The sequence below is a fragment of the Sardina pilchardus genome, chromosome 5 (genome assembly GCF_963854185.1).
Source record: "Sardina pilchardus chromosome 5, fSarPil1.1, whole genome shotgun sequence".
Classification (NCBI taxonomy): Eukaryota; Metazoa; Chordata; class Actinopteri; order Clupeiformes; family Clupeidae; genus Sardina; species Sardina pilchardus.
Genome location: NC_084998.1, coordinates 34,903,306 through 35,162,523, shown reverse-complemented (window position 1 = coordinate 35,162,523; position 259,218 = coordinate 34,903,306). Strand labels below are relative to the sequence as shown.

The 259,218-nt window shown below is 40.4% G+C and overlaps 1 protein-coding gene and 3 long non-coding RNA genes across 5 annotated transcripts; 2 read left to right on the top strand and 2 right to left on the bottom strand.

Moving 5' to 3' along the window:
* Nucleotides 1-24,775: 24,775 nt before the first annotated feature.
* Nucleotides 24,776-45,394, bottom strand: LOC134079681 (uncharacterized). The gene is made up of 3 exons (XR_009939112.1): nt 44,925-45,394; nt 44,680-44,761; nt 24,776-25,693 (listed from the first exon to the last, which is right to left on the bottom strand). It is a non-coding gene; the product is annotated as an uncharacterized LOC134079681 (long non-coding RNA).
* A 27,725-nt stretch (nt 45,395-73,119) lies between these two features.
* Nucleotides 73,120-75,465, top strand: LOC134079679 (uncharacterized). The gene is made up of 4 exons (XR_009939109.1): nt 73,120-73,357; nt 74,628-74,750; nt 74,914-74,995; nt 75,233-75,465. It is a non-coding gene; the product is annotated as an uncharacterized LOC134079679 (long non-coding RNA).
* Nucleotides 75,466-77,243: 1,778 nt separating this feature from the next.
* On the top strand, nt 77,244-81,088 carry LOC134079680 (uncharacterized). Of its 2 annotated transcripts, XR_009939110.1 has the most exons (7): nt 77,244-78,149; nt 78,302-78,703; nt 78,832-79,029; nt 79,272-79,358; nt 80,198-80,258; nt 80,391-80,468; nt 80,574-81,088. It is a non-coding gene; the product is annotated as an uncharacterized LOC134079680 (long non-coding RNA). The 2 variants fall into 2 exon arrangements; XR_009939111.1 differs by having other exon boundaries at nt 79,272-79,362; nt 80,198-81,088.
* A 9,533-nt stretch (nt 81,089-90,621) lies between these two features.
* Nucleotides 90,622-234,752, bottom strand: ubr1 (ubiquitin protein ligase E3 component n-recognin 1). Its single transcript, XM_062537372.1, has 47 exons — nt 234,642-234,752; nt 217,092-217,354; nt 212,022-212,100; nt 211,744-211,854; nt 209,777-209,904; nt 207,501-207,639; nt 207,251-207,313; nt 203,892-204,015; nt 203,422-203,529; nt 196,876-196,964; nt 195,111-195,209; nt 194,804-194,961; nt 194,069-194,168; nt 193,407-193,535; nt 189,784-189,964; nt 188,265-188,323; nt 188,014-188,124; nt 183,556-183,621; nt 183,364-183,462; nt 183,161-183,224; nt 178,480-178,604; nt 177,284-177,336; nt 171,875-171,977; nt 171,685-171,733; nt 171,223-171,377; nt 157,374-157,473; nt 151,613-151,716; nt 150,214-150,294; nt 143,779-143,972; nt 140,364-140,563; nt 137,534-137,627; nt 132,748-132,900; nt 132,148-132,248; nt 131,932-132,028; nt 131,600-131,748; nt 131,207-131,262; nt 131,023-131,119; nt 129,885-129,952; nt 128,101-128,248; nt 125,509-125,596; nt 111,445-111,581; nt 104,729-104,837; nt 104,582-104,638; nt 104,420-104,497; nt 96,594-96,764; nt 96,403-96,504; nt 90,622-91,001 (listed from the first exon to the last, which is right to left on the bottom strand). Exons 1-47 carry the CDS (start codon nt 234,684-234,686, stop codon nt 90,860-90,862), a joined length of 5,226 nt encoding a protein of 1,741 aa, XP_062393356.1. The 5' UTR covers nt 234,687-234,752; the 3' UTR covers nt 90,622-90,859.
* Nucleotides 234,753-259,218: the final 24,466 nt, after the last annotated feature.

Here is a 259,218-nt window from a genome sequence, read left to right as displayed (position 1 = left end):
ACCATGATACAAATAAAAAAAAAACTGATGGGTCTTATGAATAAGCAGGGCAATTGTGTGGAAACTTACTTACCTACAACTTACCTATGCTGTGGTAGAAAACACGAAACACGTCCAAGGCATGTATGCACACCTTCTCCTGAGGAAGGGAAACATTTGTCTGCTTTGCTGCCAATAACACTGATTTTGCTGGGGATACAGTTGATGGCAAGGGCGCCCTTCATGGATCAGTAGTGGCAGTTTACCAAAGAACTGATGCTCCTGGTGAAGTACTGTAGTTGCCCCTCCTCTAACAATTAGTGACACTAAGAGTATGACAGCCTAGATATCTAGATGCACCCTAGCAGCACCAAATATAATTTGGCCTGTCACATTTTTATAGAGTTGGTGGGTGGGCTTAACGGTAACACTTTACATTACGGCTCACTAGTAAGGTATGGTAATTTCTACGTAATTTCATGGTAACAATCCGTTTTTACCACTTATTACCAGCAATTTCTATGCAGTTTCTAGTGCAATTACTCTGCTGTTTCTAGGTAATAGCAATGCAAACAGCATTAGTTAAGGTGGTAATGTCTAAGGTATATTGATATAATTTTATGCTAATAATCCTTATTACAAGTTATTTCCATGCAGTTTCGAGTGCAATAACTCGATATATACCTACTGATACATACCGCTCACGTTTCAATGCGTGCACTCACTGGCTCTCTATCCAAACAGAGATGAAGTTAGAAGTGACCAAATACCTCCATGTTTTCCCTATTAAAATACAGTTACACAATTAGTCACACGACCAAGTATGGTGAGACAAAATAAAACATGGTGCATTTCGTTTATTTTGTTTCGTTGTATTTTGGTAGGACCAGGCTAGTTTACCACTGCCTGGTGCCCAACATAAAATCATTTTAAATAATTTTGTTTTCTTGTGTTACCATTACAATAGGAAATCTTCCGCTTGCCAGTAAGGGGAGAAACAGAGAGAAACACGATGCAAATTCGCTGTAAACACGTTTGAGGCGCTAGAGCAAAATCCTGAACGATTTTTAGGTCTCAAAAAAATAGACGTGTCCTGGAAAAAGAGGACATCTGGTCACCCTAAAAGCCTCTCCTGCTACCAAAGAGTATAGAATAAATGCTGTTTCAAAATGAAAGTCCCCCAAAACAAGGGAATGAAACAAAGAAGTAAAAAACTTAATAAATGCATTAATAGTATAATATCATTTAAAACTAGAAAACGTAATTTCGAGGAAATTACCAGTGCATGCAAAAGCAAGACATAAGATAAAATGTGAAACGAACTTTAATTTACAAACAGTTGTGGACAGAGGAAGGTGCAGGACAGGCAGTGTGTTGTATGTATGTGGCTTAAGGCTGGCTTACATTGCACGATTTTGGTCTGTTTTAACAGTCGGCGACTAAATTTCCAAAATCGGGCGGAAATCTTGGGAGTTGTACTGAAATCGCAGCGCGCTCCCGTCATCTAAATCGTTTAGTGTAAGGTGCCAATCTTAGCGGTTTTAAGTCCGTCGGAGGCAGTCTTTTTCTAGTTTTGCCGTTACGACAATATCAAACATGTTTGATATTATCGGAAGTCTTTTCAGTCGTGGCTCATGCAAATAGTGACGTGAACATTAAAAACCAATAGTAACCTTGCGCGAACATGAAACAGGAAGGGGCAAAATAGGCGACAGCTGTAGCCTTTATGATTATTTGTTATTTCATTTCTTATAATTTATTAGTCGGTTGTTCTAGGTGACAGAACAGCTCTATATCTGTTAGTGATGTCACACATCAAACAATGCTGCAGAAACGCGAAAAGATAGCCGTGTTCAAGTTCAACTCCAAATGACCTTTTGCAGCAACGAGAGCTGCCGGTGGCAGCAGGGGCGGGGATGCAAACGCTGCTATGAAGTTGTACACTCTCTACTTCCCGTAGTGTAGACTTGGCTAGACTTGACCATGTGACGAATCACGAGGCACGGCCCCGCACGGACTCTTGTGGATATGGGGAGGCATCTAAACACCTGCACACACGTCAGGGATGTAAAAGCCAATTAGGGCAAAGACCTGACGTCATGAAGGCAGGGTCTAGGCTCCGCTGCTCTCCGCAGTACCTCCAGACCGGCTGCTCTTTTGCGGAGCAGCCGCCTGACCACGCCTTGCTCCCGCGATAAGTTGAGGCCATGTGATACCGACTGCCGAGTCGAAAACACGCCCATCTAGACCATCGTGGACAGATTTTTAACCACGTGCATCTTGTGCTGCGCAGTTTTTGTGCTGCGCAGCCAACTTGAACGCGCCTAATTACTTTGATATGAGTAGGCTATCATGTGATTTCCTGTGAATGATGACGTGTAGCCTATTGCACGATGGAAATAATTTGAAGGAATCTAGCAGCAGTCTTGTAAATAGTGACCCACAGTCTTTGCAAAATCCTAATCTGAGACTGGCCTGTGACTAGACTGTGACTAAAACCTCAATGAATTGTCTTTAGATGTGAGAGGGTCTGAGACTGTAGTTTTTCAAAAATCTTTTCCAAATCTTTGCAAAGTCTGGCAATGTAAGGTAGGCTTTAAGGGGCTGTGTGTGCAGAGGTGGAAATGTCCAACCAACCAGCTGATTCTAATTAGTACAACTCTTCAGCCAGGCAGCAGCTAATTGGTGATGTCACCTGTGTTAAGTGCACAGATAGAACCAATACATGATTGGACTTTTACTCTCTGAAGCTTGACTTTTCCACCTCTGAGTGTGCGTGCGTGTGAGTGTGCGTGTGTGTGTGTGTGAGTGGATGTAAGGAGTGTGGCTTTCTATATGATGCAGTGAAATGGGGGAGTTAGGTTAAGGTGAGAATGTTGTGGAGTGCATGGAGAAGTGTGGTATATATGAAGTGCTGCAGTCAGGTGTGTGTGTGTGTGTGTGTGGATGGGTAGACAGAGGCCCTTTCCGAAACGTGCCCCTAAACCCTAGTCCTAAACACTTCCACTTTGTTTGCGCGTTCACGCGAGGGTCCGCCACATTAAGTATCATCCGAAACGAATTTTGAGTCGAGTGAAGTGCCTAGGGAGAGGGGCTACCACGCCTCCAGGAGCAAGTCAGCATGGATGCTGTCTTGAAACGCAGGTGTAACCGTTTTCAAGTGTTCGTGCAGCTCGCGTATCTCCCTGCTAGTTGTTTTTTGGTCCGTATGACAGCATTTACAGACAAAAGCGTGATTTAAGCTACATTGTAACAACTCATGTTTAGTTTGATACTCAGTAAAATGTGCAAGATCGTACAGAAGTAGGCTGTAATATTTAAACACATGTGCAGGTCGCATTTACTGCACTTTTATAATTTGATGTTAAATAAAGCATAAAATGCAACTCCTCACTCATAGTAATGAAAGGAGAGAAGAGGGATGTATATCCTAATACACAGGGGTGTCCAGAACATCTTAATTGGCGATTTAATATATATTGCCTTCATAATTTCTATGAAAACTAATATGACGTCAATTTCCTTCTCCCTTCAAGCGCATCCGAAATGTAGCGCTGTTTTAACCCCCTAACCCTTCAATGCGAGTGTTCTCCGCACCCATGAGTGGACTTGAAAAGGAAGTTCACTCGCTAACCGAGTCGAAGTGAGTAGGGATCCGTTTCAGAAAGGGCCAGAAGGCCCGATCAGATTACAGGCGGCATGCGCTATGAAACCCATTCATTTCAATGGGTTGAGAGCGCAAAAGCGGCTCTGCCGCTGTGCTCAGCAAAGCGCAGCGCCGGCGGCATTTTGCCGCTTTGCCGCTGTTGCGCTTGCCGCGGTCAAAGTTGAAACATGTTCAACTTTGACCGCGGCGCGCTGTAAGTGAATGGTCTTTTGCGCGGAGCCCAGCAGTAACCATAGAAATAGGAGCGGTAACAACAACAAAAATCGTAGAACGTTATCTCAACCAAGAGCAACCTAGCGGTGAGCGCAGCGCATGCCGTCTATAATGTGATCGGGCCTAGAGAGAGCTGAGCAGAGAGCATAATGCAGGTTCAATTTAACTGGCTGTCAATTAAACTTGATAGGGCCTTGAGCAGCTGGCTCTTGATACAGGTGCAAATCAGCTTAATCAGCATGTGATGTCACAGCAGTGCAGTGCGATAGACCTCTGAAGTTCGCCTACAAAAAAGCTTGCCATAGGCAGTTGGCTTCAATTAACTCCCGGATCTCCTTATATGGGTTTGGATCCTTTTTAGGCGAACTTCAGAGGTCTATGAAAAGTCAATGGGGAAAAATATTTTGCTAATATCTTAAAAAGTATCAAGTTTACAGAACTGAAATATACATAGACATAGTCTTATTTTCAAGACCTACGTAATAAAGTTTGAACCAAGTTTCTACGTTAAACGGTTGAAGCTGAATTTGACCTGGTTAGGAGAATAACTAGAAATGCAATTCCAAGGAATTACCAGTGCATGAAAATGTAAAAATATATAGATAGATTATGTATGGTTATTAAGCTGTAGCTAGGGTAGCCTAAACATGGTGGTTGCATAGTTTAAAGAGAGTTGATAGTGTGAAGGTAGACAGTTTAAAGCTTACACATTCCAGTTCTAACTTAACTAATGAATTCTAACAGGTATGTTAAAATGTTAACTGTTAACAATGCTAACCAGGTTGATTAGCTAATTTAACTGATGATTTCTAACAGTTATGTTAAAAATACTAACTATGTTAAAAATGCTAACAATGCTAACCAGGTTGATTAGCTAGATAACTTATCATTTCTAGCAGTTTTGTAAAAAATGCTAACTATGCTAACAATGCTAACCATGTTGATTAGCTAACTTAGCATTTTTAACATAACTGCTAGAAATTATTAGCTAACTATGCTTACCAGGTTGATTAGCTAACTTAGCTAATGATGTCTAATAGCTATGCTAAAAATGCTAACTATGCTAACTAGCTAACTTGCTAGTGAGGACTTTTATTTTGAAAATTGTTTTGTTAGGTTATCCATGGTGGCCACTATCAGGAAACAAGAAGTTATTATAGTATAATCATTTTGGTTGCTATGGAAACGGTCATAAACGCTTAATTTAAATGGTTGCTATGTTGGTTACCTGGTACATGGAGGTTTCTTGTAGTTGGCCGAAGGCATAGTTGATGATAACTGACAGCTGGATTGGTTGAATAGTAAAATAGTTGAGTAGTTACAATGGTTAAATGATTTGATAGTCTATTATTGCAGTGAGGACTTTTATTTTGAAACAGTTGTGGACAGAGGAAACAATTTAACTGGCTTCGAGAGCCAGATTGTATGCTTAAAGCCTGAGACAGAAGGTGCCTCTCATGCAGCGTTTACGCGTCCCTGCTCTTCGGGCCTCGATCCTCACTGATCTACATAAAGAATGATGGAGCGGCAACAATGGGATAGTCTAGCCCTTCTTCTATCTTTCTTTATGTAGATCATTGAGGATCGAGGCCCGAGGAGCGAGGGAGGACATATAAACGCTGCTTGAGAGGCACCCACAGTAAATACTTGTATGTAGATAGTCTAATTAATGTTGATAGACAGAATGTTTAATGGATGTTGATAGGCAGATTGTTTAATAGATATTGATTGACAGTTTAATGGGTGGATGACTGAATGGTCTGAAGAAGATGAATGGATAGAAGGTTGGATGGAATGTGCCTTATATTCTTGTTAAGAGAGACACTGATACAGCTCTCTGAGAGTAGTTGATACAGGTGTAATCAATTTAACTGGCTAGTCTTAAGAGAGCCAGAGAGTATGCTTAAAGCCTGAGACAGAGTAAATCATTTAAAAGTTGAATGTAGATAGTCTAATTAAAGCTGATAGACAGAGAGTTTAATGGATGTTGATAGGCATACTGTTTAGAATGGGTGGATGAGTGAATGGTTTGAAGAAGATGAATGGATAGAAAGTTGGATGGAATTAGGAAGACTTATGTTGATACAGTTGATACAGGGGAACAGAAATTGTAGTCTCAAGAGAGCCAGTGTATGTTTAAAGCCTGAGAGAGAGAGAGCTGCTGCACCTTGACTGGCCACCTGGCGTAACATTCTAATTGCTGCCGTGATGTCATAATGAGCAATGTTAAGTCTATGGGGAAATTGTTAATAGTTTTTATTTAATAGTTCAAAAAGTATAAAAGTTACAAAGTTGAAAAATACAAAGCACACATGGCATAAGCAAGACCTACGCAACAACGTTTGAATGAAGTTTCTACGTTAAACGGTTGAAGCTGAATTGCGAGCGTTAGAAGAAGAAGTTTAACTAGAAATGCAATTCCAAGGAATTACCAGTGCATGAAAATGCAAAAATAGATAGATAATGTAGATATGGTTAATACTAAGGTGTAGCTAGGGTAAACATGGTGGTTGCATAGTTTACAGAGAGTTGATAATGTGAAGGTAGACAGTTTAAAGATGAAACATTCCAGTTCTAACTTAACTAATGATTTCTATTCATGTTAAAATGTTGATTAGCTAACTTAGCTAATGATTTCTAGCAGTTACGCTAAAAATGCTTATTATGCTAGCAATGCTAACTTTACTAACAATGCTAACCAGGTTGATTAGCTAACTTAACCGATGATTTCTAGCAGTAATGCAAAAAATGCTAACTATGCTAACAATGCTAAATTTGCTAACAATGCTAACCAGGTTGATTAGCTAACTTAGTTGATGATTTTTTGCAGTTATGCTAAAAATGCTAACTATGCTAACAATGCTAACTATGCTAACCATGCTAACTAGCTAACTTGCTAGTGAGGACTTTTATTTTGAAACATTTGTTGCTAGGGTCTCCATGGTGGCCACTATCATGAAACAAGAAGTTACTGCAGTATAATCATGTTGGTTGCTATGGAAACGGTCATAAACACTTAATTTTAATGGTTGCTATGTTGGTTGCTAGGTACATGGGGGTTTCATGTAGTTGACTGGAGGCATAGTGGATGATAACTGACAGTTGGAATGGTTGAACAGTTTAATAGTTGAGTAGTTTCAGTGGTTAAATGATTTAATAGTGTATTATTGCAGTGAGGACCTTTATTTTGAAACAGTTGTGGACAGAGGACGTAGTGAAACAGGATCTGTAGTCTTAATGAGATTGTATGCTTAAAGCCTGAGACAGAAGGTGCCTCTCATATAGCGTTTACGCGTCCTCTCTCGCTCCTCACTGATCTACATAAAGAATGATGGAGCGGCAACAATGGGATAGTCTAGCCCTTCTTCTATCTTTCTTTATGTAGATCATTGAGGATCGAGGAGCGAGGGAGGACATATAAACGCTGCTTGAGAGGCACCCACAGTAAATACTTTGAAAGTTGTATGTAGATAGTCTAATTAATGTTGATAGACAGAATGTTTAATGGATGTTGATAGGCAGATTGTTTAATAGATATTGATTGACAGTTTAATGGGTGGATGAGTGAATGGTCTGAAGATGATGAATGGATAGAAGGTTGGATGGAATGTGCCTTATATTCTTGTTAAGAGAGACACTGATACAGCTCTCTGAGAGTAGTTGATACAGGTGTAATCAATTTAACTGGCTAGTCTTAAGAGAGAGTGTGCTTAAAGCCTGAGACAGAGTAAATCATTTAAAAGTTGAATGTAGATAGTCTAATTAATGTTGATAGACAGAGAGTTTAATGGATGTTGATAGGCAGATTGTTTAATAGATGTTGATAGACAGTTTAATGGGTGGATGAGTGAATGGTCTGAAGAAGATGAATGGATAGAAAGTTGGATGGAATGTGCCTTATATTCTTGTAGACTGGAGAGACACAGCCCTCTACTGAGAGTAGTGGATACAGATACAGGTGTAATCAATTTAACTGGCTAGTCTTAAGAGAGCCAGTGTATGTAGCCTGAGAGAGAGAGAGAGCTGCTGCACCTGGACTGGCCACCTGGCGTAACATTCTAATTGCTGCCGTGATGTCATAATGAGCAATGTTAAGTCTATGGGGAAATGTTTAATAGTTTTTAATTTACAGTTTAAAAAGTATAAAAGTTACAAAGTTGAAAAATACATTGCACAGGTCTCCTAAGTAAGACCTACGTAGCAAAGTTTGAATCAAGGTTCTACGTTAAACGGTTCAAGCTGAATTGCGAGCGTTAGAAGAAGTTGGATTAATAATAATAAGAAACCTAGGAAGAACAGTACAGTGCATTTTCATGCACTGTAACTAGAAATGCAATTCCAAGGAATTACCAGTGCATGAAAATGCTAAAAAAGATAGATAATGTAGATATGGTTACTAATGTGTAGCTAGGATAAACATGATGGTTGCATAGTTTACAGAGAGTTGATAGTGTGAAGGTAGACAGTTTAAAGCTGAAACATTCCAGTTCTAACTTAACTAATGATTTCTATTCATGTTAAAATGTTGATTAGCTAACTTAGCTAATGATTTCTAGCAGTTGTGCTAAAAATGCTAATTATGCTAGCAATGCTAACTTTACTAACAATGCTAACCAGGTTGATTAGCTAACTTAACCGATGATTTCTAGCAGTAATGCTAAAAATGCTAACTATGCTAACAATGCTAGCTATGCTAACAATGCTAACCATGCTAACTAGATAACTTGTTAGTGAGGACTTTTATTTTGAAACATTTGTTGCTAGGGTATCCATGGTGGCCAGTATCAGGAAACAAGAAGTTACTGCAGTATAATCATGTTGGTTGCTATGGAAACGGTCATAAAAGCTTAATTTTAATGGTTGCTATGTTGGTTGCTAGGTACATGGAGGTTTCATGTAGTTGACTGGAGGCATAGTTGATGACAACTGACAGTTGGAATGCTTGAACAGTTAAATAGTTTAGTTTAGTAGTTTCAATGGTTAAATGATTTAATAGTGTATTATTGCAGTGAGGACTTTTATTTTGAAACAGTTGTGGACAGAGGAAACAGTTAACAGGATATGTAGTCTTCAGAGAGATTGTATGCTTAAAGCCAGAGAAACTGACAGTTGATACAGGTGTAATCAATTTAACTGGCTAGTCTTCAGAGAGCCAGAGTGTATGCTTAAAGCCTGAGACAGAGTAAATAATGTAAAAGTTGAATGTAGATAGTTTAATTAATGTTGATAGACAGAGAGTTTAATGGATGTTGATAGACAGTTTAATGGGTGGATGAGTGAATGGTCTGAAGAAGATGAATGGATAGAAAGTTGGATGGAATGTGCCTTATATTCTTGTAGAATGGAGAGACACAGCTCTCTACTGGGAGTAGTGGATACAGATACAGACCTAATCAATTTAACTGGCTAGAGCCAGAGTGTATGGTTAAAGCCTGAGACAGAGTAGATTGTGTAAAAGTTGAATGTAGATTGTCTAATTGATGTTGATAGGCAGACTGTTTAGAATGGGTGGATGAGTGAATGGTTTGAAGAAGATGAATGGATGGTTACATGCTGCCACTCAGACATGCCACCACTACGACATGCTTCTATTTAGACATGCCTCTATTTCGACATGCTGCTATTTAGACATGCTGCCAATCCGACACATTTTAGTACCCCCATTCAGACAGTTTACAAATCCTATTTTTTTCCAAGTCAATTTAACGAACCCTATGAGACCGACGGTAGCAAAGTGCGTCAAAACACACCCATTCTTCTCTGTTACATTGCTCCGCGATTATTAGTCACAACGAGATGAGACCTATATTGCATGAAAGAGCAGAACCGGGGCTTTCCAACGACACTAGACACGTGTCTGTACGATCAAGTATGAAAATAGAATAAAATCATGAATTTAAATCAAAGTATATCATATTTACAGTCTATATTGCTCTGCGTTCACCCACGCAGCCACGGCTCTCGCTTGAATTACTCCGGGACCAGGCATCGCACAGACATGACACGCATATCAAATGAAAGAGGAGAAACAGAGCTTTCCATTGATACCAAACACATCGATCCTTTTGTGTTATAAAAACAGACGAAGTGACAAACAAATAAGAATGTCATATACAGTAGCTTCAGCTACCGCTACTTTCGTTTGCTTTACTCGTGAAACTGTGGTCAAAAAGATATGGCTTGCATGTCAGATAAAAGAGGAGAGCTAGAGCTATCCACAGATACCAAATACAACCTTCTAGGCCATAAAACAGACGAAGTGACAGCAAAATAATGACTTAATTTAGCTCCACTTAGTCCGCGAATAATGAGAACTTGCCATGTACAGAACTCCTTTCATCTCCCCGAGTCGCGCACGCAACAGACACATAACCATATCAAGGAGTCTTCACAATGACATTTTAAATGTGAATCTTTATTATTTTACACAATTGGATATAGTTATGACATCAATAGCCTATTAATGACCTCATGTCGGAATGGCACGTTGTTTGAAAAAAAAGTTAAATACCGCCACTGCGACCATGAAAAAAAAAAAATGTCGGAGTGGTGGGACTTTTTCCCATAAAGAGACATGCCTCCACTACGACAATTGGACGTCCATGTCGGAGTGCTGGTATGTCGGAATGAACGGCGGATACCGAATGGATAGAAAGTTGGATGGAATTAGCCCTTTTCACGTGATGTCAGACGAAGCGTTGCTGGGTGTCCTCCGGCATGTCCAGCCGCCAAATACTACAGAAGAAGAAGAAGAAGTATTCATGGGTTTCATCAGGTCCCTTTCCACAGGTGTATACAATCAAGCACCTTGATTATCAATGCAGACTGCATGGTGCTTGATTGTATACACCTGTGGAAAGGGACCTGATGAAACCCATGATTACTTCTTCGTCTTCTTCTGTAGTATTGGGCGGCTGGACATGCCGGAGGACACCCAGCAACGCTTCGTCTGACATCACCGTGAGAAGGGCTAATTAGGAAGACTTATGTTGACACAGTTATGCGCAGAGGATACAGGGGAACAGAAAATGTAGTCTCAAGAGAGCCAGTGTATGTTTAAAGCCTGAGAGAGAGAGAGAGAGCTGCTGCACCTGGACTGGCCACCTGGCGTAACATTCTAATTGCTGCCGTGATGTCATAATGAGCAATGTTAAGTCTATGGGGAATTTTTAATAGTTTTAAATTAATAGTTTAAAAAGTATAAAAGTTACAAAGATAAAAAATATATAGCACCCATGTCCTAAGTAAGACCTACAGTACGTAACAAAGTTTGAATGAAGTTTCTAGGTTGAACGGTTGAAGCTGCATTAAGAGCGTTAGAAGAAGAAAAATAATAACTAGAAATGCAATTCCAAGGAATTACCAGTGCATGAAAATGCAAAAATAGATAGATAATGTAGATATGGTTACTAAGGTGTAGCTAGGGTAAACATGGTGGTTGCATAGTTTACAGAGTGTTGATAGTGTGAAGGTAGACAGTTTAAAGATGAAACATTCCAGTTCTAACTTAACTAATGATTTATACTCATGTTAAAATGTTGATTAGCTAACTTAGCTAATGATTTCTAGCAGTTACGTTAAAAATACTAATTATGCTAGCAATGCTAACTTTACTAACAATGCTAACCAGGTTGATTAGCTAACTTAACCGATGATTTCTAACAGTAATGCTAAAAATGCTAACTATGCTAACAATGCTACATTTGCTAACAATGCTAACCAGGTTGATTAGCTAACTTAGGTGATGATTTTTTGCAGTTATGCTAAAAAATGTTAACTATGCTAAAAATGCTAACCAGGTTGATTAGCTAACTTAGCTAATCATTTCTAGCAGTTATGCTAAAAATGCTAACTATGCTAACAATGCTAACCATGCTAACTAGCTAACTTGCTAGTGAGGACTTTTATTTTGAAACATTTGTTGCTAGGGTATCCATGGTGGCCACTATCAGGAAACAAGAAGTTACTGCAGTATAATGATGTTGGTTGCTATGGAAACGGTCATAAACGCTTAATTTTAATGGTTGCTATGTTGGTTGCTAGGTACATGGAGGTTTCATGTAGTTGACCGGAGGCATGGCTGATGATAACTGACAGTGGGAATGGTTGAACAGTTAAATAGATAAGTAGTTTCAATGGTTAAATGATTTAATAGTGTATTATTGCAGTGAAGACTTTTATTTTGAAACAGTTGTGGACAGAGGAAACAGTTTAACAGGTATATGTAGTCTTCATGGAGAATGTATGCTTAAAGCCTGAGAGAGAGAGAGAGCTGCTGCAGCTGGCCTGGCCACCTGGCAGAAGATTCTAATTGCCCTATTATGATGTCATAATCACAATGTTAAGTCTATGGGGAAATTGTCATTTTAATTAATTAATAGTTAAAAAAGTATAAAAGTTACAAAGTTGAAAAATACAAAGCCCGGATGGCCTAAGTAAGACCTACGCAGCGCAGTTTGAATGAAGTTTCTACGTTAAACGGTTGAAGCTCCATTAAGTGCGTTAGAAGAAGAATAATAATAACTAGAAATGCAATTCCAAGGAATTACCAGTGCATGAAAATGCAAAAAAAGATTGATAATGTAGATATGGTTACTAAGGTGTAGCTAGGGTAAACATGGTGGTTGCATAGTTTACAGAGAGTTGATAGTGTGAAGGTAGACAGTTTAAAGCTGAAACATTCCAGTTCTAACTTAACTAATGATTTCTATTCATGTTAAAATGTTGATAAGCTAACTTAGCTAATGATTTCTAGCAGTTGTGTTAAAAATGCTAATTATGCTAGCAATGCTAACTTTACTAACAATGCTAACCAGGTTGATTAGCTACCTTAACTGATGATTTCTAACAGTAATGCTAAAAATGTTAACTATGCTAACAATGCTCAATTTGCTAACAATGCTAACCAGGTTGATTAGCTAACTTAGTTGATGATTTTTTACAGTTATGCTAAAAATGCTAGCTATGCTAACAATGCTAACCATGCTAACTAGATAACTTGCTAGTGAGGACTTTTATTTTGAAACATTTGTTGCTGGGGTATCCATGGTGGCCACTATCAGGAAACAAGAAGTTACTGCAGTATAATCATGTTGGTTGCTATGGAAACGGTCATAAACACTTAATGTTAATGGTTGCTATGGTGGTTGCTAGGTACATGGAGGTTTCATGTAGTTGACTGGAGGCATAGTGGATGATAACTGACAGTTGGAATGGTTGAACAGTTCAATAGTTGAGTAGTTTCAATGGTTAAATGATTTAATAGTGTATTATTGCAGTGAGGACTTTCATTTTGAAACAGTTGTGGACAGAGGAAGTAGTGAAACAGGATCTGTAGTCTTAATGAGATTGTATGCTTAAAGCCTGAGACAGAAGGTGCCTCTCATATATAGCGTTTACGCGTCCTCTCTCGCTCCTCACTGATCTACATAAAGAATGATGGAGCGGCAACAATGGGATAGTCTAACCCTTCTATCTTTCTTTATGTAGATCATTGAGGATCGAGGAGCGAGGGAGGACATATAAACGCTGCTTGAGAGGGACCCACAGTAAATATTTTAAAAGTTGTATATAGTCTAATTAATGTTGATAGACAGAATGTTTAATGGATGTTGATAGGCAGATTGTTTAATAGATATTGATTGACAGTTTAATGGGTGGATGAGTGAATGGTCTGAAGAAGATGAATGGATAGAAGGTTGGATGGAATGTGCCTTATATTCTTGTTCTGATACAGCTCTCTGAGAGTAGTTGACACAGGTGTAATCAATTTAACTGGCTAGTCTTAAGAGAGCCAGAGTGTACTCTTAAAGCCTGAGACAGAGTAAATAATTTAAAAGTTGAATGTAGATAGTCTAATTAATGTTGATAGACAGAGAGTTTAATGGATGTTGATAGACATATTGTTTAATAGATGTTGATAGACAGTTTAATGGGTGGATGAGTGAATGGTCTGAAGAAGATGAATGGATAGAATGTTGGATGGAATGTAGCCTGATTACCATCGACTTTCAAAGGCTCTGCGAGACTTTAGTCTGACCAACAGCCTGTGCTAACACGGTTTCTTGCCAGCGCTGGTTGACCCGCCTCCTTTAAGTGCCTCGGTTTGCTACTGGTAGATGTCAGAAAGCGGATTGCCGAGTTTAAACCAATAACAACACTCTTTCCGCTGCCTTGAACACGCCTCTACCCAGAGCCGTTGGAGCTGCTCAAAGTTGATTGGTTCTCGACCAAAGGGGGCAGTTCCGCAGATTTCGGGAACTCAGAAATCCTTCTCAATGAGCAGTTGACCAGACCAGCAGCAAAAGCCTGAAGGCGTTGCGTCACTGGGAGGGCGTGCCAGGCTAGATGGAATGTGCCTTATATTCTTGTAGAATGGAGAGACACAGCTCTCTACTGAGAGTAGTGGATACAGATACAGGTGTAATCAATTTAACTGGCTAGTCTTAAGAGAGCCAGCCTGAGACAGAGTAGATTGTTTAAAAGTTGAATGTAGAGCGTCTAATTGATGTTGATAGGCAGACTGTTTAGAATGGGTGGATGAGTGAATGGTTTGAAGAAGATGAATGGATATAAAGTTGAATGGAAATAGGAGGACTTATTTTGATACTGTTGTGCGCAGAGGATACAGGGGAACAGAATATGTAGTCTTCAGAGAGATTGTAAAGCCTGAGAGAAACTGACAGTTGGTGCCCAGGTGGCCGGCCACCTGGCGTAAGATTCTAATTGCTGCCGTGATGTCATAATGAGCAATGTTAAGTCTATGGGGAAATAGCTCAATGTTAAATCTATGGGGAAATCGTTTTTTAATTCATAGTTTAAAAAGTATAAAAGTTACAAAGTTGAAAAATACAAAGCACACATGGCATAAGCGAAACCTACGCAACAAAGTTTGAATGAAGTTTCTACGTTAAACGGTTCAATCTGAATTGCGTGCGTTAGAAGAAGATTAATAATAAGAAGAATAGGAAGAACAGTACAGTGCATTTTCATGCACTGTAATAAGAAGTTTTGGAATAACAGTACAGTGCATTTTCATGCACTGTAACTAGAAATGCAATTCCAAGGAATTACCAGTGCATGAAAATGCAAAAATATATAGATAGATTATGTAGATATGGTTATTAAGCTGTAGCTTGGGTAAACATGGTGGTTGCATAGTTTAAAGAGAGTTGATAGTGTGAAGGTAGACAGTTTAAAGCTTACACATTCCAGTTCTAACTTAACTAATGATTTCTAACAGGTATGTTAAAATGTTAACTGTTAACAATGCTAACCAGGTTGATTAGCTAATTTAACTGATGATTTCTAACAGTTATGTTAAAAATACTAACTATGCTAAAAATGCTAACAATGCTAACCAGGTTGATTAGCTAGCATAACTTATCATTTCTAGCAGTTTTGTAAAAAATGCTAACTATGCTAACAATGTTAACTATGCTAACAATGCTAACCATGTTGATTAGCTAACTTAGCATTTTTAACATAACTGCTAGAAATGATTAGCTAACTATGCTTACCAGGTTGATTAGCTAACTTAGCTAATGATGTCTAGCAGCTATGCTAAAAATGCTAACTATGCTAACTAGCTAACTTGCTAGTGAGGACTTTTATTTTGAAAAATTTCTTGTTAGGTTATCCATGGTGGCCACTATCAGGAAACAAGAAGTTATTATAGTATAATCATTTTGGTTGCTATGGAAACGGTCATAACCGCTTAATTTAAATGGTTGCTATGTTGGTTGCCTGGTACATGGAGGTTTCATATAGTTGGCCGAAGGCATAGTTGATGATAACTGACAGCTGGATTGGTTGAACAGTAAAATAGTTGAGTAGTTACAATGGTTAAATGATTTGATAGTCTATTATTGCAGTGAGGACTTTTATTTTGAAACAGTTGTGGACAGGGGAAACAATTTAATTGGCTTCGAGAGCCAGATTGTATGCTTAAAGCCTGAGACAGAAGGTGCCTCTCATGCAGCGGTTACGCGTCCCCTCTCGCTCTTCAGGTCTCGATCCTCACTGATCTACATAGGCTAAAGAATGAAGGAGCGGCAACAATGGGATAGTCTAGCCCTTGTTCTATCTTTCTTTTTGTAGATCATTGAGGATCGAGGCCCGAGGAGCGAGGGAGGACATATAAACGCTGCTTGAGAGGCACCCACAGTAAATACTTGTATGTAGATAGTCTAATTAATGTTGATAGACAGAATGTTTAATGGATGTTGATAGGCAGATTGTTTAATAGATATTGATTGACAGTTTAATGGGTGGATGACTGAATGGTCTGAAGAAGATGAATGGATAGAAGGTTGGATGGAATGTGCCTTATATTCTTGTTAAGAGAGACACTGATACAGCTCTCTGAGAGTAGTTGATACAGGTGTAATCAATTTAACTGGCTAGTCTTAAGAGAGCCAGAGTGTATGCTTAAAGCCTGAGACAGAGTAAATCATTTAAAAGTTGAATGTAGATAGTCTAATTAATGTTGATAGACAGAGAGTTTAATGGATGTTGATAGGCAGATTGTTTAATAGATGTTGATAGACAGTTTAAAGGGTGGATGAGTGAATGGTCTGAAGAAGATGAATGGATAGAAAGTTGGATGTAATGTGCCTTATATTCTTGTAGAGTGGAGAGACACAGCTCTCTACTGAGAGTAGTGGATACAGATACAGGTGTAATCAATTTAACTGGCTAGTCTTAAGAGAACCAGAGTGTATGCTTAAAGCCTGAGACAGAGTAGATTGTTTAAAAGTTGAATGTAGATCGTCTAATTGATCTTGATAGGCAGACTGTTTAGAATGGGTGGATGAGTGAATGGTTTGAAGAAGATATTGACCAAGAAAGCTATCGGTAAGTTAACGCGTTAGTCAGTTTTGATTAGCCTAACGTTGTAGTTGGGCTAATAAATGTGAACGTCAATATTGGTGGTTATAGATACCTTTAAGTTAGCTATTAGGGATATTTCCAAAATTGTGTGTTTCTCAAAGTAAATTGTGATCGTAACTTACTTCAGAAATTACCTACGTATAAGCATGCTTGTAGAACCTGATAATGTAATAAATCCCCGATAATGTAATAACCCCGATAATGTAATAAACAAGTGGCACTTGAGTCCATTGAAAATGTAATACAACCTGATATAATGTAACAACTTCCCGATAATGTAATAAAGTGCATTTCCCAATAATGTAATACACTTTTTACCAATAATGTAATAACGTATTGCATTAACGGGAGGTTATTACATTATCAGGTTAGCCTTCATTTCGCAGGTCCTGATAATGTAATAACTCCCCAATATTGTAATAAATTAACAGCAGACCACCCGTAACTGGGGCTCAAGTGGTGATACTGTGTAGGCAACTCTAGCTGGAGAGCTCTAGCGCCACCAACAGGTCAAATTTGAACAGGCATGAATGTTTATTAACTTTTGACCTGTTCATCCATTTTTAACAAACAATGTATCACTGGAACCCTTGGGCCAAGCCAAATTCAATGTATATTTTATATCTTTTTCAGCCATATTGGATTTTCTGCCATCTTTGATTTGATCAAAAACCTTTAAAATGCTTCTCTTGACACAAATGTTGTCTAATCTTTCCAAAATGTTGCCCAGATTATCTTTATACCATGACACACGAATGCATTCAAAATCTTGAAATTCAAAGGCTTTTAGCTGTGACGGCCTATAAAACTTGCCGTAGATGTCGCAAAACAGGAAGTAAGCCTATTTCTCAGCAACCCTTTAACATATCTCAACCAAATTTGGTATATAGACTCATGACATCATCCTGGGGACCTGTGACCACTAGGGGGCTACATATTCTGTCAAATCTTTATGCAACTTGGCATATGACCTTCAGGCCAAGCTGAGCAAATGTGTCAAACAGCTTTAAAAAAAAAAAAAACAGCTTGGCTGTGACATCCATCCAAATTCGACGCCATGGCCGCAAAACAGGAAGTAAGGTCATTTCTCAGCTATCCTTTAACATATCATACCCAGCAAGCAAGCCCACGCGGGCCCCTTTTGGGCTCACTTTGGGCTGCCACAGGGGGCCCATGAGGGCTTGCTCATCGGCAAAGCGCTGGCCCCGCAGGGGCAGCCCTCACTTAGCCCTAATAGCCCTAACTAGGCCCGCACAGGCCCCTAATGGGCTGCCCTCTAAATGGTTCTTACGTTCTTTGGCAGCTCTTTTTCAGCTCCACATTTTACATAAATGCCATTCAATACCCAAAATAAAAGGTAGCTGAGTCATCAGAGATTATAATACTACAAATTGAATAGCAAAAAAACTATATTTAAAATTCTTAATTTTTTTTCTAAAAATGTAAATGCCTGTCAGGTCATTGACATCTCCAGAAAATTTGGTCTGTGGCTTTTGAGGCATTGCAGATATTGTGACCTATAAGGTGGCATCACATATTCAAGTCACTAATGGGCCAGTTTAACATGAAACTGTATTGCAAACACAGGTGTGACTAATTCAGTTAATCAAGTTTCAGTTATTCTGAACTTGCATTGATTCTTTCAGCCATAAAACATTATTGTAGGCTATGCTTAAAATGGATAAACAAAATAAAGAAACCAGCCACTGCAAAATAGAATTCATTTTAATAGGACTGTTTTCCTCTTCAGTTCACACTTTTGGCACCTTCAATTAAGTACTTTATCATAGTAGAGACCATGCACTCTTTCATAATGTTGTCAGTGAGAATGAATGAAACAAGTCCTTCACCTGTAACACAAAATACAAAAATGCGCCTAAATAGGCTCCTTGGCTAGCCTGGAAACCATAACTCTCTGACTTCGCAGAGAGTCTGTCCTACAGTAGGTCCATTGGCAAATGTGTATTTCCTGGTTTGTGGACGTTTGTCTGAAGTTTGAAATCATTGGAGTTCAATCACTAACGTTTAGTAATGACGTACTGTATGTTAACCAAGGGGGACACAATGATAATGATAGGCTTGAAACTGAAATGTTATCACTCTCAGGAACGCCCTCTGTTCGCTGGTTGGACAAAGGTGCTCTTGCCGGACTAAACAAGGGTGAATCACAATATTCCAGACGGAGTAGGCTACTGTAGGGAAAAAGAACTTGAGCGGGAGTACTGTACGTAGACAGGCGAGGCCAGGCTACTCCTTGGCCACTCAATAATAATGAAAATCAACACTGGAGTCACAAATAATACACCTCCACTTTAGGTTACTCTGCAGGAAGAGGAACAAAAGCTACAATCTCATTTGATTCTTCATCAGTGCCTGTGATGCAGCAATTGTGTCCTTGGTTGACAATGAATGTAGTTCATGTTGCAGTCACAGGTTCCACTACTAAAAGCATGTCCTGATGATCCATGACAAGTTTATCCGGACAGTATGGGAAGGTGTATGATGGAGATGGTCCGTGAGGGTGTAGTAGAATTTTATGCACTGTTCAATTTTAACTCTGTAGTGCTAGACATAAGCTCCTTTCACACTGACAAATATAATGCTAATATTACCCAAGTTTAACGTTAAAGGGATAGTTCGGGTTTTAAGACAAAGTTATATGGGTTCCCTGTCAGCAACGTTGTGCATCAGCACTGACTTACCCCCCGACAGCGTCCTGTGAGCCGAGATCCAGCCGGTTTTTGATCGTTTTTGATGCTGAAGAAAGTAGTCCGGCAAGTTGCTGGGGTCACGAAAGTAAAGTGTTTTTCTTCTCAAAACCATATGCGTTCAAAAGAGTGATATATTTGCACCACAAAAACGTTGTCCAGCTGTCAGTAGGGCGCAGTGATAGGAATCGAGAAAAATAGTGCCAAGTGATAACGAGGTTTGAATTTTTCCTGGACAACGTTTTTGTGGTGCAAATATAGCCTATCACTCTTTTCAACGGTGTCAATTTTGCTCTGCCTCTTTAGTTTGTCAAAGTTCATAAGATCATTGCTCAAGAACTAGAATTTGTAGGAGGCTTAAATTTTGCAGGCTGGTGCATAAATTGGAATAGTATGCAGTAAAATCACCACGAGTGGTCTGGATCATCCTGGATGGTCATAGCAGTCCCTCAAAGTTGATCAACATTTTATTGGAGTTCTTGGCTGGGCTCTGTTTAGACTTACAGAAGACATATTTGGTAACACTTTACTTGACGGGTTCATTCATAACACATTCATAACAGCTGTCATGAACTGCACATGAAGCATTCATGACTGATTCATGAAACATGACTCAACGTTCATACCAACACTTTCATGAATGTGGAGGACAAAACGATGAAAACTTGTCAAGTCCAACAATCTAGTAAATCCGTATTATGAATCCTCTCCAGCTTTTGTAAACATCTCATGAATATTTTAGTCTACTTCAAATGTCACTTTACTATACGAGTTATATGAAGTATAGTATGAAGTATTCATAATACTGGGAAGTGAACTACTGACCATCTGTGGACCTCTGAATGGTTGGACATTCCTGTTTTATATTTCTATATACAGTCATTAGTGTAGACAATTATGCGTTCTTCAGAGGTTACTATCATAAAATAAACAAACAGACAAACAAAAAACGAAATTCTCCTGGACACTGGACTTCCCCGTTGACTAAGATGTGACATGATCAGGTTGGCTAAAACAAAAAAAGACCGCAATGCTGCTTTGCGATTGTTGGACTTTTATTTTGACAAGTTTTTGACGTTTTGTCTTCCACATTCATGAAAGGGTTGGTATGAATGTTGAGTCATGTTTCATGAAACAGTCATGAATGCTTCATGTGCAGTTCATGACAGCTGTTATGAATGTGTTATGAACGAACCCGTAAAGTAAAGTGTTACCACATATTTTTACTCAACATAGGCTGTTGATTTTCCCCCCTTTTTGAGATCAGTAGAAACACTCTCAGAAAAAGAAGAAAGAAATTCCATCAGGGACTGAACAGCAGACCTCACAAGTTTGATAAAAAAATAATGTTGGATCTCATATTCAGAGTACCCTAACACTTTGTGGGAATATACAAAGATTTTTGGTAACACTTTAGAATAACGGTCGCTTATAAAGCATTAGTAACACTTAGTAAATAATGAACTAATCATGAAAAAAACATGTACAAATATTTGTAAATGAGTAAGAAATACTATGTTAATGTTATATATGTATGTTATTACTCATTTGAAGAACATTAGTAAAGGGCTATGTAATGATGAAATAGATAAGAAGTAAACATTTATAAACAATTAAGTCTTTCAGCAAAAACAAATTAAACAACTTCAGTCTCTCCAAATTAACTGTGCATTATTTGTAGACTTTGCAAAATCTTCAAAATATTATTTGTAAATAGTTTGTATGCTATTTTTATGTAGTTCATAGCTATGTTGTTATTGCATTAAGATTAGCTTGTAAATCATTTAGTGCGATTGAAATAAAAGACATTGAAACATTAATTAAGATATGCGCATACATACATATTTAAATGTATTAAATTTGGTTGAATATCTATATCCATTGTATCCAGGAGTATTAGACAATATACTAATTATGAACAAAACATGTACGTAGTTTTTATAAATTATTAGGACATGCCTTGACAATGTGCAGGCAATACTTCCAAGAAGAAGTACAGAAGACATTCAACATTTATCGATAACTTGTTCATATGTTACTAAGCTTTCGTTTATCATTTATATACAAGCCCTATGAGGAAGACTTCAAATGAACTGAGTAGCCCAGATTCACTTCTCTTGTTACTAATTATTTGTTAAGATTTTATCAATGATGTGCAACACATCTACAAAGTTAGTTGCGTCAACTAATCTGAATTTGGATACAAACACTTACCTCAATATCTGTAACTCACTATTAGCTATTATAAACAATTACTTCCTGCTTAGATGTCATTTACAAAACTTTTTGCACCCCTTAATCTAAAGTGGAAGCATGTTCTCATATTGAAACATTAGGCTACTTCACTGTCTGTGTGTCACTCAGCCACATATTTTACAAATGATCTGTTAATGTTAACAAATTATTTACGAAGCTTTTTGAACCCGTTAATCTAAAGTGAAAACATATTCTCATGCACAAAAACTTAACTTAATATGTGTCACTAGGCTACTGCCTTTTACAAATGATCTGTTAATGTTTACAAATTATTTACAAAGCTTTTTGAACCCGTTAATCTAAAGTGAAAACATATTCTCATGAACAAAAACTTAACTTAATATGTGTTAGGCTACTGCCTTTTACAAATGATCTGTTAATGTTTACAAATTATTTACAAAGCTTTTTGAACCCGTTAATCTAAAGTGAAAACATATTCTCATACACAAAAACTTAACTTAATATGTGTAACTCACTACTACCTTTTACAAATGATCTTTTATTGTTTACAAATTATTTACAAAGCTTTTTGAACCCGTTAATCTAAAGTGAAAACATATTCTCATACACAAAAACTTAACTTAATATGTGTAACTCACTACTACCTTTTACAAATGATCTGTTAATGTTTACAAATTATTTACAAAGCTTTTTGAACCCGTTAATCTAAAGTGAAAACATATTCTCATGCACAAAAACTTAACTTAATATGTGTCACTAGGCTACTGCCTTTTACAAATGATCTGTTAATGTTTACAAATTATTTACAAAGCTTTTTGAACCCGTTAATCTAAAGTGAAAACATATTCTCATGAACAAAAACTTAACTTAATGTGTTAGGCTACTGCCTTTTACAAATGATCTGTTAATGTTTACAAATTATTTACAAAGCTTTTTGAACCCGTTAATCTAAAGTGAAAACATATTCTCATACACAAAAACTTAACTTAATATGTCTAACTCACTACTACCTTTTACAAATGATCTTTTATTGTTTACAAATTATTTACAAAGCTTTTTGAACCCGTTAATCTAAAGTGAAAACATATTCTCATACACAAAAACTTAACTTAATATGTGTAACTCACTACTACCTTTTACAAATGATCTGTTAATGTTTACAAATTATTTACAAAGCTTTTTGAACCCGTTAATCTAAAGTGAAAACATATTCTCATGCACAAAAACTTAACTTAATATGTGTCACTAGGCTACTGCCTTTTACAAATGATCTGTTAATGTTTACAAATTATTTACAAAGCTTTTTGAACCCGTTAATCTAAAGTGAAAACATATTCTCATGAACAAAAACTTAACTTAATATGTGTTAGGCTACTGCCTTTTACAAATGATCTGTTAATGTTTACAAATTATTTACAAAGCTTTTTGAACCTGTTAATCTAAAGTGAAAACATATTCTCATATACAAAAACGTAATTTAGGCTAATATGTGTAACTCACTAGTCTACTACCTTTTACAAATGATCTGTTAATGTTTACAAATTATTTACAAAGCTTTTTGCATGCGCTAATTTGAAGTGAAAACACATCCTCATATACAAAAGCTTTCTTCAATATGTATAACTACAGTAGGCCTATTACCTTTTAGCCTACATAGTCTATGACCTGTTAATGCTTACAAATCCACGTCCTGTACCAGAAACAATTAGTCCTTCAACCATAGACTGTATATATAGAACATACAGTCTATGCCTTCAACAGTTGAATCTTTTAGGCTAAGTGGTATCAACCGGGTACTGTACACATTGTTGTTCTGTACACTAATATTGTGATTTTGTTCACAAGTTGTAATGGATGGACAGACGTCTTCGGCGAGGCTCCAGGAGGTTCGGAGCAGTACGGAGAGAGGAGAAGTGTCCATGCAGTCAATCCATAGACACGCAAACGCATTGTGCTATAGCTAGGTCTTGCTGACTAGCTGAAGGTTTTATGCTACTCGCAGAAAACTCTCGGTCGGAGTTCTCGAAGTGTTCACTTCCAACACAACTTCACCGTCTAGCAGTAATGTTAGAAGAGTGTTTTACACACTAAACACAAAGGCTGTAGGCTACTTCTGTTTGGCTGCGGTAAACTTCTCCCGCTAAGCAGTCGTTCTCCCTTCTTCTCCCTTCTTCTCCCGCTTCTCGTTTGTTAATTTCTCCCACTTCCTGATCACACTTGACCTCTAGCTCAATTCTCATTGGATTAAATAATGCAAACGTAAAAGAAAATACACATTTCCATTATTTTCACTTTTAGAATATCTTGACAACATTTCAGTAACTAGGAAATTATAAACAAAATATATTAATCTATACCCAGATAGCAAAATGGCATTGAATCAACGTTGAAAGGATTCGTTGAATCTGCATTGAACTCCGAAGTTGTTTCGACATTGAAAGCGCTCGATGAGATTGCCGTTGAAACAACATCACCATTTCAATCATCTAAAACGTGGATTCAACGTTGATTCAACCAGATGTGATTGCCGTTGAAATTACATTGAAATTTCAATGATAATCAAACGTTGATTCAACACTGATTCAGTTCTCATTCAATGGTGCTAATATTGAAATGTGGTTGATTCAACATTGAAAACGTGTCATAAACATGCTTTACCGGCAGCTGGTTCCAAAACCTCACTGCGTAAGTTAAAGTGTCACGTTGTCCCAGTAACGCGATTTCCTGTTATAAACAAACGACCTGCAAGTGGCATTTTCTATTTCCTCACCGTGTTGTTTATTTCAAAATGAAAAATGAATTTAAAGGGGTAAAAGTCACGACCATGTCGAGGCGTGTATGTATGCTTCTGGTGTAGGCTAAATGTTCACGCTAGTATGGGGGGAAAAGTGTATAATGTAACGGCAAGCTGGGCTAATCTATGATTACATGAAGTTAGCTAATGCTAGCGTGAACGTCTCCTTTTAGTACACCAGAAGCATACATAAACGCCTCGATATGGTAATGATTTTTACCGTTTCAAATTCATTTATTTTAATTTTGAAATAAACAACACGGTGAGGCGATAGAAAATGCCACATGTAGGTCGTTTGTTAACAGGAAATCGCGTTACCGGGACAACGTGACACTCACTCATGCACTCTATGAATACGGTCAAATACAATCTGGTTGTATCGGCTGGCATAACATGTCGGTAATAAATACAGTGCAACAAACTGCGCTTTGAACAGTAAAAAGGAATTTAAAAAAGCACAGTTCACCAAACATACCATTGCCATAATAACCATGAATTCAAGTTGACTTAACATTTGTCTCAAGTCTTACTAAGCAAAATGAATAACAAAGGTGTTTAATATGAAAACAATCATTTTATTCCTTGTTAATGACCTTCACATACAAAAAACAAAGATGGCCTGTTCAATTAATGCAAACAACTCTACTACAAGTTCAATGTGAAGGGTTTTGTCAAAAATGAGTGTTTACTCTGAAGTCAACCATCACATATTTTGCACACATTTTGCCATGACTAACTCAAAGTTATTATTAGGTACAAGAACAGCAGTGTGTTGACATCAATGTTTGGAATTATCTAAATGTACAACTGAAACTGACTGACGGAAGTCATTTGTGAAGGTCAACAATATCGACCTGTGATGCATATAGAGCAGCTTTGCCAGTTCAGATTTCTCTCTTTGTTGGGCCTATATATACAAATTGTAGGTTGTAATGAGAAAATATGATAAAATAATCATATTTCAACATGAGAGTCAAAATGTCCATCAGATACTGGAAATCAAAATCGTATAATGTACTCACTGGGTAGGATGCAAGGTATCTATGACGAGAGCATAGTAGCTGCAAAATAAAATTACCAGGATACCCTGCTTCCTCCACAAAAGTCCAAAAATGTGAACAGTCCGTTTCATGAGCTGAACAGAGTTTCTTTCCATAGCTTGCGAAGAAAAAAAGTAGGCCGTGCAGTATGGTGAACATCATGAATCCAACACAAGGAGGCATTCTGATTATTAAAAAGAGAGAGCACAGAAAACACACGTGTCAAGTAATGAGATTTAGAGAGTTTCTAAGTCAAATAATTACTTCCATGGACAAACGGATGGGAGGAGTAAGAGCAGTAACAAAGTAAAATTAAAGCTGCGAGCAGCAATGTGGGGGCCAAGCTTTGGAAATTTGGAAAGACAACCCCCCCTCCGCCCCTCCCCCTGTGACCACCATAGAGGAGTATTTCTGTGCTTTTGTCTGGGCTTGAGAGAGAGAGAGAGAGATGAAAGCGTTACTGAAAAATGAGCTGACTTTCTGTGATTATAGCGCCCCCATAGTGGTCAAAAGACATGACATGGGAGAGTGGGCGTGTGCAAATGGAACCCCCCCCCACGACCACCATAGAGGAGGGTGTGTGTGCTTGTGTCTGGGTTAGAGAGCGAGAGATATGAAAGCATTAATGAAAAATGAGCTGACTTCCTGTGATTATAGCGCCCCCCTAGTGGTCAAAAGACATGAAATGGGAGAGTGGGCGTGTGCAAATGGAACCCCCCCCCCACGACCACCATAGAGGAGGGTGTGTGTGCTTGTGTCTGGGTTTGAGAGAGAGAGAGATGAAAGCATTAATGAAAAATGAGCTGACTTCCTGTGATTATAGCGCCCCCCTAGTGGTCAAAAGACATGACATGGGAGAGTGGGTGTGTGCAAATGGAACCCCCCCCCCCCCCTCGACCACCATAGAGGAGGGTGTGTGTGCTTGTGTCTGGGTTTGAGACAGAGAGAGAGTGGATGTGAAGAAAATAGGCAAAATTAATTTCTATTTTTTTTGTTTTTGTGTGTGTGTCCTTGGGATGTGTTCCTAAGTCCACTTACCAAGTTTGGTGTCGATAGGTGAAAGTGTTGTTTATTATAACGCCCCTAGTGTTCAAACGTCACCAAATTTAGTGTATGTCCTCCGGATGTGCTCACAAGTCCACGTACCAAGTTTGGTGTTGATACGAGAAAGTTTTGCTAATTATAGCGCCCCTAGTGGTCAGAGTGCACCAAATGTATTGTACGTCCTCAGGGTGGGGTCCCAAGTCCATATACCAAGTTTGGTTTCGATACGTGTAAGCATCGCTGAGATATGAGCCTACTTCCTGTTACTATAGCGCCCCCACAGTTGTCAATGGGCACCAAAGTTGTTGAGGCTTCTCTTAATTGGGTTCTGAGCCCATGTTCTAAGTTTGGTCTTGATACGTGAAAGCCTTGCAGAGATATAGGTTCACTTCCTGTGTGGCGGCTTCGCCGCCAAATTGGATTGGCTGTTACAGGCGAGCACTTCCGTCAATTGTTCCATAAAGCAATGCAATGATAAGTCATGGTCTGAAGATGGTCTGTGCAAATTTTGGTGAGAATCGGATGAAATCTCCGACCTGTGAAACTTTTTGAAAGTTTTGATCTTGGTCTGTTGGTGGCGCTACAGAGTTTGTGGAAAAATCTTGTTAATTGGTGGGTGGGGCTATGCCTTTTGCGTTAATACACTGAACAAGTTTCAGCTTGATAGGTCTAAGCATTTGAGAGTTATTTGCAGTAATGTTGTTGAGAAATTGATGAATTTTGACCTGTTGGTGGCGCTGGAGTTTTGGGCTCTGGGGTCTGAAAATTGAGGTATGTGGTCATTGGCTTAGGGAGAATAAGTGTACCAAATATCCCAACTTTTTACTGTATGGTTCTTTGGTTACATAGAGAATAGGTTCACATGCTGTTTTTTGGTGCGTCACCAACTTTGATTGGCTGTGACAGGCAAACGCTTATGAATATTTATTAACAAAGTGATAAGTCTTGAGTGGCCTTGTCTGAAGGTCATGTGTGACAAGTTTGGTGAGAATCGGATGAAATCTCTGACCTGTGAAACTTTTTGAAAGTTTTGACCTTGGTCTATTGGTGGCGCTACAGCGTTTGTGGAAAAGTCTTGTTAATTGGTGGGTGGGGCTATACCTATTGCGTTAATGTACTGAGCAAGTTTCAGCTTGATAGGTCTAAGCATTTTAGAGTTATTTGCATTAATGTTGTTAAAAAATTGATGAATTTTGACCTGTTGGTGGCGCTGGAGTTTTGGGCTCTGGGGTCTGAAAATTGAGGTATGTGGTCATTGGCTTAGGGAGAATAAGTGTACCAAATATCCCAACTTTTTACTGTATGGTTCTTTGGTTACATAGAGAATAGGTTCACATGCTGTTTTTTGGTGCGTCACCAACTTTGATTGGCTGTGACAGGCAAACGCTTATGAATATTTATTAACAAAGTGATAAGTCTTGAGTGGCCTTGTCTGAAGGTCATGTGTGACAAGTTTGGTAAGAAATGGACAAAATGTGAGACCTGGGTAACTTTTAGAAAAATTCAGCCTGACCTGTTGGTGGCGCTGGAGTTTTGGGGTTTGTTGTCTGTAAATTTAATAGATTCGGGCAAATTTGAAGTTGAATGAGTGTGCCAAATTTCAGAACTCTGGAGTGTATGGTTGGCTGGGAAATGGGCAATGTGTAATAATAATAATAATTAAAGCTGCGAGCAGCAATGTGGGGGCCAAGCTTTGGAAATTTGGAAAGACAACCCCCACTCCCCCTCTCCCCCTGTGACCACCATAGAGGAGTATTTGTGTGCTTTTGTCTGGGCTTGAGAGAGAGAGAGAGAGAGAGATGAAAGCGTTACTGAAAAATGAGCTGACTTCCTGTGATTATAGCGCCCCCTTAGTGGTCAAAAGACATGACATGGGAGAGTGGGCGTGTGCAAATGGAACCCCCCCCCCCCACGACCACCATAGAGGAGGGTGTGCGTGCTTATGTCTGGGTTTGAGAGAGAGAGAGATGAAAGCATTAATGAAGAATGAGCTGACTTCCTGTGATTATAGCGCCCCCCTAGTGGTCAAAAGACATGACATGGGAGAGTGGGTGTGTGCGAATGGGAACCCCCCCCCCCACGACCACCATAGAGGAGGGTGTGTGTGCTTGTGTCTGGGTTTGAGAGAGAGAGATGAAAGCATTACTGAAAAATGAGCTGACTTCCTGTGATTATAGCACCCCCCCTAGTGGTCGAAAGAGATGACATGGGAGAGTGGGTGTGTGCGAATGGGAACCCCCCCCCCCACGACCACCATAGAGGAGGGTGTGTGTGCTTGTGTCTGGGTTTGAGAGAGAGAGATGAAAGCATTACTGAAAAATGAGCTGACTTCCTGTGATTATAGCACCCCCCCTAGTGGTCGAAAGAGATGACATGGGAGAGTGGGCGTGTGCAGATGGAACACCCCCCCCCCCCCCCCCACGACCACCATAGAGGAGGGTGTGTGTGCTTGTGTCTGGGTTTGAGACAGAGAGAGAGTAGATGTGAAGAAAATAGCCAAAATTAATTTCAATTTTTTTTGTGTGTGTGTGTCCTTGGGATGTGTTCCTAAGTCCACTTACCAAGTTTGGTTTCGATAGGTGAAAGTGTTGTTTATTATAGCGCCCCTAGTGTTCAAACGTCACCAAATTTAGTGTAGGTCCTCAGGATGTGCTCACAAGTCCACATACCAAGTTTGGTGTTGATACGAGAAAGTTTTGCTAATTATAGCGCCCCTAGTGTTCAAACGTCACCAAATTTATAGTAGGTCCTCAGGATGTGCCCACAAGTCCACGTACCAAGTTTGGTGTTGATCCGAGAAAGTTTTGCTAATTATAGCGCCCCTAGTGGTCAGAGTACGCCAAATGTATTGTGCGTCCTCAGGGTGGGGTCCCAAGTCCATATACCAAGTTTGGTTTTGATACTTGAAACCGTTGCTGAGATATGAGCCTACTTCCTGTTACTATAGCGCCCCCACAGTTGTCAAAGGGCACCAAAGTTATTGAGGCCTCTCTTAATTGGGTTCTGAGCCCATGTTCTAAGTTTGGTCTTGGTACATGAAAGCCTTGCTGAGATATAGGTTCACTTCCTGTGTGGCGGCTTCGCCGCCAATTTGGATTGGCTGTTAGAGGCGAGCACTTCCGTCAATTGTTCCACAAAGCAAGGCAATAAGAAAGCATGGTCTGAAGATGATGTGTGCAAATTTTGGTGAGAATCGGTTGAAATTTGAGACCTGGGAAACTTTTTGGAAGTTTTGACCTTGGTCTGTTGGTGGCGCTACAGCAATCATGGAAAAGTCTTGTTAATTGGTGGGTGGGGCCTTGACTTTTGCCTTAATACACTGAGCAAGTTTCAGCTTGATAGGTTCAAGCATAGCAGAGATATTTGCATTAATGTTGTTGCTTGGCTCCCAATAAACTCTTTGGGAGGGCTTTACCCACAATGCTCAGCTCCCACCGTCGCAGAGAAAACTGTGGCGAGAGTGGGCTATATATAGAGAATGAACCAGCAGGATGTTTAACAGTGAGTAAGTCCCTCTATCCCTTTCGAGGCTGTGGCATTGCTAAGTTTCACATGGCCTCCGGCTGAGGCACAGCAGCGGCAAATCCCAGGTGTCTTACCACCCGGTAGGTGGACAGACGTAGTGGTCATCCAGGAAGTCCATGGGAAAATGTGGGAAAGCTACCCCCCCCCCATAACCACCATAGAGGAAAGTGTGTGTGCTTGTGTCTGGGTTTGAGAGCGTGAGATGAAAGCATTAATGACAAATGAGCTAACTTCCGATGAAAGCATTAATGAAAAATGAGCTGAGTTACTGTGAATATAATGCCCCCCCTAGTGGTCAAAACACATGAAATGGAAGAGTAGGCGTGTGCAAATGGAACCCCTGCCCCCCACAACCACCATAGAGGAGAGTGTGTGTGCTTTTGTCTGGGTTTGGGACAGAGAGAGAGTGGATGTTAAGAAAATAGCCCAAATTAATTTCTAATTTTTTTTTTGTGTGTGTGTGTGTGTCCTTGGGATGTGTTCCCAAGTCTTGATACGTGAAAGCCTTGCTGAGATGTAGGTTCACTTCCTGTGTGGCGGCTTCGCAGCCAATTTGGATTGGCTGTTAGAGGCGAGCACTTCTGTCAATTGTTCCAAAAAGCAATGCAATAAGAAGGCATGGTCTGTAGATGGTGTGTGCAAATTTTGGTGAGAATCGGATGAAATTTGTGACCTGTGAAACTTTTTGAAAGTTCTGATCTTGGTCTGTTGGTGGCGCTACAGCGTTAAAGGAAAAGTCTTGTTAATTGGTGGGTGGGGCCATACCTTTTGCCTTAATACACTGAGCAAGTTTCAGCTTGATTGGTCTAAGCATTTTAGAGTTATTTGCATTAATGTTGTTGAAAAATTGATGAATTTTGACCTGTTGGTGGCGCTGCAGTTTTGGGCTCTGGGGTCTGAAAATTGGGGTAAGTGGTCATTGGCTCAGGGAGAATACGTGTACCAAATTTCCCAACTTTTTACTGTATGGTTCTTTGGTTACATAGAGATATAGGTTCACATGCTGTTTTTTGCTGCGTTTTAAACTTCGATTGGCTGTGACAGGCAAACGCTTTTGAATATTTATTAACAAAGTGATAAGTCTTGAGTGGCCTTGTCTGAAGGTCACGTGTGACAAGTTTGGTAAGAAATGGACAAAATTTGAGACCTGGGTAACTTTTAGAAAAATTCAGCCTGACCTGTTGGTGGCGCTGGAGTTTTGGGGTTTGTTGTCTGTAAATTTAATAGATTCGGGCAAATTTGAAGTTGAATGAGTGTGCCAAATTTCAGAACTCTGGAGTGTATGGTTGGCTGGGAAATGGGCAATGTGTAATAATAATAATAATTAAAGCTGCGAGCAGCAATGTGGGGGCCAAGCTTTGGAAATTTGGAAAGACAACCCCCCCTCCGCCCCTCCCCCTGTGACCACCATAGAGGAGTATTTGTGTGCTTTTGTCTGGGCTTGAGAGAGAGAGAGAGAGATGAAAGCGTTACTGAAAAATTAGCTGACTTTCTGTGATTATAGCGCCCCCCTAATGGTCAAAAGACATGACATGGGAGAGTGGGCGTGTGCAAATGGAACCCACCCCCACGACCACCATAGAGGAGGGTGTGCGTGCTTGTGTCTGGGTGAGAGAGCGAGAGAGATGAAAGCATTAATGAAAAATGAGCTGACTTCCTGTGATTCTAGCACCCACCTAGTGGTCAAAAGACATGAAATGGGAGAGTGGGCGTGTGCAAATGGAACCCCCCCCCCCACGACCACCATAGAGGAGGGTGTGTGTGCTTGTGTCTGGGTTTGAGAGAGAGAGAGATGAAAGCATTAATGAAAAATGAGCTGACTTCCTGTGATTATAGCGCCCCCCTAGTGGTCAAAAGACATGACATGGGAGAGTGGGCGTGTGCAAATGGAAACCCCCCCCCCTCGACCACCATAGAGGAGAGTGTGTGTGCTTGTGTCTGGGTTTGAGACAGAGAGAGAGTGGATGTGAAGAAAATAGGCAAAATTAATTTCTATTTTTTTTGTTTTTGTGTGTGTGTCCTTGGGATGTGTTCCTAAGTCCACTTACCAAGTTTGGTGTCGATAGGTGAAAGTGTTGTTTATTATAGCGCCCCTAGTGTTCAAACGTCACCAAATTTAGTGTAGGTCCTCCGGATGTGCTCACAAGTCCACATACCAAGTTTGGTGTTGATACGAGAAAGTTTTGCTAATTATAGCGCCCCTAGTGGTCAGAGTGCACCAAATGTATTGTACGTCCTCAGGGTGGGGTCCCAAGTCCATATACCAAGTTTGGTTTCGATACGTGTAAGCATCGCTGAGATATGAGCCTACTTCCTGTTACTATAGCGCCCCCACAGTTGTCAATGGGCACCAAAGTTGTTGAGGCTTCTCTTAATTGGGTTCTGAGCCCATGTTCTAAGTTTGGTCTTGATACGTGAAAGCCTTGCAGAGATATAGGTTCACTTCCTGTGTGGCGGCTTCGCCGCCAATTTGGATTGGCTGTTACAGACGAGCACTTCCGTCAATTGTTCCATAAAGCAATGCAATGATAAGTCATGGTCTGAAGATGGTCTGTGCAAATTTTGGTGAGAATCGGATGAAATCTCCGACCTGTGAAACTTTTTGAAAGTTTTGATCTTGGTCTGTTGGTGGCGCTACAGCGTTTGTGGAAAAATCTTGTTAATTGGTGGGTGGGGCTATGCCTTTTGCGTTAATACACTGAACAAGTTTCAGCTTGATAGGTCTAAGCATTTGAGAGTTATTTGCATTAATGTTGTTAAGAAATTGATGAATTTTGACCTGTTGGTGGCGCTAGAGGTTTGAGGTTAAGAGTCTGTAAATTGGGGAAAGTGGTAATTGGCCATAGAGGAATATGTGTGATAAATTTCAAAACTTTTCACTGTATGGTTCTATGGCTTCCATAGAGATGTAGGTTTAATGTCTGTGTGGCGGCTTCGCCGCCGATTTTGATTGGCTGTTAAGGGCAAATAATTTTGTCAATTCTTCCAGAAAGCAATCAGATTAGAAGGCATGGTCTGAAGATGGTGTGTGCAAATTTTAGTGAGAATCGGATGAAATCTCTGACCTGTGAAACTTTTTGAAAGTTTTGACCTTGGTCTATTGGTGGCGCTACAGCGTTTGTGGAAAAGTCTTGTTAATTGGTGGGTGGGGCTATACCTATTGCGTTAATGTACTGAGCAAGTTTCAGCTTGATAGGTCTAAGCATTTTAGAGTTATTTGCATTAATGTTGTTGAAAAATTGATGAATTTTGACCTGTTGGTGGCGCTGGAGTTTTGGGCTCTGGGGTCTGAAAATTGAGGTATGTGGTCATTGGCTTAGGGAGAATAAGTGTACCAAATATCCCAACTTTTTACTGTATGGTTCTTTGGTTACATAGAGAATAGGTTCACATGCTGTTTTTTGGTGCGTCACCAACTTTGATTGGCTGTGACAGGCAAACGCTTATGAATATTTATTAACAAAGTGATAAGTCTTGAGTGGCCTTGTCTGAAGGTCATGTGTGACAAGTTTGGTGAGAATCGGATGAAATCTCTGACCTGTGAAACTTTTTGAAAGTTTTGACCTTGGTCTATTGGTGGCGCTACAGCGTTTGTGGAAAAGTCTTGTTAATTGGTGGGTGGGGCTATACCTATTGCGTTAATGTACTGAGCAAGTTTCAGCTTGATAGGTCTAAGCATTTTAGAGTTATTTGTACTGAACAATGAGCTGACTTTCTGTGATTATAGCGCCCCCCTAGTGGTCAAAAGACATGACATGGGAGAGTGGGCGTGTGCAAATGGAACCCCCCCCCCCCCCCACGACCACCATAGAGGAGGGTGTGTGTGCTTGTGTCTGGGTTAGAGAGCGAGAGAGATGAAAGCATTAATGAAAAATGAGCTGACTTCCTGTGATTCTAGCACCCCCCTAGTGGTCAAAAGACATGAAATGGTAGAGTGGCCGTGTGCAAATGGAACCCCCCCCCCTACGACCACCATAGAGGAGGGTGTGTGTGCTTGTGTCTGGGTTTGAGAGAGAGAGAGATGAAAGCATTAATGAAAAATGAGCTGACTTCCTGTGATTATAGCGCCCCCCTAGTGGTCGCATGACATGACATGGGAGAGTGGGCGTGTGCAAATGGAACCCCCCCCCCACGACCACCATAGAGGAGTTTGGGACAGAGAGAGAGTGGATGTGAAGAAAATAGCCAAAATTATTTTCTAATTTTTTTTTTGGTGTGTGTGTGTCCTTGGGATGTGTTCCTAAGTCCACTTACCAAGTTTGGTTTTGATAGGTGAAAGTGTTGTTTATTATAGCGCCCCTAGTGGTCAAACGTCACCAAATTTAGTGTAGGTCCTTAGGATGTGCTCACAAGTCCATGTACCAAGTTTGGTGTTGATACGAGAAAGTTTTGCTAATTATAGCGCCCCTAGTGGTCAGAGTACACCAAATGTATTGTGCGTCCTCAGGGTGGGGTCCCAAGTCCATATACCAAGTTTGGTTTCGATACGTGAAAGCATTGATGAGATATGAGCCTACTTCCTGTTACTATAGCGCCCCCACAGTTGTCAAAGGGCACCAAAGTTGTTGAGGCTTCCCTTAATTGGGTTCTGAACCCATGTTCTAAGTTTGGTCTTGATACGTGAAAGCCTTGCAGAGATATAGGTTCACTTCCTGTGTGGCGGCTTCGCCGCCAAATTGGATTGGCTGTTACAGGCGAGCACTTCCGTCAATTGTTCCATAAAGCAATGCAATGATAAGTCATGGTCTGAAGATGGTCTGTGCAAATTTTGGTGAGAATCGGATGAAATCTCCGACCTGTGAAACTTTTTGAAAGTTTTGATCTTGGTCTGTTGGTGGCGCTACAGAGTTTGTGGAAAAATCTTGTTAATTGGTGGGTGGGGCTATGCCTTTTGCCTTAATACACTGAACAAGTTTCAGCTTGATAGGTCTAAGCATTTGAGAGTTATTTGCATTAATGTTGTTGAGAAATTGATGAATTTTGACCTGTTGGTGGCGCTGGAGTTTTGGGCTCTGGGGTCTGAAAATTGAGGTATGTGGTCATTGGCTTAGGGAGAATAAGTGTACCAAATATCCCAACTTTTTACTGTATGGTTCTTTGGTTACATAGAGAATAGGTTCACATGCTGTTTTTTGGTGCGTCACCAACTTTGATTGGCTGTGACAGGCAAACGCTTATGAATATTTATTAACAAAGTGATAAGTCTTGAGTGGCCTTGTCTGAAGGTCATGTGTGACAAGTTTGGTGAGAATCGGATGAAATCTCTGACCTGTGAAACTTTTTGAAAGTTTTGACCTTGGTCTATTGGTGGCGCTACAGCGTTTGTGGAAAAGTCTTGTTAATTGGTGGGTGGGGCTATACCTATTGCGTTAATGTACTGAGCAAGTTTCAGCTTGATAGGTCTAAGCATTTTAGAGTTATTTGCATTAATGTTGTTGAAAAATTGATGAATTTTGACCTGTTGGTGGCGCTGGAGTTTTGGGCTCTGGGGTCTGAAAATTGAGGTATGTGGTCATTGGCTTAGGGAGAATAAGTGTACCAAATATCCCAACTTTTTACTGTATGGTTCTTTGGTTACATAGAGAATAGGTTCACATGCTGTTTTTTGGTGCGTCACCAACTTTGATTGGCTGTGACAGGCAAACGCTTATGAATATTTATTAACAAAGTGATAAGTCTTGAGTGGCCTTGTCTGAAGGTCATGTGTGACAAGTTTGGTAAGAAATGGACAAAATGTGAGACCTGGGTAACTTTTAGAAAAATTCAGCCTGACCTGTTGGTGGCGCTGGAGTTTTGGGGTTTGTTGTCTGTAAATTTAATAGATTCGGGCAAATTTGAAGTTGAATGAGTGTGCCAAATTTCAGAACTCTGGAGTGTATGGTTGGCTGGGAAATGGGCAATGTGTAATAATAATAATAATAATTAAAGCTGCGAGCAGCAATGTGGGGGCCAAGCTTTGGAAATTTGGAAAGACAACCCCCACTCCCCCTCTCCCCCTGTGACCACCATAGAGGAGTATTTGTGTGCTTTTGTCTGGGCTTGAGAGAGAGAGAGAGAGATGAAAGCGTTACTGAAAAATGAGCTGACTTCCTGTGATTATAGCGCCCCCTTAGTGGTCAAAAGACATGACATGGGAGAGTGGGCGTGTGCAAATGGAACCCCCCCCCCACGACCACCATAGAGGAGGGTGTGCGTGCTTATATCTGGGTTTGAGAGAGAGAGAGATGAAAGCATTAATGAAGAATGAGCTGACTTCCTGTGATTATAGCGCCCCCCTAGTGGTCAAAAGACATGACATGGGAGAGTGGGTGTGTGCGAATGGGAACCCCCCCCCCCCCACGACCACCATAGAGGAGGGTGTGTGTGCTTGTGTCTGGGTTTGAGAGAGAGAGATGAAAGCATTACTGAAAAATGAGCTGACTTCCTGTGATTATAGCACCCCCCCTAGTGGTCGAAAGAGATGACATGGGAGAGTGGGCGTGTGCAGATGGAACACCCCCCCCCCCCCCCACGACCACCATAGAGGAGGGTGTGTGTGCTTGTGTCTGGGTTTGAGACAGAGAGAGAGTAGATGTGAAGAAAATAGCCAAAATTAATTTCAATTTTTTTTGTGTGTGTGTGTCCTTGGGATGTGTTCCTAAGTCCACTTACCAAGTTTGGTTTCGATAGGTGAAAGTGTTGTTTATTATAGCGCCCCTAGTGTTCAAACGTCACCAAATTTAGTGTAGGTCCTCAGGATGTGCTCACAAGTCCACATACCAAGTTTGGTGTTGATACGAGAAAGTTTTGCTAATTATAGCGCCCCTAGTGTTCAAACGTCACCAAATTTATAGTAGGTCCTCAGGATGTGCCCACAAGTCCACGTACCAAGTTTGGTGTTGATCCGAGAAAGTTTTGCTAATTATAGCGCCCCTAGTGGTCAGAGTACGCCAAATGTATTGTGCGTCCTCAGGGTGGGGTCCCAAGTCCATATACCAAGTTTGGTTTTGATACTTGAAACCGTTGCTGAGATATGAGCCTACTTCCTGTTACTATAGCGCCCCCACAGTTGTCAAAGGGCACCAAAGTTATTGAGGCCTCTCTTAATTGGGTTCTGAGCCCATGTTCTAAGTTTGGTCTTGGTACATGAAAGCCTTGCTGAGATATAGGTTCACTTCCTGTGTGGCGGCTTCGCCGCCAATTTGGATTGGCTGTTAGAGGCGAGCACTTCCGTCAATTGTTCCACAAAGCAAGGCAATAAGAAAGCATGGTCTGAAGATGATGTGTGCAAATTTTGGTGAGAATCGGTTGAAATTTGAGACCTGGGAAACTTTTTGGAAGTTTTGACCTTGGTCTGTTGGTGGCGCTACAGCAATCATGGAAAAGTCTTGTTAATTGGTGGGTGGGGCCTTGACTTTTGCCTTAATACACTGAGCAAGTTTCAGCTTGATAGGTTCAAGCATAGCAGAGATATTTGCATTAATGTTGTTGCTTGGCTCCCAATAAACTCTTTGGGAGGGCTTTACCCACAATGCTCAGCTCCCACCGTCGCAGAGAAAACTGTGGCGAGAGTGGGCTATATATAGAGAATGAACCAGCAGGATGTTTAACAGTGAGTAAGTCCCTCTATCCCTTTCGAGGCTGTGGCATTGCTAAGATTCACATGGCCTCCGGCTGAGGCACAGCAGCGGAAAATCCCAGGTGTCTTACCACCCGGTAGGTGGACAGACGTAGTGGTCATCCAGGAAGTCCATGGGAAAATGTGGGAAAGCTACCCCCCCCCATAACCACCATAGAGGAAAGTGTGTGTGCTTGTGTCTGGGTTTGGGAGCTTGAGATGAAAGCATTAATGACAAATGAGCTAACTTCCGATGAAAGCATTAATGAAAAATGAGCTGAGTTACTGTGAATATAATGCCCCCCCTAGTGGTCAAAACACATGAAATGGAAGAGTAGGCCGGTGCAAATGGAACCCCTGCCCCCCACAACCACCATAGAGGAGAGTGTGTGTGCTTTTGTCTGGGTTTGGGACAGAGAGAGAGTGGATGTTAAGAAAATAGCCCAAATTAATTTCTAATTTTTTTTTTTTGTGTGTGTGTGTGTCCTTGGGATGTGTTCCCAAGTCTTGATACGTGAAAGCCTTGCTGAGATGTAGGTTCACTTCCTGTGTGGCGGCTTCGCAGCCAATTTGGATTGGCTGTTAGAGGCGAGCACTTCTGTCAATTGTTCCAAAAAGCAATGCAATAAGAAGGCATGGTCTGTAGATGGTGTGTGCAAATTTTGGTGAGAATCGGATGAAATTTGTGACCTGTGAAACTTTTTGAAAGTTCTGATCTTGGTCTGTTGGTGGCGCTACAGCGTTTGTTGAAAAGTCTTGTTAATTGGTGGGTGGGGCTATACCTTTTGCGTTAATACACTGAGCAAGTTTCAGCTTGATAAGTCTAAGCATTTTAGAGTTATTTGCATTAATGTTGTTGAGAAATTGATGAATTTTGACCTGTTGGTGGCGCTACAGGTTTGAGGTTAAGAGTCTGTATATTGGGGAAAGTGGTCATTGGCCATAGAGGAATATGTATGTTGAATTTCAAAACGTTTAACTGTATGGTTCTATGGCTTCCATAGAGATTTAAGTTTAATGTCTGTGTGGCGGCTTCGCCGCCGATTTTGATTGGCTGTTAAGGGCAAATAATTTTGTCAATTCTTCCAAAAAGCAATGCAATAAGAAGGCATGGTCTGAAGATAGTGTGTGCAAATTTTGGTGAGAATCGGATGAAACTTGTGACCTGTGAAACTTTTTGAAAGTTCTGATCTTGGTCTGTTGGTGGCGCTACAGCGTTAAAGGAAAAGTCTTGTTAATTGGTGGGTGGGGCCATATCTTTTGCCTTAATACACTGAGCAAGTTTCAGCTTGATTGGTCTAAGCATTTTAGAGTTATTAGCATTAATGTTGTTGAAAAATTGATGAATTTTGACCTGTTGGTGGCGCTGCAGTTTTGGGCTCTGGGGTCTGAAAATTGGGGTAAGTGGTCATTGGCTCAGGGAGAATACGTGTACCAAATTTCCCAACTTTTTACTGTATGGTTCTGACAAGTTTGGTAAGAAATGGACAAAATTTGAGACCTGGGTAACTTTTATAAAAATTCAGCCTGACCTGTTGGTGGCGCTGGAGTTTTGGGGTTTGTTGTCTGTAAATTTAATAGATTCGGGCAAATTTGAAGTTGAATGAGTGTGCCAAATTTCAGAACTCTGGAGTGTATGGTTGGCTGGGAAATGGGCAATGTGTAATAATAATAATAATAATAATAATAATAATAATTAAAGCTGCGAGCAGCAATGTGGGGGCCAAGCTTTGGAAATTTGGAAAGACAACCCCCCCTCCGCCCCTCCCCCTGTGACCACCATAGAGGAGTATTTGTGTGCTTTTGTCTGGGCTTGAGAGAGAGAGAGAGAGATGAAAGCGTTACTGAAAAATTAGCTGACTTTCTGTGATTATAGCGCCCCCCTAATGGTCAAAAGACATGACATGGGAGAGTGGGCGTGTGCAAATGGAACCCACCCCCACGACCACCATAGAGGAGGGTGTGCATGCTTGTGTCTGGGTGAGAGAGCGAGAGAGATGAAAGCATTAATGAAAAATGAGCTGACTTCCTGTGATTCTAGCACCCACCTAGTGGTCAAAAGACATGAAATGGGAGAGTGGGCGTGTGCAAATGGAACCCCCCCCCCCCCCACGACCACCATAGAGGAGGGTGTGTGTGCTTGTGTCTGGGTTTGAGAGAGAGAGAGATGAAAGCATTAATGAAAAATGAGCTGACTTCCTGTGATTATAGCGCCCCCCTAGTGGTCAAAAGACATGACATGGGAGAATGGGCGTGTGCAAATGGAACCCCCCCCCCCCTCGACCACCATAGAGGAGAGTGTGTGTGCTTGTGTCTGGGTTTGAGACAGAGAGAGAGTGGATGTGAAGAAAATAGGCAAAATTAATTTCTATTTTTTTTGTTTTTGTGTGTGTGTCCTTGGGATGTGTTCCTAAGTCCACTTACCAAGTTTGGTGTCGATAGGTGAAAGTGTTGTTTATTATAGCGCCCCTAGTGTTCAAACGTCACCAAATTTAGTGTAGGTCCTCCGGATGTGCTCACAAGTCCACATACCAAGTTTGGTGTTGATACGAGAAAGTTTTGCTAATTATAGCGCCCCTAGTGGTCAGAGTGCACCAAATGTATTGTACGTCCTCAGGGTGGGGTCCCAAGTCCATATACCAAGTTTGGTTTCGATACGTGTAAGCATCGCTGAGATATGAGCCTACTTCCTGTTACTATAGCGCCCCCACAGTTGTCAATGGGCACCAAAGTTGTTGAGGCTTCTCTTAATTGGGTTCTGAGCCCATGTTCTAAGTTTGGTCTTGATACGTGAAAGCCTTGCAGAGATATAGGTTCACTTCCTGTGTGGCGGCTTCGCCGCCAATTTGGATTGGCTGTTACAGACAAGCACTTCCGTCAATTGTTCCATAAAGCAATGCAATGATAAGTCATGGTCTGAAGATGGTCTGTGCAAATTTTGGTGAGAATCGGATGAAATCTCTGACCTGTGAAACTTTTTGAAAGTTTTGACCTTGGTCTATTGGTGGCGCTACAGCGTTTGTGAAAAAGTCTTGTTAATTGGTGGGTGGGGCTATACCTATTGCGTTAATGTACTGAGCAAGTTTCAGCTTGATAGGTCTAAGCATTTTAGAGTTATTTGCATTAATGTTGTTGAAAAATTGATGAATTTTGACCTGTTGGTGGCGCTGGAGTTTTGGGCTCTGGGGTCTGAAAATTGAGGTATGTGGTCATTGGCTTAGGGAGAATAAGTGTACCAAATATCCCAACTTTTTACTGTATGGTTCTTTGGTTACATAGAGAATAGGTTCACATGCTGTTTTTTGGTGCGTCACCAACTTTGATTGGCTGTGACAGGCAAACGCTTATGAATATTTATTAACAAAGTGATAAGTCTTGAGTGGCCTTGTCTGAAGGTCATGTGTGACAAGTTTGGTGAGAATCGGATGAAATCTCTGACCTGTGAAACTTTTTGAAAGTTTTGACCTTGGTCTATTGGTGGCGCTACAGCGTTTGTGGAAAAGTCTTGTTAATTGGTGGGTGGGGCTATACCTATTGCGTTAATGTACTGAGCAAGTTTCAGCTTGATAGGTCTACGCATTTTAGAGTTATTTGCATTAATGTTGTTGAAAAATTGATGAATTTTGACCTGTTGGTGGCGCTGGAGTTTTGGGCTCTGGGGTCTGAAAATTGAGGTATGTGGTCATTGGCTTAGGGAGAATAAGTGTACCAAAAAATCCCAACTTTTTACTGTATGGTTCTTTGGTTACATAGATAATAGGTTCACATGCTGTTTTTTGGTGCGTCACCAACTTTGATTGGCTGTGACAGGCAAACGCTTTTGAATATTAATTAACAAACTGATAAGTCTTGAGTGGCCTTTTGTGAAGGTCATGTGTGACAAGTTTGGTAAGAAATGGACAAAATTTGAGACCTGGGTAACTTTTAGAAAAATTCAGCCTGACCTGTTGGTGGCGCTGGAGTTTTGGGGTTTGTTGTCTGTAAATTTAATAGATTCGGGCAAATTTGAAGTTGAATGAGTGTGCCAAATTTCAGAACTCTGGAGTGTATGGTTGGCTGGGAAATGGGCAATGTGTAATAATAATAATAATAAGAATACGTACAATCACTATGGGTTGCCTCGCAGCTTCGCTGCTTGGCCCCCAATTAAAGCTGCGAGCAGCAATGTGGGGGCCAAGCTTTGGAAATTTGGAAAGACAACCCCCCCTCCGCCCCTCCCCCTGTGACCACCATAGAGGAGTATTTGTGTGCTTTTGTCTGGGCTTGAGAGAGAGAGAGAGAGATGAAAGCGTTACTGAAAAATGAGCTGACTTTCTGTGATTATAGCGCCCCCATAGTGGTCAAAAGACATGACATGGGAGAGTGGGCGTGTGCAAATGGAACCCCCCCCCACGACCACCATAGAGGAGGGTGTGTGTGCTTGTGTCTGGGTTAGAGAGCGAGAGATATGAAAGCATTAATGAAAAATGAGCTGACTTCCTGTGATTCTAGCACCCCCCTAGTGGTCAAAAGACATGAAATGGGAGAGTGGCCGTGTGCAAATGGAACCCCCCCCCCCCCTACGACCACCATAGAGGAGGGTGTGTGTGCTTGTGTCTGGGTTAGAGAGCGAGAGAGATGAAAGCATTAATGAAAAATGAGCTGACTTCCTGTGATTATAGCACCCCCCTAGTGGTCAAAAGACATGAAATGGGAGAGTGGGCGCGTGCAAATGGAACCCCCCCCCCCACGACCACCATAGAGGAGGGTGTGTGTGCTTGTGTCTGGGTTTGAGAGAGAGAGAGATGAAAGCATTAATGAAAAATAAGCTGACTTCCTGTGATTATAGCGCCCCCCTAGTGGTCAAAAGACATGACATGGGAGAGTGGGCGTGTGCAAATGGAACCCCCCCCCCCCTCGACCACCATAGAGGAGGGTGTGTGTACTTGTGTCTGGGTTTGAGACAGAGAGAGAGAGTGGATGTGAAGAAAATAGGCTAAATTAATTTCTATTTTTTTTGTTTTTGTGTGTGTGTCCTTGGGATGTGTTCCTAAGTCCACTTACCAAGTTTGTTGTCGATAGGTGAAAGTGTTGTTTATTATAGCGCCCCTAGTGTTCAAACGTCACCAAATTTAGTGTAGGTCCTTCGGATGTGCTCACAAGTCCACGTACCAAGTTTGGTGTTGATACGAGAAAGTTTTACTAATTATAGCGCCCCTAGTGGTCAGAGTGCACCAAATGTATTGTACGTCCTCAGGGTGGGGTCCCAAGTCCATATACCAAGTTTGGTTTCGATACGTGTAAGCATCGCTGAGATATGAGCCTACTTCCTGTTACTATAGCGCCCCCACAGTTGTCAATGGGCACCAAAGTTGTTGAGGCTTCTCTTAATTGGGTTCTGAGCCCATGTTCTAAGTTTGGTCTTGATACGTGAAAGCCTTGCAGAGATATAGGTTCACTTCCTGTGTGGCGGCTTCGCCGCCAAATTGGATTGGCTGTTACAGGCGAGCACTTCCGTCAATTGTTTTATAAAGCAATGCAATGATAAGTCATGGTCTGAAGATTGTCTGTGCAAATTTTGGTGAGAATCGGATGAAATCTCTGACCTGTGAAACTTTTTGAAAGTTTTGATCTTGGTCTGTTGGTGGCGCTACAGTGTTTGTGGAAAAATCTTGTTAATTGGTGGGTGGGGCTATACCTATTGCGTTAATGTACTGAGCAAGTTTCAGCTTGATAGGTCTAAGCATTTTAGAGTTATTTGCATTATTTGAATTTTGAAATTTGAATTTTGACCTGTTGGTGGCGCTGGAGTTTTGGGCTCTGGGGTCTGAAAATTGAGGTATGTGGTCATTGGCTTAGGGAGAATAAGTGTACCAAATATCCCAACTTTTTACTGTATGGTTCTTTGGTTACATAGAGAATAGGTTCACATGCTGTTTTTTGGTGCGTCACCAACTTTGATTGGCTGTGACAGGCAAACGCTTATGAATATTTATTAACAAAGTGATAAGTCTTGAGTGGCCTTGTCTGAAGGTCATGTGTGACAAGTTTGGTGAGAATCGGATGAAATCTCTGACCTGTGAAACTTTTTGAAAGTTTTGACCTTGGTCTATTGGTGGCGCTACAGCGTTTGTGGAAAAGTCTTGTTAATTGGTGGGTGGGGCTATACCTATTGCGTTAATGTACTGAGCAAGTTTCAGCTTGATAGGTCTAAGCATTTTAGAGTTATTTGCATTAATGTTGTTGAAAAATTGATGAATTTTGACCTGTTGGTGGCGCTGGAGTTTTGGGCTCTGGGGTCTGAAAATTGAGGTATGTGGTCATTGGCTTAGGGAGAATAAGTGTACCAAATATCCCAACTTTTTACTGTATGGTTCTTTGGTTACATAGAGAATAGGTTCACATGCTGTTTTTTGGTGCGTCACCAACTTTGATTGGCTGTGACAGGCAAACGCTTATGAATATTTATTAACAAAGTGATAAGTCTTGAGTGGCCTTGTCTGAAGGTCATGTGTGACAAGTTTGGTAAGAAATGGACAAAATGTGAGACCTGGGTAACTTTTAGAAAAATTCAGCCTGACCTGTTGGTGGCGCTGGAGTTTTGGGGTTTGTTGTCTGTAAATTTAATAGATTCGGGCAAATTTGAAGTTGAATGAGTGTGCCAAATTTCAGAACTCTGGAGTGTATGGTTGGCTGGGAAATGGGCAATGTGTAATAATAATAATAATAATAATAATAAGAATACGTACAATCACTATGGGTTGCCTCGCAGCTTCGCTGCTTGGCCCCCAATAAGAATACGTACAATCACTATGGGTTGCCTCGCAGCTTCGCTGCTTGGCCCCCAATAATAATAAGAATACGTACAATCACTATGGGTTGCCTCGCAGCTTCGCTGCTTGGCCCCCAATAAAAAGGAAAAGTACTCGGGCAGAGATGTCTTTCAAAAAAAAAAAAAAAAAAAAGGAATGAGCTAGAAAGAATAAAGTTTGATTAAGTTGTGCAACAAATGAAGGGATACTTACCACAGTTTGCAGAATACCGGAGAAGGTTGAGAACGGAGTGTAGTGGACATCAGGAAGTCAGGCTTATAGGACATCTGAACATCTGCACAAGGAAAAAGAAGAGGGAACACTTTTGGCATACATGTGGAGTTTCAAATAGAGAGAGGGAGAAAGATATCGCTGTGGCAGACCTAGGATGATGAGGTGAGGTGATATGTAGAAGTTATATAACAAAAAGATAGAAACAAGAATTTGGGGATACTTACCACAGTTTGCAAAAGACTGGAGAAGATTGAGAACAGAGTGTAGTGGACATCAGGAAGTCAGGCTTATGGGAATGCAAAGGCTTGGTGCCTTTGTTGAGAGCCAGGACATCTGCATAAGGAGAAAGAAGAGGGGACACTTTAGGCATATATTTGGAGTTTCAAATGGAGAGATGGAGAGATGGAGAGGAGGGGGGGGGGATAGCTGTGGCATACCTAGGATGATGAAGTGAGCTAAAGCTATGCAACAAAAAGATAGAAACAATAATTTGGGGATACAGTGGTGACAGAAGACCACTGTTAATGAGACCGGTCATGAGACATGACATTATATGGATATTTAAGACGACCACAATCTACCAAAATGAGAATTGTTAGGTTTGAGCAGCAAAACCCATACGGAAAAGATATAGAAAAACTTATATGCCAGCAATGTGTTTTATATACAAAACGTTTATGATTTACTCTTAATCTATCAGGTTTTTATATGCCAGTGAAACCTTTATAAGATCCTTGCTAAATCTGTGTAACCTGAAACATATAAAACATTGTAACCTGTAAGGACTGTATGACGTTGTATGAGGAAAACGAGAAAGGGGCCACTTTCAAGAGTAAATCATACAAGTTTTGTATATAAAACACATTGCTGGCATATAAGTTTTTTCTATATTTTCCATGAGAAGAGCTGACTGACGAGCCCACCACGACCCACTAGGATTGCATTGCTAGCAGTGAAAAATGATTGCCTAAGTTTTAGAAGTTTGGCCAGCAAAAGCGCTGGCTGACGAGTAAATGGTTTGAAATTGTTTGAAAGGCAATATTTGATGATGGTTTTCTGATTAGTCAGTGAAACAGTGGGTCACATCTACGACCAGAGTCGCCAACGCATATGCAGATCATTCTTTTACGTGTGTCGGTAATATTCATAGCTCTCTCGCTACCGAGCTCAGCGGACCAACGGTCCCAGGTGTCGAGAACTTCCTTCGGTAGCAGCTAGCAGCTAAAGCTGGGTCACGGCAAGGGCTGGAGCTCTGCAAGCTAAGAAGCTAACGGTTAGCAGTTAGTTCTGGTGCTCCAATCTTCAAAATGGATGTAGCTGCTACCTGCTAATGGTAACCAACCAACCAACACTAGACTAACCATCCACGTATCGATAACAATTTAACCGTGAATCAATATCAACCTTTCCAACTTCAAGTCTAAAAACGAATATTAACATAATAGCTAATCTAACTCACTAGCATAGCAGCTAATGATGTTAGCACTAACGAACAACAAATTCAGTTCTTTCACCAACACGGTCGAACTACATCTTGTAATAACCCATTTAACAACTTTTTCTAGTTTAGTTTCTCAATAGTGACCGATAAAAAAATGAGAAATGTCGAACTTACCTTTACAAATGTTAAGCTGATACTTCTATTTCTTCTTCTCTAACGTTTGCAGTGCAGCGAGAGGATCCAGCTCCTCCGGGAGAAAATTCAAATAAAATGCTGCTTGCTGATTGGATGGTTGATTAAAGCGCGTACCAAAGCTCTATTCTAGAATCTTTGGCCCATACCTTCGGAACATTGACATTGAAACAATGTTGATGAAATGCTTAACTTTTAATCATGGGAAACCCAACCTTTAAGCAATGTTGATTCTACGCCAGTTTTTCAACGTTGAAATTATGATTACACTTAAACATTGAATTGATGTTGACTTTTTAAATTCAACCAAACATCAACCAATCTGACCAATTTTCAACTTTAAATCAATGAAGTTTGCTATCTGGGTATAGCCTACCCATAGCCTACTGGAAACGTTGACTCTTGTAGGCAAGGCATGCAAGTCATGTTTATTAAATGTCATGGTTATGCATTCGTTTTGAATATATTTTGTTTATAATTTCCTAGTTACTAATGTTGTCAAGATATTATGTTTTGATTCTAAAAGTGAAAAGAATGGAAATGTGTATTTTCTTTTACATTTGTATTATTTGAGCCAATGAGAATTGAGCTAGAGGTCAAGTCTGATCAGGAAGTGGGAGAAAGAAGCGGGAGAAGAAGGGAGAACGACTGCTTAGCGGGAGAAGTTTACCGCAGCCAAACAGAAGTACAGCCTTTGTGTTTAGTGTGTAAAACACTCTTTTAACATTACTGCTAGACGGTGAAGTTGTGTTGGAAGTGAACTCCGACCGAGAGTTTTCCGCGAGTAGCATAAAACCTTCAGCTAGTCAGCAAGACCTAGCTATAGCACAATGCGTTTGCGTGTCTATGGATTGACTGCACAGACACTTCTCCTCCTCTCTCCGAACTGCTCCGAACCTCCGGGAGCCTCGCCGAAGACGTCTGTCCATCCATTACAACTTGTGAACAAAATCACAATATTAGTGTACAGAACAACAATGTGTACAGTACCCGGTTGATACCACTTAGCCTAAAAGATTCAACTGTTGAAGGACTAATTGTTTCTGGTACAGGACGTGGATTTTTAAGCATTAACAGGTCATAGACTATGTAGGCTAAAAGGTAATAGCCTACTGTAGTTATACATATTGAAGAAAGCTTTTGTATATGAGGATGTGTTTTCACTTCAAATTAGCGCATGCAAAAAGCTTTGTAAATAATTTGTAAACATTAACAGATCATTTGTAAAAGGTAGTAGACTAGTGAGTTACACATAGTAGCCCAAGTTACGTTTTTGTAGCCTATATGAGAATATGTTTTCACTTTAGATTAACGGGTTCAAAAAGCTTTGTAAATAATTTGTAAACATTAACAGATCATTTGTAAAAGGCAGTAGCCTAGTGACACATATTAAGTTAAGTTTTTGTTCATGAAAATATGTTTTCACTTTAGATTAACGGGTTCAAAAAGCTTTGTAAATAATTTGTAAACATTAACAGATCATTTGTAAAAGGCAGTAGCCTAGTGACACATATTAAGTTAAGTTTTTGTTCATGAGAATATGTTTTCACTTTAGATTAACGGGTTCAAAAAGCTTTGTAAATAATTTGTAAACATTAACAGATCATTTGTAAAAGGCAGTAGCCTAGTGACGCATATTAAGTTAAGTTTTTGTTCATGAGAATATGTTTTCACTTTAGATTAACGGGTTCAAAAAGCTTCGTTAATAATATGTAAACTTTAACAGATCATTTGTAAAAGGTAGTAGTGAGTTACACATATTAAGTTAAGTTTTTGTGTATGAAAATATGTTTTCACTAGATTAACGGGTTCAAAAAGCTTTGTAAATAATTTGTAAACAATAAAAGATCATTTGTAAAAGGTAGTAGTGAGTTACACATATTAAGTTAAGTTTTTGTGTATGAGAATATGTTTTCACTTTAGATTAACAGGTTCAAAAAGCTTCGTAAATAATTTGTTAACATTAACAGATCATTTGTAAAATATGTGGCTGAGTGACACACAGACAGTGAAGTAGCCTATGTTTCAATATGAGAACATGCTTCCACTTTAGATTAAGGGGTGCAAAAAGTTTTGTAAATGACATCTAAGCAGGAAGTAATTGTTTATAATAGCTAATAGTGAGTTACAGATATTGAGGTAAGTGTTTGTATCCAAATTCAGATTAGTTGACGCAACTAACTTTGTAGATGCGTTGCACATCATTGATAAAATCTTAACAAATAATTAGTAACAAGAGAAGTGAATCTGGGCTACTCAGTTCATTTGAAGTCTTCCTCATAGGGCTTGTATATAAATGATAAACGAAAGCTTAGTAACATATGAACAAGTTATCGATAAATGTTGAATGTCTTCTGTACTTCTTCTTGGAAGTATTGCCTGCACATTGTCAAGGCATGTCCTAATAATTTATAAAAACTACGTACATGTTTTGTTCATAATTAGTATATTGTCTAATACTCCTGGATACAATGGATATAGATATTCAACCAAATTTAATACATTTAAATATGTATGTATGTGCATATATTAATTAATGTTTCAATGTCTTTTATTTCAATCGCACTAAATGATTTACAAGCTAATCTTAATGCAATAACAACATAGCTATGAACTACATAAAAATAGCATACAAACTATTTACAAATAATATTTTGAAGATTTTGTAAAGTCTACAAATAATGCACAGTTCATTTGGAGAGACTGAAGTTGTTTATTTTGTTTTTGCTGAAAGACTTAATTGTTTATAAATGTTTACTGCTTATCTATTTCATCATTACATAGCCCTTTACTAATGTTCTTCAAATGAGTAATAACATACATATATAACATTAACATAGTATTTCTTACTCATTTACAAATATTTGTACATGTTTTTTTCATGATTAGTTCATTATTTACTAAGTGTTACTAATGCTTTATAAGCGACCGTTATTCTAAAGTGTTACCAGATTTTTTAAATATTTGTTTCTTTCTTTTTCTGCATTACCTCTTCTTTTTAAAAACACCAATTTGACTTGTCTTATGCAAATGTTTCTTTTTCATTTCCCACCCTGACCATGGACAAAATGCAAAATGCAATCTGTGACAATGAGATCCGAAAGTGTCCTGATTTGACACGGAATCAACCATGTGTTAAATTCTCATGAGGCAGGCAGCCCCACATCATCACATACCCTTCACTTCACCTAAAGATTGGTATGGTGTTTTTTTTTTTTTTTCAATTAGCCTACTACCTGGTTTGATTTGCATTGAGCTCAATGAGCATGAAACCAGCTAATAGACTAACTGAAAAAACACCATGCCAATCTCTAGGGATGGTGAAGGGTATGTAAGGATGTGGGGTTATTTTAATTGCAAAGGCCAAGGGAACTTTATTAGGGTGCATAGTAATGTGGGCTGCCCATGCGTGGCCATTACAGGGCCCACGCTTTTGAGTGTGGGCCTAGAGAGGGCTTAGGGCTAGATGAGGGCAGCCCATTAGGGGCCTGTGCGGGCCTAGTTAGGGCTATTAGGGCTAAGTGAGGGCTGCCCCTGCGGGGCCAGCTCTGCGGGGCCAGCGCTTTGCCGATGAGCAAGCCCTCATGGGCCCCCTGTGGCAGCCCAAAGTGAGCCCAAAAGGGGCCCGCGTGGGCTTGCTTGCTGGGATAATCAAGCATGTTACATAGATTCATGAGATCATCTGATACCACAGAAATGGTGACCTTTGAACTCCAATGGCACTGTATTTAAACTGTTTATTTAATTTAGCACACAACAAAAGTAACTTACATCCAGAAAAGCCATTAAAACTAGATGCACATTCTCTCTGCAAATATCAAGCACGCTTTTGTTTCCTTCGCCTACTCCATCCCCTACTGCAACTTTTATGTATGTAAATGAGTGTGTGAATGTGTGCGCTTGCTTTTGTGTATGAGTGTTTCTCTGTCTATGAGTGTGTGTGTGTGTGTGTCTGCTTGTCTGTTCGTGTGTGTTTTATGTGTCTCTATGTGTATATGTTCACTATGTTCTCTGCTGTCACTGTCACTCCAATATCAGATCACACACACACACACACGCAGGCACACACTCACACACACACACACATGCTCGCGCACACACACACGCAGGCACACACTCGCACACACACACGCACATGCACACACACACACACACACACACACACACACACACACACACACACACAGGCACACAGGCACACATACAGATACACCCACAGAGAGAGAGAGAGAGAGAGAGAAAGAGAGAACACACACAGAATACACACAGATAACACAGAACACACACACATAGAGAGAGACACAGAGAGAGATAGAAAGAAAGAGAACACACACAGAATACACACAGAACATGCACATACACACACATGCAAACACACACGGTCACACAGAAACGCATCCACGCACACACACACACACAGGCTATTGTATATCACACACACACACACTCACTTCTCAGCTCCGGTGGTCTCACAAAGTGCTGCATCTCACAAAACGTACTCAAAGATGTGTGTGTGTTTGTGTGTGTGTGTGTGTGTGTGTGTGCACTGTGCATCTGTTTGTGTGTGTGTGAGGTGTGTGTGTGTGTGCCTGTCCTTGTCTGTGTTTGTTTGTGTGAGTGTGTGTGTGTGTATGTGCCTGTGCTTGTCTGTGTTTGTTTGTGTGAGTGTGTGTGTGTGTGTGTGTTCCTGCATGTTTGTGTTTGTGTGTGTGTATGACCGTAGCATCCAGCACCCAGAGCAACCCTTCGCTTAATACCACCATCTATGGGCCGATGGGTATACAGTCCTGAATGTACACATAAATTCATTTATTCCCCCATGGATGAAGTTCCGCAAAACTTGGCATACTCCCAGAGTACACTTGAAATTTGGTGCAGTTCATAACATCTCATCTGAAGATAGGGGCAATTAAAGCAATATTACATTGCATTTTCAATTTTTACCATGGGGGTGCAAATCACAAATGACTGGTTATAAGCTAAGTTGATGCAGGCTCTTGAGACCAACATACCATAAACATTTTGTCATCCTCGGTGCCACGGTTCAGGTAGTTATGTATGCGCGGGGGTGGAGTGACCCTTGGGGACAAAACAAAATATTTCCGTAAAAGTCTACGAGGGCTACATGCCCACCAAGTTTCATGTGCCCCGGTGCTACGGTGTCCCGGGAATTGTTGACCAAAAAAATGACGGGGAAAAATGTTAAAGGGTTGCTGAGAAATTGGCTTACTTCCTGTTTCGTGATCGCTACGTCTTGTTTGATTGGCTGTCACGGCCAAACGCCCTTGAATTTCAAGATGTTGAATGCATTTGTGTGTCATGGTCTGAAGATCATCTGAACAATGTTTCGAGAAGATTACAAAATTGTGTGACAAGAGAAACCTTTTAAAGGTTATGGATCAAATCAAAGATGCAGAAAATTCAATATGGCCCAAGGGTTCCAGTGATACATTGTTTGTTAAAAATGAATGGACAGGTCAAAAGTTAATGAACATTCATGCATGTCCAACTCAGACCTGTTGGAGGCGCTAGAGCTCTTGAGCTTGCGTTGCTTACACAGTATCACCACTTGAATCCGAGAAATGGGTGGTCTGCTGTTAAATTATTACAATATTGGGGGATTATTACATTATCAGGACCTGCAAAATGAAGGCTAACCTGATAATGTAATAACCTCCCGTTAATGCAATATGTTATTACATTATTGGTAAAAAGTGTATTACATTATTGGGAAATGCACTTTATTACATTATCGGGAAGTTATTACATTATCAGGTTGTATTACATTTTCAATGGACTCAAGTGCCACTTGTTTATTACATTATCGGGGTTATTACATTATCGGGGATTTATTACATTATCAGGTTCTACAATGCTTAAGAAACTGAGCTAGCGATAGGTAAATTCGTTGCATCCGTTGCATAGTTATCTATCCAGCTTGTTTCAGGTAAGACGTGTGTGTGTGTGTGTGTGTGTGTGTGTGTGTGTGTGTGTGTGTGAGAGTGTACCAGGGGTGGGTTGTGTGTAAATCTGATCAATTTAATATGCAAATTCTAAGCTTAGTCTGTTTTGAATTGGGGCTGTTTTTTTCTGTGGTTATTGATGCAATGATTTTTAACCCTTTTTTGTTGTTTTAACATTATGCATTCATTACTGTGGCTTATTTGTGCACCTCTGAATCCAGGCAGCACGGACCAGAGACCTGTTCTTTGGATGAAGCTTAGTGGTGGCGTTGGAAGACAGGAGATATGTAAGTTGGGAAGTTGTACAATAGAATCTGTTCTACTTAAGATGAAATCAACTTTCATCTGTATTGAGAACTGTTTTGATGTTCCATTTCTAGATGCTTTGGGTTTGCGTCATCCACTACGTCGGCAAAGAACAGGATCGGGGAATGACTACATGGCCAACTGCATCTCGTGGAAGTTGTTCTGAAGATGCGATGCATGAAGGAAGGAAGTCCACAAGCATGTGTGCTTCAGGTGTGTAAATGTGTTGACATATCGTGTGTGTTATATAATGTGTTCAGTCATCATCATTATCATTAATCACAGGAACAACCACACCACAATTTTATATGGAATTATAGATCCCTTAATTAATATAGAAACCTAATCTTGTTTGGCCAAAATAGCTGCCAGGAGTGTTACCAAGATGGCTGCAGAGTGGCTAGACTGTATAAGGATGTGTCAGACAATAAATTAATTTTGTTTTCTTTTGAAATGTCATGCATTTCGGCTGGCTGAATGGGAAGAACTCTTTGACCAACCCCCAACTGAGAGAGCTGAGCGAAGTGGCTATCAGTAAGTCTATTTGTGGGGACAGACTTACTCTGACAGATGACATCTTACAAATTATGCTGTAGATCTCATAATGATCTTGCAATATGTATTCTTTTATAACTAAATGCAGTTTGGAGATACTCCCCAGCTGCTAGTGATGATGCAACATGTGGAGGCAATAACTAAGCAGCAACAGAAAGATAAGGTGCTTTGAGTGTGTGTGTGTGTGTGTGTGTGTGTGTGTGTGTGTGTGTGTGTGTGTGTGTGTGTCTGTGTTAGCCTGCTAGGTTATGGTACATGGTCAATATCAAGCCGTTTAGTTTAAAACTTGGTAGCTTATGGTTGGTTGACAGTTAAACTGTTAGGATTATTCCTGAGATAATTTACACTCCTAATAATTTACTTGGAATAGGAGGGAAAGGTAAAATTAATGTCACTTACCACAGACAGTGTCCAAAACGAGACAGTTTCGCGCCGTTCTGGTTTCAATCTTCAGTTAATAGTTGTTCCACCGCTCTTCCACATGTAATGGGCCGACAGTCACTTTACAGAATAGGGCCATGTACGTTTAGTTTCCGTCTGTCGTTTAATATTTCAATTTTGCCGCCAACATCAATGCTACTGATCAGTGTCCGTTCTGTAAGTATCGGCCCACACGCTGTATGAGATCCGTCTGCCGAACTCCGGCAGTAGCCCATCAAACCATAATCGGGCCAAGTAAGATGCAAAGTATTCAGCCCAACTACTGCGTGTCAGTGTCGGCCCAGTCAACGGGGGTACAGTGCCTCAGCCGACTGAAACTCCACCGACAGTGGCTGGACTCAGCCAGGATCGGGCCGACAGTGTTTGTTGTTCTTCAGCCGAGCTTGCTTCGAACACCGGCAGTAGCCCGTCAAACCACAATCGGGCCGAGTTAGAAACAAAGTAATCAGCCCAACTGCTGCGTGTCAGTGTTGGCCCATTCAACGGGGGTACAGTGCCTCAGCCGATTGAAGCTCCGCCGACAGTGGCAGCACTCAGCCAGGATCGGGCCGACTGTGTTTGCTGTGCTTCAGCCGATCCGGACCTCGGCCGACACTGCCGGCACTCAGCCAGAATCGGGCCGACTATGCTTGCTATCTGTAGGCAAGCTGGCGCACTGAACCTTCGCTGGCTAACCTAACTTTTTAATACATTAATTTGATTAACAGGCTAGATATGGCGATATGCCTAAGCACACTGCCGCCTCATGGAACAGGCACAACAAGTCGGCATATTTTCACCTCGTTTTTATACACATGACACGTGAACACGTCCTCCCCATACATGTTCTGCCTTGGATCTTAAAAGCTGCAGTTGCCTACCAGTCGGCGATGGAACATAGAATCACGTGACCCAAAACGTCACAAGCAAAACCTTAATAGTTTAAAAAGTATAAAAGTTACAAAGTTGAAAAATACATTGCACAGGTCTCCTTAGTAAGACCTACGTAGCAAAGTTTTAATCAAGTTTCTACGTTAAACGGTTCAAGCTGAATTGCGAGCGTTAGAAGAAAAAGAATAATAACTAGAAATGCAATTCCAAGGAATTACCAGTGCATGAAAATGCAAAAAAATTATATAGATAATGTAGATATGGTTACTAAGGTGTAGCTAGGGTAAACATGGTGGTTGAAATGTTAACTATGCGAACAATGATAACCAGGTTGATTGGTTTACTTAGCTAATGATTTCTAACAGTTATAGTAAAAATGCTAACTATGTTAACAATGCTAACAGGGTTGATCAGCCAACTTAGTTGATGATTGCTAGCAGTTATGCTAACAATGCTAACAATGTTAATTTTGCTAACAATGCTAACCAGGTTGATTAGCTAACTATGCTAACCATGCTAACTAGCTAACTTGCTAGTGAGGACTTTTATTTTGAAACATTTGTTGATAGGGTATCCATGGCTGCCACTATCAGGAATGAAGAAGTTACTGTAGCAAAATCATGTTGGTTGCTATGGAAACGGTCATAAACGCTTAATTTTAATGGTTGCTATGTTGGTTGCTAGGCACATGGAGGTCTCATGTAGTTGACTGGAGGCATAGTTGATGATAACTGACAGTTGGAATGGTTGAACAGTTAAATAGTTGAGTAGTTTCAATGGTTAAATGATTTATTTGTGTATTATTGCAGTGAGGACTTTTATTTTGAAACAGTTGTGGAAAGAGGAAACAGTTTAACAGGATATGTAGTCTTCACAGAGAGATTGTATGCTTAAAGCCTGAGAGAGAGAGGGCTGCTGCAGGTGGGGCTGGCCACCTGGCATAAGATTCTAATTGCTCAACGACCCGATTGTGATGTCATAGAGGCCAATGTTAAGTCTATGGGGTAATTTTTAATAGTTTTTAATTTATAGTTTAAAAAGTATAAAAGTTACAAAGTTGAAAAGTCATACCAACCCGATCCATTAGAAGACCTACGTTACAGAGTTTGAATGAAGTTTCTAAGTTAAACGGTTGAAGAGAAATTGCGTACAGAAAAAGTGGTCAGCGGAATAATAATAAGAAGAATAGGAAGAACAGTACAGTGCATTTTCATGCACTGTAATAAGAAGCCTAGGAAGAACAGTACAGTGCATTTTCATGCACTGTAATAAGAAGAAAAGGAAGAACAGTACAGTGCATTTTCATGCACTGTAATAAGAAGAAGCCTAGGAAGAACAGAACAGTGCATTTGCATGCACTGTAAAAAGGATATCAATTCAAGGATTTGGATAATTGCAACACCCCTATTGCCAATACGATCTCTGCCTATGAGATCTTGCATGGTTTTTAGATCAATTTCATTTTTGTCTCAAATCATAGCCATCTCCCTTTGATCAGCTTGCTGCCTGCTCCCTAAATACATTGTGAAAAAATATCCGGTCTCTGGAGACAACACAGGGGCTGTAAAACGTCAAACAAACACTAGGGCACAGGCTGTGTACCAACACATAACAAACCATATTTCAGCCAAACATCAACAAGATGTTTAGGGGAGGAATCGGGGGTTAGTGAGCATGCACATATGGGTTGGGGGCAGTGAGAAAACTTGATTTAGTAGCATGCATTGGAAAGTAGTCATAACAGGGGGGTATTCCATCAAGCGAGCTAACCGTAAATCGCGGCTAACTTTGATAAGCCTCGCTAATTTTAGAGAGAGCTCGGTTCCATTACTCCCGCTAACAGGAATCTCAGCTGAGTTGCTGGGGTAACATATGCTTCTGAACTAACCTGGTCGGTGGCAGGCTAACTGCCGAGCTAAATTAATCTGTGTTGCAAATAAAAAACACCAGTCGGAAAACGAGTCCCAAACCGTTCCGTCAACCTGTGCTTTCGTCACCTGTAGCCTACAACTTAAAAAATAGAAGGAGAAACTTTTTTCCGACAGTGTTGTAAGCATTGATTAAGGCTACCTATCCGCTAGTTTAAATGAATTTCTGAAAATTATGCAACTTACATTGTTTGAACTTGATCTGTGTGTGGTCCAAGCAATCTTGCGGCTCTGCACAAAGTACGTCTTTCGTGGTGTCATGCGCAGCATGACAGGACAACAACCGAGGTATGTTTTGCGTGTTCTCGGGTTCGATTCCCATGCGATGAATTTACATAGGCTATGTTAACACATTAATATTGCCATGTTTAGTTATACTCTTTAATGAAAGGCATCACTATTAAGGGTCATACAGTAGCTTCAGTGACAGTAGGCAGGCTGTCAGTGTGCTATACGATGCAAGGCAAGCCAGCCTATAGCCTAATTCTGTAAAGGCTATAATAATTAAAACCGCTTTATATAGGCTAGTCTAATTAATTAGGCATATAGTTCGGATATCAAACCAACTGTATTACACAAATTAAATATGAAATGACATATTGAAAGCCAATATTGCATTTCAGATAGGCTTATTTTTTCACAAACACTTTGGCAGAACTATATGCTTATGGGAGACAATAGGCTAGGTTTTCTCCCAATACTCCCAGGACAATATATAGGCTACTAATTTATTTTATGACCACCGAAAAAATATTTCAGAGTGAACCCTTTTAATATACAAACGTAGGTTATCTTTATTGTTGAATAGCCTATGCCAAAGTTGTTTTGAGTTTAAATAGCCTGCTTATTCACTCGTTTTGTTCTGAGTGAAGACAATCAAAGTCACAATTCAAAACATCATAATTAGGCTGTTTAGCGATTTACAGTAGCCTACGATTTCGTTCCTTTTCTGTAGGCAACTATTTTTTTCACTCGGTGTTCAATTTGATGATTTGATTCCGATGAAAATCCTGTAGATGGCGCTTGTAAATCGAACTGAAATCGTCTAGTTTGACAGCGAAGGCCGTTCTAAACCGAAAAAACGATTTTCGCTGCCTTCTAAGATATCTTAGATTTCCCGAATAACGGTCAATTTTGAAGGCAGCATCGATGTACACTTCAAGCTGCCTTCTACCCATAATCCTTTGCGGCCACGCCTGAATCAGCTGTGAAAACAAAACAAACATGGCTGCCGATATCGGTAAATGACTGCTGAATCTGTTGAAATCTCATTTGTGTGACGTTATTTAGCTTGGATTTGTAGACAGTAGATTGAAAATAAACTATTTACTATCTGGTTATACCATTGTTGTACCCACTAATAACGCCTGGTCCGATATATAAGCTGCCATTGAAACTATTTTAGTTTACTATGCTAGCTTACGTAGGCTAATTTAGTTTAACGTCAGGCTTTCGCCAACGTCATACCATAGTGTTAACCAAAGATTCTAGAGTGCAAGGCTCATTTTTAAACGACGCATTTATTCTAAAGTCTTGTCTAGTGAGAGAGCTCTCTATTTAGGGAGGGAGGCAGTAGGCAGCTGCCTTCCGATTCGAACGGAGCCTAGGCAAGCGAGACCTGGCAAGCTTTGGAGTTTTTGCTGCACGGCCTCTGGGCCATTAAGGGCACGATGGCTCCGTTCGAATCGACGTGCAGGGTGCGAAAGCTTGACAGTTCTAGCAACAGTAACTACAGAGGGCGGGACTTCTGGAAGGGTCAATTAAACAAGGTAGAAACATTTAGGGTACCTGTGTATTTTCATTGCTTGTCCTCCAACAACATTTGAATGATTATGGGAGTGCTTGGTGTAGGTCACTAGTCAGGGTCCTGACAAGCTTCTCGCGAGCACGGTGGCTCTGCGCTGGCATTACCGCTAGTGGTCGTGAAATGCATCATGGGATCGCGCCGGGCGATAACTGCGCTGGCAGACGGCAGCCCGGAGTGACGACTGCAGGCACCCGTGAAGCTTAACATGATATCGTGCCTGACCTGCTGCGGAGGCCAGGCAAGATGCCAGACGACGGATAAATGCAGCACGAATAAGGGGACCAGACTAGACCTGAGCTAGGAGACTATTGCAATTTAAGTAGCAGAAACATTATGATTATAATTATGCGGAGATAACAAGTTGGGCAAGGTCGCAGGCCGGGGTCCTGAAGTGCACCGCTGTATCACACCAACCAGACTGCACCGGCAGCATTTGGTGTGATCTCTGTGAGCACCCCCCCGTCATAAGCGAGACGGGAGGCAAGCGGGAGACGAACGGGAGGCGAATGGGGAGGTGGTGGGTTGCGAGCGAGAAAAAACGCTGCAGAAGCACCGGCAGGTGAGCGTTGACTAGGAAGTGGAGGCGTGGCAAAGTTTCGTCGCGTTCCTCTCGAACTTATGTTTGCTGTTGCAACTACATTAACATGAGGAGAGACTTTTCCTATCGTTGGCCAGTGTGGACACTTTTATCGTTATGGTTATAGTTATCGTTATCGTTCTTGGTGTGAACGGGCCTTAAGGCAGAGTGCAATCACAGCTTTGCCCCTGTTAGAAGAGGTAGAAATATCATGGGAAGTTTTGTTGCTTGGTCCCAAATTGTGTAGTTGTACAGTTTGCTCCTTAATTACATTTAAATAACCCCTAAATGAGTATTAGTTTGATAACTGGCTGAATTTCTGCCGTCCAAACTCCTGTGGAAGTAATGATATTACCATTACAGAAATGGCATGGCTCAGCTGCACAGCAGTTTTAGTTTAGTCCCATTTCTATGGGTCCCATTCGCCGATTCATTCTTGAAAATTACTCAAACAACTCAAAGTGTCTATGGTTGCTTGAAAATCCACAGATCCTTGAAGCAGCAGTTACTTCTTTATGCAAGACCTGTATGCAGTTCTTAAAAATAGAGGGGGGGGGGGGGGGGGACAGTTGACTGGAAGGCTCATCTAATATTTGCAAATGTGGTTGCTCTGCTGAGTAAAGCACAGGTGAGAAGGGGAGAGAGAAAAAGATTATTCTTGTGCTTGGAGGTTTTGGAAGGGGGTGAACAGCATGTAAACTGTTAACTGTGTAAAATGTATACAAGGTGGCTAGCTAGTGGCACCCATCTACCTCATCGTTGTTAGTGGAGCTAGATCTCCCCCAGAACTCCAACCGTCTCAATTAGTTTTACCCCCACATCTAACCACAGTTCTCTGGAGATTCCCTGGAGGTAGCTCACCCGAATCTGATATGTTTTTGGCCGTACAACTTCAGTACTTCTTTTTACTGTAGATATAATATGATGCAAACATTAAAGGTGCAGTCAGGGATTGTTAATGTTTACGTTCAAATTTCTTAGCAAACACTTTTTTGCTAAAAAAAACCTAACAACAACAACAACAAAACCCGTTATATTTTAACCAAGGATGAAACACGCCAGAGGTAGCTCACCCTTTACCCTAAGTACTCACAGAGAAATTCCATGCAGGGTTTCATTTCACTTTCACTGTTTGTTTCCCCCTTTCGGAGCCTGGGCTGCCTACAGAGATCCCCCTTTTTTTACAGTGTACTCATGGACAGGGCAGCTGGCGGCCGAGATGAAGTGACAAAAAATGTTAAGGGCTTGAAATTGTGTGAAATCCCTGAGTACACCTTTAAAGCCAGTGGTTCTCAACATGTGTTGTGCCCCCCAAAACAATGAAGTTGGTGATCATGACCCCTCATCCTACCCTCCATCTTCACTGTTTTGTACACAGACAGAATAATACATTTCATAGTTATGACTTACTTGTCTGAGAAGCCATCGCCATACCAATAAACTATCACGTTATGAATACGTAGGACAACTTTATCATGTTCAAAACCGCTATTCCTAACCATGTTTTACAATACGCAGTTCAGAAAATATTACTTATGACTACATTGAGAGTGTGATGGCGCTGCTGCTGCTGGTATCCTGGCTGCTCAGTGGCGGTTCCCCCCTGCCCTCCATGGATGACATTGCCAGCACTGCCCTCACACAACCTGCTCTCTCCACTGCCCTCTGAAAGGAGATACAGTAGAAAAACCAGAACAAACAGATTCTACCCGTGGGCCATTAGAACACTTAACACACACAAGGACCTCTGCAGTATGTGCTATACTTTTCTAGAAATAACATCTACCGTCCTTGTCTTAAACACTTTGGTTATTGTTATTTTAGCTATGTTTATTTTATTGTATTGATTTTACCCTAAATGCACTTTATCAGATGTAACAAGCCCAATCTCACTGCACAGGCAACTGTACAATGACAATAAAGGCTATCTATCTATTTATTTAACTATCTATCTATCTATCTATCTATCTATCTATCTAATGTACATGGTGCAATAAAGTAGGGAGGAAAGTGGGACATGTATCAACTCAAGTTACGACGTTTAAGAAAAGTAGCTGTGTGCACATCCCACCTTGCAGGTGCAGGACAAATGGAGAGTAACTATGGAAGGAATGTAATGTCCGCAACACTGATAAATTGCTCCCGGTTTAATGGAAAAAGTGCAACGTTTCGACCCTACTGGGTCTTCATCAGGCAAATGGTGAACACATTCAATGAAAGGGTCATATAAAGGTCCAACAGTCACCTGACCCACAATGTTACCTCCCTGTTTCACTAGGCCTGGTAGCCCCACTAATTGCTCAATCAGAGTTACAAGTTTCAAGTTTAAACAGATTAGTCAAAAACGGCTAACAGCCTTGAGGGGTAAATAGTATTGTATAAAAGGTATAATTAATTGCATAATAATAAAGAATAAATAAAAAACCAAAGAAGAAACAAATGAGAAAGTCTTTTTAGAGAAAGACTGTCCCATATGTCCAAGCGAACCCCAAACAAATAAAGAGAAAAAAAGAAAAAAAACATTTCATCACACTGTAGGGGAGAACTGGGACAATTGTAACAGCGGTACAAATTTTAATGTGTAGACTTCAATCCAGGCGCGTAGGAACGTAGTAAGCATTGGGGGGGACAAGAACGAGGTCTGTCGTGCGCGCAGAGTGCGCGCCGAAATTTTTTTATATTAATAAATAAAGGGGGGCGAATTATACATCACATAAGAGATAAAAACCTATTGCTGAAGTTTTAATGGCCCTCTGTAAGATGCCGCTTTGAAAATATGTATTTCAGTCTTTTTCTTAACCTATTTTTGGAACTGGGAAGAACATCTGCACATAGGCCATTCAGAACACATTTCTTCCCTGAAAACGTAAACTGACTCCCCCAATGCTTCCCTTTACATGGTTGCATAAACGTTGCTTAGATGAAAGTTTCTTCTTCTTGACTTTTCATATGCCATCTAAGTAAATTTTATGTCAGCTGACAGATGGACGCGCGTTTTGGGCACAATGAATGGGTTTGCCCTTATAGTTTAAATGGAGACGCATGAGAGTGCGCTGTGGCTATTGTTACCTGTATGCAGCCAGCTCAACAAAGTTACGTGGTTAGAAGATTCCTGTATGCTGCATTGCCGTGACCATTTCCTTGTGGATTTTTCTCATTGGAATACAGCTAACGAACGCGAAAGCTGAGATTGCGTTGCACATCATGTTGGAATGACTACTCAACAAACTGTGAGATAAACATTGTTTTTCGTGTCTGGGAGATCTCGTTGTCATTTTGGACTGTCGGACTCTTATGTTTATTGTTTGGACTTATGGACACTGAACTTTGAGGGGATGTTTGTTTGTGCATTATGAAGCTTTGTGTTAATTAGTATGTGTCGGGCCTTCACCTCGGCGCGTAAGTTGCGCGCTAGGTGGCCACGAACGAACTAATTGCTTAATTTGTGACAAGATACAGTGTGTAGCCTATTCATCTTTCATTTGTGTTTTTTCATTTGTTAGATTATTGCATGTTTGACGTAGCCTTGTTTGTAAACAGGCATTCTGCCCGTTTATCTTAAGTCAACCGAGGCCTTCGGTTTCTCATATCCGCCCATAACCTTATGCTATGTGCGTCGTGACAGTGTGTAGATTATAATAAGAGGCAAATTGTTACACATTTCATTTTAAAAGCATATAATAGGATGAACAAAGTGTATGGACTTGCTAAATCCAGGTAACCAGATAATTAGGCTATATGTGCACGTCCGATTTCGCAAGTGATGCCTACATTTAAAAATCGACAGCCGTCTGTAAGACTAACTTATTTAGGCCAGACTACTGTATTCACCCACAATAGGCTATCCTCTTAACTATTTCGAAAAGAATGAAAGAAGGCCGTAGACTAAATATTTGGACTGCGAGAGTTGCAGCTTTCAGACACTCAAGGTGAGGAAGTGCTCCATGCTGCATTATTGAGACGGGCTTCGTTTCGGGAAACATTCTTAAAACACAATGTGAAAGACCTCCGATGCGCACCGATAGCTATAGTTATGGGGCCGTAACTCAGGAGGATATAATTGAGCTAAGTAATCGACAACATCTGTACTTTACAGCGTTTTTCTTTCGGGAGGGGGTCCAACATTGGGGGTGTCCCGACCCCCCCGACCCCCGCGGTTCCTACGCGCCTGCTTCAATCACATCCCATCGTCAGTCCCTCTGTTTCAAGTTAACATGAGTGCCATTTGATTTATATAGTCATAGCAAATGCAATTAAATGAAAATAAAAACATGACTTGTGCGGGTTAGTTGTAACAAAGATACTTAAAATACCCTATGCTTTTTCAACCGTCTCTGGTTGTAACACCCGTCGCTATGGCAAAATGAACTGATTTTATAGTTAACACAGCAACTTCAAATATCAGTGTTGGACCAAATGCTTCATACATGTAAGAGATAAGCAGTTTAGTACCAAACCGTCGGGGGCACAATGCCTAAAAATCGTGTTGTAAGAATGTAGCAAGTGACACAGTTGTGGTCATATGAACTAATGACCAGGCTAGTTGTTTTTAGCTTTAGCTTGACTTTTGACAAGCTCACAGTTAATGATACAAGACATCTAGGTAGCATCAGTCAAGTCTCAACAAACTTTTAAAACTGTTCACTGTGGACATTTTCGGGGCTTTGGTGGTTTGTCGTCTTGTCTTTTATAAGATGAATGTGTTTTAGCCGGGCTAAAAAACGTACCTCTCTTACCTCTCTCTCACTAGCCAGATGAGCGCGTTGTTTAGCTCTTTTAAGACGCTCTCCGTTTGCCTGTAGATGTGGTGGGGCGATCAGTGGACCCAATAGCATACTGTAGTTGCTGAAATCAAAAACTGATGGAGTAGCCGTAAACTTCAGTTTGTTTGTCTTGTTTGTCACAAACACACCAGATTAGTCAAAACACCTCTCCTCCAGGTATAGCAGCTAGTCTTCTTTCAAAAAGTGGTCGCTACACACCCTAGCATTCCTGCCAGTAGGTGGGTTTTTTCCTTTTCAGGGCAGCTAACCACTTATGCAAGACCACTTTGCATTTAGTGGCAAAGTGTGGAAATGCACAGACTTATTGCTAGCTGGGTCATTCTCTAATTCAGGGTACATTCCATGTCAGCAAAAAAGCACAATAGCACTGTCCTTTCTCAGTGGAACATTAAATGTCTCAATATAGTATATTAATTCAGTGTTACATATCTGTTATCTGCAGAGCTTAAACATTAACTGCTGGTTGCAACGTGATCTCACAGAATTCTGTGAAATGTACACGGACCCTTAACTCAAAATCTGTGCCAGTTTCACGGATTTGCCTTAAATTCTGTGTTGGGCTCACGGAATTCATTTTTATGTATGTCAATGGCAAGCAGCATCCGTGGTCCACCCACAGATCCCTTAACTGCATCGGAATCACTACAAATCCGTGGACGGACCACAGAGGTAACAGCAGTGCAATTGAATGGCTTTTACTCCCGTGGTCCCCACACGGGTTGTTTCAAAACCTAGCTGCGTTCTCCAAATTGACGTGGTTTAAACGTGGCCTGTAGGTTTATGGTAGCCTATTGTTTAGAAAGTAAATAAACTTCACTTCATTATATTTTTGTTGTTCACTATGGCTGATCAGACGTCAACTCGACATTCGTTTTCTGTTATGTATTGAAGTCGTTCTGATCTGCTGGCCACCGTAGTAATTAGGAATTGCACTATTCTAGTTTTGTTATATGCCGGCCACCGTAGTTAGGAAGTTCGAGTGCTTGTTCCTGACTGTAATGACACACGTAACTTCAGTCAGAGAATGTCTAATAGGGAGGGAAAGTGAAAACCAGCGCCCCAAGTGGTTGCGTTCCTATCGAAGAGCAGCTCCAATGTTAAGTCCCATAGACCGACTTTTCAAATAAATACTATGCAGCTATACCAGCGATCTTATCCACCAAAAATATTTTTCAGTCTTCATACTGTAATAATCTATTAACTGTGAAAATATCAGACCCTATTTCGCCTTAACTCATTGAGTGGCAACAACGTAATATTGCGTTTTTAGCTCCCATGCGTAGAGTGCCAACAACGCAATATTGCGTTTTTCGCTTTTTTTTTTAAATTACGAAACTAGACACTCTAACTCACCCTATGTGTGATTTTTGGAAGTCTATCATGAAGAGAACTGAAGTAGATGACGATCAAAAACTCATGAAATCCTACAATCCGTAAATGTACGTCTGTCTTAAGTGGCTTATATCTCCGTTTCTAGAGGAACAACGGGGATTTTGATGAAAACTAGCCACTGTTTAGCTTGCGATTTCTCAGGAATGGAGACACGTAGAGATAAACGGTTTTCACCCACTGAGAGCTCAGAGTCTTACGTTTCAAATGAGCCATAGTATATGTCCATAACTATAACATAGAATACGCTGTGGCTCTACAAAAATAGTCAACAACGATCTAGCTTGCCGGCACTCTGGGACATAGCTTCCAAAAACAATGCGGCATTCAATGAGTTAATAAAAAAACCCGTAATTGCTCGTTTCATTTCATAAATGGACTACAACTACAAGTGACGTGACACCCTTCCACGACGTTACTCGCCTAGCATGGTTTGTTTATTAGCCTGTTAGCTAGTTGGTTAGTTAGTAGACAATCACACTTACTGCCAGCTCTTGAGTGAGTAGGAGCACAACAGAAGTTATCCCAACATAAAGGTAATTACCACACGGTTTACATCGCTCTCTGTTATTACAAAAATATGTAAAGCCAGTTAAGCAAATTGCCGTTTTGATCAGTTGGAGATGAAGCGCCCAAACTGGTGACGTCAAATGCTACTGTAGCTATACTGTAGTTCGTTATCACCATGTTACAAACAAACTCAAAACAATTAAACTGATCCTAAAAAATAAAGTATGACCACTAGAAGCAATAGAGCTGACCTAAATGCATAGCATATTGAGGGCATTTCACTAAGTTCCCATCATGGGCCGAGATATATTTTTTCTAAAAGAAAATCCCATCCCCTCCCGCTAGCCTCTAGGAATGCAACCACTAGATGGCGATGAGATTACTTTCCCTCCCTATAAGGGGAGAACTGCCACTGTCGTTTTACTTCCGGTTTTGAAATGGTTGCAGTTCCACGCTGGATCCATTAGAGGCGCCCGCATCTGGAGTGCAGAATGAATGGAGGTCTATACATAGATTTCTCGAAAACATACGCGCGCACACAAGGGGCAGAAAGCACCATGAACAGCATTAAGCAGCTGCTCTCCGTGAAAAGATTAAAATGAATTTTAGTGCCGAAAAAGCACTATTCAAAATGACGTTGGTTAGAGAATGTTCAGGAATGTAAAGTAATGCATATATTTGCCAGAAACCACCAAAACCGCCAAAAAGACGATGTTTTATAAATAATGAAAACGAACGACAAACTCTGACATAAGCTCATAAATGAGATGTTCTCAGCATTTAGACAACAGTGGCATACAAAAAATGCCGATTATAGCTTACAGCAGCTGGTTATTACGGTAGGTTAACTTTATAACGTTATGACCGGCCATTCGGCGTCTTCTGCCCTGCGGCTGCGCGCGCATCTAGTTTTGTTAGTAAACAGGAAATCTGTCTATGGAGCTATACCCCTCAAAATCCACTTTTCTCAGAATATCATTTTTTGTCAATTAATTTGAATGTTGTTTTCGAAAGGGGATGCAAATAAATGACACATTGTGAGGTGTTTGATATTTTAGAGTCACTTATTTGCTTTAAAAAGTATTTTTAAAATGTTAATGACATCATGCACATTTTACGACCAGAGGTACCGCTTTGCGATACGCCCTTTCTCTCGCCCTTTCTCTCGAGGGATTAACGACGCAGCTGACACAGGTAAATACGTGCCAGAAAAAGTATTTCCTTTTGTTGAAAAAAATCTCTCTCTCACACACACAAACATATATAAATACCTATATATATACAGAGACAGTAGTATTGGTCAGTGGAATCAGAGAAATGTTCATAACTTAGACGAACTCTGGTGATTAAGTTCGGCAATGTAGCTAGCTATTTGTTAGCCATCAGCAGATGTCAAATAACGTGAACGTACAGGAACGTGCAGGAAAATATAAAAAAAAAATAATAAAAAAATCACACACACACACAAATATATGTGTGTGTGTGTGTGTTTTATGTATATATATATATATATACACAGGCAGAGTGGACCGTATTAACGGTGGTCGGAATCAGGATTGTTCACCGATGTAGCTGGCGTAGCTATCAGTTAACATTAGCATCAGCTGACTAACGTTATCAGTCGTTACTAGACATTCCAGAGAATATTCAATTCCGTAGACAGGCTCTGCACATTCTCTGCTATCAGCTATTAGTGGTCGTAGGAGTCAGATAGGTCTGGCGGCGGCGACATAGATGGCTATCAGCTAGCCATTAGCTGGCTAACAGCCGTTATTAGACATCCTCAGCTATCAGCAGAGATGGAAACGCCAGCTTCGGTGAATAAAGTCCGATCATGTATTGCACTTAGCACAGGTATAATCTCATCAATTAGCTGCCCTAGCTGAAGAGTTGTGCTAATTAGAATCAGCTGGTTTCAATAAAAGGGTGGCACGGATATGTGGTTGGCACGGATATGTGGTAGGACTCACTGAAGCTGGAGTTTTCCACTATCAGCTGTGCACGATGATAGGTGAATCCATCTACTGAAAATTAGTCAGTGAACGTGTGGAAAAAAGAACAGACTGCACAGATGATGGATGATATTACACTAATATTTAACTTTTATTGAATGTGTAAATTATGCAGTGAATGTGTAAATTGTGTGTAAATTGAATGTATTAATTGGTATTGAATGTGTAAATTATGTGTAAATTATGCAGTGAATGTGGACAGTTTCCTGTCAGCTTGTGTCTTTTTGTCTTCATAGGTCAAAGCCCTGTTCCGCTGTCTAATTTCTCCCCCTAGCCTGCACATGACAATTTTTTTTATGGAGGTCGACTCCAGGAGACTTGCATGTTCAGGGTGGGCGCTTAGGAAGCTATTGAAAGCCCCTAGCTTCCCTAGAGCCTCCTCCAAATTGTGGGTGATGTTGGAGTGAGGCCAGAAGGTGTGAATGCACCTAAAAAAAATCCTCTGACGGCCTCATCAAGTTGGCGTCGGGAGTATATATTTTGGCCGTCAAGAAAGGATGATCAGCTGTTGCAGGACTTGTAGCATAGCTGTGGTCCTGGTGTCTTGGACCTAGCAGCAGGACTTCACAGTGAGGGCATGCCCTCACTGTGAAGTCCTGCTGGAGTATCCGTATGACCCAGCCAGCAATGTAAAAGAGGCCCTCCTCCAAGATGCAATCACTGACAGTCTGCAAAGTAAAAGAAAAGTAAAGAAATTGTCACACTGCATATGATAATGTGTTATGTGACTCATGACTGATGTGTGGGTTTGTCTGCTGTTTTTTGAGTAGGATAACCTTGCCTCCACAATCTCCGACACCAGTTCAGCCTCCATGGGTTCTGCTGTTGGTGATTGAAGCAGAGCCAATGAAGTGGTTGTAGAAGTCAGCGGACCTGTGGCTGCTGAGGTTGAGGGAGTTGCCCCATCACACGAGGTGGTCAAAAGTGTGACTCCATCATCCACCTCACAATTTGATGTGACCGATGAGAGGGCAGGTATAATCAGTGTTGGGAGTCACGCGTTACAAAGTAACGCATTACTGTAATTCCACTACTTTTAGCGGTAACGAGCAAGTAACTAAGTATTTTTTAAAATCAAATGAGTTCGTTACTCACGTTACTCTCTTTTGTGAAAATCGAACACTTGCAGACAAGAAGACAAGAGGCTCACTTCTGACCTGACGTCGCAGGGTGGCACACACACCAATCGAATCAATCAATGAGCATTAAACCACATCATGGCCGACAGTGCGGATAAGATGAGCTTTCTCTCCTGGAAGTATGGACATTAATTTTCGCTCGTCGAAATCAAAGGCAGAAACGTAGTGGTGAGTTGTAAAATAGCCTATGTGCAGGTGCAAAGACCCCACATCTAAGAGTTCAACCTACCTAAATCATAGAAGCAAGACACTTATCTTTTCTATGACGCCAGAAATATCCTCTTTACCTTGTTCGTTTTTTTAACATTAATTTTATTTAATGAAAACATGTCAGTGAACTATGCGTGACTTTCCCCGTTAAAACCGAATGAAACCTAATTACATTCACATACCTCTTAAAGTGACAGTCACTCAATGAGACCTACACACCACTCCTGTAGGCTAATGTCATTAAAGACAAGTGTAATCAACATGAAGTGGCCTATTCAAATTACTGATTATTTTTAGCTATAAGTAATTATGCAGATGCTAAAGTACTATTAACTGTTAACAAAATATATATAGTTTATGATTATGAATTCAAAATATGAAATAGAAACAAGATGAGCCATTTTCTGTGGGTTGAGCAGACTAGGATTGCCGCTGCTGTGAATGATGCTGTGAATGATGTGAGTCAGTGACCCACTAGGTCTAAAAAAATATGTTTATTGTGTTTGACGACCCACTAGGTCTAAACAATCCAAAGGGTTAGGGTTAGGGTTAGGGTTTTGTGTTTGACTGTTCAGTACTGTTCGTATTTACATCTAAAGCGCAGACATAAAAGTAACTTAAAAGTTCTTTTCTTAGTAACTAATTACTTTTGATATACAGTAACTGGGCAAGTAATTCCATTACTTTCAAAAGAAGTAGCTAGTAACTGTAACCCAACACTGGGTATAATGTTAGATACACTTAGTCCCCTCAGAGCAGCAGTAAACTCCCTTGCACTGGGGTTGTATTTGTGCCCCCCTTTGCCCCGGACCAAGGAGAAGAGATTCTACCCAAAAACAAAGAGGGAGAAAGTAAGCTGTTGATGATTTTGATTAGGTTAAGGATTTCTAATGCTGTAGTTCACAGGTAGTAGGGAAAGTAAGTCTCTCGGAGGGCTTTTCTGGAAAAACTACTGTACCAATATATGGGGGTTTTTTTTGTTCGTCTGATGTAGTTTACCTCGATACAATCTTGGTTCAGTTTTGAGGTGCACAGATACTTCATGCCAGCATCTGTGCACCTCTTGTGAACCAGCAGAATACTTCTCATGGTTAGCTGCATCCCGTTCTGGCATGGTGGAGGTTTACGGCCAGATCTGGAAAAGAACGGTATCATTTTATATACTATATGTATATAATATAATATATGTATGAATTTATATAATAGCATTTCTTGATACACTTATATTAACACGTTATGTTAGTGTGTGCTTCATCTATTTGTTTTTTGTTTGTTTGTTTATTTATTACAGTGCATGAAAATGCACTGTACTGTTCTTCCTATTCTTCTTATTATTAGAGTGCATGAAAATGCACTCTACTGTTATCCGATTTATTCTTATTATAGGTCATTATTATTCTTCTAACGCTTTTTGTGCGTGCAATTCAGCTTCAACCGTATAACGTAGAAACTTCATTCAAACTGCGCTGCGTAGGTCTTAATTAGGTGACTTCAGCTATGTTTTTTTTAACTTTGTAACTTTTATACTTTTTGAACTATTAAATAAAAACTATTACAATTTCCCCATAGACTTAACATTGTGATTATGACATCATAATAGGGCAATTAGAATCTTATGCCAGGTGGCCAGTCCAGGTGCAGCAGCTCTCTCTCTCTCAGGCTTTAAGCATACAATCTCATTAAGACTACAGATCCTGTTTCACTACTTTCTCTGTCCAAAACTGTTTCAAAATAAAAGTCCTCATTGCAATAATACACTATTAAATCATTTAACCATTGAAACTACTCAACTATTTAACTGTTCAACCATTCCAACTGTCAGTTATCATCAACTATGCCTCCAGTCAACTACATGAAACCTCCATGTACCTAGCAACCAACATAGCAACCATTAAAATTAAGCGTTTATGACCGTTTCCATAGCAACCAACGTGATTTTACTACAGTAACTTCTTTATTCCTGATGATGGCCACCATATATACCCTATCAACAAATGTTTCAAAATAAAAGTCCTCACTAGCAAGTTAGCTAGTTAGCATTGTTAGCATTGTTAGCATTTTTAGCCTAACTGCTAGAAATGATTAGCTAAGTTAGCTAATCAACCTGGTTAGCATTGTTAGCATAGTTAGCATTTTTAGCATAACTGTTAGAAATGATTAGCTAAGTTAGCTAATCAACCTGGTTAGCATCGTTAGCATAGTTAGCATTGTTAGCATAACTGTTAGAAATGATTAGCTAAGTTAGCTAATCAACCTGGTTAGCATTGTTAGCATAGTTAGCATTTTTAGCATAACTGCTAGAAATCATTAGTTCAGTTAGAACTAATGTTTTAGCTTTAAACTGTCTACCTTCACACTATCAGCTTTCTTTAAACTATGCAACCACCATGTTTACCCTAGCTACACCTTAGTAACTATATCTACATTATCTACTGTATCTATACATTTTTGCATTTTCATGCACTCGTAATTTCCCTGGAATTACATTCTCTAGTTATTATTAAACTTCTTCTTCTAACGCTCGCAATTCAGCTTCAACCGTTTAACGTAGAAACTTCATTCAAACTTTGTTGCGTAGGTCTTGCTTATGCCATATGTGCTTTATATTTTTCAACTTTGTAACTTTTATACTTTTTAAACTATTAGTTAAAAACTATCACCATTTCCCCCATAGACTTAACATTGCTCATTATGACATCACGGCAGCAATTAGAATGTTACCCCAGCTGGTCAGCCACCTGGGCACCAACTGTCAGTTTCTCTCAGGCTCCTCTCTGAAGACTACATATTCTGTTCCCCTGTATCCTCTGCGCACAACAGTATCAAAATAAGTCCTCCTAATTCCATCCAACTTTATATCCATTCATCTTCTTCAAACCATTCACTCATCCACCCATTCTAAACAGTCTGCCTATCAACAACATCAATTAGACGCTCTACATTGAACTTTTAAACAATCTACTCTGTCTCAGGCTGGCTCTCTTAAGACTAGCCAGTTAAATTGATTACACCTGTATCTGTATCCACTACTCTCAGTAGAGAGCTGTGTCTCTCCATTCTACAAGAATATAAGGCACATTCCATCCAACTTTCTATCCATTCATCTTCTTCAGACCATTCACTCATCCACCCATTAAACTGTCTATCAACATCTATTAAACAATCTGCCTATCAACATCCATTAAACTCTCTGTCTATCAACATTAATTAGACTATCTACATTCAACTTTTAAATGATTTACTCTGTCTCAGGCTTTAAGCACACTCTCTCTTAAGACTAGCCAGTTAAATTGATTACACCTGTATCAACTACTCTCAGAGAGCTGTATCAGTGTCTCTCTTAACAAGAATATAAGGCACATTCCATCCAACCTTCTATCCATTCATCTTCTTCAGACCATTCACTCATCCACCCATTAAACTGTCAATCAATATCTATTAAACAATCTGCCTATCAACATCCATTAAACATTCTATCTATCAACATTAATTAGACTATCTACATACAACTTTTAAAGTATTTACTGTGGGTCCCTCTCAAGCAGCGTTTATATGTCCTCCCTCGATCCTCGATCCTCAATGATCTACATAAAGAAAGATAGAAGAAGGGCTAGACTATCCCATTGTTGCCGCTCCATCATTCTTTATGTAGATCAGTGAGGAGCGAGAGAGGACGCGTAAACGCTATGAGAAGCACCTTCTGTCTCAGGCTTTAAGCATACAATCTCATTAAGACTACAGATCCTGTTTCACTACTTCCTCTGTCCACAACTGTTTCAAAATAAAGGTCCTCACTGCAATAATACACTATTAAATCATTTAACCATTGAAACTACTCAACTATTGAACTGTTCAACCATTCCAACTGTCAGTTATCATCCACTATGCCTCCAGTCAACTACATGAAACCTCCATGTACCTAGCAACCAACATAGCAACCATTAAAAAGTGTTTATGACCGTTTCCATAGCAACCAACATGATTATACTGCAGTAACTTCTTGTTTCCTGATAGTGGCCACCATGGATACCCTAGCAACAAATGTTTCAAAATAAAAGTCCTCACTAGCAAGTTAGCTAGTTACCATGGTTAGCATAGTTAGCATTGTTAGCATAGTTAGCATTTTTAGCATAACTGCAAAAAATCATCAACTAAGTTAGCTAATTAACCTGGTTAGCATTGTTAGCAAATTTAGCATCCCAGATAGCAAACTTCATTGATTTAAAGTTGAAAATTGGTCAGATTGGTTGATGTTTGGTTTAAGTTAAAAAGTCAACATCAATTCAATGTTTAAGTGTAATCATAATTTCAACGTTGAAAAACTGGCATTTCATCAACATTGTTTCAATGTCAATGTTCCGAAGGTATGGGCCGAAGATTCTAGAATAGAGCTTTGGTACGCGCTTTAATCAACCATCCAATCAGCAAGCAGCAGATTTTATTTGAATTTTCTCCCGGAGGAGCTGGATCCTCTCGCTGCACTGCACACGTTAGAGAAGAAGAAATAGAGGTATCAGCACAACATTTGTAAAGGTAAGTTCGACATTTCTCATTTTTTATCGGTCACTATTGAGAAACTAAACTAGAAAAAGTTGTTAAATGGGTTATTGCAAGATGTAGTTCGACCGTGTTGGTGAAAGAACTGAATTTGTTGTTCGTTAGTGCTAACATCATTATGCTAGTGAGTTAGCAGCTAGATTAGCTATTATGTTAATATTCGTTTTTAGACTTGAATTTGGATTCACGGTTAAATTGTTATCGATACGTGGATGGTTAGTCTAGTGTTGGTTGGTTGGTTACCATTAGCAGGTAGCAGCTACATCCATTTTGAAGATTGGAGCACCAGAACTAACTGCTAACCGTTAGCTTATTAGCTTGCAGAGCTCCAGCCCTTGCCGTGACCCAGCTTTAGCTGCTAGCTGCTACCGAAGGAAGCTCTCGACACCTGGGACCGTTGATCCGCTGAGCTCGGTAGCGAGAGAGCTATGAATATTACCGACACACGTAAAAGAATGATCTGCATATGCGTTGGCGACTCTGGTCGTAGGTGTGACCCACTGTTTCACTGACTAATCAGAAAACTATCATCAAATATTGCCTTTCAAACAATTTCAAACCATTTACTCGTCAGCCAGCGCTTTTGCTGCCCAAACTTCTAAAACTTAGGCAATCATTTTTCACTGCTAGCAATGCAATCCTAGTGGGTCGTGGTGGGCTCGTCAGTCAGCTCTTCCCATATGGAAAATATAGAAAAAACTTATATGCCAGCAATGTGTTTTATATACAAAACTTGTATGATTTACTCTTGAAAGTGGCCCCTTTCTCGTTTTCCTCATACAACGTCATACAGTCCTTACAGCTTACAATGTTTTATATGTTTCAGGTTACACAGATTTAGCAAGGATCTTATAATGGTTTCACTGGCATATAAAAACCTGATAGATTAAGAGTAAATCATAAACGTTTTGTATATAAAACACATTGCTGGCATATAAGTTTTTCTATGTCTTTTCCGTATGGGTTTTGCTGCTCAAACCTAACAATTCTCATTTTGGTAGATTGTGGTCGTCTTAAATATCCATATAATGTCATGTCTCATGACAGGTCTCATTAACAGTGGTCTTCTGTCACCACTGTATCCCCAAATTATTGTTTCTATCTTTTTGTTGCATAGCTTTAGCTCACTTCATCATCCTAGGTATGCCACAGCTATCCCCCCCCCCCTCCTCTCCATCTCTCCATCTCTCCATTTGAAACTCCAAATATATGCCTAAAGTGTCCCCTCTTCTTTCTCCTTATGCAGATGTCCTGGCTCTCAACAAAGGCACCAGGCAGGATTGTTTTTTCTCTTGCATTCCCATAAGCCTGACTTCCTGATGTCCACTACACTCTGTTCTCAATCTTCTCCAGTCTTTTGCAAACTGTGGTAAGTATCCCCAAATTCTTGTTTCTATCTTTTTGTTATATAACTTCTACATATCACCTCACCTCATCATCCTAGGTCTGCCACAGTGATATCTTTCTCCCTCTCTCTATTTGAAACTCCACATGTATGCCAAAAGTGTTCCCTCTTCTTTTTCCTTATGCAGATGTTCAGATGTCCTATAAGCCTGACTTCCTGATGTCCACTACACTCAGTTCTCAACCTTCTCCGGTATTCTGCAAACTGTGGTAAGTATCCCTTCATTTGTTGCACAACTTCATCAAACTTTATTCTTTCTAGCTCATTCCTTTTTTTTTTTTTTGAAAGACATCTCTGCCCGAGTACTTTTCCTTTTTATTTTACTTTGTTACTGCTCTTACTCCTCCCATCCGTTTGTCCATGGAAGTAATTATTTGACTTAGAAACTCTCTAAATCTCATTACTTGACACGTGTGTTTTCTGTGCTCTCTCCTTTTAATAATCAGAATGCCTCCTTGTGTTGGATTCATGATGTTCACCATACTGCACGGCCTACTTTTTTCTTCGCAAGCTATGGAAAGAAACTCTGTTCAGCTCATGAAACGGACTGTTCACATTTTTTGACATTTGTGGAGGAAGCAGGGTATCCTGGTAATTTTATTTTGCAGCTACTATGCTCTCGTCATAGATACCTTGCATCCTACCCAGTGAGTACATTATACGATTTTGATTTCCAGTATCTGATGGACATTTTGTCTCCCATGTTGAAATATGATTATTTTATCATATTTTCTCATTACAACCTACAATTTGTATATATAGGCCCAACAAAGAGAGAAATCTGAACTGACAAAGCTGCTCTATATGCATCACAGGTCGATATTGTTGACCTTCACAAATGACTTCAGTCAGTCAGTTTCAGTTGTACATTTAGATAATTCCAAACATTGATGTCAACACACTGCTGTTCTTGTACCTAATAATAACTTTGAGTTAGTCATGGCAAAATGTGTGCAAAATATGTGATGGTTGACTTCAGAGTAAACACTCATTTTTGACAAAACCCTTCACATTGAACTTGTAGTAGAGTTGTTTGCATTAATTGAACAGGCCATCTTTGTTTTTTGTATGTGAAGGTCATTAACAAGGAATAAAATGATTGTTTTCATACACCTTTGTTATTCATTTTGCTTAGTAAGACTTGAGACAAATGTTAAGCCAACTTGAATTCATGGTTATTATGGCAATGGTATGTTTGGTGAACTGTGCTTTTTTAAATTCATTTTTACTGTTCAAAGTGCAGTTTGTTGCACTGTATTTATTACGGACATGTTATGCCAGCCGATACAACCAGATTGTATTTATCCGTATTCATAGAGTGCATGAGTGAGTGTCACGTTGTCCCGGTAACGCGATTTTCTGTTAACAAACGACCTGCATGTGGCATTTTCTATCGCCTCACCGTGTTGTTTATTTCAAAATTAAAATAAATGAATTTGAAACGGTAAAAATCACTACCATGTCGAGGCGCTTATGTATGCTTCTGGTGTACTAAAAGGAGACGTTCACGCTAGCATTAGCTAACTTAATGTAATCATGGATTAGCCCAGCTTGCCGTTACATTATACACTTTCCCCCCCATGCTAGCGTGAACATTAGCCTACACCAGAAGCATACATACACGCCTCGACATGGTAGTGACTTTTACCGCTTAAAATTCATTTTTCATTTTGAAATAAACAACACGGTGAGGAAATAGAAAATGCCACTTGCAGGTCGTTTGTTTATAACAGGAAATCGCGTTACTGGGACAACGTGACACTTTAACTTTCGCAGTGAGGTTCTGGAACCAGCTGCCGGTAAAGCATGTTTATGACACGTTTTCAATGTTGAATCAACCAAATTTCAATATTGGTACCATTGAATGAGCACTGAATCAGTGTTGAATCAACGTTTGATTATCATTGAAATTTCAATGTAATTTCAACGGCAATCACATCTGGTTGAATCAACGTTGAATCCACGTTTTAGATGATTGAAATGGTGATGTGGTTTCAACGGCAATCTCATCGAGCGCTTTCAATGTCGAAACAACTTCGGAGTTCAATGCAGATTCAACGAATCCTTTCAACGTTGATTCAATGCCATTTTGCTATCTGGGATTGTTAGCATAGTTAGCATTTTTAGCATTACTGCTAGAAATCATCGGTTAAGTTAGCTAATCAACCTGGTTAGCATTGTTAGCATTGCTAGCATAGTAAGCATTTTTAGCGTAACTGCTAGAAATCATTAGCTAAGTTAGCTAATCAACATTTTAACATGAATAGAAATCATTAGTTAAGTTAGAACTGGAACGTTTCATCTTTAAACTGTCTACCTTCACACTATCAACTCTCTGTAAACTATGCAACCACCATGTTTACCCTAGCTACACCTTAGTAACCATATCTACATTATCTATCTATTTTTGCATTTTCATGCACTGGTAATTCCTTGGAATTGCATTTCTAGTTTCATTTGTTGAAGCTTGGTTGTTCATTTAGGCCTTTCTTATTGACTGACCTGAACTGCCAGCCTGCCACCCAACTTATGCAGTTGAGAAGGAAGTTCTCCTTCTCCTGGCTTCCTGTCCCAAGGGGTCGTCGCCAGGGGTTTGAATCCTTGGCAGATCTAATAAAGGAGTAAGAAATGTGTTAAGCTCAGAAAACTGGGACAGTGCAAGTAGGATAGTTGTAGATAGGTAGGTGTGTAGTAGTTAGTAGGTAGGTTGTATGTTAATGAAGTTGGTAGATAGGTTGTACATATGTAAGTTTTTCTTTGTTGTTTAGAATTACCTTGAGTTCAGGAACTGGGACAGTGCAAGTAGGGTAGTTGTAGATAGGTAGGTATGGATAGGTGTGTAGTAGTTAGTAGGTAGGTTGTAATTAGTAGGTCAAAGGTTGTACTGTAGTTGTGGTTGGTAGGTCAAAGTTGGTAGATAGGTTTTATGTTTGTGAATTTAATTTCTTCTTTGTTGTTTAGAATTACCTTGAGTTGAGGATATCAAAAAGGCGGTTCAGTTTAGCAATGAATTCTGCCGTGTCCTTTGCCTCTGCAGGCAGCCTCTTTAGTGACACCATTGCTGAAATGCCTGCGTCACAACAGATGTGAGCACTTAATAGGAGTTCAGTATTGCATTAGAATCTTCTAAATCTGCTACTAGTCATTGTAAAGATGACTAGTGCACATGGAATGTAGGCCTACCCGCAGAAACGGTGTGGCTGAACACTTGGGTTGCCAAACTGACACGCATTTTTGAAAATGCAGGCAAAGAAATGCGTCTTTCCGTTAGCTTTGGCGCCATGCGGACGGTATGGAGCTTGTCCAGTTAATGGAATTGAACTATATGGCGCCAAAGAACATCTTTTCCTTGGATCTAAGGATGTAAGTACATATGAGCTGATATGTGAATATTTGTGATAATGTATCTTAGTCATGCCATTCATCTTAATGAAAACTTCTCATTGACAAATTATTACCAATGTGATTGGGATTGACAAATGTAGTTGCTTGTGTTTATTGTGCTTACTTTTAAGCCGTATTTAAAGAAGTTGTTCCTGATGGACTTCACCAAGTGAGGGACATCAAAAATGACAGGAACTCTCCTGACCCCCACCAGAATGCAGTGGGAGTCCTCCTCGACACCCAGAGGGTCCAGGGTGGCCCCAAGTTGGTGCATAGCTTTAACATTGGTTGTTGCCTGATCACATATTACTGCCTGCACCTTGGAAATAGGTTAATACATTATGTAAATACATGGATTGAATGTAATTGTAGATTGTTAATGTTGCTGTTTAAAAGTCTGTGCTGTGCATACTATCAGCCCTATGTTCTCTAGCTTTCCAATGGCATTCTCTATGATGCCGGCGATTTCCACCGCTGGCATTGAACTTGGTGAGAAGAAATAACCTATGGCCTGTTGAAGGACAACGTTTCAGGTAAATGTTTTTGATATATACAGCAAAAGAAAGAAAGGTCTAAAAAACAGTCAAAAAATGTTGTTAGCTTGCCTGTTTCCACTTCCCCATGATGCCCCTAACCATGAGGACCATTGCCTGTTTGGCAGCATGGCCTGAGGGAGCTACGCCATACATGGCATCGCTTCTCTTGTCGTAATCAAATTGCCTCTTGATGGCCATCTCGTCCAAAACAAGAGTGCACATTCGCTCAACATGGGTCATTGTGGAGGCGATATTTCCCATCTGGAAAATTATTCCTTCCAGGAAGCCTGGCTGTTGGAACAAGCAAAGTTAAATTAACAGTTGTAAGTACATTTTGAAATTGTGAAACTGGGTAATGTAAAGCAGTATATGTTAAATAGGTATTTACAGAGAAGTATCCGACACGTTCGGTGATGTAACGTCGAATTGTCGTCTTTGAGGGAAGAGCAAAGATACTTCTCAAATATCTAAAAGCCTTGGGGCTGCTATGTAGTATCTGCAGCCCCAGGTCTTTCAAATCATTGCTGAATCTTCTCCCTCTTCCCTTTTTTTTTGCCTCGGATAGCTGTGCCTTGATGAAGTTCCGGCAGCCTTCAGGACAGCTCTTCATCATCTCCTCCAGAATTTGATGAGGACTATGGAAGAATATGATGTAGGTATGAAGATTCAAAGATTTTGTAAAAACAAAGGTTTATAATTCAAAATTGTTATGAGGCGCAAGGTCACAGCTCAAATTTGTCTAGGTGTTAAACTCATTTTAGTCATGGTAGCCCTATGTGTGGTGAACAGACTTGGAAGTACATTACTTGGGTTGTTTAGGCTTAGCTGGCTTCCTTCTTCGTCGTTTTAGCCGTGCAACCTCTGCCTCGAGTTCTGCAATTCTTTGTGATAACAAAAAGGCATATTATATTCGATTATGAGAATGTGAGTCACAATCTTGAAATTGATTACGCTCAGAACATCACCTTGTCCTTTTGTTGAATGGTCGCCTGAGCCTGTTCTTTTGTTCTTTCCTCTATCCCTTCTCCTGCTCCTTCTTCTCCTCCTGCTCCTTCTTCTGCTACTGGTCCTTCTGCTACTGCTCCTTCGCCTCCTTCTGCTCTTTCTTCTCCTCCTTCTCTTTCTCCTTCTCTTGCTACTGCTTCTCTTTCTCCTTCTCTTTCTCCTGCTTCTTCTCTTTCTCTTTCTCTGTCTCCTTCTCCTTCTGCAACTTCTCCCTCCTCTGTCATATCCTCTATCCCTTCAGGTGCATCCTCTGATTTTTTCTCCGTCTCCCCCTCTATCTCAACAATGGCCCTCTCTTTTTCCTGCTCCTCAGAGTGCCTTCTCTCAGCTTTTGGAGGATCAAGTCAGTCAGTTAATGTCAATTAATTTAATTTCATGTTCCTGCAACTGTAATGTTATGTTTTACTTGTATTTCATGTAAATGGTCTTGTACTGTTCTTGTTCTCAAGTCTCATTCTTACCTTCACTTCTTTTCCGCCTTTTCAGAGGAGGGGAGGAAAGAGGTGGTGGGTTGATGCAATCAACCAGTGTAGGGATGGCATCGCTGGTAAGTGCATTTTTTCCATTGTGCTTTTTAAAAACATGAGCGTAAAGAAAATGCATCAGTAATTGTATTACTTTATTGTATTTAATTGTACTATTGTAATTTCTTTCCAACTACACAACTCACTTTTTGCAGGAAGCATTTCTCGAAATGTAGTTCGCAAACCACATATCCTCCATGCATTAAGTCCTGATGTGATGCATTCAGATTCAGGTCCTTTCGTCTCATATTTATGAGCCATCTCCTTCTCCTTAAATTGAAATCCATAGGGTTTAATATGACGTCGGTTAAGACCTCTTTGTCTCTCTGTTTTAACAGTTGCCCCATGATGCCCAACAGATGTATGACATCCTTCATCATCATCCTCCTCCAACCCCCCCATTTACAAACACACCACCCCTCATCCTGTAGCTGTAGTTGGTAGAATAGTAAGGTATAGTTTAGTTATAGTATAGTTCATATTGTAGTATTGTAATGTGTTGTAATGTGTTGTTCATGCAGTGTTTTTATTGTAATATTGTAGTGTAAGAAAGGTTCATGTTGTTGTCATTATGTTTAGACACCCCTTCCCACTATCCCAAAACACACACACACCTTAGTAGTAGTTTAGGTTAGTAGTAATGTTTATTTTTTTTTTATATATATATATATAATATGTTTTAGTCGTCGTGCCCCCCCCAACAAACAGCAAAAAATGTCGTTAGCTTGCCTGTTTCCACTTCCCCAAAATGCCCCTGACCATGATGACCATTGCCTGTTTGGCAGCATGGCCTGAAGGAGCTACGCCATAAATGGTGATGGTGTTGTCATTGTTCATGTAATGTTGTTATTGTAGTGTAGAAAAGCTTGTTCTTATGTTTAGACTCCCCCCCCCCACACACACACACACCCCCCCCCCCCCCCCCTACAAACATACCACCCCTCATCCTGTAGCTGTAGTAAGTAGTCTAGTGTAATGTTCATATTGTAGAATTGTCATTGTTCATGTAATTAATTAATTAATTTAATTAATTTAATTTAATGTCGCTTATAGAGCGCCAATACATTACACATGTCTCAAGGCGCTTTACAGAGTGTTTAGACATTCAAAGAGAGCCCATGAGTAACAGGGGCAAGGAAAAACTCCCTAGAATTGGAGATACATATAGGAAGAAACCTCAGACAGACCCACGACTCAAGGGCCCAACCCATCTGCCTTGGGTCAGTTACAGTACAGTCATTTGTAGTTTGAAAGTTACAATGACAATGAAAGTTCAAATAGTCCAGTGTAGGGAATAAATTGTCCATTAGTAATCCATTAGTTATTTCGGAAGGTGATGGGTCGCTGGGATCCGAGGGCCAAAGATTCGGGCAGGGAACCACAGCAGGCGATGGTAGGGCAGTCATAGGGATGGCGAAGGCAATGGCGATGGTAGGACAGTCAGAGGGATGTGACTTCAGGTGTGATGAGGGACAGGCACAGAGATGGTTGATGGCTGGTAATGGTTTACCTCACAGGTGAGGTATAGGGGAAAGGGAAGAGAAATAGAGTGTGTTAGTATTACTGTAAGTCATATTAAGTATTAATAAGTATATCAATGGTGATATAAATGGTTATACTATAGAGGGTTTACAAAACGCTTTTACACACCTCTTTTGTGGGGACAGGTGCGTAGGAATAGGTTACCCAGTTAAACCCGAAGAGGCATCCCGCACATCGTCCACCACGCATGCAAACATCCACCCACCCACCACGCACGCAACATCCACCCACCCACAATGCCCCCCCCAATGCCTCCCCCCCAGACGAACCCACACACCACCCCTGAACCGCGCGTCGGAGCAGCACGGCTGAGCATGGCCAGCCAGAGTCCGCCCACAGGCGGCGCCACCCATCCGCAGACAACCCCCCCACCACCGTCCGCGAGCAGAGAGAACGGGGCCTGCGCCAGCCCCACCCCAACCACAACACCGCGCGAACACACACCACGGCCCGACCAGGACACACAATCTGATCCAACCCGCCGCCCAGGCCCCCCGGGAGCAGCGCCCCCAGAGCAAAAGTCCAGAATGCTTCATGTTTTTGGACGTGTCATCCTGTCATCCTGTCGACACAGTCGGGAGGGGTAGGGAGGTGATGTAGTGTAATTAAAATCGTTAAAATCATTGGACATTGGTGTAATGTAATTAAAATCATTAAAACCATTGGACTTCCACTCTAGAAACACCACCCCAAGAAGGCCCGGACCGCGAGCCCAATCCAAATACAATGCCGCAACATAGCCCTCCCCTCCGCCATCCACTCCCAGCATTCCCACCTCCCCCGTCCCCCCCATCCCACAAAATGCACAGCCGTGCACATCTGATCAGACCGCATGCCCCATTGGAGATACATATAAGCTCACATAATTTTTGTGAGCTTACTTTTGCTCCTAACCCCCAAGTTCCCATACCAGCATGTAATGTTGTATGATATTACACTTTCTAGCAGACTGGTGTAAACCATCCCCAGGACTTCTTTACTGACGTCAAAGCTGTTAAGTTTCCTTAAGAGAAACAATCTTTGGGATGCCTTCTTAAAAATATGATCTGTGTGTTCAATAAAATGTAGGTTATGGTCTAATATAGTACCTAGATATTTAAAGCTGCAGACAACCTCAACATGTTGGCCCCCAATTGTAACTGGTTGACATGTAGGTTGTCCACCCCTTGTGTTGACAACAAGTTCTTTGGTCTTAGGGGTTTAGGACAAGGGCACTTTCCTCACACCAAGCCACAAGGCGGTGGATGTGATTAAGGTAGGTCCGCTCCAAATCCACATTCCCCCTGACCAATAGACCAACCATTGCCATATCATCGGCATATTTGAATAGGCTACAATTACTACCACAGATCTGCATTTCATTGATGTACATGGAGAATAACACAGGAGATAGAACACAGCCTTGAGGCACACCAGTGTTTAAAACAACCTCATCAGACATGGTACCCTGTACAGAGACCCTTTGAGGACGATCAGTTAAAAAGTCCTTAATCCATAATACAAGGTGCCCATTTGTCTCCAGTTTTGATAATCGTTTTAAAAGGATGTCAGTCTTGACCGTATTAAAAGCTGAACTAAAATCAATAAACAAAATTCTAGCGTAGGCCTCTGGGAGTTGGATGTGCTTGCTAACCACGTGAATGAGTGGCATCCTCAGTACCTCTTTGTGCCTTATATGCAAACTGTAGATTGTCTAGCAGATGAGAGTTTGCTAGACGACCCAATACTACCCTTTCCATACATTTGCATAGAATGCTGGTGAGAGCAATTGGTCTGAAGTCGTTGAGTAAGACAGGGTGAGACTTCATATAGTGCAATCTTGACCAGTTCTGTTTTCAGTAGGCCACTGGATCCAAACACGCCGCTGACTTCATCCATTCTCTTCACAATGCCCATGTTCACTGCTTCTTTGCAGCCTAACAAGCAGCTTGTTCCCTCTATCACATACTTTGAAGGAATACTTTTCCCCCTTGTAGATAGTGGTACAGGAGAACATGCCTAGGCATCTGAGATCGCCCCCTGGGCTTACAAAACGTGTCTGGAGTCCCTAACTCCACCTTAGGACTCATCTTTTTGAATGTCTTCTGATTGATCACTGTAACAGTGATCGATCAGAAGGACTCATCTTTTTGAATGACTCATCTTTTTGAATGTCTTCTGATTGATCACTGTACCTGTAACAGTGATCGATCAGAAGACATTCAAAAAGATGAGTCCTAAGGTGGAGTTCAGCATCTGCTCCCGTGTCGATTTTAAAAGTTACAGTCACATTGTTTACACGGGTGTTAGTCACATTACAGTTACAGTCACATTCCCATGGGTGTTGTTCGGCCGTAGCCACGAGGCCGGACAGAGTCCTTACCTCAACAGAACACCTTTGGGATGAATTACAGTAGAGCAGAAACTAAGAGACCGTCTCCTCGTCCAACATCAGTGTGTGACCTCACAAAAACACACTCCTAAACCTTTTGGAAAGCCTTACCTGAAGAGTTGAAGCTCTTATAGCTGCACAGAGTGGACCGACCATGATGGGCAAGCTACTTGATTTGTGTAGTGAGTTAAGCTACCAGCTACTCTACAATAAATTCAGCTTCACTACACAGAAGCTACCACCCATAAAAATGTAGCAAACTAAGTTACACAATCCTGTCAAAAGTAGCTTGATAAATAGCAGCTAACTTTCAATTAAAACTGCAAGTCGACACAATTTTAGTTGTCAACACAACTTTCAGTCAGATAAGGGCTAAAATATGTTTAGATTGATTTATTGAACAATTAGCCCAATACACAAAAAAACAGATGCAAATCAGAGCACATTTTAGCTCTAGTATGCAAGAATGCCTTTTGAGCTTGTTAATAAAATAAATGTATTTTCAAGGAAGAAAATAATGTACGTGATAATAGTCGGTCGCATATTACAATTCATACATGGCCTGTAGTTCGTGATGGTTAAGGTAAACTTTCGTTTCGCAGGGCTGCATTAACCAATCAAATAAGCTCAGCTGGATCAAGATACTTTAAGAAAAGATAGTAGGCCTAGTCTAGGATTGCATGAGCAGAACGTAAATTGTATTAGAAGTGAACATCAGTTAATAGGCCTACTTTAAAAAAAAGTAGAAGTGCCTTTGCACCAAAAAAACCGGGACATTTGGGAAAGACATTTTAAAGAGAGAACAATGCCAGGAAAAACAGAATGTGTGGCAACCCTATCGCATGCACTTGTACCCGGCGTTGTCGTGGACACATAAACATCCTGGCTGTCTTCCTAATTTGTGTGTGTTGATGGCTACAGGAGACGCTGTTATATGAACATCAGAAATGTACAGGAGAAAATAGCTTTCGAGGACACTACTGCCCTACTTGATCAATAAAATATCTTAGCTACAGAAAAGTTACTTGGTTTTGTAAATAGCGACGTTACCGTCAAGCTACTGAAAAATTTAGTTAAGCTAGTAGCGTCGCTACTGCCCATCACTGGGACCGACATCATATCAAACCCTATAGGGAGGGAAAGTAATCTCATCGCCATCTAGTGGTTGCGTTCCTAGAGGCTAGCGGGAGGGGATGGGATTTTCTTATAGAAAAAATATATCTCGGCCCACGATGGGAAGTTAGTTAAATGCCTTCAATATGCTATGCATGTAGGTCAGCTCTATTGCTTCGAGTGGTCATACTTTATTTTTTAGGATCAGTTTAATTGTTTTGAGTTTGTTTGTAACATGGTGATAACAAACTACAGTAGCTAGCTACAGTAGCATTTGACGTCACCAGTTTGGGCGCTTCATCTCCAACTGATCAAAACGGCAATTTGCTTAACTGGCTTATCATATTTTTGTAATAACAGAGAGCGATGTAAACCACGTGGTAATTACCTTTATGTTGGGATAACTTGTGTTGTGCTCCTACTCACACAAGAGCTGGCAGTAAGTGTGATTGTCTACTAACTAACCAACTAGCTAACAGGCTAATAAACAAACCATGCTAGGTGAGTAACGTCGTGGAAGGGTGTCACGTCACTTGAAGTTGTAGTCCATTTATGAAATGAAACGAGCAATTACGGTTTTTTTAAATAAGGCGAAATAGGGTCTGATATTTTCACAGTTAGTAGATTATTACAGTATGCAGACTGAAAAATATTTTTGGTGGATAAGATCGCTGGTATAGCTGCGTAGTATTTTTTTGAAAAGTCGGTCTATGGGACTTCACATTGGAGCTGCTCTTCGATAGGAACGCAACCACTTGGGGCGCTGGTTTTCACTTTCCCTCCCTATGGATTAAGAATGGGATGTCACTGAAGTTCATACGCGAGTCAAGGCAGGTGACCCAATACTTCTGGCAATATAGTGTATATTTGGCTAACTTACTTGTACTTACTGTAAATAGACATTTCAAATACAGTCGTACAGTCGCTCAAATACAGTCATGACAGCCGAACAAAGTTATGCATGTTCGTGCAAAGTAACATTATGTTAGTGCATAGGTTAGAGGAGGTCTGTGTGGGAGGTGTTCTATAGGCCAAGGTGAGGGATTTAAATGTAATTCTGGCCACTGTAGGAAGCCAATGAAGAGTAACTAAGAGGAGTAACTAAGAGACATATATCCTCTTTGAATGATTAAACATTCTGAATCAGCAATCTCACTACACAAGCAGGCATGCCATCTACAGTCAGACGATAGTCCAGTTTGGAGATGACCAGTGTCTTAACAATGGTCATCTCCAGAGTCTTGTGTCAGATAATGTCTGACCTAATTGAAAAGGACAAATCAATTCATGATTCGAAGTTTCATAAAGGCCATGATCCTAGATTATCTTTTAAATTTGGGCAATTCCATATCAGTTGGAACAGGTCCGACACCATGGTCCTCAGTTTTTCCTGATTTTTGGTCCAAATGTTCCTCCATGTCTCATTAGAAGAAAACCAAAATTTTAGCTGGGTATCTTGTTTAGTTTCTGAGATATGGCTCTTCAAATGTGGTTAGACGCGTCCTAAAAAAAGGCTGAAAATTCTGGATTTAATGAGCACCACTTTTTTTTAAACCCCTCTCCTCTCTTAACTCATTGGCTGCCAGCCATTTTCAGTGCAGAGCGCTCCATACTGCCAGACGTTTTACAACATTTTGACCGTTTTTCCAAGATCCACCGAACGGTGAGATTTATGACTATGTAAACACCAAAGGTACCAAATGAAAGAGTAGACTCTCTTCTTTTACCAGGAAAAATCGGTTTGTTTCTATCGTTTTCCGTTCTTTAGTAATCGTCAGTAGAACATGGGTTGGTTATGCTAAAAACACCTGTTTTTGACCAAAAAATGGAGAAAACGATCTTTTTGTGAAAATCAACTTTTTAACGTTAGCGTTTCAGTAGTATGTCAACCACGATTGCACTGTTATCTCGTCAGTCTCGTCAAGGTTGCTAGGGACTCTGATGGTCGCTAAAGACTCTGAACAGGACGGTAGACTTAGCAAGCTAGCACTAGCAAAGTTGTTGTTAGTCTATATAGCAATATTCAATGTAAATGCATCATACCGTTCACATGTTTTCCATCCTTGATGTAAGAAGTAAGCATATTTATTCGCTGGATCACGTGCAAACTAGATCCACTGTGGTCGATCTTCAGTTTGTTAGCTTGCATCTTGCATGTTGCATCTCTGCATGTTGGCAGATACTAATCATCCAAATGGCACTGCTGCCATCTAGCGGCTCGGATCGCTAGTACAGTCTGTTTACAAGCCTGAAACCATGCCAGATCGTTCCCAAGCCCACCCAGGAGCCCTCCCCATTGAAAAACGCAATTGACGTCTATAGACGTCAATGGCAGTCAAGGTATGTGTCTAAAATGACGTTTAAAGACGTCAATGGCAGTGAATGAGTTAAGGCTACCATATTATTTTCTAAAAATTTGAACACTGGGGCAGTACCCTGTGTTGTTGTCCAAAATCATAAAGGAATTACAGTCCTTCCCACCATTGGAGACTTATTCATCGAAACAAACCCATATTTGTTTTGAAAGCAATGAAAAAAAACCTGTTTTTGTTCTCTTATGGTCATGAATGGCTAGCACTCACAGTTTTAAAACTCTACATATATATAGTCCATGAGTAAGAGAACATGTTGACAAAAAATTGAGAATGTTAGTTTTCGTATTTCGAGGCTATGAGCCTTCAAAGTTGGCCAAAATGGCGTTTTTTCCTAAAAATGCCACTTTTATTGCCTTTTTTCCAAGGACAAGATGAAATGCAAATCCAACATTTCTTTTTTTCTGCAATAGTGTGGCACTTTGTAGATCATGTGAATGTGGTAGATCCAACCTATCCATTTTAATATCCCCACAGCACATATCTGAAGTTAGAAAAAATGAAAAAATGTCTTTGCTGAAGGAGGTGTTGGTTTGATTTGTATGAACCTCTTAGAAGGACAATATGGGGTGTAAACCCATTTTGTCTTTTTGAGGGATCAGCATGCCATCCTGTTAACAGGATAAAAATCTTATATCCCATTTTTACTCTTTATTGATCCCTTAGAATATGTCCAAAAGTTGTCATAAATGAAAAAAGGCGACTAAATTGAGGGGCTTAAATGGCCAAGTGGATCAAGTCACACAAGGCTAAAAATGAAATATAAGACAGAAGAGATACTGAGGGAGAACACTGTGAAATGTATAAGCCCTGCTATGATGGCCTTTGAACCCACTGTGTCCTTAACTGAGGTTCAGTCTTATTAAACAAATTTCTTCTGCATGAAGCATATTGTCTCCTGGTTGCTGTTGGAGTTACCGTTGGATGCAGCTTGCATTGTGATTTGTTCTAATGGTATCCCTGGACAATTAACCCGAGATCCACTTAGATAAACATAACCCTAGGACCAGTGAAAATCCTACACTTTTTGGTCATCCATATCCATCCATAAGTTAAACCCTAAGGGAGGATTTTTTTATGTCACGCAAAGTGGGTACCAATCAACTCCAAATGGTCTGAAACATACTCCTACATAATATCCCAAACCATGATTTTGGCCTCAACACTTAAGCAAATTTCATTTTTTTGTTTTTTCCCATTCGTTTCAATGGGAAATAGTTTTTTGCGAACAACTCTTGAACGGAAGGTCGTAGACTCAATCTGATTTGCTCCATCAGACATAATTCGACCATGAGGATCAAGCAAGAAGTAAATGTTTATTTCTATGACCTTCCGTTCTCTAGATATAGCCTTTTTAAAGTTTATTTCCTGTTTTAAACCAACTTCCGGTTATCACAGGATATTAGGGACACAGTGGGTTCAAAGGCCACTGAACAGGGTTAAACATTTCACAGTGTTCTCCCTCAGTATCTCATCTGTCTTATATTACATTTGTAGCCTTGTGTGACTTGATACACTTGGCCATTTAAGCCCCTCAATTTAGTCGCCTTTTTTCATTTATGACAACTTTTGGACATATTCTAAGGGATCAATAAAGAGTAAAAATGGGATATAAGATTTTTATCCTGTTAACAGGATGGCATGCTGATCCCTCAAAAAGACAAAATGGGTTTACACCCCATATTGTCCTTCTAAGAGGTTCATACAAATCAAACCAACACCTCCTTCAGCAAAGACATTTTTTCATTTTTTCTAACTTCAGATATGTGCTGTGGGGATATTAAAATGGATAGGTTGGATCTACCACATTCACATGATCTACAAAGTGCCACACTATTGCAGAAAAAAAGAAATGTTGGATTTGCATTTCATCTTGTCCTTGGAAAAAGGCAATAAAAGTGGCATTTTTAGGAAAAAACGCAATTTTGGCCAACTTTGAAGGCTCATAGCCTCGAAATACGAAAACTAACATTCTCAATTGTTTGTCAACATGTTCTCTTACTCATGGACTATATATATGTAGAGTTTTAAAACTGTGAGTGCTAGCCATTCATGACCATAAGAGAACAAAAACAGGTTTTTTTTTTCATTGCTTTCAAAACAAATATGGGTTTGTTTCGATGAATAAGTCTCCAATGGTGGGAAGGACTGTAATTCCTTTATGATTTTGGACAACAACACAGGGTACTGCCCCAGTGTTCAAATTTTTAGAAAATAATATGGTAGCCTTAAGAGAGGAGAGGGGTTTAAAAAAAAGTGGTGCTCATTAAATCCAGAATTTTCAGCCTTTTTTTAGGACGCGTCTAACCACATTTGAAGAGCCATATCTCAGAAACTAAACAAGACACCCAGCTAAAATGTTGGTTTTCTTCTAATGAGACATGGAGGAACATTTGGACCAAACATCAGGAAAAACTGAGGACCATGGTGTCGGACCTGTTCCAACTGATATGGAATTGCCCATTTGTATTTCACACTGCGAGAGGACATATTAGGATACAGATAATGATTTCTTCAGATAATTTTATTAAGATTGTATGGTTGTAGCACATTCAAGCAATACCAGAGAAAATGCAGTAGATAATGAATATGCACTTTTTGTACAGAGGTATCAGCATGTGTTGATGTGGTGTATATCATTTAAGAAATGCACATTCTGAATCTTGTCAGTATTGTTTTAACAGTGCAATTAGCTAGTGGCAATATGTTTTTTTTTTTACTTTCCCCTAGTTAACTATAGTGAGATATTTGTGAGATTACAGGAACCCCTCCTTTAGAATTTATGAACCAGAACTTGCTGGTTGTGTATTGCAGAATTTATATTTGACGTTACAATTTCACAATAGTCCACTGAACAGTCATGTCACTGCAACCAATGCAGTGCTTCTCTTTTTAAAAATATAAATCGCCCCCCAATCCCCCCCCCCCACCTAAAATGCCTTCAATCAAGCATTTATGAACAGAAAAGGAGGGTAGTAGAATGCTGACTACAATGACTGTATATTGCTATAATTTTATTGTTAAATTAACACAGAAACTAGACAAAACTACAATATATTTCGTCATTTTGGATAAGTATTAAGTGTGGGTTTAGACAATATTATACATAGTCAAACATCCTTTTTCACTTAAAAATGTAATTGTTTATGCACTCCCTTTTCTCAAAGGTTTACATCGTATTCACAAGATAGAGCATTGAGCCCTTCCGTCACCCTTTGGCTGATTCTTATAGTGTGTGCCACTCAAAGGCGAACATCACATTTAGCACCTCCAGACTCCGAGCAATCTCTTCTGGGATACAGTGTTGCAACCATAGATAATGTAGCTTCCTGTAGCGTTCAGGGCACAAGTGTAGAGGATTTCCACGGCTGGAAAAAAACAGATAAACTTTACCACCAAAGCTGTGTATCATCATTACCTACAAAAAACATCAGCCTTCAATAATGAGCTATTAGTCATCAGTACAGAAAACACATCATGACACATTATACAAACAAACAAAATCACAAAAACAAAATAAATTCCACACATGCAATGGTTTAGGTGCCAAAGATGCTACAAATGTGGTGGTCATTCTTCAATGACTGATGACCTAAGTATAAATATTATATTGGAGTCATTCTGTGTCAAATCAGATAAGGTTGTTGCTGCACCATCTCAGATTTTGTTCAAACTTTCATAATCAATGGGTCTTACAACCAAGGCCTGTGAAATATTTCTGTGCAAATCATTTGTCTTCATATCTTTTTCAGACCTTGAAATTACAGCTTGAAAAACACATGCCATGTTTGGGCATTAATATCTTAACAAATATGTTCCCTAGCCTCCCCACATTTTCTAGGGTCAAAGATCAACTCACTAGCATTTGTAATCAATTTAAAGTCTGTACTAAATGTCTCGACTTTTGAAAGGGCCCTAGATTTTGGAAAAATGTGCATTAAGTCTGCATGCATTTCTCGGTTGATCCAAAGAGGGTGCGTAAAGGCTGAGCTGTAACGTCTGTCTCCAAAGAGGGAGAGCCCTGCGCATCTGGTTGGGAGTTGCGCAAGGCAGGCAAGTGGAGGAGAGCGACAAGGAGGAGAAATTCGCAAATCAACTTGTAGCCTAGTTGAGGATCACGGTGATAGCGATGAATAGGATCATTTTTAATCACACGATTGCAGTTGTTTTACAGGGTAGCATTCATTCTTTATTGTTGATGTGTTATCAAGTTCACAGGCGCGATGGTAACTTGAATTGTTGAGCCCGCTGTCACATTGTTTCGCTATTTTAAGCTGCCAATAACTTAAGACATAGCCTATTATAGTAGGCTAATTCTAATATGATCTGATTTGTGAAACACATTCGAATTATATAGCCTAAATAAAGTAGGCTACCGTAATATAATGTGGTAACCTCCTGTTGTCTGCTTTCTGATAATCGGTTTAGAATCTAATCGTTACCCTCTGAATCGGAATCGAATAGAATCGTGAGGTGCCAAGAGATAGTCAGATTTGTCGTGTTATTCGCTATACCATTTTATACCATTTTATAGACAATATGTGCTCACATCTTGATATTATTTTGGACAGTCAGTCCCGCACTTCACCCTCAGAAAAGCAGGCACATATTAGCAAACGAACAATCTCCGTGGGAACTGGAATTTGTCGTGCCAGAAAATCCCTTTCAATGCATATGAAAATCTAAATAACTTAACGAATTTCCTTACCTAAGGATACCATTTAAGACATTTTGTGCAACACCCTTAAATAAATTCCTCACATAAGCCTTGTGGTTGATACTTAAGGGACACCCCGCTCTGTGTCAGAAAGAGGAGGGGCGGGCGCGGGTGCGGGGAGCAGCGGCTTGCCTGGAGCAATCAAAGCGCAAATTTGAACTATATCGGTATATACGATATGGTCTAATTCCATATCTCATTTTTAAAAATATCGATATATCTAAAATATTGATATATCGCCCAGCCCTACTAGTTAGTTCGATATTATCCTGACCGTCATCAGTACACCTCAACAAACTTTTTTTGCTATGCTTTGCCTGGCGAACCGAACCAAAGCTCATGGAAGGCTAACAGTTAGGACATCCGACTTGAGCATGTTACCAATATACTAGACTAGGGTATATTATTATAGCCCTAGACTAGCTTACATGCAGTAAATAGTCTGAGTATTTTGTCTTAGTTTGTACAGTGGGTACGGGTTGAGAATGCACCTTCTCCCACGGGACTCCCGAAGAGATCCCACAGGCTGTCAAGCCGATTTTTTTCGAGGCTAAGGCAATGTACCCAAACAACCACCAGGTGGCAGAAAGTTTCAACCCGCATTTCAACTGCATTTAATGATGAAGACCGCATATCCGTCAATAGTCGACTCCTTAATCTCATTTAAATCTCATTTAATCATTAAAATGAAGGTGATGACTGGCGAAATTAATCAAACGACGTTTCAATAAACCATTGTTGAAATGAATGAAAATGGTTATAGAAAATCACCTACACCCTAACGCCGACACAGCTGATTCTTTGATTGATTCTAAGCTGTTTTGATGTAGGGGATGGGTAAACTGGCGCACTACAAACATGCTACCAATCAAATGTAATATTATAGGACTAGCCTACTTAGACACTTTAGTCATAGGCAACGTTGCCATGTTAATTTGGGCTAGAAGTGCTTGCTTGTGGTGGCACTCCTGTCCGCTGCTTCTCCCGAATTGTGTTTGGGAAATTTGACAACAATCAGCTTAAATGTCAAATCATATTTATTTCTCTTTGGCTTTCACTTCCCACTCGGCGGTATTTAACTTTTTTTTTTTCAAACAACGTGCCATTCCGACATGAGGTCATTAATAGGCTATTAATGTCATAACTATTAGACTATCATTAGGCTTACTATGCATGGCTGTAGGCAGCTATGAGGCCACTGAGATCTGGACCTCATCGGTTTTGAGAGCTGAAAATACATGTGTTTGCTAAATATCGGTATATTGTTGTGCATGTTGCGTTCGCGACTCGGGGAAGTGAAAGCAGTTCTGTGAGACATTGCAAGTTTTCATGGTGATCATCGGCGCAGCTGTAGCTGATTGTGAAAGCCGATTGGAAATACATAAGTTTAGAGCGAACGTTTCAACTATGTTTGCCATGGTAGACAAAAACACTCAAATAAAACAATAGCCTAAAAAATAACTGTAGTGCGTAATGGACACGGCTCCAAATTCCTAAATAATTTTCGAGGTTGGCCATTTGGTAATATGACCGATCCTTACTGACAATAATTTAGACTGAGCACAACTTAAGTTGCACGAAGGCAAAATACAGTCCTAAGCCTATTATATATAGCCTGGCCAATTAGCCCATATTGTAGATGTGCAAAACCAGCATTTGCGTGCGTGCTTGCCGGTGAGGTGTAGCCTACAAAAATGAGCATAACATCTGATTATTAAAGTATGGCTGTAGGATATAGGCTACTGGTAAGAGAAGAGCTGGTTTAAAATTCAAGTGTAGTAAAAAAGTTTGTGCACATCCCCGGTCAAGGTGCAGAACAAGAGTAAATCATAAAAAATGGAAAAAGGTTTGCACACTTGAAATCCTTCTTTTTTTATTTGATTTTCTTTTCTTTAGCACAAAGGAATGACGTTTCGACCGTGTGGTCTTCTTCAGATTAAAATTCAAGTAACGTGCGCTATTTAACCCCTCGAGACCGACTGTATTGCAGTCTGCTGACACAGCCAGGCGACGCTCCCAACCCATTAATTCGTTTTGGGCACGAATGAATGGGTTGGCCCTTAGTTTAAATGGAGGCCGGGGAGAGCGCGCGGCAGCTATTGTTATGTATGGAGCTGGCTTAACAAAGTTTTGTGCGTTATAGCCTATATATATATATATATATATATAGAGAGAGAGAGAGAGAGAGAGAGAGAGAGATATTCCTGCATGCTGCATTACCGTGACCCTTAGCCTATACCTTGTGGATGTTTTTTTTTTCTCATTGGAATTCAGCAGGACAGGATGCCTTTTAACTATCAAACGCAAAAGCTGAGATTGTTGGAAGGACTAGGTTACTCAACAAACTTGTTTTTCGTTTCTGGGAGATCTCGTTATCGTTTTGGATAGTCGGATTTTATACTTATTGTATAGGATGAACAAAGTCTATGGACTTGCTATATTAAATCCAGTAGCCTAATAATTATATGTGCCACGTCCGATTTCGCAAGTGGTGTAGGCTACATTTAAAAATCGACAGCCGTCTGTGAGACTATCCATTTCATGAAGAGCAATTGTCTTGTGCGATCATTCCCCCTCCCCCACACTCGTCTAACCAGTTCACTACATTATAGCCTACCTATATGCGGCATTGAGAACGACTGCCTCCCTCCCCCCTTCCCTCTCGACACACTTGAGCCCGACACTATGTAAATGTAAAAATGTGTGTGAGTGTGCGCTGAACCACAAATTCACATATTAACTTTTCTTTTCAGCAGACATCGCAAACATAAAAAAAATCGCAAAACTGAGAAAATCTTTCATTTTTTTAATAAAACCTTTTGTCTTGATGAGTTCCGGAGAGGTTCGTAGAGTGGGTTTTGAACCCCGGTCGCTGGCGTACGGTATAGATGCTTCAACCAGTTGCGCCACAGCTCGAATCTTATCACTAAGTTGCTTAGCCTACATATTAATACTTGCCAACAAATATAAGGGATTCAGTCGAGTTTATTTATTCGCGGCATGCACTTGAAACGCCAATCGAAAGTTCTGACATGTTAAACTGACGTTAGTTATTAACGGCAAAGAAAGGAGCATTCTCAACCCGTACCATCTGTACATCCAACCTTGGATGTGTTGGTAGCCTGGCTCCGGCTGTCTACGTACTTCCGCTCAATTTCTTTTTCCATACCGTCTGGAATAACTTGATCCACCCGTATACTTTCGCTCCCTGGAAAACGAACCAACCAGCTAACAGAGGGCGTTCCTGAGAGCGATTATGTTTAAGATGCACGCCTATCGTTATCGTTGCCCCTGCTTCTGCGAAGTCAGAGTCTGGTATCCAGGCTAGAATTTTGGCCTTTGCTAACTTCTTAAAATTTTACAAACTCAACTGGGTGATGTTGCTTCAAGTGCAGTGAGTACAGTTGACCAGCATAAAATCGGCATTTCTCAGGCTGACTGGCCGGTGGCCGATCAAGTGAAAATAATAATAACTAGAAAAGCACTCAGAAGGCGCAGACCTCTGCCTGTATTGTTCTGCCTAGGTTGACATAAATTTGAACCTAAACTATTCAGATTGCCACCACGTGGCCATACAATGCCATTACACCGCTAAGCGAAAAACATAAATGGCTCCGGAATCCCGGCAGTGATATGGATCACTCCCAAAATGTAATCATCATTTCTGACCTTCCTTGAAAATTTCATCAAAATCCATCCATCACTTTTTTAGATATCTTGCTAACGAACAGACAGACAGACAGACAGACAAATGCTGGTCCCCGATTGGCTATTATTTCTTTGTTGTTTCATTGTAATTATAATCTTGGCTTCACTGAAAATGAGGACTACTCTCAATTAACCTCCAAGAATAAATAAAGCTTGAATGAATGAAAAACATAGCTCTGTGAATTTCCTGAAGGTAATAAAAGTTCTCAGCTCTCCTGCTCAGTAAATATTGAATTCAGTGATTTCCATGACTTCACATGACATTACATGAAGGTGTACATAACAGTGTGCTACAGGAATATTATGTTTGTGGGTGCAACAATAACTTGAATATACAGTCTTACCCAAGCTGGGGATCTGTCTCTCCATAATCATCAAGATATGGGGCTGGATATGTGCTTCCACGTGTTTTACTGGCCATAAGAACAATCTCACATTCTCTCACTCTGTTAAAAGGAATAAAAAAGACAGGAAAGATCAGCACCACCATGAGCCTTATCTTAGAGGTCACATGAACAGCATTGGCCCTACTCACCTAAGAAATAATCCCACTCCAGCCCCACAAATTGCAGCATGAGCGGTGCAGGCACCCACATATTCCCCATCCAGCTGCTTCTGACAGCAGGTGCTCTGAGAGCACAGCATATCGCCACAGAAGAGACACAGGGTAGGATGCTTTCGGTCATCATCTGATGACACAGGGCACCTGAATAAACAGGGAACAAAACACAAACACACACAACGTTCTGCTTTGCAACGTTCTTTCCATAAAGAGTAAGAACAATGGTTTGAACTTGTAGTGACTGAGTTGGGAAGAGAATAGTATTGGCTACTAAGGTTAAGCAGATCTTGATAATCATAGGACAGAACACAACAGTGCATAATGTAGAAGCTACAATGAGTCTGACTCCATACAAATAGTTATAAGTTGACCTCAAATATTACCAAATAGCTGATCAGCTAACGGCAGGGTAAAGGCATGGCACACAAGGTTAGATATATAAATGGTGGAACAGTTGGACCCAATCACAATTCTGTTCTACCCTTACTCTTCCCCTACCCCTTCTCTTACCCCTAGCCCTAGTCCCTTGTTCCTATCACTCACGTTTATCTTCTGTCAAATATGCTACCATTGCATTTTCAGCTCTGAATAAAACCGTTCAGGAATTATTTCAACAAAAGTGGAAAATGCCTATTTTGTTCTTAAAATCTAGTCGGGAAGAATGAAACCGGGATGGGGGGAAAAAATAAACATAGCCTACGTGCACAAGTAAGCCTAGTTTGAGTAGAACTACTGCTCTGCATTATCTTCCTGCTTTTTGACATTATGCATTGTATTATTTCATGATCACTTAACGTTGGATTCCTTTTAATGTTGTCATCAGTTAACTTCATTCAACTGCGCTTCTGAGTGAAGTGTCATTCAGTTGTTGTCCACTGCTAATTGCGTTAGGCGCAGATTACCCAACGAATTTCAGGATTGGTACATAGGACGTAAACTGAAGTATCATAGCGTGTGCTTTCTGCGTGTTGGCCTTGGCGCAAACAACGTTACGATCGCTAATCTATGTACATCTGGCCCCAAGTGCTTAAAATCCTTTAAAACACTTTAGTTTTACAACTTCAGTTTAATTATGTTAAACTTAATACTACTAAAATTACTTTAAAGTTTCTTTGTTGTCTGGTCAAATGTATTATAATGTAACACAGGAAATCTGGCTATTACATGTTTTAACGAGAAAAGCACTCAGAGAGCACAGACCTCCGCCTGTATTGTTCCTCCTAGGTTGTCATACATTTGAATCTACACTATTCATATTGCCACCACGTGGCCATACCATGCCATTACACCACTAAGCGAAACACATAAACGGCTCTGGAATCCCGACGGAATTACTTACATTACTTTTGAGTTATCTTGCTAACAAACAGACAGACAAACAAACAAACGCCAGTCCCCGATGAAAACATAACCTCCTTGGCAGAGGTAATGAAGATAAGGTCTGTAAATAAAATATATTGGGTCAATGAAAACCTTTTACTTGGAGATGGCAACCTATCATTACCTACTTTGAGAACTTAAAAGAACTGGAAACCATATGATCGCCCATATTTCCACTTTTTTGGGAATGTGTGGTACTATAACACTATTATAATAATAATAGTGTATTATAACATAGAAAAATAATAATAATAACAGCATATGTGAAACTCCAATTTCACATGCTACCTTTTTATTCAACATTTTATTTGATATTTTATTTAGTTTTTTGTAATGTTGAAATGCTAATTTTAAGCATTTTGATGAATGATGTTTGTGATGGATGTTTAAAGAAAAAGGTGGTAATTAGATGTATGAAAATAGAACGATGGTGGATATAAATAAGGCGATGGATGGATGGAGGGATGTAGAGAGATGAATTGGTGGATGGATGTAGAAAGAAAGATAGATGGGTGTAGATAGAGGTATCATAGAAGGGTACATGGATATAGTTAGACGGATAATGGATGGATCAAAACGTTTATCACATTTTCTGCAATATTTCACCAGTAACTTTTACAAAGGAAGCAGGCAACATCAGGCAAATGTCTTTTGGAACTTTTTCTCCATTGTTGACTGATCCAGCAACTCTTACTGAAATCCTTGTTGGAGGTGCTGCAGTTCCCCATTGAATTTACCGGAGACACAGACGGTGGAAACCAATTAAGGAATTAAGGAAGCATGGACTGTACACCTCGCTTCCAGCCATTCACCTGGCAAACGTCTGGTCACTAGCAAACAAGATGAATGAGCTGCTGCTTTTAAACCTAACCAACTGGGACTTTTACAGATCCGCCGCCCTGTGTTTCACCGAAACATGGCTCAGTGATAGAATCCCAGACAACACACTTCAACTGCCTGGTTTCCAACTCATCCGAGCGGATTGGTGCACAAAACTCTCAGGGAAAATGAAAGGGGGAGGGACGTAAACGAAGGTTGGTGTACAGATGTCACAGTGTTAGAAAAGACTTGTAGCCTTGTACAGATGTCTTCATAAACTGTAAGCCTTTCTATTCTCCGGTAGGTGTTTACATTCTGCCACAAGCTAGCATTGTAGACAAATAGACGCGTTACAACAATTAGCTGATAGGATGACAGACATTGAGAAAAAACACACTCTCGTCATTATTTACTGGGGATTTTATCAGCGCCAATCTCAGTAAGGAACTCCCAGACAGGATATCAAGATTCCCACCAGGGACAATAACACATTGGACCACTGTTTCACAGTTTTAAAAGATACCCATCACGCCATTTCCCGGGCAGCTCTAGGTGTCTCAGACCACTGTCTGGTTCACCTCATCCCAACCTTCTGCAATAACAGCACCTTGGTTCACTCCTAATCTTAAGAGGCTACACTAAGCCAAAGAAGAGGCCTACTGGAGTGGGGATTGGGACCTGCATAAACAGGCCAGGAACAAGCTGACAAAAGAGATCACGGTAACTAAAAGATGCTACAGTGAGAAGCTAAATAATAGCCAACGACCCTGCATCAGTTTGGAAAGGCCTGCAAAGGCCTGCAACAGGTCACAAACTACAAAAGACCATCCCCCCGTCCTGCTGAAAATCCCAGATTGGCTGATGACCTTAACGACTTCTACTGCAGGTTTGAAAAGCCCCCATTATCACACCCATCACATGCAATAGGTTTCCCCTCAACACCCAACCCCTCCCCCCACCTGCACTAACTATCTGTGAGAAGGATGTGTGTTGTCTCTTTCAGAAGCAGAACATCAAGAAGGCTCCAGGACCTGATGGGGTATCACCCTCCTGTCTGGGGGTCTGTGCTGAACAGCTGGCACCAATCTTCACGCAGATCTTCAACCAGTCCCTGGAGCTGTGTGAAGTGCACTCCTGCTTTTAAAACTCCACCATCATCCCAGTCCCCAAAACATTCTCCATCACAGGATTAAATGACTACAGGCCTGTCGCCCTGACGCCTGTGGTCGTGACATCCTTTGAAAGACTGGTGTTGGGCCAACTGAAGGGCATGACCCCTGCTAGAACCCCATGCAGTTTGCCTACTGAGCAAATAGGTCGGTGGATGATGACGTCAATATGGGACAGCAATTCATCCTGCACCACCTCGACTCCCCAGGGACGTATGCCAGGATCCTGTTTGTGGACTTCAGCTCGGCGTTTAACACCATCATGCCTGAACTCCTACATCAGAGCTCACTCAGCTATCAGTGCCTGCCTCTACCGATCAGCGGATCATCAGCTTTCTGTCTGACAGGCAGCAGCTTGTTAGACTGGGGAGTGTCTTATCAAAAACCCGGTCCATCAGTACAGGCTCCACAAGGGTGTGTTCTTTCCCCACTGCTCTTCTCCCTCTACACCAATAGCCCCTTTCACATTCACCGAATTTAACGCTAAATCAGCCGAATTTAACGTTAAGGCTGTTCCTTTCACATTGACGACACGGGGTGGGGAGTCAACCCGCCTCGGCAATCCAACCCGTCTCGGGGGGTAGTATCAGAGCCGAGCCGTGTTGAATATGAAAGGAACAGAGGTCAACCCCGCTATTAGGGGTGTGTGACTGATGACGTATTTGGGCAGGCAGGAGGTTAAAATACAGGAAACACACAAGAGACTAGGATAACTTTAGCTGCTGTGTCCATAGATATACAGTGAGGAGCACATGTATTTGATACCCTGCTAAAACAGGAATATAAAATCATCATTTGACAATTGATCTTAATGCCTTAACTCAAAAAATTAGTACAAATCAAACCGCCAAGGACACCAATTTTCTTTGTGATTGAAGAATGTATCGTAAATAGATAAATGTTTTCCTTAAATGCTAGGGGAAGGAAGTATTTGACCCCCTATGTAACCCTATGGGAATTTAACACATAGGGTTAACATAGGGGCAGGCAGATTTTTATTTTTAAAGGCCAGCTATTTCATGGATCTAGGATATTATGCATCCCGATAAATTTCCCTTGGCCTTTGAAATTAAAATAGCCCCACATCATCACATACCCTTCACCATAGCTAGAGATTGGCATGGTGCTTTTTCCAGTAGGCCTATTAGCCTGTTTGATTTGCATTGAGCTCAATGAGCATCAAACAGGCTAATAGGCCTACTGGAAAAAGCACCATGCCAATCTCTAGCTATGGTAAAGGGTATGTAATGATGTGGGGCTATCTTAATTCCAACGGCCAAGGGAACTTTATCAGGATGCATAATATCCTGAATCCATAAAATAGCTGGCCTTAAAAAATAAAAATCTGCCCGCCCCTATGTTAACCCTATGTGTTGAATTCCCATAGGGTTACATTGGGGGTCAAATACTTACTTCCCCCTAGCATTTAGGAAGAACATTTATTTATTTACGAAACATTCTTCCATCACAAAGAAAATTGGCGTACTTAGCGGTTTTATTTTTACTCAATTTTTGAATTAAGACATTAAGATCAATTGTCAAATGACGATTTTATATTCCTCTTTTTAGGCAACTTTAGCATGGTATCAAATACATTTTCTCCTCACTGTATATGTGTGTCCAACAATCACGTTTTTTATGCTGAGAGTGCCCTGAACCTCCTTTTCTCAGCACTTCGGTCAAGTGTTTATTGTTGCTAGGTTACCAAAACCGTCTGCTGCCAGTAGCACGTCTTTTTAGAAAGTTTGCCTAATGATAGCTAGCTAACTAGCTAACGAGCTAACTGCAGAAGTTGTTCAGGACTCAGCACACTGAAATATGACTTCGACAGACAAAAGGACCTCATTTGGCATTCAAATAACATAACAAGTGGCCCGCCATCATTTGGAAGCTAAACCACGTAGAACTAGCATGACAGTTGTGTTTATCAGTTTATCTCCGAGGTCCAAGGCATGCTTAACGTCATTGTTCACTCCCAAATTGCGTGTGACGTGCTGCTAGGCAACGCCTCCCATAACTCGCCTCTGAAACCGGCTTCAGACAACCCCGGGACCAGAACACGTCTACCTTTCACATTGTGAAATCCCCTGAACCCGCTATTTCTTAAACGCTAATGTATCGTTTCTGAATGTGAAAGGGGCTAGTGACTGCACCTCAAAGAGCCCATCTGTACTCATAAAGTTTGCGGATGACACCACCGTCATTGATTTGATCCAGGATGGTGATGAGTGTGCTTACAGACAGGAAGTGGTGCAGTCAGAACCAACCACCTGGAGCTTAACCCCAAGAAGACCATGGAGATGACAGTGGACTTTAGGAAAAGTCCCCCACCACTCCCCCCGGCTTGCCATTCAGAACGATACAGTGTCCAATGTGGATTCCTTTAGGTTCCTGGGATCAACCATCTCACAGGACCTAAAATGGTCTCCCCACATTGATACTATCCAGAAGAAGGCACAGCAGAGATTATGCTACTTCCTAAGACAGCTAAGGAAGTTTGATCTGCCTAAGGAGCTGCTGACCACTTTCTACTCGGTGATCATTCAGTCTGTCACTCATCTGCTCCTCCATCACTGTCTGATTTGGGTCAGCCTCCAAACAAGACGGGGCAGACTGCAATGGACAATACAGGCCAATTTACCGGTCCAGGGACAGGAAAAGGGCAGCAAAAATCTCTACAGACCCCTCACATCCTGGTCACAAACTGTTGGACATCCTGTTCAACCTCCCTCTGGGAGACGATACAGGGCACTGTTTGCCAAAGCCAGACGTCACAAAGACAGCTTCTTCCCCTAAGCTGTCACTCTGTTGAGGACTCAGAAATAACATCCGCCCTAACAACAAACAAGTCAATCAACATGTTCTGCTCATCTACCTCATATCATGTGCACTTCAATAATACAGTTATTATTAATACATTATCATTGCACTGAACTGCATATGAACTTGCACTGAACTGCCTATGAACTTGCACTGTATTTATATTTAATCTTAAACCTCAGTCTATACTGATACGGCACTATTCCCCCCCTCTTTCAATTGTATATTGCATCCTGCGTCTTGCCTGTGCCTGTTGGGATTTTCACGACCATGGCAACCTTGACAGGGACAACAAGGCCGCACCCCCCCTCCGAACAATTGCATTATCCTATTCCACCCCTAGCATCTATTTATTTATAAATGTACATACTGCATGTATTATTCTACATAGCTTTACTGCCCTTATTCAATTCTTACTGTTTATTTATGTTGTACTTGAGAGTTGTACTTGTTTGTTTACTCAAACCTGGCCAATAAAGCCGATTCTGATTCTGAAGCTTAAATGGATATTCCACCATTTGGGGAATTACACTCATTTTACACCTCCCCCTTGAGTTAAACAATTGATTTTTCTTCAGTTCATCCAGCCGTCCTCTGAGTCTGGTGATACCACTTTTAGCTCTAGCTAGTAATTTTCCTATTTAAAACCCGTCTCCTCTAAAGTTACATCATTGTGTTGCTATGCCCATATTGATCCTGGATTATTATGCCTGGATGAGAGTATAGTTCCATGTCAAATCTAGGGTTTCCACACTTTCTGGTTTTCCCGGGATTATTCTCTTTTTCTGATGTCTGTCCCAGAAAATGTATCATCTTTCCTGGGACACCAAATGTCCCGTTCTTTTGGTGCAAAGGCACTTCTATTTTTTTTTTTAAGTAGGCTATTCTCTAGTTTCACTTTTAATACAATCTACATTCTGCTCATGCAATCCTAGGCTTCTATTTTTCACACACACAGCCATGCAAAATATCAGTGCTGTTTTAAAACTGTTCGTTATATCCCCGACTTTCATGTCAAATCCATTCCACTTGATTATAAATGATACAATGAAACTCCATCTCATTCTCAGGTTTTCATTGATGTTTGCTCCTCGCAACACGCATACAGGCTATACACGCACGCTCACACTGACAAAATGAGAGGTCAAATTCTAATTGGAGGCATACACATGAAGATTGTAGTAGCCGTCTTTGACCAGTTATATGGCATAGCAAAGGCACATATATCTGAAGTGCACAACAGGCTAATGCTAACCACAGGTACAAAAAATGACAAAATACTGTTTGCCATTGTTGCTGACATCTGATAGTGACACTGGTGGAATTTTAGGCCTGGACTACACACACGTCACACATCCTCGTCTGAGATAAACTGCATGTTTACATGCATCGACCAAATACAGACCCCTCCTCTTTGTGTTTGCGTCCGGTTTGCCCTGGCTACCTGTTGGGTACTTCCTGATCCAGGACTCTACAGTGAAGTGTCATCAAGCTGCTGATCACAAACTTGTTGCGAAGGTCAGATGGAGCGTTGTGAAAGGTGGCTGGACTATCAAGTTCTGTTAAGTCATAAGTCAACTGTAGGTCAACACCAGCAGTATATTTACTTACTTGAAGTGGCTGGCCTGGTTGAGCAGCACACTGTAATCCTCTGGAAGATTGATTAGTCGATTGCGTTTCCTTGGATACCTGGTACCATGACCATAAGTCAAGTTGTTATTAAGGCTGCATTATTTTGTGAAACACTGATCATTCAGAAAAGGGGAGACTTACCTGATGGTTGGCAATTGACCATTTAATGCTTTGAAAATAGCTGGGTTCACACACCATCTAAGGCAAAAAAAAAGAAAGGTTCATAAACCTCAAATGTATGTGGTTTAAAATCACAATCTGGGATAAACATTGTGTATATATGTTTACCTCTGTATCAGGGGGTCAAGCATGTCCGAGTGGTTATGAAACAGTTGGAACAAGTTAGAGGGCAGAGCAAGGTAACAGCACAGTGCCTCTGCTTGGACCTCTGAAGAAGCTACAAACAACAACAAACAACATTACTTACAGACAAGGTAGTCACAACCACATTTACTGTATGCTTTATATTTCACATTTAAGTAGCATAGTCATCAACAAACAATATAATTAGAGAAGAGTTTGTTGAAACTTGAGATTATGATTTTTGTTCATGAAAAACAGAACAGAGTTTTTTTTGGGGTACAATTAACTACTGGGATCCTCATTTTGGATTTGGATTATTTGAATTATATTCAGGGCTCTACGCTTAGATAGATAGATATACTTTATTCATCCCCAAGGGGAAATTACAGTGTTTCAGCATCATACAAACACAACATTCAACAAAAACATACAAACATTTATACATACAGAAAAAATATTTAAAATGTTATTCCTTTCTCTCTGCCCAGATGGGAGTCATTATAAAGTGCTATTGCAGTAGGTAAAAAAGTATTTCTGTATCTGACTTGTTACAGCTTAGTGGGCGTTGCCTCCAACTGACCCTCCTAAAGTCTATCATCATTTCCCTGGTCTTAGCCACATTCAAGGTGGTTGTTTTTGCACCTTGTCACAAAGCGGTCCACCAGTTGTCTGTACTCTGTCTCCTCATCATCACTGATACACCCCACAACTGCAGATTCATCAGAGAACTTCTGCAGGTGACATGACTCAGAGTTGTACTGGAAGTCAGAGGTGTATAGTGTAAAAAGAAAAGGAGACAGCACAGTCCCTTGTGGTGCTCCTATGTTGCTAACTACCTGCTCAGACACACACCCTTTCAGTCTCACAACCTGTGGTCTTTCAGTCAGGTAATCAATGATCCATGAAGTTCTGGAGGTGTCTACCTGCATCCTTTGCAGCTTCTCACGTAGCAGCACAGGCTGTATGGTGTTAAAAGCACTTGAGAAATCAAAGAACATGATCCTCACAGTGCTGCCAGTACTGTCCAGGTGAGAGTGTGTTCTATGGAGCAGGTAGATTAAGGCATCCTCAACACCCACCTTTGGACAGTATGCAAATTGTAATGGGTCCATGTAGGTGGTCACCTGTGGTCTCAGATGGGCCAAGACCATCCTCTCCAGTACTTTCATAATGTGCGATGTTAAGGCAACTGGTCTGTAGTCATTGAGGGTAGATGGAGAAGGTTTCTTTGGGACCGGAACAAGGCAGGATGTTTTCCAAGACATAGGCACTCTCCCCTGGCTCAGGCTGAGATTGAAAAGGTGCTGCAGAATACCGCAGAGCTGTTCCGCACAGACCTTCAGGACTCTTGGGCTGATACCATCTGGACCTGGGGCCTTGTTCTGGTTTAGTCTCCTCAGCTGCATTTTCACCTGACTGCTAGATACAGACAAACAAGTGGGAGGGATGGAGGGGGAGGGGTATGATGCAGGTTCAGCGCTTCCTGACCAGGTGGTGTCCATCGTGGGAGTTGAAGGCTGGGGACAGTGATCCTTAGCCATTCTCACTGAGGAGGCTTGCACAGGATGTTCTAGGGAGGAGGATGAGAGGTCTGAATGGCTGGGTGAGGTAGGGGAGTTGCCTGTACTGAACCTGTTGAAAAATGCGTTCAGCTCGTTGGCCCTATTTAGGCTCTCCTCTGCCTGATTCCCCTTCACCTTAAAACCTGTGATGGTTTTCATGCCCATCCACACATCTCTCATGTTGTTATTCTGAAGTTTGTTCTCCAGCTTCCTCCTGTATTCCTCCTTGTTCTCTCTCAGCTTCACTTTAAGCTCCCTCTGAACGCTCCTCTGCATCTCTCTGTCACCATCCCTAAAGGCTTTCTTTTTCTTATTCAGTAACTCCTTTAGGTCTCTGGTGATCCAGGGCTTATTGTTGGCAAAGCATCTTACTTTCCTGGTAGGTATGACATTGTCGACGCAGAAGGTGATGTATTCTGTTATACAATCTGTCATTGATTCAATGTCATTCCCATGGGGTTCACAGAGCACATCCCAGTCAGTAACCTCAAAGCACTCCTGAAGAAGCTTGTTAGCCTCCTGTGACCACCTCCTAACTGTCCTTGTAGTCACTGGCTGCTGCTGAACAATAGGTGTGTAGGTGGGTGTGAGGAGAAGCAGGTTATGGTCTGATCTACCAAGTGGGGGCAGAGCTGTAGAACTATAAGAGCCATGCACATTTGCATACAGTAAGTCCAAGGTCTTTTTGTCTCTGGTGGAACAGTTAACAAATTGCTGGAAAGTTGGAAGTATTCCAGAGAGAGAAGCATGGTTAAAGTCCCCTGAAATCAGCATGAAGGCACCTGGATGTTGTGTGAGTAACTTTGCGGTGACTGTATTGATGACGTCACACGTGGCATCGGCATCAGCTGATGGCGGGATGTAAACAGCAACAGCAATGGTACAGGTAAATTCCCTTGGCATATAATACGGGCGCAAGCTCACGGCCAACAGTTTGATATTAGGGTTGCAGATGCGTTCCTTAACATGCCCTGGATTGCACCATCTGCTATTCACAAACACAGCAAGTCCCCCTCCTTTCTTCTTACCGCTTAGCCTGCGATCTCTGTCGGCCCGCACGGTCAGAAATCCATGGACGGTGATGTTAGAGTCCGGAATATGCTCCTGCATCCATGTCTCAGTGAAACACATTATACTGCATTCACGATATTGCCGTTGTGATCTTATAAGTGCTTCAAGCTCATCCATCTTGTTTGCCAACGACCTCACGTTCCCCATGACAATCGATGGAATATAAGGTTTGAATCTCCTTCTCTTTGCTTTCTTCAACACACCAGCCCAGCACCCCCGACGTCTTCTCCTCAACTCCACAGGGATTTGTTGTCTCGTTACTGACAGCAGGCCTAGGTTTAGTGGTGGTTTGGAGAGCGCTATCAGCCGGTCGCAAAGGTAAACAATGCGGCCGGCTGCGTTGTCATGGCGAGCCAGCATAATAGATAAAAATATAAAAACGATATGCGAAAAATACACGATTTAAGCACTATATATGTTCAATCCGATTCTAAAAAAGGATGAACAAAAAGGTCAGTATGTCATTGACAGACAGACAGACTGAAAACGTTAACAAAAAAAACACTTAATATTGACATAAAACACAAAACAAACGGGAGCTGCTGCAACAGGCAGCCACAGCGCGGCGCCTTATGTCACAAAGTAACTTTTACTTTGTAAAACTTTAAAAAGTTACTTTTTTCCCCAGGAGCACACGTGCCCCTAAGTAAAAAAATGTAGGAGCACAGAAAAAAAATGGGGGCATTTTGTATGTTTTCATTTACGTTAACATTTCTTACGGTGCAGAACTTACACACACCAACACCAACTTCCTGAATTAATACAAAAAGCAAAAGAATTACGACTGATTGTACTTTTCCTGCATGGTAAGTTAGACCAGAGGTGGCAACACATTTTGGCTCATTGGGACTTGAAAATTGGCCGGTGCCACATAGTGCTGCCACTAACGACTAATTTTCTAACGATTAATCTTTCGACTAATTTTTCGATTAGTCGACTAATCTAAACGACTATTTTTTTAAAAAACAAATCAAGTTTTCGTTATTTTGCTGTGTCCATTTTATTTTTAACTCAACTGAATGGCCAAAACATGACATATAGCCATAGATATAGATATGCTCATATCAATATCAGCCTACTTTTATAGAGTTAAAGGTAGGGTATGGAATGAGCTTTGTTGGCCATTTTTGCAAAATCACTTGAAATCCTATTCCTAACCCACTTATAGCCACTAAGTTGGAAGCACTGAAATGGAAATTAAACACGTCAATCATCTGCGGAACGGGCAGGGCTCGAAAAACTCCAGCCAATAGAATTCCTCACCCCATACTATCATTTCACAGCTCGTTCGTCAATCTAACGTCTTACTCCTCTTCCTGCTCCCCCTCCCCACCGCGCGCGACCCTTTCGAAAGCTGGTGACCGCGAGTCAGTGCTGAAACGAAACCAACTGCCTGCTGCTGCACGTCCATGTTCCCCTCTTGTTGTATGTGTCACTTCATTTCTATACAAACTAACTAAGGCAGCGGATACCTACGGAAACTCAATCACCCACGCAATAAATAAGCTATGTAGCAAAAATTACATTTTACCGTGACACGAAGAGTGCTGTAAACATGAAATCGAAACTTAACAGCTTGGAGCTACGGTGGAATAGGCGAAGCAACGGGCCAGCACTAAACTCGGATATTTCAGGAGATAATCGCCCTGGTAAGAACAAACCAGATTCTGTCACATATACACACCTATGGCTACTGAACCATATGTACTACAACCCTTTGGAGGTGAATAAAGAATGTAATTGGGGAAGTTGATGTGAGTGATTGTATGGAGACTAGAGCTCATAGTGCTGTAGACGCCAGGCTGGCATTTCATTTAGCCTGGCTCGCTCTCGCGCTGCGCATTTGAATTGTCGCTCGTGCATGGAGGGCGGGACTTGAGGTTGTATATGTTCAAACTCTGCCGTCCGTTTTGCTCATTCCGTACCCAACCTTTAATAACAGAATTAATAACATTACAGCCGTTAGAGACGGGAGACCAAAAATAAATAGGGGGTCAAAAGCAAAAACGATTGGTCGACTAAAAAAATTGGCGTCGACTAATTTTCATAATCGATTAGTTCGATTATGTCGATTAATCGCGGCAGCACTAGACTGCCACACACAATGCAGTGTGCATATACAACGTATTGTGTCATTTAGATAATAATGACAAAGTAATAATGTTGTATAAAATACATGTCTTAAGAAATATGGTTATGATGCTGTTTAAATTAATTAATGTATAAGCGGTGCCCTGTCACTTTAAGACTATTTTGCCAACTCCACTGAGTGGTTTGCTGTGTGTTTACAAATGCTCAGTAGTGAAGCTACTATTGCTTTCGTGATTTTCTTTTAAACGTCTCATAAAAAGGAGAAATCAGTTATCAACAATGACAAGCCATCCTGCATCCAGCTCTCTCCCTTTCGTGCGCACAATTACATGGAGTAGCATAACGTAAATTAGATCCGCTGCAATGGAGATTACAAACAGCATCATCGCTATGTAACATGCTGTTTTGACATTGACATGGTAAAAGTTATCTAAGAAGAGTAGTTTGCAGTAAAGTTAACCGTCTTTCGCTGGGGAAAAATAGCGAGCACTACCAATCATAACCGAAGTGCTTGGTGGGACGCACTTTAATTAGTTTACGTCGGGCCGCAGTTTGGCCAGTCTATGGTAGACCCGAGTCACGGCTTTTCGTGTTGTTTTAATGTTTGATACATTTCTGAACTTTGTATTGCCTGCTTTGCGGAGCTTTTCGTGCGGTTTTAATGTTTAATACATTTTAGAACGTTTAACTCTCGTTGCATCTGTGCACAGTGCTTCATTTTGGGCTGCAAGAAGCACTCGCACATGTGCGTCTGTGTTGTTTTCCTCGTTCGCATACCAAAATATTTGCTCGCAAATGTGAGTGAAATGGGCGCACTGTAGAGCCCTGATTATATTACATACTTTTTGTTATCTAATGAATAACACTACTGATTACAAAAAATGATGTGTACTATTTCAGCAATGGATTACATTTCAAGGTAATCTGACACAACAAATTTATTTAAAACGTTAAAAACAATGAATTAAGTAATTACAACACTATTTAGGGCCCGAGCACTGATGTGCGGCTGCACCGTAGGTGCAAGGCCCTATTGTTTTTGCTCAGATTATTATTATTATAACTTGGCATGCTCTAAAACTTTTGTCATTTCGCAGCCATATGTAGAATTGCACTTGATCCTCAGAGATAGAGGTTTGGCCTAGGGTGTGGCTCAGGGACTCTATAGCGCCACCTAGCATGTGGTCTGTTGTGGTTGACACATACATTCCCGAATATGGACCAGATTTGGTGGGCATGTGTGTTGTATTAATCCAAACAACTTTTACATTTAAACCATATAGTTAATATTAAAAGAATTTGAGTTATGATTATGATTATGAATTTTGCACATCACGTATTTTGAAATACTTCTCCTAGACCGTTTATCGAAATCATGTCATATGAGCAGTAAAATGATCTTGAGGGGTAACAGATTTTTGGATTTCCAAAGTATATTGAAATGGCAAAGGTTTGAATTATGGCGTCTTATTAAAGAAACAGGAAGTTGATGTTATAGACAGAAAAAAGGTTATAATTTGGATGTAATTTGGCAGCTACATTTGGAATTGCTACTGCTACTCAGAGACAGAGTTCTGGCCTAAGGTGTGGCTTCGGGACTCTGTAGCGCCACCTAGCAGAGCGTTGTCTGTTGTGGTTGACACATAGAGTCACGAAAATGAACCAAATTTGGTGGACATGTGTGTTATTGCTATTGCTAGTCAGAGACAGAGCTTTGGCCTAGGGTGTGGCTTAGGGACTCTATAGCGCCACCTAGCGTGTTGTCTGTTGTGATTGACACATACATTCACGAAAATTAACCAAATTTGGTGGGCATGTGTGTTGCTCATGCATATGCCCACCAACACGCACATGCTGTTTTGTTAGATTTCGAAATGTCACAGGTCCGCACCTCAGGTGCTCGGGCCCGCCATCGCCGCTTGCGGCTATATTTATATTTATCATTCTTAATTACTTGTCACACTTTCTGAGTGTTACCTGCTTTATCCAAAAGTTCCTCAGGGGGGGGGACTCCTGTCAGACAGTTGAAGAACAGTGCAGCACAACGTAGAAAGGGAAGGACCCCTTTCCTCACAGAGTTCGCCACAGAACAGCCTGAAATGTCAGTTCTTAAACTAAGAAGGAATAACATAGAGACAAGAAACAGACAAGAAAATAAAATCACACAGAATGGTGCTTAAATATATTTGCAATGGAGATAACAATCACACAAATGCTAAAATCATATTTTACATATTTCTTTACTGAAATCCAATTACATTTTTTTCAAGTAACGAGTAAAGTAAGGGATTACAATTGCAAAAACAGTAATTAGATTATCATTACTTTCCCCGCAAGCAGGCTGCATTACTGCGTTACTAAACCGTGATTTTAATTGCCTTGTGAGACTGTCTGATGACAATCAGTGGTGCAACACATTGCGAGAGATGTAAACAACAGACGTGATCAGCAAGACAATGGAGTGTGGGAGAGAGCATGACCATGCTGCATTTAATAGTCTACATGAGTTGGGGCTTTCCTAAACTTTTCCCATAGTTCGGGCTTGGACTTCTTTTACTATCTTAACTTCACTTTCATTCTTCTTTCTACTTTAATTTCATTTCGATGACTAATGCTTTTACCTATTAAGGTTTTGCATCTACGAACGTCATAATGCCTTAATGTCATGTGACTGTTTGTTTACAATTGGAGTGGTACGCAGAACCGTACATATCAGCGGGGTTACATTATGTTACACATAGGCCTACTGTAGTTACTACGGTTGCAAATATCTCAGAAATGTGTTTTTTATGATCAAAACACAGATTGAGAAATGGCAACTACTTGCGTAGCAGTTGGCTGCTAGCGACAATAGGAAGAAAAATTGTTTAATCGTTTTCCATGTGTCATCGTTAAAAACGGGTGCAGGTGATGGAGGATATGCAGAATGTTATCAAAGAGAATAAATGTGCAGGTAAATGGCTTAGTGAATTAGTTATTTAGAATACCTTTTTATGCCGCCCATATTATCTTACCAGCAGGCAGAATAAGAGAGCTAGCTAACACTGTTTGTCAGAAGTCTTCCAATGAAACAGCAATGCTTGACTGTTCTTGTGTTGGGAAAGTTCACTTTCTACATGAACTAGTTCAATTCATCGTTCACAAATTTTAAAATGAACTAGTTCAGTTCATTGTTCATAATTCCACATTATGAACGAAGTTCACAGCTCCAAAAAATGAACTACTTCAGTTCATTTTTTCAATATGTTGCAAACTATACTCTTTAAAAATTGTTGCCACAGCCAGCAAATATTTCATTAGTTTAACATGAAATAGCCATTTTCAGACCGGTTTCACGCACATTCTGCTATAATTGCTTGCGGCATTTCTGACGGTAGCGGAAATTCAGACATGAAGCATGTGAAATGTATACGGCCTCCGTTTGTTCACATCTAATGTAGAATTTCCATCAATTGGGCTTTGGTTCGCTGGGCAGAAATGCGGCCGAGCTGTCAGAAGAGTGTAGTTTTTACACCGGAAGAGGAGGATACCTTGCTGCAGCTGCAGCATGAGAGATGGAACTATTCACTGACATAGGGCGCTTTAAAAGGCTACACGTAATACTTCACTTGATCATCAAGGGCTATTTTTTCCGTGATTGCATGCATAGGCCTATAGCAGCTGTGGCGGCAACATTACGGAAACATACGGGTTGAGAATGCCTTTTGCTGCGGCAATCCCGGAGAGATCCCGTAGGCTGTCCAGCCGATTTTTTTTTAGGCTAAAGGCCTGAACACACCAACCCGATAATCGGCCGTCTGGCAGTCGGGGGCGGTCGGGGACTAGAGTCTGTTTGGTGTGTCCTGTGCCGTCGCCAGTCGTCGTCGGGGCTAATTTTGGCCAGTTTTGGCCGACTTGACATGTAAAGTCGGCCAGTGGCCGTCGGTCTCAATTACCAATTTGATTGGTTGAGTCTTAACCCTTCGTAACATCTAGATAGCAGAAGACTTCGTTTAAAAACTAACCATTAGCCCTACGTTCAGCAATGTAAGTTTCGAACCCATTTTGATAGACCTTCCTAACACATTTTTGCTAAAACTAAGTTTCTGAACTTGTGTTATTTCAGGTTATTTCCCATTCACTTTTCGTTTACTTTGCTAATATTAGCTAGCAAGCTAGCTAGATTAACGGGCGAAAAGTAATTTATTCTGTGCCTAAGAGAGTGTTTTGTTGGCCTCACACACAAGCAATGGCAATTAAATAATACACACTATATACTTATTTTATATCTTCTTATTGCTTAATCAGAGAAGTCCGTCTGGCAATTGGTTCTGCGAATCCTGCATTATATCTACTCGGCTCGGCTGACTCTGAAGCCTGCAGTTATGGGTAATATATCACAGTTCACACACGTGTAGAACATAAAATCGGCGTCGGCGTCGCCTCGGTGTGTTCAGTGGCACTTTTTTGACCAACCAGGGGAGACGAGTAGTGCTGCCACTAACGACTAATTTTCTAACGATTAATCTTTCGACTAATTTTTCGATTAGCCGACTAATCTAAACTACTATTTTTTTTTTTTACAAATCAAGTTTTCGTTATTTTGTTGTGTCCATTTTATTTTTAACTCAACTGAAGGGCCAAAACATGACATATAGCCATACAGTAGATATAGAAATGCTCATATCAATATCAGCCTACTTTTGTAGGCTGATATTGAGACACTCTCTGAGACACTCTCTTCACTTTATTTATTGCAATTTCCACAATACCTATTAGTCAGAGTCTGGACTAGCCTACTAGCTCAGCTCCCCCCGCTTAGCTCTGACTATGAATCGTGCTGAAAGCAGGCAGGCACTCAGGCTATGCTGCTGGTGCATAACCTCCTGAGACCCTGGATGTAAATTTGAATGCATTTTTCATTTCACTCAATTATTTTGGCTTAGTAGGGCTTCATAAACATACAAAAAAATTTTCACCTCTGTACATCAAGTAGTTTTTGAGAAAAACGATGTCCTCGTATGAGGACATTGGGTCTCTATTACCATAAAATACAATGAGATTGCCAATCCAGAAAGAATGTGAATATTCATGTGTGTACTACAAGTGCCTAAGATTCAACTATTAAGAAAACAGTTTGTTTTTATTGAACAGAAATGTCCTGTTATTAATTTGGTTAAGTTTAGTGTTTATTTGTAAATGTTAGTTGTACGTATGGGTCACACCCATGTGGAGAGAAGTCTATCCACAATCAATTGAAGCGAAACAGTTCTGCTCTATTTGTTTCTTATTTGTTTATTTATTTATTTTTGTAATTCCTTCAATGGATTTATTTATTCAGGCTACTCTATTATGTCTATGTCCACACTTTGACTTCCATTATTGCTTTACAGTAGTTTGATATGGCCAATGAACGACAATTTTCAATGTAATATGTAGCCTAAAAATGAAATTATGCGTACATTTCAGTCCCGATGTCCTCGTATGAGGACATGAAAGTTAAACACGTCCTGGTCTGTTTGCAATGATCGAAATGGGGGAAACTTGATGCCATATCATACTACAACTGTTCACAAACATATACAAAAAAAAAAAATGTCATAACGTTCACTGGCACGTTACCATGACGATAGTTCTCACGCGTATGCCGGTAAAGCGTGGAGGTGGATTTCGACGCCATATTGCTTTTTCCCAAAACATTATATTGTGTGTCTGATAACACTAGAGGGTAAAATGAAGTGTCCACATATAAGGACAATAGGTTTTTATTCAGAAAAAGTAAGCACAAGGTAAAGCAGAGCCTAAATGTAATGTCCTCATATGAGGACGCAGGGTCTCAGGAGGTTAAAACATTATTGGCAACAAGAGTTTATAACAGAATCAACATTACAGCCGTTAGAGACGGGAGACCAAAAATAAATAGGGGGTCAATGGCAAAACGATTAGTCGACTAAAAAAATTGACGTCGACTAATTTTCATAATCAATTAGTTCAAATACGTCGACTAATCGCGGCAGCACTAGAGACGAGAGCCCGATTGATAGTCCGACAGTCGGCCGGTCGGGTTGGTGTGTTCAGGCCTCAAGGCAATGTACCCAAACAACCACCAGGTGGCAGAACGTTTCAACACGCATTTCAACTGCATTTAATGATGAAGATCCGTCAATAGTCGACTCCTTTAATATCATTTAATCATTAAAATGAAGGTGATGACTGGCGAAATTAATCAAACGACATTTCAATAAACCATTGTTGAAATAAATGAAAATGGTTTTAGAAAATCGCCTGTAGGCCTATCAGAAGGAAATAGCCTTCAATTCAACCTGGAAGGCTTGATAGGCAACCTCTTAATTCATTAATTCATTGCGGTTACAAGACCGCATTTGCGTGAATAGGCTATAGTTGTCAAGGCGAAGACGAAAGAGATGGACAAGATGGACATTAGGCTACATTTATGTGCTAGGCCTACTTACAAATGTTATTTATAGGCTATTTTAAAAAGGAGGAATGCGTTCATTTAAACCTACGACAGCATTTTATCATGTGGTGAATTAATGACTAACGTCAGTTAACATGTCAGAGCGTTTCAAGTGCATGCCATGAATATCAAATAAACTCGACTGACTGAATCCCTTATATATGGCAACTGTTAAAATATTCAAAGCCATGCACTGGTAGGCATGGTGCGACCGGATAAACAACCAATATTAAGTTTCACTGTCCTCCACTGCTAACAGCGCAATTTTGAATATACGGAACTACGATTAAAAGATTTAAGGCTTTGTAGGCTACTGTGTTTCGTAGAGGGCCTAGGTATTAACTTTGAAAAATCTCTCTGTCCCCCGCGAAAGTAGGCATATAGCCTACATTTTCATGAGGATTACTCTGCAAACCAAAGCATACTAAGCAGGCATAGGCGCAGGATAATTTAAAGATCCTAGCTGTGGCGCTACTGGTTAGGGAAACTGCATAGCACGCCGGCGACCCGGGTTAGAATCCCACTCCGTGATCCTTTCCAGATAAAACGCATAAATCGCTCCAAAAAATATATAAAAAAATGAAAAATGTCCTCAGTTTTGCGATTTTTTTTTATATATGCGATGTCTGTTGAAAAGAGCTATATTTAACTTCTATGTGAATTCGTGGTTCAGCATTCAAACACACATTTTGACATTTACATAATTAGTGTCAGACTCAGACCAAGTGTCTGCCGAGAGAGAGGGGGGGGGCAGTCGTTAGTGAACTAGTCAGACGAGTGAGGGGGAGGGGGAATGATCGCACAAGACAATAATGGCTAAGTCCCGCCTTCTCCACTCACTCGGACAAACAGTCAACATTCGGTGACAGACGCTACGGCAGCTGACCCAGTAGGAGACATTTCATAGGAGACAATACAGATACATTAATGAAGCTAAGCTTTAAAAGTTAACGTTAGCGTAACTATAGCCCGTTGGACAACAGCTAACAGTCATGTACAATTGCCAAAGTACAAAAACTAGCAAATAACAGTCCAATGAACTCCCAGCAAACAAACCATGCAGCTAGCAAATTAAAACGCTAATTAAAGGCTTTACCACTAGCTCATATCGAGAATAATGCATAACGGAAATAACAGTGGATAACTTGTAGACCATCAAGGTAAGAGTTAACTGTCCTTATTTAGCTATGTTCGCTGTCTAGCTTCTAAATGGCACCTGGCTAGCATCAGTTGTAATGATAAAAGCTTGATAGGACAGATCTCATAAGTTCTGCTTTGTTTTATCGTTGGATAGCCTATGACAACCGATTACATTCTGTGCTAGTCAAAGTTAAATGACTGCAAGTTTTGTGGATTTAAACTTTGTCATGTGTTCTGTCTCTGCTATTGCTGCTTTTGATCAGTCAGATTTTAAATCTCCCGAGGTGCGTTGGACGTAATGTAGGCTAGTGTAATCGACATGACCGCTTACACTGGAGAGGGCAATAAGTGTAGGCTACCCCTACATGAGGAATATCCCCGGCGTAAAATTGATTGCCAATGTACGTGCTGCCTCCAGCATGAAACCTCGGACAAAACAAACCCCTAAAAAGACGTGCAAATTGCTGGAGTGCCGTAGTGTGAAAGCACCTGATACAACGCACTTAGAAGCTTGCGTTTTCGTTCACGTTGACTAATGCTAGCTAACATTGCTGCGCCGACATCGGCCGTCTGTAGGCCTATACCATCTTTAGGCGTCTTTGTGCGTCTCCAAATCCGATGTAGATGATGAAGTGGTACAAAAGTAAATGCTTCAACACAAAGTCTATGCCACTGCTCCGGGTGAATGAATATAGTGAAAGCCTATAGTCTAAGGCAGCGATTCCCAAACTTTTCATTTTATTTTCAACATCTTCATCTAAGCTTTAAGCCACACGCTAAAAAGGCAACACGGTTAAAAAAGGCCCTCGTTTAAGACGCGACCACACAACAGCATATGCTCATTCCCACGCAACATTTCGAATTTATCATTCTGAACGTGAGCTAGAATGAGCGCTATGAAACGTCAAGTTAGGGTATAATGCCCTATGCGGGACAATCTATAGGTTCAATTATATCCTCCTGAGTTACGGCCCCATAACTATAGCTAGTGCGCATCGGAGGTCTTTCACGGAGTGTTGAGGAATGTTTCCTGAAACAAAGCCCGTCACAATAATGCAGCACACTGATATGGAGCACCTCATCACCTTGAGTGTCTGAAAGCTGCTGTAGGCTAGGCTATACTCTCGCAGTCCATCCCTTCTTTCATTCTTTTCGAGAAAGTGGATAGTGTATGGGTGAATACAGTAGCCTAGGCTACGATAAATAAGTTTTGGCCTTAGTCTTACAGACGGCTGTCGATTTTTAAATGTAGCCTACATCACATGCGAAATCGGACATGGCACATAGTCTAATTAGTAGGCTACTGGATTTAATATAGCAAGTCCATAGACTTTGTTCATCCTAAAAATTAGCGGAAAAAGGAGACGTCTTTTTGACTCATGTGTCTAAAAACGTGGTTAAAATATGCCGGCTTGTTGTGCCTGTTCCATGAGGCGGCAGTGTGCGCTTATCGCCATATCTAGCCATTAATCAAATTAAAGTATGAAAAAGTTAGGCTAGCCAGCAAAAGTTCAGTGCGTTGACTACAGTCAGGTCGACTACCAGTTGACTACCAGTCGGTGATGGAACAAAGAATCACGTGACCCAAAACGTCACAAGCAAAACCTTGATAGCTTTCACTCTGGACTGATGCTTCAACTCAAATGTCTTTTCAAATTCGAAATTCAGGTTGTTGATGTTCGAACTTGTTTTTGGTGGACACAAGGTTACATTTGGACCGTTGGAGTCTTTGCAAGACAATGAGCAAAATGTCCGTAAACAATAGGTAGAGCCTGTATCATCTGTGTTCTCTGTAGTCGCTTTCAGACATAACTACCTGCAGTAGCCTATGAGATTTGCTAAACAGAGGTCCGACCCTTCGGTTAATTATACATTAGAGAATCTCTGCGTGTTTGAGTGAGGGGTGGCGTAGAATATGCAGTCGCTGTCAGCCTGTCACAGGGCTTACTGTTTTTGTTTTACCACCGACAGCATGGAGGGTGAATACAACGCGCTCGTTTCGAATGTTGTTGTAACAATGCAGCCTGTATTCTGCAATATCCGCAGCATCGCTGAAAGATTGGAGCGTGACATACAGGCAATTCGAGCATGTTAACTGCGTAACGTTTAATTGGAACTGAGTGGCGCTCCTTCATTTCACATAATCTGAACGAATTTGCGTTCAAATTCTTCATTTACAAATGTGTTGCATGCAGTTAAGTTAGTTCACAGAAAAATAAATGTGTTCAATTAACACCTTTTTAACTTGTTTATGCACAACACTGCATTTGATTCTATTTTATATGATGGAATATGCAGAAAGAATAGGCCTAGAATTAGGCTGAAAGGTTTGTTGCTTTATAGCATATTCAGGTGGTGCAGCCTAGTGTGTTTTATGAAAAGTAACTACGTAAAATAATTAGTAAAGTAACTAATTACTTTCGGGAAAAGGTAATCAGCAAAGTAACTGGATTACTTTCTTGGATAAGTAATCAGTAACTAATTACTTTTTCAAAGTAACTTCACCAGCAATGATGACTACTGAAAAATGTATGGTTCATTTACAGGGTACCCCCAGGATTTTGAATCTGAAATTTAAGACTTTGTAAGGCGAGACAAGGCAGGTGAAAACATTGTTTTTCCATGCATCGGCCAATTTCGTGATTTTGTGCTAGTTTGCTACCTTAGCATGTATTCTTTCACCCTACTACAACAACAAAGTCCGATTTGGACATTTAGGTGTTTATTTCGTGACATTTTGTCTACTTGCGCCTATATATTTCTCCTAATTTCACAAAAAGTTCCCATTCTTAAAGAGACCCTATGCAACTTTTTCATAGTCATAAAATCGCTTAGAAATCGTTGTTTTGCTTGACTGACCAGTTTTATCGAAAACAGTAATATTTCCTCCCGTCCCCAGTGTCCCTATCCGCTATTGCAACCTTGCAGTTTGTTCAGGAGACGATCGTTCCCTGTTTACATCTGGAAGGCTGAGACGCATAAAGAACAAGAAGAACCACGCTTGCAATTTATATATTTATATATTTATATATAGCCTATATATGTATAAATATACACGCTAAAGCTGTCGGGGAAGCTCTGCAGAGAAATATGTAAGCATAAAACGAGCGAAAACGAAACCGAAACTTAAGATGAAGTCGCGAATCCTGCATAGTTTCTCTTTAAGTGTCATGTCCTACCACGACCCGAAGCATATCGTGTGTGACACCGTTGGAAAGCCCTGTTCCTTGTGCATGACGCTATGCATCCAAATATGGGCATTTCCTTTGTATTAGCAACCAATCGTGAAAGTTCAAAGGCGAGTCTAGGCTTTAGAACGGTATCTCAATGGCTGTGTTTCTATGGTTTCTAGGCTGTTTTCTCGATACGAGTTTCCTCTCCCACTCTAAGCTCAAAAACTCCACTTCTGTATCACCTACATACACCAAACGTTCCAGTTTTATTCCTAAGTATATTGTGAAGACTTCTTCAGAGGGGTTTGTTGATTTATTATTCTAAGCCTGACATTTTATTCTTAAAAATGAGGCAAAAATCAAGATTTTATGGGTATTGGCAGTATTTTCAGGTTTACTGGAAAAACAAAATGAAATATCCATAAACCCCTCTGAAGATGTCTTTGGATTTGCTATACAACATCAAAAAAGATTTTGGACCTGGCTTTGTCTAAAGTTGAGTTTTTGAGGTTTGAAATATATGCAAATGAACGCATAATTAACAAGATAACGCCTAATTAGCATATTCAAACATTAAATTACAGAAAACTTGCAATACATTTTTTTCACACATTTATGTGAGTAATCAGCTGGTGAAGTTTCATGATGATATCTGTAAGTTAATTTTTTTACCCTATTCACCTGTAGTGTCTCACCTTAAAGTATAAGTTTGGCGGAAATTGAAAAAACTGTGTTTTTCTGAATGAAAAAACATCAACTAAGCCATGGAAGAAGCATTTTTCGTTGATAACGCAGTAACGAGCTAGCATGGGCAAGAGCTCCAGCCCAAGATAGCAAACAGTGGGTTAGCATAGGGCCTACAGCCATACGCTTTCAAATTCGCATTTTTAAGCCACTAACATTGCTCAAAACAGCGCCAAATCTCGTCAGCAACTTGCCCTAGGTGTCTACACATAAAACGAAGCACCAATCAGTCTGTAAAAATTGGAATAGTTTGTATTGTTAGAATTAGTTTGAGATAGCAACCCCATCTGAAGCACAGAAACGTCACGCGAGAATTCTTGCTCGTGCATGAATGCACGTCCATGTTCTTCGAATGGGTGGAGCTAGGGTAAAAAGGGTAAGACTTTATTTGAATTGTGTATCAAACCGGCTGTTTTGCAAATCCCATACCCAACCTTTAAGTCTTATATCCAGTAGCACAGTCTGTCATACGTGATTAGTGCTTTCATCTCCGGTTTCGGTTTCGCTTTTCGTTTTCGCTCGTTTTATGCTTGGATATTTCTCTTCAGAGCTTCCCCTACAGCTTTAGCATGTATATTTATACATATTGGCTATATGTATTTATAAATTGCAAGTGTGGTTCTTCTTGTTCCTTACGCGTCTCAGACTTCCAGATGTAAATAAGGAGCGATCGTCTCCTGCAGAAACAGCAAGGTTGCAATAGCGGATAGGGACACTGGGGGCAGGAGGAAATATTACTGTTTTCGATGAAACTGGTCAGTCAAGCAAAACAACGATTTCTAAGCGATTTTATGACCATGAAAAAGTTGCATAGGGTCTCTTTAAAATGAAGATGCTGCTATCAAAATGCTACATCAAAAATTAAGTGGACTACTGCATGTTGCTTGCCCACAGCAGCAAGCAGGACAATTGAGAGGTATCCATAGTCACAGATAACTCTTTACTCACTCCCCTTGACTTCTCATGTAACTTCACAGTACAGTCTTAGGCCTCTATCATGACGGTCTAAAATGCTTGGTCACCCATGCAAAACTTTTTGGGGCTCTTTTGGGCATGGCCAGCCCACATTCATGTTGATTCCATCTGGCGTCTGGTTATAAACAACCAGAGGTGTGTTTTGGGCATAACATTCTTTAAATGAGAGTGGAATTGGTCGTTCCCTTTAACAACAAGCAGTACGACTTCTGTAACACTGCATCTGCATTTTGATGGTCACCAGAGCATTTGAAGGAATCTGCATGCACTTGAGACTGTATGGAACAGATGTTCCAATAAATCATGCTTTACTAAAACCTAGCAGAGTATATAGCTTACATGAATCTACACTCGACTATTATTTGAACTCATTGGCTCAAAAGTGCATGCTTACATCTCGTGCGTCTTCAGCTGTGCCACTCGCCTCTTGCCTAATCACTTTTATCAGTCAATAACAATTTGCAAATTATGAATAATTACTCATGGTGAGATGTTTTCTGTAATATCTTTATTACAATAATGTTTCCCATTGTAATTGCGTAATTACCTCCGCCAAGAAGGTTATGTTTTCGGCGTCTGTCTGTCTGTCAGCAAGACAACTCAAAAAGTTAAAGATGGTTTTCGATTACATTTTCAGGAAAGGTCTGAAATGACCCAAGGAAGACCCAAGAGAGTGAAACTATGTTGACTAAATTGTTGTCAGACTCCAGATGGCTTTTGAGATGCTTTGGATGGAAGTGTCAGTGCAATATAATGGTCTAGGGGTCTTATGGAGAAGGGAATACATAAATTGGAACAGCAGCATGGATACCACAGCATTTTACAGTAACATACTACTCCTTGCTTAGACATGCTACTGGCATAGGCGCGAGAAGTAATTAAAAATGATGAGTGAAAGATGTTCTCCGTTTTGCGAATGTTGTAGGTTATGTTTGCGATGTCTGCTGAAAAGAGCTATATTGTTTCTACGTTTTAAGCTAACTTCTATGTGAATTCGTGATTCAGCATTGAGACACACATTTTCTCGAATTAGTGGGGCAGAGCTGTAGCCTAGGTTAGGGCTTCAGCCTCAGAACCGAAGGCTTGATGGTTCGATCCCCGACCTGTTCATGGCTGAAGTTCTTTTGAGCAAGGCATCAAAAAAGTATATTCTATTCTATTCTTTTCTATTCACACAACTACACGCACACTGGTGAATTCGAACATTCTGAAACGCGCATATGCAATGAAACATGATTGCGCATTCTTCCACGAGTTGCCTAAACAGCCAGCCAACTGCTCTGCCTTACAAATCAAACAACTAATAGGCCTAGCCTACTAAAAAGATGCAGGGGGCAGAGAGAGGGGGTGGGGGTGGGGAGGCAGTTGTCCTCAATGCCGCAGTGATGTCTGTAGCCTAAGTGAACTGGTTAGACGAGTGTATGGGGGAGGGGGAATGATCGCACAAGACAACTAATAGCCTAATTGCTCTTCTACTGAATGCCTCCATGTGCGAAGGTTTCAAATAGGCTATGTTTGCAATGGATAGACCCCGAAGCCATTTGCTTTGAGAATAACGGCTGGCTGATGAAGTTATTGGCTGGCTAGCCGGCTCAGCCAAAACCTAAATGCCACTTCATGTCTACAGATGTCTATATTGTAGGCTACTAGATCTCAACACACAATGTTATTGTATTATTTTGGACAAAGTTCTGCACGTTTCACTTCAATGTAGACTGCATGCGTTGTGAACAGCGCAACAATCTCTGGAAATGGTGGAAGTCGCAGTAATATCGCGTTCAATGCTGTAAATCCGTCTGTTCCAGAATATTTGGTTCATATCATCAATCTTTGGTTTTGGTGTTTGTGCAACCCGTCCTTGAAGATTTAACAAAAGTCTGAGTAGCCCTACGTAGGAATTAGGAGAGTATATGTAAAGCGAGATCAAAATTAGGCTACCTTGTCCCCATGTCATCTCAGCGCGAGAAAAAAACATTGCGGAGAACGTGCACTTCAACTCACTGTGAGTCCTGTGTATCGTAGCAACGAGCACAATACTGATGTGGTGAATCCAGTGGGAAAATCTCATGTAGGCCTTTCTAGGCTATCGTTTATTTTTCGCGTGTGTCTCTATGATATAATTATTTTTAGATGCAAAAAGTCTAACTGGCTTAGCCAAAGTTTATCAGATGGCAGCTCAATTTGTCTTAGAAAATTATTGGATGGCGAAATTATTTTTCGTTAATGGAAATCAGTATTGTGATTCATCCGTTCATTTCAGATAGTTTGTTATTAAAATCATTAACAAAAAATAATTGTTCGTCGACGTTGAAAAACGGTCAGTGAATTCAGTCAATGTAAGCTACAACATTTTGCTCATGCCGAGATATGAACCTGGGTCGACTGCGTGTTAGACGAGGGAGCTAACGTTGCGCCACTTGATGTTTCAATCACAGATGGAAATAGGTGTCTGACGCGACGTAACTCAGTCAGTCCAGCAAATATGTGAGAAAATGCTTATACATTTAAGCCTGAGCTTTAAAAGATAACCTACAACTATAGAAGATATACAACTTAGAAGACATACAACTATGAATGTATATAGGCATACTAAGTAGGCTTAAGCCCAAATAAATGCATAAGAACAGTTTGCCCGAAGATGATGAAACTAATTTAAATTCGACAAGTTTCATCTGGAAATAATTCATAAAGATCGCTTGCCAATGTCCTTTGTTAGTTGAGCGCAGATGAATGATTTGGCCGAAACTAATTTAAATAGGCTACGACGAATTTCAGCTGAAAATAATTTTTACACACGTGGGCCTGCCTAATAGAACAACGTCGCAACGTTTTCCAAACAAACTTGCATTTTACCACTGTAAATCGCCTCCATAGACTATGCCATGCAAATGAAAAATACGTATTAAAATAAAATAAATCACATATATAATACATATTGCACATATATAAACTATATGTTTATGGTAGAATATTATTCTCATGCCTGACTGACAGGAAAACTCCCTTGCGACATCTGATGTGAGAAAAGAGAAGAGCAGTCTGAAAAAAACATGGCCGAACGTGAGACTAGCAGTATTGTCACATAAGAGCAAAATAGCTCTAAACTAGCTTGTACCGGTGTGCTTTTGATCATGTAAAAATACTGGGTGATAAAACACGCGTATTTAGGAAAAGTCGTGAACGTAGGGTCCTGGAATTTAATCGAGTGAAAAGATTATTTTATTTTTTTAATCACTGCGGTCAAAAGACCGCAGCCCAGCGGTTCTTGGTATATCTAGGTCAGACCTACACGGCGCTTCAAGTAATACGCCTCAGCGGTCAAATGACCGGCGCTTGGCGCTTCTAGTGTTAAAGGCACTGTGAACCATCACCAAATGACCTTCCCAGTTATGCTTAGACTAAGCTGCTATGGGAGGAATTGGACTGTATGTCCTGTAACGATGTCCAACTAAAGTGAATTATAGGATAGCACATTCAATTTCATGTGGTCAAACAAATATGAACACTAACATGGCTGTGTAACTAACAAGAAGTGACATTCTTTGTACTTACCCTACAGTGTACTTGGCCACAGTTGAGTACACAGCAGCTGCTGATTCAGCCTCCTCTTCCTGATCTCCCTCCATCCCAAAAGAAGGGTCTTGTCACAAATGTAAATCATACAACATGACTGACAAAACTAGACACAATTCATGGTTATGCCTATAACCTAGGACAATGCGAGGAGCTAACCAATTTGAATCAACCTGAATCAGACTCTGATCACCCTTCTTAGGGAAATGTTCTGAGGGAACTCGACTCAAAGAGAGCAGCAACAGTGTGTATGTGTGTACACACACACACACACACACACATACAGTCATGGCTGAAAGTGTGGTTACCCATGCTTAAGTTGACTAAAAAGAGGAATATAAAATCATCTTTTGAAAATTGATTTTAAAGGCTTAAAACACTAGCGTGACTACAAAGTTTTCTGCTACTAGGCAGTGACAGGTGGGCTTTTTCTAAGACACCACGCAGCACCGCAGCTTCAATACACCATAACTATAACCATGTATTTGCAGTAAGAGAAGAAGTTGCAGTAAGGTTGTTAGTTACATTGAAATTAGTTTCACATCTATTGAGGAAAATGATTATTTGCTGTGCTGCGATAACTGCTTTGAAGGGCTGCGATAACAAGCAGAGGACATACACGAACATAATGTTTCACAGAATTCCAAATCCATTGGAACAAAGAAATCTTTGGCTTGCTGCCCTCTGCATTCCTGCAACAACACCAGTGGATAAAATCAATCGATATTGTGTTTGCAATGAGCATAATTTTCTAACCGGAGGACTACGAATAGAAAATGCAGTAGCCTATGCTACAAGAAAGATGCTGTTACATCTGTAAGGATGTGTTAGACACACTCCTTTTAAAAGATTTATCCAAAGAAAAGTATTTTTATCTGATCTGGATTTCCTGTGTTTTGGCTTCTTTTCAAGAGATGTGGGGAAATGGAGCTGCCTTTGTTGTGGCAGATAGCCCGTTGACAGTTACCAGTGACAGTGGGGAGGGGACAATTATAGGTGTGACCCACCTATCTAATCTGTATGCACCTGAAAGATCACTTGGCTGTGAAGAAATCAAACTTATTTGGAAGTTTTTACAATTACTAGTGAAACCACTTTTATGTAGCCAGTACTTATGTTTACAAGATGCAGACTTCAAAAGTTTTCGATAGATATATTTATAGTGTGCTTTTTTATAAAGTTTGAAGACCTTTGAAAATGGGATTTTGTAAGGTTGTGTTTGCACCTTATTTAAATAAAAACTAATTTCTTTACATTCACTTCACTCTCATTTTCTTATTGCTTAGGACTTCTAGATTAAAACCATGTGCCACTTTTGCATGGATGTTTTCAGTTAGACAAAAAACTTAAAAATCTAAAGTGGTAGCAAACTGCCTTAGAGTGTCTGAAAGGCCTCAGACCTTGAACCCTATGAGCCCGACGGATGCAAAGTGTGTCAAAAAACACATCTATTCTTCTCTGTTACATTGCTCCGTGATTATTTGTCACAGCGAGATGAGACCTATATTGCACGAAAGAGCAGAACCAGGGCTTTCCAACGAGACTAGACATTTGTCTGTACGATCAAGTATGAAAATAAAATAAAATCATGAAGTTAAATCAAAGTATATCAAATGTACAGTCTATATTGCTCTGCGTTCACCCGCGCATCCAGGACTCTCGCTTGAATTCCTCGCGAACCCGGCATCGCACAGACATGGCACACATATCAAATGAAAGAAGAGAAACAGAGCTTTCCAAAGACATTGACCCTTTTGTGTTATAAAAACAGACGAAGTGACAAACAAATAATAATGTCATACAGCTTTGGCTACCATTACTCTCGTTTGATTTACTCCTGAAACCGCGTTCAGAAAGATATGGAACGCATGTTGAAAGAGGAGAGCTAGAGCTATCCACAGATACCAAATACAACCTTCTAGGCCATAAAACAGACGAAGTGACAGCAAAATAATAACTTCATTTAGCTCCACTTACCCCATGTTTTTGTGTGGCATAATAGCCTATGTTCATAATCCAATGTCATCATGTGTTTCTCTATGGCAAGTCACGTTCATAATATAGTTTTGAGATCCTAGCAAACTCCTGTATGGTATCTAATTCAAGACTCATATTGCATCCAAATTTGTTTGACAAATAAACACTTTTTTGCCTTTACTTTGTTCATTGCAATGCAGTAAAAAAATATTAAATGTTAATATTAATTTGTAAAGTAAGATTTTTAAATTTGTATTATTTAAAAATCTAAATCAAATCAATGCAAGTATTTATACATGATATTGTAGCAGATCTGGGTAGCCTAGACTGTGCTAAAAAAACCCTATATATATAGCATGTGTGAATGGCACCAACAATGCCCAGGATAAATGCTTCTAACTAGAGGTAGTGAAAATGCCCTTAAAACAGTCTAGGGCTCATAGGGTTAAGATCAATTTCCAAAAGATGATTTTATATACTTCTTTTTAGTCAATTTTGGCATGGGTGCCAACACTTTCAGCCATGACTGTATGTATGTGTGTGCGTGTGTGTGTGTGTGTGTGTGTGTGTGTGTGTGTGTGTTAAATGGATTACCTTGTGATGACAACATAATTTGCAGGACATGGGCCATGGTGACCAAGTGCAGCAGATGTAAGTGGTTATAGGCAGTGCTTATGGATGAAGGTTGCAGATCAACGGTCTCTTCCTGATACAAAGAAGGGATTGATAGAACCAGACCCACCTGACAGAGACCAAGACAGAGAAAAGGAGAGAATAAGGGTGAGCAATGGAGTTAATGAAACTAGAGTGAGGAATATATGCTGTATCTGTGCAGTTATACGTAGGCTGAAATAAGTTGTTTTATGAAATTTCCATTTAATAATCAAGCTCAGTACAACTCAGATGGGGGTGGGGCGTTAACTATCAATATACATAAAGGTAAAAAAATCACAACAATCTTGCAATGTTAATGAAAGTAAAAAGGTCTTAAGCTGATTTAAAACCTGTATAGTAGAGATGAGCTTCACTGATTCTAACCTCATTTGCACCACATTATATTGACAATAAGCATAAATTAAATCAGAAGCCATCATTGCTTTGACAATGAAAGGATGTCATGTAATTGCTATGTTTTGTATCATTGTATTTTACCTAACTTATTCCACATAGATGAACTACTGCAATTACTGGTTAAGTCGGTTACTTAAAGGTGGGGTAGGAGATGTTTGTAGCATGCTCTCTAGAGCCTTTTTAACATATTGCTTGAAATACTATTCACACCCCCATTGCAACCAAGTAATTAAAAGTTTTGACACAAATATTAAACACTTTAATGGCCTCTAGAACGATCAATCCAGGAAAAACACTATCCAATCATACTGAACGGACTGTTAACGATGATTGGATTCTGATGCATCTATCAAACTGCAATCTGCTCCTCCCTCCCTCTCGTGAACAAGCATTACACGTTCAGGTCCTCTGGAGGCGTGACTTTGGGGGAAGTTTGAAGAAAGGGGTTGGGACTTTCGACCTGTGTATTTTCAAAATGCAGCTTTGCTGGAATCGTTTTCCAGGATCTTCTACCCTACCTTTAACTTATTTACTGTCTATGAGTTGTGGATATAGGATATGATTTAGAGTGTGCGGTCTCCTTCATCCTCATCAACTCATCCCGCGACCAGCACCTCGAACAGGTGTGCGCTGTTCTTCCTTAAAATGTAATTGCTATCTGACATTTCTGTTTGCTATTAAAAACAAACTATACCGTATAGCCTAGCCACCTAGAAGAGTGGAATACATTTTAATTAGCAAAGATGCATATTACATGGTTCATATTACCCGTTAACCCTCAGGTGGAGTGTTGCCTTTCATTTGAGACCAATATTATGCTTCTACACAAAGGAGTTCATATGCACCAAGCATTTGATTGTCACTCTCCTATGGAGAGTTTCCATATGGAATTTAACAGCCCTATGTTGACAGATCAAAACCAAAAACAATGGTTCCTTGATATCCGTGATAACAGAAGAGCTTCGCTGTGTGGCGGTCATAATGACATGACCAGCCCTGGAACTGGCTCTTTCTCCACAGCACTAGTTTTTTTTTTTTCTACCATTATTCTATCAATACAGATGTTTACATCGATAGTCTGGTGTTATAATTTATTTACCTCGGGTGTACTGCGGAGTGGGAAAGACTGTTTTTAGTGGCAGGCTAGCACATACCGTTGAGTTGCGCTAGCCTAGCACCAGCAAACTCTGCAACTAGAAGGACTGGATGAAATGAGCTAAGTAACAAGTGAAATAACTATAATTAACTGCATTTTTCTTTACAAAAAATGTCAGTGAAATTGCTTTGGGAGCTGTAAAGTAACTTACCAAGAGGTGGAAAAAATCCACTTCTAGAATAGACGGTGACTCCTCTACATTAGCAACAGGCAGCAGGACTACAGGAGAACACCATGAAGATTGACAGTTAGAATCAAAACAGTATCAAAAGAAGCAGAAACAGCATACCATATTGTCACACTTTTCATTTTAACGCACAATGATGGCAAACAATAAATCCTAGTGATGAAAATACAGCACCAAATGAGAGAATCCGGTTTCATAGACAGACATTACAGAGGAAATGTTTGACATTTGTGACCCAGCTCCATAACAGTTCTAAGCGAACTAAATGTAAAATGTCTAACTAAAGGGCTCTAACTTGAAACTGCAGAGAAAACTAAAAACAGATACATCTAGAAAGCAGGTGCCAAAAGTATTGGGTCACCATACTGTAAATTAAGCTCCGCCTAAATGAAGATGTCACAAACGTGAAAATGGAGGGTACAAATTTGAAGACAAAGTGGAATGTCTATTTCTATCCCTGTTCAAACATTTTAAGAAAAAAATCCAGCACGGTTTAGGTCATTGTAGTGGGCCTAGACTGTAAATTAAGCTCCGCCTAAATGATGATGCCATAAAAATGCGAAAATGGAGGGTAAAAATTTGAGGGCAAAGTAGAATGTCTATTTCTATCCCTTTTCTATAAAATTAAGCAAAACAATCAATTTTAACATCCAAATCCAGCGAGAATACACAAGACACAGTACTAATTGGGCAAAACAGCCGCCTACTTTTCTTATAGAAAAAACTCTCTGGGGGTCTATTTCTCATCATCTGTTTTGTCACATTTATTTCCTTTCACTGTTGCTGATTCTCTGGTGTTCAAGTCGCAACACACATCAGGCAAAGACCAGCCCCATCTCTGTCTGTGATTGATTTAGTCTAGGATATGATCCTGTGGATCCAGTGTGAGTCTGGTCAAAGGAGAACAAACGCTTTGTTCATGGTGAGACAGCAGATGTGAGGAAAGTCTCGGTGCTCACCCTTATGATGTTAGGTGCACGTAGCTAGCGTAGTGGTCATATATATATGTCAAAGTCATGTACTGTAATTAACTTTGATAGCCCTACCTAAGGGGGTTAAGGACTTTGAACACAAGCTTACACACTGTTCAGCCATCACAAACCTGTTAACATGTTGGTGAAATGCTTCTGGATAACAGCCTGAGAACTCCTTAGCCTCTGGGCTGCAGAAAACTGAACCAGAGCCTTCAAACCTGCCAGCTGAAGCACAGTAGTCAAATCAGGCATATACACACATAGAGGCTCATCTTTCTTTTTTTTTAAAAAAAGACTATATTCTTGACATACTTGTCTGGTCTGTAAAGAGCCAAATAGGGCCTTTCCCTCCTCCACCAACATGTTTTCTGAAAGAGAGACAAAGAACCACATTACATAAAATAAAATAATATTGTATTAATGAAGAAAGTGGCAGAACACAAAATAATTACAATAAATGCTAATTGTGGTGGGCAGATGTATCAGTTTGCAAGTCCCGTCTCTATTAGTCACTGTTCGTACATCTGTCAAACAAGTCTTCACGTCTTTGCCCTTTGGGAACAACATGAAGAACACCAAAACTGATGTGCTTTACCAGAGAAAATCATTGAGAAATCAATGAAAATCATTCTAAATTGAAACCATATGGAGAGGCATGCTGTGAAAAGTGAGGAATGAAATTATTAGAAAAACACAACTTCATACCTGTTGCCTGGATGGTGTAGGCACAACTGTTCCATGACATAACAGGTACGTGTGGACACTGCTCATTGGGTGGTACCTGCAGGCCTACCCGATGAACAGTTGTGGCACATACCTGCACCATTTGCAATATGCTGTCTGAGAACTTGCGACTGGAAAAGATAAGCAGAGAGGACAAAGATAAATCTAGCAAACTGTATTGTAGTAAATCCATTTTTTTCTTATGAATTCATATAGCAAGTACAACAAAGATTCATAAATTCTGAAACTTTAGTGACATATCACAGTAAAACTGAAACTATATGTGTATCTGGAGTGAGAATCAGAAAACTCACGGCTCTTGCACACCAAAGCTGAGAATGGAGCGAAACTCAGCTTGTTCCTCTCCAAATGTGCCCAATTCAGTCACAGTGGCACTCTCACTGCTTTCCTCTGTCACACAAAAGCACACACAATATTAAGGGAGATTCTTTGTTAGAACTGTGAGAAGACATTGAATGCTACAATACAAGAGTGTCTGTGAATGTGTGTCGTAGGTAGGAGTATGTTACCAGCTTCCTGTGCTGCAACATGGAGTCCTTTGATACGAGCTATGATTATTTGAATCCAGCGCTGAAGAGTAAGGAGCTGGCCAACTATCTCAGCACTCTCGCTAAGAGAAAAAGAGAGAGAGAGAGAGAGAGAGAGAGAGAGACATTCAGAAAGAGAGACGATAAAGATAGGAAGGAAGAAGATGACAGGACAATATGACTGGTGCTACAAGAATCTAACAGGAGCAAAATGTGCAGGCATACTAGTAAGCACGCCTCAAAAAATGTGGGGTTTTAGCCAAATATGAAAAGACTAAGGCGGCATACACATTGAAACTGAGACACTTTTCCCCCTCCAAAATGCTTCATCTGAATTCCAGAATATGAGAGTCAAAAAAATTAAGTGAAAATTGGTTTCATGTTTGCTGTTCCTAACATGTTACACATGATAGCTAACTAGATAGCTAGATCCCTGACGTAGCCAAGACAGGCAGCTAAGCAATGACTTATTGTTGAAATAAATGCAACCTCAACAGTTAAACTATATTTAACTTAGAGTGCCTTGTTCTCTGTGCAAGTGCCGCCAAAGTGATGAGATAATAAGAGCCACAGCTGACGCACTAGTTGAGGGAGACAGGCTCCAGTGGAATGAGTGGGATCACCGTGTTGCATAGCGACTTGCAGAGGGGACAAAGATATTCCCCATTCTCCAGGTCAATAATCATCTCGGCATGTAGGCGATTCCGTGTGGTGTTCTGAACTGCTTCAAAGTACCTTCCATGAAAAAAGTTAAGACATTACAAGTGACTTACATAGGAATACCATAAGACACTACTGTTATTATTATCATAGCTGATCACAACAGTAATAACTAGAAAAGCACTCACTAGAGAGCGCAGACCTCCGCCTGTATTGTTCCTCCTAGGTTGTCATACATTTGAACCGGAACTATTCAGATCGCCACCACGTGGCTATACCATGCCATTACACGACTAACCGAAAAACATTAACGGCTCCAGAATCCCGACGGTGTTACGAATCACTCCCAAAATCTAATTGTTTCCTCCTTGGGTCATTTCTGACATTCCCTGAAAATTTCATCGTAATCTGTCCATTATTTTTTGAGTTATCTTGCTAACAGACAGACAAACAAACAGACAGACAGACAAACGCCGGTCCCCGATGAAAACATAACCTCCTTGGCAGTAACAAAGGTAATAATGACAACACCAACAACAATATGTATTATTACTATGATTATTATTACAATTAGTTTAGGATTAGCTGTCCAATATCAAATATGAACAGAAATCGGCAAAATCTTCATCCGGATGGCAAATCTACTGATAAATGCAGGCTGAAATAGTCTTCTTCCTCTCCGACATTTCTGCTTGTTCTTTCCATCTAGGCTATCATCATAACCAGTTTAACTACTAAGCAACCTGTCATTATCTACTACCCATTAGGAGTGTAAACAATTAATCGACAATCGATTAATTGTCAACAAGAATTTAAGAGACTAAATTCAATTAATTATCGGTTATTTGAACAACTAAGTCTAAGAGACCTGACAAACTTCAGGCAGAAAAACATAAACAAGCATGAGGCGGTCAAAACGAGTGGTGTGTGGGAGCATTTCAAACTAGAGAATGTAATTCCAAGGAAATTACGAGTGCATGAAAATGCAAAAGGTATAGTTTAATGGATGTTTAAAGTATGCTAATGTTTGCCAGCAGTTAATAATGGTAATAAGCTTATCAGCTTGCTTAGCTAACTTAGATCATGTTTGCTAGCAGTTTTGCTAACAATATTAACTATGCTAATAATGCTAACCAAGGTGATTAGTTAACTTGGCTAATGATTTTTAACAGTTATGCTAAAAATGCTAACTATGCTTACAATGCTAACAATGCTAACCAGGTTGATTAGCTAACTTAGCTAATGATTTCTAACAGTTATGTTAACAATGCTAACTATGCTAACCATGCTAACTTGCTAGTGAGGACTTTTATTTTGAAATATTTGTTGCTAGGGTATCCATGGTGGCCACTATCAGGAATAAAAAGTTATAATAATGTTGGTTGCTATGGAAACTGTCATAAACGCTTAATTTTAATGGTTGCTATGTTGGTTGCTAGGTACATGGAGTTTTCATATAGTTGACTGGAGGCATAGTTGATGATAATTGGCAGTTGAAATGGTCGAACAATGAAATAGTTGAGTAGTTTCAATGGTTAAATGATTTAATTCTGTCGCTAAAGTCATTTTGAGTGCACTACGAGGCGGCCTTCTCAGCGTCTGGCCCTGCGAACTTCAATCGGGACAGCTCTAAACTGAACTCGTCAAACATCTTGACAGAGGAGCTACCGGACTGCCTGCCTTGATGACTAGCGATCTGGATGAGTGCAGCTGCTTGGATATGACTGCAGCTGCTTGGATTTGCGTTGGCCAGGATAGGAGGGGTTTCTCGGGTCCAACGATCTGTTTTGGAGCTCTCTTCAGTAGCAGCCTTGGTGGGACTCGTGAAGGACTCAATGTTGCGCCAAGATTGCCTTTTTGGACTTATTGAGCGTTTGTCTATGTTTGTCTGACTTTACTTGTTTGTAGTGGTTGTCTAATGTCTGTCTTGATGTCTGTACAGGAACGCTGTGCGAATACGCCGCTCTGTCTGGCACCTGCCTATTTTGTGTCAGTATTTTCAATTCATTTGTGAAGCGACCTTGGGTGTCTTGAAAGGCGCTATATCAATAAAATGTATTATTATTATTATTATTATTATGAATAGTGCATTATTGCAGGATATGTAGTCTTCACAGACAGATTGTATGCTTAAAGCCTGAGAGAGAGAGAGCTGCAACAGCTCCGTTAGTTGTAGCGGAAGCCACGAAACGGTAGCCAAGTCATTGCTAAAGACACATTGAGATAAGTTTATTTTCTTGTTTTGGCAAGTAGCCGTATAATAAGCACGATAATGTATTGAACACCGGTCATTATTGGAAAATCTTGTGTTCATCCAGTCGGGAATTATTTTCCGATAATGACATGGCGTTCTATACATTATCCCTTACTTAACGACCTGACTGTGATGTCATAAAGGCTAATTTTAAGTCTATGGGGAAATTTGTAATAGTTTTTATTTAATAGTTCAAAAACTATAAAAGTTACAAAGTTGAAAAATAAATAGCTGAAGTCACCTAAGTAAGACCTACACAGCGCAGTTTGAATGAAGTTTCTACATTAAACGGTTGAAGCTGAATTAGAAGCACAAAAAGCGTTAGAAGAATAATATCAACACCGATAATAAGAAGATATCGGATAACAGTAGAGTGCATTTTCATGCACTCTAATGAATTAATGATGACAAAGACGCCCAATGCATTGTAAACTCTGCGATGCTACGTTTAAATTAAACAGCTCTACGAGACCTAAGATACCACCTTCATAACTAGCATTCAGCCATGTTGCAGGGAGAGAGTTCATTGCTGTTGTGGTGCTGGGAAGAAGAGGATTTGCGGCATGATCGAAAAATATCAGCGTATCCCATACATAATCTGTGGCGGTGGCGCAGCCTTCCTCTGCCCCTTGTTGAAGGATTGCCACATAGGAGACGGCGAGCTAAACTGTCTAGCTGTGTTGTGTGGCGAAATAACAATGGGAGCACTTAGATTCGGCACAGTAATATCTTCTCTCCAAAGTGAAATTGAAAGTACGGATATTACTGCGCCACACAATACAGTTATTCCTCTTACATGCTTAGAAATGCACCACGTTTTATTTTGTCTCACCATACTTGGTTGTGTGACTACTCATGTCACTGTATGTTAATAGGGAACATGGATGTGTTTGGTCGCTTCTAACTTCATCTCTGTTTGGATCCTACTGAATGAACCGGGCTAACTAAATGCTATCAAAGTTGCGCCACAGCCAATGAGTGCACGCATTGAAAAGCATTGAGAGGTATGTATCTACTCGTCTAAGTTAATAGTCTAATATAAAAAACGGTGTGTTCTTTTAAGTCAAAAGCCCTTTTCAGACTGAGAAACGGTACATTAGCCTTACAGAAATATCAGGTTCAGGAGGATTTCGCTGTGTGAAAGGTCGATGTGTTTTGGTCCCGGGTTGTCTGAAGCCGGGTTCAGAGGCGAGTTTTGGGAGGAGTTGCCTAGAAGCATGTCATACGCAAGTTGGGAGTGAACAATGACGTGAACAATGACGTTAACCATGCCGTGGACCTTGGGGATAAACCGATAAACACAACTGTCATGCTAGTGCTACGTGATTTAGTTTCCAAATTATGGCGGGCCACTTGTTATGTTATTTGAATGCCAAATGAGCTCCTTTTGTCTGTCGAAGTCATATTTTAGTGTGCTGAGTCCTGAATGACTGCTGCCATTTCAGTTAGCTCGTTGGCTAGTTAGCAAGCATTTGGCAAACGTCCCAAAAAGACGTGCTGGCAGACGGTTTTGGTAACATAGCAACAATAGCAAGCAACACTTGACCGAAGCGCCGAGAAAAGGAGGTTCAGGGTGCTCTCAGCGTAAAAAACGCGATTGGTGGACAGAGCAGCTAAAGTTGTCCTCGTCTCTTGTGTTATTCTGACCCGCTGTTTCCTGTCTGTCTTTTAACCTCCTGCCTTGCCAAATACGTCATCAGTCACACCCGTTCCTTTCACACTGAGCCCGCCTCAGCAATAATACTACTCCTCGAGACAGGTTCATTGTCGGGGCGGGCTGACTCCCCTCCCCGTGTCAGTCAGTGTGAAAGGAACAGCCTTAACGTTAAATTCGGCCAAATTTAGCGTTATATTTGTCAGTGTGAAAGGGGCTAGAGTCTTCCTAAAAGAGGTTGAAATGATCTTTCGCGAGAGAGCAAGGTAAATCATTTCATACTAAAAACAATACCTAATAGATTTTAAACACTAGATTTAATGTTTTTGCAATGCAAAATAACCTATGGCTATGGTTTTCATGCATGTCTGAGATAGACTGCATGCGTGTTTAAGGCATAGTGCAGGCCCGAATCTCTGACAGAAAGTGCGCAGAACTTGTTCATTTTCATAACAATATTTAATACACCTCCAGGGGGTGACACTCCCGAACCTCCTGTAACTTTTAGTTTTAAGCACATTGAAATGTCTGAACTGTCATACGTTCACCAAGCTTCTGAACTCATTCCACAAGCCTAGAACGCACTCTCGCGGCTGTAGAGAGTAGTGTTTGATATACAAGTCAGACCTGACTAAGTCGCAGGACCAGCCAAACTATAAAAAGTGTGACTTATAGTCCAGAAAATACGGTAGTTCTACTTCAATTATTAGGTCGAATTCAGCCAAAAGTAATGAAAGACGCACATTTTCCCCATTTTCCACTATAACATGACATCAAAGTAAGAGAGTTTTATGACTCACTTTTGCCAGCAGGTTGCATGCATGACATGTCCACAGCTGCCTGTGTGTGTCCCAACCACTAAACCAGGGGGCATGAGCAGGGGATAGTAGCCATCTGAGACACACAAAACACCACACACACACACACACACACACACACACACACACACACACACACACACACACACACACACACACACACACACACACACACACACACACACACACACACACAAATCATTTTGAGAAACTCATGTCATGTTTAGTAAATACAGTCATGTTACACAAAATCTTCCCTCAAGTTAAAGGAGTCATAGAATGCATTTTTTGACCATTACAAATTGATCTTTGAGCCTAAATAATGTCATATGTAAATTTGTGGGGCTGAAAACGCCCCAGGAGCACTGCTAGATCGCCTAATACAAGGTCATAAATAAGCCTTGCAATGAAACAGTTTGTTTTCCCCGCCCACTCAGCAAGTTCATGAATATTCAAATGAGATGCGCGCTGATTGGTCTATTGGCCGATATGTCCTGAAAGTTGATTGGCTCAATCCACCGGTCTGAAGCTAGAGCAAAGTGAAACTACGTTTACTGCTGGTAAATAAAGCCAAAGTCTTTGATAAAGCTATCAACAATGGATTTAAATAAGGAATACAGCCTTACATGTATAAACCGAGTCAGAAGAAGGTTCTGACGAAGATGAAGTGCAGCAGATTCCCCAACAGAATGAATGTGTTAGATTGGTAAGTTTTATCAGTACATTTCTTAGTATAGTAACTCTCCAAAGTTAGCTGTAATAACGCTAGCATTACAACGTCTCTGCCATAGACCACATATCTAGATACTAGCATCGTAAGAGCAGTTTAACAAGAATTATTAACCTAAGGTATGCAAATGAGAGGGGGTGTATCTAAAGGGGGATGGGCGCCTATTACGTGTTATCTGAGCTCTGTTCAGATTGGACCATTTCAACACGGCTGTTTCTATTTCCCAATTTGCATACGAAAGCAGGCGGGGGACGCGGTAAAGTCTTTGGTGTTGTCCTTTGGACACTGCTCGCAGCCTAAATTCAACAGGAACAAGGTGAATGTGGTTTTGAATTCTAGGACTCCTTTAAATCTAATCAGCTAATCAAGTGATTATGAAAAAAAAATATCTGGGGCTGGTTTCCCAAAGCCTGGTTTCTTAGCGCTACATAGTTTGTGATCTTTATCTTAAGCTTTACCTTAAGATTTTCCTGCATTTCCCGAAAGGTACTTTGCTACGAAAGTCTTTCGTACATCGTTCGTTGGTAAGAGTGGTCTGGAGTACTCCTAAAACTCTCTTAGCTGGACCTTAGCAATGTTCTGACTCACAACGCTAGTTGCCGCCACTGTAGCCTCATCTGAAGCACAGAAATGTCATGCGAGATCTCACACGGGAGCTCGTGTTTCCTTCGTGAGGAGCTGGAGGGGGTAAGTGTTCATAACAGTCTTCTTTTGTAAACGACGGGTTCGTGAGCCAAGTTGTTGGTGCTTCGTTTTATGTGTAGACACCTAGAGTAAGCTTCTGAGTGTAAGCTAGTTGTGAGCAACAATCACGCACAAGATACAGGAGTTGCAGCTTTATTTACTGACGAAAAACTTCACCTCAGTCACCAGCCCATCTAACTATTAGTTTTGCATTTGCGTTTTCTCTCTAGCTCTGCAATTATAAAAGGGTAAAAAGGGGAGCTTTTTCCTCTGTGGCACACACACTATTTGTTTATCCAGAAATAACAATGTCCACAGACAAGGTAGAGTATGATGCATGATTTTATGAAAGTATGATGTATTGCGACATCGAAGCAAGTCAAATTGGTAGTTTCTTATGTTTCATTCCATCGATCTACAGATCCACTATATAGCCGATAGAGGGTTGGGAAGCAAAAGCAGAAGTGCCATTCACCCTGTTAGGAGTTCATGAACCACTAAAAATTATTTTGGAAACATTATTTGAAGGCACAAAAACTCGTTGGTGTTGCTTTAAGGGAATGGGGATCAGGAAATCAAATCATAATTTAACATCTAACGCACACTATTAAGAACTATACACAGCCTAACAAGTCAACACAGTTTGTATTTTCTCAGAAATGTAATCTAGTTCTCTTTCAATTTACAATACCTTTCGGAGGTGTTCACACTAGGAGGTTTTTATTTTCAGAAAACACTTGACCTGGGTGTTTTTTTTAAAGATAGAAAGCCGACAGGGTTTTTTTTATTCCCCCAAAACAGCACCGAACGTTAATTTGAATTCCCATGACAACTGCCGTTCTAGAGCACAAGTACCGTTACGTTCATTGCTACTGGTTAGCTTAGCTTGCCAGGTGAGCGGATGAAAACTGAAAATTAATTCTTACAATTATGGCCCAAAATCCCACCAATCGACCTCCAGATGGTCTCCTTATGGTAAATGTTGTGGTATAACTTGTTGGTTATGTCGTATAGCTCTACATGTTCACTCACAAGAACAACTAGCTGTTCGGTTGGCATCTTTTTTCTTTGTTTTGGTCGCCATTTTTTTTTTCTGAAAAAAGAACTTTCAATAAAGTTTCACTGTTACGCAAACTCTCGTTCATTGGTCAGCTGTCAAAAAAACACTTGACGCGGGGTGTTTTTTCTTGGAGTAGAAATTTCTCAACTTGAAAACCACCCGGGGTAGGTGGAAAAAAACGCCGGTGGCGGTGGTTTAAAAAGCGCCCAGTACCTTTTTTAAAAAAACCCTCTCTGTATCATAGGAATATAATGTAAAACATCCACCCGCAACCGGTGAAAAATCATCCTCGTGTGAACACGCCCTTACTCAATCAAATATACATCACACTCACTAACCTGGTATGTACAAGCTGTGAGCATGGCTCTGGGTAAGAACAGTAGACCTCTGAACACAAGCAGTCAGCACCATAGAGGTACCACCAGCCATAACCTCCTGCTCCTCTTGGCATAAAATGCAGGTCAGAGACTCTCTCTCTGCTATTCCCATTCCTTGCTGTGGGCCCACAGCCACACGACTCTCACTCAGCTCCATGGGACTAAGGTAGAGGGAAAGCATGCAAACACATATTACTGTACAAAATAACATTTCCCACATAAGAGTACTTTTTTACCAATAAAACAAGAAAAGAAATGAATGTTTAGCTACAGAAAAACAATGTATAATATACTATATGTGACCCTGTAAAGCGGAACCAGTCGTTTGGGTAAAATGTATAAAATTAAGTTATTGTGCTCACGTGAACGGCCATAAACTAAGCTTTCCAACGATATGTATATCGAGGGTGTTACACAAACTATCGCTAAGATAACCGCATCCAAAGTTGACATGGTTCTCCTGTCACGATATGCCAGAAGAGGAGAAATCACCTTTTTAAGCGGCGTGTGCACAACGGGAATGACAGCAAATGTGTTGAATCTTCGCCGGGTTTAACAGTCAAAACGTATATTTTTCCGTGAAATGCGTTCACGATATGAAACTGTAGACTGTACACAGTCGAATTATGCGAAAACGTGAAATTCAACATTTTAACCCGGAAGTTTGTTATTGTTGGTTTTCTCAAAATAATGTTGTGCGCAAAACGACTGATTTCGCTTTGAATGGTCACATATGTGAAAATGGCAATGTACATAAATACCCACAAGTACACTGCAAAAACTGTTTATCTAATCAAATCAAAGTGTCGGGTGACGACAGAGCTATGGCAGCCCTTCGCGTTGCATATGAACGCGTGAGGGGCACCTTCGGCTTCCGATACTGACGCCAGGGGGCTTGACCATGTGTCCTCGTTCAACGAGTTGGGCGTGAGACCGTGTTGAACAACCATAGAGAAAAACGAAAGATTGATGAGGCTAACAAAGCGCGCTCGTTTGAATCGGCTTTAGAAGAGTTAGACTGTTTTCTTTGAAGGTTGAGCAGAAAGAAGCACTCAAGTAATTTGTTTTAAAGAAGGATGTATTTGCCATTTTGTCGACCGGCTACGATTGGTCACAAATGCTGGCCTATTACGTGCAGAGGCAGTTTGAAAAGACATCGGTTCATCCCACCCACAGGCTTCAGCTCTGTGAATGGTCCGACTCCAGACTCTAGTGTGGCTTGCCAGGCTATGAATCATGAGGTTCACCATATGTCATTCATGACTGATCTCATGCCTGAACAACACATAAACTAGAACATTAAGTATGGTGGGTACATCACCATGAATCATGGTTTATTAAGCATGATTTATTTTTCTGCACATGAATTCAAGCATGTAAGCCTTCTTGAATTACAGGAGTGGTTGATTTTTCATTATCCCTTTATTGAATGAATACTGTAAACGCACACAGTTAAAGGGACACTTTACCGATTAGCATTAAGCTTTGTATCTTTAGAAAACCAGTCATGTTTTTGAATGGTCGTGCATCATTCCCTCAGTTTGCCTTAAGATGGGAGAAATTCGGATTTCAATGTTGGACTTCCTGCTTTCAATGATGTAAAAATCATCATTTTACATCATTGAAAGCAGGAAGTCCTATTCATGGGTTTCATTGAAAATAATTAATTGATTTTAACAATACCATGTTCCTTTATGCTTCAAATTATTTGACTGTGTTTTACACTGTATCATTCTGAGACTGGTCAAGAAGAGGTCCCGCCAACATCCTCTTCAATTGATGGTCAAGCATGTCAGTCCTGGGACAATGATTTTGATTGGAGGGCATATAGGGGGGCTCTAGACATCTCACCGTGAATCAGTCAAGATGGTTTGTTGATCCTGCTAGTGGAGCTCATACTCAGCACTTAAGAGCATGGTTAACATACAAGTCAACAATTTGGCGATTGAGGGGAAACCGAAGTGCCAAGCTTCTGAAAGAGGATCTTGCAGTTATTGAGTGGACTTAACAAGCATAAGAAAGGAACTCGTTGTTTACTGAAGGATATCCGGGCCCAGATTCCATGCTAGCTCACATTAGAAGTTCTCATGTATCTTAACATGAGAGTTACTTTTGAGATGAAGAACATTCATCTGAGTGACAAATTATTTCATATAATTTCCAATAAGTAAGGGATAACGGCCGACGAGGTGACCGGTTCGATGGAAATAATGGCTAGGGCAAGGTCTAGAACTCCGGCGACGTGCGAAGCACGGAGAGGGAGTTACCTCCGCCGTGCCATTATTTAGCGATGTAAACTTTTACATCGCTAAAACTGTCTTGATTGTGGAACTACTTTCCGCCACATATCAACTTTCTACTTGCAGGACAAAACTGCCGTTACTAGTTCTAAATGGCTGGTTGCTATGGCCAAAGGCCAGTCGTTAGTTCTAAATGGCTGGTTGCAACGGCCAAAAGCCAGTCGTTAGTTCCATCTCTCCCGTTGTCAAGCGGGCATACCCTAGGATTCTGACGAACGTTAACTTTGAAAGATCGCTAATTTTCTTAGCCTACTGCCACCCAAGTTAGCTCAGTCATATGCTACAATGTTACTATGTTCTGCACGTCTGTATTTCAGCTTGGATGCAACGTGACAGTTCATTTAAACTTCGCAACTTTGTCGAATTAATATTCAAGTGTGATACGGGCAACACATTGGAACTACTTCGAAGGTAGCAGGTTACACGAAGTTAATGGCCACCCCATCAGCCAATCAGAGAAGAGAATTCCATTGTTGAGGGAGATAAAAGTATGTATTGTGATGTTTTTTTTTTTATCTCAGGGATAGTTTTGTAGTACTGTGCACCGTACAACAGTACTCCTGAATGACACCCTCAGCATCTCTTAGATACTCAAAATAGTCCCATACGTTTTAAGCTGATATAAAGCATTGTTGACAGTGTCTTGTTCTTGCTCTTCTGCCATGATCTTGTCTAGCAAGACAAACAGCACTGTCTGTTGAGTGCACCACTACACCAACTTTGTTCTGGTTCCATGTGAGTCGCGCTAATCTGCATATGGTACTGGCTGTACATTTGTATAAGTGTCAATGAAAATGCTTATTTCTCGCCACTATCCTCAGGTCAGACAAGCCCTTGATCAAATTAAAATACATGCAAAGAAACGTTCGAACATATCACCTAACTTTTTGCTAATTACACTACATTTTGCATATAAGACTCAATTTACAAACACATAAAAGGCCAAAATAAAAGGCCTACATACATACAGTATCTATGTTTTTACGATACAAATGTTATTGGCTATTTCCCCCTCTGGATGATTTCATGTAGTGTTGATGGAGCCAACTACAACTGAAGTTGATATGGTCTCTCACCTCTCACCGGCAGAGGCGAGTTCAGTAGTGGGGTCCCCCTGACTCCCACTGTCTGGCATGTTGTCGTACAACATCTTGTGCGACTCTATGAAGTTCTTCTGCATTGCAGACATCTGAGCCATGACCTTCTGCCGGTGTCTTTTAGCAGCCTCTGCCTTCCGCTTACGCTCGGTCTTCTCCTCATCATGTACATTCTAAGACATTGAGGGAAAAATAACAATAACAAAATACATGAAGCACATTAATTAAAAAGATTATTATCTTATTATTAAATGTAAAAAAATATTTTTACATTTCACACTTACATTACAGAGAACAATCAACACAGCTTTCCCTAAACCTAACTTCTCAAAACAAGAATAGTCAGTGCACCGCCAAAAAAACAAAAAAAAAAAAACACTTAACAAAGAAGTGTTAATCTTATATTATGAACAATCAATCTATTTGGCACTGTCTTAGTATGAAGAGAATTACCTACCACTCTCTCGAAAGATCACTTTGACTTTATCTAAGAAAACTTATTTGAAGGAATCCTATGAAGACAATTTTGCTCAACGCACTGGCAGCCAAATGCTTGTTTTTAGGACAAATTTGCTTAAAGCACTCAGAAAAATTGGCTTGTTTACAAGATAGAATAGAATAGAATATAATATATACTTTTTTGATCCTGTGAGGGAAATTCGTTTCCCTGCATTTAACCCAATTTAACCGAATTAGTGAACACACACAGCACACACACAGTGAGGTGAATCACACACTAACCCAGAGCAGTGAGCTGCCTGCCCAACCAGCGGCGCTCGGGGAGCAGTGAGGGGTTAGGTGCCTTGCTCAAGGGCACTTCAGCCGTGGTGGACTGGTCGGGGATCGAACCGGCAACACTCCGGTTACAAGCACGAAGCCATAACCTGTACACCACGGCTGCCCACCAGATGAGAGGTCTTGTAATTCCGTTTTCAATTCCGTCAATGATTTTGAATGCTGAAAGGAAATGACCCAGAGATGGGGACTCGAGTCTGAGACTCGGACTCGAGTCGCACTTAAGTCGCAAAAACAGCGACTTCAGACTTGGACTCGGACTCGACTAAAAAGACTTCAGACTTGACTCGGACTCGAGCTTTGAGACTCGTGAACAACCTATTTAACGATTGCTTTTTTGAGACATTGCATTTCTCACGCAGCAAAAATAAATACTATGTGAATTTGCACAATTAGGCTACTGGAAGAGGTGCAGTGCAGGTGCAGGAGTGCGGTCAAGTTGAACGTTAAATAGCCAGATCGGATGAATGCGGTAATATCATTTTTTTTATTTTGATTTTATATTTTCTGAATGATGTTACTTACCTGAACAAAATGATAACGAGAACAGGCTGATAAGACTGCCAAATTAGTGGTAAATCTGTGCATAGGCCAGGCCATTGTTCATATCTGCGTATATCTTCACATTCTTTGCGGTTGAATATCTCGCAAACTTTTTGTTGAATGTATGACAAACCATATATCAAAATAAACAGCAGACCTTGCCGCACACAGAGATGTTAAATAAGCTGTTTGCGAGTGATCCATTTTTTGGTAACACTTTATAATAACTACACACAATTCATAATCTGTTAAGCATTTGTTAACTATTAGTTAATGGTTTGTTCATCATTAGTAATTAATTGTTTATGCATAATTTATCATCACTTAAGCATTTGTTCACAAAGTTATGATTGGTTTGTTCATAGTGAATAAGCCTATTTCCAAAATATGTATAAATTGTTGCTAATACTTCATATAACATGCAATAACATTTTGTTAATGAAATACTATTCATTATTTAACAGTTGTTACATATGCACAAATGATTAGTAAGGATGTGAATACATGTTTTATAAACCACTTCCTAATGCTATAATTCATGATTAACTCAGGAGTTACAAGTGGTTAGTTAATGATTTTTGTGAGCTCATCTAAAGTGAGGACTTTTTATGCCTTGCTACACATTTGCAAATAAGTTGTAAATACTACATTCACATTCATTCATTAAGCTGACAATTTTATCCAGAGCGACATACACATGCCTATTAAATTAAACACAACCGCAGAAGGTGGGATTCGAACGCCCAACTGAGCAGGTGACAGAATGATAGCCCTGCTCCTTAACCACTACACTACCTCTTCTACTTCTCTGAAGATGGATGGGATCTACTTTTAGTTGTTTTCAGAGGACTACTTTCCTGTTATGCGTATGACTACATTTGATGTAGCACTAAGCAGCGCATTGATACAATAGTTAGAGAGTTAAAGAATACAAGTAAATAATTGACTGACATATACTGAAGTGAAGTTAACCAAGTAAAAACATTGTCACTTTACTCTGGTGTTTATTGATTGTTTGTTGTGAAGTGAAGAACATAACATCCGCTCAGTTAAAAACACATACAACTATTTATAGCCACAATAGCCATGGGCAGGGGTAGTGTAGGGGATAAGGCATTGGGCTAGCATGCTGTAAGCCTAAGAATTGGGGGTTCAATCCCCGGGTGCCACCATTGTGGCCTTGCTCTTTAATTACATTGATAGTGTAAGTCTCTTTGGATGAAAGTGTCTGCTTAATGAATAAATGCAACTGTAACCTTTATAACTCACTTGTAAATATGTAGCAAGGCATATACAGTCCTCACTTTAGATGAGCTCACAAAAAACATTAACTAACCACTTGTGACTCCTGAGTTAATCATGAATTACAATATGAGAATTAACATAGGAGTAATACTTAACAAATGATGATAAAAGCATTTACTAATAGTTTGTAACTGGTTCATAATAGGGAGATGATTTCATTTATAAATGGTTGTTTCATTATTTATATGGTATAAACCATGTATTTACAAACATTTGTTTTACTTACTATGAACAAACCATTCATAACTTTGTGAACAAATCTTTACTGATGATGAATTATGCATGAACAATACATTACTAATGATGAACAAACCATTAACTAATTAGTAACAAATGCTTAATAAATGATGAATTGTGTGTAGTTATTAAAGTGTTACCCGTTTTTTAAAATAGGCTACAGCACATTTCTACAAGGTGTTTGGTCTGCAATTCGATTGTAAACAGCCCAAAATAGTGAAAATAATGATCTTGCTGTCCTTATCAAATAATCAATAGTTGGTATCGGCATGGACAAATCAACTGTGCTTTTAGATACATGCAGTGATGGGCAAGCTACAGAAAATGTAGTGAGCTAAGTTCCCAGCTACTCTATATTAAATGAAGCTTAACTACACAAAAGTTATAGACAAAATGTACTAAGCTTAGATACGTACATTTCACAAAATTAGTCTACATCAGTAGTTACTTTGTAATTTACAAAACAATAAACACAGCCTACCAATAAAGTGAACCAGCTTCATGGCAAGTCAGTGGTATGGCAATGACCTACCAACATAACTCATAAAATATACAGTAACTTAATTACCTTGATGTACACGTGGGCTATAACAGGTTCAGTTCAAAAACAATATCCAAAATCAATTTGAGAAAAACAGGCTCCACACTGTAATAATAACCATTGAATAGCGATGGCGGCCATCTTGAAAAATGGCCACCATATTGAATTTCCTGAGTGACCAACACCTTTTTCCAAAATAGTGGCCCTTAGAGAGTATCTGTGCCAAATGTCATGCCTTTATACCAAAGTGAATGTTTTTTTTTTTTTTACTAATCTGCTCTACTACATAAGATCATCAAACTGAACACTTATTTTAGCAACGTTCTCAATGAAAAATGAGACAAATTCATCTGCTGACAGTGAAGTAGCTGATTGCAGTGGTGGAGGCCTTTTTTGCAAGTGTAACAGTGGATGAAAAAGATGATAGTTTAGTCTTGTATTTACTAAAATAATTTCCATCTCTAGATTTAGGTCATTTCAGAGATGTTCACAAGTCTTTGAGCTCGAGTCCAAGTCAAGTCTCAAGTCTTTGAGGGTGAAGTTCAAGTCAAGTCTCAAGTCTTTTGTCACGAGTCCAAGTCAAGTCTCAAGTCTCTCGCCATCTTATCTGTCCCTAGAAGGCAAAAACCCACCCGACAATGAAGTACTTAGAATATAGTGTCTGAGTTACAGTAAAAAGTTAGCTTGCAGTTTATCCTGCAAACTTAAAGGGATAATCCGGAGTGAAATGCACTTTAGATCAATTTTTCGGACTATTGGGAGTACATACGTTGAGTTGACACCAAAATCATGTCATTTGGATGTATTTTGAGAAAGTTCGAGTTCACCGTTTTTAGCCAAAACTCGTTAGCCTGGAAGTGACCCGGGCATGTCCTTTCGCCGCTACAAAACGCTATTTTTATACCTCTTCTACTGTTCCAAACAACACTACACTTACGTGGTAGTGAGTAGAGGGTCCCTAAAGCTAAACCGAAGTATCCCCACGTCTCTATGTGGTCGGATAGAGAGTCCAGAATGAATTTAATCGAGTCAGTACCTTTCCGGAAATGTCGCTGCTGCAGCTGGCAACGCTTTAACGACAGTTAACATTTTTAATGGCAATTTTGGACTAGGCCTATGACAAATAGTTTGTTAGTTCATGCTCGTCTTTTTCGAAGTGCAGAGCCTTGCGAACATTTTCAGAGTGCCAGACTGAATTTACAAACACCCGAAAAAACAAAACAATAAAAGAGTTGTAGTGTTGCAGTCTGTAGGTGACTAGGCTACTAGGGATTTCTGTTGGCATTTCCGAAAGCTCCGAAATATAGCCTTCTATATGGGCTGGGCCACTTAGAGGTTGCTTCCTGGTCGCCTATTGAGTAGAACTGGGCTACAGTATCAATCACACCGCAGCAATGCTACAGCGGACTTGTAATACAGCTGTAATACATTTCACGCAGAGCGTGAATAAGGCAACGCGTGAGGGAAATGGCCATTCTCAAGTACCGCCTACTGTATGTTTTCTTCAGGGTTTGTTTGTTTGCAAGTTTGTTTGTTTGTTTGTTTGTCTGTTTGATAACTAAAAAATGTAAGGATGGATTTAGATAAAATTTTCAGGAGAGGTCTGAAATGATCCAAGGACCTGGACCCAGGAGGTGGTTATGTTTTCGCTTGGTGGAGGTCTGCGCTCTCTAAGTGCTTTTCTAGTTATTGCAGTGTTTTTATTTGTATGTCGCTTTGGACAAAGGTGTCTGCCAAATAGGGGTGGGCAATATATATCGTTTGCGATATTATCGTGATTGTTGTTTTAACGATGTGCAAATTTACATTATCGAGTATTTAAATTACTTGGGGGGAGGGCTCAGTCGAAATCACGCATTGAAATCCCACACATTCACTAAATCAGGAGGAGTGCAGAAGTGAGAGAAGCCAAAGATCATTAAGGGCGGAGCAAGATGCTTCATGGGATGCCACTTCCTGGAACCCGAACCGCAAGAGGGAGGGGGGGTAAAATCCCCCTTTATGCAGAGCTGTTTCATTGAAGTCTATGGACATGACACGCATGACACACCCCCTTTATGCAGAGGAAGTGATCCCCGTTTTGCGCCCATAGACATGAACTACGACGACGTATCTTGCTCTGCCTTAAGGATCTTTGGAGAAGCCACTGGCTGCAGCAGAGCACGTCACATGATCACGGTGCACGTTACTTGTCACACGCACGCCTAATGTTTAAGTTTTGCGGCTACTTTGTTCAAGTGGCATTGATGAGTTAAACAGGTATTTTTTCCTACATGGCAACGTTGTTATATGGAAAGAAAACATTACCCTTGAGTATTTGAATAGTCAGCTGTAAACAAAGACCTCTTCCTATGTAACCCAAGCTGTGTAAATGGAATGAAGTTCGCTCTAAATATCTACTTTTATCGATTATGCATTGTTAAAACAACAATCACGATAATATCGTTAACGATATATATCGCCCACCCCTATTTGGCAGACACCTTTGTCCAAAGTGACACACAAATAAAAACACTGCAATAACTAGAAAAGCACTTAGAGAGCGCAGACCTAAACCAAGCGAAAACATAACCACCTCCTGGGATTATTTTATCGTTTGCATCTCTATGGGATTTCTCATAGACATTAGCCATAAGCTAACGCATTTGTTTCTGTAACTTGGAATGCTATTCGAGGTGACTGCACTTTAACAAAACAGTGAAAGAAATAACTGAAGTGTAGGCTACTCTGTTGTTCTGTTGTTGGGCAATTTGTTAGCCCTACCTATCTATTCTAATGTAGCTGGTTAGACTTCATCATTACCATACACACACACACACAGGTGGGGACAGAATTACAAATGTGTCATAGAGTGACAATGCATTGGTTGATTTGGTTAAAAAGTCACAGGTTGGGTTATTGATTACAATAGTAATGTTGCTATTCAGAAATAATGAGCTGTGAAGTACACTTGGTTGGATTTTATCAGATGAGCAGTTTTGCAGCGTGCCTACCTCCTCTAGTCTTGACTGCTCCACACTCTGTGAGGGTGCAGGGCTGGAATTTTCACGAAGGCACTTAACCATTTCAAACATCTGAATAAGGATATAAAATGCAGGGATGTTTACAAACAGTGGTTATCAGACAAAAGTTGCCATTTGCTTACTATGCTATATAAAGTATTCAAATGGTTTCTGTGCAAATTGTCAGACTATGGTTGGGGTTGTTGAGAGACTGACAGTTTGAGACCTATACAAAACCTGTAAAACATTATATTATATACAAATGCATGCAACCATATAAAAACTAAATCAATAACATGCTCATGGAATGTGGAATAAGTCATGTCATTCAAGTTGTCATGTTAATAGCTATAAACTACAAACTGCTTATACCACTGCATGGTCAAACTATTGTGATGCACTATTTGGAACGTGCATTATTTTTCGTTATTATACGGCTCTCTAGAATGTTGAGGGAGCTCCCATTCACTTTGAATGGGCCTCCCCAACGTTCTGCGGTCAGTTATTTTTGCATAATCACCACTCCGAAGGTATAATGACCGCTGCCAATGGCAACGGGTTCTGTGCTTTTAATTCACGTCTTTCATATCAATCCGCAACAAATCGTTCGCTGGTTGCATTGAAAGTAGCTAAAACACAGCTACTAAGTATGTTGCCAGGCAACACCTAACAACTGTCAAGTGTGGCGAACTATTTATTTAGCTAGTTCTAGCGGAAGCCACGAAACGGTAGACAAGTCATTGCTAAAGACACATTGAGTTAAGTTTCTTTTCTCGTTTTGGCAAGTAGTCGTATAAGCGCGATAATGTATAGAAACGCCGGTCATTATCGGAAAATAATTCCCTTCAGGACGAAGCAAAACCCCTCCGCTGCGTGTCGGGGTTATGTTCATCCTGTCGGAATTATTTTCCGATAATGACCAGCGTTCTATTCATTATCCGTTACATATACCGCACGGCTATGAAGCAGTTCCCTTCTTTTGGGCTTATTACACTTGAATATTAATTCGCCACTGTGAATGTAACGGTAAAAACAGCAACGTTGTATCTAAGACAGCGGCAATATAAACAAAAATGATAGTAGCAGTGGTATAAGCGGGATAATCAACTCCGCGCCGTGCGTTTACTATGAAAATAATGCACTTATCGAAGTGTAAAGGCCCGGGACCTTATTACCACTTCGAACGTGCATTATTTTCCTAGTAAACGCACGGCGCGTCGTTGATTATCCCTTACATATCTTGTAACATAAAGAAAGGCCTTTACAGTGACTGGACACAGTTCTGCATTAGGAATGCTCTGACACTGATACCTGGGCCGAGTATAATTCTGTATACTGATCTGGTACTACCGATAGTATTTTCTTAGTTTTAAGGAAAGCAGCAACCTACCTGCAACGTCCATGCAATCATGTCCTTCTGTGCCTCCAAAGATGGTAGTGTTTTCATTTTGGTCAGGAAATTAAACAAGGACTTGCCATGCTCAGATCCTATTCCTAGAAATGTAAACAGTACTAATATCACACACAGGCACTTATTTCCAATGCTACAAGGCAATTACAATGTGCCGTTCTGACCCACTTAAACCTAGAAGTGCCGCGCTCCGGTCATCAAACCGCTTTGACTTCCTACTAGAAGTGCCATGCTGGTGTGAACTAGTTAAAACGCGGCTGAGGCGGCAAAAAGACCGCTGAGTCCTCAGACTGGGACGCTGTTACTTACACATAATGATAGCTAGATTGCGTTTCGTGAACGAATCAAATCGTTTGGTCATAAATTCAGTTTGCAATAAGCCATGTGTCATTCGTGTCAGACCGTGTTGATAGTCTGTGGTTGTTTCATTATGACATACAGCACGTTTGAGTTATCTGTTCATTTATTTGAGTTGATTTGTGTTGTTTGAGGTAAAAACTCTGGAAGAGTTCTTGAACAAACCTTAAGCAAACTTGACTTTCAACTTTTTCATAATATTTAGGGCTAGAGCACCGAGGTGCGGCCGCTGTAGCAGCGGCTGCACCGTAGGCGCAAGGCCCTATTGTTTTTGCTCAGATTATTATTATTATTATTATTATTATTATTATTATTAGGGCCCCGAGCACCGAGGTGCGGCCACCGCAAGGCCCTATTGTTTTTGCTCAGATTAAATTTCTTCTGGGCCACGTTTTGCCTTTTTTCACCAACTTGGCATGCTCTAAAACTCTTGGCCTAGGGCGTGACTCAGGGACTCTATAGCGTCACCTAGCGCGTTGTGGTTGACACATGTGTGTTGTATTAATCTGAACAAGTTTTACATTTAAACTATATAGTGAATCGTAGAAGAATTTGAGTTATGATTATGATTATGATTTTTGCACATCACATATTTTGAAACACTTATCCTAGACGGTTTATCGAAATCATGTCATATTAGCACTAAACTGATCTTGAGAAGTCTTACAGGAAGTTGGTGTTATATAGGCAGAAAAAAGGTTATAAATTGGATGGAATTTGGCAGCTACATGTGGAATTGCTTCTGCTAGTCAGAGACAGAGCTCTGGCCTAAGGTGTGGCTTCGGGACTCTATAGCGCCACCCAGCAGCACGTTATCTGTTGTGGTTTACACAAACATTCACGAAAATTAACCAAATTTGGTGGGCTTGTGTGTTATTGCTATCGCTCGTCAGAGACAGCTCTGGCCTAGGGTGTGGCTTAGGGACTCTATAGCGCCACCTGGTGTGTTGTCTGTTGTGGTTGACACAAACATTCACGAAAATGAACCAAATTTGGTGGGCTTGTGTGTTATTGCTATCGCTAGTCAGAAACAGAGCTCTAGCCTCTAACCTTTGTGTATTTGTTTTTGTATTGTAACATGTTACATCTATTGTTGTGTGGTATGTGATCCTGTCTGCAATCAAATTTCCCATTTTGGGACAAAGAAATAAACTGAACTGAACTGAGCCTAAGGTGTGGCTTAGGGACTCTATAGCGCCACCTAGCGCATTGTCTGTTGTGGTTGACACAAACATTCACGAAAATGAACCAAATTTGGTGGGCTTGTGTGTTATTGCTGCCGTTTAGTGCGGCAGATTAGTGAAACAATCGTTCACTTTGTGGTACAAGCATCAAATTTGGCACAAATATTCTTTGGGACCCACTTTATCCAAAAAGCACAAAAAAAACAATATGGCTGCCATTTTCCAAGATGGCCACCATTGAAAGCCATTATACTTGTTTTTTGACCTGGATTGGGTTTGGATAATCATATTTTGATGATTTTGACATCTTAACCCTATGAGCCCTAAGCCGTTTTAAGGGCATTTTCACTACCCCTAGTTAGAAGCATTTATCCTGGTCATTGTAAGTGCCATTCACACATGCTACATATTGTTTTTTTCAGCACAGTCTAGGCTACACAGATGTGCCACAATATCATGTATAAATATTTGCATTGATTTGATTTAGATTTTTAAATAATAACAATTTGAAAAGCATACTATACAAATTCTTACATTTTGACGTGTATCTCACCACGGCAAGCTGACAGCTCAACAAGACTGCCATGGTTGTGTAGGCCTGACTGTCCTGAAAATGGCAATATGAGAACCATGTTGGAGGTATTCTTCGGGGCTGAGCAATTTACAGAAATATGTGGTGTGTGCCTTCCAGAAATAAATGGCAATTTTTATTTAGTGCTGAGAAATGACTTTTTGACACTTTTTGTGCTCCATATTTGTGACACTAGCTGATCTGACCTGACTTGTTTGCGTGGTAGCACACATGACGTGCACAGATGATGATTCTCTATAATATTTTTTACTGCATTGCAATGAACAAAGTAAAGGCAAAAAAGTGTTTATTTGTCAAACAAATTTGGATGCCATATGAGTCTTGAATTGGATACCATACAGGAGTTTGCTAGGATCTCAAAACCATATTATGAACGTGACTTGCCATGGAGAAACACATGATAACGTTGGATTATGAACATAGGCTATTATGCCACACAAAAACATGGGGTAAGTGGAGCTAATTGAAGTTATTATTTTGCTGTCACTTCGTCTGTGTTATGGCCTAGAATGTTATATGTTGGAATCTGTGGATAGCTCTAGCTCTCCTCTTTCATCTGACATGCGTGCCGTATCTTTCTGATGGCGGTTTCATGAGTAAATCAAACGAGAGTAATGGTAGCCGAAGCTATATGACATTATTATTTGTTTGTCACTTCGTCTGATTTTATAATACAAAATGATTGATGTATTTGGTATCAATGGAAAGCTCTGCTTCTCCTCTTTCATTTGATATGCGTGTCATGTCTGTGCGATGCGGGGTCCGCGAGTAATTCAAGCGAGAGTTCTGGATGCGCGAGTGAATGCGGAGCAATATAGACCGTAAATATGATATACTTTGATTTAACTTCATGATTTTATTTTATTTTTATACTTGATCGTACAGACAAGTGTCTAGTCTCGTTGGAAAGCCCCGGTTCTGCTCTTTCGTGCAATATAGGTCTCATCTCGCTGTGACTAATAATCGGGGAGCAATGTAACAAAGAAGAATGGGTGTGTTTTTTGACGCATTTGCGTCCGTCGGGCTCATAGGGTTAACATAGGTAAAAGGGTCTGGACTCTCTAATTATATAATGAAACAGGAATGGCTTCACAGGTAGTTGCAACTGGCAATTTTTCCATCTTTATCCTTCTTGATTGATTTTTCACTAGCTTTGCATTTGGTTTGGGTCAGTGTTTCTACTGGTAGCATACTGTAAGCCAGTATCAGGAGCCTACAGAGGTTGCACGGGTAGTGGAATGGCACACATACACATTCACGAAAACTAGGTAAGCTTGTGTGTTATTGCTGCGACAATTAGGTACGCTTGTGTTTTATTGCTGCCGCTAGTCAGAGACAGAGCTCTGGCCTTGGGTGTGGCTTAGGGACTCTATAGCACCACCTAGCTTGTTGTCTGTTGTGGTTGACACATACATTGATGAAAATTAACCAAATTTGGTGGGCATGTGTGTTGCTCATGCACATGCCCACCAACAAGTACGTGTTGCTTTGTTAGATTCCGAAATGTCACGGGTCCGCACCGCAGGTGCTCGGGCCCGCCATCGCCGCTTGCAGCTATATTTAGGGCCCGAGCACCAAGGTGCGGCTGCTGTTGCCATGGAGGTATTATATATAACTGGAGAGCGTGACTAAGTCCCGCCCTCCATACAAATGAATGGCCGATGCTAAACTAGTAAATCCGGCCAATTTTCGTTACGCCATATTGAACACTGGAGCTCCGATCCAGCGCCAGTCGGCTCTGACCATGCGCAAAGTTCCAAAGCTGAAAATGACGCATGGACCTTCAATGATTTCTATTGGACTTTCTGGAAAAAGAGAGTCATACTCCAGTTCAGAGGGTGGCGATAATGCACATACCTTGCTTGCCGTGTAACAACAAGCAGAAAAAGTTGCTCGGGAACGCACATCTGAGTCCAGTGGAGTGTCGCACAGAGTAATGATTGGCTGTAGGTTCCCGTCCACCTACATTGTACGCGCATGAGAGCTCGTGCCCAACACGGATTTTCGTGCACGGAGCTGGTTCTAAATGCTCCATGAGGCGCCATACTTGAAAATGGCGCTTGCTAACTTGCCGAAGCTAATCAACACGGCCTTGACCCCCTGGCTGTAGCAGCGGCTGCACAATAGGTGCAAGGCCCTATTGTTTTTGCTCAGATTATTATTATTATTATACTCTCATCCTCTTACCCGTGCCACGTGTGGCCTTTTTGCACCAACTTGGCATGCTCTAAAACTCTTGTAATTTGACAGCTACATGTGAAATTACGGTCGCTACTCAGTGACAGAGCTCTGGCCTAGGGTGTGGCTCAGGGACTCTATAGCGCCACCTACTGCGCTGTCTGTTGTAAATATTAAAAGAATTTGAGTTATGTGAGATTTTCTGATTTTTGCACATCATGTATTTTGAAACACTTCTCCTAGACGGTTTATCGAAATCATGTCATTTCAGCAGTAAAATGATCTTGAGGGGTTGCCGAAGAGAAATTGCGACCAGATTTTTTAATTTCAAAAGTATATTGAAATGGCGAAGGTTTGAGTCCAGGTGTCTTATAAAAGAAACAAAAAGTTGGTGTTATAGGCAGAAAACAGTGACTAATTTGGATGAAATGTAATGGAGTATTAGTTAGTGTGCTTGTTGTGACAGTCATATACTGTATAAAGTTTTGAATGTTTTGTTGTTTGTGTTATTCAAAAGCACATTAATGATTGTGGTGGACACGGTTTTACCTAAAATATTTTAAAGCGAGTTTACGAATAATAATAATGACATCAACCTATGCTGCAATTTTGACTTAAGCCAGGTTTATTTGTGTCTCATACTCCATCCATTTAGCTGTGCAGGAGTAGGTGCCCTTTCACACTCCCCCTCTCTCTCTCTCTCTCAGCTGCATGTCTGTCCCTTCCCCACGCTCATTCTCTACACAGTCTCTCTCTCTCACACACACACACCCCAGTCTCCATTTGTTTCTCCTACCTACCCCCCTCTTTCTGTCTCTCCTTTCCTGTGTGATGAGTTGACAGTTGCAGTGCAAGTTTTGCTTACACCAAGACACACTTACGTAGGCAAACTAAGTAAGGCCAAATAAATGCATAAGAAAAGTTTGCCCAAATCCTATATCTACCTAGAACTTATCCACACCAAACTCTTTCATCCAATTTCTTATGGACCCTGATTTGTGCACTGGTGCACAGTCATGTTGGAACAGGAAGGGGCCATCCTCAAGCTGGGTTTGGCCCCTTAGTTCCAGTGAAAGGAAATCTGAATGCTTCAGCATTATCCAAGAGGATTTTGGACAATTCCATGCTTCCAACTTTGTGGGAACAATTTGGGGATCTCTCATTGCAGGGCACCTCTCATCACTGCACAACACAAAGGCCCACCCCACACTGCCTAAACCATTGGCCATTGTGCAGTGATTTTACCATCACTGCACAACACAAAGGCCCACCCCACACTGCCTAAACCATTGGCCATTGTGCAGTGATTTTACCATCACAGCACAACTATTACAATACTGCCTGCAACACTGAACTAGTCGCAATCAAAGGGCTGCATTCCAATCCAAATCACAGCTAATGCACCCATTAGTCACCAAAACAAACTCACTGCAAGCCTTCAGGCTGAAGTTAAAGGTCACATCCTCCACACTGGCAGCCTCCAACTGGGAATTCTCCTCCACAAGCGCCTGACCTATGAGGTGAAGGGCCTAGGAACACACCAAAATTGACAAATAAACCCACATTTTATTAAAGAAAGTCAAAGCCAGTTAGTCAAAAGTCAAAAGTCAAAAAGTCAAAATCATATAACACATTTTATTCTCTCCATATCTTGAAGAATGGAGAAGGAATCTGTGGAGAGCAATGATGAGCAGTTTATTTGACTGCTGAATACAATATTTTCACCTGTAACTTATTGAATGCTGCTTTTTAAACACTGCATGGCCAGTTTGCTTTTGCACTGAATTACGCCATAGCTACAGTGTAGAAACACAGACCAAAATAACTGTGATTGGTCCACCTGCTAGGTTGTTTACTTTTAGTATTTTTTTTTCTGTTAACATATGATGGGCCATGTTACCCTAATGAGAACAATGTTAACATGAATGCAGCATGTTTGCTGAAAAACCAAAATCTCACTGTTACAGATTTGGGGTCTCATATCATTCACCCAAACTTTCTGCCTTAGTTTTAGTTATAAAGATAGGCATTTTCCAATTACAAATGTGCAATTATTATATTTAAAATGCAGTCACTTATACATACGCTACAGGGGACAGAAAAAGACAGTCATGGAATTAAAAAGATGCTACTGAACATAATAAAATGGATAAAAGAATGGGAAAACCTACTCTATCAGCTCAGGAATATTTATTGATTGTTACTTCATTTTCTCTATTTATTCAAGTAATGAGGACCACAAGGGTCCCCAAGGGCAACTTCAGCAACTATGCCACCTTCCTAACATTCCAACAATGTATTGAAATTGTATTTTCCAGCTAAACAAATAAAAAGAGAAAATAACTCTGTTTGTGATCTGTCACTGTGTAAGCAAAGCTCTAACTTTAGTGCACACCCACATTCTCAAAAGCTCTAGACCCACAGACAGTTGATTAACTAACCTAACATACAGCGCCCTCCACAATTATTGGCACCCCTGGTTAAGATGCGTTAAAAGCCTTAAAATAAATACATTTTTTTTATTGTAGAAGCATACTCTCACACTGAAAATTGTAGAAAAATGTAACCTTAAACTCAAGAGAATTTTAAGGTGGGAAAAAAATCCCGGACTGAGAAATAATTATTCTTCATGAAATCACCTGTTCCACAATTATTGGCACCCCTAACAATTCCTAGGAAATAAATGTGATTAAAGTATTTCTGTAATTTCTGTCATTTCTGTCATTTCTGTCATTTCTACAGTAGTTTACAAAGTCAATCAGAGTATATAGGAACATTTAATTAGTAATTCTTAACATCCTGTTTCCCTGGGCTATAAATATGACGTGACACAGAGGCCATTTCTCTTCAACATGGGAAAAACAAAGGAACACACTGTTCAAGTAAGGCAGATGTGTGTCGACCTTCACAAGTAAGGCAATGGCTATAAGAAAATAGCCACTCGCACACCTGCCCATATCTATGGTCAGAGGAATCGTTAAGAAGTTTAAAACAACTGGAACAGTGGTAAACAAGCCTGGAAGAGGACGCAAGTTTATTTTGCCACCACGCACAGTGAGGAGGATGGTAAGAGAAATAAAAAAAATCTCCAAAACTCACTGTTACAGAATTGCATCAAATGGTTGCATCTTGGAGTCACAAAGTCTCCAAAACAACCATCAGGCGCTATCTACATGCCAACAAGTTGTTTGGGAGGCATGCACGGAACAAAACCTTTCTCACTCAAAATCATAAGCACAAACGTCTGGAGCGGTACTGGGCCTTCAACTGGGACCGTGTGCTTTGGTCAGATGAGACAAAGTTAGAGCTTTTTGGCAACAAACACTCTAAGTGGGTCTGGCGTAACAAAAAGATGAGTATGCAGAACAGCACCTCATGCCCACTGTGAAGTATGGGGGAGGATCGGTGATGCTGTGGGCCTGTTTCTCTTCCAAAGGGCCTGGGAGCCTTGTTAGGGTGCATGGCATCCTGAATGCTTTGAAATACCAGGACATTTTAAATCAAAATCTGGTGGCCTCTGCCCGAAAGCTGAAGATGGGTCGTCACTGGGTCTTTCAGCAAGATAATGACCCTAAACATATGGCCAAGTCTACACAGAAATGGTTCACCAGACACCGTATCAAGCTCCTACCATGGCCATCTCAGTTCCCAGACCTCAACCCCATTGAAAACCTGTGGGGTGAGTTGAAGAGGAGAGTGCAGAGGAGAGAACCCAGGTCGTTGGATGATTTGGAGATTTTGTGCAAAGAGGAATGGTCGAAGATCCCTCTTTCTGTTTTCTCTAATCTTGTGAAACATTATAAGACAAGATTAGGTGCTGTTTTATTAGAAAAAGGGGGTTGTACAAAGCATTAACATCAGGGGTGCCAATAATTGTGGCACACATGATTTGATGTAAAATAATTATTTATTAATGTGGGGTTGTTTTCCTTCTAACTAAATGCACTTGTAATAAAGGTTGGATTTTACGCTTTTTTCCATTGTGGTCCTATATTATTTGGGGGAAAAAAATGAATTTATTAGAAGCTAAAGAACACATCTTAACCAGGGGTGCCAATAATTATGGAGGGCACTGTACTTGCTAGAAACATCCCCACAACATAATGTTGCCCCTACCATGCTTCACAGTATGGTATTGTAAGCTGGGTTATTTTCCCATATATGAGTTTATAGGATAACCTTATTTTCCCATACATAAGTTTCTAGGATAACATTACTTTCCCAGGCATGAGTCCTCTAGGACAATATTGGAAGACGGGAGAGACAACCTCACAGCAGGGACACTCCTTTTGTGTTCAGCTGACCTGTTTGCATTTGAACTACCCCCATTGTGTGGACTGCCATTTGGCCAGGGAGGCTCGGGCCATGTCGGACACACCTCCAGTTTTCCCTCCCTGCGTTCCTGGGAAACTACTGCTGAAAACTAAAATGTATCTGTTTCATGACAAATTATAATGTATCTATGTTTGGTATCGTTTTTAATGTCTCAACGCGAGAAGTAAGAGGGTCTCAGTGGTACAATTGTAAAATAAGTGTAAATATGTTTTCTGGTGATCTAAGCGAAAATTACCAGTGTTGAATGGGAAACCTCCCATTCCCCCTTTTGTAATGATAAGATATACCCTGCGGAGAGCCAAGGTCTGTTACAATAGTCATAGAGTCTATATGTTAATTTCTAAGGTGGAACCAAGCCAACATGCCTCCTGTGTCTAGATGGATATTTAAGAAAGAACAAAGGTGACTCTTCAGATGCTTGCTTACCAAGATCTCCACCTGGTGTGTTGTCAAACTAAGAGTCTGGCTAGCAGCACTCTTGAGTTTGGTTTTAGGATTGGAACCTCTGTTTAAATAGAGTTCCACTTCTTTAGTTAATTCTACATCAGGTATGATATCTTGAACTTTATTTTAGGTTAATTGTTTAATTCTTTTGCTACTTTATTATTGTCTGTACCTTTATTGATTGTTTTAGAAAGATTACAATAAATGTAATATTAATTGGTAACCAGTAATGTTCTTTTCTTGAGAATTGAAGTTCTAAGCAAGGTCTTTGTTTAATCAGATATCATAACAGTGAATAGATTCTCAGATAAACTAAGCGGCTTGTGCGGGCTGGTCAAACTCAAGGAGTCACTGTGCTGGTTTCAGTTTGCCTCAAGCTGGTAGGCCTCTGAGTGCTAAAGTCAGGCCTGACCTGATCCAGACAAACTAGCCTAGAAGTCACTGACTGGACAATGGTAAACTGCACAGGGGTGCCAAAGTCAATGTACTGTTGATATCAGGTTGGATCTCATTTGTGATTAAGCAAAATAGGCCTTGCAGAGAGAGAAGTCAAAAAATACTTAGTATTTATTGTAGACAGATATTTCATAGTCATCAACAGTGTGACTATAGCTTTCATCTTATGGAGTCAGATGATCAAATAAATTAAACTTGTTCAACATAACCTCATTGAAGCACCGGACAAAGACACGTATTTAAGTGGGAAAACATATTGTTGTATATTATTCCTGCTTACAGTATGGTGTATTTTGCAGAGGTGTGGACTCGAGTCATGTGACTTGGACTCGAGTCAGACTCGAGTCATGAATTTGATGACTTTAGACTCGACTTGACAAAATATAAAAAGACTTGCAACTCGACTTGGACTTTAACATCAATGACTCGGACTTTCACTTGGACTTGCGCCTATTGACTTGTAAAGACTTGCTACTTCCCATTAAAAAAACGAAAGACAAAAAGATAAAATGTAGACACGGACTGATCTATCTATATTTATGTGTGTGCGCCTGTGCGTGAGACAATGCGCGTATTCGGCACAAAATCCAATCAAATCACTGACTGTAGCCTAGATTGTTTTGATTCGACAGCGGCCAACCACGCGGAACAAGCTAGACAACACGCAGGGCCAGACAACGGACGTGAATGCGCCAGCAAAATGATACCTACGATTATTTCGTTAATTCGTTTGCCTACAAAAAAATACGTGGAGACCAACAAGAAACGAATGACTGTGTAGAACTTGTTAAATTCCTCCCAGCTTCATCCTAGCCTGCTTTTGACATATGCCTGGTAGGCTAGGCTACTATGAAACTGGTAGCCTACCCTAGGCCTACTGATTCTGTTGTCTAATTGATGGATTTAACCACGATTAGGCTTTTAAAAGGTGGAACATTTTCACCTCAAACGTGCGCTGCCTGTATCATATAGCCACTGCGTCTTTTTGTGTACATTCACATTAAATCCATTCCACTACTAACATTATCAGGAGGAGAATAGGCTACCATAACGTTTTATTTTGAGCACTGGTTGTTATTCATTGGATACATATCAAACTCCATGTCTGGTAGAGTAGGCTAAGTTAAGCACCCACCCAATTAAACATGACCAAGGAATCATAGAAGTTAACATTGCAAGATATTTTCTATGACATCAGAAACATTTTCTTTACCTTGTCAGTTTTTTGAACATTCATTTTATTTAATGAAAACATATATCCTTGAACTATGGGTGACTATTTTTCTAACCGAATGAAACCTAATTACGTTCACGTACTTCTTAAAGTGACAGGCACTCAATTAGACCTACACACCACCCTGTAATATCATTAAAGACAAGTGTAATCAATATGAAGTATTCAAATTACTGAATATTTTTAGCTATAAGTAATTATGCAGATCCTAAAATACTATAAATTGTTAACAAAATATGTCAAGTTTATGAATTCAAAATATGAAATAGACACAAGACACACCATTTTCTGTGTGTGTGGACTGAAGGTTTGAGCAGAGACTAGGATTGCCACTGCTGTGAGTTATCTGTATACCCCTTATGGCAATACGGTTTTGCCTACATTTTTGTAATGTAATAAACATGGTCACACGTTATAAAACTATTTCAGCTTGTGTAGGCCTATCAGTGGTTTCTTAACAAATTGAACACATATTTTAACACATAGGGCCTATATTTCATTGAGAATGTGCTAGAGATACCATTTGACATTTCTGCTAGACAGATTTGCATCTCAATCTCTCCAGCACACACAAATTCAATTGACAAAATAACTGTTTCACTCGATTTTTAAAAAGACTCGAAAGGACTCGAAAGTCAGACTGTAGGACTTGGGACTTGACTTGAGACTTGTTGGCCTTTGACTTGGACTTGACTCGGGACTTGCCTGTCTTGACTCGGGACTTGACTCGGGACTTGAGGGCAATGAATTGAGACTAACTTGTGACTTGCCAAACAATGACTTTGTCCCACCTCTGGTATTTTGTGTGGTGTACTGTGTTGGTTTTTGCCCAACACAGCGTTTGGAGTTCAGTGCAAAAAAAAAACATCTGGAATATTCTGCTACCATGTGGAAAAAGGTTTTAAGGTCAAATGAGATTTGGAGACTAAGGGTGTTTCTCAAAGTCAAGAGCTCGTCCTTGATAGAATGCTTTCTCTCGAGTCGAGTGCTAGAGAGACAAGGCTACACACCTTCCCAGTACCCTCTCCAGCCGTCAAGATCACATGCAATGGAACAGCCTAGCGAGTGTGGAAGTGCACGTCAATTGTGCACGGTTCCGGCTGCACGCTTAATTTGAACCATGGAAATTGTGCTGCTTTTACAGGAGTTCCGACAACTGCAGCTGCACTTTCCTCTAAATAAACCTTTTGGAGTAGCCTACAGTATCACATATCACAATCCGTAGTTTATAATTATGTTAGTGTCAATGGAAAGTTATACCAGTAATTGGCAACAGCAACGGTAATGTTAAACTTCTACAAAGTTCGCATTGGGCGAAGTTCTGAGATAAATTAATAACGTCTATCACAACTTATTCATGCACATTGACATATGCATTTATGATGAATATGCACAATAACTGGATATAAATGCCTGAGCAAATATACGATGGCATTAACAAAACACTTGATAAATCATATTTAGCCTACATTAACACGCACTGCTTCTTTGCATCTACTTTCCATCTCCCTCTCTTTTTTTTTTTTTTAAACCGCACCGTCAGAAAAATTCTAATTGCTCATACGGATACAAAGGATTGTGGGTTATTTCTTCACTCCGAGGATCCATCGATGCATCCTCCAAAATTCTCCGAAATTCTCAGAACGAAGGACTCAGTACTTGCTAGAATTTGAAAGCATCCTTGACTTTGGAACAGTGCTTGACGAGATTTGATGACGTAACGTCCTTGAAAAAGTGGCTTGGAAGGACCAATCCTTGACTTTGAGAAATACCCAAAGATTGAACTTTTTGGACTGAACTCCAGGTAGTGATCGAATTACCATACGGCCCGGTAGTGCCCAGCCCCCTTAGTTCTGGCCAGGGCACTACTAGTTCTGCTCGAAATGACTGTCTGAGGGGGCCAACCAGGCAGAATGTCGAGGAGTATCGGGACTTTAAAATGCAAGGGGCAAGGATTCTCTGCGCTTAATGACATCGACGACAAAGCCCGAAATCGTTTACGTAAAGTGTGTCAAAACACACACCCATTCGTCTCTGTTACATTGCTCCATGATTATTAGCTGCAATGAGATGAGACCTTTATTGCACGAAAGAGCAGAAGCAGGGCTTTCCAACGAGACTAGACACTTGTCTGTACGATCAAGTATGAAAATAAAAAAAAAATCATGAAGTTAAATCAAAGTATATCATATTTACAGTCTATATTGCTCTGCGTTCACGCATGCATCCATTACTCTCGCTTGAATCACTTGAACCCGGCATCGCACAGACATGCTACACATATCAAATGAAAGAGGAGAAACTTAGATTTCCATTGATACCAAATACATCGATCCTTTTGTGTTACAAAAACAGTCGAAGTGACAAACAAATAATAATGTCATATAGCTTATGCTACCATTACTCTCGTTTGATTTACTCGTATGAACCCACAATTAAGAGTCATTGCATGAGAAAACCAGGCAGAGGTGGGAAGATGGGGGTCGGCCAAATCGGCTCATACTTTGTATATGTGATAAGTATGTGGAACTATGAACAGCCATATACTTAAAACCCTCCAGCTGTTTTTTGTTATGGAGTTCTGGGACCCCTTTCAGAGACCCTCAAAAATGCAACAATTCATGGCTGAAAATGACTGAAATTGCCATTTCTACCCTGATTATCCTGATAAAGATATGAACATAAGCTTTATATTTCCATAGAGCCTAGGTAGCATAGTTTTAAAGACCAAAAGGTGCACCGAGGGGTTATCTACACCACCGAAAGCAGAATTTTCCTCCCTCTAAATTTCAGTCATTTTAAAGAAGCATTATCTCGTATTGGCAGTGGCTTTGGTGGATGGTTTTACTGTTGCTGGAGAAAGGAACATCTACTGATTCAAAAACAGTTGTCGTCTAATTGGGCCACACATAATGTGTGCCGTGCCAGGAGGGTCTTTAGCAGGATTTGTCGTGTTTTGGCCTATGATAAACCATATTCAGATCGCCATCACATGGCCATACCATGGCATTACATCACAAACAGATGTAATGCCAGATGTTTGCGATGTAATGGCATGGTATGGCCACTCGGTGGCGATCTGAATAGTCTAGTTTCAAATGTATGACAACCAAGAAGAACAATGCATGCAGAGGTCTGCACTCTTTGAGTGCTTTTCTAGTTAATTAAAGCTTTCTTTAACAATTTGTCATACAGTGACACAAAAATTGACCATAAATTACCCTATAGTGAGATATTATTACCTGGTTTATTATACTCCAAAACCCGAAAAACCCCGGTAAAGACCCTCCTGGCACGGCGCACATTATGTGTGGCCCAATTAGACGACAATTGTTTTTGAATCAGAAGATGTTCCTCTGTCCAGCAACAGTAAAACCATCCACCAAAGCCACTGCGAATGTGAGATAATGCCTCCTAAAAATGACCAATTTTAGAGGGATGAAAATTCTGCTTTCAGTGGTGCAGATAACCCCCTTGTGCATCTTTTGGTCTTTAAAACTATTCTACCTAAGCTCTATGGAAACATAAAGCTCATGTTCATATCTTTATCAGGATAATCAGGGTAGAAATGGCAATTTCAGTCATTTTCAGCCATGAATTGTTGGATTTTTGAGGTTCTCTGAGAGGGGCCCCAGAACTCCACAACAAAAAAGAGTTCGAGGGTTTTAAGTATATGGCTGTTCATAGTTCCACATACTTATCACATATACAAAGTATGAGCCGATTTGGCCGACTCCCATCTTCCTACCTCCTGCTGGTTTTGCCTGGTTTTCTCGTGCAATGACTCTTAAAACGATATGGCACGCATACCAGATGAAAGGGGAGACACAGAGCTATCCACAGATACCAAATACAACCTTCTAGGTCATAAAACAGACGAAGTGACAGCAAAATAATAACCTCATTTAGCTCCACTTACTCCATGTTTTTGTGTGGCATAATAGCTTATGTTCATTATCATTATCAGAACACCAAACACAGTACACCACCCAAAACACACCATACCTACTGTGAAGCATGGTGGGGGCAACATTATGTTGTGGGGATGTTTATCTTCAGTGGGGACTGGGCAATCGGTCAGGATAGAAGGGAAAATGGATGCTGCCAAGTACACCCAAATTCCGTTGAAATTCTAGCTTTCAAGGGGTAACTAGCCCTTCCCCTTAACCCAACCCCATGATCCAAAAGAGAATTGGGATACTCCTTCCTCTCACGTGAACGCGCAAAATAAAGGGGAAGTCGCCTCAGATCCTGGTGAACTTCTACCGCTGAACCATCGAGAGCATCCTCAACAACTGACTGACTTGTATGACAGTACGGTATGGCAACTGCTCTGCCTCCAACCGAAAGCATTGCAAAAGGGTGGTGGAAACTACCCAACGCATCATCGGTTCCTCACTTCCGTCCATCGAGGCCATCCAGCAAGCGATGCTTGCGTTAGGTGCACAGCATCATGAAAGACTGTTCTCACCCCAACCACAAACTGTTCACCCCACTCCCATCTGGCCTTACAGGTCGCTACCCTAGAATAATAAGGTTCTATCTGACATTTTTGTCAAAATTGAGTTATTTACATATTCTTACTCTGGTAGAAGTTGTGAACATTATTTAAGATGTTTTTTAGAAATAAAATTAATTTTGGGTGTTTTATTCAGAAAACAAAAAGGTTCTATCTACAAAGTTACACTCAGACTTGGAATTATAAGGTTCTATCTATGTGGCCCAATCATCTTTTGGAATGTTTACAGAAGGACCAATCAAATACTGTCTCTTTACGGTGCCAGGACTTTTCCACCCCAGTATTTAGCAGATCTAAAGCCAAAGCCTGATCTACCCGCAATTTAAGAGTTTGTGATTTCATCGATGAACTAAATAAGAACAGGTGAGTGCTCTTCTTAAAACTGCTTTAATTTCTGTTCTAGTTGAGGAAATTGTAATTCCTGTTCAGTATAGAGAGCCGAAGTCCCGCCCTTCTACTTCCGGTCTATGGGACCTATTTTTCGATTTTTAATGCATGGGAGTCAATGGAGAGATAACAATTATTTTTTGGTCCCATTCGAGTTGGACCGTGCATTTCACATATGATGTGTGGGAATTTAAAAGATAATTTTCCACATTAATAAAGTTCTGTTTTTCGTTAGACTTTAAAAGTTATGTAAGTTTTGTGCGAATCCGTTCAGTGGACTACATCTCTTGTCTCAAGCGATGCACGTCACCAACTAGCAAACGAGAGGCTGGCTAGTTAGCTAGCTACCATGCTAGTTAACGGTTACATCTTGCTGCCAGCTAAGTCACTTAACAGCAGTGTTTGTACAGTCTATGAATGAAATACAACTTATCTGGTGTGTTTAATCCTCTGACTCATGATATTTTCATCGGCAAGGGGGAAGCTCAAATAAGACCTGTTGCTGGCGCCCGTGGCTGTGAATTGGTCTAACGTCACTAACGCGACTGATGTGTATGTAGTCGTTGGAAACACGATCTTTCATAATGTTGTAATTCACTAGTTACAACATACTTTTCAAATGTCTTTACATGAAAAATTGTCATTAAAATTGACAAACATCATATGGGTAATTCAAGGCACAAGACAATCGGGACCAGAAAATAATTTATATTTCTCCATTGACTGCAATTAAAAAAAAATCCAAAGATAGGTCCCATGGAGGCAAACGGAAGGGGCGGGACTTCGGCTCTCTATTAGAAGCTAGCTGAGGAGATAGCAGTGCTACTCATTGCCAAAATAGCTAGGCTATAATACCAGGCTATTGATAGAGTGCTAATGTTAATTTAGTAGCTTATCTGTAATTTAGCCATCATTTTAAAGCAAGCCTCAACCTAAAATGGGATTTTGTTGAAATAATATCTTTCTTTATCATGCTTTTGGATTCTTCTGACGAGAACTCTTAAAAATAGCTCATGCTAATGTTAGCTAATGTTAGCTAGCGTCAGCTATCAGTAACTAATATGATACAAATCAAGTTGGAAATGAAGTTTATGTTTGCCAAGGAGATGATTGGATATGACTGAATTTCCATGTGCAATTGCTTTATAGCTTTTGGATTTTGCTGAGGACATATTTAAGCACTTTGGTGTAATGCTGCTGCTTTTAAATGTGCTATATTATACATTGACTTGACATGAGTATATTTTATACTAGCTAGCGCCAGCCATAACAAATCTATTTTGAACTGATGTTTGCCAAGATTTTGTTTGGATTTGACTGTATTTGTTGCTGTAATGGTGTTGTAATGTGTTTGTAGAGGAAGGGGGAGAGGGGATGAAAAGAAAGATCACCTGCAGGAGGGACTGAAGCAAGTAAAAAGGTAACCTTTTTCTCTGTGTGTGTGTACGTGTGTGCGTGCGTGCGTGCTTGTGTGTGCGTGTGTGTGTGTGTGTGTGTGTGTGTGTGGGGGGGGGGGGGGGGGTATACATGGGCCTAAAAATACTTTATTGTTATGCTTTCTATTGTGCTACATTATTACAACAATGGTATAATCAGAAATGTTCCTACAGGTTGGTATTGTTGAGCATTTCTGTGATGGTGCCGGACGAGGTAAGACCTGTGGAGGAGGAGTTGAGGACCCTAAAAGAGGAGTTGTGGTCTGTAGACAATTGTTTTGATATGATCCTTATTGATATGAGGAAATTATTGTTCAATAAGCCTTAATGTTAGATTGTCAACATGAGCTAGTTGTGTGTTGATGAATAAGTGAACAGTATGTGATGAAGGCTAAGTGAATATAGTGATACTACTGTATGTATATATTTTATTGCATTAGATCATTCTTATTGCAAGTAACAGCATCTGAAATGAGCTCCATTTTAAGTAACCAGTCTTGGGTTTGAAATACTTTGTTGATAAGCAAACCATTTTTGATCAGTTTTTATCTCAATGAGTACTCGTGTCCTTCTGGCAGGGCTATGTCTCCTGGCTATGTGTAATGTTGTATGACACAGTTTACATTTAAATTGTTAAAATATGATCTGATAAACTATCAAAATAAAGACTGATTTTAAATATTCATTCAACTTGTTTTGCTTTTCTATTGAAAATGCTTGAAAGATGAAAGTAAAATGATGCACTGGATAAATAGTGTGTTATAGCAGTAAGTGCATAAATGCATGCCAATTTAAAATATTATTAATAAAAATACACTTTTTATTACATAAACCAAACATTCCAACAGTATTTATAAGTAAACTGTTAGAATACATCAATAATCATTGTTCCTGTTTCTGTTTTTGAAGATAGAACCTTATAATTCCAAGGCGGCTGTAAGTGTTTAGAGCTACAAGGTTCTATCTACATTGACCTGTTTCAAAAACCCTAATTTACAATTCATGTAGAATTTTGATATCTCAGATGTAGAATACATGTATGGTGTATGTAACTCTGGTGCTATAAAGAAATCTGCTCCATTTGTCAGTTTTGCTATTTGCAATGCTAAAACTTTAAACCTCAATATCTCAAAACTGACCTGAACGCAGATAGAACCTTATTATTCTGAGGTAGCGAGGTCTCTCTGCACCCTAACTAGGGATGGCGAAAACTACAAATTTTCTTGACCGACCACCGAGGCTCATTAGCCGGTTGAAACCGGTTAACCGATTCGTTTAAAATAAATTAATGCTATTTGAAATAACAGCCACGCAATTTCCCAACTCTCATCTCTCTGTCCCCCGCTCATACAACTGACCCAAGGCAGATGGGTTGGGCCCTTGAGTCGTGGATCTGTCTGAGGTTTCTTCCTATATGTATCTCCAATTCTAGGGAGTTTTTCCTTGTCCCTGTTACTCATGGGCTCTCTTTGAATGTCTAACACTCTGTAAAGCGCCATGAGACATGTGTAATGTTTTGGCGCTCTATAAGCGAAATTAAATTGAAATTAAATTGAAATACCCGGCGCCGCCCTTTCATTGACGTCACTTTTTTAAATCCTACAGCGCCAAACATGAGTCCTGCAAACCAAGGAGCTTGTAAGTGGAGGAAAAATGGTTCCTTCGCTCCGAAAATGGTTTGGGTAGGCCTACAAGGTCTAGCGTTAGAAGCTCATTTGAAGCTGAAATGGCCGCGGCTCACTTATGAAAATGACAGCTCTGAAGAGACGCAGCTTAGGTTGAGGAAGTGCTAACAATAATAACGAAAGATGATCATTACCTTATATGTTACCATTGATGACCCTTCCTGAAATGTAGATGTACTGTCTTTCCAAATCTAAGCCCATCTTATGCGGAAAGTTGCCTAGACTGCTACATGATAAAACCAATGGATAAAACAGCACTTCCAGATTGCAAAAGACGCACCGGCCACTGCTGTGACCTCGTGCCAAATGTTTTTATTGGTTTATTACGTAGCCTAGCCTACAAGCAGGCGTTATGAAAAATTGAGTGTGAAGGATAATTTGTTAACTTCACACAAAAAAGATCTTCTTGGAATGAGATGGCTAGCTGTATTAGCGCTTAGTCCACTGTCTTTAGCCTAATTTAAAGATGCCTCTTTTTTTTTTTTAACCGACTAGCGACAACTTTGGTCGGTTAACGTGGATCCGGTCAACCATCGGTCAAACAGTCACCGGTTAACATCCCTAACCCTAACCAGCAGATTCAGAGGAAGCTTCGTCCCTGTGGCTAACACCCAACTAAACTATAGCTCTGCACCACAGTGACAACCAACCAACTAAGGCTGAGGGAAACAATCTTTCAGGAGCTAAGTTTTTAGAGGTTGAATTTGTAATTGCCAGCCATCTTGTAATCAAGTACAAATATTGCACAAACACTGTCTTCTACTGATGCAAAAAGTACACACCCTTTGAATCATGGCTTCAGTCCAGAGAGGGGCATGGTCCTCGACAACTCTCTGGAGGATGTGTCTGAGCACATGGATAAACACATCACAGCTTAGGAGACACACCACAGTGGAAAAGGCTTCAGTGAATGCAGGAGGTACAGGGGGTCTCAACGCTGAATACGGAAACACAAGAAGATAAGCACATTAAAAACTGGCACTCCAAATTTAACATACAATTCAATATATACCCTGTGGGTTTAGAAGCAATAATCACGTGTACTTCATATTTATTTATTTATGTGTGGCTAGTCTGCCTTTCTATCTGATCCAAGTCATGGCATTTCTTACTGACGGATCTTCTTACTGAAGATTTTCTGTGCTTTCATTGTGCAGCTAGTGACTGTTGTATTTAAGAGACATCTTCCATCTGACATCTTCCATCTTACATCATTACATCAACATCTGACTGTTACGATTTACCTTTATCATTTCCTTCCTGAACTCTTCTCTTCTTCTGTGTGTCTTCAGCCTTGGGAAAAAAATTACATAGACACTGTTTCTGAGTGTGCATAGACCATATATATATATATATATATATATATATATATATATATATATATATATATATATCTGTATACCAGCTATTTCTAGTAATCTCAAAAATCATCACCTTGCTGAATTGAGACTTGGTGTAATGATAGAAGAAGGGGTTGAACTCGTGTAGACATTCCTTTTTCACCTCATACAGTCCATGCCCTGATACCCCCGGTTTCCTGAGTCAGGGGGAAAACTCTCTTTACGAAATTTGGACTTAATCCCATATAAGTAACTTCATCACTTTGAAACGCAATACATTAAATGCATTTTATAATGTAATAAATGCAGTTAAGTAAATAGATATTTATATTCTAAAGGCTGCCATATGGCTAGCCAAAAGGGCTTCAGTGTAATCCATGCTAACAATCTACCATAACAACAATCTAGTAACCATCTCAATTGCCCTAGCAACTGTTACCATAATGTCAACCTAGCAACCTCCTTAGCAATCAACATGATTACTCTAGTAACTATCATAGCAACCACCATATCAACACTAGCAATACCACAGCAACCATGACAATTACCCTAGCAACCATCCGTATCTATCGGTGACTGAAGCAATGAGAGTAGCCAAATCCTCTGCTGTCATTAGTGTTAATCCTGATAGATTTATCCGCTGCCTTTGATACTGATAACCATGCTATTCTCCTTTCTATGCTATTTGGATAGAGCAGGAAGATTCTCAATATTTTTTACACCTCCTTTATTGAAAGTATACTGACTTTTTCATCAATCTGCTGGTTTCACTCTCTATCGATCAAAAACAAGAAACACCTCCAGAGCATTGTACACACATGCTCTAAAATCATTGGCCACCCTCTTCAGTCTCTGACGTCACTGCACGACAAGGCAACCCAAGAAAAGCCAACTCCATCTTAGAAGACTCTACCCATGTCTTACAGAGTTTTTGAATGGCTGCCCTCTGGCAGGCGTCTGCACTGTCCTCTTGCTAGGACCAACAGGAGGAAGGCTACTTTTAATTTTGAGGCTATTCACCTTCTGAACTCAAATATGCTCCCAGCCCCCTCCTCCTCTCTCTCCTGGTACTAGGAGACTGGGACCCACAGACACACACACCCCTGTCTGTCCTGTTCTCCCTTTTTGTCTTGTCTTTTATGTCTTATATGTTGTGCATCTTACGTCACTATGCCTGCATGGAGAAATTGTCCCTCGGGGATAAATAAAGTTTTTTTAATTGAATTGAATTGAATTGAACTTAGCCTGGGTGTTCCCATGCTGCCTTGCACATGATTTGTTGCTAGGTTACGGGGACGCTGGCGAGACACGCCGCTCCGTCTGGCATCATGTTTTTGTTTGTTTTTATGTCACTGTCATAATTTTATGTTTTATTCTGTTCGTTTTTTTGTAGTTATTTGTCTAGTTAAATGTTTTCACTCTTAGTTTACGTTATTTTCGATAGTCTTGTGCTTTTTGTTAGTCTTCATTTTGCTGCTTATCTACAACTTGGCTGATGCCATGAACGTTTGGCATGAACTGCTGACGACGGCTAGCTTTTGCCTTGGGCCTCTCATCCTCCATCCGTGAGCGGCGCTGCACTTTCAGACTGGTCAGGAGAGCTGAGGTCCGGCTACCAACTGCGGGCGATGTGCTACTACCGCTGAGCTACTGCTGGCCTGCTGCCTGGAGTCTGGATCGAGCTAACATCAGCTAACATCAGAGGCTAAAGGCAAACTGTCGCTGTCGGGGTCCACTGAGTTGCTGATCTGCAGGATCACCCAAGACTGTTCGACTGACTGTTCTGTGCTTATGCTGCTCTCCAGCCGGCCTGCCTAGCGCCGTTGAACCCGCCGGATTAAGTTACGCGGCATCAATGCCGTGGGACTTTGGATGCAGTCAATTGGACTAAATTAACGTGGACTTTTCTGTTGTTGTTTGTTTTTTATTTATTATATATCTGACTTTGTTTATCTGTCTACGCCACTCCGTTCGGCACTGTCTATGTCTTTGTGAAGCGCTTTGGGTTTTACTCTGTGCACGTTAAATGCACTATATAAATAAAATGACTTGACTTGACTTGACTTGATTTGATTCTGAGTAGTGCTGTGTGATACTACGGTATATATCGTTGTACGACAGAAAAATGTCTATAGTACGATACAGTCCTCTACCGTTTATATCGTAATTTTAACTTGTGTGGCTGTGACTGCTCAGACAATTTAACTGCAGGTGCGTTGCCGCTTCTGGCAGCGGGCAACGTAAACTTAATTTAGCCTACTGACTCGGGATGGGTGGCCAGGCAAATGAATGCTGCAGGCAGCTAATAGTAAAATTAAACTTTTTTGACGTCGGCATAAACTAGTGTTGCACGGTGCACCGATACAACAAAAGTATTGCAATACCCTGAAATTGAAAATGTCACAACACCTAATGTTAGCCTACTTTACAATACGTTTAAGAATGACTGTGTTCTTCTGAAGAAGCGGTGCACGCAAGGCAGGTCTCCCCTAGCCTGTGGCTGTGCGTCTTTCCCCCCCTCACACACACGGGTATGCGCAGCAGTGCTATTAACAGCGAGACATGCTGCTAGTTTAAGTGATGCTATTGTAACACACAAGTATAGGATAATATCAAGTTGATTTGCTCACTTGCATCTCTCAAATGTGTGTTGCTAACCAATCTAGGCTATTTAGGCTTACTATTGGGTTTAACGTCATTATTTTCGCTCACGTATTTCTTAAAGTGACAGGCACTTAATTACACCTACTGTACACAACCTACTGTAATTTATTTTTATTTTTTTTGAAATTATAAGAAAAATTTGCATTAATGTGTGGATGTAAATATATAACTTTAAGTAGAAATTCTATATTGGGATATATATCGTTATCGTGGTATAGAATTGTCTATATCGGGATATAACTTTTTGTCCATATCGCACAGCACTAATTCTGAGCCTGGAAACTCCGCCCTAATTTTTGCCTCAGATAGGGGACCAACCACAGAACAGGGGGGGGGAAGCAAGACGTTGATGAGCTATGCACAGACACATTTCACAGACATCTGTGGTGCCCAATGAACGGATTTGGGCATTCTTTCTAATACGACAACGATTGGTTGCCAGACCACGTCTCATTGAGAGGTGGCAGGCTCTAGCTAGACTAATCTGAACTGGGAATTTCTGGGAAAGCTCAAAGGGATATTCCGCCCTTTTTGGAAATACCTCCCCTCGAGCAAAACAATCGGTATCTACCTTTTTCCCGTTCATCCAGCCATTCTGTGAGTCTGGCGATACAACTTTTAGCTTCAGTCTAGCATAGATCATAGCTTCTCGCCTGCTAGCGTCATGCTTAAAAGTGACTTCAGAAATGTTGGGTAATTTTCCCATTTGAAACATGTCTCTTCTAAAGTTAGAAAGTGCAATAAGACCAACTGAAAATGAAAACTGGCGCTTTTCTAGGCTCATTTGACATGGAACTACACACTCATCTGGCGTTATGATCAAGGGAAGTTGCAAACGTACCAGTGCATTAATTTTCATGCACTGGTAAATTCCTTGCATTTCAAGCTGGTATTTACATTTGTATTTACATTATTGTTATTATTAGGCATTATTTTGTTAAGTTTAGGCTGGCCAACTTGAAATCTGTTCACTGTTGATGTTAACAATTGTAAGGTTCCCTTTGGACAAAAGCATCTACTAAATTCATAAACCATAACCTTTAAGGGAGTCGACTAGCCTAATTTTAAAATGCATGGAACTTATTTTTTCCAAGTCTCACCTTGTTTTTGCCAATATAGCCGACTCTCTGTTAATCAACTTATCAATTATGTTTTCAAACATTTTGAACATGTTAACTTCTGAAAATAGACCCTAGGTTGTTTTTGCTCTGGAATATCTATCTATTAATGCAAGGAGCGTCTGTCTGTCTGTGTGTGGCACGCATAACTCTCGAACCACTCATCCGACTGAGCTAAATTTTGACACGTCTTGCTAATGACATGCGTGAGTGCAGTGCAAAGTTTGGTCGTTTTTGGACAAAAAATGACTAAGATATCGTTAAATTAAGCAAAATGCAACTCTACCGCAATCCCACAATTCCCCCGCTCTCCACACGCTAGCCACTCCCCCACTCTGGCTTACTCCAGCATAGAAAAAAAAAGCACATTTCGCTGACAAACTCACATGTTGCCATTCATGGAAATGATGATGTCTCACTAGCCTGGCTAACGCCTACCACTTCTCAAGTGAGACGTGGTCTGGCAACCAGACGTTCATTTTCTCGTATTTGAAAAAATGCCGAGATCCGTTCATTGGGCGCCACGGATGTCTATCAAATACGCATAGCTCATCCAACACGTCGAACGAGGACGCATGCCAAGCCCCCTGGTGTCAATATCGGAAGCCAAAGGTGCCCCCGCGCGTTCATATGCAACGCGAAGGGCTGCCATTGACATCAGTGTAAATCCTTTGGCGTCGAATGTAGACGCAAGAAGGCAACGGAAACTTCTTGGATGTTCTGTGATTGGTTACCAACATCAGGCGAAAATGTGGGTGTTAGTGTCCAGACTGCCTTGGCAACGTGAAAGAAATCACCGCGCAAGGCAGGATGGAACACCCAGGCTAATGTCTCACGTAACCAACGGACCGTTTCAAGATGTTCATGTTGGATAAACATGCTGAGTCCGACACACATGCACCCATGTTGGTAAGCAGGCTGTAACAGTCACATTGCATAGGCTAGGCTACTCATCAACAACTGCGGTTGCCTAGCACTTCTGTTGCCTGATCAGGCCGACACACAGGTCGGTAGGTTCTAGCATTCTGTTAAAATTTGCATTTAAAACAGCGGCTCTTGACTTCATCTGGACATCGGCTACGGGCATAACATTCATTCAAACATCACTCCAAGTTCATAGCACTGGCATATGGCCATGGTCATGGGGTTAACTTTAGGCTATAATTTCCCAACAACAGCAAAAACGCACGGGTATGTAGGCTAATGTGTCTAATATTGCCATTAGCTGCAACTCGAAGGCCTTTCCCCTTCACTTTTTTACTTAAGACAGTAAAAAGCTCTAACTGCACGGGCCTGATTCTACATCATCACCATGACATCTAACATGATCTACCTGCATCAACGTCATTGGGTAACATGTTTCTTGGAAAACATTGTTTGCACGGGCACTGCCCTAGTTCATTTAACTCAGAAGAACTGTGACTTCTCAACATACATTTTAGCCTGTTCCCTGTGGAGCAGACGGTTACAGCACCAGTGCCACATTTAGGTCCAGCTGCCTGCAGAGTCCTGGTTTCAAACCTGGCCTGCAGTCATTCCCCATCCTATTCTCTCTCTGTCTCACGTGTTTCCTGTCACTCCTCCCTTGTCTTTTCAGTGGGCTCTAATAAGGGTCTCAACAAATGTTCTCATGTAAATATGACTTCTGTTCAATAAATATGTGTGTTTGTTTGGTATTTATCTTTTTGGAATGTACAGTATACACATTTTTAGAAACATACTTGAAAGTGGCAACTTTTGGGATAACCGTCTCCAGGCCAGTCTCATGGCTTTCCTAAATGAGGTAAATTTACACAGATTAAATATGTGCACAGTAGCAACCCTCAGATAGAGGAATACATTCAATACATACATACATTATTTGCATTACAAATAGGGGTGCGCAATTCAGAAAACGTCACTTTTTAATATCAATATCAATTTTTAGGCTCAAGATTCAATTCAAAACGATATTCTGTATATGGTTACTTTCCCCATATGAGTACACTAGACATACAATTTAAAAGAAAATAAACACAACAAATTAAATACTATTCAGTAGGGGTGCACTGATCCGATATTAGGATCAGATATCAGCTCCGATATTGACAAAATCGCTGGATTGGGGATTGGAAAAATGAGCAGATCCATAGGCAAATCTGAATTCAACTTAAATCGGATCGGTGCATCTCTACTATTCAATGTCAGCTTTGAGTAAGATTTATTTTTTACATTCTACCATTCATAAGGACGAGTACACTATTGATTATAGGCCTGCTTGATGATAATATATGGCCTTCCCCCTTGAATCAAACCCATTTGCTTTCACGTTCAATTAAACCCCTTGCCATTGCTCTGCTCATTTTTCCAATCCCCAATCCAGCGATTTTGTCTAACTTTGCCGTTTGCGCCGACTAAGCTACCTCAGAGCTCTGGGCTACCTCTGCTGTACTCAGTTTTTTATTATGTCAAGTAAAGAGTTCCCAGGCATCACAAGCCTTATATAGACGCAGCACCATCTATTTGAATGGTGAGCTGAACTCATTTCAGTATAGTTTTAGTTTATAAAGAGGGAAGAAAATATGAATAGATTTTTTTTAATTATATGAATCTATTTTGAATACAGTAGGTAGATCTGGAATTGCAATTCGAATGTGACTCGATTTTTTGCACACCCCTAATTACAAACTTTACATGGAATGTTACCTTAATAGGTAGCTGTTAGGCTTCATAATCAGATAACGATTAGATAATCTCTTCACAGAGAATACTATGTATTCATTGACGAAACAGGTTATCGCATTTCAGACAATAGGATTGTATGACATAGGGTTTTTTTTTTTTTTTTTTTTGCTATGTTCACAGCTGATCATGTAGAGTGACTGCCAAGACCTGCACCTTAACATTTCTGGTGACTTAACAGAAACAAGAGGCTCACATTTTCTGGAAGGTTCTTGATGAGGCTGCTATGCGCCATAGGCTGGATACACAGCAGATGAATCACCTCCCTCATTGTAACATCCTCTCTTGTCACGTTACTGATGCCTGGAACATACCGCTCCCCTGCACAACAACCATTCAGGGAAGAATGTAAATTACAGTACTTGCCACAGTAACACATACTGACCAAATAAGTCAACAATGTTGTGACCATACAACTAAAGTAAGTTTTTACGGTGATTGTGTGAGAAAAACTGAGATAACGCAAATAAAGAAAAAACTTTTGGAATATGGCAGTACTGCTTTGATCATCATGCAGAACCATTCTGCAGGTAAGACAAATGGGGCCAATGGAATACAACAGGCTCGAACTTACGGTGCCTGCTGCACTCTAGAGATCAGTCTGGGCCAAAAGAACTTGCAGATGAAACAGCGGAAAAATGTGAGCGGTAGCAGTGTCTGTCCTTACAGCGGGAAAGTAGTTAGGGCAAGCGATAAAGCAGTTGCTTGTGACTTTTTTTTAATATCTTTGTTGACATAAAAATGTAGAAATATCGTTTCACAAGCATGAGTAAATCTGACATTTTCATGGTGTGCAATACGTGTATGAATGAAATGTGTCGTGTGAATGTTATTGATTGTCTGGAGGAGACGGCGACAATACATTGTGTTCTGGCAGCAGCTTGCCTGATGCAAGCAATGACTGACAAAAATAGCAATGGCTATTTTGATCGGAAAGGGGCTCTGACATCTCTCAAGCTACTTCTAAGTAGTGATGGGCAGTAACGCGTTAGAAGTAATGTGTTGCTGTAATCCGATTTTTTTTTTTTTACTAACGAGTAAAGGGATTAAAATTGTAAAATCAGTACTTATATTACCGTTACTATCCCTGCAAGCAGGCTGCGTTACTGCGTTACTAAACCATGATGAGTATAGCGGCGCGACGTATTGCGAGAGATGTAAACAACAGACATGTGTATCAGCAAGACAATGGAGAGAGCATGACCATCCTGCATTTAATAGCCTACATGAGTTGGGGTTTTCCTCAACTTATCCCATAGTTCTTCGACTCCTTTTACTTAGTCTTTACTCCACTTTCATTTAATTTGATTTTGAGGACTTGCTTTCGCCTATAGCTTTCACACTGGACTGATGCTTCAACTCAAATGTCTTTTCAAATTCGAAATTGAGGTCATTGACATTCAAACTTATTTTTGGCGGACATAAAGATTAGGTTTGTACCATCGGAGTCTGCGAAACAATGAGTAAATTGTCCGTATATAATAGGTAGAGCCAGTATCATCTCTGAAGTCGCTTTCAGACATAACCTCCAGAGTAGCCTATGAGGTTTGCCAAACGGTGGTCCGACCCTTTCGGGTGATTCAGATATGATAACCTGCGGACATTATACTGACCTATGTGTGAACGACATACACGCACATTACAGAATCTCCGTGTGCTTGAGGGACGGGTGGCGCAGAATATATGCGGCCACTGTTGGAGCGTGACATGCAGACAATTTGAGCATTGCAGCATAGATAACATGCAGTTCATAGATAACAGAAAAATAAATGTGTTCAGTGAATGCTCTTTTTAACTCGTTTATGCACAACACTGCATTTGAAAGAATAGGCCTAGCATTAAACTGAAGCATTAGGCTGAAAGGTTTATTGCTTTATAGCATATTCAGGTACAGCTAGTGTGTTTTGGAAAGGTGGCCTAGCATTAAACTGAAGCATTAGGCTGAAAGGTTTATTGCTTTATAGCATATTCAGGTACAGCTAGTGTGTTTTGGAAAGGTAACCAAGCAAAGTAATTAGTAAAGTTACTAATTACTTTTGAAAATATGTAATCAGTAAAGTAACTGTATTACTTTCTTGGATAAGTAATCAGTAACAAATTACTTATTCCAAGTAATTTCACCAACACTGCTTCTAAGGCTGTGTATGTTTACTCTACCGGCACGATAGCAGACACGGAGTGTGTACCGTATCAAAATAAAAGTTCAAATAAAAGAAAAACAATTTTCGCCAGACTTCATCAACTATGACTCCTGTCAACTGTTTCCTCAGCCCACAACTGTTTAAAAATAAAAGTTCTCACTAAAATAATTCACCTTTCATAGTTTAACAATTTAAACTATGAAACTATTTAACTGTTCAGCCATTCCAACTGTTCTGGCTTTCTTTCCAATCATATTCTAAAGTATTCAGACAAAATTCTTCTTTGTGGTGATTTTAGTTTCCATGTTGATGACTCAAGAAATGTTTATGCTATTGATTTTGTTACCACTGTTACCTCTTAATTTCACTCAGTATGTGTGTGGGCCAACGCATAACCGAGGCTATACACTGGACCTTGTTTTTACCATGGGTGTAGAAATATCCTGTCAATTGCCTGGATATGACTATTTCTTACCACAAATGTTAGTTGTGAACCATCTACTATTGGATAATATCTCACCCCGCTCCTCCCATACTGTAAAATTGACAGCCGTAAATCATCACAGCTGTTAGGCTAATGTGTTCATTGAATAACATCTGATAGAGAAAACAAACCATTTTGTGGAATGATGCATCATTGTATGACATTTGCAGCGATGGCACACAACAATCTCTGGTGGCCTATATAATAAGTGACATCATACTCGCCACGCTCAGTCTACAGCTGATCAAAATAAAGCCTTGATATAAGGCTATATGTTAAGCTTATTGAAGAACTTGTTGCGACGATGTGACCTCAAAACAGTATTTGGTAGCATAAGAGACATGTCACTGTCTGTGTGGCATTCTGAAACGTTGTTAAATTCGGGACCATTAGAATATCGCTCGTTTCAATTTGGGACCTTGCAGTGAATAGACAGATTTTGCAATAACACACCAACAAACATGGGTATACAGTGGTACCCATGTTTGTTGGTGTGTTATTGCAAAATCTGCGGAATCATTTTATGCAAGCAAACTGCATACAGGGAATATTTATTGTTGACATCAGACATGATAATCATCCAAAAAAAAATTCTAGAGCAACTTGATACTCTAAACTTTAAATCTCAGAAGGACTTCTAGAAGTCAGATGAAGACTTCTTTACAGCACAGAGTAACAGATATTATCTGTTGAGTGTTAAAGGAATTATCCGGAGTAAAATGCACTTTAGATCAATTTACGGATGATTGGGAGTACATACGTTGAGTTGATCAAATCATGCAATTCTGATGTGTTTTGAGAAGATTTTACCGTTTTTAGCCAAAACTCGTTAGCCTGGAAGTGAACCGAGCATGTCCTTTCACCGCTACAAAACGCTATTTTTTTTTACCTCTTCTACAGTTCCAAACAACATTACACTTACGTGGTAGTGAGTAGAGGGTCCCTAAAGCCAAACCGAAGTATCCCCAGGTCTTTATGTGGTCGGATAGAGTCCAGAATGAATTACATCGAGTCAGTACCTTTCCGGAAATGTTGCTGAAATGCTCCCCAGCTGCAGCAGCGACATTTCCGGAAAGGTACTGGCTTGATGGATTGATTGATGAAAGGACATGCCTGGGTCACTTCCAGGCTAACGAGTTTTGGCTAAAAACGGTAAAATCGAACTCTCTCAAAACACATCCGAATAACATAGTTTGATGTCAACTCAACGTATGTACTCACAATCATCCGTAAATGTGCATTTTACTCCGGATAATGGCCCTCATTTATCAACAGAGCATAGAAACCAGCGTATATCTGAGCGCAGAAATCATCTTACAACGAGGCTCACGTGTGATTCATCAAACTTTCGTATCACTCGAATTCTAGCGTAAGAATAAACGTGTGTTGATAAATGTGGCGGCTGGAAACAGGCGTAATTTAAATATCACGCCTCTATATATGCTCGTTTTAATGGCCTCGCCCCTAGAATTTACAACATGAAGGTGCATTATACGTCCAAAAGAGATCATTAGTCTCGAGCCGCAGTGACGTCCAGCTGAACTTTGCTAATTTTGACAGCTAGAAGCTGCATCAAGGAAGGCGGGAAACTAGAGCGATTTAAGCGCAACAGACTTTATTTTCGCAGAGAGAACGCATCATACTATAAATACATTCATTACAAAACCATATGACACTGAAATTTGCCCTTTGAAAATAATTTCTAATATATAATTCATAAATGTTTGCCAAAGAGAAAGTATAATCATCTCCTATGGCTATTCTAAGGCATCAAATGTGTCAATATAATATGCTACATTACAGCAAATAGGCTGCACATGTACAGGAAAGGTGTTATGTCCGAGATAGTCCATCAATTCAACTTTCTAATGCACCGCCGATTTACTGCTGCGCGTTGCTATGCCGCCTGAAAAACTTGCGTACACGAGTTGAGATTAGACGTGAGATTTGAGCGTAGCCACCGATCACGTTCACATTGATAAATGCCATACTTTGAGTGGAAACAAGCGTACGCCTGTTTTACGCCTGTTTTTGGACGTACGCACGTTTCATAAATGAGGGCCAACACCTTTAAATATGTGTAGAGTAGATGTATTCATTATCTCATGTGATCTGCCCCATTTCAAATATTCAATTTGAATTCAATTAAATTCAAATAGGAAATAAGTGTTCTCACTCCAACATGTTATCCTTTGGATTATGTTGTCTATCAATCCAAAATAAATCAAATAATAAAAGAATTGGTGGATTACCAGTGATAACAATGAGAAGATACAGCATCTCCTCTGTCAGTTTGTTCCATTGTCTCAGGATTTCCTACGAGTAAATAATAGATACATTTCCTAATAACCAGAGTGTGACCACTTTAACATATGAAACAGCTCTTCATAATGTGCTATTGACAGAAAGTATTTACATAAGATTACATTACAATTTCAGGATGTGCGCAACTCACCTGGTCTTTGCTTGAGTTCCCATTAAAAACATCAAAGAGCTCAAATCGCAACAGAATCAACATGAGAAAGTGGTTAGGGTCCATTTTGGAGGCAGCAATCTGTGTGTGAGCAGGTGGAAGAAGAGTTCAAATGAAGTATACAGATACAAGCAACAGATATTGGACTCCACAGAATACATAAAGTTAACGTACCTGAAGAATGATTATGTCTTTATCATACATCTCTTCTCTGCACTTCACATCTTGATAATAGTAAACCTGTCTCGCAATAACAAAGATAGAAAGAAACTGTGAACTGTGCTGGTATTAAATCATTTTGATGCCCTAGGATTTTCATCAGTATGTGGCACTGTAGATTGTCATGGAAGTTCATTTTTAATGCTGTTCACAGCAATTTGCAGGCAACGCCGAAAACTGTTGTGAATTACCGGAAATTGATGTGGGCCTTGCTTGGCAGTCGTCCACCCATGACCCCCTCCCTCCTAATTCTAGAGGAGTCTATACAAATGCAAATCGGGTTGCAGGGGAAGTTTTACCCCAGGTGACATTTTTCAAAAAGGTATTTGAAGAAATTTGAAGAAAAGCTCTGGTATAAATAGATCAGGTTCACTATAGCCTAATTATAGACTTCAATTTTAGCTTAAATTGAATTATTTACTGAAAGCATGCTAGACTAATTACTCTGTCAGCACTGCCCAATGTTATGCAAAAAGATACACAAAACTATTTATTTCAACAATTAGTTTTAATCAGGCTTTCACAAAGGTGCATTCCAGCTGCTCCAACTCAACCGCTGTGTAGTGGCATGACTGTCTGTGACCCTTTCCTTTGGTCTTGGATCTCCCCTTCACACCACACAATGAGAATTTCAGAGGCAAATACACAAATGATTATCTAATCACTACTTTCATTCAATAAAAATAGGTCGTTTCCCAGGTAGTAGGCTATTTACACAGTCCAAAACAGTCTCTGTCCATAAGCCACAGCAGAGAGAGGGTCACTTCAATGAGCTAGGTCCAACCGAAAGGATAAATTCAAACAGAAAGGATACATTACTTCACTTTATTTGGATCTAGAATGTGGTTCATAAAGAATGAATCCGCAATTGTCGGCGCTGGAACTGGACGAGCATTTCCCTTTGCTAGCATAACCTTTACCTCCAGTTCCTGTGTTTTTGCTGCTTCATCTACAATCTATAATGGCTGGACCGCATCTCGCGTTCAACAACTCTGCATGAGGCTAACCCAAAGAAAAGAAGCACAATCCCAAGATTGCGGTAAGAATATCTCCGCTGGCTGCTAGCTAAAGGTACCCTAAAACCAAAGCTTTTGTAAGTATCCCAAGCTAAAATTAGCCTAGCCGTCTTGCAAAAGAACAAATGAGCAGAATCAGTGTACGTTGCTAACACTTGGAGGTCCCGGGCCTTTTCAGGCACTTTGAGGCAGTCAGCTATACCTTGAGATTTCTAAGTTTATCATCTAACTAAAAACACCTATGCAAAAGTGGCATACAGTCATGGTTGAAATTGTTGGCACCCATGCTAAAGTTGACTAAAAAGAGGAATATCAAATCATCTTTTGGAAATTGATTTTAATGGCTTAAGTACCGTAAAACTCCAAACAATAGCCCGGGCTTTTATTTTGCCAAATCGCCAAAATGCACCGGCGTGTATTTGAGACAGGCGTCTATATGAGACAGGCGTTTAATTTAGTGGTGTTAGTTGAGTGTAGGTTTATTGTAGGATTAGAAATAACTACCCAATAGCATAAGCAGACAGAAAGCATGACAACAGGAGGTTACCACATTATAGTAGGGTAGGCTACTTTATTTAGCCTATAATTCGCATGTGTTTCACAAATCAGATCATATTAGAACTAGCCTACTATAATAGGCTATGTCTTAAATTATTGGCAGCTTAAAATAACAAAACGATGTGACAGCGGGCTGAACAATTCAAGTTACCATCGAGCCTGTGAACTTGTTGCCCCTGATAATACATCAACAATAAAGAATGAATGCTACCCTGTAAAACAACTGCAATCGTGTGATTAAATATGATCCTATTAATCGCTATCACCGTGATCCTCAACTAGGCTACAAGTTGATTTGCGAATTCCTCCTCCTCGTCGCTCTCCTCCACTTGCCTGCCTTGCTTGCGCAGCTCCCGACCAGATGCGCAGGGCTCTCCCTCTTTGGAGACAGTTACAGCTCAGCCTTTACGCACCCTCTTTGGATCAACCGAGAAATATCTTGCCGCTGCTTCTCCCGAATTTTGTTAGGCAAATTTGACAACTGTCAGCTTAAATGTCATTTAAATCAAGTCTTTTTCTTTTCCGCCATGGTATTGAGAGAAACGCGGAGAAACGTGGAGAAACGAGAGAAAGTGAAACTAAAAAGAAAGTTCTTGATAGAATATGTTGTCTAGTGCGCAAATTTAACAAAATGGCATTAATTAAATAATGCAGGACATAGGCCAGTGTCGAAAAAAGTACATAGCTGGCTATCACCTCCGCAGTCAATTATAAATTTAGTGTGCGCAATCTGTACCATCGATGATCACCACCACCAGACGATCTGACGGGTATATGAAGAATAAATACAACTCGAAACAAAAAAAAACAGACCAGGCTTCTGTTGCAGACCGGCCTATAACCCCAAATCTGTAGTCACACCGGGCGTTTAAAAGAGACATGCGTCTATTTGGGACTCGGCTATTGTTTGAAGTTTTACGGTAATAAAATTAGGAAAAATCCAACCTCTAAGGACACCAATTTTCTTTGTGAATGAATAATGTATCATAAATAAATAAATACCGAGGTCAAAAATATTGGCACCCCTATGTAACCCTATGGGAATTTAACACATAGGGTTAACATAGGGGCAGGCAGTTTTTTATTTTTAAAGGCCACGTATTTCATGGATCCAGGATACTATGCATCCTGATAAAGTTCCCTTGGTCTTTAGAACTAAAATTGACCCACATCATCACACACTGTTCACCATACCTAGAGATAGGCATGGCGTTTTGTTCAGTTTTCTTCAGTTAGCCTATTAGCCTGTTTGATGCTCATTGAACTCAATGCAAATCAAACAAGCTAATAGGCTAACTGAACAAAACACCGCTGTAGGGGCCGCTTGTTTTTGCTCAGATTATTATTATTATTATTATTATTATGCTCTCATCCTCTTACCAGTGCCACGTGGTGGGCATGTGTGTTGTATTAATCTGAACAACTTTTACATTTAAACTACATAGTGAATCTTAGACAAATAAGGTGTAGCTAGGGTAAAAAGGTGGTTGCATAATTTCTCAAAAGTTGATAGTGTGAAGGTAGACAGTTTAACATTTTAATATGGATAGCTTATTGTCGATAGAAAGACAATTTAATGAATATTGGCGGGGTTGAGGGGTGCATATAAAAAAACTGCTCTTTTATATATCATTGATATATATATATAGATATCTTATAGCCTCAGCTATAAGAAAGTCATATTAGAAAGAGTTACCGTTACCTTCACTAGCTGAAATATTCCAAAACCACATAAAATATTCCCATCCCAAACAAAATAAAGTCTGTTATTTGAAAAAACTTTATTTTATTCCATACAACAACGTAATTGCGGAGGGACTCAAACAAATCCGGCTTTATCATACAACGTTGCAGCGAGCATTAACGCTAACAACGCAAATGTTGTGAATCTGTGACGCTTGATGTGAATTTTAACCGCAGGTTCTCTGCTTCGTTCAGACACAGCTCATTAACATCATATCCGGTAGTAACACTAGGGAGGGGGGTAGTGTAAGAGCCGGGTAAGTTCAGTGTTCCAAATGTCCGGTTTTGTGATTCAGACATACGGGCAAACCGTGTAACCTCCGTTTAACCTCCTGTCTGAAAGCGCTTTGTGGGTGTTGGGGTGGGTGTTGGGGTGTGTGTGTGTGTGTGTGTGTGTGTGTGTGTGTGTGTGTGTGTGTGTGTGTGTGTGTGTGTGTGTGTGTGTGTGTGTGTGTGTGTGTGTGTGTGTGTGTGTGTGTGTGTGTGTGTGTGTGTGTGTGCGCATGTTTACGCATGCGTGCATGCATGCATGTAAGTACAGTGGGGAGCACATGTATTTGATACCATGCTAAAACAGGAATATGAAATCATCATTTGACAATTGATCTCAATGACTTAATTAAAAAAAATTGCAAAAATCAAACCGCCAAGGACACCAATTTTCTTTGTGATTGAAGAATGTATCGTAAATAAATAAATGTTTTCCTTAAATGCTAGGGGAAGGAAGTATTTGACCCCCTATGTAACCCTATGGGAATTTAAAAATAGGGGCAGGCAGATTTTTATTTTTAAAGGTCAGCTATTTCATGGATCGCCAAGAAATAATATTTCCTCATCCTCAATCAAGACGCAGCCACTCTAACTTTTGTATGAAGTTGTGGTAGCACATTAAAATATCAGGTGTATATTTGTGTTGGATTTTACAACAGCATCGACCACGATTTAGCCAATCATAATCATGAACAGGAAGAATCAGTTTTAGAATTGTGATTATGCACTGCACTCTCCTCAACGAAGCCAAGATGAAAATATTTTTCCATTCTATTTTAATGAGACCAGAGATTAGAATAGAAAGATGGGACACTCAAATACTAACCTGGCTGACAAGAGATAGCCCATTTCTGCGCCACATCTCTGCTGACACCTGAGCTGCCAGCGCTACACAACGCAATGGATGCTCAGCCAAGAATGTGAGGTCTAAACTTTCCTATAGAGTACATAACACACAAGACCATCTTGTAAAGAAGCAATACAACTATGAGTGATACAATATATTATATATCACACTGACAATTTAATAGTATGAGGTTGACCAAAAACATGACAAACAAACCAAGCGCTACTTACGTCCATATACTGAGGAAGAAGTTTGATGGCTCCAGTCCTGCACAAATGTACATAAAGACCTAACACATAGCAAAGTGCAAAGACCACCAAGTTAGGATATGTAGTTTTACCTATACCCTGGGAATCAATTGCAGACTAAATGCCATAGCATAACAAAGACAGCACAAGAAAAACAAATAACAACTACAACTACAAACAAAAATTCATCTTTAGGGCCCGAGCACCGAGAGGCGGCCGCTGAAGCAGCGGTTGCACCGTAGGTTCAAGGCCCTCTTGTTTTTGTACAGGTTATAGACAGATTTCCTGTTTACTAACAAAACTAGATGCGCGCGCAGCCATGGGGCAGAAGACGCCGAATGGCCGGTCATAACGTTATAAAGTTAACCTAATAACCAGCTGCTGTAAGCTATAACCAGCATTTTTTGTATGCCACTGTTGTCTAAATGATGATAACATCTCATTTGTGAGCTTATTTCAGAGTTTGTCGTTCGTTTTCATTATTTATAAAACATCGTCTTTTTGGCGGTTTTGGTGGTTTCTGGCAGATATATGCATTAGTTTAAATTCCTGAACATTCTCTAACCATCGTCATTTCAAATAGTGCTGTTTTCGGCACTTAAATTCATTTTAATCTTTTCACGGAGAGCAGCTGCTTAATGTTGTTCATGGTGCTTTCTGCCCCTTGTATGCGGGCGCATGTTATCGAGAAATCTATGTATTATTATTATCATTATTATTATTATGCTCTCTTCCTCTTATCCGGGCCACGTTTGGCCTTTTTTCACCAACTTAACATGCACTAAATTCTTGTAATTTGGCAGTGACATGTAAAATTGTTATCTTTACTCAGAGACAGAGCTTTGGCCTAGGGTGTGGCCCAGGGATTCTATAGTGCCATCTAGCGCATTGTCTGTTGAGGTTGACACATACAGTGGGGAGAATAAGTATTTGAACCCATGCTAAAGTTGACTAAAACGAAGAATATAAAATCATCTTTTGACAATTGACCTTAATGCCTTAATTAAAACAATTAGTAAAAATCAAACCGCTAAGGACAACAATTTTCTTTGCGATTGAAGAATGTATCGTAAATAAATAAATGTTCCTCCTTAAATACAGGGGACATAAGTATTTGACCCCTATGTTAAATTCCCATAGGAGCAGGATTTTTTTTACATGTTTTTATTTTTAAAGGCCAGCTATTTCATGGATCCAAGATACTATGCATCCTGATAGAGTTCCCTTGGCCTTTGGAATTAAAATAGCCCCACATGATCATATACCCTTCACCATAGCTAGAGATTGATGGTGTTTTTTCCAGTTCTGAGCTCATTGAGCTCAATGCAAATGTTAAGTGCCTTGCTTAACATTTAAGGAAGCTGAAAATTGAACACACAATTTTTCAGGCTACTACTTACTAGCCCAGCTACTTAGCAACTACACTACCACCGCCCCACGCACTGAACACTTACACATACACATTCATAAAGATTCAGGCATTCAGATCAACTTGATTTACCTGCTAACAGTCTAGAGATGGGCAGGTGGATGCTGACAGGCTCTTGAGATACCTTATAGGGCCGGTGATTGAGTACATGCTTACACATGTATGTATCTACTGGTTCACTGTGGAAAGGCTGATTGGTGCAGCCCATAAGGGCCCTGTGGCATTCTTTAAATGCCATGAGAAGTACCATCTCCTGTGGGACAGAAACACAAAGAGAATGAATATGCAGCATCTGCACCTAAATTTAAAAAAAGGCATTCTATCAGAGTAAGATTGAGAGCACCACTGACAGTAGAACATTTTATTCCACTTTCAAATCTCTTTGAAAATAAGTGCTCAGCTTGATGATCTTACACGATTCGTTGAGCGATGTGTGTATGTCGCCATCTTGCGACGGCGCCATTGCTGCGGTGTGCGTTCTCATCGGTGTTGTATGCCAATATATACCGATGACTGCGAGCAGTGACAGCATGAATAAAATTACTTGGTTTGACGATGTCAGACAGTGGCCTCCAGTTACTGATGAAGGTATCTTAAAATGACTGATATTAATTCATGAATTAATGTAATGAAATATTAGCAAACGGGAAGTAGGAGATGTAAACACTGCTGGCTATGTTGAATTGACTTACTGACCTTAGCATGCTAACTAGCGTTTAATCGCATTTAATCATTAAGGACAGCCCACGTGATTAAAAAATATTGTAATTATTAATGTTGGGATTAAATACTTGTTTCAGCAATAAGTATGAAATTAAATACGATACAGCAAGAAAATAGACTGTCAACACACGTCGCTGTGTTGATGTTCGTCAGAAGCTAACATTCCCATAAGGAGACCTCCCCAAATCCAGAAAATGTATAAAATTGAAATCGGACAACATTGTTATCTTTGGTAAACTCTTAGGTAGCTGTGATATAAATTATGTGACGAAATTCGAAGTCTAAATATACAAACTTTATGTTGAAAGTGTAACTGCGATTTCCATAGGAATACATTCAATTAAAATCCTCGTTCGCCTCACGCACACCGCAGACATGGCGACCGCTTAACTTCCGGATATTTCGCCGAATCAGTGTATAAGGAGAACTTTGCCTTGTGTTAGCATGATTACATCGTTGGACTCATTCTCTTCTCTTGATGAGGAAGGGGTCTCAACTGCTTCGGCAAAGCTGTCCAACAAACATGCCCTTTGGATACGGTCCCGTCTACTCTTCTACAGTCTATTGCACCCACTGTTCTACCAGCAGTTACATAGGTGTTTAGTACTTCATTTAGTTCTGGAATAGTTCCTTCTTCTTTTCAGTTTAATTCCATAAACATATTTTTTCACAGACATTATCTATCAGGAGCTTCAACTTACTGCACCAGAGGCTACTGTATGTCTGTCAAGAATATAGCAAAATCTACTGGTACTATTTTCACAAAACTTGGTGGAAAGATGTACAGGTTATTTTTGGAGCAGATCCGACTCAAAGGGCACCTCAAAGTATTTTCCATAGAGTAGCCTATTTTCTCGCTATGACCGTGAAAGTGAAACATGGCAGAGTGCCCTTTTAGTTTAAATAATGAATATGTGCATAATGTCCATGTTTTTTCATTTTAAAAGAACCTAAAGGAAACACTGATCATCCTGGATTCTATCAATTCAGACACTTCATCGTCTGCATTAAGGAGGAGGGACTGGGGGTGCTGTTGCGCAACAGGCTACATCGCTCGTGTCATGTACGGGTCCGAGTGCCCATGGGGACCCAAGTTCGAGTCCGACCTAGTCATTTCCCATTTTCCCAGCCCATCTGTCTCTCTCCCACTTGCTTCCTGTCTCTCTCCACTGTCCTATGCAAAATAAAGGCAGAAAGCCCAAAAAAAATACTTTAAAAAAAAGGAGGAGGGATTACTCAATGAGTGGACTACTGGCTGTGGGGAAACTATGGAACCTCCTGTAGAGTTCCTATACCAACATGACATTCTTTGATAGACAAAATACTTCCACCGAGTCCCCATCAAGAACTACTGAGAGACTATTCCCTCTAGTCTGTATGTGGTTCACTGAACTGGCCAGATGTGCACACCAACTTGAACCCTAGGTTTAATAACATCCGGTCTCATCCGGCCAACAAAGCTCCTCCAATCAGTGATTTTATCATGAGCCATGACTTGAACTCGCATGGAAACTTGGCAGCAAACCAGTGACTTTTAATCAAGCAGTCCCGCTGGATTGTTTTTGTCTGTAAGATCCAATTATTCTGGGAGAGGAGGCAGTCTTGCACTGGTCTGTTTGTTAGATTATAAACACACACTATTCACTATGCTTGATCAATTCTCCTTTGAACTGCTGGCTATCAATTTCAGTGGACCTACATCAGATTATTATTGTGGTCCTACAGACCACCTTAACCATCAAAAGAGTTTCCAATCGTTCCAGTTACTTGGAGTACAGGGCCCGTATTCACAAAGATTTTTATCTTAGCACTAAGAGTACTCCGAAATCGCACTAAAAGATTTTAGCTAGGAGTTTTCTCTTAAAAGTTATTCACAAAGCCTTTCAGACCTACTGTTAGTAAGGAGAAACGACAACTCCTAAACTAATAGTGAGTCTTCGTTGCTATGGTTGACGTCATTACTCATGCACGAGCTTGATTAAAGTGACCACCTTGATTGGCTGATGATTTTAACGCGGGAATGATGGCAAAAACCTCCCCTACGGTGACAAGTTGAGTGGCAGGTGTTAGGTCTTAGCACACGCATTCTCACCAGCTATGTCGGTCTGTGAAGGATGGAAGATGATGAATAAATAGGCATAGCCTAAATGAATAAAGAATAAAGCAAATAGCCTAGGCATAATGAAACACTACGGACTGGAGCAGTATCTTTGCAACATGTTTTAAATGAATCTGTATGAAACCACGTAGCCTTTGCAAAGAGGAGAAACAATTTAATTTAATTAGCCGCAATGAGACGTTACATTAAATTTACATGCAATGGTGGTTTTGGTTGTCGGTGGCATTATTGCATTTGCATCGTTAGTTGCAATGCACAATTATTCCCTTATTCCCTTATTATTTTGTGAATAACTTGTAGTGAAAAAAATTAGGAGTCCTAAAGTTAGGAGTGAATACGGGCCCAGGTTTCCTTATCTCCTAAAGGTTCACTTGCTTAATTTTTCCATTTGTATTTACTGAAGACTTTATGGTCATACATGCTTATTTGTATGTGGCTTTTCAACCCACAGCAAAAACATAGGGCTAATTCATAAAACTGTTCAGGTGGTGGTGTACACAAAAAACACAGAAAGTGGTTCACAATCATATGTTTCAAAGAGAGGACGAAGGCAATATGCAAATAGAAATGATTAATTAGAACCACCTTTATTGGCCAGGTTTGCGTAAACAAACAAGGAATTTGACTTCAGTTAATCTTGTAAATAGACTTAAGTAACTGTACAGTAATTTACATGACTTGCATGATATGACTTTTCATCAATGTTTATTCATCTTTTTCTCATAATGAATCTGCGGTGATTGAGTAATTGAAATGAACAACACAAATATATCTGCCATAATTGTCACAATATTTTCACAGCAGCTAGGGCGTTTTAAAGTATGCATGTAAGTGCATAATGTGTACTACTTACATCAGAACTACACCACTCCTGGAACATGGACAAAATGTGGTGCAACTGAATCTGAATGGAGAAACCAGCCTCCCACTCTGGCTCTACTTCAATGTGCTGCCCAAACTGCCTCTTTACCTCTTCCATTCCCTAAAAATGATAGAGAGATAACAGAATATGCAGAGGGCATCAGTCAGTCATCATCAGTGTTAGGTGTCATCACATGACATTTGTCTGTAATTAATAGTGTAATTATTCTAAAATCATATTACAGTGCTTAAGTGTGGCAAAGATTACTGGATTCTCCCATTGAAAGACTAGAAAACATCCGCCTCAAGTTGTAAGGAAGTTGCTGGCTGCAATGGCATGCTTTAACCCTGTGATGTCGAGACGGGTGCGTGAAAAGCCGCCTGCACACCAGATTTATCTTTCATATCATTCATTAGGTAACAAACTATTTCCTAAAAGTGTTTTTTGGTTTTAAACACAAAGGGACACAGCTACTTAGGGATATAATCTTAGTTACTTAGTGACTATTAGTCAATCAAAATTGATTGCAGTTGCAGCAGTGTTTTCTTGTAATCTCTTCCATCAGAACCATTTCTAGATGCTTTTGTCTATTGGCTGCATAATAGTCCTGCCCATATGCAACAAGTTCACAGTAGGCGCATAAACATAGATACCTGCATGCAGTTAAGGAGGTCTAGAAAGACTTTGAAACCATTATGAAAATGGGTCCTCAGCTCGTCTGTCCACACAGAGGGCTTGCTGATCAGGATGTACCTATGGATACATAAAGGATAAAAGTATCAAGTACTCTCAAGTATGATTTTCAAAAGATTGACTTTGGCAGATCTAGGAAAAGGAATGGGGAAAGTCAGCAATACACTATATGAACAAAAGAATTGGGACACCTGGCCATTACACCTACAGGAAGTTTTATGTTATCCAATTCTACATCTAGACATATAGGCATATAGGCATATAATAGCTGACAGATCGCACTCTTCTGGGTAAGCTTTCCACACGATTTGGAGTGTGCATTTTCTGCCCATTCAGAAGAGCATTTGTGAGGTCAGGCACTGACGTTGGACAACAAAGCCTGTCTCCCATCTGGCAGGTCATCACAAAGGTGCTCAATGGCTCTGTGTGTTTCACACCAAACTCACCAAATCATGTCTTAATGGACTTTGTTTTCTGCACCCTATGATAGGAACATGCTTGATTGCATTGAGCTCTTCAGAATGGCCCAGTCTTTTACAAATGTTTATGAATGTACATTGCATTACCAGGTGCTTTATTGTATACATCTGTGTCAACAGTAAGAATGAAACACAAGAATTCAGTGCTAAAGTGGTTTAAGTGTCCCAATATTTTCGTCCATATAGTATACAGTATGTGCACATGTTGAAAGGCACCTTAGGTCGTGGAAGATGACCTGGACTCGGAAGAACTTGTCAGAGTTGTAGCCTTGAAAATGGAATCGTTGGTTGGAGTCCAGATGTTCCCTTAGCATTTCCATCACTGTGTTTATGATCACAGTTATCACGTTGCCATCTTCTATCAACTGCCTGGCCTGTGTTTGTGGTGGATGGGTGGGGAGGGGAAGGCAAGAGATGAGCAGAAACAGCTACCTTTTTCTGTACTCATCAAACCATTGTTTCAGCTTATTAACTATGTATTGCTGATATGGAGAAACTGTTGCCCTGTTGCAGGTGTGCTCACCAGTGTTGGTACTGTGAAGATCTGGACAGAAAGTGCTGTGATAGATATATTTCTCTCATGATCATCACTTATGAAGTCTTTCTGAAGCTGCTGATACAACTGGAAAGCAAGGAGAAATCACAGAGTTAGACATTCACCTACAGTGCCTATAGAAAGTCATCATACCCCTTTCAAATAGTTACCTTTTTTGTCTTACAAAATGAATCAATGAAATGAAATCAAAACCCATTTTTAAAAATGTATTTTTCCAGTTTTATTTACAAATTTAGCTGTACAACATCAAAATAATGAACATAAAGACAACAGTTCTGAAAATTAATAAAACATTAAAAACTAGAATAACAGGGTCAGAAAAGTCATCATACCCCTGACTTAATACTTTATGTAGAGCTTCCTTTTGGTTTAATTACAGCCATCAATCTGTTTGGATAGGTCCCTATTAGCTTTGCACTATTTCAAAGGGGTATGATGACTTTCTATAGGCACTGTATATTCACAGATCAGCTTAAATGACGGCAACTATTCCACAATTCATTGCATAATCAAAACAAATCTATAATGTTACAGGGAAACTATGCAAGATTTTTAAACTTAAAAAAGGTACTAGGGCTGTCAAAATTGCTCAAAAATGACGTTCGAATATTCACTCTAAAAAAACAGATTGATTCGATTATATTCGAATATCTGGTTGCGCATTTTGTCCATGACGCGCATTACGTCAATAACAGGACAAATTAATAAATTAATACAAAGAGACATAACTACTTGTAAAAGGCAGTTAATTTAAGTATAAATATATTTGACAACGTAGGCTATTGCCTACTCAAAACAAGTAAATCAAAGGTCAACACCGCAGACCTCACTCTCGCTTGCTCTCTCGCACTCACACACACACTTTCTCTCTCTCTCCCGCACCCTCGCGTTTGTTGCGCACCTACAGTATTACCATAACATTACCCACTTATTACCGATCTGTAATGTAAAGTGTTACCGGACTTTCTATGCCTTGCAACACATTTACAAATGAGTTGTAAAGGTTACATATGCATTTTTTCCATTTAACTAACACTTCTATCCAATGCAACTTACATGTGTAAATTGAATTAAAAGTCAAGGGACAATGGTGGAAGCCGGGAATTGAACCCCCAACTTTTAAGGTTACAGCCTTCTAACCCAGCTCTCTATGATATAGACTTATTCACTACGAACAAACCATTTATGTCTGGGCAGCTAGTAGGAACATGAAATCAATGTGGGAATAGCTCAGTCATTTGATGTACGAAGTGCCAATGACGTACCATGTATCATTCCTAGATATTAAATACACTTACTTGGTTCCATACCTGTGCGTTTTTGTTCTTGCCCCTGATGTACAACAACGATGCTCTTTAATTATCTATGGTGCAGCATTGGCATTTTGAGCTACTACCACATATCTTTCCATGTGCTTATACAGTATAACACTTTGCTGTGCTGACTATGAATAAAACCTTTCATGATATTAATGCCCAAACACTGCTTGCCAAATAAGGTGTTTTCAGGCTGTAAAACAAATAATTTTAAGGTCTGAAAACAATATGAATATGAAGATTTGAACAGAGATATTTTACAGGTATTGGTATTGGGACAGAGTCATGATATATACAAGGTCTAAACAAAAACTCAGATGGTGCAGCAACAACCTTATCTGATTTGACACGGAATGACTCTGTAATTTCCATGCAGAAGAATTAGCCGCAGGGACATATATCAAACTGTGTCATACCTTTGTGAATTCTATTGCAAACTCCCTTTTGTATTCAGTTTCCATCAGGAGACTACTGAAGATCAGTTCATGGATGATTTTTCGGGCACCTGGATAAAGAAATAATTGCTCAGACATTTAAAAAAAAAAATGGGTCATATTTTTTACAATTCAATAGCCCTCTACACAAATTGCATATAAAACACATATTATATTGTAACGGTAAGATGCATGAGCAAGTGATCATCCGCAGGCTTGCAAAAGATTCAGATAGATCAGAATCTCAGCCCCAGTGCCTTGTCGCTGAGAATGCAGAATTATAGAAGCTAGCTAATGCAGCCATTCCATTAGTGTGTGAAAGGTTGAGGTTGAAGGTTGGTTGGACAGGGTTCAGCAGAAACAAATGCCAAGGGCAGGACTCCAAGGTGACGTCCTGCTTTGATTGAAAGAGTTGTATTTCATTGTTTTTATTCAAAAGTACACCAGGTCTCCAAAGATTTTTTATGAAATGAATGAATGAGAAACATTTTAGGAAGCATCGTAATAACTAAAAAAAGGCAGAGGCAGAAAGGATCAGGGGACCACACAAAAGATCCTATTGAAAACTATCTATGCTCAACCTGTGAAGAAATGACTGAATAATTGGCATGTGTATTTTTCAGGGCCCGTATTCACAAAGAATTTTATGGCTGAAAGTTGCTCCTAACTGGCAAATCTAAGAGAAAGTCTTAAACATAATGGGTGTCACTCGTAATTTTTTTGACCAAGGGTAATTCATGAAGCATTTTATCCCTAAAAGTAGCACCTACGTCTGAGACAGCTATTAAGACCTATTCACAAACCATCCCAAGCAGCTTTTAGTGCCATTTCACGTCACAATGTTTTGAAATGAACATGTGGTTACAGGAGCTCTCATTTGAATAATTAGGATGCAAAGGATAAAGTACCAACAACCAAAACCATCATTGCATGCAAACTAAATTTAACGGCTCATTGTAAATTAAATTAAACTAGTGCAGTGCCCGTACAAACAACGTTTTCCAAGAAACTTGTTGCCAAATGACGTTGATGTAGGTAGATCATGTTAGATTGTGATGATGTAGAATCAAGCCCGTGCAGTTAGTAGAGCTTTTTACGGTCTTTGTAAAGCAAAAAAAAGTGAAGGGGAAAGGCGTTTGAATTGCAGCTAATGGCAATATTAGACACATTACATACCCGTGCGTTTTTGCTGTTGTTGGGAAATGATAGCCTAAAGTTAACCATGGATGCATTTCTAAGCAGGCAAAAGGGATAACTATATTGTGTGGCGGAAAAACATTGGGAGCTCTTAAGGCCTATTCGGACGGGACTTATTTTACAGGGGGGTGTAGAGTAATGCAGGTTTATCATATGACCTCTGTAATGTAAATGTACAATTCGGACGGGACTAGACATCTCTGTCATTTTGTTTGACATGGGAGAAGGAACTACGTTTACGGTGTACGTTCTGCCATCACATCTTCGTCGCCGTGCACATGATACTTTGCGTCAGTTGCGTGCGGCATTTTCAGATTTCAAAAACTACACAAGTTGGTTAAACTAGCGAACGTTAGCTTTATGTTATGCCAAGTAGTTTGAAATGGCTAACAACATCAAGCCATTAGGCAAACTAGCTAACGTCCTATTATTAGAAGCTGCACAGCATATATGTTTTCATTCAGACTATGGTGGAATTGTTTTTAAATCAGGATGTGACGAAATTGACATGGAACTACACTCTCATCTGGCGTAATAATCAAGGCAACTTGCAAACATACCATAGGCGCAGTGATATCAGACGCAGCATCTGAAAATAGTCCCCATAGACAACAAGCAGTAGTAGTGCCAGTAGTTTGCAAGTTGCCTTGATTATTACGCCAGATGAGAGTGTAGTTCCATGTCAAATCAGCCTAGAAAGACGCCAGGTTTCATTTTCAGTTGGTCTTATTGCACTTTCTAACTTGAGAGTTAGAAATGGGAAAATTACCAGAAATCTTAGTCACTTTTAAACATGAAGCTAGCAGGCGAGAAGCTAATGGTCTAATCCGATTCAATGATCTATGCTAGGCTGAAGCTAAAAGTTGTATCGCCAGACTCAAAGAATGGCTGGATGAACGGGAACAAGGTAAATATCGATTGTTTTGCTCGAGGGGAGGTGGGAAATGAGCTTATTTCCAAAAATGGCGGAATATCCCTTTAAGGGAATAACATAGTTTAATATGAAAAAACGGTGAAGTGTTCCTTTAACTTAAGTCCAAATGATCATTCGAAATAGTGCCAAGCAAATCGGTCCGCGTATGTTTCGAGCATTTGATATTCAATTGAAAATCCAAAATCAAAAAATCAAAAAATGACATGTTATTTCATTATTTGTTTATGAATGTGATACGAAGAAGGAAATAATGCTTTGTTTTTCAAACTTTTGATTTCGTGGTCAGATCAAAAGTAGAACATTTAAACTGTGACCTGGAAGTCAATTCAAATTCATGTTCTTGGTCTTTCAGTGCTCAGTGTTGCCAATTTAGTGACTTATTTGTTGCTAGCTTTAGCGACTTTTGGCAATTTTAGCGACAGAAAATATTGTCTGGCAAAAGAGATACTGGTTTCGTTGTTGAATCGTTAGAAAATCATCTCCCTTTTCATGCCTGTTTTCTTCAACATTGCGCTTGCCCAAATCGTTGCTCCATGATTATAGAAGTAATGATTAGTCTGTAGTGGGCAGTCAGACCATGTTATTGCATGGAAGTACTGTGGGTACCCTTCAGAAGTGGCCATTCACGCACATTGAAATCCATGTATTACAACTTATTGCCACGAGGTGGCAGTTGAAATCCGCTAGCATTGCCGGTGTTATGTGCCTTCTGCTTTTTCCCACCTACTGGTTTCTTTGAGCATACTCGCGTTGCTCACCACAGCTGCAGGAGTTTACACGATTTTCAGGCCGCATTTTATATCTGTGCCATGATCACTATAACCACCAGGACGAAAGACGTGAAATATAGGCTATTCGGTTGTTAAGTGATGATGTAATAATGGGATAATACATAGTTTTCCAGGTCCAACGGCTTTCAAACTCTCATGTTATTCTCCATAGACAGTAAAATAAACGTATTATTTTCCGCTATTCTGACTAGCCTTTAAGAAAATTGTCATCTTATACGGACTTGTTGCCTCAACCTAATCAAATCTATATTTTTCGCGGAAGCCTGGACGTTACCCATTCATCATCTGGCTCTGCATATAGTTACAGAGATTACTTTGTTAAAGTTTAGCGATTTTGTTTTAAAACCGCTAAAACGAAGGTGGTGATGACAAAGTTTACAAGTAGCAAAACCCGTCTGGCTGCGCTAAGAAACGTCTTTTCACAAAATAGCTGCTGGGTCCGTGACGTCGGACTTAACAACCGAATAGCAGGGGTATTCAATTAAAATTCAAAGAGGTTCAGTTACTAAAATTTCCTCCCAGCAAAGGTATCTTATATTGTCACTCTAAATAGCGTAGGCTACCCTGATGTTAATAAAATCAATAACCCATATACATTTCTAGGCCTATTTAATTTATTGTTAAATTTCAAGCGTTTTCAAAGTAATATGCTTTTAACATACCAAACTGTCTTAACTTCAATGGTACTTGAATGCAAAACAATACTGTATTTGTCTTTACTACAATCCAAGAAAGTTAACAGACAAGACATGGAATTTATTCTGAATAAAATATAAAGTGCAAACACAGCTTTGAGCAGCCTGGACTATTTAGGCCTATATTTCAAGTAGGCCTAATGCAGGGGTCGGCAACCTGCGGCTCTGGAGCCGCATGCGGCTCTTTAGCGCAACCCTGGTGGCTCCCTGGAGCGTCTTCAAAAATGTATGAATGGGGGGATTTTTGTTTGTTTGTTTTAATATGGTTTCTGTATGAGGACAAACATTCTTAACGTTTTCCAATGTTGTAAAAATGTGCATAATACAATTTATATTTAAGTTCAACATTTCTGTCAACGAAGATTTGATAGCCTGCGACACACGTTTCAGGGCGGCGCCGTGCCATGCAGGTGGCTGTGGTTGTAAACAAACCGGCGGCGGGTGTCAGCATGGGCCATGCCATGGTAAAAAGGGAAAAATAGAAAGATAGCCGGTGAGATCAGAGAATTTAAGGCAGAATGGACCGAATCATTTGCTTTCATTGCCATTGCGGAAGGATTGCCTGCATGTTTGCTTTGTAATGAGAAGTTGGCGAACAACAAAAAGAGAAAGACATTTAGAAAGACATTTTCAGGGAAGGCATGCTACATTTGCAGCCGACTACCCAGTTGGGACTGAGAGAAAAAGTACGATTGCAGTAGCCTACTTCTGGAGAAATTTTGTTGCAACCTGAGAGATATTAAAACGTGGAAAACAACGGTTCACGGATGGTGATTACACGAAGTTGAACTTAAAGCACCAGCGGAGTAGTCACGTGGTGTGTCCGAGATACGCTGCAGGGAAAAACATTTAATCATGAAAGCTCATGTAGCCTCGTTGTAGCCTACTTAGTCATTTTGATAGTAGGCTAATAAAGATAATATACACTTACAGCCTGTGTTGCCGTCATATAAGGCTTACATAAGGCTTTTCATTTTTTTGCGGCTCCAGACAGATTTGTTTTTTTGTTTTTTTGGTCAAAAATGGCTCTTTGAACATTTTGGGTTGCCGACCCCTGGCCTAATGTAAAGCATTCAGAATGTGAATAAAATGTGAACATTCAGAATGTGAATAAAATTCAAAGATATTTGCATACTGCATTCTTAACAGCTGCATCAAGCTGTGCCAGTACATCCTCTGCTAATAGTTCCAATTTTCTTGTTGAAGCTGACAATGTTTCTGCAGTTTCTGCAGCCGCTTTAAGCACTCATTCACTCTGTCCCATGGCTAAATGCTCTCATGTTGCACCAAAATCCACGCAATCTTTGACGAACAGTCATTTGCCTGTATGCATGCGTGATCACAGGACTAGACCTGTCACACTGTGCTTTCAATTTGATAATTATTACCTCCACCAAGGAGGTTATGTATTCATCTGGGTTTGCATTTGTTTGTCTGTTTGTTAGCAAGATAACTCAAAAACGTATGGATGGTTTTCCATGAAATTTCAGGAAATGTATGCAGCTACCCGAAGAAACAATTATATTTTGGGAGTGATCCAGATAACTGTCTGGATCCAGATTTTGGTCAGTGACATCACAGGTATCAATTTCATGAACGTGGACACTAAACCTACGGCATGAAAGATCAATTGCACTCCTATTCTGCACATCGCCCTTGGCAGAAGTCTGCGCTCTCAGAGTGCTTTTCAAGTTTTACTTGCCCTCACTGCGGACTTCTGCGCATACCTTTCCTCAAACAACCAGTGTTTGATCTCATAGTGACGCTAACGTTGCCATTTTTTTTAATCAACGCCAGTTTCATAGCACATATTCACAGCAGAACGAAGGCATTGGTCCGTCCATTCATCTATTTTTTTTAGCAAGCTATTTTCTCTCATCTTCTCTCTCTCCCGCTAGGCCTATTCTCTGTTGCTGAAAGGTAAACAATCGAGTTGATTCGCTTGGCTACAGATGATGGTCTTTTATATTATATTTTAGCAAAAAGTGGACCACAACTTCTTTCACAAGCAGAGCAAACAATTCAAATTAGAAAATCCTATTAGACTGTTGGGACGTTTAAATATAGACTAGGCTGGCTAACCATAGTCTTTAGGTTAACTTGTGTGTAGCCTATGGTAAAGTTACATTCGGACTGGTAGTCTGACAAAAGCAGCAGCTGGCAATGAAAGTCAATAAATAATTTCCGGGTCACAGCAATCGGAAAAAAATAAATATCAAAATCAGTTTTGGCCCTAAGTCCGTTTTTTAAAAGCGTACTTTTGATCTGACCACAAAATCAAAAGTCTGAAAAACAAAGCGTTATTTGCTTCTTCGTATCGCATTCATAAACAAATAATGAAATAACAGGTAATTTTTTGATTTTGGATTCTCAACTGAATATCAAATCAACGAAACATACACGGACCCAAATCTCTTCATACTCAAAACGCCAAATAGATTTTCTGACTTTAATATAACATTCATGTAATTTTTTGTAGTGTATGACTTCTCATCATAAAATGATCAAACGTCAGTAACTGATGACACGTAATTAACACTACCACAACAATAAACAAGTAAATAGATAATGAGAATTTGTCTGTAAGTGGGAAAGGGGCATTGCAAAGGATTCACTATGTATTACAAGGCACTGAATGAACATCTGGAATAATACTGCCACCTGCCACTATTATGTGGATTTGTGTTTCACAGTGATGTCTGTTGTGTGTCAAATGTGATGTGTTGTTCTGAATGAGGATGGGATATATTACACATTACATGCTGTGTGTGCTGTCATGTGTTACCTGTTATATGTGGTGCTGTACTCACATTCTTATCTGTGGAACATCTTGTATGTGGAAAGATGCATGAAAACAATCATCACCCTAGGGTCATTAAAGACTATCTATCTATCTCATATGTGTACTGGCCTTTGTAGAGACGAGAATCATGCAGCATGAGCCGGCAGATTGGACTGGGCTTGTCACCATCAGATGAAGGCTGTAGAGCAACTTGACAGAACACCTGCCTGAGACCAACTGACAAAATTTCATACATCCATTCACACAAGGATAAACAAAAACACATGTTAAAAGGAACAGAAAACAAGATTTCAGACAAGTAAAAATAAGTGTGTGTGTATGTGTGTATGTGGGTGTGTGTGTGTGTGTGTGTGTGTGTGTGTGTGTATGTGTGTGTGTGTGTGTGTGTGTGTGTGTGTGTGTGTGTGTGTGTGTGTGTGAAAGAGTGAGTGAGTCAATGAGAGAGAGCAAGGGCAAGAAGAGAGAAAGAGAGAGAGAGAGAGAGAGAGAGAGAGAGAGAGAGAGAGACAGAGAGAGAGAGAGAGAGAGAGAGAGACAGACAGAGAGAGAGAGAGAGACAATGAGAAAATGCCTATTACCAGAGTATCCAATGACCTGCTGGAACCAGACCCCAAGTCTCAAGGCAAAACTCTGGTGGGCCATAACTGCTGTATGCAGGATCTCCACACGGAGAGGCTGCAGCGAGATGTGCTCGGAGTTTGACTGTAGAGGATGTCACACAAATCCAAGGGTCTTATTTATTTAAAAATCAGGTGTTGCAAGACCAATGTCTAGTATCATATTCAGGGGGTTATATGTTGGTCTGTACATACAGGGGATGGGCCTAGGTCTGAGAGAAGTAATTGTTCCATCAATGCTTTGAGATACCAATATGAAAGATTCTGCATCAATGCAAGAAAATGAGTGGTAATTTTCATTTTGAATAAACAATATGAATGACTTTATAAATACCAACAAACAAATAAATACAATATGACCAAGTAGTCTGTGAGTGCCTCAGCAACCTCAGATAAGGGATTTACAGCTCTTTTCAGTGGCTGTCCTTGAAAACCAAAATCAAGTTCTGTGGCTTACTTTGCTATAAAACCAACATATGGACATCATAATAATCATCAAACTGTTCAGAGAACCCAAATGCCAGCGTGCCATATTAAGCCAAATGTTGTCTATGAAAATGTAACAGTGGATTTAAACATTAAGTGAACTGTAGCACGCTGGCATTTGGATGCTCAATTTGATCAAATTAACTCGTCATGACATCACGTTTTTGCCGGTCTAACACAGCGTGGTGAAAGTATTTCCCTCTTCCAAATTGATTCTATTTTTGCATATTTGACACACATAAATATTTCAGATCATCCAACTAATTTCAATATAATATAGGTAGTTGTTGGTTGGAAAAAAACATTTTATTAAACAACATTGAAATAGCCTACCTTGGAACACCAGAGTATTATATTATATCCTGATATAAAAAGAGAAAATCCTTAATTTCTGATATTCATAACAGCACACTTCATGCAGATTATAGCCTACTGTTCATATACAACTCTACCTCTTTAATTCAGCTGTCTGGTTAATATTGTAAACAAAGTATAGTTGGCTAGTTTAGTCAACTGGTTGGCCTGTTCAGTTTCCCCACGTGTGTTTAAGTTTCAAGGTAGGCTAATACTTTTTCTCCTTGGGACAGGCCCTTTTGAGTCTTGGAGTTGGAAAACATTGGTATTGAGATGCAAGAGTTTTAATCAAATCTGTGCAGCATGCTAATGATGCTAACCGAATAATAATTTAGCTCAGGGCCGCCGCTCCGCATACGCAGAGTACGCAGAGCGCGTAGGGCCCCAAGTACCTGGCGGGGGCCCCCAAAATTAAGGTTACTATTTTTTTTTTTTTTTAAATGATAATTAATGTATTATTACATTACAAAGAGTATAGAAATCAGTTATGAACATGCCCATCGTTGTTCCTTCTTAATTGTGCAATCTGTCGCTCAATTCGGGCAAATGAGATGTTTTTACCTAATATATAAAAAGAGTCTCCCCCCGCTTCCCTGAAATGGTACAGCCTTCAAAGCCATAATAATAAAACCCGTCTTTATTATAGCTGAATTCGAATGGTAATTCATAATAGGAAGTACGAGGCTATATGGATCTGGCACTGAAAAACGAAAGAAAATAAAAGAAAACTGAGAGATGACACTTGTGCAGCTCTTGCAGGTTCGTGTTGGTTTTAATTATTCTGCTAACGCTAGCTAACGTCAGCAACCTAGCCTAGGTCACCTAGCAGTTGGATTTGATGTAGCTCTAAGCCCTAAATTACATAAAATCTAGATTTCACAATGCATGTGACATGTTTGCAAATAGTTGACAGTCGTCAATGTAGATATTTGGCACCCAATATGAAGTCAACAAAATTCTAGCAGTTTGTGCAAAGAAAGTGCACTGCAAGATTCGCACTGCTGCTTCAGTCCAAAGCTTTTCTGCAAAGGCTGTGGTGACACAACGTGATCAACGATCAGAGATTAGACAGGAGTTACACAGGCAGATCAATGTATCAAGAATAGTGAGTATTATTTCAGAACTCTTATTTAAGGCACATGCATGTAATATCTCCATTCAATTTCATTTGGTTGGGCCAAAATGTGCTAGGGTTTCTTTACGTTTGGTCATTTACAAAATGCCTCATGGTTTTGTTTAATGTGTAAAATTAGAGTAGGCTATAGACATTTAAAGTTTTGCATATGTCCACAAAATTAATATAATATAATAGCTTAATATGCTTCCCATATCATTGTGAAATACACAGGCTGAAATAACGAAGTGCTTTATAGATAAACAGCAGATTTAAGATGATTCACATGTTGTTTTTGAGTCACTTTTTATATAAACAGTAGTAGCCTACAACATGATATTATTGTCATCAGAAAAACTTAATGTTTTGGTATTTTTATTTAGCTTTCGCTAATCATCTGTAGTTGCTGATATTTTGTTACTCTATGATTAATATTTATTTTTTAATATTTATTAATATCCATTTAAGCTTAGGGCCTCCAGAAGCTCAGCAGCGGCCCTGATTTAGCTAGTCTTCTATGAGTTATTGCTTTGACGATTGTGAATGTTTTATTTGGAATAAAATGGGCATGTCGAGGGGCGGGTGTCCATTGGGCGCACACGAGAGGGAGAGGGATAGCGAAAGAAAGCAGGCCAAGGCGAGAGGGATTACTCTTATAGGCCTCCTGTTTGGTAAAGTTGCACGCATAGTCTATAATGAAAACTCGCAAAAGACATAAGCTTTCACCCGCGCAGGTGCACCATTGCGACATAGATCGTCGCACTCACACTCAAATATTGGTCTCTGAGTAGGCAAAGCTTCCACGCTTCCAGGGATGATCTCTGTGGTGAGCACGGAGGGGAGGTACTGTGTTTGTGTGCGTGCGTTTGCGTGTGTGTGTGTGAGAGAGAGGGAGAGAGAAAGACGCGTGAGTGACAAAAGGACATATAGAGGGAAAGGAAATGCAGCAAAAACGATGCGTTAAAAAATGTAACTAATAACAAAACGCAATATGTGGCGGCCGGTACTGAATCTGTGGCGCACCGCCACGAATTAGTCTATGTGTGGGAAACACTGCTATTAAATTGTGTACAAAGGCATTTGTTTCTTCTGTAGTGGTTGAAACATGCCCCAATGCTCCAGATCCAGACTCCAGAGAATCCAGAGTTCTGGCTACGTCAGGCTGCAAAATATCCAGTTCTGTTTTATATTTTTAATAATAAAAAATAATAAAATGGCAGATTCTATGTCTGAGTGTCTGAATAAAAAACAAAAAACGGATGATGCATTATGATCCATTGAAAATTGTTTTAAAATGTAACTGTAATTGAACTGAATCAAGCTAGTGCGGATTCCCACCTCTAGATGGAAGTGTGTTCAGGCTTACCCTAATAAGATCTTTGGCTTGTTGGCAAGTCCTTAGAGTTCCCCTCTTCACTGCTCTGCGCCCCTGTTGAAGTTAGAAAAAAGCAATATGGTAATTTTAAATGTGTGTGCACCGATATGCCTTTGAGTCAATGAGAGGTCTGTGCAGCACCATACCATCTAAGCATTAGCGGCATCGTACATCATCATAAGCCACTGTTGACAGTGTTCTACCTTAATAAATATATGTGTGTTTGTACAAGGCACTGTACCTCCTTATCAATTAGAGCTGTGTGTGCTTGTGCCTCATTGTGGTCACAGTTGATGGAGCGCTGGAGCGTGTAGATCACATGATCGTAGGAGTGGTGCTCATCATTATACAGCACACAGAAGAACATGTTTTGCTTCACCCTATAGACAAAACGGCCAGGAACTTCAGTTAACAGACAACTGGTTGTTCTTACCACAGAGGACACACAGTGGCAGTCCTATCTTATGCCCTGTGTGCCAACCAAGCCCCACACACACATACAGTCATAGTTGAAATTGTTGGCACCCATGCTAAGTTGACTAAAAAGAGGAATATCAAATCATCTTTTGGAAATTGATTTTAATGGCTTAAGTAATCAAATTAGGAAAAATTCAGTTTTCTTCAGTTAGCCTATTAGCCTGTTTGATGCTCATTGAACTCAATGCAAATCAAACAAGCTAATAGGCTAACTGAAGAAAACTGAACAAAACACCATGCCTATCTCTAGGTATGGTGAAGGGTGTGTGATGATGTGGGTTAATTTTAATTCTAAAGACCAAGGGAACTTTATGAGGGTGCATAGTATCCTGGATCCATGAAATAAGTGGCCTTTAAAAATAAAAAACTGCCTAACCCTATGTGTTAAATTCCCATAGGGTTACATAGGGGTGACAATATTTTTGACCCCAGTATTTTGGGAAGAACATTTATTTATTTATGATACATTATTCATTCACAAAGAAAATTGGTGTGTCCTTAAAGGGATAATCCGGAGTGAAATGCACTTTAGATCAATTTTTCTGACTATTGGGAGTACATACGTTGAGTTGACACCAAAATCATGTCATTCGGATGTATTTTGAGAAAGTTTGAGTTCACCGTTTTTAGCCAAAACTCGTTAGCCTGGAAGTGACCGGGGCAGGTCCTTTCGCCACTACAAAACGCTATTTTTATACCTCTTCTACTGTTCCAAACAACACTACACTTACGTGGTAGTGAGTAGAGGGTCCCTAAAGCCAAACCGAAGTATCCCCACGTCTTTATGTGGTCGGATAGAGAGTCCAGAATGAATTTAATCGAGTCAGTACCTTTCCGGAAATGTTAGTAAAGTGTTGTTGAAGCGTTGCGCTGCTGCCGCCGCGACATTTCCGGAAGGTACTGACTCGATTAAATTCATTCTGGACTCTCTATCCGACCACATAAAGACGTGGGGATACTTCGGTTTGGCTTTAGGGACCCTCTACTCACTACCACGTAAGTGTAGTGTTGTTTGGAACAGTAGAAGAGGTATAAAAATAGCGCTTTGTAGTGGCGAAAGGACCTGCCCCGGTCACTTCCAGGCTAACGAGTTTTGGCTAAAAACGGTGAACTCGAACTTTCTCAAAATACATCCGAATGACATGATTTTGGTGTCAACTCAACGTATGTACTCCCAATAGTCCGAAAAATTGATCTAAAGTGCATTTCACTCCGGTTTATCCCTTTAAAGGTTGGATTTTTCCTAATTTTATTACTTAAGCCATTAAAATCAATTTCCAAAAGATGATTTTATATTCCTCTATTTAGTCAACTTTAGCATGGGGTGCCAACAATTTCAACCATGACTGTATCAGCCAATTCTGGTTGACTTAAAGGAGAATTGCCGTGTGATATTGACTTAAAGTATGTTGAAACATGATACCTAGTGTGAGCGTTTGTCTCAGAGCTTATCTCAACCTGCCCCCTGCTCTCGGAATTCTACCGCTAGCTTGTCAATGCTTATACAGCTTTTCCATAGCAGTGGCTCGGGCATCGGCTTATGCATGCAAATAAATCACTGTTTTACACCATTTATGAGGCTCAAAGTAGCTCCACACTTTATTGGTAGACTTCTGAGGGCCCTGACATTTAAAACGAGACATTGAGAACTTTGAAAAAGCAGGGGGCAGGTCGAGATAAGCTCTGAGGCAAACGCTCACACTAGGTATCATGTTTCAACATACTTTAAGTCAATATCACACGGGAATTCTCCTTTAAGTCAACCAGAATTGGCTGATACAGTCATGGCATACTGTCTTTGCTCTTTTGTAATCATATACTACGCATATTTTTGGAAATGGTCATTTTCATGTATAAACAAAGGATTATATCTGATTTCAAAAGGTAGGCTAATAATTTTGGCCTTAACTGTATATCAGTTGCTATGACACAACCCACAGAAACTTAAATGATGCCAGTATGATTTTTGCCAAATGACTCACAGGTATTGTGATGAACACAATCAGTGAAAACCAATAAACAGTATGTTGTGTAGCATACCTCGGCTGGAGTTCTGTGGAAAGCTCATGGCTCTCTTCCCATACCAGTAGATCCGTACAGTAATGCAGTAGGACCTGGAACAGCAGCTTAACACGCTGTTGTAGATCTGTCTCTAGCACACACTCTACCTGCAAGGAGATGACCAGCAGTCAACACATCATTATACATTATACACATCATCAACACAACATTATTGGGGCAGCCGTGGCCTACTGGTTAGGGCTTGGGGCTTGTAACTGGAGGGTAGCCGGTTCGATCCCCGACCAGTCCACGGCTGAAGTGCCCTTGAGCAAGGCACCTAACCCCTCACTGCTCCCCGAGCGCCGCTGGTTGGGCAGGCAGCTCACTGCTCTGGGTTAGTGTGTGATTCACCTCACTGTATGTTCACTGGGTGCTAGTGATGCGCGGTTCAGCCCATTACCCGCGGATATCCGCGGGTTTACCCGCGGGTCGGGCGGATTTGGGTAGGCCTAATAGTTTTTTCTAAATATTGCGGGTGGGTCGGGTCAAAAAAGTAAAAATGCACATTTCTCACTTGTTAACTTCCGACATATTAGGTGGCGATGCGCCTGCAATACAGGAGGTGTGGTCGAGCGCAAAACATAATTTCTCCTAAATTCAGCACCCAATTGCGCCATGCGTGACTGACTGAAAAAGTCAATCGCGCATTCGCTACTTTATGGACATGGAGCCTAATGATCTGGGATATCGAAGGTTGTGCACAATGCGAGAACACCTCACTTCTGTCATAGGCTACACGAATAAACAGCTGCTTGTTAAATGCTTGGCAGTGTTAAACGCAAAAGTAGGCTAGCCTATGAAGTTGCAAGGGGAAATATGAATGGCAACTTGTTATGAAGATGAGATTTAACACTAGCTATGTCTAGGCTGCAGATTATGAATGGTGTGGAGGAGCGCAGATTGTCAAAATGACCGATCATTGTAACCCGCTGTTGTCCTCATGTGGGCTAATTAGGCTAGGAAATACGTTAAATGCGTTTTTTCCTTTCCGCGGGTCGGGTCGGATTTGGGTCACAATTCGAACATATTTTTGCGGATTGGGCGGGGCGGTTTGGATCTCCTGAAAAGTCGGGTTGGGGCGGGTTTTAAAAAAAGCCCACCCGCGCATCACTACTGGGTGCTGTGTGTGTTCACCAATTCGGTTAAATTGGGTTAAATGCAGAGAAACAAATTTCCCCTCACGGGATCAAAAAAGTATATTCATTTATTTATTCATCATGCATCAGCACTCTGACCTCCCCTCTCTCATGCTCGCTTACACGGACACAAAAAAAACTCTCACTGGTCAGACAGGTAATGGATCAAAAGTATCATACGGACATGAAAATAACATTATAACATTATAACATTATAAAGAGCAGTGGAGTCATGCAGACAAGACCGAAACTATAAAACTAGTATTATGAAGTAAGAGCTCCCCTCTGGCTATTGCTCTAGATATACTGAATATCTCCAATTACTAAAAGGCATTAAACTGATGGAACTGAATTTAAACCATAGAAATAAGCAAAAAATGATTAGAATATACACTGTCTACATGGTTAAATATCGTCCCTATCCACATCTCATGAGCCACTCCGAAGGCTCATTTTATAGCTTAATAAAATGAGCTTACAGCTTACAGCTTTTTCCCCCCTTCTCTCGAACGGATGGCTCTGACAACTACACATTTCTTGAATGTCACATTTTCATGCATCAGTTTTCCCCCAATGGGAGGCCAAAAGTAAATGTTGATCTTGTGTGCGTGCGTGTGCGTATGTGTGTGTGTGTGTGTGTGTGTGTGTGTGTGTGTGTGTGTGTGAGAGAGAGAGAGAGAGAGAGAGAGAGAAGTGTGCATGCATGTACAACTCCAGAGAATAAAGAACAGGGACATAGGACACATTATCAAAGCACTCCAAATAGAGAATGCACATAATTCTTTCCTCATAACTGGCACTGACACATACCGTTTCCATGGGAATAGAAGCCCCAGAGTCATGTTTGGAACAGCAGGGGCCAGTCTTCCAGGCTTCAAGGTCACCACAGTCACAGAAGCCACCACCTGATGAGGCGTGCATCTGTTATGCACACACACAAATCAAATCAGCTGATGGGTGCTTGGAGATTAATTTGCAAAAATATATATTTGCAGCATGCATACAGTGAGTATAATTTGAAGGCAATCCCACCTCCAGCAAACATAACTCATTAGTGTAAGAAAACTGCACTATGAGGGATCATTTACCTTGTAGCGATGCCCTTTGTGTACACTGTTCTGAAAACAGTCCATACACAGCACACAAGTGGGATCTATGGCACAGTCTCTACAAAACAAAATCCAGTGGTAACTTGACATTTGCTGGTAACAAAAAATGAAACCTAGAACATGCAATATAGTATTAATCGTTGTAATAGTCTAGCAGACACAAAAAAAAGTCTCATTACAAGTCAATTCAGCAAATGCCTCAAGCACTTAGGCATAAAATATACTGAATAAATGACCACGTGTACCCTCTTTCTCTTCTCCCCCCCCCCCAGGACTTTTTTCTCGGCAGCAGCGGAATTTTACTTTCTAGATTAGTAGTACTGCATCAAAAGGTAAACAGCGAACCCCAGTCGGGACATCTGTAGTAGCCACCTTATATATGCCACTATACCGCTATGTTTAGGGTCGCCTGGCAACGGGGACGCTAGCTGCTCTAGCCGCTCCGTTAAGACTTGTTTTTGTTCGGATTTTTATATTTACTTTTTTATTCACCATTATTTTTCCATTATTCTTATATTTGTTTAGTTTAGTTGTTCGGTTATAGATAGCCTTTTTTATTTTAATAGTTTATTTTTGCGTTTCCATACTTTTTCTGCATCTTAAGTAGTGGGGTGTGTGCTCTGCCTCTGTGCTCGACCTGCGCTAATTTCGCCTATTGGGGATCAGCTGTTCTCTGGCCGTCTGCGATTAGGCACCAGTGACTGGTGCTGCTGGACTATGGCTCCAAGGCCGAGGAGCTCATTTTCTGCTGCTGGCTGGACTATTTAAAATGGTCAGTGTGGCCTGCGGACTCTGTGGCTGCTTCGGTCAGTTGACTGTCAGCTGGGACATCGGTGGCTGGTCTGGTCGGTGGACTGTCGGCTGCTCGGCGCAGGACAGGGACGCGGCTTCGGGCGAGCACCAGAGGATCCTCCTGTGCAGAGTCTAAAGGCATCTTCCTGGTGCCTGTCGGCAGCGATAATCGGGTGAGCCCGTTTTGCCATCAGGCTGTCATGTCAACTACAGGCCATCTCGTCAGCTGAGATTCTGCCCCAGCGATTGCAAGTGCAAACGCAGCGCACTGACTCTTCCTTGGATGCGGTCGGTTGGACTACGTTAACGTGGACTTTTCTGGGGTTTTTTGTTTTGATTATTTATTTTATTTTTGTTTGTTTTGTCTGTCTGTCTTGTAGCCTATGTGGTGTCACGGGTACGCTCACGCTGGCGATTGCGCTGCTCCGTCCGCTATTATCTTGTGCCAACTTTGCATTTTGGGACATTGGGTGTTTTTGATAATCTATGTTAATTTATTTAGGGCTGGGCACGTTAATATCACGTTAACTCATCAATCAATTAACGCCGATAATTATTTTATCGCGCATTAACGCAGTTTATATCATTTATTTTATACTGTAAAAGTCTGTTGCTCACAGGCTGGTCACAGGCGTCTCATCACGCATTGATATTCCATAATAGCCTACACTCACGAAATCAGGAGATGTGCAACAGAAGTGAGAGAAGCCACTGAATGCAGCAGTGCAAGAGCAAGTCACATGGTCACAGTGCACGTTGTCACACGCACGCTTAATGTTTTGCGCTGGTTTTGCGGCTACTTTGTTCAAGTGGCATTGATAAGTTAAACAGTCGTTTTTTCCTACACGGTAACGTTGTTGTATGGAAATATATCTCACATTAGTAAAGCAGACCCCTGATGTGCATAGTTTTCACACACGTTTTGTAAACAATTTTGGCACAAACATTGACTGCTTTGAAGTGAAAGTGCATGTCTAACAATATAGCATAATACTAATTGTGATATGATAATCATAATGATGATTTGATGGGGGGTGGGGTGAGGTGTGTGTAGGTGGGCCCTATGACCCCAAAGTCTGCCATGATTGGGCCTCAACTTAAAGAAGTTTAAGGCTGCGTTAGTGTTTCTCGAAGCCTACAGCGGCTAGCGGGTCTATGTATTTGTGTCGAGATAACCCTGAAAAGTAAAACCATCGAATTTTACTCAGTGGCCTTTGTGCCCTATCATGTGGCCTTGGTGCCCCTAAAAAAAAAAAGAAGGTGATGGCCAAATGGCCTTGCCCCTAAAATTACGAAATTCCCACCCTGGACATATCTCACTATTCATATGGAATAAAAAAGAGGCCAAGAGTAAAATTTTCCACACTTCAGCTACCAAAGGAAAAGGGGGGCTTGGCTCTCCCATCCTTAAAGGATTACTATACATCAGCTCAGCTAAGGCCACTTATATGCCTGTGTAACCCATCTTATGAAGCCAAATGGAAAGATATAGAGACATCTTTGACAGATGCCCCAATACAATCATTAATAGGTTGTATTGACAATGATAAGGAAAAATCACAGACAGAGAGCCAATGGGTGAACTTATCATTGAAGATATGGGCTGACGTAGTTCAACGCTCTCAGCTTCAGCGAGAGGTAAAATTACTCAGGTGGCCTGCGTACGACCCCGACTACAAGCCGTCATTGTATGACCTCAGATATAGACAATGGGTTTATCATGGCATTACATCCCTATGCACAATAGTTAAAAACAGGGCACTTCATAGCTTTGAACATCTATGTCAGGTTTATGGGCTGAGTAAAGGGGATTTCTACAGGTATTTACAAATCTCTGACTACTTCTGTAAAGAGGTTAAAGGGATATTCCGCCATTTGTGGAAATACGCTCATTTTCCACCTTCCCTCGAGCAAAACAATCGATATTTACCTTGCTCCCGTTCATCCAGCCATTCTGTGAGTCTGGCGATACAACTTTTAGCTTCAGCCTAGCATAGATCATTGAATCGGATTAGACCATTAGCTTCTCGCCTGCTAGCTTCATGTTTAAAAGTGACTAAGATTTCTGGTAATTTTCCCATTTAAAACGTGTCTCCTCTCAAGTTAGAAAGTGCAATAAGACCAACTGAAAATGAAACCTGGCGTTTTTCTAGGCTGATTTGACATGGAACTACACTCTCATCTGGCGTAATAATCAAGGCAACTTGCAGCTACTGGCACTACTACTGCTTGTTGTCTATGGGGACTATTTTCAAATGCTGCGTACGATATCACTGCGCCTATGGTACGTTTGCAAGTTGCCTTGATTATTACGCCAGATGAGAGTGTAGTTCCATGTCAAATCAGCCTAGAAAAACGCCAGGTTTCATTTTCAGTTGGTCTTATTGCACTTTCTAACTTGAGAGGAGACACGTTTTAAATGGGAAAATTACCAGAAATCGTAGTCACACTTAAACATGAAGCTAGCAGGCAAGAAGCTAATGGTCTAATCCGATTCAGTGATCTATGCTAGGCTGAAGCTAAAAGTTGTATCGCCAGACTCACAGAATGGCTGGATGAACGGGAACAAGGTAAATATCGATTGTTTTGCTCGAGGGGAGGTGGAAAATGAGCGTATTTCCAAAAATGGCGGAATATCCCTTTAAGAATCCTAACCAGAGGGATTTGTCAACTGTTGTCTAGATGTTGGTGTGCCTATAACTGCAGGAACTGTAAAGGACTGATAAGCAGACTGTACCATGGCATCACATCTCTTAAAAAGGACTCCACTGAGTATGTGAAGCAACGTTGGGAAAAATAACTGGACATTGACATAACAGAGGACATGTGGATGAACGCTTGGAAAACACAGGCCTCTGCTACTAACTCATTTGGTTGGAGAGACTTTTGTTGGAAAAACTTGATTCGCTTTTTTATCACTCCTAAACAAAAAGGTAAACAAACAGACACTCAGTTAGGGTGCTGGAGGGAATGTGGAGAAAGCATGGTAGACCATGCCCATGTATTCTGGCAATGTCCCTCAATCCAGACCTATTAGAAGGAGGTGTCAGAAGTCATTGTTAAGGTTCTGGGCTTTAGCGTGGATGTAACATTCATTTATCTTTACCTGTGCCATTTCCCTGAGGGATTTTCCAGGGACGATGAGTACCTTTTAAAAATTCTGTTGGCAGCTGGCAAAAAGGCTATCACAAAATACTGGCTTCAGAAAGATGCTCCTACTGTGAGTACCTTTGTTGGTATTGTGAAACATCTACACATCCTTGAGCAGATGACACATTCCATACGGCTCCAAAAAGAGATTGGAGAGAAGAGATGGGGGCAATGGCCCATTTACATAAATGACCTAGATCTGTCAATGTAATGTAATCTGATCATACCTGACTGATTATAACTTGTGCACATTATCTCTATGACCTCATGCCGTTTTTTTTTGTGTTTTTTTTATCTTTTATCTTTTACTATTTTCTGTTTTCCCCTTTGTAGCTTTTTTCCCCCTTGTTAAACCCTTTACTGCTTTTGTGAAAAACTATACTAGCACTGTGCTGTCCATGGTTTACTGGTAGAGGCTCACATGCCCGCTGTAAATTACAGTAATCTTCTTGTAGCTTGATAGGAATGCTCTGTAGGTCAATATACAGTGCTGTGTTCATAAATAAAAAGTTTAAAAATATATATATATATACGGAATGACTCATTTAATCTAAAGTCATGTCTAGTGAGAGAGCTCTCTATTTAGGGAGGGAGGCAGTAGGCAGCTGCTTTCCGTTACAAACAGAGCCAGTGCATAAAACACTGTCCTGCAGCTTATACACAATGCGGTTTATATGCGGAAAATTAGTGTAGATGAGGGCACAAATGTGCCAAAAATCAGAAGGGGGGTACCATGTTCAAAAAACAAAATTTCTCTGGATGTATTAGGTATACCAAGCTAGTATTTTGGTTAAGTTAGTTCAAATGGTTACTCTTTAGATGGTAAAAGGTTGAAGCAAATCTGAGCTGGTCAAGCAGAAATTGTCTCTAAAATCGGTTTTTCCTTGCCCCTGTTACTCATGGTCTGTCTTTGAAAGTTTAACACTCTGTAAAGTGCCATGAGACATATGTAATGTTTTGGCGCTCTATAAGTGAAATTAAATTGAAATTGAAATTAAAGACTGGATTACTTAACAATATTTACGATCATAGCAACTAGTACTGGAATTATAGGATCCATACTGACACCACTTTCCATGTAGTACACTAGCTTGATGTGTCTCTGACCTGCAAGAGTAGACAGTCTCTCCCTCCTTGAAGACTCTGCCACACAGCTGTGAAGCTGCCCCTCCTTTCTGCTGTATTTTCTCCAAGCCAACATGAGGCTCTTCCCCAAACAGGAAACACTCCAATGGCAATAGCAGTCGCTCCTGCGCCAGTAGTTCCTCTTCCTGTGGCCGTGGCTCTGCTTCCAAGCAGTAGACTTGTGGCACCTGCTCCATCAAATGGCAGAGGATGGCTGTGCCACTGTCTGCTGCCTCCTTCCATCTCTAAACCCAAAGGATAACTTGAATCAATACAATTTCATATAGAACTAAAAACAGAAAAATCTCATGTGGGATTCACACTGCGCTCCATTGTAAATGTATGTGAATCTGATTTCACAGCCAAATATGTTTATTCAAGAAATTTGGTCTCTGCATTTATCCCATCCGTGAACTAGTGAACATTCACATCACACAGTGAACACACACTGAGGTGAAGCACACACTAACCCTGAGCAGTGAGCTGCCTTGATACAGAGGTGCTCGGGGAGCAATGCGGGGTTATGTGCCTTGCTCAAGGGCACTTCAGCCATGGATGAGAGCAGTGAAACCACTTCCCCACCCACATTTTTCCTACTAGTAGGGGATTGAACCGGCAACTAGGTTTGGGTACTGACCCCTGTACTTTTACCGGTATTGACCAAATCACGTCAGTATTACCGGGTATTGGTTCACGTGAAATTGAACGGTGCTAAATTTCTGTACTTTCATGTGCATCAGGAGCGGAGTGCGCCATCTGACGTCATGTTTAAGTGTAGGCTAACGTTATGTCTGTCTCAAAAAACGAAAGTGACTAAGGCTAACTTAATATGCACCATTTAAGGCTGCATGTATTGCACCAAGAGCAGGCATAAATTAATCAAAATAGTAGGCCTATCCCTGGTAAGAACTTCAAATATATGACAGTTAATAAACTGACAGTTGGCGGTGGAACAATGCACTGCATCAAAACGAGCTATAAGTTCAAATTCACAATGGCATGAAATGTTTTATTTGTCAAAGAATAACCGAAAGACCAAACTCACCAGCCTACTACTCACGACTGTTAGAGACTGACTGAAACTAAGTAACTTAAACAATAGAACTGGTAAGGAGTGGATAATAATCTACCCATAATAGCAAAATGTATTTGGCCCAGACCGACAGGGATTCCCAAACTGTAGAACACATACCACGGTGGTGGTAGCCTATGTGATCTGCTTCTAGGAGGTACGCGAGATGAAAAGGGCTATGGCGGAGAGGTGTTAAAAAATAACTTTTAAAACTATTTTGTAATTATTTCATGAATAAATGAAGAACTTCAAATCAGGCTATAATGATATGGAAACCTGAAATTAAAGGATACTATTTGTAAACGCTATGGTAGGCTATTGTTGTCTAGTTGACCTTGTCTAGTAGTCCGGGGGGTAGGTTGTTATCTTATTTGTATTAATTAATTTGATATTCATTCATGACCTGTCTTTTGTAAATCATTTGAAGGATTAGAATATTTCTTAACTTCAGTCATGTCTACCTGAGTATTTCTGGCTGAAATTATATTATCTGATTGGTTCATTCAAATCAGACTTCCATGCAATTTTTTTAGAGCTTTATTATGTATACTATTTACTACATGCATTTACTCACAAAACACAACAGGTTGTCTGCCTAATAATATATGGTTATCATTTCAATTATGGTAGTTCTATAATTAATATACTCGTTGTTTGCTTATTTTGCTGATTAACGTTTGATGAATATACTGTAGTAGAAGTACAGGGGTAATTTTCGAAGGTGTTTTCAACTAATTCAGTTTTGAAGACAAATCATACCAAGTGCAGGCAGGCGCTTTTCGTAATAGCGTTGCGTGCCGAGACAAGGAAGTTTTTTTTTTGTTTTTCATCTGGGTTTGTTTGTTGGTTTCTAAGCAAGATAACTAAAAAACGTAAGGCTGGATTTCGGTGAAATTTTCAGTAATGACCCAATGAAGAAACTATTATATTTTGGGAGTGATCCGGATCACCATTTGGATCCAGGAGGCGCTTGGTGGAGGTATGCGTTCTCGGAGTGCTTTTGTTTTTTAGTTCACCACAAATGTTATGTTCCTGGTCTTACATTGCTTTCTTGAAAATGCACAATTCACTACACGTGATGTACCTTTAGCCAGCTCTCCAAGATCATGCACTTTGCAATATTGTCTTTGATCTAGCATTCATATTTAAAGTGGCTCAATGAATGTCCATGTTGTGATGCGTATCATAACAAAACAAATATGGGTTTGTTTCGATGAATAAGTCTCCAAAGGTGGGAAGGACTGTAATTCCTTTATGCTTTTGGACAACAACACAGGGTACTGCCCCAGTGTTCAAATTTTTAGAAAATAATATGGTAGCCTTAAGAGAGGAGAGGGGTTTAAAAAAAAGTGGTGCTCATTAAATACAGGATTTTCAGCCTTTTTTAAGGACGTGTCTAACCACATTTGAAGAGCCATATCTCAGAAACTAAACAAGATACCCAGCTAAAATGTTGGTTTTCTTCTAATGAGACATGGAGGAACATTTGGACCAAAAATCAGGAAAAACTGAGGACCATGGTGTCGGACCTGTTCCAACTGATATGGAATTGCCCATATGGCATTCCAGTGGTATTGGGTAATGTATATGCACCCAACTGGGATGATTTTTTTGAACACGTTCTCTCCCAACTTCCAGCTCTAGAGACACATAGATTGATTCTGGGGGGTGACTTCAATTGTGTTTTGAATCCAGATCTAGATCGCTCCAGGCTTACTACTAGGCCTACGAGCAAGGCGGCCCAGGTAGTCAATTATTTCATACAGGCATATGGAGTTACTGATCCATGTACACCAATCATATTCCAGGATAGACTACTTTCTAGGGCTGCAACGATTCGTCGAGTTACTCGAGTAACTCGATTATGAAAATTCCTCGAGGCAAAACATCTGCCTCGAAGCCTCGTTAAATTCCTATGGAAGCACACCAGCGCGTCATACATTCTGAATTTAGTTGGCGCGATGGCGACAGAGGTGTGTGACGGGGCGAGTAGGAGTAACTCCTAGTTCCTACTAGTTCCTTGTATTTTCTAGTTCTTTGGAATGTTGTTTTGGGCTGTTCTAAGCTTATTTATATTTATTGTCTGCAACCACCCCTGCTGAGATTTCGCCTATAGCCTATTACTTGGTCCAATTTGAGGGGTGCGTTCAGGAGTATTTAAATTGGTTTGTTCAGTCTGATAGGGGGGTGCTTGCTGTTGAGACGTAGGCCTAAGTCTTACGATACTCTGCTATTTTATTGACTAGTTCAATTAGTCTGTGTAGTTGATTGTTATTTTTGAGCCTTGATTGAATTCATATTGTTTTGACTGTCAAGTCAGTTTATTTGGTTTAGCAAAAGTATTTATTTTGATATTTTTACTTTTGTTACAATTTCTTTATTTTTGCCCTTTGGGCCTTAATTGGGAAAAATAAATACCCATCCTCATTCATCCTTTTTCTGAGTTGCTAATTCCATCAACCTCACACCGCTCCGACCACACCTACCCTGGCCTTTACTATTTAGGGCCCGAGCACCGAGGTGCGGCCACTGAAAGTGGCTGCACCGTAGGTGCAAGGCCCTATTGTTTCTGCTCAGATTATTATTATTCTTTTTCCGTCTTACCTGTTTTTTTTTTTTCACCAACTTGGCATGCTCTAAAACTCTTGTAATTTGGCAGCCATTTGTAGAATTGCAATCGAAACTCAGAGACAGAGCTTTGGCCTAGGGCGTGGCTCAGGGACTCTATAGCGCCACCTATCACGCTGTCTGTTGTGGTTGACACATGCATTCACGAAAATGGCCCAGATTTGGTGGGCATGTGTGTTGTATTAATCTAAACAATTTTTACATTTACACTCTATAGCAAATATTCGAAGAATTTGAGTTATGGTTATGATTATGAATTTTGCACATCATGTATTTTGAAACACTTCTCCTAGACGGTTTATCGAAATCATGTCATATAAGAACTAAAATGATCTTGAGGGGTTGCCCGAGAGGAATTGCGACCAGATTTTTGAATTTCAAAAGTATATCGAAATGGCGAAGGTTTGAATTATGGTGTTTTATTGAGAAACAGGAAGTTGGTGTTATAGGCAGAAAAAAGATTATGAACTGGATGTAATTTGGCAGCTACATGTGGAATTGCTTCAGCTAGTCAGAGACAGAGCTCTGGCCTAAGGTGTGGCTTTGGGACTCTATAGCGCCACCTAGCAGCACATTATATTTTGTGGTTGACACGTACATTCACCAAAATGAACCAAATTTGGTGGACTTGTGTGTTATTGCTATGGCTAGTCAGAGACAGAGCTTTGGCAGAGGGTGTGGCGTAGGGACTCTATAGCGCCACCTAGTGCGTTGTCTGTTGTGGTTGACACAAACATTCACCAAAATTAACCAAATTTGGTGGGCTTGTGTGTTATTGCTATCGGTAGTCAGAGACAGAGCTCTGGCCTAGAGTGTGGCTTAGGGACTCTAGAGCGCCACCTAATGCATTGTCTGTTGTGGTTGACACGTACATTCACCAAAATGAACCAAATTTTATGGGCATGTGTGTTATTGCTATAGTTATTCAGAGACAGAGCTCTGGCCTCGGGTGTGGCTTAAGGACTCTATAGCGCCACCTAGTGCATTGTCTGTTGTGGTTGACACATACATTCACAAAAATGAACCAAATTTGGTTGGCATATGTGTTATTGCTATAGCTATTCAGAGACAGCACTCTGGCCAAGGGTGTCTTCGGGACTGTATAACGCCACCTAGCGCATTGTTTGTTGTGGTTGACACACACATTCACGAAAATTAACCAAATTTGGTGGGCTTGTGCGTTATTGCTATCGATAGTCAGAGATAGAGCTCTGCCCTAGGGTGTGGCTTAGGGACTCTATAGCGCCACCTAGCGCATTGTCTGTGTACGTTCACCCAAATTAACCAAATTTGGTGGGCATGTGTGTTATTGCTATAGTTATTCAGAGACAGAGCTCTGGCCTCGGGTGTGGCTTAGGGACTCTATAGCGCCACCTAGTGCATTGTCTGTTGTGGTTGACACATACATTCACAAAAATGAACCAAATTTGGTTGGCATGTGTTATTGCTATAGCTATTCAGAGACAGCACTCTGGCCAAGGGTGTCTTCGGGACTGTATAACACCACCTAGCGCATTGTCTGTTGTGGTTGACACACACATTCACGAAAATGAACCAAATTTGGTGGGCTTGTGCGTTATTGCTATCGATAGTCAGAGATAGAGCTCTGGCCTAGGGTGTGGCTTAGGAACTCTATAGCGCCACCTAGCGTGTTGTCTTTTGTGGTTGACACATACATTCAGGAAAATTGACCAAATTTGGTGGGCATGTGTGTTGCTCATGCACATGCCCACCAACACGCACATGTTGCTTTGTTAGATTCCGAAATGTCACATGTCTCCGCACCGCAGGTGCTCGGGCCCGCCATCGCCGCTTGCGGCTATATTTAGGGCCCGAGCACCGAGGTGCGGCCACTGAAAGTGGCTGCACCGTAGGTGCAAGGCCCTATTGTTTTTGCTCAGATTATTAGGGCCCGAGCACCGAGGTGCGGCCACTGAAAGTGGCTGCACCGTAGGTGCAAGGCCCTATTGTTTTTGCTCAGATTATTATTATTATTATTATTATTATTATAGTTTTTTCCTCCTTACCTGTCCCACGGCCTTTTGGCCCTTTTTCACCAACTTGGCATGCTCTAAAACTCTTGAAATTTGGCAGATACGTGTGGAATTGGTAAAACTACTCAGAGACTGAGCTCTGGCCTAGGGTGTGGCTCAGGGACTCTATAGCGCCACCTATCGCGCTCTCTGTTGTGGTTGACACACGCATTCACGAAAATGGCCCAGATTTGGTGGGCATGTGTGTTCTATTAATCTGAACAACTTTTACATTTATACTCTATAGTAAATATTAGAAGAATTTGAGTTATGATTATGATTATGATTTTTGCACATCATGTATTTTGAAACACTCCTCCTAGACGGTTTATCGAAATCATGTCATTTCAGCAGTAAAATGATCGTGAGGGGTTGCCCAAGAGAAATTGCGACCAGATTTTTGAATTTCAAAAGTATATTGAAATGGCGAAGGTTTGAATTATGGCGTCTTATTAAAGAAACAGGAAGTTGGTGTTATAGGCAGAAAACAGTGACTAATTTGGTTGTAATTTGGCAGCTACATGTGGAATTGCTACTGCTACTCTGAGACAGAGCGCTGGCCTAAGGTGTGGCTTAAGGACTCTATAGCGCCACCTAGCAGCACGTTGTCTGTTGTGGTTGACACATACATCCACGAAAATGAACCAAATTTGGTGGACTTGTGTGTTATTGCTACTGCCAGTCAGACAGAGCTTTGGCCCAAGGTGTGGCATAGGGACTCTATAGCGCCACCTAGCACATTGTTTGTTGTGGTTGACACATACAGTACATTGAAGAAAATGAACCAAATTTGGTGGGCTTGTGTGTTATTGCTATCACTAGTCAGAGACAGAGCTCTGGCCTAGGGTGTGGCTTAGGGATTCTATAGCGCCAACTTGTGTATAGTTTGTTGAGGTTGACACATAATTCACGAAAATGAACCAAATTTAGTGGACTTTTTTCGTATTGCTATCGCTAGTCAGAGACGGAGCTCAGGCCTAGGGTGTGGCTTAGGGACTCTATAGCGCCACCTAGCGTGTTGTCTCTTGTGGTTGACACATACATTCACGAAAATTAACCACATTTAGTGGGCATGTGTGTTGCTCATGCACATGCACACCAACCCACACATGTTGCTTTGATAGATTCCGAAATGTCACGGGTCCGCACCGCAGGTGCTCGGGCCCGCCATCGCCGCTTGCGGCTATATTTAAGTTTGTATTTACAGTTTTACATGTTATCCATGTTTTACAATACGTTGATTTAACTGTATTGTACTGTAATTATTGTCACTGGCACTTAAATGGGTTTAGTTTTGGAGCCATATTTTGGATTTGGAATGAATACCTCGTTATGCATGATTTGTTTTGGTTGTTTAAAAATGCATTTTTTTTTTTATCAGATTCATCGATTAATCGATCGATAAACTGCTAGATTAATCGATTACAAAAAGAATCGATAGCTGCAGCCCTACTACTTTCTATTGGATGATGCATTAATTTCCCTGCTCAGTACAGTTAGCTATGAAGCCATTGTTATATCAGATCATAGCCCAGTTAGTATGGCACTTTGCTTCCCGGATCATGTCTTTCCGCAGTGTGTGTGGCGCTTAAACCCACGTCTACTCTCAAATAAACATTTTGTGAACTATCTAGCTGTCCAAATTGATTTCTTTTTACAAACTAGTGACTCTCCAGAGATAAGCAGATGCACATTATGGGAGACTATGAAGGCGTACATTAGAGGTATTATCATTTCGTATACAGCTAGTGAGAATAAGAGATTATCAGCACGCCAAACTGAATTGCTTGAGAAAATCCAGCACCACCTGAGCTCTTCAAGGAGAGGCTCCTTTTGCAAACAGAATACGACATCATGTCAGCCAGTCAGGCTCAGGATTTACATCTACGATCCCGTTGTGAGCATTACGAGCATGGTGAGTGTGCAGGCAAGTTATTGAGTCATCAGCTAAGAAAATCTGAATCTGAAAATCTAATTAGAGAAATAGCAATGCCTGATGGGAAGGTCACCTGTGATCAGAGGACAATGAACAGCCAATTTATGCAATTTTATAAGGACTTTGCAATTTGCAAAACTTTGCAATGCAATTTTATAAGGACACTTTGGACTCTGCCACCGACAGCACAATAACCCAGTGGTTAGATGCTCTGGAGTTGAAAGGTGTTGAGGAAACGGATAGTCTAGCTCTTGATCAACCCATCTCTGTAGAGGAAATTCTTAATGCAATCACACGTCTGAAATCTGGTAAAGCCCCAGGACCAGACAATTTTCCCGTCGAATTTTATAAGACATTTGCAGCGAAGTTAGCACCCTTTTTACTAGAAGTGTTTGGTGAGTGTTTTGAGAATAAAACTCTGCCCACAACGATGGCCCAAGCTACAATATCTGTACTTCTTAAGAAAGAAAGACCCTTCCAAATGCGAATCCTATAGACCAGTGGTTCTCAAACTTTTCCCAATGAGTACCACCTCAGAAAACATTTGTCTCTCCAAGTACCACCATTATTAGTAGCATTAAGAAATGTTAAATAAATTTCACTACAATGCGTATCTAATAAACAGAGGGCCATTTTTATTCCAAACATTTAGCCTTTTTATTATTTACTGTTATTCAAAGCCACAACTGCACTTACACACTTGATACTCATCGAGTGACAATGTTAATAACTGTGATGTTACTGCACTAAAACTGCACTGAAGGTCATATGAGCCCGACGGACGCAAAGTGCGTCAAAAAACACACCCATTCTTCTCTGTTACATTGCTCCGCGATTATTCGTCACAGCGAGATGAGACCTATATTGCATGAAAGAGCAGAACCGGGGCTTTCCAACGAAACTAGATACTTGTCTGTTCGATCAAGTATGAAAATAAAATTAAAGTTAAATCAAAGTATATCTTATTTACAGTCTATATTGCTCTGCGTTCACCCGCGTATCCAGGACTCTCGCTTAAATTACTCGCGAATCCATCGCACAGATATGACACGCATATCAAATGAAAGAGGATAAACAGAGCTTTCCATTGATACCAAAGACATCGATCCTTTTGTGTTATAAAAACAGACGAAGTGACAAACTAATAATAATGTCATAGCTTTGGCTACCATTACTCTCGTTTGATTTAGCCTACTCGTGAAATCGCTATCAGAGAGATATGGAACGCATGTCGGATGAAAGAGGAGAGCTAGAGCTATCCATAGATACCAAATACAACCTACTAGGCCATAAAACCAACGAAGTGACAGCAAAATAATAACTTCATTTACCTCCTCCCTTCGCTTGCCATCACTGTGCAGTTTAGCTATCGCTCACGTTAAATCTCGGAAACTCCCGGCGTACCACTAGAGGAAGCCCGCGTACCACCAGTGGTACGCGTACCACAGTTTGAGAACCACTGCTATAGACCATTGAGTCTACTAGGGTGTGATTATAAAATTCTTACAAAGATATTAGCTTCTAGACTGGAGTCAGTCTTGCCTAAATTTATACATACTGATCAGACAGGGTTTGTGGTTGGTAGACATTTATTCAGTAATGTGCGAAGAATGCTCAATCTGCTCTATACATCTGAGTTATCACCTTCTCCAGAAATACTTGTCTTACTGGATGCGCAGAAGGCGTTTGATCGCGTTGAGCACAATTATCTATATAAGGTGCTTGACAAGTTTGGTTTTGGCCCAGCTTTTCAGACTTGGATTAAAGTGTTATATTCTGCTCCTCAGGCAGCTGTCCGAACCAATAGAATTCTGTCTGACTACTTCCCCATCTGTAGAGGAACCAGACAAGGTTGTCCATTGTCCCCTCTTCTTTTCGATATTGCTATTGAGCCACTTGCAACTGCTCTTAGGAGCTCACCTGAAGTCTTTGGTATAGTAAGGGGGGGTATTACACATAAGGTATCATTATATGCTGATGACTCAGTGCTTTTTCTATCAAACCCAAGCGCCTCTATTCCAGCTGTGTTGCAAATTATTGCAGACTTGGGCAAGATTTCTGGCTATAGAGTCAATTTGACAAAAAGCTTGATTTTCCCCATGAACAAACAGTCTAGGCTGATGTCTCTGGGCTCATATCCATTCCGAGTGGTGCGCGACAGCTTTACTTATCTGGGTATCATAGTGACAGTAACTATAAGGATTTATATAACAAGAATCTTAAACCCTTGATAGATAAAACTAAAAGTGACCTGTCCCGTTGGTCAACCTTACCCTTTTCTCTGGCTGGGCGTATTAATTCTGTCAAAATGACTGTCTTACCCAAGTTTCTGTTTTTGTTTCAAACACTACCTGTATTCATTCCCAAATTATATTTTAAAGATCTAGATCAGGCTATATCCTCCTTTATCTGGAATAAGGCCGTCCCACGGATTAGGAAAGGATTTTTGCAAAGACACAAGAATGATGGAGGCCTCAGTCTTCCAAATTTTATTAATTCTTACTGGGCCACTAATGTGCACAAGATTCTATTTTGGATGTCCCCCTCAGAAAGCCAGCCTATAATGGGCATTGATGGAACAAGATGCAAGTTCTCCAATACATTTAGCTACGTTGGTATGCGCTCCACTGCCTCACAGTAAAAAGCATCTCACCAACAATCCAATTGTGAGTGCCACTCTCAAAATCTGGTCCCAGTTCAGGATGCATTTTAAGCACAGAACTAGCCTATCAGCCTGCCCAATTACAGCAAACCCTTGCTTCCCACCATCTATGATGGACCCAGTATTTCGGACATGGTCTGAAAGGGGGCTGGGTTGTGTTCATGACTTTTTTTCTAATGGTATTCATCACCTTTCAGCAAATGGTACAACATTACTCAATTCCACAGTCACATTTCTTCAGGTACTTGCAGGTTAGAAACTATGTTAAAAAAAACTTTTCTTCATTCCCAACTTTACCAGCTCGAGTTTGGATCGACGAATGCCTTGACTATGACCCATCTGGGAAAGGGTTAGTTTCTAGATTGTATTACACAATTCAAGCTATAGACACACCCTCCCTCAACCACATTAAGGAGCAGTGGCAAGAGGAATTAGGAAGAGAAATCCTTGATGTGAATTGGCAATATGCTATACAGAAGATACACTCTTCTTCCATTCGTATCAGGCATGGGGTACTGCAGTTTAAGATCTGCCATAGACTCCACCTGTCAAGAGCAAAACTGGCTAAGATATATGCTGGTTCCAATCCAACATATCTTAGGTGCCATCAGGAGGCAGGAACGCTGTATCATATGTTTTGGGCTTGCTCTAAGCTCCGTCCATTTTGGTCTGCAATTTTTGATGCATACACACAGGTTTTTGATAAAGATGTAGACCCCGATCCCATGATTGGTATTTTTGGGATTGCGCCTTTAGGCTCTTTACTCACAACCGCTCAATCAGAAGTATTAGCCTGTTCATCTCTGCTGGCTAAACGACTCATCCTCTTCAACTGGAAATCAGCTAACCCACCATCATTTGGACGCTGGGTGACTGATGTTATGGCACATCTTAAATTAGAAAGAATGAGATGCTCCCTTGGTGGCTCAGATAAAAAAAATTAAAAAGTGTGGCAGCCATTTATAGAACATATAGAAAATAACTTTAGACCTAGCATATAAATGTATATTTATGCCCTGCACCTCCCCCCTCCCCCTTCTTGTTCTTTTTGCTTCTTCTCTCTATATTTAATTGTACTATTTCCTGGTATTTTATCTATTTTATTTTATTTTCATATATTGATTTCAATGTATATTGTAACATTTGTTAGTATTGGTTTCCATCACTTAAAATGTTGACCTTGTAAATATTGCTTGGAAACTTATGCAATAACCCAATAAAAATAATTTCAATAATAAAATCATGCATGATACCAATGAATCATTTTATAGGACACGGAATGAATAATTTAATTAGTCTGTTAACCGAGCTTAAAACAGCTTAGGGCTCATATGGTTAACTAATGTCTCTAATGTTATTACATTGCATGTAAATGCAATGTACTGTTATCCCTGTTCTTATTATTATTATCGGGATAATTATTCTTCTTCCGACCAATAATAACGCTAAAACCACTTAACCGTTTGACGTCATTCAAGCACTCCTACAAAGATCTTGTAACGGAGATTTGACGATTGTATTTTTGACATTTGTGAACTTCATACTTGTTGAGATATTTACGATAAAAGAGTTTAAAATTCCCATAGAGTTTACATTGAGACCCTTTGGCGGCAAAGATGGATTGTTACGTCAGTGCTCAGCTGTCAGTAATCAAGGCTCTGTGATCCAAACTAAAGCCATGCCACTGCTGCAACCTGAATGTTATGTCTACTCATTAAGCTGTAGCTGCAAACAGCTATGAAAACATTCTACCATGCCATAGCTGCTGTAAACCAGGACGTTATCGTCTTGTCTCCTGTTAGGCTACTCATTACTTGATTTGTTTATATCGTTACAGTAACCGGTTTGCTCTCGGTAACGTTATCAACAGCTAAAGACAATCTAACCTAACGTCAACGTAAATCTAACACTGTATTTAGCAAACGACAACCAAACTTGCTCCAGGCTAGGTTTAACGTCGGGTAGGCTGCAAGGGCTTTTAGCCATCTCGACAGAGCAGCCTACGCGACACCGATCTTCACCCAGCGTTTTAAGTGAAGTTAATAAATGAAGAGTTATTTTCCAAAATACTGTCCACAATTTTAATGCATTTTCATGAATCACTTTTTAAATGTGGGTTTCCAAGTAATTTCAGTGGAACTGTAATTGGGTTATTGTTATTCATCTATTCTTATTGTGTCATACTGTATGTTGTCTTTTTAACTAATACAATGTTTTACACAGCAACCTTTTTACATTTACATGCAATGGTAATTCCTTCCATGGAATTACATTTTCTAGTTCAGGTAGTTGTCACTTCAAAGAAATTACACTGCTCCGTTTAAAATGTTACCTTAGCTAGGCGGCTAGCTAGCTAGCTAGCAACCAGACAGTAACCAGCAGCAGCATGGTCTGATATTAAGTTATTTTCTTAACAAATCCATACACAAAAAATTACACTACTAGGCTTGAAATGATCGGAAGAACTTACAGATTATGACAAAATATTCCAAAATACCGTCAACAAATCCAGAAAGCCATAATGACCAATTTATTGATAACATTCCACAAGTCTCCCATAGACATTAATGCAGCGAGGGCTTACTCTGGTCTGTATAAATGGGGATTCCCTCCCAACTAGTGATGTGTCGGTCGCGAACGAATCAGTTCTATCGAACGGGTCTTTAAAAAGAACGACCTGAACTAGTTCACGTTACACTTTTTCTTCGTTCGTCTCTTCATTCGTGCCTTCGTTGCTGTGTCCACATCAACCTACTGCTGCTGTGCCAAACCAATCATAAATGTTGTCTGTACTGATTCTAAGACGTTCTCATCGAATTAGTCAATGAGAGGCAGGAAAGCATAGCAACCGTTTCCATGAAAGAAAACAAATGTATTTCGCGAGTGGCAGAAACTTGGTTGCTAGCTATATTAGCAGAGTGTTAACGTGGGGTAATGAAGGATCTTTGATATTAGTGGTGGATTGTACATGGCCATGGTAGTTCAAAACCATACAAATAGCTACAACTTCAACTTCATATGTGCACTTTTAATCAACAGTGACTACGTGTATGTCAAAACATGAGCTACTAACGTTCATCGTTCATCTCGTTCATAGCTCACTAGCTTGCAGCAGGCAAGGTGCAGGTCTCTGGTTCAGTCAGTCACTCGTTCTTGCCTTGTTGGCTGTACAGCAGATGCTCTTTTTATGGCTCTGTTGCCTAAATGGGGGCTTGAAACCGTTTTATTAATATACTCTAGGCCCGGGTCGGTACATGTATTCGTATCGAACTGATTTCGGTACGGGGGTCACGGTTCGGCACGCGCATTGCCACGCAGAATACTTCGTTACAGAAGTTTAATATTGCTCTGAACGCGGAACTGTTATTTCGCAAGAGTTTCCTTCAGGACCTATTTAACTACTGCCACCTGTAAGCTCTGATTGGTCCGTGCGTGTAAACATGGCTATTGATTGGTCTAGGCAAACAATCTCTGGTCTAGGTAGCAATCTCCACCTCTTAATACAAACTGTACTCTGTGGGAAGGTAGCCTAACATTGTTCGTTTGATGTTGCGAGAGAGTGCTAACCATGGCGAGTGGCGAAGAGTTAGAAGACCCACCATCATCATTGAAGTCAATAGTGTGGGATAACTTCGGGTTCCCCGTGATATATAATAGCGATGGAGAGCGGGTGGTTGACAAAACAAGGACCGTCTGCCGTCGTTGTTCGACAGGTTTCAATTACTCGAGTGGGAACACTTCAAACATGCTAGCACATATCAAGCGACACCACCCAGATATCCCTGTCACCGGGACGAGACGGAAGAAAACTGTTCAATTACGTCTCCCAAATGTCTTACAACAGCCCCTTGACACGAGTACATCCAGAGCAAAGAAAATCACGGAAGCCATTGGAATTTACGTCGCATCTTCTATGCGCCCATATTCCACGGGAGAAGAGGCAGGATTCAGATATCTACTACATGTGCTTGAACCCCGCTACACTCCTCCTTCCCGCAAAAGTGTAAGGGAATCGGTAGTGCCAGCACTGTATAACAGAACGAGAGGCATTGTGGAACAGGAATTAAAAGCGGCACATTCGGTTGCACTCACTACGGATTCGTGGACTTCTCGGGCAACCGAGAGTTTCCTGACTGTCACTGCTCACTGCTGTTTTTTTGAAGAAAAACCTTAAAATTGAATAAAGCTGTACAGTTGGTGATGGCAAATGCAGATGTTAATGTTAAAATGTTAAATTGAATGAGCACAATACACACAGCTGAACATAGCTGATTAATGTGAAATGCAAAAATGTTATGTTGTGATCTGTGAGGCCTACAGCTCATGTTCACTGAGCTATGTGAATGTAAAAGGGCACTTGTGTATTGTAAGCTTATGTTAAAGGCCATGTGTGGCACTGATGCACCCATCAATATATTCCTTTCATGTCAATATATGACAATGTGGTGCTTGTTCACTTGTTTTACAGAAAGTTGCAGCTATCTCAGCTGGGAATTTAAATAATAAAAAGCTGCATTTGAGGATAAAAAGCTGCCTTTTGATCATGTTTTTTTTCCTGCACTGTACCGAAAATGTACCGAACCGTAGGGTCCAAAACCGAGGTACGTACCGAACCGTGACATTTTTGTACCGATCCACCCCTAATATACACGTTCTGCCAAGCCTTTAATGCTTGTCAGAATATTGGATTGTTTATTTATTAATCAACACGTTTTTTAAAATAATAGCTGATCTAGCCATAATCTAGCCTACTTTATCCAGCCAACCTTCAGTGTCAATTTAATGTCAAGGCATACAACAGTGCTAGGCTGTTGTGTTGTCAAAGAGTACACATAATATATTTGCCTTTAACTGCTGACCGTTTGTACGATCGTTTGTGAACGAGGAGCTGAGAACTGTTCATTCCATGATTCACCGCTGAATTAATTATACCGGAAATACAACTGAACGAACGTACGAACGAACTATAAGAACGAATCATCTTGGTGAACTGAACGACGCGAACTGTGTCATCACCGCGAACGATAAAATCCATCACTACTCCCAACCCCCTTGCAATAATACAGGCTTGGGCAACATACGGCCCGCGGGCTTTCCCTGACCGGCCCGCGTAAGGTCCGTGAAAAAACAGCAGTCAAGCCCCTAGCATAGAGATAATGCACGCAAATCACCATCGTTGCTTTTATTTTGAAAGTGACTGCTATTTTTACGCCCATACGTCTGTGCGTGTGTGGATGCATACGACGTGAACACCCTCACCGATGTGCTGGTGAATAACGTTTTGCGTCGATAAATGCAGTTGTCTTTACATCGGCGCAAAAACCCTCCGAGTTGTGTCTCCGGTGTCTGCGTCGCCGACCACCGCAGTAGTCAGAATGCTGCGGCTGATTGGTGGCGATAGGAAGTGTTGATTTCAAAACAGTACTGACAGATAGACAGTTTAAAATCGGATAACAACGTCATTGTAACCAAAATATGTTTTTATCTGATATGAGTTTATCTGCAAAGCTTTTGTCAGCGAATTAGTAGCCTACTGTAGTATAGCCTACTACCCACAGGTTGCTTGAAGCAGCCGGCTGAACACACAGGGCGAGTTTGACCAATCACAGTCTTTTGTATAAAGTTAAAGCAAACACATAGCCTTAATTCTCAAAATTCGTTCGTGAATGTTGATTAACTAGCCTACTATTTTCTGCTCCACATTTTCATAGTCTAATTCTGTAGAGTTAATTTAAAAGATGGTCTTTGACAAATTGCTTGAAATAATGGTGGCACAGGGATAAGTTTGTAGGCTACCTACTGACTCCATCACATTTTCATGGCCTAGCATTAGAAGCTTTTTTTATTTGTATACTGAAAAACAACATGTCAATGTCAAACAATTACTTTATTTTAAATACTGGACATATAGGCTATGATTGCCGTTTTTACTTGGTCTCCCTCACCATTTCATCTCTACTCTTACTAGTAGGCCTAGTAACCAAAACCATACGATTTACTTAATGTTGTACAAGAACAGAATAGAATTGAACAGAACTGAGGTCAGACTTGAGTTTGGCGTTTTGGGTCCGGCCCTCCGCAACAGTCCCAGTGTCTCATGTGGCCCCTTGGCTAAATTAGTTGCCCACCCCTGCAATAATAGAACGCGGAAATGGTCGGACGTTGGGCCCTCTCGCTCCGCTTTAACCCTCTCTGGTAGGTTGATGTGGACAGCAAGGAAGGCACGAACGAAGGGACGAACGAAGAAAAAGTGTAACGGCAAACTAGTTCAGGTCGTTCTTTTTAAAGACCCGTTCGAAAGAACTGATTTGTTCGCGACCGACACATCACTACCTGGCACTGCCAGTCGTGAACAAAAATAGGCGCCAACTAAGAGTAAAAATAAGCATGAACACTTTTCGTATTGTATTGCACTTTCTTGTTGAATTCGGTGCGTAAAGGCCTTTACATTAAAACTACTTGGGTGCTAATACAATTTAAGCTACCTCTTGGCAACATGAAACGTGTCTACTTTATCTTAGACTTTTTTATAGTTATCGTTATCGTTCTTGGTGTGAACGCCGACGGCCCTTTTCAGAGCGATTTTGAGAACGATAAAAAGCTAACAGCCAATCAGAACCCATAATAGCCATCACATTCATTAACATGAGGAGAGACTTTTCTTATCGTTGGCCAGTGTGGACGCTTTTATTGTTATGGTTATAGTTATAGTTATCGTTATCGTTCTTGGTGTGAACGGCCCTTTAGACTAATAAGGTGATCTGGTGAAAAGAAAATCGTTCGTTTACTAGACGCTTTGACTACAGCAAAATAGATCAAACTGATAAATGTGTCTGCGTTTAGGTTCATAACGTTAGTGGGGGGGGGATAACGTTAATGGCGCATGCTGCGTTTTAAGGTATAGCCCCTGGTACAACCTTAATGGTCAATACAATAGGATAAAAGTAACGTTAGTGTATCTATATTGAGAATTCACGTTAGTACAGGAGTTAATTTAACGTTAGGTGACCAACCAATGTAACGTCGTTAGCACTCGACACTGTTAGCGTAGCGTCATCTGCAATACAGACCAGGATAACGAGATCGAAGGCACCTCGAACTATCAGCAGCTGACGCACTTGCACAGAGGACAGTATAATGTAAAATATCCGTATACGAGCATAAGACATCAAAAGCGCATCTTCTAAGACAGATAATGTACCTTGCTAAGCTCCAGGGCGTTCGATATTTTTTCATCTTCCGCCATGTTCCTTCTGCCGTAAACTGTTTCTAGCCTACTGCAAAGTGCGGTGGAGGGACTATTTTTACGACGATCATAGGCTACACCACCAAAAGGGGGCAAAGAGAGTTGCGACACTCTTTGAAGTCGCCGCCGCGCGGTCACGTGGTTCATGTACGCTACTACAACAGTTCTAAACAGCCCTGGCGCTGCCATGTTATTTCTATGGGATAGACAGCAATGATAACGGGAAACATCGAAACAAACCAAACACGAGTTCAATTTGAAGTGCTATGACGTGGGTTAGCATGTTTACATTAGTAGCCTACCCATGACATATTGCAAGTTTAATTGCTCTGCAAACATCGTTCTGAAATATAGCCTAGCTGACACTGCCATTTAGCCTACCTCTGGGCATCAGCTCCATTCCTGGTTCCGTAATTTGCCTGTTTGTCGTCATGAATACATTTATTGTTGAAATGTATGTATTTTGTATCCAATGTTACCGTGGGTATTTGAGATGTTCAGTGTCCTCTCCAGTTATTTTGATGAGATGAAGGTGGCCACCCTAACTAGGCCTACCACACACACAGCCTTCAATTTTAAGAGTAGGCTAGGCCTAAGCCATAAACATCTAGCAAATAATAAAGGGCAACCAGTAACAGCTTACGTTAAAAGTTAGATCAATGCAGTCAATCTGTTAATTCGTTTATTTTACTAATCATTTTAAGGAATAGCCTAAATATGGCCACCACACAGCCTAGTAATATTTTAAGACTTAGCCATAAACATATAAAAATGCATAAACAAAGAACAATAAATAACAGCCAAAATGTTAAAAGTGTGTATCTTCGAAATTAAGTTTGTTCAACAGTTTGTTCAGGACACCCACTGTTTCGATAACATTGTAACTCAATAGCAATCAACTGTTTCAAGAAAGCACTGAGTTTTCAATACATTTGTTTATTACATTTTCAATGTGTGTAACAAGTGTGTTTTAACAACAACAAGAACAGGAATACACACAGAAAAGGCGGAAGGGAGATATGGTGAGACTGCAATATAAAAAGGAGGGTTAACACCCATTTATATTTTCAAAGACATTCTGAAAAACATTTCAGATTCCCAAATCTGAACAACTGTGTGTGAACAACCAAAGACACAATCTGCAAAGGATGCTGGACATACACCATGCACACCTACAGTAGCCTACAAGAAGGTTAACTGAGGAAGATGTAGCACATTTGGCTGGAGGTATGACAGGAGGTGTTGGAGATGCTGAGGCTGGAAGGGTCCCTCCGTTTGGACCTAAACCATAAAAAATGACCTTTACTAATAATTTCAGTCAATACTACACACCCGTCTTGTCCTCTGCGTCCTTGGTCCTAGGCAAGAACAGGCACAGTGGAAAATGGAGAGCAGGTAAAAGTCAGTGTATACTTGGTACAATACATTCAGATGCCACATCAAGGTATTAGCATAAACAAAAGCAAAAGGCCAGCAAGAGTTTTACATACCCATACACGGCCGACCCCTTCAACTTTTATAACACCACTGATTCCCAACAATATATCTTTCATAGTTATTTTGAGAATAAAAAGCTGACAGGCTATAAGAAATCACAGAACTTTAGCCATTGCATTCATCATACATAACTATTGGGCCTAAATTCAGTTTTTTATTTGCGTTATGACTCAGATGTGTGAGAATGAGTAAGGATATGACCAATGACTAGGCTACTAGACTACTACTGAAAGACTAGACATGATAACCCAACCGGCCCAAGTAACATCATTATCAAGAAATGATGCCTGCTGTAAACTGTAAAAGTAGGCTATTAGCCATACTTCAGTTGGTAACTGAATTTATTTGAATTTGGAATTTACAGTGGCAGAATACTGATGATGAACAGTCAAATCCACAGTCAGATCCACATCAAGCCACAGTATTGCACTCTCACTCTCTTTCTCTCTTCCTCACATATACTCACACATACCTCATATACACTAACACATTCTCTCCTTCACACACACACACACACTCTCTTTCTCTCTCTCTCTCTCTCTTACACAGACGCACACAAAACACACTTCACATACAGTATTCCCTCTGTCTCTCTCTCTTTCTCTCTCTCACTCACACACACACACACTGTTGCTGAGTAAGAAAAGGCCTCATGCACATCATTGATTCTCTGTTACTTTCAGGTTGCAGATTGTTGTACTGTACATCCTAGAATAGAGAAGACAGAGAGAGAGAGAGGGAATATGTGAAGTGTGTTTTGTATGTGTATGTGTGAGTGAATGAGTGAATGAGTGAGTGAGTGAGTGAGTGAGTGAGTGAGTGAGTGAGTGAAGTGTGTTTTGTATGTGTGAGTGAGTGAGTGAGTGAGTGAGTGAGTGAGTGAGTGAGCGAGCATGCGTGTGTGTGTGTGTGCATGCGAGGGAGAGAAACACTATCAAATGATCAACTACACTAGAGCTATCAAAGCGTAATTGCACCAACCGCACTATATGGTTCTGAGGTGTGGGGTCCAGTAACACACAATGAATTTCCCAAAGTAGACAAACACCCAACTGAAGCCATGCATGCAGAGTTCTGTAAAAGCATCCTCCGAGTACAGAGGAAATCTCCAAACAATGCATGCAGGGCAGATCAGTACCCACTTAATTATTACTATTCAGAAAAGAGCCCTTACATTTTGGCAACATTTAAAGATTAGCTACCCCCTTTCACTCCACTATTTAGCCCTGAAATGCCAAGAACAAAATATAGAAAAGAGTGCATTAAGCCAACTTGTCCTTAGACTCCGTAACATAACACCAACCAACATTACTCAGTCTCAGGACAACTTTATTGTCAGAAAAATTGGAGCCAACCAAATTATAAACAGTGAAAAGGAAGAATACATTACATATTGGAAAGAAGTCACCAAAACACAATCCAAATTACAATGCTATTTGGCCCTCAAACATGAATATACAACAGCTACTTACCTGAGCACAGTAAAAGACCCTAAACTCAGGAAATCATTGACAATACAGACTCAGTGAACACAATCTTGCCATAGAAAAAGGCAGACGCAGGCAAACCTGGCTGCCCAGAGAGGAAAGATTGTGCCCACACTGCACTTTGGGGGTCACATAAACAGAATTCACAAAATATGAAGAAATTAGGAAATCCTCATACATTAAATTTAGTTCAGCCATTCCTGAATTCCCAACATTTACAAATGAGAGAACATGTTTTGTGTATGTGAGGAAGAGAGAGAGCAATGGCTTGACTGCATCATCAGTATTCTGCCAGTCAAACTTCCAAATTCAAATAAATTCAGTTACAAACTGCCTTCTCTCCACTGGATGCCGACCAAGTTGAAAAACTGGTCACCTCAGCTAAGACATCAACCAGCAGTCTTACTGTAACCCAATACCCACCAATTCCCATTCTCCATCATCCAGTTGAAAACACCATAAATGCATCTCTTGTCTCTGGTGTGGTACCATCCAGCTTCAAAATGGCAGCAGGCATCCCCACTCTCAAAATGCCAGGCTCAGACCCTGATGACCCCAACAACTATTGCCCAATCTCCTACCTCCCTTTCATCAGTAAGATCCTGGAAAGAGCAGTGGCTGCCCAGCTTCAACATCACTTGTCCCACCATGAGCTCTTTGAACCTCTCCAGTCTGATTTCAGGATCCACCATTACTGATATTGCCCTCATTAAAACCACTAATGACGTACTGCTTGCTGCCGACAATGGCCTCATCACCATCCTCATCCTCCTTGACTTTTCTACAGCTTTCGACACAGTTTCCCATCCTTCTCCATTGCTTTTCTGAGCTCATCAGCCTTAGTGGCACAACACTGCCCTGGTTCACCGGCCGGACACAGTTAATCACTCTCAATGGCTCCAACTAAATGGCCATCAACCATGGGCTCAGGGCTCTGTGCTTGGTCCTCTGCTGTTCACCATTTACACGTTACCCCTAGGTCATATTATCCATAAACATGGACTCAACTTCCTCTGCTATGCCGATGACACTCAACTTTATATCAGCACAAACCCCTCCTCCCATCTCCCACCCACACAACTTGTCAACTGCCTGCAGGAACTCAAATCATGGATGACCACAAACCTCAAACTCAACAGTAATAAGACAGAGCTCATGGTGGTGGCCCCTGCACCACTGCTCAGAAAAATTGGAGACCTGGCCATGGTCGTGGATGGCTGCTACACTTCCCCATCTACCAAGGAGCACAACCTGGGTGTTATCCTAGTCCACTCTCTCCTTCCGGTCCCACATGAACAATGTCACCAAGTCCTTCTACCACCTCAGAAGCATCTCACTCCGGCTTTCGCTCACACATTCAGTAACAGAGACACTCATCCATGCCTTCATCACCTCCCGCCTGGACTACTGCAATGGTGTCCTGTCTAGACTGCCCACCAAGGCCCGTAGCAGACACCAGTATGTCCAGAACTCAGCTGCCAGGGTTCTAACCCACACAAAGCCCTGGCAGCATATCACTCCCATCCTCCAACAGCTCCATTGGTTGCCAGTCAAGTCACACACTACCTACAAGATCCTCCCACTCACATATAAATCTCTCCATGGACTCTCACCTCACAGATCTCCTGCACCCCATCCCCTACACTCAGTCACGTTCCCTGCGGTCCTATAACAAGGACCTGCTGGCCACCCCCCGCACCAGTTTGCCGACTTTTGGGGACAGGGCTTTCTCTGTCAATGCTCGCACACTCTGGGATAGTCTACCACTCCATGTCTGTTCTGCCCCGTCCCTGCCTATATTCAAAAAGCACCTGAAAACATTTATTTTCACTAAGTCCTTTGACCCTTAACCCCTCTCCTAAATTATTAAGCAACCTTGGGTACCATGAAAGGCGCTATATAAATCCAAGTTATTATTATTATTAGTAATAGTAGTAGTAGTAGTAGTAGTAGTAGTAGTAGTACTACTGTACAACTGAAACTGCTCTCTCATACATAGGCTACATCTCTGAATATTATTTTTGTCCTTTCTATTGTTCATGCACAACTTGGGGAAGTCCACAGCTTAAACTGGCTATCTATTGAGTACGGTTTAGAGCAGACATCATTGCTTGATAATGATGTTAGTACCTTACTTGGGCCGGTTGGGTTATTAGTCTTTCACAAGTAGCCTAGTCATTGGTCATATCCTTACTCTTTCTCACACATCTGAGTCATAATGCAAATAAAAAAAACAGGATTCACCTTATGCAGTGGTGGACAGTAACGAAGTACATGTAATTCGTTACAATACTTAAGTAGCATATTGAGGTATCTGTACTTTACTTAAGTATTTATATTTGGTGAGACTTTGTACTTTAACTTCACTACATTTTTAAGTGAAAACTCGTACTTTTACTCCGTTACGTTTATGAAAACCCTCTCGTTCCATTTTGGCAAAACGAATCACGTGTCCAAACTGCGTCCTGCACGCACTTCAGTGCGGCCCACCGAGCATGCATTAGTTTAGATCTGGCCCGCCACGCACTTAGGCTATCATTGGCTTTTCGCTATTTTTTTTATTTTTTTTTATTTCCAGCAACGACGTTGTGGTTAACATTCCTGCAAACTAACACTCTTCTTAGAGAACGTGTACATTTACAATGTCAATATCAATGTTACATAGAGATGAAAGCCTACTCTTTGAAATCTCTATTGCAGCAAATCTAATGTGCGTGTTTGTACATAACGTTACTCATAACGTAATAGGGAACGTGTGAGCGTGCATGAAAGGGAGAGAGTGCATTGATAACTGATATCTCCGCTTTATAAAGGGCAGCCACTGAGTGGAGCCGGCAAGAGTCTTAAAGTGACAGTGTACCATTTATAAATGAATCAAACAGCATCATAGTTCTTAACAAATGTATTTTCTACAACAAAATTACTTTGTCATTATTATCATAATTGGGGGGGGGGGGGGGGTGGCTAAGGACATAAATAAATAAATGTTCTTAATAAATGCTAGGGGGAAGGAAGTATTTGACCCCCTATGTAACCCTATGGGAATTTAACACAGGGGCAGGTAGATTTTTATTTTTAAAGGACAGCTATTTCATGGATCCAGGATAAATGCATCCTGATAAAGTTCCCTTGGCCGTTGGAATTAAAATAGCCCCACGTCATCATACCCTTCACCACAGCTAGAGATTGGCATGGTGCTTTTTCCAGTATAGGCCTATTAGCCTGTTTGATTTGCATTGAGCTCAATGAGAATCAAACAGGCTAATAGGCCTACTGGAAAAAGCACCATGGCAATCTGTTTGTTTGCAGTTTGATTTTTACTCATTTTTTTAATTAAGGCATTAAGATCAATTGTCAAATGATGATTTTATATTTCTCTTTTTAGGCAACTTTAGCATGGTATCAAATACATGTTCTCCCCACTGTAGATAGCTTCTAAGCAAATAGACAAATGTAAGAAACTATTTGAAGAGTGGCATTAGTATTTCACCTTATATAAGCTGATTTAGCAGGAGCTTTGATGTGAAAAGGATAAATTATAATTATAATTAAGCCATTAGAACCATAATTCATTGAAGTACTTTTACTTGTAATACTTAAGTACATGTGAAGGCAAATACTTTTATACTTCTACTTAAGTGAAAATTCAAAGTGGGTACTTTCACTTTTACTCAAGTCATATTTGACACAAGGTATCTATACTTTCACTTAAGTACATAATCAATGTACTTCGTCCACCACTGACCTTATGCCCTATTTGTACAACAAAGTATAAAGGTAAAAAGGTGTAATCTGTTTTTGACGCTACAACAGCCATTGTTGTTCTGTAGCCTAACTGTACTGCTTCCACACACTGACCCAGCAAACACCAACACACTCTAACAATTCTAAAGTTGGCGGTTTACATTTCTACTGTAGAATGTTCAGAAAAGAAATCTTCTTCCAGACAAATTGAAAAAACTGAATTTAGGCCCAATACTTATGTAGGACCTACATGCACTCTCTTTCGAATTGAAATATCATGGCATATACGATCATTATAGTTCTGGTATCATTAAAGAAAACAGGTTAATTACCCTAAAATATATTTTTCTGAGAAGTCTATTTACTCTAGATGTGATAAAAATGTGCATTGAGATATCTCCCAACTTCCTCCATATCACTATACCCTCGCTGTAATGTATTTTGCATTACATTGAAATGCATTGATTTTCAATGGACAGCTATTGGTTATGGGTCTAAAACAGCTGTGTAAAGTATATTCAGCTATCTAACCCATACATTTTCTAAAAGCCCATACTCTCTAGATGCAGTGGTGGACGAAGTACATTGATTATGTACTTAAGTGAAAGTATAGATACCTTGTGTCAAATATGACTTGAGTAAAAGTGAAAGTACCCACTTTGAATTTTCACTTAAGTAGAAGTATAAAAGTATTTGCCTTCACATGTACTTAAGTATTACAAGTAAAAGTACTTCAATGAATTATGGTTCTAATGGCTTAATTATAATTATAATTTATCCTTTTCACATCAAAGCTCCTGCTAAATCAGCTTATATAAGGTGAAATACTAATGCCACTCTTCAAATAGTTTCTTACATTTGTCTATTTGCTTAGAAGCTATCTACAGTGGGGAGAACATGTATTTGATACCATGCTAAAGTTGCCTAAAAAGAGAAATATAAAATCATCATTTGACAATTGATCTTAATGCCTTAATTAAAAAAATGAGTAAAAATCAAACTGCAAACAAACAGATTGCCATGGTGCTTTTTCCAGTAGGCCTATTAGCCTGTTTGATTCTCATTGAGCTCAATGCAAATCAAACAGGCTAATAGGCCTATACTGGAAAAAGCACCATGCCAATCTCTAGCTGTGGTGAAGGGTATGATGACGTGGGGCTATTTTAATTCCAACGGCCAAGGGAACTTTATCAGGATGCATTTATCCTGGATCCATGAAATAGCTGTCCTTTAAAAATAAAAATCTACCTGCCCCTGTGTTAAATTCCCATAGGGTTACATAGGGGGTCAAATACTTCCTTCCCCCTAGCATTTATTAAGAACATTTATTTATTTATGTCCTTAGCCACCCCCCCCCCCCCCCCCCCCCCCAATTATGATAATAATGACAAAGTAATTTTGTTGTAGAAAATACATTTGTTAAGAACTATGATGCTGTTTGATTCATTTATAAATGGTACACTGTCACTTTAAGACTCTTGCCGGCTCCACTCAGTGGCTGCCCTTTATAAAGCGGAGATATCAGTTATCAATGCACTCTCTCCCTTTCATGCACGCTCACACGTTCCCTATTACGTTATGAGTAACGTTATGTACAAACACGCACATTAGATTTGCTGCAATAGAGATTTCAAAGAGTAGGCTTTCATCTCTATGTAACATTGATATTGACATTGTAAATGTACACGTTCTCTAAGAAGAGTGTTAGTTTGCAGGAATGTTAACCACAACGTCGTTGCTGGAAATAAAAAAAAATAAAAAAAATAGCGAAAAGCCAATGATAGCCTAAGTGCGTGGCGGGCCAGATCTAAACTAATGCATGCTCGGTGGGCCGCACTGAAGTGCGTGCAGGACGCAGTTTGGACACGTGATTCGTTTTGCCAAAATGGAACGAGAGGGTTTTCATAAACGTAACGGAGTAAAAGTACGAGTTTTCACTTAAAAATGTAGTGAAGTTAAAGTACAAAGTCTCACCAAATATAAATACTTAAGTAAAGTACAGATACCTCAATATGCTACTTAAGTATTGTAACGAATTACATGTACTTCGTTACTGTCCACCACTGTCTAGATGTGATATAGCAAGAGTTGGGATTTGACCCACCCACTTTCAGTCCTTTGCCTCTATCTAATCCTATATTATGTAGGTGAAAAAGTGTACGACGGATACATTTTAGCCTATGTGATTCATGAAAAGCTATATAATCCATCTAAACTATATATTTTCTAAAAGCCTACACTCTCAGAAATGGAAGTACCAGTGTGTACCTAAAACGGTACAAATGCTTGTCGCTGGGGCAGTACCCTTTTGAAGTACAATAATGTACCCCTAATGCAGGTACTGTTTGGTACCCTAGCCATTTGTACCCATCAAGGTACACTTGTGTACCTGCAATGACCGAAATGTACCTGTGTATATCATTACAGCATAGCAGCCTTAAAAGGTACTAATCTGTACTTTAAGGGTACAACCCCAGTGAAAATTTAAGGTGGTATAATTGAAATGTATTCACACAACCAATAAGTAAATTAAAATGTTTATTCTGAGAGAAAAATCACTTTGTGATATTACACACAATACTCCACATGAATACAGGTACATAAAAGTTAACACATTCATATCAAAACATCAAAGTATCTTACATTAATCAATATGCATATTAACGTAAAACATGTTGTAACTCTTTATGTAAGTGTAAATATAAAACAGTTTGATCTCCAATATTTTGCTTCCACATTGTGTTTATATGCAGAGGGGAAAAAATGATTAACTTGCACCATAGGTGATCAACATTAATAACCTTGATCTATATTATACCAATATTTGAGTTAACCACTTCACACAAAAAAACCTTGCATGCTTTTAAGTTCATGTTAATACTAACATATGAGATGAAAATGTAGTATCTGCTTACCGTCACCATTACAAATGCATTAAAATGTTACAAGAGAAAAGCTCCCAGCACTATCGCATCTTGTGCTTGTCACTTAAGGTTTTTACAAAACTAACATTGTCCTTGCAGTAACTTTGCAGTTGCTATAATCTTAGAATTCTCATGTTTGGATTCACAGTGCATACACTAATTGAGTAAAAGATACGCGTCTTGAAGTGTGATACAATGAGTCACAATGACATCATTGAGTAGTATCTCAGAAAACAATGTGAAAGCCTAAGCCAATATTAGCAAGCCTATAAACATATACAATAAACACACTCCAATCCTTCCATTTGGGTAGAATGAGGCGTGCCATTAAAAAGCCAAGAGTCTCAAAAGGCACTAAAGTTCAATATCAAAAACTGGCAGAAATCCAACAAATTCTTCAGGAGGACTTCGACTGGAACCTTACTTGATCTACAGGACGTTGACATATTTTCAAGCAGTGGTATCACCAATGACAGCAGGGGTTGTACGTCTGTTGGAAGCAAAATGTAAACACAAACCTCAGAATTAGATATTTTCAACCACACAAATAAATAGCCTCAGACAGATTGTGTAAAATACACATGTAGCCTATGCAACTACAGTATGTCAATCCACTCACCTGGCATAGATCATTGCTAAGTCATTGCAAGTTCCGTGGACTGTCTGACTCTCCCAAAACTTCTCCATACATCCTTTTCACCTCATATTCATAAAGCTGCCCACTCCGCTATGCGTTTGAGAGAGAAATGGCATATGCAATACATTAATATAAATAAAAAAAATGACACAATGAAACAGCACAAGATGACCCTAAGCAATAATTTCTCCTGGACAAACTAAACAATCTAAAAATTGTCTGTATTATTTTCATTTATATGTGTATTTAACATCAATAAGAAAAATACTATCAATACACTAAGAAAAACGACCAAGTTGTGTTACTTACGTAGCCATTCCTTCAGTAAAAGCAGAGCCATAGTTTTCTCTATCACTCTGAGTAGAGGTACTTCCACACGCCAACATTCTGCCTTGGTGGTTATCTGTGTGAGAGGGATTAACGTTAGCAGCTAGCAGAACGTTTCATAAGGTTCATATGGTTCATAAGGTTAGGTTACTAGCGAGTGCTAATGTTAGCCTTTAAGCCAATTTGACTCAACAGTATTCACTAACTTCACATTAAAATGGGAAACAGTGATAAAACACACACAAAATACCTTTCCTTAACATCTATCATGATAGTCATGCATTACCGAAGGCGTTTGAACACCGTTTAAAAATATTCATAGCTAACATAGGCTACGTTGCTAGCGAATGCTAATGTCAGCCTATTATGCCAACAATTTGACTCAGTTAACAGTATTCAATATTTACAAACCCGAATTTCGATAAATTGCAACTATACCTTACCTCATGCATTACTGAAGGCGTTTGAACACCGTTTCAAAATATCTGAATATAGCTAACATGACATGGGCTACGTAGCTAGCGAATGCTAATATGTTAGCCTTTGAGCGAACAATTTGATTCCGTTAACAGTATTCAACATTTACAAACGGAATGTCGATAAATTGCAACTACATCTTACCTCTGAATAGCGTTGCCTCCTGTTCCATAAAGATTATGCCAGCACCACAGCACGTTTCCCCACACCAAGCTCCTCTGCTGAAAACTGCTCCTCCATTACTTTCAATACTTTGAGTGAGACGAAAAAATAACGGTTGCTCCCGAATCTCCTCCCCTATCAACTTCTGAGTGACAGTCCATGGGCTTTTTGTACCCATAGGTACAATATGGTCCCTTGGTGAAAAGGTACATTATTTATGTACCCGAAATGGTACCTATTAGTACCAATACAAGGTACAGGGTCAAAATTGTACTTGAAAGAACGAAAATGTACCCCAACAGTACCCCTATTTTTGAGAGTGTATCTACATGTGATAACATGGATTAAGACATGTCCCACCTTCCTCCAGACTTTGAGGCACCCATATCTGTACATAGGCTTGTATTGTATAATTTACTGTGTGCAGGTATAAAAGCTAGGAAAAATACAACTAAGCTACCACTTAGAGAGGGTTATCATACCAAATAATGTCCCTCAGGCATGGAGGATTACAAAATCATTGATAGATTTTGCCACCTCAGGTGATACCAATATGTGATTTTTAGGGTCCTGGCCCATGGACTATTTCTAGAAGGGCGCCGATGCCGCAACTCAGCCGACAGCGCCGGAGGTTTTATGGAAGCGGCCCGCGTGTAATTGCTAGCTGGGAATTGACGTTTTCATTCGAAATCGGAATCAATGGGAGTGCGGTGTCCAAGGAAGCTTAGTGCCGGATGACGTGACGGCGGTTGTTACGGTTCCCCCTTCATTGCATTTCGAATGTGTGTAAGCTGACTAGCTAACATCAGCTAACGCCATCAGGTTCAGCAAATAGGATTATAAATGTCATACAAACTCCTTGATAACCCCCAGCCCCCTTCCATTGAGAACAACCGAGTCTGTTTGTCCATTTCTTTTAGGTCTATGCTTCACAGGGCATGTAACTGAAACATTCTGCTCACACTGTCTGCAGCAACAATTAGCTTACATTGTAACTATTATAATGGAACAAATGGTCTGCAGCAACAACATTGTAGGCTAACTAAACTGGCTACACCAAACGTGATGGTGGCGCATTACCATACGTTCAAAAATGAAATAAACCATCTTCTAAAATTGATATAAGCTCTGTGAACGGAACACTTCAATAGCGGACCTGTTACGCAGACGCTGCATATTAAATTGTGCGTTGCCTGTTTGCGCTGTGGCGCGTGGGTTGCAGGGACGTGCACAAGAATTTTGAGGGGCAGTTGCTCGGACCTGAAAAAAGGGTAACCCCCCCCCCCCCCCCCCCCCCCCCCCCTCTAAAAAAAAAAAAAAAAAAACACAACTCATCTCTTGGCCTATCTGCTATATGCCTCATTCTGGTCCACATTTTCCAGGGTCTGGGGGCTTGTGGCTGCTCCTCATCTTAGATGTAACATAGCCTTAGCCTATGAAAAATTGTCATTACTAGGCTAAAATATGAGTCTGATTAATTAATCAATTCGCCTACACAGTGTCATCTTTATGTCGTCTTTATCACAGTGCATAGTCTCTGTCTCACCTGCTGGTTGGCTTTTTCGTAGCCAACCCTGCATTGTGCTGCCCTTTGCTGCCTACTTGAGTTGTCTCTCCCTCTCCTGATTTTTTTCAGTGATCATTTTTACTTCAATACCCTAGTGATAGGATTTAGGCATTCAACCATTTTGAATGAAATAATGAATGTGATGCATTAGGCTACTTCCATCATTCGTTCTTCTTGCTAAAACGAAATGTGAGAAACGAACTATTATGCCTATACCAAAAAAAATAGTAGGCTAGCCTGCTATGGGACAACGGGCTGCTTGTCTGCTTGCAGGCTGTCTGATTAGGCTAAACGTAGCAAACTCAGCCTGGATTTATGGAGATTGTAATTAATATCATACAACTTCATGATGATTATTGTTCGTTTGTTATACATCAAACGTTGAGGAGGCAGTCGGTCTCACCAGACAACCGCGACAATATCTTTCGTCGAGGGCCGCGATAGACTGTCATGCAGGCTCAACTCAGTTGCCGGTCGCGTGAAGCGCTGCAACAGTAGCCTATACGTAAACAGAATTTGCCCTCCTTCTGACTTTCGCTCTCGGTGCCCCAATGGAAGTGAATGAGGCTACTTTTACTTTGCGATTTTTAAAAAATCTAGGCCCACGTGAAATTCTGCATCCATTGTAGCCTACGATTTATTATTATTGTTTGCCCTCGGAAGGGCAACATGAGTCGAGAAGGGCATATGGGCAGTTGCCCGAGCAACCTGAGCAACCCCCCTGTGCACGTCCCTGCCACCGCTACCAGGCTAAACCTAAATGTTATGTCTACTCATTAAGCTGTAGCAGCTATGAAAACATTCTACCATGCCACAGCTGCTGTAAACCAGGACGTTATCGTCTTGTCTCCTGTTAGGCTACTCCTTACTTGATTTGTTTATATCGTTACAGTAACCGGTTTGCTCTCGGTAACGTTATCAACAGCTAAAGACAATCTAACCTAACGTCAACGTAAATTTAACACTGTATTTAGCTAACGACAATCAAACTTGCTCCAGGCTGGGTTTAACGTCGGGTAGGCTGCAAGGCCAACAGGGCTTACAGAAGGGCTTTTAGCCATCTCGACAGAGCAGCCTACACAACACCGATCTTCACCCAGCGTTTTAAGTGAAGTCCAACCTGATAGACATTTACAGTGGGTACGGGTTGAGAATGCACCTTCTCCCGCGGGACTCCCGAAGAGATCCCGCAGGCTGTCAAGCCGATTTTTTTAGAGGCTAAGGCAATGTACCCAAACAACCACCAGGTGGCAGAAAGTTTCAACCCGCATTTCAACATTTAATGATGAAGACCGCATATCCGTCAATAGTCGACTCCGAAATCTCATTTAATCATTAAAATGAAGGTGATGACTGGCGAAATTAATCAAACGACGTTTCAATGAACCATTGTTGAAATGAATGAAAATGGTTATAGAAAATCAGCTACAGCCTAACGCCGACACAGCTGATTCTTTGATTGATTCTAAGCTGTTTTGATGTAGGGGATGGGTAAACTGGCACGCTACAAACATGCTACCAATCAAATGTAATATTAGTAGGACTAGCCTACTTAGACACTTTAGTCATAGGCAACGTTGCCATGTTAATTTGGGCTAGAAGTGCTTGCTTGTGGTGGCGCTCTTGTCCGCTGCTTCTCCCGAATTGTGTTTGGCAAATTTGTTATTGGGGGAAACGCGGAGAAACGAGATGGTCAGTCCTCATATTTTTTCTTCACGTTTCGGCTAAGTAATACGTTAAAGTCTTCTTCCGTATTGAACAGACGCTCGGCATGTCAGATTGCAGCTGCAGGGTTTTCGAATGTTTACAACCCAGCTGGTATCCGCTGTTCATTCCGACATATCCCCACTCGGCGGTATTTAACTTTTTTTTTTCAAACAACGTGCCATTCCGACCTGAGGTCATTAACTCATTGAATGCCGCATTGTTTTTGGAAGCTATGTCCCAGAGTGCCGGCAAGCTAGATCGTTTTTGACTATTTTGGTAGAGCCACAGCGTATTCTATGTTATAGTTATGGACATATACTATGGCTCATTTGAAAGGTAAGACTCTGAGCTCTCAGTGGGTGAAAACCGTTTATCTCTACGTGTCTCCATTCCTGAGAAATCTCAAGCTAAACAGTGGCTGGTTTTCATCAAAATCCCCGTTGTTCCTCTAGAAACGGAGATATAAGCCACTTAAGACAGACGTACATTTCCGGATTGTAGGATTTCATGAGTTTTTAATCGTCATCTACTTCAGTTCTCTTCATGATAGACTTCCAAAAATCACACATAAGGTGAGTTAGAGTGTCTAGTTTCGTAATTAAAAAAAAAAGCGAAAAACGTAATATTGCGTTGTTGGCACTCTACGCATGGGAGCTAAGAACGCAATATTACGTTGTTGGCACTCAATGAGTTAATAGGCTATTCATGTCATAACTATTAGGCTATCATTAGGCTTACTATGCATGGCTGTAGGCAGCTATGAGGCCACTGAGAACTGGACCTCATCGATTTTGAGAGCTGGAAATACATGTGTTTGCTATAATATCGGTTGTTGTGCATGTTGCGTTCGCGACTCTGGGAAGTGAAAGCAGTTCTGTATAGACATTGCAAGTTTTCATGGTGATCATCTGCGCCGCGCAGCTGTAGCTGATTGTGAAAGCCGATTGGAAATACATAAGTTTAGAGCGAACGTTTCAACTATGTTTGCCATGGTAGACAAAAACACTCAAATAAAACAATAGCCTAAAAAATAAGTGCGTAATGGACACGGCTCTATATCCTAAATAATTTTCGAGGTTCGCCATTTGGTAATATGACCTATCCTTACAGACAATAATTTAGATTGAGCAAAACTAAAGTTGCACGAAGGCAAAATACAGTCCTAAAAGCCTATTCTATATAGCCTGGCCAATCTTCTATCTATCTATTAATGCAAGGAACGTCTGTCTGTGTGTCACTCTGTCTGTCTGTGTGTTCCACGCATAACTCTCAAAACACTCATCCAACTGACCTAAAATGTGACACATGTATTGCTAATGACATGCGTGAGTGCAGTGCAAAGTTTGGTCATGTTCGGACAAAAAATGACAAAGATATCGTTACATTAAACAAAATACAACTCTGCCGCAATCCCACAATTCTACCGCTCTCTGCACTAGCCACTCCCCCTATTGTAGATGTGCAAATGCAGCATTTGCGTGCGTGCTTGCCGGTGAGGTGTAGCCTACAAAAATGAGCATAACATCTGATTATTAAAGTATGGCTATAAGATATTAGCCTGACTCTCGCCAGACCCTTGTAGTTCCGCCATGCTCCACCAGAGGCGTTTCACTACTCCACACAAGGGTCTGGACGAGAGGGCAATCCAAACCCCTGCCAGTGATCAAAAAATGAGCAACCAATCAGGAGCGCCGAAGCGAGTGTTTGATTCAAATAACAATGGCGGCACGCAGCGAGGAGTCTTGTGCTGACATTGGCCCTTTCCGAAACCAGCCCCTAAATCCTAACACTACACACTTCCACTTCGTTTGCGCGTTCACGCGAGGGTCCGCCACATTAAGTATCATCCGAAACGAATTTTGAGTCGAGTGAAGTGCCTAGGGAGAGGGGCTACCACGCCTCCAGGAGCAAGTCAGCATCGATGCTGACTTGAAACGCAGGTGCAACCGTTTTCAAGTGTTCGTGCAGCTCGTGAATCTCCCTGCCAGTTGTTTTTTGGTCCGTATGACGGCATTTACAGATAAAAGCGTGATTTAAGCTACATTGTAACAACTCATGTTCAGTTTGATACTCAGTAAAATGTGCAAGATCGTACAGAAGTAGGCTGTAATATTTGAACACATGTGCAGGTCGCATTTACAGCACTTTTATAATTTGATGTTAAATAAAGCATAAAATGCAACTCCTCACTCATAGTAATGAAAGGAGAGAAGAGGGATGTATATCCTAATACATAGGGGTGTCCAGAACATCTTAATTGGCGATTTAATATATATTGGCTTCATAATTTCTATGAAAACGAATATGACGTCAACTTCCTTCTCCCTTCAAGCGCATCCGAAATGTAGCGCTGTTTTAACCCCCTAACCCTTCAAATGCGAGTGTTCTCCGCACCCACGAGTGGACTTGAAAAGGAAGTTCACTCGCTAACCGAGTCGAAGTGATCAGGGATCCGTTTCGGAAAGGGCCAGAGATTCTGCTATTTCAACCGTTTTGTCGAATCTATTGAGTATTCATTCTTTAAAAGATTAACAGAGAATAGTTTTGAAGACATTTATTGGTGGCAAGGATGTTTTTACTCTTCTTCCGACCGGGTTTGGCAAGAGTTTGAAGAAGCCTAGCACGTCATTCAAGATAACAGGCAAGTGGTTTATCAAATCGCATGCGAGGATGTTTTACAAGGACCCGCCTTCATAAATACATCTCCTATCGAGAAGTTCCAGATCCTTGTGTGAAGCAGACAGCGAACAACAGGATCTGGCGAAAGTCAGGTTAATAGGATATAGGCTACTGGTAAGAATGGTTTAAAATTCAAGTGTAGTAAAAAAGTTTGTGCACATCACATCCCCGGTCAAGGTGCAGAACAAGTAGCCTGGAAAACCAGCGCCAACTGCTGGACGGCAAAATTTTTTGCCTGCATTTGGTCGTCTGGCCTCGGACCACTGTACATTTTGAAAACACTGCCCTGAATCTGGCAGATGGCAACTAAACCAATCACAACGCAGAGATGTGTTTTGAATCAACACGGGCGGGGCAGAGGGCTCTGGGGCGGGGTTTTGAGGGAGTGACGACAGAGCGTTGGCCTATAGGCACAGACACGGTTTGAAAGACAACGGGTTGTGCTCATCAACAATGTTCCGTTGTATCCATTCATCGGAGCCAGACTAAATTAGACATCCAATCCATTTAGGCTGGTTTATCAGGCTACAGAACAAGAGTAAATCATAAAAAAATGGGAAAAGGTTCGCACACTTGAAATCCTTCTTTTTTGATTTTCTTTTCTTTTCAAAGGAATGACGTTTCGACCGTGTGGTCTTCTTCAGATTAAAATTCAAGTAACGTGCGCTATTTAACCCCTCGAGACCGACTGCAGTCTGCTGACACAGCCAGACGACTCTCCCAACCCATTCATTCGTTTTGGGCACGAATGAATGGGCTTGCCATTAGTTTAAATGGAGGCCGGGGAGAGCGCGCGGCAGCTATTGTTATGTATGGAGCTGGCTTAACAAAGTTTTGTGCGTATATATATATATATAGAGAATATAGATTCCTGCATGCTGCATTACCGTGAACCTTAGCCTACCTTGTGGATGATTTTTTCATTGGAATTCAGGATGCCTTTTATCTAACAAACGCAAAAGCTGAGATTGTTGGAAGGACTATAGCGCCACTCAACAAACTTGTTTTTCGTTTCTGGGAGATCTCGTTATCGTTTTGGATTGTCGGATTTTTATACTTATTGTTTGGACTTATGGACAATGAACTTTGAGGGGTGGTTGTTAGTGCTTTACAAAGCTTTGTGTTAATAAGTGGCGGTCCTCCTGTCCTTCAGCTCACTGCACGATGCAGTTGCGCATAGTGGCCACAAACTCATTAACTGTTTTGACACAATGTGTTTTTCGTTTCTTGGATTTAATGCATGTTTGACATGTAAACAGGCCTTCTGTCCGTTAACTTAAGGCCTTCTTTTGCATGGGGTTGCTCTTATCCGCCCGTAACCTTATAGGCTATTATGTGCGTAGTGGCTGTATACTCTTGATTAAGAGGCAAATTGTTACAGGACAACTTAAACTGACTTCCCCAATGCTTCCCCGCAGCACATTACATTTTAAAAGCATATAATATAGGATGAACAAAGTCTATGGACTTGCTATATTAAATCCTAATAATAGGCTATGTGCCACGTCCGATTTCGCAAGTGATGTAGTAGGCTACATTTAAAAATCAACAGCCGTCTGTGAGACTATCCATTTCATGAAGAGCAATTGTCTTGTGCGATCATTCCCCCTCCCCCACACTCGTCTAACCAGTTCACTAGACATTATAGCCTACCTATATACGGCATTGAGGACGACTGCATCCCTCCCCCATCTCTCTCGACAGACACTTCCTGACCCTAGGGCTCGGGATCATGACATCAAAACTTCGCGGGCACAGCCATATTGGCAGCTTCACTCCTTTACTATGGATTACTATGGATTTACTCCCGCCTTTTAGTGTGTTCATGTTACTTAGTTTTTGCCTTCTTGGTCGTATGTTGCTGTGTAGTGGGGTGTAACAGTGCAACCCACGATCGCAAGAGGAAAAGAATAAATCGCTACTATATTTCTGCTTCTTGTCTTGTGCATCTGAATGAATGGATATTACGTTCAGTGCGCTACCAAATGGCGGTGATATTCCTAGAATGCAAGGCGTGTGCCCGAGCCCTATTATGTAAATGTAAAAATGTGTGTGTGTGCGCGCTGAACCACGAATTCACATAGGCTATTAACTTTTCTTTTCAGCAGACATCACAAACATAAAAAAAATGTTTTTTAATAAAACAATGCCTTTTGTCTTGATGGGTTCCGGAGAGGTTCGTGGAGTGAGTTTTGAACCCCGGTCGCTGATGTGCGGTAAAGATGCCTCAAACAGTTGCGCCACAGTGCGAGTGTTATTACGTTTGCGCTTAGCCAATAAATATAAGGGTTCAGTCGAGTTCATTTATTCGCGGTATGCACTTGAAACGCCGACAACGCCGACAACGTTCTGACATGTTGAACTGACGTTAGTCATTAATTCACCACATGATAAAATGCTGTCATACAGGTTGACGCACAGTAGCCTACGGTAGTTTATGTCTATCTCTGAATCAACATGAACATGCATAACGAGATCCATATAAGTTGCTAGAAACGTATTTTGCGGAGCTAGGCCTACTAGTCGATGATTACAATGAATCACCCTCATCTGACCATCCATTGTTACAATGTTACAAAATGCGCGATCTTCTCCATGCTTGCAGCCTACGGGTTATAAGTAAAGTGACCAGCATAGGCATGTATTAAAAGAGATTTCTGTTAAATACATTTTATTTTCAGTTGTCAAAAGTGGTGGGGACAAAATCTGTGATAACAAGTGCTGGGTACATGTACCCAGCGTCGCCGGTTAAAATTAACATGATCCATTTTAAAATAGCCTATAGGCCTACACATTTTTAAGTATTCCTAGCATATAAATGTAGCCTAAATGTCCATCTTGTCCATCTCTTTCGTCTTCGCCTTGACAATAATAGCCTATTCACGGAAATGCGGTCTTGTAACCATAATGAATTAATGAATTAATCTAAGGTTGCCTATCGAGTCTTTCAGGTTGAATTGAAGGCTATTTCCTTCTGATAGGCCTATAGGCGATTTTCTAAAATAGCTAGGGCCGAATACGTGAGAAATCATGAAGATTGGGCACTTCTGGAAAAGTTTTTGATTTTTGGCAGGGTGTTAGGTATGGGCCTAAGGTTTTTAAAAATCCATGGATACAAGTTGGGGTGGCCCCCCTAGTGGCAGTTACCGTAAAATCAAAAATGGCCCCCACTGAAAAGAGAAAGGTTATCTCAGTTTTCTTTAGTCATAAATTGTTGTATAATGACACTTTTTCTACTTGATTTGATACAAGGAATGATCATTTTGATATTATCTTCCTATATTCAGGTTATTTCCATGTCAAATGTATTGCCATAGTCACTTTTTGCTTGAAAAAGGTCCTTATCTCTGAAATTGAATAACATAAAAAGATTATTCAGGCCTCTAAACCCATACATTCACCCTTTAGGAATAATATTGAACATGTTGCCATCATTCTAGTGTGAAAAATATTGTTTAGCAAATGCCTTTACCAGAAACTGTCTTTTTCTGAAATCAATACATCATAGTCCAGCAGTCAAATGCCATAATTTAGGTGGACCTGGTTTTGTCGGTTAAAGTTTTTTTTTTTTGCAGAATCTAGTAGACTAGGGGTATCTCTTTAAGATTTAGGAGGATGCCTGGTGATATCCCTTGGGCAATTTCATATATTAAGCCTTTCTTGTCCAATGTGTTGAATATAAGGCGGAGATACTACAGGTGAATAGGGTAAAAAAAAAATAACAAGCAGATATCACTATGAAATTTCACCAGTTGATTGCCTAGGTCAATATGAAAAATATATGTATTACAAGTTTTCTGTACTTTGATGTTTGAATATGCAAATTAGGCATGATACAATTAAATATGCGCTGATTTGCTTAAACTTAGAGATAAAATATGACCATTGGATAAAGCCAGTTTATTTTTTTTTTCCTTTTCATTTTGTTCACACAAGAGATTAAATGTATTTAACAGAGGGAATTGTGGCCCCAGTCGTGGCGCGACTGGCTGGGGCACCTGCATCGCACGCCGGCGACCCGGGTTCGATTCCCGCCCCGTGGTCCTTTCCGGATCCCACCCCTACTCTCTCTCCCACTCGTTTCCTGTCACCCTACACTGTCCTGTCTGATTAAAGGCATAAAAGCCCAAAAAAAATATCTAAAAAAAATAAATAAAAAAAAACAGAGGGAATTGTGGATATCTCATTCAGTTATTCAGTAAATCAGGAAATAATTACAATTGCCTTTAAAAAGTCAATTTTTGCTATGTTTTTTTAGGAATAACATGTCATACAAATCAGGCTGAGAATAATATAACAAGCCCTTCTGTAAAAACCTTCTAAATATGGTTAGGTATGAGACTGAAAAGTTTGGTGTATGTAGATGCTTGTGAAGTTGAGATTTTGTTCTCAGAGTGAGAGAGGAAACTCATCCATGGGTGCTAGCATCTCCCACTTGCATGTCTCTTAAGGGCCGTTCACACCCAGAACGATAACTATAATGATAACTATCATGAAATATCATCAAAATCATGAAAACATAGGAAATACCTCCTATCAATATCCTATCAAATGCAAATCAACTCAAATAAAATGTACTTAAATACAGTCCAAGTGAGATAGCACCCATGGATGAGTTTCCTCTCTCACAACAAAATCTTCTTTTCACAAGCATCTACATACAGCAAACTTTTCAGTCTTATCCCTAACTATGTTTAGAAGCTTTTTACAGAGGGAGTTGTTGATATAATATTCTTAGCCTGATTTATAGGAAATTTTATTCCAAAAAACATGGCGATTTCTTTTTTGTATATGCTGGTAGTATTTTCTGATTTACTGATTTACTGATTTACTGAATAACTATCATGAATAACTATCACGATAACTATCATGAAATATCATCAAAATCATGAAAACATAGGAAATACCTCCTATATATCCTATCAAATGCAAATCAACTCAAATAAAATGTACTTAAATACAGTCCAAGTGAGATAGCACCCATGGATGAGTTTCCTCTCTCACAACAAAATCTTCTTTTCACAAGCATCTACATACAGCAAACTTTTCAGTCTCATCCCTAACCATGTTTAGAAGCTTTTTTACAGAGGGGGTTGTTGATATAATATTCTTAGCCTGATTTATAGGAAATTTTATTCCAAAAAACATGGCGATTTCTTTTTTGTATATGCTGGTAGTACTCTCTGATTTACCGAATAACTGAATGAGATATCCATAATTCCCTCTTTAAGATACTTTTCATCTCTTATGTCAACAACAAAAAAATCAAACTGGCTTTAGCCAAAGTTCAGATTTGATCTTTTTGAGTTTATGCAAATCAGTGCATATTTAATTACATAATGCCTAATTTGTAATATTATTACAGATAACTTGTAATACATTTATTTTTTATATTGATCTAAGCAATCAACTGGTGAAGTTTCATAGTGATATCTGCTTGTTATTTTTTTTACCCTTTCCCCACCTGTAGTATCTCCGCCTTATATTCAACACATTGGACAAGAAAGGCTTAATATACAAAATTGCCCAAGGGATATCACTGGGCACCCTCCTAAATCTTAAGAGGTATCCCTAGTCTAATAGATTCTGCAAAAAAAAAATAGGTGGGACCCCTTGGCTGCCTGACTAAAAGCCAAATATAACTTTTCACTGTGGCATAGTTCTGAAGTGCTTATTTAAAGCCTCAACAATGGTCCTTTTGGTTCCAACATGTGATTTTTGACACTATAGTGATAGTGACCTGTCCAATCAACAAAGAAAGAACCCAGATAGCAAAACTGCACTGGGACGGAACTGGGCCACATGTACCACAACATTCGGCACGGATCTTTATAATGGACCTGATCTGGCGTCCAAACGCACATCGGTCCAAAATTGTTTTGGATCTGTTTGACGGATTTGCGGCAGATATGAACTTGCACTCGTCCAGGTCCGTCCCAGATAGCAAAACACACCTACCACGACATCCGGGACGGATCTGAATAGTGGACCTGATCCGCCGTCCAAACGCACATCGGTCCAAAATTGTTTTGGATCCGTTTAACTGATCTGGTGGCAATAAAGGCTGAGACTGCTCCCAACAAACAAGATAACGTCCCGGCGTTGATTCAGAGCTTTTTAAAAAACGTATTTTGTCACTGCGACGTAAAAAGAGGAAAAATCGAATTTCACCCAACTACCTGTTCACCGTTTAGCATTTGCGCCATGGAGATAACCCAAGTCAATCTGTCACGAGCGTGTGGCGTTAGGATACTATTTATGTGAGTGAAACAGCTGTCAACATTGGTAAGCAGTAATTGGCATGCAGTAATGATTTGCAATTAAGCCTACGTCTAGTATTTCATTTCACACATTTATTTAGCTTACCTGTGGGTGCGGCTTAGAGATTGATGATCACATCCAGATGATTAAAAATTAGATCAGTTAGCTGGGTATTTATACCCGGTTAGGTCTAATACTTTCACGACTACGGTGTATTTCCCCCCTAATAAATTACTAAGGCAATGGTCATATCTGGTAATGTTGTTGTTCAAAACATCAGTGGAGTAGGTTAGCCTATAAGCTAAAATATCCCAACCACATTGTTTCAAAATTCAAAACTAATATTTGCAATGCATGCTGGGAAGCAAACAAAGCAAACAAACAAGCAAACAAAGTAGGCCTACACAAAACATAAGTAAAGTTATCAGAGAATGTCTAGGTTATATTTTCTAAACCATGAGGTTTATAAAGTCATAAAATTGTGATAAGCATCCTTAATTATTCTGCAAAGTTTTTTATAGTGGTGACCAGTTGGGGATGTGAATGTCTGCTTAAAGTCATATGTGATATGGGACCTGCATTGCAGATCCGTACCACACACAAGAAGCGGACCCGTACCACACATAAGAGGCGGAACCGCATTGCAGATCCGTACCACACACAATAGGGCTCGGGCACACGACTTGCATTCTAGGAATATTGCCGCCATGTTGGTAGCGCACTGAACGTGATGTCCATTCATTCAGATGCAGAAGACAAGAAGCAGAAATATAGTATTAGCTGTGCTGTGCCCGCAAAGTTTTCACGTCATGATCCCGAGCCCTATAAGCGGACCCGTACCACACATAAGAGGCGGAACTGTATTGCAGATCCGTACCACACACAGTAAGCGAAAGTGGAAAAAGCACTGCCATTTTTTCCTACGGAGGTCTATGGGAGTGTCGCCACTCTGTTTTATCTACCGCTCTGGTGTGTGGTATACGGATCTGCAATTCATGGGTTTCATCAGGTCCCTTTCCACAGGTGTATAAAATGAAGCACCTTGATTATCAATGCAGACTGC

What these genes read in the sequence shown, in the direction of transcription:
- ubr1 (XM_062537372.1), bottom strand. Translation starts at nt 234,686, where the DNA reads ATGGCGGAAGATGAAAAAATATCGAACGCCCTGGAGCTTAGCAAG. An exon ending in TGATTCTCGTCTCTACAAAG is followed by an intron (nt 196,965 to 203,421) that starts GCCAGTACACAT and finishes TTCTTTATCCAG; the next exon opens with GTGCCCGAAAAATCATCCAT. An exon ending in CTACACCATCCAGGCAACAG is followed by an intron (nt 131,263 to 131,599) that starts GTATGAAGTTGT and finishes TCTCTCTTTCAG; the next exon opens with AAAACATGTTGGTGGAGGAG.